This window comes from Tachysurus vachellii, chromosome 3 (assembly GCF_030014155.1).
Source record: "Tachysurus vachellii isolate PV-2020 chromosome 3, HZAU_Pvac_v1, whole genome shotgun sequence".
NCBI lineage: Eukaryota > Metazoa > Chordata > Actinopteri > Siluriformes > Bagridae > Tachysurus > Tachysurus vachellii.
In genome coordinates, this window is record NC_083462.1 from 9,223,507 (window position 1) to 9,483,702 (window position 260,196).

Sequence of the window (260,196 nt, forward strand, 5' to 3'; positions counted from 1 at the left end):
TTCATCTTGGCTTGCTGTTTTTGCTGTCTTTCCCCTTCCATTTCTCAATGTCGAAAGAACAGTTAAATGCCTCCTCTGCTTTTATTTGTTGTCCAAGCTACTGTGTGGTACTTACTCTAGCTCTTGTTCTCTCTTTGACACACACACACACACAAACACACACACAAACACGCACACTTCTCTTTCCTTCGTTGTGTAAAGCTTGTTTGTAGGACATCATTAGAGAGTGAGAGAGAGAGAGAGAGAGAGAGAGAGAGAGAGAGAGAGAGATGGTATGAACAGCTAAGAAGTGAATATGTTAAAGAAAGAAAGAGCAAGGCACAGAGATGTGAAGTAGTGAGGCAACGCAAAAGAGAGATAGCAGGTGAGGAGAGAGGCAGGGAGGAGGGCTGTGAGAGGGAGAGAATGAGAGAGGGAGAGAGAGAGAGGGAGAGAGAGTGGGAGGTGCTGCATTAGTGCGGTGTAGGCAGGATGCAGTAACCGCACCAGCAGCAGCCTGAGCTGAGGGACCTATTGTTTCTCTCACTTTTTCTCTTTTTTCCTCTATTCACCTACACAAAGCAGGACAAGAGACTGAAAGAGAAAGAAAGAGAAAGGAACAGGAGGAGCAGAGACAGCCCAGTGGATTACCCTTTTCCTAGAGGAATCGCGTTTGTACAAGCAAGAGTGAGGGACAATAGCAGGCACGCGTTACACCCTCTGCTCATCTCTAGTGTTTGTAAGTGTGAGCGCGTGTGCAGTGGACTCTGTCTGCCGTGGATCTAAGTGGCCGCACTGAAGCCATGAGGCTGGCACTGCCAGCTGCCTGGTCCCTCATGGCAGCTCTGCTCTCCTTGGCACTGTTGGATGTGCAAGCACAGACCATCGCCAACCACAAACCCACCTACATCTGGGAAACAGGTACAGCTCTTTCCTTTCTCTTGGGACCATCCATCATTTACTTTATCCCATCATTCCACATAAGTGTGTGTATTGAGTTGCTTCATGAGGAATTCAACTTGCTTTCCTTTTCCTTATGCAAAAGTACTTAGGATTTTTTTTTTTTTTTTGTGAAAGTAATAATTGCACAGCACTGCTTTTTAATTAAAGCTACCTATAAGTGAGAAAGTGATTCAGACTAATAGACATATTAGGTGCTGTTAGTAACTTAAACTAGCAGTTAAAAAAAAGAAATATGGCACTTAATGCATGTAAGTGTCTAGTCTTTACAGTTAAAATGAACGGAAGTGAAATATTTGAGGGAATCATTTATCAGACGCAAGTGTGGAGGTTAATGGAAGTCCTGTAGGTACGAGACCTTCTATCTCACTTAGAGAATATAATTAGATCTCCTGCTGTTCTCCAGGAAATGTGAGGCATACTTACTGTCTGTCTAAAGGAAACCGAAACCTGAATCAATATGCTATCATATTAATGCATGTAGAATATGAGGGAAAGAAGAATGATTAATTAAAGAGATGTGAAGAAAGCATCACAGCTTAATTGTGATGGTGGGTGTTGAATCAGAATCAGTGTAATGGATGTGTAGTGGTGTTGAATCAGAATCAGAAACAGAATCAGATTTATTGGCCAAGTGTGTTGACACACACAAGGAATTTGGTTCCAGCAGTTTGTGACTCTCAAAGGTACAGACATAAATAACATTATACTATACAAGAAAACAATGCAGACGATGAGATACAATATAGACAGAATGAGTATAAAATATGGATATAGAATGAATAAAATATATAAAATATGAATATGGATATGGAATCCGATGTATCCGATGCGTTTGTGGATGGATAGGGATTGTCTGTTAGGTTTAACTCACTTGTCAGACATAGTAAAAAGTCAGAAGACTTGTTCTTAAGTGTCCCGTTTGAAGCGTCTCTTTATTTGCACATGGACGGGGAATGACACTGTCTGTTTTGGGTGGTGCCTTTCTCTTCCTCCAGCCCTCCCTTTCTCTCCCCTCTCCCCATTTCCACTCGTCCTGCAGTTGATTTGTGATAACACCATTTCCTCATGGTGGGGGAAGGCACCGGACAGACTGGAGGGTCTGAAGTGGATTCATGGTGGCTGGATAGCAAACCGGTGTGTCTCCTCTGATAAACCTGGGGATCAATGGGTCATTTGCCCATTGTCTCATAGTAGAGCAAGTGGAGAAGCTGCTAATCAATGGCTTAGTAGAAGCAGGACCTCCTGTGTCCAGTATAAAGTGATCAATGCATCACCTTATGGCTGGACGAGGCTGCAGGATCAATGGAGGATCCCCATTGCTCCATGGCCCGAGCCAGATGGGGTTTTGGATCAATGCAGCAGGGTCTGTTTCAATCCTCCTGGTCATGATCAATGAGACATTGTGGCAGATTCCATAACTGGTTATAGATTAACAAGAACCATGCGTCATGTGATGAATTCTGTGTTTCATTAATATATATTTTTGTCTAGTGACAAATACTATGGCATTCTATAGCACTGACATAACAAATACATCGTGTTCGGCATGATCTTTCATTATTTGTACACTGCATGCATCTGTTTTCATTGTGAAATACAGCAGCTTGAGAGATCAGCACTGTGATATGAAAGTACTCAATCTTTTTAAACGAATGCAGGAGATTAAGCAGCGATGAGACGGCATAACCTACATACAGCCCAGGCCTGGGTTTATTCACACACACACACACACACACACACACACACACACACACACACACACACACACACACACCCTTCTCAGTGCATGTCTTTCTTTCACTATTTCTATTGGTCCATGTGTCCTTGCCAAACCTTCCAGAGCATCGCTGAGCACCTTAAAAAAGTCTATTGCCAATTGAAAGTGGTCTCATTTGTGCGACAAATGAGACAACAAAATCAGTTTTTCTATGAAGGTGCATTAAATTTTGTGCCTATGATGGATAAGCACACTTATGTTATATGGTGCACCACTGGGGCTTCTCTTCACTAATGTGCTTAGGAGTGATGTGATTGGCTGTGTGAGAATTCCCATGTTTCCCTCTGGAAGGAAGCTTGCCATGTGTGTGTGTGTGTGTGTGTATGTGTGTGCATGATGATAGAAACAGGGGGAGGTGTACTCCTGCACAGTTTCATCTTTGTTGCTTTGAACTAGAAGAAAGAGTTTTTTTTCCCCTTACATTAATTAAGTCTAATTATTTAGATATAAACACAGAGCTGTCAAGAGCCGTTGGCTGACTTTTCAACTTTGCACAATTCATCGCATGCGTATGATACTAACACTTTATTGAATCGTCACCACTAATTATACCGCAGCTCCGTCGAATTCTCAAATCAGATCGGTCAGATGGTGTTGATTACATTTCTATAACAGCACCTCAGACAATAGTGCTGGCTGCAAGGTTTTTTATCTGTGCGCTTTTTTCTAAAATGTTAATAACGAATCATCCTCAGGGACTTCTAAGGTAGATACAAAATACAAGCTCATATATTCCATGGCTAATAATAAGCAGAATTAAAAATTGGTATTGTGATTTTAACATAGAAAAATATCTTATTACTGATAAGGAGAAGATTTCTGTAAATTATTTCTATTTAACGTTTCATGTTAGGAATCTTGAAGACAGGGGACTTTGTGCGTCCCAGTTTCTCTGTAATATGACAAGCCGTGTTATTTTCGTCAGGACGAGAGAAGGAGAAAAATAAGAGAGACTGGTGAAGGAAATGACTGTTACTAATGTGCTATTAGCTGTAATAGGAAATGACTTTCTGCGATAATCCATAGCTTTAAAAGTTTATACATTTGCAAATAAAAAAAATAAAAAAACCAGAAAAAACACAAAACAATGTTGTGCTCTTATAGGATGGATGTGCTGTTATAGGATTTGGGAAATAAATAAGGATTTCATTTCATTACCATCTATTCCTTAGTTGCATTTCATAACTTTTACAGGTAAACTTCAGCATAGGACCTGGCTTATATGTGCTTAAATAACCAAATAAAAATATATTTGACTGTTGTAAACCTTCAGGACTACTTCTTAATGTGTAATTACTGTACTGATACTTTTCAAGACCCCTCTGGGCTATCCATTCATCCAAGGTGAGTGAAATGTCTAGCAACTGCATGCTTGATCACACACACATACGCTTACACATGCTGATCTTAATGGACAGGGCTGGACCGGCTCGTCAGTCTGCATTGTGTTCAGTCATGGCCTGTATACTTTCCGACCTCAGAGACACCCTTCCCCCATCTACCCTGCCCATCCAGCCCTTCACTTTCATTCTTACTGTGCAAGTGGCCCTGACTTGCTCCGTCCACGGATGCTCATCCTTTGTTAACGTCTTCCTACTCACCATCAGGCATTTTTTGTGTCATATGACCTTTAACCCTTTAAAGAGGCTCTAGAGGTCAGGGGGTACAAGCAAACGTGGCTGAGCATCAGTGAATAGCAGGTCAAGCACTTAATTCAAGCAATTTGGCTTGGCTGAAAAGTATCTGTGCTGCTGTGTTGTAGTGTCAGCTTTCCAAACCACCCTGAGCCATAGAAAAAAATGCCAAGATCAGTGGAAAGCATATGGATAGTAGCCGAGCTTTATCGTTTGAGTGTTATGCACAGCCTGCAGGTCTGATTGTGTGGTGGAGGCACTGAGTGAAATGATGAAATTAGATGAGTTTTCCTCTAGATTCATCATAAACCAGATTGCTCTGGTTCACTCAGGTTCCCTCCAGCTGTTCCAAGCAGTTTGGTGTTCAAGTACAGCTTGCTCAAGGTGTAACATGTCCTATAAACCCTTCTCAATCTTGTTTATTACTTTTCTTATTTCTGCGTCACTGTCTTTTTAATAGCTCTATTCACTCCTTCTCCTGTCTGCATGGAGATTCTGCCATCTGCTCCTTCACATCTGCACTTGCCCGCTCCCTTCTTTGTCCTCTTTTTGTGAAGAGCAAATGGATGTTCTTGGTATTCGGTATTCAGAACAACTGAAAAGGATGACAAAGGATGGCCTGACAGTGTGATTTTTTCCACTTACCCTTATTCCTTTTTTATAAACACATACACTTTTTTGAGTGCACGCCTCATTAGTTTGCTAAGAATGAGCTGTTACTGGAGATTGTGTTTGAGTGTGTCTTCATGACTCATTGTCTGTGTGTGTGTGTGTGTGTGTGTGTGTGTGTGTGTGTTGCATGGGAAAGAGCTCATAGAAGGGATGTTTGGGCTCTTGATTTTGTAACGTTATCTCACTAAAAGTAATTCAAAACATGAATATCTGGTTTTCTTAACTAAAGACTGTTCAATTACATAAAATTGTATGTCTGGCTATACAACTAACATGACAAAAGGGTCACAAGGTTTACCTTTTAATGGATAAACTTTACAAATTGGTTTATGACCGTAAGCAATTTAAAGTTGATTTGGTGGCGTTTCACATCTACACACTGACATATCATGAGTCATGAAAACAAACATTCATTTTTGATCATTCTTCTTTAAACATGGCATGTTAATGACTTCACTAATCAGACTACAGAGAGGAATTAAAAGTCTTCCATTTCTGATCAACTATCCTTGTACTGTAAATGCATGTGATCGGCCTCAACAGAAGACCTGCTACAGAAACCTGAATGGAAAACTTTTAAAACAAGAGCTACTGAACTAGTGCCAAGTTGATTCCCGCTACACATTTTTCACCCGGTTCAAGCACTTGGTTCAGTGTACTGAAGTACTTTGAATTATTCAATAACCACCAGACTAACAGGAAGTGTAGCGTTATCAGACAGAGGAATGTGGATCAGGCCTTAGAGTTAACCCTAAAGTTTATTTCTCACACCAGTCCAATGACACCAATAACCAGACTAATGTCTCTTCCTCCTCCTTACTTATGTTCCTGCTGTAAGGGTAGCCTTTGAGAATTGACTATTAATTACTGTTGACAAGTAAGTCATACGTCAAAACACACTCCAATTAACATCCATACACAAGCTACACAGAGCACATAACTAATGAGAAATTTGCTAAAGCAAGAACATAAAATATAAAAAACTCTTTATTTTTCTAGGGTAGTCCAACAGAACGTGCGGTTCACTGGAGAATTGGCTTCCTCTACGCTGAAATATGTACAGACTAACAAAGTGCATTTAGCTTGTCTTCTTTACCATCTGTCTGCATTTCCTTATCATATGACTCCCTGTTCTTTTAATCCCACCACCTTTCCACCTTTAATCATCACCTAACAGCAGTGCCTAATAAGTTGACTAGTGGTCTATGTAACCCTTATACTACATCTTACCCCACATTGAGATTATATTATTCCAGCCCTACTTTCTTATCTTCTTTTATACTTCAGACTGTAAAGAAAAACAGGCATTTTAAAACCCTACCAAAGAACCTGTAACATACACATTGTGGTTATTATAAGACAGTGGAGGTGGTGTAGAGAGTTGCACATCTTTCACTTTCATGCTCAATCTCTCTTTTCATGAACACACACACACACACACACACACACACACACACACACGCATGCACCGTCTTTCTCTGAGGGGATGAACAGTGCAGTGCAATGCTTTATTGGTTCCTGAGATCTATGAAGTGGTTTATAAATAGCAGGTAGGCTGCACGATGCAGCAGCTGAGCTCTACTCTTTGCAAGCCATTAATGAGACAGTATTGTACAGGGATTGGGAGTATGAGGAAAGGTATATTTTTTTTGTTTATTTATTTATTTAATTTCTGGGGGTTGGGTGTAAATTTCTGCATCAATTTGAGCAGTAAACATATTAATGGGTTTCATTGCCTTATTGCTCACAGCGAACCACCTGCAGCTTTTAGCACCGACAACACACAGTTGATGAAATAACGCAAGCTAAATTATACTCTGCAGTGGTGAAACTCATCTGTAAACAGTGCTTCCACACTGTCACACACCCAGACGGTAGTAGGACAAAGGGAGCTTCTCAGAATTCATACAATATCATACTCCAAATGATATGGGACATATATCTATATATATGCGTGTGTGTGTGTGTGTGTGTGTGTGTATATAAACATATGAAGGCATTCCTCAAAATAATATGATTATGAGAGATGTACAACCTTCATGATTAGGTGCAGATAATAATAAAGATCAGTTATATATAAATATATGAACATAGATAATCCTGGTAACTCTCGGTATGAGGCAGGAACGCATATCATGCATTCAAATTCACATACAGTACTTACTCACACCAAGAGGCAATTTAAACCATTTAAACCATTTAAACCATTTAAAATGACTGACAGACGCACTGTATGATTTATTTCTTATTCAGATTCCATATGTTACTTTACAGCGGCTGTGGTGCACCATATCTTCAAAGGCCTGGCCATACTCAGAGCCAGTTAAATGGAGAAAATAAGATGTATATATGGATCTCCTGGTCTAATTGAAGTCTGACTAATCAGCTAACAGCAGACTCTGTGGATTTGTAGATGTCTAGTACTGATCTCGACCTGGTCAATACTATGATGCGCTTGGTCTCCTCACTGACATGGCACAAAGGGTATATCTTTTGCCTAGAAATGTGAATATATAGTAGTATACCTAGGAAAATATTTTACAGTACATAATTGGACCCTAAGGATCATCGATGCACCTGTAAAGCTTTACTCTTTAACACGTAATAAGAGGTAAAAGGTAGACGGCATACCCCATGATGCTTCCATGTCAGCAAAAAGTTTTTACATCTTGTTACCTTTAGATCTGACAGTATAAATAAAGAGTATTCATTTAAGTCTTTTAAGACTTTGTTAACTTAAGAAACATTAAGTAAGTAAATAATTAATTAAGTAACAGTAATTTAAGAGTGTCAGGAGTGTTGTGTGACAAGAGTGTCAACAAGAATCAAAGGAAAGGTGTACAAGACAGTAGTGACAGCAGCTCTGCTGTATGGGTTAGAGACTGTAGCAGTGAGGAAAAGACATGAGGCAGAGATGGAAGTAGCAGAGATGAGGATGTTGAGGTTCTCTTTAGGAGTGACGAGGATGGACAGGATTAGGAACGAGCACATCAGAGGGACAGCTCAGGTTGGCTGTACAAGGACATAGAGGCTAGATTGAGATGGTTTGGACATGTACAGAGGAGGGAGATGGTTATATTGGTAGAAGGATGTTGGATATGGAGCTGCCAGGTAACAGGTCAAGAGGAAGGCCAAAAAGGAGATATATGGATGTGTTAAATGTGGACATGAAGGTAATTGGTGAGAGAAGAAGAAGAAGAAGATAGACAGTGAGCTTGTTTTGGGTCATTTAAAAACAACAGTTGACTAAATAATTACACGTGTTAAAAAACAGCAGGGAGTAAACATTTACTATTAAAAATATTATTAATTATGCTATTTATCCACAGTAAAGTCATTGTGGATTTGAATCTCAGGAAAGAATAAAGAGAAACCTACCACGTGTACATATGTAAGAATAACACTCATCAAAAGTGGTGTACAAAGTGTGTACAAAGTGTTGATATGATCTCATAAAGAGTCTGTAAAGAAAGTCATTTCACAAGCATCAGAGTTGTACATGTGCAGAAAAATGACTGTTTTATAGTCTGCGGGTATAAAACAGGGTAATTTTGAGTAATTTTGGGTAATTTTGAGATATTATGGAAACAGTGTGATTAATTTCTCATTATATTAGACGTACTATATGGGTTTCTATTTTCCAACTTAGCATTGGAAAAAAAAAATTATACAGTATTGTGTTTTGCTCTTTTAGGTAAAAATGCCCCAAATTAAACACAATTAAACATTAATTAAACACAAAACAGACAAGATCAGTTATTTTGTTCATTTTAAAATAAGCCACATACTCACATAAATCTAACACCCTGAATCATCATATGTTTTGCCCTCCTGTTGGAGCCCTAAAAGTGGATTAAATAAAACTAGAAGTCGTTCAATAAAACCTCTAACCAGAAGAATAATCGTGGTATTGTATATTTTTTGAATAAATATTCTCATAATTATCCAAATCAAAGTCATTTGGACATGTGTGAAGATTAGAACCGCTCTACCCGCCTGCTAGATCTTTTTATTCTATATTATTTCTTTTTAATTCTCTCTAATATGATCTAGCAGCTTCTTTCAATCATAAACACATCAGAACACTTGCTCGCACTGTGAGCCACTTCCACATCTACCCACACAACACTACTTACTCCTACAGTGTAAACACATCCACAGTACAGTTCTCACTTTTAACAGGCAGCTGTTCTCAATGTTTTCAATGGCTGTACTGTACAAATATCAAAACTGTCATCAAGATCAGTGAGCTCTTTATTCAAGATTCAGTATACAAGCAAACAAAAATGCAACTGATAGAGAAGAATTTCTATCCGAGTGTGAATTATTCTTAAAAAGCTGCTGAATGTCTGCATCAGCATTGGCAATATTCAGGGCTAAACTAGTGCTGACAGGTGGAGCTGCAGAGAAGAAAAATATAACTAGGATAATTTATCCATATCATTTTTCTTAGCCAAGTCTGCTGAGTTTACTGTAAGTGAGACACAATAGTCAGTCAATTTATCTCCGTTATGAAGAGCGATCAACCATTGTTTCTAATAAAACAACCATCAAGTCAAGCTCCACCTTCCTTCAATGCCTCATTACCTGGCACCACCTCTGCTATTGCAATGCTTTTCATTCAGAAGTGTAAAGCTTTATCTGTTGTATTTATTAGCTTTTAATGCACTATATACTGTAGACTACAGTATATACTATTTAGTTGAATTCTGAAATCTGATTGGTTAGAAGAAGTTGATTCATTTTCTAATAAGAGCTCAGACAATAGTGTCAGCTGTAATTCAAACGTTTGTGATCATTTTATTAGAACCATGCACTCGTCCTGCGTTATAGTTTCTACGGTAACAATTCATTGAAAGGTAACGGTATGGACACAAAACAGTAACCTACGGATAACGGCAAACAGATACGTGAATGTTGTTAGCTAACAAAGAAAAATGTCTAAGCATCGATGTGATCAATGCATCATAATAAGAATGTTTTCCATCATGGGACAGACTTCAGAGATTTTTGTGCTGTTTTTTTTTTTTCTTTTCAATCTTAGAAACAGATAAAGGATGGTGCTGAGGGAACGACTGTTCTCACCGACATTACACAAGATTTAACATAACTATAAATAGATGATGTGTCATTTATTAATAAATAAAATCTGTAAACTTTGGGAAATTGCTGTGGCATAAGACAAAAAAAAAAACAAACAAAAAAAAAAAATCAACCCTAAAACAAAACACTTTGCAATGTCATGTTTTATTCTTTACAGTGTTTAATGTGAACAGTTATAAACCTGCACAAGAATTTATAGAGGCATGATATGAAATCACCAATTTACCTTTATCCTTTTGTGCATATATGGAGTGACAGAGACTTACGATTGAAGAGAAATCTCAGCTTCCAGGCATATTTGCTGTAAAATTTATGCAAAATGAGCATTACGGTTCCCTAATGCCATGTGTAGGAGGATTTCACACTAATTCAGAGAACTGTTGTTGCTTTACACAGCAGTAAATCCTGCACTCCTTAGAATAATATCAAACACTAGATACACAACAACGAGAGAGAAGGAATTAATTGACAAGTGATATTAGTACTAACCCCGACAACTAACCCCCACACATATAAATGTCACTGCCAGTCATGACTGATATGGTTATGTGGCATATATTATAGAGAAGATCTGGCATTAATATATCCCATACATCAATGTAATTCTTGATTGATTCTCAGTTACCTTGACGAAGGTTTTTGATTCGGATCATGTGACCATGTTGTCTCATGAAATATATAAACCTTTTTCACATACCACATGAACTTATAATTCATAGCTGCAGACCTTCATCTTAATCTAATCATAATTGCTTTCTGATAACATTTGCCTGTAATGGAAGGATGATGGAGTAGAGTTAGGATCTATGTATCTGACCACGTGATTCAGTGAATATGACCTTCATTTAGATTCAGCATCTTCATTAGCATTTTGCTCTCACCTCTCCGAGTCAGGGAATGTCCTAGAGAAGGGTTTCATGGACAATCCTTAGTCTCTGTTCCGCATCACTCTTTCCCCCTTCTCTTCTCTTCTCTTCTCTTCTCTTCTCTTCTTTTCTTTTCTTTTCTTTTCTTTTCTTTTCTTTTCTTTTCTTTTCTTTTCTTCTTTTCTTCTTATCTTATCTTATCTTATCTTCTCTTATCTTCTCTTCTCTTCTCTTCTCTAAATATATTCAATATTCTGCATTATTTCTCAGTCATAATTTAAATATGAGCAAATGTGCGTTAATGACCATGTTAACTCCTTTGTACAAAAGGCTAAAAGCTCCTAATTCATGTAAATATTGCTATGATATTGCTAAATTGTTTTATTTAACATTTTGTATTGTACTAGTATTACCTACTGTATCAGATAAATATATTTGTCCATTTTCCTGCAGAAATTGTTTACACTACTGTAAGTGGTTCAAATCAGTTGGTAAACTGATAGTAGATGTGGTACTAATGGGTTGAACCAAACTTTATGGTTAAGCCTATAGTACTAGATAGAAAACTTAGTCAGACACACGAACTTAAAGTACCCAGATCCATAATCATACCAAAGAACAGGAAGGTATAGGTCAAAGCCTGAGACCCTTTTATGAAATACCAGGAAACAGGAAACAATAGAAAGCTGGAACAAGTGAGTCATAATAACATGGCTAAGAACGGAAGCTTTGACATTTGCAAGATGTACAGGAAAACATGGAAATTCCTGTCATTGGTAATTACACATATGCTACAGATGCACTAATATGTTTCTTTAAGGTTGAGATGGTTCTAGCGCAAAATTCATTTTTGGAGAAGAAGCTAGTTTGACAAATTGCAGGGTTGTGTCAGTGAGTCACAGTTAATATGCAGACATTTGGACAGACTCGTCATTACTCCAGTCTTAGTAATAAAACGCAGTGTGAGTGAGTGAGGTCAAGCACGCGTCGAGCGCTGTCTGTCGTACTCGTACAGCTACCACTCCGCACACTTAAATTATACTGCCTAGTTGGTCGTACAGAGCAGGGAACGTTAAATGAAATGTCACCATGTAACACACCATGCTTTCAAATAGCAGTAATTTGTTACTTGATGGATTAATCGCACGCAAACATGATATGCATGAGTCTCTCTTATGTTGTGAGCTAAAGGGCAATTGTTGAATTCCCTTTTATTATAAAACAGCCTGTGGTTATTGACACCCGAGTGTCACAAGGTTCTTGAAAAAAAAAAAAAAAAGGTTCTCAAGGGTTCTTTAAATGGTTCATTTTTTTAAATGGTTAACTCAATCTTAACTAACTTTCAATCAATATCAATAAATAAATTATTTTATCACCACAAGTCTGATATAAAATGAGTCAGGACACTATTGGCTTTCAGTAGGAGATGTTTTTACATCTGTCGGGATAAATTTTAGAGTAGAAATGGGTTCGATTTTACTATTTATTTTGAAGATGTAAACATTTGTGTGAAAAAAATAAAATAACTGTATTTGTTTTTTGGCGTAATATATTCAATTTTCTATAAATATATTATATATAACTACAAATTCTAAAGCCATGACTGTCTCCTTTCATCTGAACCATGAATTGAGACCATAATAGAGTGTGACATGACAAAGAAATTCAGTGCTGTACATGGACACAACGAAACCGGAGGAAATTCCATTTTTTGGTACTCTTATATTCCTGCTTACAACCTTATCTGAAAAAAAGAATCTCCTCTGCTGCAGTGGTAAGGTTGCTACAAATAAATTGACCAAAGAATAATATTCATGACTTATTGTCAGATTGAATGTCTTAGAGGGAATAAGAGAATATACAATATTTGTGGATTTTGTTGCATTTTTGTTACTAAATTAGTATGTAAGTGAGATCAGTATGTAAGTGATGAGTGATGCATGCAGCGTTCATTTTCCCCAGGAAATAAGAAGAGGACGCTAGAAATTTCAAAGCCCTTTCGGGATATTACTGAGTATTAGTTAGTATGCAATTAATGTGTGTTTTGGGTGGCTTGGATACAGAGAGAGAGAGAGAGAGAGAGAGAGAGAGAGAGAGAGGCCAGCTGGACTGTAGGATCTAGCGAAAGACATTGAAGACAGTCTAGGCACAACGACAGTGTAAATCATGATGTCTTAGTTCCAGTGTATGGCAAGGCACAATAATCCAGCCTTTCAAGTACTTTTCATTTTAATTAAGGCTTTGAAGGCCACAGATACATGAAGCTCACATGCACACAAAGGACACTTTCAACGTCTATTCTGTTTGTGGGCCAAATCTGTTACCATTAAGCCAGAACACTTCATTTTGCAGTCTCATAAGTTTCATGTAATTCATATGAAATCGTTCTCGAATACCTTTAAAAGTTCTGTTGAACTCAAATGCCTGTTAAAAGCTGATTGTCAGCAGGGTTTTTTTTTCCAATCATGAAAGCACTGATTGAAAAACTGCACAGATGTATGTTGCGTACAGAATGTTCCTTTTATCATTCAAACAGTTATTAGCATAGCATTTATTTGAGACTACCTCACATGGTATAGCCTGTGGAAGGCTTTGAGGCTACAATGTACCCATGTCTCAAATAGGGTGTGTAGTTCAGACACTACTTCCTGTTTGGTATCTTTGCGGTCATGTATTTGTTGGATGTTATTGTAAAACAGTTTTGAGAATCAATTATTTGTGTGTACTCTGTGTGGATCTGTGTACTCTGAGTCTGAAGATGCCTTGAGCTCATGTTTTGTAAAAGGTGAGGCTAATAATCGGAGATGAAAAAGAAGATGATGAAAAGCATTATAAATAAAACAATTGCAGATTTGCTTTAATTAAACAAAGTTCTACTTGTGTAATAAACAGTGTTTTATATCTACATTCCTTTCCTTTGCAAATTTATTAGAATTATGCATGTATATATATATATATATATATATATATATATATATATATATATATATATATATATATACTTCTGTCAGGACCACTTTTCATTAGACCACAATTCATTAGATGATCGCATACAGTTAGTGTTGGCGGTATGGTTCTGTTCTGGGCAGGAATCCACATGCATGGACCGAGCGGGGAGAGCAGCAACTAGAAAATAGAATAGACCCCCCTATAACAGAACCATTAATCATGCATAGAGTTTTTTTATTTATTTATTTATTTTTTTGGCAAATGAAAAAAAATGAATGAATGGATAAATAAATAATTAAATAATTAGAGAGAGAGGGAGAGAGAGAGAAAAATATGTGGAGATTTATGATGTAAACTGGTACGACGAAAACGGGTTCCGGCATGGTGGAGTGGGGTTGGAGGAGGGAGTTTAAGTCGCAGCAGCAGCGACATGCTAGAAAGCGGCTCAATGAATGGGAATTTAAATGGTCGGGTAATATGGATGTTGTAACCGGATTGGTACGCGTCGTGGACAGCTGATGAACAGCTGATGCATGCTTGACGACGTGGCCTGCCAGAACTGACACGATGCTTGATATATGCAGCTTAGTAATTAGATTTACTTTTACTGTAACCATCATTAGTTACACAACACACAACATTTGTAAGGGTTTTGCTGGTTCCCCATAAACCGTTCAAATTAGTAAATAACAATAAAATCTCCCATATAAAAAGCCAGGAATAAAGAAATGGAAAAAAATGTCAGAAAGACACTGATGCTGTACAAGTAAAACAAGACTAAGCTAAGCAGTAAAGACACTGCTATGTTTTACTGTCCGAACTGTACAACATACTGTAGAACAGTCTGCACCCACTTACCCATTTAATACCAAGAACATCGGGGACTATAAAATAAATGCTTCCCAATGAGAGAGAAACCCAATCATGCAAGCAGCAGCGACCAGAAGCCCATTTGAATCAAATGTAATCACAACAAATGTGGAACAAATTGCACAGAGGCAATTAGTCGGCTGCATCTCAGCGTTCACCATTCGGCTGCTCATTTGCTTGCAGAGAACTCCTCTGATGATGAGCCTCATTAACCCAATGCAATATGTAAAAACATAAAGGAAAGAAAAAGGTCTAAGAACAAAGAAGATGCTATCTATCACCATAAATCTTTGGAGAAATTATCCAATTTATAAGTGCATTAAATCATGCAGATCCAGGTCAAGAGCTTCAATTAAGGTTTATACCGAACAACAGTCGGTTTAAACGGAATGGTTTGGAAAACAAAAACCATCCCTTAAGCTGCACTTCTGCAGAAATACTGTGATGATTAGAAAGATCAGAGGAGATGGGTTCAGGCTGACAGAAAGGCTATGGTGTCTCAAAAATGTATACAATTAAGGTGAGCATATCGTCGCTGTCGGGCGGAATCCTCGTATCTCCAAAACCGTAAACCTTATCTGCAATGCACAGGGTTTAGTCTGCGTTGCGGGGGATTGTCTTGCGCTAAATTCCTGTCCTCAGACATGCACCAGAACTAGCGGGGGTCAAGATTTTTTTTTTTTCTTTGAGGCCAGTGTTTTGAAGACATTTACCTCAGAAGACGTGTTCATTCGTTGCGACTCTTCTTGAGGAGAAATATGACAGTTGAAGTGTCCAATGGAGTTATGAGATTTGCACTCAAGCTATTCTCAAGACTTTAGATTGGTTAATAACTTGTAAAAATAACAGACCCACGTGGGGACTGACCGATAGCATCGGTATGTGAAAAAATATGAAATTGACAAAATTTGGACATACGAGGTTTCCGCCCGACAGCGACGATATAAACCCGCATCAAACCTGGAGATGGATAGGCTACAAGAGTAGAAGACCACATGGGGTTCCATGCGTTTCAGTTGGCATTTATTGACAGAGATTCCTTTAAAGAAACCTTCTAACCAATCAAACTTGGGATTTCAATAGCAATGTGGTATAAACAGGTTTTATGTTTCATAATTCTCATAAATATCTGATGATTTAGATTCCCTGATAATATGTTTATATGGATAGCTAAACAGGTGATTCGTGTACAAGACATTATTAATAATCATGAAAATATATTATGCATAGTTTTTTCCCCCTCAGATTTTTCTCTTCGAACCAGGCTTCTTTTGTGAGTACCCAGGTGGCTTTCCTTGGAAAGGTCATAGGAAGTGTGCGTGGCTTTTATAGAGCGCTTGTGTGCACTACTGTGATATTCTTCCCTCAGGAATATACATATTGATTTTGTTGGCCAAAAAAGAGAGCTTGTTTTGCTCTGAGGACTGTGCAGCTGCTGTCAAGAAATGATTCAGTGTTATTGTGACGAACGTAACCCAGTTGTATCTGTTTTCAAGATGAGTGCAGCATTGCTGTGTGTAAGCAAGGCATATAAAGCAGCATGCAGAAGCAAACAGAGAAATGGAGATGGCAGGGTTGTCGGACCCGAACCTGTTTGATATGCACTGCTAGGGACTACACTGTGCACGAAACTAATTCAGCTTCAATTGAAAAGACTGCCTGATAGCATTATTCCATGCAACAGCAACGGCATTTATGCTGATTTTTCCAGTGTCTGGCCATCACTTTTATCGTTAATCATTCATTCAGGCGACGTCCTTTGCTCAAGGGAGCAATATGTGATGCGTGCGTCTCGATAACACCCATTGACGCTTGCAGCCCTTCATTTTGCTTAGTGAAGAGCTATTGAAAAGGCAGGATGAGATGAATACATAATGCACATCAAAAGTGTTACACACAGGATCGTGTAATGGCTGTCGCAGTGTAAGATTGTAAATAGAGATATCAGAAAAAAGAGACTCAATCCAGTTCATGAGGTAGCTCTAAAAACACACAAAAGAACAGCCAGCATCATCTGACTAGTGCCAAAATATATCGTGGCTGTAAAAAAAATTATGAACCTTTAAAAAGAATTCTTCATTTGTCGATTATAAATAACGGGGCGTTTCTAAAAAGCATGCATGTGACTTTCCTGTAACTGAACTTTTAAAGTTTCAGTAGAGAAATCATTGCTAGTACATAGATCCTATCTATCTATCTATCTATCTATCTATCTATCTATCTATCTATCTATCTATCTATCTATCTATCTATCTATCTATCTATCTATTCAATTCAATTCAAGTTTATTTGTATAGCGCTTTTTACAATGGACATTGTCACAAAGCAGCTTTACAGAACATAAACATAAAACAAAAGATGAACATAAGGAGAAGTATAAAGAATTAATATAATAAAAATTCAAGATATATACAGTTCACAGTGTGTATGTATGTATGTATGTGTGTATGTGTATTTGTCCCCAATGAGCAAGTCTGAGGGCTCAGGCAACAGTGGCAAGGAAAAACTCCCTTAGATTGGTAAAGGAAGAAACCTTGAGAGGAACCAGACTCATGGGGAACCCATCCTCATATGGGTGACACTAGATGGTGTGGTTACAAATATACAAGTATCACAGAGTCCAACTGGAGCCGGTAGATCTGTAGATGTCTCAGGGTTCTCACAGAGTCAGCCTTGTCTCAGTGGAGGTCCAGAAATTTCAACGCACGGAAGACGATCTTAGCATGGGTGTCTCGGCATGGGTAGAAAAAGAGAAGAGAAGAGCAGTGCAGAGGGATTAACATATCTGCTGTTCATAAGAATGTGCAAGTCTAGTGTGATGGTGCACAATATTTATTTATGGGATGTATTATGTGTGTGTACGCCTGACTAAAGAGATGAGTTTTCAATCTACATTTAAACTGTGAAAGTGTGTCTGAGCCCCGAACACTATCAGGAAGGCTATTCCAAAGTTTGGGAGCTAAATAAGAGAACGCTCTTCCGCCTTTAGTAGACTTAGATATTCTGGGGACTACCAGAAGTCCTGAGTTTTGTGATCTCAGAGAGCGTGAAGGACTGTAACGTGTTAGAAGACTAGTTAGATACATGGGAGCTAAACCATTAAGAGCCTTGTACGTAAGTAGCAGCAGTTTGTAATCAATTCTAAACTTAACAGGTAGCCAGTGTAGAGATGATAAAATTGGGGTTATATGGTCATACTTTCTTGTCCTAGTGAGAACTCTGGCTGCTGCATTTTGGACTAACTGTAGCCTATTTATTAAAGATGCAGGACAACCACCTAGTAATGCATTACAATAGTCCAGTCTAGAGGTCATGAAAGCGTGAACTAGCTTCTCAGCATCAGATACAGACAGGATGTTTCTCAGCTTGGCAATATTTCTGAGGTGGAAGAAAGCTGTTTTTGTGGTTTGCGCGACGTGATTTTCAAAAGACAAGTTACTGTCTAATATAACACCCAGGTCTTTCACTGTCGAGCTACTAGTAACAGTACATCCCTCTAAATGGAAATTAAGTTGTGAGAGTTTCTGTGTACTAGTTTTTGGGCCTATAAGTAGTGTTTCTGTCTTATCAGAGTTTAACAACAGAAAGTTACAGCTCTACAGTTAATATCTATCTATCCCCCTAATTCAACTTCAGCAAATACAATTATTTAAACACTCTGAAACCTGATAACTGACAGAGAGAGAGAGAGAGTGAGAGAGAGAGACAGCTCTCCACTCTCACTTTACCACCAGGCCTCTCTGCCTGTGACCACTGTCTCTAAGGACCATTTATTGCATCATAGGTAATTCCAGTCCACAAGGACAATTAGATTTCTCCCTGTAAAGATAAAAACCTGACTGTGGTTTGAGGTTGAGTAAAATAAAGTCCTGTCATCACTGAGCAAACAGTTTACAAGGTTGTAAAAGGGCCCGTGGTGAAGAAGGTTTAGCACTTTCACTATGACGATGTTGTTCTATAATAGGACAAAAAGTGTCTATTAAACTTTTGCAAGGCTCCGTACACACATTAACATACTTATTCCTCCATAGGACAATTTCACGTGGTTATTCCACCTACATTATTTTGTTAGGGGGTGGGAGGTGGGAGGGAATTTCAAGAACACAGAAGAGAGTCACTTGAGCTCAGGATAGAGGTGGGAACCCTGGAGCTGTGAGGCTGCAAAACTACCCATTGTGTCACACTTCATTCATTTATTCATATTTGGTAACCACCTTATCTTGGTCTGGATCCTTGTGGTTCTGAAGCCTGACCCACAAACGCTGGGTGCCCTTGAAAGGTATATTGGTTTATCACAGGCCAAAAAGCACACATATTTACAATGAAGGGCAATTTAAAGTAGGATCTTTGTGTATATGTCGTAGCAATTATGAAAATTGTTGCCTCAAGACTTTTCTCACAGCCTTGGGGAACTGAAATGACCTAAAGTTAAACAAAATAACTTAAAAAGTCCACACTCATGGACACACACACACACACACACACAACAGCAAGGTTCAGGTCTCAGGAAGCTGCACTGCTGTCCTGAGAGTCCCACACTGTTGTGAATCGAGCACAAGTGCAAGTTAATTATCACTCAATTAACACTTTCTTAACATGCTTACAAACAACTGTTCTATCTGCTCACAACGCTAATTGAAAATATCTTTCAATTAGGTGCTCCACAAAGACATAACAGGTGCATCCCATGGAGAAGTTAGTTTCAGTGGTTTGCTCGTTCTCAGTAGAGCCTGATGCGGTGATAAAAAAAAAAAAAATCTAAAGTTTTCTGAAGGTCAGTGAAATGACCTATTTCAATATGTCAGCGGTCTTACATGGAAGTACAAAGAAGGGTTTCCTGTGGGTTCTTTGAGCTTTCTAAATGGGTTCTACTGGCGGCTATTTAAAAAGGAATCCCTCTTCTGTAAGAATCAAAGTAGATGCTCAGGATCATTACCCAGGACAAAGAGTGCTTTAGGGGTTTACACAGATTAGATTTTATATTTTAATCAGAGATGATATGAAATTGCATGCATTTTTTTGTTTTCTTTGTTTTTTTAAAAAATATAATAATAATAATAATAATAATAATAATAATAATAATAATAATAATAATAATAATCATAATAATAATAATCATAATAATAATAATAATAATAGGATGATGAAGAAGAATAACCCCTAACTAACTAACTAACTAACTAAAAAATAAAATTTGGTTGATATTGTAGTAAATGCACTGAAAGCAAGTTACCTACCTACCTACCTAACTAACTAACTAACTAACTAATCTAACTAATCTAAAAAAGCAAGAGTACGTGAATTTAAGATGCCAAATTTATCATCGGTTTATATTTTCCTCTGAAATGTAACTTGGTCCTCAAAGTTCCCACACATGACTTTGTTCTCCTTGAGTTCCCCTTATGAGAGTCTTGTGAGACTTCCACCGAATCTGATAAGGTCAGAGTATCATCATGGCTTGAAGCCACAGAGGCCATTTCTCCTGTCTGCATGTGAAGTGATACCTTGATATTAAATATTAACGCCGGTTATTTTGTGAATGCCCCAGCCTATTCAGATGTTTTCCTTTGCCATTTTCTAAGGACAGACTTGTCATTTCACTCTGATAATGTCAAAGAATCTCTATGGCAAAGATGATATTTTGACTGCTGCTGTTTGTCTGACTAGTGATAATAGAAAGCTATGTTCCTGGAAATAAGTGACGATTTTTACTGTCAGTTGGAAAGTAACAGTCAACATGTCGAAATGTATGCAATTTTTATTCAAAGACACACTTGGTAATGAATGTCTCTGATTATTCCTGAACATGCTCCTGATGTAAAGATTGTGCCGCCTGTTGATTGGGAGACTTCAGCAGATTAGGAAAACATCTGTTACTGCTGTTTTATTCACTAGCCAGAAAACAGGCTTTTGGTAAATACAGTTATACCTGCTGATTTAGCCTTGTTTTTTTTAAAAAAAAAATCTGTTTAATGCTAATTGCTATTTTCAGTGAAAAACATAAAAAATTAAAAAGACCATTAGGTTGGTTTTATTTGTAATAATCGACACAACAGAACCTCATGAATACTGATTCTGAGCTTCATCCGCAAAATAAATAAATAAATAAATAAATAATAATAATAATAAAAAAAACAAGTAAAAGATAAAAAAAAAAAATGTTTTAACTCATTTTTTTTAATGACATGGGTCATTAGGGAACATAAACCACTTCTATGGCTTGAGGTGTAATGATATCCCACACAAAATAAAGGTTTTCAGGAGGGGAAATGTAGAAAAACTAAAGTAGGTCATCAACAAAGAAAGTATGAGCGCAAATCCGCTAGCTAATAGAACCCTTGCTAATCCAACCACTGAATTAAAAAAAAAGGTAAAATCCTCCTTAGACTATTTTGGCATGTAGCCTCACTAATGAGGAAACATTTTATTTCATATTCATAAGTATGTAATGATGAATTTCCCAAGTCATTTCAGAAATACAGTTTAGACGCTGTTATATTTTTTCATCTTGCTCTGCTCCATGTTGCCAGAAGCCACAGTGAGCAGCACCACACAAGCTCCTCCAAGCCTGCTACTGCAGCATCATCATTAAAGCCGTTGCTTCTGTGCCTATGAATATTTCAATAAAGACCTATGCTAATTTCCTCTATTAATATACAACAGCCAGTGGCACACGGCATTTGAAGACTTTTCTAAGATGTGTACATGAGGAATAATGAACGCGGCACGAAATCTAGCTGAAGATTTTTTTGATGCAATTGGAAGATGCTGTAGATTATTACGAAACAGTATTCAGTCATGTAATACACAGACAGGCGAGCAGGTAGTTCTTATTTTGTAAAAGCAGGAGTGAACGCAACACTATGCGAGTCATTAACAGGTGTCAACATAGCGCGTTGATAACAATTAACACTGTAATAGGAGCAGATGTGTGTGTATTCATTCATTCATTCATTCATTTATTCATTCATTCTTTCCTCTGTAATCACTGAAGAGGAATACAGCATTTATGGGACACCAGGAATCAAAAAGACTTCCTGTAATCACAAAGCTTTTGCTGTGCTTATCCCAGGACTCGTAAAAGAAACAATCTTTATACTTCTTAGTATTTACAGTTTTTACTGAAACTATAAACTCTTACAGTTTCAAAATTCTCCAACAGCCAGTGCTGTTCTAATCATCACCCTCATTATACACATGCACTCTTCTCCCCGCCATCACACATACTGTATATGAGCACATGTGCCCTCCCCTTTTTTCACACGTTCCACCACCTACACATATACACACATGCACACACTCCCAAGATACCACTATTCTCCCATCTGCTGTGTTTAGAACCATTAGCATGGGTAGCGGGAGGACATGTGGAGGCAGGACGGAGTCCCTAGTGACCATGAGTCTGTTTTCAGTACCTTACTCGCACACAAAAACAGGACAGGCGAACTCATAATGCATTGCAGCTGCCAAGATGCCACTTGCCACCAGTTTTGCCATATTTCAGAGCTGCAACATCACTGGAGTGCCCAAAAGCACAAGGTGTGCAATACTCAGAGACATGGCCAAGGTAAGAAAGGCTGAAAAACGACCACCACTGAACAAGACACACAAGCTGAAACGTCAAGACTGGGCCAAGAAATATCTGAAGACTGATTTTTCTAAGGTTTTATGGACTGATGAAATGAGAGTGAGTCTTGATGGGCCAGATGGATGGGCTCGTGGCTGGATCGGTAAAGGGCAGAGAGCTCCAGTCCGACTGAGACGCCAGCAAGGTGGAGGTGGAGTACTGGTTTGGGCTGGTATCATCAAAGATGAGCTTGTGGGGCCTTTTCGGGTTGAGGATGGGGTCAAGCTCAACTCCCAGTCCTACTGCCAGTTTCTGGAAGACACCTTCTTCAAGCAGTGGTACAGGAAGAAGTCTGCATCCTTCAAGAAAAACATGATTTTCCTGCAGGACAATGCTCCATCACACGCGTCCAAGTACTCCACAGCGTGGCTGGCAAGAAAGGGTCTAAAAGAAGAAAAACTAATGACATGGCCTCCTTGTTCACCTGATCTGAACCCCATAGAGAACCTGTGGTCCATCATCAAATGTGAGATTTACAAGGAGGGAAAACAGTACACCTCTCTGAAGAGTGTCTGGGAGGCTGTGGTTGCTGCTGCACGCAATGTTGACGGTGAACAGATCAAAACACTGACAGAATCCATGGATGGCAGGCTTTTGAGTGTCCTTGCAAAGAAAGGTGGCTATATTGGTCACTGATTTGTTTTTGTTTTGTTTTTGAATGTCAGAAATGTATATTAGTGAATGTTGAGATGTAATATTGGTTTCACTGGTGAAAATAAATAATTGAAATGGGTATATATTTGTTTTTTGTTAAGTTGCCTAATAATTATGCACAGTAATAGTCACCTGCACACACAGATATCCTCCTAAAATAGCTAAAACTACAAACAAACTAAAAACTACTTCCAAAAATATTCAGCTTTGCTATTAATGAGTTTTTTGGGTTCATTGAGAACATGGTTGTTGTTCAATAATAAAATTAATCCTCAAAAATACAACTTCCCTAATAATTCTGCACTCCCTGTACACTCAGAATGTACACACTTGAATGTGTAGTTTCAAACACAGCTATTAACAATGTCATTTGTGTGTGAATGCCTTTGTGTGTGTATTGCGTGTGAGACTATTCCCCTCAGTCCCTCACTTGGCAGAGAATAAAATCGTGCCCAGCAGGCATGCCGGAGCAAGGTGACTGGTTTACTCCATCCGAGGTGCTAAAATATGGCCCAGTGTTCATAATGTAACCCAATGGCTAGGATCTTTCCCTTTGCACCTACTCCACAAACTTTATCTTACATTTGATTAATAATCTTCAACTTAATGGAGGACTCTGGGCAATTAAACTTCATCTTACATCCTGACGTCGGCTATTGTAACATTTTCATACCCTTTTAGCTGTCCACTCTTGAGAATTACTTTGGTGTGTATTGAATAATTCAGCAAGCCATTGAGTGGAACATGAGCTGATTACACTGGAAGAGCGATGCTCCCTCCAGTCCTCTGGAAATTGATGCCTTGTCATTTTATAGCTCAATAGTTCAAGGTGCCCTCCTTGTATACAAATCTGCCAGCGCTATGGGAAAGCATCATCGATGCGTAATATTAACACAGCTCTCGTGAAATATGAGCACTTCGGTGCACTCACCATCGCCAGGCATGCTTGGTGGATCTCGGCGATTTAGCTTTATTATTCGAGTACATTGTGTATCGGAATGAACATCCTAAACCGTAGCACATTATTCAGTCAGTTAGCTTTAACATATTATTCAGTAATTACTATGAATTTGTTTTTTTTTTTATGAGCATCTAAAGTGACTCACAGAGAACAAACACATTCATTTACATTCAGTAAATGTGTAGTGCTGAGCAATGTTCTTTAGAGCATCTTTAGTAATTGCCTGATCCAGTTATATTAGTCTAACCTTTTTGTGTTCTGCCGACACAACGGAAAGCAACTTGTCAGACAGTTTCAATCAGTATAAACAAACAGAATAATTTTATCGATGTATACAGAATTTGATTATTTGAAGTAATTGAGCAATTAAAGACAGATTTACATTTTTGATGCTTATGAACCTGGGCATTACAGAGAACAATGGGTTTGGTATTATCATTTATTTTTAAGATAAAACATTTGTGTGAAAAAACAAACAAACAAAAAAAAACTAACCATTTTAATGGATTTAAACTAAATAAATAAATAAATAGATAAATCTCTCTCTCTCTCTCTCTCTCTCTCATATATATATATATATATATATATATATATATATAGAGAGAGAGAGAGAGAGAGAGAGAGAGAGATTTATTTATTTTAAATCCATTAAAATGGTTAGTTTTTTTTTTTTTTGTTTTTTTTTCACTGTGGATTGGGACACGACAAAGAAATTCAGTGCTGGACATAAACGCAAGAAATCAGACACAAATTCCATTTTTGGGACTCTGGTGTAAAGAGTTAAATTAGGCTAAATGTTATGAAATATTAAAGACAGGTAGAAATTGTCAGGTAGAAAATTTTGTTAGCAGGGTTGAAGAGTACTGTTTTTAAACATCTTTAGTTGAGCCCAATTATGAACTTGAAAGATGTAGCTGAGGTCAAGGAGCTGTGAAAGCCAGAATACAATGCAAAGGCTTGCATTTCTGCCTTTGTCTTGAATTTTAAAGCATTTTCCCGTAAACGTTTCAATAAAAATGTACGTTTTTTAAGTCTTGAACCTGCTTCAAGTTTAAAACTAAAAACAGATTCAGAGATGGCTATTTGATGCCCTAAATAGGAACAGATAGTTTCAGAGCTTATTTTATGTCATTAATTTGGATTTATCATACTGTACATTAGAAGTACATGTAGAAAGCGGCTCAGTGGTGACAAAGTACTCAAAGTGACAGCATGTCGGCTATTACTTTACTCTTATACGACATCGTTTGATTATATACTTTTATCCTTCTCAAATGTTTTTTTTCCCCTCATTAACAAAATAAAATTTGTGTTTCTTTAAGAAAGGAAAAATGATATGAAGGCAGGAAAATGACTGCTACAGTTAGGGATTGTGGGATTGATTTCCATGGTGGTGTGTGTACTTTTTCAGTCTTGCTGACACACTGCCCTGATATCGTGCACCACTCTAACATTGCTGCAGGGCACTGCCTTTGTGTGTGTATATGTGTATGCGTATGTGTATGTGTTGTGTGTGTGTGTTTGTATGAGACGGAAAGGATGCAATAGATAACTTTATATGTAGATTATGAACATGAATTCATAATGGGAAATAAAATATACTTTTAATTACTTTGACCTCAAATGAACTGTAACAGAATTTTTCACCATTTATGTATGAAACATTTGTATGAAACACTTCGAGTCAAATCCAAAATTGCTTGGATTTTTTTTTTTTCATAACGAGAATATATAACAGAGAATAAAACCGAGCAGTGTATTTTGTGCTGTGGATAAGAGGATCCCAGTGGATTTTCTCGCTTTAAATAGGTATTGTAGCAAGCCTGGTCATGAGAGTGACCTTGGGTGAGCACTGTAGCTTTTAAACCAGCTGTGTCTGGGGACAGAGCGCTATAATTGTATACGAGTGTGTAAATCTGAGGGACTGGGTTCACATAAACAAACTGTTAAGGGAGTATACAGCCTGTTATGCCTCAAGCTAAATGTTAAGTGCCGGGGTTGCATTAGAAGTCTTTTGAGGAATAAGGCAATGCATGGAGTCATACAGGGTCATTATTTTGGAGATATCTTCTTAATAGCACTGTCACATCAATAAGAATTTAGATATTGTTTCAATCTGATATTTTGTGACAGATAAGGAATTATCAATAAGATATTTTTGGATTATTCAGTATCTTAATAAATAGCTGTTGAAATGTTATAACCTTGAATGGAATTCAGTCGTTAAGAGCATTTATATTTAGGTGAAGTATGTTACCATTGTACAAATGTATGCCTATAAGGGGCTTTGTACTTTGTACAAGTCAAGTCATTTAGCCAATATATACAGTCGCTGATGGAGTACAGGGTCAAATGAAACAACGTTCCTCCACGACCCTGGTGCTACATAAAACACACTGGCACAGAACAAGAGCTAACGAGTAAAAAGAAAAACGAAAAATAACCAATTGACATAAAGTCAACGTCAAGTCATAAAATAGGTTTATCTTGTAATACTCTGACATAGGCCATAAATGTAATACAAAGGGAATACAAGCAGTTTGAGCTCATAACAGGTTCCACTGTATCTGTAACGTGAGTAACATATCACTTAATGGCATGCTTTGATGGAAGTCAACCCAGAAACCCAGAAATTTCCTCTTTCTGTATTCTTAACTTAATGGAAACATCAGAAGCTAAACTGGATTCGTGTCCATTCAGCTGTATATTATTCAAAGGTAACGGCCAGTAGTCATTTTGTATCTCTGCTACGGGACTCCTTGTATGGATTTTAAACGAGTAGTAAAAATAAATAAAGAAACACATCTGAAATCACACAAAGACCCACAATAATGCAGACATTCAGCCACTTCAGCAAAATACAATGTGGAGGATTGACAGACAGAATGATTTGTGAAATCAAGGTGACTGGATTTGCAGTGGATTTTCATGAGTGGTGAGGTAAGTACACTCATAACAGATTGCTTCTTTTAACCAGTGTGGCCAGCAATCAAAATCGTTAACTCAAGTGTCTTCTTTACTCAACATGTTTATGTTACAGAACACTTCATATCCACTTAACCTTGCTGTTCTGTTCAAATCTTCCTGTTATTTCCAAGATGTCATTTCACCTAGGAATCAGATTTTTAGTGGGGACTGTGGCACCCATGCCTGTGGCCTAGAAATGCTCCTCTTCTTTTATCATGATTTTATATATATATATATATATATATATATATATACACTCACTGGCCACTTTATTAGGTACACCTTACTACCGGTGTGGTCTTCTGCTGCTGTAGCCCATCCGCCTCAATGTTCGACGTGTTGTGCGTTCAGAGATGCTTTTCTGCATACCTCGGTTGTAACGAGTGGTTATTTGAGTTACTGTTGCCTTTCTATCAGCTCGAACCAGTCTGGCCATTCTCCTCTGGCCTCTGGCATCAACAAGGCATTTGCGCCCACAGAACTGCCGCTCACTGGATATTTTCTCTTTTTTGGACCATTCTCTGTAAACCCTAGAGATGGTTGTGCGTGAAAATCCCAGTAGATCAGCAGTTTCTGAAATACTCAGACCAGCCCATCTGGCACCAACAACCATGCCATGTTCAAAGTCACTTAAATCACCTTTCTTCCCCATTCTGACGCTCGGTTTGAACTGCAGCAGATCATCTTGACCATGTCTACATGCCTAAATGCATTGAGTTGCTGCCATGTGATTGGCTGATTAGAAATTTGCGTTAACGAGCAGTTGGACAGGTGTACCTAAAAAAGTGGATAGTGAGTGTATATAGGTCTATATCGCATCTAATGCTGTATAGTAATCAGAATATGAGAATATGATTTATTTCAACCAGCCCAAATTTGAATTTCAAATAATACTCATAAATAACCCTATTATAAAAGGAAGAAGAGTAAATATATGTTTATGATAGTGATGTAGTGCAATAGTTAAGCTGAATTACTGGATGTAATTTTGCATATGCCAAAGATTGCACAAGATTTTTCACTTGGAACGTTTTTCTGTCTTTTTGTCATTTACCTTTAGAGTTTTGTAGGTGTAACAAATATACATCAGCAGTACCGTTTCATTTGCTATACCGAGACTCTTGAAACCTGATGTGAGGGTTTTGTGTCATTATAATAAATTATATTATTGATATTATGTTCCATTTATGTTTAAAGGACTGTTGCTGCTCTATGAACTTTCCACAGAGAGTTTGATATAGCAATCTCTCTTATTTTCACAGCAGTGGTGGACACACGCTCATGTATGCATGCACACGCACACGCACACACACACACACACACACACACACACACAGACATTATCATTCTGAGCGGCAGAATGCAGTAAGGAGGTTTACATTGGCAACCCATAAGTAACACAGGGACTTAAGTAAATTCCCCTCTTAAACAATAAGACAAGCAATCACTTTTAAACATGTTGAATGTAATGTCATCTTATTCATTCATACTATTTTTTAAGACTTAGTGCCCCGCAAAAATATGCATTTTAATATTCATGCACCACAGTCTGTCAAGTTCACTGACTTAGATGGAAGGCTGGAGAAGCTTAGTAGGATGGTAATATGTCATTTCAAGGTTATTAGGCAGAGGATGTTTTCTTTTGCAATTTTTTTGCTACAGATTTTCCCTTCAAGCACAACTAATTCCCCCATTCCCCACTGGCACTGGGTTAGTAAATAGCAGAAGAAGCAGAGTTGGTTGCTTAACTGGATTTTTAGGATTCCACCATTTGATCTCCATTTGTTGTAGAGTAAACTACAACAGCATTCAGGCTTTGGCTAATATCTCTCTCTCTCTGAGTCTGTGATAATCACAAACATGTGGACTCTATTTTCTGGTTCTGCCAGTGCCTGTGATCTTATACATTCTGAATCATAGCCACTAGCAGCAGATGCAGTATTTGGCTCCCGTTTGTGGAAAAGTTTGATAAATCCAGGACTCGTGGACCATGTCGAGTGGGTTGTTTCCACCATTAGTCAGAACTGCTACCATATTGCAAATGGTGCTATCAGGGTGTTGCTGATATTTCTGCATACTTTAATGTGTGAGTCAGCCACAGATTCACTTCATTTAATGAAATTGTGGATAAAGTATAATATTAAAAACTCCACCGCTATTCAAGTTCATAGTGTGGATTTGGAGATTTAAACAATGCTTGATGCTTCTTTTGTATATGAGGAGCTAATTGATAAATAAATGTATGCCCTTAATATTGTATGGTCATATTTGTCAATACAAAAGAGCGCACTGTCCGGATAAAATGCTGATTTTTTAAAAAAAAGATTTTTTACAATGCTCTTCTTGTTAAATCACCATCAGTGATGTTAATGTTTGTGTCTGCCAGCATTTAAACCTGGCTCATACCTTTCTTGCTTGGCTATCTAAGCTGCCATAATGGCTCACTGCTTCTTGCTGGCGAAATACAGCAGATCATGGGGAGCTCGGAACATGTTGCTTAGCATGCTGTTTAACCATTCCACTTTTGTCATTTATGTAAATCCGCCCTAATCTCCTCAAATCATCAAACACTGGCAGCTCTCTGGTTAGGTCTTCCCGTTTTCTCTGAATCATCTGTGGATTGCTCATATATGGATCGTTGAGCTGTTGAGATCAGTTCTGATTATATAGCTTTAGTGTGTTTACAATTAGGCTTTATGTCATTTTATTTCATGAACATGTGTTTGTTAGCAGTTAGATAGCAGTAATTGCTTTAATAACACAAATGACGTAATCATCTTTATCATCAACAGCACTATCACCATCTTCCTCATCGTTATTATCATCATCATCATCAGCAGGACCACCATCATAAGCATCATTATTCCCACCAGCATTGTCATTATCATTACCACTGGACTCTTAATTCTTCCTCTGGCACTTGTTCTCTTAATGAAAAAAAAAGGCATAAATGAATGTATTATATCAACTCCTGTCTTGCATGCTCATTTCTTCTAAAAATATTGCGAGTATTGTTAAAATGCCATAAATTACTTATGCAAAATAAAAACAATTTAACGTTTACCAATTTTCTATTCAATTCTATTAAATGTTTTTGCTTCTACATTGTCATCTGTCTGATCACATGTGGTAGCCATGGTTTGTTTCTTTTGGGATGCTAAAGATTCAGTGGTAAGGTTTTATTAGATAGTATTGTAGATTGTACACTATTATTAGAGCAGCATATCAACTGATTATGAACAAGGTGACAAATATTTTATCTATTTTTCTGTGTTTCATATATAGTCAGGCGGTGTATAATGAATTTGAAATTTGTAATAGTCTATAAATGATTGACAATATAAAGCATTAGTCATAAAGCATGTGCATAGATTATCTATGAAACATCAACAAGTACAAACAGCTAACATGCTGTTGATTCAACAATAGTTAATAGGATAGTTGATGACAGTCACATGAGAGATTGTTGTCAATCTATAGGCGTTTGTTGAAGCTGGGAGACATGGATTGTTTACACCTTATTACCACATGGGGATGTGGGTGCTCAATGGTTTGGACTACTAGTTTGAATCCCAGTGCAACCAAGCTGCCACAGCTAGGCCCCTGAGCAAGGCCCCTAACCCTCAATTGCTTAGCTGTATAAATGAGGTAACTGTAATTCACTCTGGATAAGGGCATCTGCCCAAATGCTGTAAATGTAATGTAAAACATCAAAATCGACAATAAAGGCTTTTCTCAATTCAAAGGCAACTCAGGTTAATCCCATTTATTTTTTTTGCTATGCCTAATGATTATATCTTCAAGTGTGATTTAAGAGTGACGGACAGGTTATCCTACACTAGCTTTGCATTCAGGATTACACAAAGACACTGTGCTTCCTTCTAAAAACGATGGAGTACCCAGGAGAGATAAAGAGTTAAAGACTATACAATACAAAGTCTACCAGGCAGTTTTGTTATGTGAGGTTTGACTACAGCCAGGGCTATTCATGGATTACAGTTTGGATGTGATAAAGTGGTTTTCTCTACCACCAACGGATGAGGCTTCACAGCTCTGTTGCTTTTAGTCTGAAACCTGGAAAATAATGCAAATTACTTGATATTGTATAAATGTAAATTAACTATTAGTATCATATATCATATAAATACCATATCATTGGGCTATAGGACACATGTCTGATAAATTAAAAAAAGTACACACTGTGTGTATATATATACAGTGTGTGTGTGTGTGTGTGTGTGTGTTAGGTGTAAATGGTAGGAACCACTTTTGTCATTCTTATTATTATTAATTAATATGTGACATAAATATGCAAAACGCTTGCCATTAATATCAACCAGTACTATTGATTAGTATTGATATTTGCACAAATTAGGTTCCAATTACACTGCGTAATTCTAAAAACATTAACCATATAAAAACACCTTTTTTAATAGCTGAGGTTTGCACTTGAAATTTGTATAGGGTTGAAAGCAATAAGGTTGAACTGGCAGGGTTGTATAATATATTTTTATGGATGAATTCAATCAATCAATCAATCAATTAATCAATCAATCAACCAACCAAATAATCTATCAATCAATCAGCCAAACAAAAACTCTGTCATTAATTTTGCAAACTGAATTAAACCACTGAACACATACATATATAATTATACCTATAACTGTTTGATTAAAGTTTAAATGTCAGTGTTGAAACCTTTACTATGTAGCAGTGTTGTACAGCATTAATGTTTTACAGAGTTCAGGAGAGAGCATTATGTTCCACTTGACTGCATTGCTTCCTACGTGCACCAGATTCTCGAGTTTACTCCTGGGTTTGGATTACTGTGTCCATGTGGGTTTTATTCAGGTATTTCTGCACCTACTAAAAACACTTCTGGAATGGTAATGCTAAATTGCTCCTAGTTGTGAATGAAGTTGCCTTGTAAAGTACTGCAAAGTGCTTGTTCCTTTGATAGGCTACGAATCCACCAACCCTGACTAGGACAAAGTTGTCACTGACGATGAATGACTGAACAAACGAACCAACAAACAAATAAACGAAAGAACTGTTATTTGACTCAAAAACTCCAGAAGCACACTGAGGTACATAGTCAGTTATGATACAGTATTATCATGTAATTTAGTACACTGGGAACTTTATAAACGTTGATTTATTTTTCTGACGGTTGTTTTATTAGATTAACACACATAACACACTCCACCCTTATAATCTTGAAGTTACACAGACATAAAAGTTAAGTAAGTTAAGAGAAACCCTTAATCATTTTGGTTACCACAGATTTCAGTGACACCATGCAGCGTTTAAGCATTTTTTAAATTCTTTGATTCTATTTTAATGCCTCAGTATATGAGACAAATCACAACACCATCTGTAGAACATGGTAGAGGAGAAAAGACACTGGTCGCAGTAGATCAAAACATATGCTGGAGTGATGTGAACGGGATGTTAATCAGAACAGCAGCATGAAGCCTGTAAACCTGCTGTTTGTGCACCATGCAGACCACTGAACCGACAGACCCCATGCTGCCTCTCTCTTTTTCTTTCTCTTTTCGATCCAGTAAGGTTTATATAGTTACAGTATTGTCAGCGCATCATGAAGAGAACAAGAATTCCCAATAAGAGATTGGAGATGTGCCAGTTAAGTGAAAAAAAAAATGTTTTGTCTGATTTTGTCTTACACACAAACATCCTCTCAGACGCATCATCATGATGTCAGTTCTTCCACCCCCTGCTTCCTTCTCTGACTAATCCCATTTTTTTCTCAAAGGCCAGATTCTCTGTCAGGATCAGCTTCACTCCTCATTCCCTCCCTGTTTCTTTATGTCTGCATTTGTTTTCCTCCCCACTAGGATGATATATATATAAAACTGTGGAGCTTGTTCAGATGTCTCGAGGCATGCTGCATTGTTGACTGTAACTCCTACTGTGACCCATCCTTTATGACTGATCATCAGTCTATCCCTGGAGCTATAAGTGTAGTCACTGATGGCTGGTTGTGATAGACGGTTGGGCTATCAATAGCTCAATGATGAAACTGTTAGAATTGAGTAATGCATTATATTTGAAGGTCTTATTGATGGCATCTGTGTAGACGACAAAAAGAAATCCTTTATTTATGTCTTTGAAGACAGTCCACCCATTTATACCAGCTGCCCTGAGTATAGTGTACATACGCCTCAGAGGTGAAGCTAAACTTGACCCAGTGTGTGAAAGTGTGTAAAACTCTTCCATTCCAGTTGTAACTATTCAGGTTACATCTCTCAGTGGGCGATCTCTCCTAAACTGAAAGCTTAAGAAAGTGTTGCTTAATTGAATAAGTTGTGAACCTGCTGCATGCGATCAACGCAGCAGCTCCAGACATCAGCAGGTGGAACCTTGGCAGACCGTCAAAAGATTGCCTGTGACTGCATGTTTGGACTGTTTTGTCCTTGGACCTGTGCTGGCTCTTTTATATCTTCCACCCTCCCTCTCTACCTAATTAGTCCTTGGCTATAGCGTTAATGGTGTCCGCGATTAGACTTGATTTATTCTTCTGTGTCGGAATAAATAGAGACTCAGCAGCCGTGAATTTGTATGCACACAGGGTAGCCAGAGAGCTACAGTTCTAAAGGAAGAAAGAGCGTTTCTAAAATTGGTGCTAGAAGAATAAAGGACAAAGGATTTTGTGTGTCTGTCTCCACAAAGCTAGGGCTAAACAGCATGTGCTTTGTGCTTTGTGTGCGAGTGGCTCAAGCTGTCACTGGGTGCCTCGTCACTCCCCTCTGTGTTTTGGCGAAGGTCTGTTCTCTCTCTCTCTCTCTCTCTCTCTCTCTCTCTCTCTCTCTCTCTCTCTCTCTCTATCTCTCTCTCTGTACAGTGCAGTTCTGTTTTCTTTTAACAATGGAAGATCACAGACTTCATGCAAAAAAATCTGTCTCTCTTTTGGTCCAATAACCAGTTAGCAGTTTAAAGGAACAGATTTACTTTTGTCTGTTCGTATTTTTGTGAACGTGTGCATTTTTATATGTTTGGAACAGACGCAATTGATTTAGATTTGCACATGAAACGTGGCTTCACATTCAATTTCATTGAAATATGCTGTTTACTTTGCTTCAATGGATTCTCTTCTCAAGTGGAAAATCTCAGCAGATAGTATAGATTTGTACCTGCTGTAATCATAAAGACTGTCCTGTGATCATTCCAGTACACTTAAAATATACTTAAAATATACTCATACTCATACAAAATATACAACACCCTTTCAACACACTTAATACTGTTTTACTTTATAATATAAAAAGGGATGATTAATAATCCGACTAACTGATGTTTCTCAGAGGAGGATGAGTTCCTTTTTATGTCTGTTTTCTCTCAAGCTTTCTTCCTCATGTCATGTCTGGTGTTTTTCTTTGACACTGGGAGCTAAAAATAAATCTACATCTAAAATCCGGGTTTGTTACAAAGCCTAGCGTAAAATACAAATAGTAATCAAAGAGATCAAATGTAAATCTTACAATGCCATAATTGTCAGTGGCTAAAAATCCAAAAACAGAAATGGTTCTGGTGCTTTGCTGGAAGAAAAGAACTCTTTCTTAGCGTTCTTTCATTTCTTCAGAATTATAGACACTAATTGTTGCCTTACAATTTATTATTGTTATCGCCGCTTTAAGTCAGTCGTTTAAGACAGACTGATTCCTATCATCAATTTGTTGAAAAGACAGATTGCAAAATTAGGTCCTTTTAGATTTCTTAGTCTGTTGCTTCTGTAGCTTTTCTGTTTCTCCTACAAAACCTTTCTGGATGCTTACATAAATGCTAACACTGTTTTCTTCCCTACCGTTTAAGTTGTTAGTTTGAGTGGTAATGCTTCTAAAATCATTCGCTGGTGCGAAATACAACTTTCTGAAAGGGTCAGACTTTATTTAAGAGTAACCTTACAAGCTACATAATATACCGTAGTGCAAAATAATTGCTCTTTGTGTGTTAGAAAGTGTGTATGAACGGTGAACATTTCTCTGAAAGCCGAGTGATTTTCCCAAGATAAAATCGCTTCTGTATAATTCTTGCTTTTTTTCTGTATGCACTTTGTTCTGTGTGGGATGTTCGATTATGTTTTTACAATCTAACTGACCTCGCAAGTGAACACGTTGAGCTTAACCGAGCTAATTTCATTTCATTGTTTTTTAAATATCTGTCCACTTAGCATGTATATGATCAAATATTTTTATTTTCAAGAACAAGAAAGCAATTTTTGAAAGGTGAAAATAATTGTTTGCAAGGCTGTGTGTTCATTTATTCAGTGAGTCAGAGCTTTGTATTGAATGTGTAATTCCAAAACCATTTTCATTGCTGCTACACACACACACACACACACACACACACACACACACACACACACACACTTTATCTTCATTCACCATTCTTTTCTCTCCTACACCAATGATTTATAGTGGTATGAAATGCTGGTGGAGAGATATTGAATGTGAACACACTAGTGTGTACTGGATGAGATTGACAGTACAAACATGTCCATACTTATTCTATGATTAATGTGTTGATGTTCCTTTTGGCATGAGTTCTGCATTAGAAAAGGTGTGCCATAGACTTTGGGCTCCCAAGTGTGATGCTTTTATATTGCTTTGCTATTTTAATGCAACAAATGAATCTGAAATGGTAAAAAATGCTGTTTTTTTTTTTTTTCAAATGTCAAATTCAATGAATCATAACACTAAATATAACCTGTGTCGATGTTTGCCTGTCTACTTACTTCTACATGATGATGAAGTAAAAACACAAGGTATGAAAAAATTATGGCATCTTATAGCGCTACACGGGGGGGCACGGTGGCTTAGTGGTTAGCACGTTCACCTCACACCTCCAGGGTTGGGGGTTCGATTCCCGCCTCCACTTTGTGTGTGTGGAGTTTGCATGTTCTCCCCGTGCCTCGGGGGTTTCCTCCGGGTACTCCGGTTTCCTCCCCAGGTCCAAAGACATGCATGGTAGGTTAATTGGCATCTCTGGAAAATTGTCCCTAGTGTGTGATTGCATTAGTGAATGAGTGTGTGTGTGCCCTGCGATGGGTTGGCACTCCGTCCAGGGTGTATCCTGCCTTGATGCCCGATGACGCCTGAGATGGCTCCCCGTGACCCGAGGTAGTTCAGATAAGCGGTAGAAAATGAATGAATGAATGAATGAATGAATGAATAGAGCTACACAGAGTGAAACAGAGCTTCAACAAGCAACATATGAATTTACATCTGAGATTTTACTGTATACAGGCTTGAATGTTACCAATTGCATATAGCACGTGGTCTGACGTTTCTTCAGTTCTGCACTCCATTCCATATTTCTCCAGTAATTCAGTCAGATGTATTGTTTAATGCACATGAATGAAATTAGAGGAAAAACATTTGTTCTTTATATTCTTGCATTTACCACATCTCATCTAAATATGTTTCGAGAAATTATGCAGTGAAATGAAACTTAGTGCATTACTTTTATTTAACTAGTTAACTATAGAAGCTTTTTTTTCACTACTATCATTTCTCAAAGGAACCAAATGTTACATGTAAATAAAAAACAAACTACATGGGAATTGTCACTTTCTATGCTTAATGTAGTGCTGGAGTACTAATAAATCATGGGAACAGGAATGATAGGAGTCGAGATGATGAGATAATGAGATAAAAATAAGCTCGGGTTGTTTTCATATAGCCCAGTATAAGACGGTCTTAGGTAAAAGGGTAAAAGATGGTGGTAAATCTGTGGTTCACATTATATGGTAGTGCCATAAAGTTGTGCCAAGGGCTGTCATAGAGGCATGTTTGAACCCACAAGAAAAGCCTCTAACTGCTTAGTTATTTGATCAGATTGAATTCTACATCGCTTTTAAGTCCTAACACATAAAAGTGCCTATGTCTTATCCACCCCTGCAGTTTAATGAAGCTGAAAAGGATGCCTGCAAGGAATGCACTGTGCGTTAGGGAGAATAAGCCTTTTTTGATGTTGCACGACATCCCAAATGAGGCATGTAATGCCCTTTCGCAAAAGGGAAGATAACCCTCTGCTTAGTACAGATAAATGTAAATCTGAGGTTTTTTCTTAACACGTTTCTTGGTCATGAGAATTACGATGTCCTCCATAACAAAATATAACATTGACAACATCTCTTTTCCTGTAGAACGCCTCGTGGTGGAAGATCAATTCTTCACTTCCTTCCTTACGTTTCCAATATGCCTCATTTGCTGCATGCTGACAAGAAAATTTGTCCAACCACAATGGAAGCAGAAAAAATGCTTTGAAGAGGCCTTTTTGTGGAGATTTTTTTTTTTTTTACCTTTCTGCTTTTGTGAATAATACCTACAGGAGATTCCAGAAAATAAATCCTCAGATCTCTATCATTACCCCCAAGCTGTTTGATCTCCATGGTTGAAAATCAGTCCAGCATGGGTCACTTTGTAAGGGCCAGAAAGCACTGCATTCTGACCTCAGTGTATGGTGTGTACTCTTGAAAAAGAAAAGCTGATCTGTTTTATGAAAGCTTTGCCTTCTCAGGTAGGCCTTTGAGATGAGGATGAGACCAGAACTTGTGATGATGGATGGATGGATGGATGATATATCTAGAGATCACTGGTTTAGAAGGCTTGTACTAGAATTGCTTCATTTTGCTTTTCGTCCTTCGCTGTCTGTTTTAGCAGCAGATTCCTGAAAGATGTCAGTGCCAAATAAAAAACAGCCACTGTGAAAATGTACTGCTCTTCACAATGTGGCTGAAAAAAGACACAGTCTGAAAAGCAGAACAGACTGTAGGGTGACTTTTGGCAGGGGAGACTAGTGCGATACAGCCATGTGGGATGCTTAATTTTCAGGTGCGCATATGACAGCTATTCAGACATGCCAGCCAGGTCTTCCCATGTGGGAGCCTTGTAACACCTATGAACCATGTGCCATAAGCTTCTAAATCTGTGTGTCTTTTCCTATCATGTGCATTCACTTAGACATGGACAGAGAAGAGAGGATGCAGCGGGGAAAAATCTCATTACCAATTTGGAAATGATTTTGCACAGATCTTTTTTCTTGGCATGCAGGGAAACACACTACGGGAAATCTCTGACCCTGTGGCTGTCAGCAATGGGAGGCAGTTCTGATAGCTGCTAAGCAAAAGAAATAAATTGTATCTGTGAATAAGACACAGGCTTTACTGGTACAAGGCTTAACTTAACATTTGCAAATGATGACCTTTCATCCAATTTACACAGAAGTGTATTGGATGATTAAACAGAACACATGATAGAGATTGTAATCGAGATTGCCATGTAGATGGAAGACAAGCAAAGGAGAAAAGCAGAAAAACAATACCAAACAAAAACATGTTTAACTTCTGAATGATTTTTAGTTCCTGGATTTCTAATAAGAATACAAACAGCTATGGATTTTTGCTCTGGGTGTGAAAATTATATAGCTTACATAAATGTGCAAATGGCAGCCCATCACTATATAAAATCATAATACCGAATGAATAATTGGATAATTGCATGTTCTCCCCGTGCCTCGGGGGTTTCATCCGGGTACTCCGGTTTCCTCCCCCGGTCCAAAGACATGCATGGTAGGTTGACTGGCATCTCTGGAAAATTGTCCGTAGTGTGTGAGTGCGTGAGTGAATGAGAGTGTGTGTGTGCCCTGCGATGGGTTGGCACTCCATCCAGGGTGTATCCTGCCTTGATGCCCGATGACGCCTGAGATAGGCACAGACTCCCCGTGACCCGAGGTAGTTCGGATAAGCGGTAGAAAATGAGTGAGTGAGTGAGTGAGTGAATGAATAATTGAGTATTGAATAATTGCCTATTTAATTAACACAGGGTTGTAAATCTATCAGAAAACATAAAATCGTTACCTCTGGCACTAAAAGACAGGATGGACATGCAGGAAACCCTGACTGGGGTCAAATAACTAAAAATTACAATCCATGGTCTATAGTGGGAGAAAAAGCTTAAAAATCAACTTGATAACAACAGATTTCACCACAATAATTTCACAAGCTAAATGAATTCATAAGAAGTGCCATGAACAAAAAAAACACAGTGGCAACAATAGCATTTTAACTTTCATCCTTCTGATCAGTAGTCCATCATTTTACCTACTGAGCTACTGATGATTACATTAGTGTGTTCTTCTATCGCTAGCTTCGTTAGAATAAAAAATATACATTTTGTGAAAGGAATATTGATTTTCAGTTAGTTCTGTCCCATCATATCCTGTTCTCTCAAAGGCTTTTTTATTTTAAAAAGAATTTTTAATAAACCAACAATGCCACAACTGGGTAAATACAATGAAGGAATCACTTCCAGCTTATGTTCCTGTTCTTGTATATTTTTCTCTCATTGGCATCTCTTTCCAATATATGACAGGTGTACTCCCCGATTCAGAATCTGATTATAGTGTACCTTTCCCCGGTGTCCTGTGTCCTGCGGATAACCATGACACCCTGTGCCACCCTCATAAATTACCCAGGGTGCCTGCTAAGGCTCAGAGTGAAAAGGATGCAGCTCTCCTGGAAGAGGGGAATTCACATGTTACAGCACTAAACACATCTCTTATGGTTTAGGACCTTTACAAAAGTGTTTACTTTAATTTACTCTCTAACACTACAGTATGTCTGTACACAAGAACCAAATCTTAATTTCTCTGGATTATGATGTAGCAAGCTTTGAGAATTAAATAGGTGGAAATGGAAGGCCACATGATTGTTGTAGTCAGCAGCATATGGCTAGTTTGTTGCAGAGAAGTATAAAAAAGTTTGACCCATTTTTTCTTCTTATTTCAGTGATGAAGCTGTGTATATAGGCAATTGGGGATGGGCCTGCACTGTTTCTACCTTTCGGTCCAGGTTCTTGAGGTTACTATCGATCTTTATTGACCGCACGGCTGCAGATTCAGCTGCAGGCTAATTCTATCCATTGCTTCTTCTGCTGACATTTTTATTTCCTTGCCTCACCTTTATCGAGTAGGGCCATAAAGCAAGCCTTCAAAGAGCTCCTGTCTTCCCTGGCCCTTGGCAAATCACTCTCCAGCCCATGCACTTTAAACTGTGGGTACATGAGTACTGAGTTAGGAGTCTCATGGAGTCCTCTAAAGGCCAGGCAACTACATTGATGTTTAATTTTTAAGAAAAGGCTTTACAACAAGCACTCAGGAAGACAACAACATCAAACACAATCGGCCATGTTGAAACTACAGTATAAAAAAAAAATATATAAAGAAAAATAAATTGCTGGGATATTGCCAATAGTATAAGAATGGATTTTCCTTTTAAGCTGCAAAAGCTGTTTCAAAAAAAAAAAAAAAAAAAAAAAATTCCAGATGCATCTAGCAGACAATGTGAATGCAGACCTTGTGGTACCAGAATGAAGGTAGTGAATTTTTAAGAAAGCTGGAGAGAATGGTGGACTATGAAAAAGGTCCTTCTTTTTTTTTTTTTTTTTTTAGCTTATACTGACCCACTTTCCTGAAGCATCTCTTTAGTCACATCTCATTTTGCTTTGTGTACACAGCTTTTTTCTGCCAAACCCATCAGCAGTGGCAATCATTTACTGTCCATCATTCCTGATACACTTACCTTTATAGCATTCCTGGGAATAGAGGAATATTGATTTAGGAAATGATCATTCTATTTGTTGCTAGGTCATGTGCGCAGTTCCTAGTGGATATGTTGTTTTATGTACATGTATATTAATGTCATTAATTGAACTCTTTAAATGAGGAGCTTTCAAATTATGTAAAACAGGAGAGACTCAGCCATTTAAATGCTGTGCATCATCAGTAGAATTAAAAACACATCAACGTACCTTATTAACAGTGCTTTGTGAGGAACTAGTGAGTCAGTAAAGTGATTTATGCTGAATCATATAGTGTCCCAGCATGCTATATACTGTATGATAAATAATGTTAAAATGGCACTTCTAATGCATAATAAATGTACAGATGTTATAATAAAAAAGAATAACAAAACAGTAAAGATATTAGAACTGTACATAACCTTTCAGCCTATTTTGTAATTTCTGACAGGGCCCTGGGGCAGGTGTATGGGCAATGACTGTGGTCCAGGTGGGAGCCAGAGCAGAGCAGTGTGGTGTGCCCACTCTGAGGGCTGGACTACTCTTCATACCAACTGTCCACAGAGCGAACGGCCTGATAACCAACAAACCTGTTTCCGTGTCTGTGACTGGCACAAGGAACTGTATGACTGGCAGCTGGGGGCATGGAACGAGTGTGTGCCTGTCTCCCTGCGCAACCCTGCAGTAACACGGCCAGCAGTGTGCACACGGGGCGAGGAAGGCATCCAGACCCGTGAGGTGGCCTGTGTCCAGAAGAGTAACAGTGCACCTGCAGATGATGCCATCTGTGAATACTTTGAGCCCAAGCCGAGGTTGGAGCAGGCCTGTCTCATTCCTTGCCCACAGGATTGTGTTGTCTCTGAGTTTTCTCCATGGAGCTCATGTTCTAAAACATGTGGTATTGGCTTGCAGAACCGTATAAGGTCTGTCCTAGCTCCACCTCTATTTGGGGGCTCGGCTTGCCCCAATCTTACAGAATTCCAAACCTGTCAAGAAGAAGAATGTGAGGGTGAGGAGAGTATGTACAGCCTCAGGGTAGGATCCTGGGGGTACTGCACCATGCCCCCATCACGCCAGGCCAGGCAAGTAGAAGAAGCCCAATCTGAAGTACCTGACCAACCCAAAAGACCAGAAAGACCTGACCGAATCAAACGACCTGACAGACCCAAACGTAAGGATCGGCCAAATCGCCTAGATCGACCCAAACGTAAGGACCAGCCAAATCGTCAAGACAGACCAAAACGCCCAGACAGACAAAAACATCCAGACAGACCAAATCGCAAAGACAGGCAAAATCGCCCTGACAGGATAAATCAACAAGACAAAAACCAAGCAAGGCAAGAACGACAAGCAAAAAGGCGTAAGAACAAAGAGCTGAAAAGAGCTAAAGGGGAACGGGTGAGGGACAGAGTCCGGGTGAAAGACCCAGAAACTCGAGAGCTCATTAAAAAGAAGAGGACGAGGAACCGGCAGAATCGACAGGGTGGAAAGTTCTGGGACCTGCAAGTAGGCTACCAAACCAGGGATGTGACATGTGTGCACAAGAATGGGACCACAGGAGAACTGAGGTTAGTCTCATTCAAGTCATTTTTTCAAGTCAAACCAGAAGTGGGCTGAAAATAAAATAAAATTAGACTGTAGGTGCACATAACATCAGCTAAATTTGCAACAACATATGGCATTTGTAATATTTATTTATTTTTTAATAATAATAATAATAATAATAATAATAATAATAATAATAATAATAATAATATGGCATAATGAATAAAAATAAATTAATGAATGAGTATTATTTTAGATCAGTATTGCTTATTGAGTAAAGCATTATTGTCTTTCTTTATCTTAAAATCTGCAAAATTATGTGGTGGAACTGCTGTATTAGTCAAATAAGAAAATACAGCGTGTAGAAGTAAAAGTAAACTATACCTGCATGTGGCTTTAACATGTTCAGAATCAACAACCCCAAAATTTGAATTGGGTAATTAAAACACAGCGGGAAGTGAAATTCTGCCGCTCATGATTCTCTTAGGGCCTGCTGAGAGGAACACAGTTTTAATCATTCTATGGAAAATTGGGTTTGATATCTGTTAATTAAAATTTATGAAAGTCATGGCTGATGCATATCTAACTTCACTTACAAAAAGAAATCCTGAGAGAAATTCCTATAAAGAATTTAGGTCAGAGTTTAAACAGCATTACAATTTTGTGCGTCACAGGTTTAATAAGGTTCAGTGATTATATAACATGCACTAGAGAGACTCAAGTGTGTAAACACACATGTTTTATTTGAGCAAATCCAATAATCATAATTGTAATCTGTGGCTTAGATCAAAACACTAACTGGTATTGTCAGGAAAGCAATAATCATAAATGATAGAACGTGAAACATAGAAATATAAACCGGCAAACAAAGATCAATATTGTAAAAAAAAAAAAAAATGCTTTCACTTAAAGACAAACAAACAGGAGGGAAGAAATTGACAATGAAATTACAGGCTAAACTGAGAACAGGCGCACACATTAGGTAACAGACCAATGAGAGGACAGAGGAAGGGACAAGAATATAAAGGCACATAATGTGAACACAGAGTAAACAGAACTCAAAACAAAACATAAAAAGAAAGCTTATCATGCTGGGAAATGCACTGCATGCTGAGAGAGGGGATTTGTGACATTTTATTTGATTCCAACATGGAGTTGATTATATTATAGGAATTTTACCAGTCACCACTTTCCAGCAATGTTCAATGCTATACAGTGTTAATGGGAATAGATGTGATGAAAACAGCAAATGCACTGCAGCTATTCTGTAAAAGGCATCATTTGATTCAATTTACCTTGTTAGCAATCTATGTGATAACAGGCACAATGACATTGAAGGGTTTTTTGGTAATGAAATTTAAAGATTTGGGACCTATTTTTTTTTTTTTTTTTTTTTGAGAAGACACAATAGATGAAGTAAGTATGAAGTAAGAGTGTCAGAGAATGGGGGTGTCTTCACGGATAAAATATAGACCCAAGTACAGGGATGACGTAAAAAGGGGGTTTAGTAGGGAAAATAACAAAAAGCTGAAAACAGTGTGAACACAAAACACAGAATCAACAACAAACCAAAGACAGGGAACAAGAACTCAGCAGATAAAAGACAACAGGATTATATAGGGGAGGCAATCATAGGAACAGAAGGAACCAGAGGTGGGAACAGATTAAGGATAGGGTGGTGATAACACGTGAACATAAAAAAAAAACAAAGACACGATTATCTTAACACAGTTATCTTCTATAATTTTAGTATTATAAAGAAATAAGCCACAGCTGGAAAATGTACAGTAGTGGTAATGTTTATGCTCTTCTCTCCTATTGCAGTCTTTGTGATCAGCAAACCCTTCCAGTCACATACCAGGCCTGTGTCATGACCAAGGACTGTGAAGTGACTGAGTGGTCTGATTGGACATCCTGCTCAAAAGAATGCTACGACCTGAACGGACCTAATGGTCAGCGCACACGTACTCGCCGCGTTCAGCAGTTCAACGTGGCCGGAGGAGCTGAGTGTCCCATTCTGGAAGAATCAGAGCCATGTTCTCCTCAGGGCGATGGAGTTCCACCCTGTGTGGCGTAAGTAATGCAGGCTTTCTCATTTCTGCAGTGGAAAAGCACCTGCCATGTGTCTATATGTGGGTTTCTTCAGATAGCCGCTACTCTCCAGCAATTTCAAGCATTCCTTTTCAAATTGACATTGATTTAAGTCAACTTTTGCAGTTACACCATAAACACATTGTCCTCCCAGTAGGATTATTGATGTAATGGCATGCTGAGGTGTGTGTTTGGTGCTGTATTAACAGCTAAAGGCAGTTTGGCCTGGTGTTAACAGTGGGGAGAGTAATAATAAGCCTCTCTTCATGCCTGTCATCTGTTTGGGGGGATTCTTTTGCAGATTGTGTGTGAGGAAAAACACAGACGGAAGAGCTGATGGAAGGGTTGGGGAGGGGAGTCACGACCAGCGTGCTGGCATGCTGCCAATATGGAAGGGGGAGGTGATGAATGGGGAGTGTCGGAGAGGACAGGCGATATGGTGTCTAATCTGATCTCCACCACAGATGGGCCAGTCCATGCTCTATCACTCACTGTCTCTCTGGGAGAGGAGTGTATGTCACTCAGAATTAGCCCCAGCTGGTCCGAACTCAATCAGTTGTGCCATATAGGCATGAGGACTGTCCTCCTCTGACCCTGTGTGTGATTTTAATACTGTTTATTACACTTATCCAGTTCTGCAGAGAATTCCTCACTTTCAATACTGTCACCAAGTGCCACATGATTTAAAGCTTATATCTCACTTAATGACCTTAGTGGGATATTGGTACTTTTCATTCAAGACTGCACTGGTTACCCTGTCACATTTGTCTTGGGTTCAGTGGTTTTGAAAGAAAGCAACTGATTTGCAAAACCCTAAAAACCATAAATGAACATTTTAAGTATAGGTCCATCAGCACTAATAGCTTTCCAAAAACAAACTTGCCATACAATTAACCAGCTGTCTTGCACACACTCCAACAATGTGAACAAAACTTATAGACAACTGACCGAGATTTACTCTGTATTGAAAACTGTTCCCGTTAGCCAAGAGGCAAAAAAGAACTACAACATGCATTTGAGTGGAGAAAATCACTAGCCTTATGACAAGCATTTTTATTTGTACTGTAAGTTCAGTACTCAGGTCTGACCAACATTTTTTCACCTGGTATCCAAAAAAACAATGCTCTGTTATCTTCTGACAAGCAGCCTAAACTAATGCTTAGCATGATGCCACCACCACCACCACCACTGATAAGATGATCTTCTCTGGATGATAAACAGTGTTTTTTTTCTGCCAAACATATTGCCAAAAAGTTACATGTTGTTCAGATGTTTGCTAAGTCACTCTAACATACAGCTCAGTTTATGGACGCTCACTGTGTGGGCATTGGCATTGTCATGCTAAACAGGTTTAGGGTTATTGGTTTAAAAAAAGGAAAGGGTAATTCTGCAACATAAAAAATACGTTCTTTTGTGGCAACAGTTTGCAGAAGAACCATATATGAGGTGAAGCTCAGGTGTACACTTTTGGCGATATAATGTATTTGTCAACCTCATTCTGGACTACAAAAGACATATGTTTAGAAGCTAAATAAAGGTGGACCAGGGCAGACCAAAAATAATCCAATAACATCTTTTTATGGGCCAATAAGAGTCAGCCTGCTTTAATAATGGAGCAGTGAGGTGTGAGTAATAATCCTATAAATAAGATAAGCAGACAAATATATACAGTGCAAAAATATAGACACAGTATATTTGTACATATGGAAACAACCACATAAGGAAGATGGGAAGAAAGAAGGGAAGGAAATAAAATATATAGGTATAAGACACCTGGCTGACACCCACAACTTCTTCTACACAAAAGTCAAATGTATGACAGACTTATTACTTATTATATACGTATTACTGATAGCTTCAGGGTTTGGTGTTTAATAAGCTTTAGCAAGTACTAAAACACAGCATTATTCAAGTATGTTCCCTAAACCAACACAAATGTCATGCTCAGTAAAACAAGGTATTAAATATTGCATGTTGACCAACCAAGCATGTTGCCACCAAGAGGACAACTTGAGACATGGTGAACATTGCACTGCCTTCTCTCATCTGTTTTATTGTTCTGGAGCTTTCTAGTTGAAATGTCAGAATGGATCAATCTATATAGTGTAATTACACCTCTGTCATTCTCTCTTACACTTTTCCCCCCATGCCATCTTCTGTTCATGTGTACATTGTTATAAAAGGTCAGCTGTTTATATGGTGGCCTTTGAATGGCAGCTGAATTCACGTTCACTAATAGCTGGGCATGGTCTTTATATTAACAGATATTGCTGTATACTGAATGTACTGTATACTGTTGTACCACTTTAGTTCTTTTTAATCTGCCCAGTAATCTAACAGAAGTTTCTGGCACCTCAGGCGATTCTTTACAGATGTATACAAATGGTTATGATGAAAAATACATGCAGCCCATTCATCCAGAAAGTATCAGAGAGTGCACAATAAAATCTCCCCATTACAGGAGCAGAGCTCTTTAATTCTGTCTCTGTGGAAGATATAGCTCTAATTTGTTTGCGCTGGAGTCATGCTGAGTAAGTGTGATAAATCAAATGGTTTTAGCCCCACTGACGGGTTAAGCACAGATCCAGTCTGAATACTGTCTCATTAAAGATTTTCCCTTATAACTGTATTTTATGTAGACAGGAATGCAATGTTGCTTTCTCCATTTCATTAATTTTGCCACAAACAGGGTTATTCTTGCAATATTAACCCTCGTGTTCTGTTTACTAGCAATATAAATAGAGCTTTCGAATAGAGCGAAGATATGTTATTATTTTAGATATTTTTATTTTAAATATATACTTTTAAATGCATTACAAAAATACAATGAGTAATTTACACTTGGGAATTTTATGGGCTTCATGTTTTGTTTATTTTTATAGATTTTTTTTAATAATATATTGTTCATTTCCAGTCTAGTATTTAATTTAATTTTACCCAATTTTATTTCATTTGTACATGGAATGAATTTATTTTACATTTGTTCGACCAATTAGCTAATTTTCATCTAATTAATTAATTTGTTAATTATTAATTGTTTGTTTGTAACATTTAACATTTTTGAGAATAACATGCCAGAGGTAGGGGGGGCACGGTGGCTTAGTGGTTAGCACGTTCGCCTCACACCTCCAGGGTTGGGGGTTCGATTCCCACCTCCGCCTTGTGTGTGTGGAGTTTGCATGTTCTCCCTGTGCCTCGGGGGTTTCCTCCGGGTACTCCAGTTTTCTCCCCCGGTCCAAAGACATGCATGGTAGGTTGATTGGCATCTCTGGAAAATTGTCCAGAGTGTGTTCCCAGAGAGTGTGTGTGTGTGTGCCCTGCGATGGGTTGGCACTCCGTCCAGGGTGTATCCTGCCTTGATGCCCGATGACAACTGAGATAGGCACAGGCTCCCCGTGACCCAGGGTAGTTCCGATAAGCGGTAGAAAATGACTGATTGAATGAATGAATGAAAGCCAGAGGTAATCATATATTAATCACATAATAAGAAACATGTGATCCTTTATGATTTATATTTAGGAAGAAAAAAACCTATCGAAACATTGAATTACCTTGCATTGTTGGGGTGCAGAAACTTCATATAAGAGAGTATTTGAATCACTTTATAGAGAGTATTTATAATGTGTCCTCTGTCACAATTTCTTCATTTTGAAACATCTAAATAATATGTGATCTTTTGCATTTACACGAAGTTTGAAGGTTTCCTCTCTTGCTCATTGCAGATATACCTGGAAGACTACAGAATGGAGTGAATGTAGGGTGGATGTACTTCTCAGCCAACAGGACCGCAGAAGGGGAAATCAGACAGGATTATGTGGAGGAGGGATCCAGAGCAGAGAAGTGTATTGTGTTCAAGTTCCCCCTGACTCACCATCCAATCTCAGCTCGCTTAAGAGCAAAGAAGGTAATGAAAATCTGACTGCTATACAGTTCTAAACAAATCTTAGATGCAATAATATATCCATTATGATTAAGGGTACTCTCTTATATTAATCTTCATGTTTGTGTGTGTGTGTGTGTGTGTACAGATGATAGCTGTTGAATGCTTGCTGCCTGCTTATCTGTCTCTACTGTATCTTGATCTGTATCTTAATCTCAGTCTCGATATCTAGACATGAGGCAGCCTGTTTGAAAGGAGATCAGATCAAAGTCCAATTTAAGTGATAACATGAGTTCTAGATTATGTCTGATTCTGGCTAGATGGTAAGAAATTGTTTAAAGTGCTTAAATACATATTATAGCAGTTATTTCAACATTACAAAATTACAAACGTGTTAACTACAACACTGTTTGAATATAATATTAGTGTAGTGTTAGTTGCTAAACCAAATTTTTTTTTGTTGTCTGAAACATTATCATGTTTAAGGGGTTTGTGTACTTCAGCAAGCCTTTATTTCAATGTCATCGAGTCCTTGATGCTCGCAGGAGAGCCATCCCTGGTGAACAGATCTAAAAGGAGAGGTCAGACAAAGAGCAGTCCCTAAGGCTCTCATGAAAGGTACCATAAAGTGTAAGTGTATGCTGTCTAGATTAGGGTTAAGACTCCTGCTCTGGAGCCAGGCCTGGTGGTGGAACTGTATCTGCAGGCAAATACTTGGTTTCCAGGCTACTCCTAGGCACCTTACAGTTATGCCCTGAGTGCTAGCTGTAATGTCTCACTTTATGGAGATTCAGGGCAGATCTAGGTCCCACTAGAGACATCATATTTCACAGTTTGCTTGGAAATGTCTGGTGATCTCCTGAGAGGAGCTGAAATCTGTGGAAGAATCACAGATTACTTTCAGAATATCAGTAGCAAGAAGCAAGCTTTGAGACTTTGACTTTGAATGAGCAAGAAAATGGATCACGAGAAGATGCATGGTTCAGGACTTTATAGTTGGGTTTTTTTACTAACCTTTATTGTCTGAAAATGAGCTTCGGTTGTTTGTATTCTGGTGAGCTGGATTGCTGGGCATGTGCTGAGGGCAGGGCAGTTGGTTTGGCATGCTGGGACATGCTGGGATACAATATCAGTGAACCTTGGACTCAAGAATTAGATGATAAAGTTTAATTAAAATAAAGCAAAATAACAGGTGCAGCAGATGAAAGTAGCCTTCATCCCACCTGCATTTCAGCTCTCTGTAGTTGTTGTCCTTCAGCTGCTCCCTGTTTGGGGTCGCCACAGGGGATCGTCTGATTCGCATATTTGATTTTGGCACAGGTTTTACATCGGATGCCCATTCTGACACAAACCCTCCTATTTTATCCGGGCTTGGGTCTGGCACTGAAAGTTAACCCCTCGGTGGATGGTTTGGTTCCCTGCTGCTGGGCCGAATTATACATAATAACACTCCAGGTCTCTGTAAATTGCACTCTTTTATCTAATACACAATAAAACCCCACTGCATATAAAACAATCAAAGTCTCATCGGATGCTAAGGTGTTTAAAAAAATGTTACCACAGTCATGTGTGATGTGACATGGCTGGATAGATGTCAGCAACCCCATGCTGGGCACTAAAGCTGGTATTGTGCCCGTACTCTTCCACACGTTGACAGAAGAAGTCCCCTGCCATCTGCTCTAATTGTTGAACTGGTGACCTCGTGCAGAACTTGCAATAGCCACATCTGCTCCCAAACAGACAGTCGGAGTGAATCCAGAGAGAATAAAAAACATTGATTTAAATGGACAAAATGGTGTGGTTACACCTCTTCAGTGTGTGTGACCATCTATTCTATTGTTAAAAGGCTGCCATTTTCTTGGTCCTAAAGGCATGATGATATGACAATAGGAGAGAAGAGAGCAGAGAGTAAAAAAAACTCTGAAGGAGAGAAAGCCCACTAGTTTCAACAAAATAAAAATTACTGTTCAGTTTTTCAGGATCCTAAACTCTCATTTGACTCCCGGGCAGGGAGCTAACCCAACCATCGAAGAGCTAACTCTCAGTGCCGGTCCTAATCGCAGATAAAATGTAAGGGTAGCACCAGGAAGGGCATCCGGTGTAAAACCTGTGCCAAATCAAATATGTCGACCAGATGATCCGCTGTGGTGACCCCGAACAGGGAGCAGCTGAAAGAATAGGAAAAATAACAATATGAAATAGTGTATATATATATATATATTTTTATTATTGACATATTTCACCTATGGTAAGAGTGAATCTATCTACGGCAATTGCTCAATTGTGTTTGTGTTAATAGCGAAAGTAGCTTGTGCCACTAATAAAACTGGGTTCTGACTTTTATTTTGATGCCTGACCTGGTGTTCCATGTTTTACACTATATTCTTCCAATTTATTTATATCCTAATTACCAGACTGTCACCACCCTGTTCACATGACAGCTACAATCAACTGAGGAGGATGAGGACTAACACATACTTCCTCCAAGACAGATGAAGCCAGCCACCTCATCCTTTTAAACTGCCACTCATGCTTTATCACAGTATAGCTGAACACACTCGGCAGAAACTAGAATCTACTCTCTTCTGCATATTAGTGTCAGTCTGATGACAGGGCAAGAGTAATGCCACACCTACCTCCCAGAAAACAGCAAATTTTGCTCTCTCGGGCCGCCACCCAATTGCTAAAGCGTCATTTGGATGTCGAGAGACGCCGAAGTTTCATGTTAACGAGAATCTTTTAATATATACTATAACACTGAAGCTCTGTCTTATGTGTACCTTAACAGGCCTGTGTACTACCCTTTAATTTTCTTGTACCATACCCTTGCCTTTTACATTCTGCTGTTAAGTGCTGTCCATAGACTAGGTCATAATACTAATAATGAAAATGTAAGTCCTTTGGGGAAGTTAATAGAAAGGCATAGCTACACCTGACCATGTGCCCAATATATTGAATTATTCAGAGATCTTAATTTTAGCATGAGACAGTTACAGAAAACTGCACTGCATAAAAAAAAAACAAAAAAAAAACAAGCACGGTATATTTTGTGCAAATTTAATCCGCTGACTTGCCCTTGGGGAATGGCAGCTAAATTCACCACTAGTCTTTAAAATACACAGTAGGCTCGGTAAAATGGGTTGTTGTGGTTCCCATATGTGCCATTACCATAGAAATATGAGAGCTTTGTTTGGAACCCAAATCCTGCTTCAATCATTTGGATATTGTGGCTGGCTTCCTGAGCCCTGGCTATGAATGCCAAAAATGGTGCTTCCACATTTTATATTTCAAAAGAAGCTTGAAGCATTTTGCTGTGCCAATGAAAGCGGAATCTCCATCCAGCTTCCTGCTCTGCTGTTTGTGTCTCGTGAAGCTCTGCTTGATTTCCTCTCCCTCGGCAGGGGGGCTGCCGTTCCTCATCTATTAACACACACCATTCACAAGGAACCAGGATAGAGAGCTGTGTACTAATTTTGAGCAGCGATGCTCCTAATGTTCATTCCTTCCACCCTGGCTATATTTTCATTCTTTTTATAATCGAAGTGGCTCCCTGTCGAGGGTTCGGCGTGACGGCTTTGTTACAACGCTGCCTTTCAGATCTTTTTTTGTGCCTAGGTGGAGTTATTGATGATGCAGAGTAAAGGGAGCTAGTGGCTGGTGCATAGGCAAAGCTACCGATGGCATATCGGAGCCCTAATTAGACTGGGGAACTCTTGAGTGAACAAAGTGTGAACCATCTGGCCTCCCTGTGAATGATATGCCACCTGAACAAGGTCAGACTGCAAGGAGAGTGTCATTAATCAGACTTGGTTAATGGGGAGGTGAAGAGGGACACTTTTGGAAAGAGACATGAGCAGAGACAAGCTTTTGTCCATTGGAATGACATACAGCTGTGTGCACCAAAACAGAATGAGGTTATGCCAAAGAAAATAACATCATTTGTTTTGAAGGGGTTCTTTGTCTCAAAATCAAGCCAATAATGCTCTGCACACTCTAAAGGGTACTACAGGGCCTTTGTTTTGCCTGGCCAACTCAATTCAGCAAATTAAATTACAGCGCCATTTTAAAAAGGAAAAGGCTACCTGCTCAGTGACCTACAAGAACACAGATATAGCAATTATCACTGTGTTACTATTCATCCCAATTGGTTGTAAATTTAAAATGATACATTAATGATATGTCACACATAAATACCACCCCACAGTTTAAATGCAATCACACACACATTTTACAGAAACAGCTCCATCAAATCACACACCTTTTGACCACACACACTGCAATTTGCATGTGAATGAAGTGTAGATCTGCCACAGAGCAATCCATCAGTGTTTTGACCTTGCTGAAAGTCACCTACTGATCACCAACTGACACAAAGAATACTTGGAGAGTACATGTACAGAATAATGAGAAATCGTTTCTAGTTTATTGTTAGCAGCGTTTAAACGTGATCCAGTATGATGATACAATTTTAAAGATACCATTGGAAAGTCTTGACATCGCTATGCAAATGATATAAAAAGCAACCCTTGAGGTATACTAATAAAAACATTTATACATAAAGCTTTCATTCATTCTTCATCATAAATAATAACTTTTTTCCGTTTGTGGTCACAATGGATCCAGAAACAATCCTTAGAACACTGGAAACAAGGCAGGACTCGAGCTCCTGACTCATGGGAACAAGACATTATATGGGTCCACTTTGGTTGGTTGTAAAAAAGAAGAATGGTTGAAGACAGTAAAGGTCACTTTAGGTGCCTGGTGGTTTAGGGGTTAGCATATTGCCTCATGCCGATGGTGTTGGGGGTTTAATTCCTGACGGCACTGTGTCAGAAGTTTGAATGATCTCTCTGTGTTTTGGGGGTTTCTCTGCATAGACTGGTTTCTTCCCCCAGTCAAAATATGTGTGTTGTAGGCTAATTGGCATCTCTATATTATGTGTAGTATGTGATTGTGCACTGTGATGGTTTGGCTCCCTGTCTAGATGGAGAGGTCCCACTAGATGTGCCTGGAGCCCCTGGGGATAAACTCCAGGTCTCCTGTGAACCTGCCTATGATACGCGCCACAGAAAATGAATGGACCTTATATTTATATTTTATACCTTTCCTTTGAATCAATCATGAAGTAGTGACAGTCTTTTATATCGTAACAAATCTTTTAAAATTTAACCATAAGCTTTTTCTGTGTTTGGTCTTTCTTCATGTCTTAGCTGTTACAAACCCACAATAATGTTTATTACAGTCTCCTACACTCAGAGCCCTTATTATTATTATGAATCCTAGCAAGAATAAAATCAACACACAAATCTCTAATTAACAAAATGACTAAAAATTAAACTGTTCAGTTGTTTTGTAATCACGTTTTTATGTGTTGTGTTTTCTCACAGTATCCCGGCCCGTAAACAATGATCTGTGTTTGGGAATTTCACCCAACACTACTCATCTGTGTCATATCCCATGTCCAGTGGAGTGTGAGGTTTCTTCATGGAGTGCTTGGGGACCTTGTACCTTTGAAAACTGTCAGGACCAGAGCTCCAAGAAAGGTGAATGTTTTACATGACTTATTTTTAACATCAGCAAATTCTGTATGCTTTAACAGCACCGCAATGGGGTGTGCTTTTATTGTGTACCAATCAGTGTGAGATTTTCTAGTTACGTAAATTATACTGTAGTTTTATACTGTTGTTCTCTTGGGGGCACGGTGGCGTAGTGGTTAGCACATTCGCCTCACACCTCCAGGGTTGGGGGTTCAATTCCCGCCTCCACCTTGTGTGTGTGGAGTTTGCATGTTCTCCCCACGCCTCGGGGGTTTCCTCCGGGTACTCCGGTTTCCTCCCCCGGTCCAAAGACATGCATGGTAGGTTGATTGGCATCTCTGGAAAATTGTCCGAATGTGTGAGTGAATGAGTGTGTGTGTGCCCTGCGATGGCTTGGCACTCCATCCAGGGTGTATCCTGTATCCTGTACGCCTGAGATAGGCACTGTGACCCAAGAGTGTACTTTATATTATCGATCTATGAATTTTAAAAAAATTGCTAAACATCTATTGTAAATCATTTGATAAGGTGGCTCGGGACAGTCTGTAGATGTGAGATGAAATTCACCTTGATTTAATTCTGGAGTCAGGCATTTCTTCCTTACTGCCTCAGCATCACCGTGTGTGTGTGTGTGTGTGTGTGTGTGTGAGTGTGATAAAATCCAGCCCCTCTGAACTCAGAGTGCATCATCTTTCCATCTCTCCATCAGTGCACTGTGTGCTTATCTACCCCTTTAAGAAGTGATAATGCATTTCCACAAAAGCTTATGAGCTACTTTAGTGGAGAAAGAAACAGAGTGGGTAAAAGGACTGACGTCAAAAGAAGTGCAAGACAGATGGTTGAATGGCTCTAAACAGAAACAGTAAATGGGGTTTCCTCTTTTGTGAAAACTTCAAAGAGGAATGAGCCTGATAATTGAAAACTGTGAGGAAAGTAGTTTGGGTCTTTTTGTTGGCTCTGTCAGAGAGGCTGATGCTGTGTGCCATATTTAATGGATATTTACTCTTCCCTGATAAAGTGACCCGAACTGATGAAAGAATGAAAGGAAGTTCTTTACTCATAATCTTAACGATAAATTCTCTCCTCAACGCCCACTCTGTCTTCTGTGTAAAACATACGGCTGCCAGCATGCACCAGTGCTCAGGGCTGAGTTTATCATGCAGGAAGCTGTAGGCTAAAGGAGACACGTGGGGTACTTTGTCTGTTTTATGTTTCAAACACATGTTGGCAGACTGCAGTCTTACCTCAGTAAACGCATATCAGCTTTAGGATCAGCCGCTTGAGCTTTTAACGCTTATGATAGATTTGTTGTTGGGAATCACATGAACGAGTGAAACATTTTGCAGGGTTTTGACCCTTAGTGCCCATGAACTCCTGGTGAATATTAGTTAGAACTGAATCTCTAAAAATCCATAAACATTAGAGTGATGTCTCACACACACACACGCACACACATGCACACACAAACAAGCACACCTATGCACACACACACACACGCACACACACACACACACAAACATCATCATGCTGTTTAGATCTGATTAGCAGCATGTGATATGGTGTCCTCCAGTATTTCTTCTCTCCCCATGCACAGTGAGTCTGTGTGGCTAAAAAAAAAAGAAGATGGAGAAAACTGAATTGAATTACCATTATTTATTGCCAAGGGATCAGTTGGCTTCTTATCTGCAAGTGTAGAAAAGACATAGAACCTAATCTGCATACATTAATGTACAACGGATGCACAGGAAATTGCAAAAACATGCAAGACTTGTAAAGAAACAAAATAAAATAGAATAAAATAAAATAAACAATGGACAAGTTCAACTGGATGTCTTCTTTACAGAAATAATCAGAGAGAGACTCTACGACTCTTTCTGCCCTGCAGGCCCCCTATGACCCCCTGTGGATCCTCTTATCAGGCTAAAACTGTAGTAAGAATTAGATTGGGAGCCTGCAGAGATGGGTGCTGGGGGATGATGTACTGTAGGTGACCTTGGACCATCTCTTCGTCCTTAAAGCTCTAATTCAAAGTCTAATTTATATGATAGAATGCTAAATGTACCTGTCTACTTAGAGGTAAGCTGGAATAATGAGTAGGAATGTTTCCTGCAATTTCCACAATTTTCAATGACGACTTTTTATCCCGGTAAAGCGACACTAGCAGTAGTAGTCACTTTGGAGTAGAGCAACAGCAAGGCGTTTGCTCTATAATGAGCAGATAAGGATTACTGAAGCATGCGTATACTTTGTGTGGGTGTGGCATTTTATGTGGTTAAAAATAATCCTCTCTTTCAGCGGTACGTATGTAGAGATGCGTTATAGTGTGTAGTAAGTAGTTAATACCAAATTTGTGTACATTGGTTTTCAGACCTAAGATATAAGTACAGACTTAAGCGCTGCTGGAGTTATTTCATGGTGTGTAGTTTTGCTAAATAAATACACTATTTACATCAAATAAACGCTATTTACATCCCTTTTTTTCAAACAGTCCCTGGGTAGACAGTATATTAATTAGACCCATTTCATATCTCAAAATGTTTTAGTATGGATAAAATAACGAACAACTCTTATTTTATAGAGAGCTGTATATATTGCCTATGGGTGCTTGGTCAGTTTATCCTTCATATCATTGTAAATAAATATAAATACCCACTGTACTGTAAATATAACTCTATGTCCTTAATTACTGATTCCACATGTGCTGGTGTTTATGGAATTTAGGTTTCAAACTGAGGAAGAGGAAGGTGTTAAATGAGCCCACAGGTGGGACGGGAAGCTGCCCTCACCTGACAGAGGCCATACCCTGTGAGGAGCCCAGCTGCTACGACTGGCTGCTGCTGAAGCTGGAGGAATGTATTCCTGACAATGACAAAGAGTGTGGACCTGGAACGCAGGAGCCCCAAGTGCAGTGTGTCAACAGCGAGGGTAAGAGAGTCTTTCAGAGTGGAACATATGTGAAGGACAAAATATTTAATGGAGAATAACCTTCCAGTTTTGAATACAGTTAGTGAAAAACACCATCATGGTGTGCTTATGTTCTAACTGGCAAACTATTGTGACAAACCCAAACTGTTCAGCTGAAAGTGCTCTTGAACTCTCTCCACAGGGCCCCGGTTTTGGTCTGCTGCCTATTTTCGTAATTGCTGTTTTTATATGGGCTGGTAGTGCGTTTCTATTGTGTCATTGGCCAAAGAGGGATTTAGAGAAGTGAAGAGAATGATTGGTGGCTTTTATCACCCGAAAACCCAGTGTTATTACAGGCTGTATTTTGTTCTAAACAAGCAGTTGGCTAGCATTTGGTTATTGTCAGGCTGAATGAGTAGAAAATTGAATGAACTATACAACCTACCTGTGAAATAAAAGAATGCATGCTTTAATAAAATGTACAATAATAATAATAATAATAATAATAATAATAATAATAATAATAATAAAACTACTACTGCTAATAATAATAATGACAAGAATAAAAATGATAATAATAATAATAATAATAATAATAATAATAATAATAATAATAATAAAAGACACAAATTCATTCAAGAGAAATCAAAATGGAATAAAAGCTTTAATTCTCAACCCTTTCTTTCACAACGTTAGGCATGTTGATAGTGTAATGGTGAGGAAATGCTTGCAGTCATTCAAGGACAAAGAGAAGCTCTTAAAAAGAATCCCCACATGAAACAAAAATGACACGTCTAACCTTCACACACAAACCTACAATTAAACAAAGAAATATCCATGATGCAATATAATCATGTACAACAAATAATCATTCATTTAAAGGCTAAATACACACTATATACACTATATATACTATATATATATATATATATATATATATATATATATATATATATATATATATATATATATATACACGTATATATACGTATATATATATTTATATATATATATATATAAAACATGAAGCATGAAAATATTATCCAGTAGGTCAAACAAAAAACAACACATTCCTAGTGCTCAGCAGACAAGACTTTAAGTGCATCTCTGAGAAGTCAGACACCCAGACGTTGCACTAATGCATATTTAATGCGATTTCAAAGGATGGATGCTTTGGTAGACTTGATGAGGGACCAGTGGGAGGGATGGAGGAACTTCACTGCAGTTTAATTGCAATTCTAATTTGTCCAATCTAATTAATTCTGTATAACAGAGAAAAGAGCAAAGCTGATTGAATATTTCATCTATGAAAAAATATGATTCAAGACAAACATGGGAAAGATGATAGAAGAGTTGTAATAAATTAATTGTGATATATTGTGGTTTATCAGAATGATTTAATCTTCGATCATGGTAAATATGGGGAACAAATAGTATTATCACATTAGTAAAATACAAATGCAAGCTCTGGGATGCCTTTGTCTGTGGCTGTGTTTAGTAAAAAAATAAATAAAAAAGTCTTATTGAGTTAGAGGTGCATTAATAAGTGAATTATAAGCAAGCAGATTGTAAATGTACTTTGCATTTACACTTTTCACTTGTGTGTAAGTGAATTTTGCTGGGTGGACATGGCAATTACTGGGAAATTGGACTTCGGCATCCTCCCGGCTAATGAGCACCCAGGGGAGGGAGAGAAAGACACAGATGCGTGTATCTCCAACAGCGTAGCGCATCTCATAATTACTGTCCCCATTTTGCACCACCAGAAAGACTTCTACTTCCTGTTGTGTGCTTTCACATTTTATCATTTTTTTTGACCACCGGCTCATGTTTTAATTGTAAAAACTATAGGATGTGGCCAGAAGGTGATCGGAAAAACTGTCTTTGCTAACAGCGAAGCTTCCAAAATTGAAATGAAGTTACGATTTTCATTAAGGCTATCAAGGTACTAATGAAAATCTGTTATTAAGCTATTCTAAAAAGATTTTGTCGGCACCATTTTTATATAGGAATGTAATAAAACATAAATAATGAAATAATAATTAATAAAAATAAGATAGAATTAAAAAAATATTTTTTAAAAGACAACAAGCAACTTAATTTATATGATTTGCTTCCTACAGTGAAGACAAACAACCTGCTTAGCGCAAAAGTGCCACTAGCTAATAAGATGACAACAGCCAGTGGTGTTCTGCTTACTGCGTGTGTGTGTGTGTGTGTGTGAATCAGGAGATTGAATCAATGCATCAATTTAGATGCGAATTATTGTTTATGATTTATTATAAATCACTTATCAATTACAATAAATCGCTTTTTGGCATAAAGGCACAAAACTGGTGTTTAAATCCTATTTTTAAACTAATGTTTAAATATTAGGCAGTAGACTTACTCCAGATTCTGAACAAAAGTGCTCACATATTGAACATATTGCATTAAATTCTAGTGTATTGTAACAAATTCAATTACAGCATATTCACTTTGTCACTTATTTTGTAAATTATGAAATTTAAATTGTGTTGTAATGTTGCAGATTCGACAGTATTGTCAAATATTGAATAGTCGCATTAAGAATTATAATGTATTTTGTGATAGCCTGAGTTTTACACTCCTAGTGCGTGCGGCTTGAGATACTTTATTTTTCCTTTATATACATAAGGCTAGTGCTTTCCAAATCTAAACATACTTTACATATAACATACTGTAGATTTGACTGCACAATAGAGAGATGAGAGAGCTGGACAGACTAAAGGACCAAAGTGCTGCTGCATCGCCGTCTTTAGGTAGAAATAAATGCATGTATATGTATATTAAAAATACACTAACATCAGCAAAAGAAGCTTAGACCAAAAATACCATTTAACCCACTAAATAAATCTTTGGCATCTATGACTACTGATAATAAATGTTAATATGGAAGTCACACATGGTGGATTTATCTTTTAGCTCTTCATCGTTCTATTGTTCTTGTCCCCCCATCCCATGAGCCTGCTGTATTTTTATTGACTTGTATAAGTCCTGGTACTCAGCTTCAGTGAGAAGTAATATGATTTGCTCAAGGTCACCTCTTTGTCTTTGCTGCTGATGAGACGCTAGGCGTAGTGTTTTCTCCTCTGCCTTAAAAAAAAAAAAGAAAGGTCAGTGAACCGTCAATTCAGCCTGAAATTAGCCTCAATTCTATTCTATAAAACAAAGAAGAAAAATTTAGAAGGAAATCATCAATGTCAAACAGGACACTGGGAAGTGATTTTTCCCTGATGTGGAAAGATTCCACATGGACGTGTATCTGTATATGAGATGTGACGAGAGCTAGATGTTTTCCCATGCTCCTCTCTTTTCATTCCCTCGTTCCTTTCTTGCCTCCTGGGCTTTTTATCGATTCCTGTTCTCTGCTGCTGATGAGAATGGATCTGTTATGTCCCACAGGGTCCTGGGGTGTCATGTGACCCACTGGTTTTTCTGTCACTTTGGGCTTTTTTAGTGATCCAGGGTGAAGAAAAGCAGGGTGGAGTGTCACAGATCGATAGAGGGGCCACTGTAAAGCCACAGTGGGGGTAGTTCCCAAAATAAGCTCTTTGATGACCTCAAACCGTTACACATTGGAGCTGATTTCACCACCGATCATACTGGGGTTTTTTACTACACAAAGTCAACCGGTGCAGCTTATTATGTCTGTTAGAAAGAAGACTTTAAACCAATATGAAACATATTCTAGGCAATGAAATAGGTAGCGAATTCCTTTTGTTCCGGTTTGATCACTATATAAGTTCAGCTATGTTAAGAGCTTATTCAGTGTACAGTAGGTCAAAGGCAAAGTTAGGTGCTTAAGTTGCCTTCAAAAGACTCATTCATTGATGTGTTCTCATCTCGAGATCTTCAGCATGAACATCTGCCTCATCCAACTGGCAGCAGTCCAAGAGGAGGAATTAGATAATGTAGAATTCATATATGCATGCACTTCAGTTGAACCTAAACCATGTACTTTTGGACTTTTCAACTGCTGAAGGCAACATGTTAATGAAATATATGCATGAGTGATGTTGGATTCAGTGTGTGTGGGAACAGTGGATTTCATAAATATGCAGATTTTATGTACGTACTCTTTGCATATGAGCTATATTTCTGCATAGAGGAAATTTAATGAAAGACATAGATCATCACACTGTATAATATTAATGTCATATTTTAATATCAGATGCTCTTTAGTGTGAATCTGTTCCTGATCACAATCATGGCCTTCTGTTTGTTTGTTTAGGTGATTTTGTAGACAGGCAAATGTGTCGAGATGCTATCCTGCCCATGCCTGCGCTATGTGAAGTGCCATGCTCAAAGGATTGTGTCCTCAGTCCCTGGACATCCTGGTCACTCTGCTCACACACCTGCTCTGGAAAAAACACAGAGGGCAAGCAAACAAGATCACGCTCCATATTGGCCTACAACGCAGGAGATGGTGGGTGTCACTTTGAGTCATTCTTCTATTTGTTTACTTTCTTTCTCTCGGTTGAACTCTTATCTTGTGGCCTCCACAGACGACCATAATAGCTTCAATGTTAATTGGCATACAGTAGATTCTACAACTCTCTTGAATTGTACCATTGTGATAAATGCTGTTCTCCTGAAAGAGATTCCTTCAGTTGTTTTGATGATGGAGGTGGAAAGGAAAGGTGAAGGAAAAGCATATGATTTACATAATTTTATCCTCATCATTGAGCCGTTTGACTGATTTACAGTGATCCTTTCCTCTAAGAGGATCAGCAGAAAGAAACCTTGTCAGGAAAATGAGAGAGAAAGAAAGAGAAGAAAACATAGGGGATGCAAATCTTTGCTTCTTCTTCATTATTATTATTATTATTATTATTATTATTATTATTATTATTATTATTATTATTATTATTATTAGCATTAGCATTAGCACTATTTTACATCATTATAATTTTAGAACTATCATCACATTCTATTCTAGAAACCTGCATCAGTTTTGTTTGCAATGACATTGATTTATAACAATACACATGTCTAAACAGACATGTGTAGACGTCTTAAAATCTAGCAGTGCTCCCATCCCCCGCTTTGCTTGGTTAGCACTATATCATTCTTTCAGACATATAAAAACCCCAGCCAGCTGAGGTAATGAGTATCCTGGAGTGTTAAGCGATTCAAGCCTCATGTGGCCCAGACTGGGGCAACGAGTGATTCGTAATGGAGTGACGGTGAAGCGAGTGCCTCTAGGTGAAACCCTGTCCCTCTCAGCTGCCACTCACTGTCCAGGATTCCATTTCCATAAATATGCTACTGGAGCGAGTAGGGCTCGCACTGGTGTCTGGGAGCAAATCAACCTAGCTTCATTTCATATCACAGCTAATGGCTGTGCAAGTGTCTCCACTAGGCTGTCTCTGGCAGACCAGAACATGTCACAGACAGGAGGAGCATATTTAATACAAGCATGAAGGGGAGCTCCTTTATGAATTATGGATTTAGCATGGATGTGTAGTCACACCTGCAACGTGAGGTGTTTTCTAAAAACTGTGTCGTGTTCTGTATTGCGTGCTTGATTAGTCCTCAAACGATTTGGCACACAGCATGTAAAATAGATGACAAGTGTCTTGACAACCCAGTTGTGAACTGACTGTAGTGTGAAATTGTGAAGTTGAGCCATCTGGCTCTTTGAGGCAGGATGAAGAGCTGTGTGTTAGCATGAAGCTTATAACAATGTCCTTGTAGCTCAACGGCGAAAGAGTAGAAAACCTTTTTTGTCCATGAACGGAATTAAGCACAGAATGAAGAACATGCTTGAGTAATTATTCTAAGCTATAAAGTACACACTTGTGTTATGACATAAAGGATTAGCGTTCATCCAAAGAAACAGGTGAGTAAATAATGGGAAGCAGTGGTAATCCTTAAGTGACACTGTAATTTTTTAACGCACCGAGCTGCTTCGGAGGTAATGATTTGTAGCTGTCAAGAAGAGCTTTTCTTTTATTCTGTGGTCATGATGCGTAGGATTCCTAACCTGACCTGGCAGAGGATTTTAACACACCTCATGAGTGATGTGATATAGGTCGATAACCTCTTTATAAACAACCAAGAAGGACATTATCCTGCATTGCGAAGATAAGTCAATTATTCAGTATTTCCAGTAGCTACTGAAGAATCTCTTAAGAGTCCGTTCTTTTTCCCACTCCAGCATCGATTGTGTTGCGGTCAGTGTTTACTGCAGGGCTAATAGCTGACCTATCACTTGTGGTGCTTTGACTGGGAGACTAATGACCACCAGGAGCAGTCAGGGGTCACTCGTGGCCCATCTGGGTCCCTTCTGCAGTCCATCTTCACTCTGTATCTTGCTTTGGCAAGCTTATTTTCTCAATAACCAACCCAATCTCAAATAAAATCCATCAAAGGAAAAGACATGTGTGCTAATCCTGTATAACCGTCAGTCCACTGAAGCTAAAAGAATTTAAGAAGGGCTTTATGATTAACATTTGCTCCATGTGCAAGATTCTTCCACTTATTGTCTTGAAGAATATCGATAAAGAACAACGTACAGTATGATTCTGGTGTCTGTTTGACTCTTACCATATAAAGCTAATACCCAGCAGGGCTGTTTTTCTGCTATGGCTCAGTGAGATAATCAGCTTGGTGCTATTTTAACCCGGTCAGGACTGAGCTCATTACACACGCCTTTCAATAAAGCTCACGGTTAAGTGTAAGATCTGGTGGCATTATTGCAGCAGAATGTGAGTCATCAGTCATATCCTTTCATATGAAAAAGTGTGCATCTCTATCCTGCTATGATAGCAGCACAGATGTTAGTACATGATTATTCATAATCGTTAGACTACATTCTAAATTTACTTAGATTTAAATTAAAGTATTAGGAAGGCAAAGTTAATTAAAGTACCCAGTAAAATCCCTGTACTAACTATGCCATTTGTGGCTTTACACACTGGCTACAGAAAAGTCCAAAAGTACCTTAAAACTTTATATGTAATTAAAAAAAATGAATATTATTCTAAGTAACTGCTTGTCATATGTTCAAGTCACAATTTAGTCATGCATCACATTCACACATCATTAAAAATGTATATGCTGACGCATATGACGATCCTAATAGCGTTAACTCTTAACGACTGCCATCTGCTGTTGTTCTAATTAAGATCTGAAATGTCTTATTCCTTTTATTTCTTTTGCCCTGTTACTAGGTAGACAATGTTTGGTTAGCAATTCTCAATTTTCATATAAAATTTGAAAATTAAAATTTCAGAATATCTATAAACAAAAAGCAGTGAAGTAATATGTCTTTTCCTGGAGGAATATTGAGTTTTAAACAGAACTCATAGAGGTGAAATTCAATATATTCAATAAACAGCAAGCTAATTTACTTTTCTTTACTTTAGAATGACTGCCATCTGCTATTGTTTTAATTAAGGTCTGAAATGTCTTATTTCTGTTACTTCTTTTGCACTGTTAGTAGAAAGCTTTTTGTTTTTATTAATACTTTCTATTGAAATTGTAACACACACTCTTTGATGGGTTTGTTAGGTGGGGTTCAGTGCCCTAACAGCAGCGCGCTGCAGGAAGTACGCAGCTGTAACGAACACCCCTGCACCGTGTACCACTGGCAGACGGGTATCTGGGGTCAGTGCATCGAGGATACATCTGTTCCTGCTGCCAACGGCTCGCTCACTCGCAGTGGAGCTGGAGCCACTGGCACAGAAGCCTCCTGCTCTGTGGGTATGCAGACTCGCAAGGTCATCTGTGTACGCGTCAATGTGGGCCAAGTACCTCCTAAGAAGTAAGATCAAATTTGATTTATTAGTGCAGATTTATTAGTATTTTGTTTGGCAGCATTCATTCACATACCTTTAACAGAGATTGGTTGTCTTATATATATATATATATATATATATATATATATATATATATATATATATATATATATATATATATATATATATAATATATATATATATATATATATATATTTCATCATTGACTTGTTTAATATGCAGTGTTCTTTGTTCTTTACTATTCTGGAAATGGCTGCTGTTTAAATATTACGTAATTTTAAGACATTTCAATTATCAAAAAAGTTCTGTAATCGGTAGGATTGTGGTCATGACTGCCATTGTGTATTCCAAGACTGATACAAGCCAAAATCAAGTCGAGGCCAAGTATTTATTGGGATTAAGTCAAGAATAAATCTATATAAAAGTGATGTTGAGTACATGCCATTATTTTAGTTAGTTGGCTTTATTCCTGCAGTGTGCCAATGACTGTTGGCATGTGTTGTACATTGTGGCTTAGTGGTTAGCATGACTGCCTCACAGAGGGGTTGGGGATTTAATTCCCATCTCTTGAGTTTGCATATTGATACCAACACTTGTCCAGGGTGTCCCCTGCTTTGTAGAGATAATGGATGGCTAGATGGATCTATCATCCTGAACACAGGATCGAGACATGTAAATATTTACATAGAAAAAAAAAATTCTGTCTTCAGAGTCAGCAGATTTTTTTAGTTAAAATTCTGGGCAGCCCCTAGATTAGAAACAAATTTCTATGTTCCCAGTGTTGCCAGATATGATGATTCTGGAGGTGTTTTATTGTTATCTGCAATGCAATGGAAGAAAAATAATAGTCTGATTAGAAATAAAAGAAATAGAACAAAATAAAAAAGACAACAACAACAACAACAACAACAACAACAACAATAATAATAATAATAATAATAATAATAATAATAATAATAATAATAATAATAATAATAATTACTAACAAAAATCTAACATTAATTGAATATATTTATTTCAAGCCTTCTGGGATCCACTTCATTGTTTTTATTAATGATTGATTATTAATTTATCTATGCAATTGTTTTGAACCATAACAGTATGAATTCCACACACATTGGAAGCTAGCAGTAACCTCAGTGGCAGTGAGTGAGTGAAAAAAGTGTAGGCAATCTCATAGGACACAGATACAGCTGCTAGCTCAGCAGCTTATTTTAAACATTCCCTTTTTAATAGAATGTCAAAGGTAAATTTAACCATGTCTAGCAATATTCTCTCTGGGCTTTTATTTAAGTTACTATTTCCAACCAAGTGCATGGGAAAGAAATCTGTTAGACAGGTTTTTATACAATACAAAGCAAAATTGGATGTCAAAAAACTCACAAGGCTGGTTGAGTGAACAGACAGAAGATAGATTAGAGTGCAGGTAAACTACATCTAAGGCAGACGGCAATAGTGTGTACACTACTCACTAGAAATGGGAGACACAGTATGTTTAAAGGGAGATATATTGGACCCTTTTAATCCCATGAGCATAATATATGTTACCGTTAACCAAAATATACACCAGATACAGCACTGTTTTACTGAAGGATGAAATATAACAATGTTAGGTCAGGAATTTGAGAATATCTATAAACACAAGGCACAGTGAGCAAATGTGTCTTTTGAAATGTGTATTGAATTTCAAACAGAACTCATAGAGGCGAGTTCAATAACGTTAAATAAAAAGTATGCTAATTTATATTACTTTACTTTAGAACTTTCCCATGTTACTGATTGCATTGCTCTAATCCACTCACTCACTCACTCACTCATTTTCTACCACTTATCCGAACTATCTTGGGTCACGGGGAGCCTGTGCCTATCTCAGGCGTCATTGGGCATCAAGGCAGGATACACCCTGGACGGAGTGCCAACCCATCGCAGGGCACACACACACTCTCATTCACTCACGCAATCACACACTACGGACAATTTTCCAGAAATGCCAATCGACCTACCATGCATGTCTTTGGACCGGGGGAGGAAACCGGAGTACCCGGAGGAAACCCCCGAGGCACGGGGAGAACATGCAAACTCCACACACACAAGGCGGAGGCGGGAATTGAACCCCGACCCTTTAGGTGTGAGGCGAACGTGCTAACCACTAAGCCACCGTGCCCCCCTCTGCTCTAATCCATCCAGCAGCTATATCCTAAATATCCTGTCCTATCCATATCCTAAAAAACTACATGATCCCAACCATCAATATTAGCCAATCGTGTGTGTTGACAAGCTTATATATGCTGGAGTGTAGACAGCACCTTCCACCAAGTGTGTTGGAGGAACATGTGATGCAGCATGAACAGCAGTTAAGTTAAGTTTCGTACACACTGGCATATTTGTAGAATGGAATCTGTTTAAAGATGAAAATGAAGGCTAAAGAAAATTACAGTGGAAATTCAGTCTTTTTTTTACCAACAGATTTGAACATACAGAACTTTGATGAAAATGCACCACCGTGTTACTCGACATATCTATCAGATATTGCATGTTTCAGTATGCTCCATTTTAAGCACCTGGTTCTGCTCCCCACCTTTGAGGTTTTTGCTGTAAGAGGTAAAAAAACCCTATTTATTTATTCAGCTTAACAGCAGGATGATCTGCGTCACCAGCTGTGAAACAGGGAGCTGCCACACTCACCTCATGCTGTCTATGGAAATAAGCTCTACTTTCTTTTTCATATTATTCCTGTCCTGGGCTTCACCTGCTACACACACACACACACACACACACTCTCTCACACACACAGAGTTTTATTTTGGACAACACTAATGCTAGACACTGGTGGTCTGCATGATTTATCTTGTGTAGTTTAGTTCTAAAGCATTACTGTGCCACAAATACTCATGTGCTGTTATATATTTTCCCCCCTGCGTTAGCATGAGTTTAACATAGCTACAAGATCACAGCAGCTGTGCCTATGAGCAATAATATAGGATGTTACAGATGATGTGAAACCTTTTAAAGCACAGATTTGCTATAAATCAGGCTTGTTGAGGCAGCCGCTGTACTATTTCTAGTCATAGAGCAGCTGATGATGTCACCACATCAAAACATTTCCCATAGTTCAATGTTCCCATAGTTCATTTAGATGCAAATCAGTGTATTTCAAAAAGATCAGAGATCAGTGTATTTCAAAAACAAATCAGTACTACCAAAAAGTTTTTGGTAAAAGTAATGTGGCAATCCACCACATTGCAAATAAAGTTCAACCCTAATAAATGAACTAGAAATCCTGCCCATGCCTGGAAACAGTTGTTGTGGTATTGCAGTCAACTTGCCACAGCTCTCAATAGGTATAGGCAGCATTTTTACACAAGCCCAACCCTTCCTGCTGTTTTTAGTACCAAGTATGAGAGTATGTCTCGGTTATAAGCAGAGACAAATGCATTGCTGGATCAAGTGCTAATTTATAGATCGCTTTGCATGTATGTAGATTGCACTGTTCGTCAGTAACAAAGATGTGTGTCTTGCTGGATAGAAAGAATACAGTAGCACACTCACATCTTTTAATATATGCCGTGATGAGTCAGACATGTCAAAGCTGTTGGAAACACTTTGAACTGTTCCCACTCAGAAACTGTATTTTGTACTAACTGGATCATTTCTGAGTATGAAGAAGCTCTGAGTAGTTCATATGATGTTACCTAATCAAACCTTATACAAATATGTACAAATTCATATCAAAAATCCTGCCAATGCCTGAGCACTATTAGTTGGGTATTGCAGGTAAATGCATAAATTAATAAATAACCTGTCTTTGTTGGCTATTTCTAGGTTAACAAAAAACTTTGCTGGATATACGTAATGCAGTATGTCCATAGCCTAGTGGTTAAGGTGCTGGACCACCAATCGAAAGGTTGTGAGTTTGATTCCTAAGTCCACCAGGCTGCCACTGCTGGGCCCCTGAGCAAGGCCCTTAACGCTCAGTTGTAAAAAATGAGATAAAAATGTAAGTCGCTCTGGATAAGGGTGTCTGCTAAATGCTGGAAATGTAAATATAAAGAAGCAGATACACTGCTGCCTCTTGTTTTTGAACAGTTCTCAAAATCACCTTTGGTGCGAACAGATAATTTGTAGTTATACAGCGTATAGTATCTAGTATCTATAGTTTCTATGATGTTACAGAATCGGAAAAATATAAGCGCATTGACATCGTTCTGATACAAATATATAACTATTAAATGATCTCCTGCATATATTTATTTGAGCAATTTAAATATATATATTTAAAATGAGGTTAATCATTTTAACTAAAAATGTAAGTACATTTCTGAATAAATAAAACATAATTCATGTACAGTACATCCTGTTATCTTTGTCATGGGGTTCAGAATAGGAATTCAGCATTCAGTGTGTGTTTGTGTTTGTTTTTTGGTGTCTAGGTGTCCTGAGAGTCTGCGTCCAGAGACAGTGAGACCATGTCTACTGCCATGCAAAAGAGACTGCATTGTTACTCCATACAGTGACTGGAGCCCTTGTCCATCAACCTGTCATGGAGGTATGTCCTTATTTCACCATCCAAGAGGCTTAGTTCAAGCGAATCTTACATTAGTACAGGGAAGAATCTTGTCACAAGATTACATGATAAGAGAGATGCAATGAAAAAAAAAGGCTATAGTGTTATGGGGTGAGCTGTGAAAAGAGGGTTTCTGTGAACAAACTGATAATTAGCTACTATGTGTGTGTTCACAAAACATATAAAGCGGCGGTTTGTTCACAGACTATCACGTCTATAAAAAGAGATTGTTGCCAGGCAACTCTTCAAGCCTATGCAAGGAATTAGAACAAATGCTCTAATAAGTAAAGTGGAAGCTGATTTCAACTATGAAAGGACTCCAGACGCTTGTAAACACTGTTCATCTTGTGTGTACTCGCCATTCCATGGAGTGGTTATTTATATAGTTAGTTATTTATATGAAATATTGACACTGCACATTTCACTGCATCTATGTACTTCATCTTTTCAACGTATCCATCTCTATGAAGATCTCACGTCTTTTTTTTTCTTTCTTCCAATTCGAGGATGCAGATGAAACTATTTGACATTTTGATATGAAGTGCTGATATTTATTTTTATGCCTTTTGTCAGCACCGGTGCTAAAGCGCAAGCGTATGTCTCTGTCTACAGTTCTGTCTGAGTCTCTAGCCTGTATCTAGATTTAACTTTCAAAAAGTTTTATTATTTTTTGAAAAACGGGTTGCCGGGTTTATTGGATTTCATGTTGATTTTCTACATCGAGGAACTTCTCTAAGCCACGGCTGTAAACAAAAGCAGGTCATTGTGTGCACAGAATATTGACAGTCATAACCTTAAAAACGAGGAACCATGAGAAAACATTAGAAAGATATGATATAAGAAAATGTGCATTTAACCATTAAAAATGCATTGACTACTCCCATTTTGCAAGTGTATGATCATCAGTTAATATCACAACATTGTTGAAAAAAACATAAACAAAGAAATAACTTTATCTTCATGCAAATTCCTTTGGACTTGTGGTTCCAGATACTGTTTTTTATAGGAGTAAATGTGATCATGTAGCAGGGTGAGTGAATGTTTTAGGACTAAGATGTTGCAAATATGCTATTTGCTGATAATGCTGTAGAGGTTTATTCATGATTTGTTTTTTTTTTTATGAGACATGTAGATAGTCTGTTGTAAAAGCTTCTGTCTTTAAAGCGTCTTTTCATTTACTTTACATACATGTTTATAGAAGGCACAAATGGCACCCGTTTGTGGAATCACCCAGAGATTTCCATTGAAATGCATCCAAGGCTTCACAACAGCAGATCTGTCAATTTAACAATTTTGCTGTCTCTGTTTTTTTTTTTCCTTAAAATAACTTTTATTCCTGTCAACCCAGCACCTAACTGACAAATCTCTGCTTATAAAGACAAAGACAAACAAAACAAAATTATTCTCATACATGTCAGACTTAGCACTGAAAATCAAATGCAGAAAATTAATGCTACAGCCAGCATGTCTAGGTAACCAGCTGTCTGTCTGAACATAACTAATGCACTGGTGAGGTCCTTGCACAAAAAGAAATTTGATGAAATGATGAACATCGGGGGGAACGGCGGCTTAGTGGTTAGCACGTTCGCCTCACACCTCCAGGGTTGGGGGTTCGATTCCCACCTTCAGCTTGTGTGTGTGGAGTTTGAATGTTCTCCCCGTGCCTCGGGGGTTTCCTCCGGGTACTCCGGTTTCCTCCCCCGGTCCAAAGACATGCATGGTAGGTTGATTGGCATCTCTGGAAAAAATTGTCCGTAGTGTGTGATTGCGTGAGTGAATGAGTGTGTGTGTGTGTGCCCTGCGATGGGTTGGCACTCTGTCCAGGGTGTATCCTGCCTTGATGCCCAATGAAACCTGAGATAGGCACAGGCTCCCCGTGACCCGAGAAGTTTGGATAAGCGGTAGAAAATGAATGAATGTATGAATGAATGAACATCAGATGCAAAATTAAGCAAATGCCAAAACTCTATACATGGAACAATTTCACTATCTTTAGGATAAGCATTCAATAATAATCAGTAAATAAATCCAAGTAATATAATTTCCCCCTTGCATTAGTTTTGGTATTCTTAAAGTTGACCAAATAAATTGTATCGTCCTTATGCTTCATTTAATCTTTATGCAATAGTTATGAACGGGCATGACTAAGCTATTTTCCTTAAGGATTAGACATAATTTCTATTTACTTCAACAATTTAATTAACCACATAATTACCAGGTTTGGCAAAACTGCAGTGCATTCTGGGCCTCAAAATCATATTTATCTTTAATTATAGGAACCTAGTGATTATGACTTTGGCCCTTGTTTCTCTTCTTCTCAAGGTGGCACTACTAAAAGGAAGCAATTCAGGAAACGGATAATCATTCAGCTGCCAGCAAACGGGGGCCAAGACTGCCCAGAAGTGCTTTACCAAGAAAAGGAGTGTGAGGCACCATCTGCCTGCCCTGGCTTCAGGTGAAAACCAAAATTTACACCAGTCTAATTATACAGAAATGGTTTTAAATCTCAATGATTATGATTGAATGAAATTGAATGTAACTTTGATTTTAAGGTGGAAAACGCATAAATGGCGGCGATGTCAGTTGGTGCCATGGTCTGTTAGACAGGACAGCCCTGGAGCTCAGGAGACATGTGGACCAGGACTGCAAGCCAGAGGTAGAGAAAACATAGAGCCAATGCATCACACCAACTGTAGCCTTCCTTACAGTCTGGAAACATATCTAGTGTTGAATATGCTGCATATTTTTACCTTTCCTGTGGAGGAAAACTTAATCAATGCCTTCTGACCAATCAGATTTAAAGCTTTAAACATGGATATAGTATAAAAATCATTATATTGAATGCTGTATACTTTATACTGTAATCTTAAATCCATCCTCTAGGAGAAATCTGCTCAAAGGTGAATAAAATTAAATTAATAATAATAATAATAATAAAGGGGAGGCACGGTGGCTTAGTGGTTAGCACGTTCGCCTCACACCTCCAGGGTTGGGGGTTCGATTCCCGCCTCCGCCTTGTGTGTGTGTAGTTTGCATGTTCTCCCCGTGCCTCGGGGGTTTCCTCCGGGTACTCCGGTTTCCTCCCCCGTCCAAAGACATGCATGGTAGGTTTATTGGCATCTCTGGAAAATTGTCCGTAGTGTGTGATTGCGTGAGTGAATGAGAGTGTGTGTGTGCCCTGCGATGGGTTGGCACTCCGTCCAGGGTGTATCCTGCCTTGATGCCCGATGACGCCTGAGATAGGCACAGGCTCCCCGTGACCTGAGGTAGTTCAGATAAGCGGTAGAAAATGAATAATAATAAATGAATAATAAAAAAGATATTGGCTTTCTGTATATGTAACTTTACTTTCTTGAGTTCAGTGATTTCATGTATGTCAGCTCTAGCACTTTGAATCTGAGAGCTTTGGAATCATAAGCCAAAAGAAAACAAAGGCTCTAGGCTGATTTTGCTGATATAAGAACTGTTTTACTGTAGCTTGACCCTCATAGTTCTTGCTAAACCCTTTCTAAAACACATCAAGCCCATTCATAAGAATATGTTTTTGTTACTTGGTTGAAAAGTGTTTTAACAATCTGACAGGACTCATCAAAGTTAAGACAGCAATCTGGCTGAAAAAGGCTGAGGTTGAGTAAAGCTTAATCTGGATGCAGAGTATAAAATCTAACCAGCGTGTGAGATGTGCTTGTGTGTTTAGGATGTGCAAATGAGCTTATGAATTTGTGAAGAATGGTGGTGTTTCGAGCGTCGGTGAGCGAGGGAGAGTTAGTTGCATCAAAGTGCTACCTTGGGCTGTTCTGCATGTAGCATTAATCTCTATGGAAATGCCATGGGAACTAAAAGACACTGCACTGCAAGAGGTTAAGCAACTACTAAAATGTGGTCAAAGGCTCAGATGTAGGCTTAGGACTTGACTTTAAACACTAAAGAAATTAAGCTCAAACCCACTCACCATATGGTAGATCAGTGAGATCAGTGAGCACACCAAACCTGCATGTGTAATCTCAGGATTGCAGATGTGTTGTGTTTGAGACAAGGTTGTTTGAATATATTTTAATTCAGAAGGAAATAAAAGTCCATTTCTGAGATTGTATTAGCACACATCTTGCTTTTTTTTAAAATTCCTTCATTTTCAAATGACACCTTTACTCACCAGACACTTTAATAGGAACACTATTGCTTATTTATGTAATTAACCGATCGGCCAATGATCAAAATCATACAGATAGAAGTCAAGAGCTTCGGTTAATATTCATATCAAACAAAAATGTGATCTCATTGGCTTTGATCATAGCATGGTTGTTGATACCAGATGGTCTGGTTTAAATATTTCGAAAACTTCTGGGATTCTAACAAACAAGAGACTCTAGAGAATGGTGTGAAAAACAAACAGATGCAGTGTAAGGCAGCTTTGATGGGCAAAAACATTTTGTTAAAACACTCTGTGAAAGCGATCAGAGGAAGATGGCCAGACTAGCCTAGGTTAACTCAAACAACTACTCTCTGTATCTGTGGTGAGCAGGAAAGCATCTCTGAATGTACAACAGGTCAAGCCTTGAGGCTGATGGGCTACAACTGCAAAACACAGGTTCTAGCAGGTTCTATCCCTTTCCGTTCTAAGAACAGGAATCTGACGATGGGCGCTCACAAAACTGGACTGTTGAAGATTTGAAAAAACAACAAATTTGTCTGTTTTTACAAGCAATCATCAACTGTTTCAGTGAGTCTGTACATTCTTTAGCTTTAGATTCCTTTTTTTTTGCTTAAGGGGGAAACCTGATCCATCATACAGTAAGATTTAAATGTGATGTCATTTCTGAGATGCTTTAATGCTCAGCATGCTTGTAAAGAGTATGAATGTCTTTTATTAACTGGCAGAACTGGCATTCACTAAAGTTTTTGAACTCTTGAGCCTGTGGTGTGTGAAAATCTTAGCTCTACAGGTGTTCCTATTAAAGTGGCTGAGAGTGTATTTCCATCCAATTTCAAATGTTAACATCCATTCTTAACACACAATTCCAAAGAAATGATGAATCACATTTAATTTAACACAATTGTATTCCTTTCTTATAGCTGATCAAATAAAAAGCACTTCTTGATAGTTAGAATATGTTATTATCATATTGCGGAAACGTGCACAGACCCAGTTAACGTAGCGGTGCTCTGCAGGTTAAACCTCGCTAAGCTTACATCAGTTTAGCAAGAGCTTTTTCTCTTAATTAATGCAGTTATAAAAGTACTAAAAGTTAAAGTGCATGTGAAAGACTATAAAGGAACCGAATAGCACATAAGTGAGGGCACTTCAACAGTCATAAACGGAAAGCGTCAAACTACAGTGTGAAGTTTAAGAGTCTGTATGAACTTTCTTTTCAGACTTCTATTAGCTGCATAAAGAAAACGAGCAATAGATACCCCAGATCGGATCATAAGGCAGACTTTTAGCAGCTCTTTCTCCATTAGGCCTCATTACCTGTAATAGAATCCTGGGAAACGCAGACACGGCTGAAGAGGCAATCCAATTCAGGGCCTTTTACCTTCTCATTCACGTGTGGATCTATTCAACTAGTCAATAAGCATTACACTACACAGCTGCTGATCCATCTCCTGTTTTATTCCATATCTGAAGATTTCTCACTCTTTCCCCAGAGTAAAAAAAATATTATAGATAATAATAATTTGGTGAATATGGTTCATTTTTTTCTCATTCTTCTTCTTTATTTTCTTTCAAGCTGTGTCCTGCAAGAAGCAGGACGGTGGACAGGTGGACATTTTGGCCTGTCTGAAACAGGCTGGTCCCATGCCCTCCCTCACTCAGGCCTGCCAGCTCCCATGCCAAGATGACTGCCAGTTGACTGCATGGTCTAAGTTCTCATCCTGTGCAGCTGATTGTGTGGGGGCGAGGACTCGTAGGAGGGCACTTGTAGGTGAGTATGGTAGATTTTGTAAGCTTTGTGGCCATATTACAAGACATTATTGGACAAACCACTGGACAATTTAGAGTTTCTTGGACAACTCTATACTCCCTTGAACAAGTCAAAATATGCATGATGGCGCCAAAGCACAATCTTAAAATCTATTAATTTAGAGGTCTATTTTAAGACCTTCTCTCTCTCTCTCTCTCTCTCTCTCTCTCTCTCTCTCTCTCTCTGTCTGTGTATGTGTGAATCAATGTCCACATATCTAAAATAATATTTTGTAGGCAATGAATACAAATTACTTGATAATTATGTAGTGACAGTAAATAGTGTTGCTGCTTTTGGTGAATAAAATAGCACTGAAAATGGCTAATTATTTGAGATTTTGGAATCATAAGGATCTAGCTGATGATAAAACTTTTACCCTCAATGAGGTGAAAGATGTTATAACCTTTATGAGTTTATGCAAAAAAATTAAAAGCTACAGGCAGGGATAAAAGTACCACCTTAAAGCTTAATTTCCAAAGATCATCATTTTTTTTATTCTTCTCTAAAAGTAAACTGATGAATTGTGAAATCTGTTATTAATTGTCTATTTAAAATACTTATTGCATAACTGAAAAAAAAGAGGTCAGTATAACATGTGTACAAGTTACATCTGTCCTTCAAGTTTCCTGTGAACTGCACAAATTTGCAGCAGGGTTACATCGGATTACTGTAGGTCTTGTGCCTTTAGTCGCCTGAAATCTGTTTATTTACAGTCGGCAGCTCAGGCCTGCCATTAAAAGGTCAGTTCTCAGCACTTTTTGTTAAAGCTGAAAGTCAGACAGCTTAGCCCAGCGGTGTCCAATCTTATCCACAAAGGGCCGGTGTGGGTGCAGGCTTTCATTCAACCAAGCAGAAGCCACACCTGATTCCACCTGTTTAATCGGTTGTTCTTGGCTTTTAGTAGACTCTGGTGAGACTTCTGCTTGGTTGGAATGAAAACCAAGATAATAATTTGATAATAATAATAAGATTGGACACCGCTGGCTTAGCCGAACCAGCATGTGGATTCACTTCATGTGAATGCTCGGTGCCTTCAATCCACTTGAATGATCTGTACCTTCAGGCTTTTTGAAGATCTTTAGTGACAGAGATTTAAAATGTTTTGTATGTGTTTTTTGCTTCTTCTGCTCTAAGGGAAAAGTAAGAAGCGAGACCACTGTAAGAACACTCAGGTGTATCCACTAAGTGAGACCCAGTACTGCCCCTGCAATAAGTACAATGCCCAGCCAGTGGGCAACTGGTCCGACTGCATCTTGCCTGAGGGAGGCAGAGTGGAAGGCATCCTGGGCATGAAGGTTCAAGGCGATATTAAGGAGTGTGGCCAGGGCTATCGCTACCAAGCCATGGTGTGCTATGACCAGGATAACCGCCTTGTGGAGACTTCCAGGTGCAACAGTCACGGTATGACATTAAAGCGATGCTCAATACAACTCAGACAGACAGACAGACACAGTGTCTTGCATATGTATTAACCCACTTTAACCACCTTTTACACATTTTGTAGGATTATAACCTAGAACTGGACTGAACTTAATTAGGATAATATTGAATACGTCTACACAAAATATGCCAAAATATTGAAGTGGAAAAAAAAACTTTTCTCTAGAGCATTTTTCTATTTAGTTAAATAGAAAATGATTATTAAAGGATTTTATATGAAAAATTCCCAAACTTTGTGCATCCTGCACAGCACTAATAAATAGGTGATTAAAAATGGAATCATCTGTAATTCTCCCTAGAGCAGGTTATACACCGAAAGTCACTGAGTGGATAAGAAGGATGTTAGTCAAAGAAGCATGAAAGTAGCCAAGGGTAACACTCAAAATGATGCTACCAACACTATAATTCACTGTAGGAATGGCTATACACCAGTCTTTAAATATGATGCTACTGTCATCATGCATCACTGACAGTATGATGTTTCGAGGTCACTGGACAATGTTGCTTCTCACTTAAAGGGGGGAAATGATTATTGGTTATTTGGTTGTTATTTGAAAAGACTATTTTAAAATCTAATTGTTTTATCCCAAGTTTAATATTATAGGTTATTCTGTGTCTTCAAAGATATAAATCCACGTGACAACATTCAAGGGTCATATGACACCTACGCAAACCTTTCCTGACAGCTGATATAAACCAGTGTCAGCTGACAGAAAGACTGCTTTGTTCAGTATTGGTATCAAGTTGACTTCAATCCTAGTCAAGTAACATAGATTTTTGTTGGCATAAGCCTGTGCTATGACACATTCTGGACTGTCTTTCATTATAACATTATGACAAGTGACTTTGCGGCTCAGTGCACTTCTGGTAGAAAGATTTGGTTTTAGTATATGACACATCTGCCAAAGTCAGTTCTCCTGATATTATAACATGCTGTAAAGCGAGTGTCACAACTCAAGCTTATGTAACCTAAAATGTTGTGATGTTCTATTATATTACAGCCGATAAATGCAGAAATAACCCTTTATTAATATTCATGTACGTTTACAATATATTAGATGGAATGAATTAACGAATGGGCTTATAGACGTTTCATATAGCCGACACTGTGCTTAAGAAGAGTAACATACATTAAATAATGTCCATTGTCCAGTTATTATTATTATTATTATTATTATTATTATTATTATTAGCATATTTTTTAAATTTATTATTATTATTATTATTATTATTATTATTATTATTATTATTATTATTATGATTATTATTATTATTGTTATGATTATCATTGTTATTATTACTATTATTGTTATTATTATTATTGTTATTATTATTATTATTATTATTATTATTATTATTATTACTATTATTATTATTACTATTATTATTATTATTATTATTATTATTATTATTATTATTATTTTTTTTTTTTTTTTTTTTTTTTATATAACAAAGGAGATACAAGGCCATTTTTGTGTGTTCTTCACAATCAATTCCCTTCATTTGGCACATCTCAACTGGAGACAGGAAAACACTCACCTCATTGTGCACACTTAGCATCCACTGATGGGAAATTCAATAGAAGCGAATCAATGTGGAGAGTGAGAGCCCGTTGCATCATTCACAGCCTAAATCTGTCAAGGCGACTCTGACAGAGCCAAATTAGCATTTTGCTAGGGAACGGGAAAAAATCTCCTGGAACCGGAGATCGTTATTTCCGGAATTATATCATGCTTTGCCTCAGAGCAAAGCAATGATGGAAGAATCTGATGGGTTTTGGGCGTATACAAGATCTTGATGATGTTAAAGCTGCTTGTTTTATGATTCACAGTCAGATTTGATTTCTGTCTTCTCATCGTGATCCTAGATTAAAGCTTATGATGTGCAGGCTCATCATATAAAAAATGTCACTATAGTACAGTACTATTCCAGTTGTTAAGAGCCCACAAGCTTCATTTAGTGTAGTGTTTTTTTGTGTGATGGACTGATGTGATGCCTGAGGCAGTTTGCAGGGGGTTGAGCTTTTAAAACCATAAAATAAACCTTTAGGCAGGAAGCCATCTGTGGCTACTGAATCATTTAGAGACGGAGGATTAAATCATTTTAGCCTTTAAAAGAAAGTTACTTCTATTGTTTTTAGAATGGATTACACTTTATACTTTATGTGGATGTTGTTTAAGCAATATATGCAATCTGGAAGGTGAGGAAATGACCATATCTTTCATATGTAGGTGTGTATTATTCAGAAGACTGAAGATAATTGTTTGTACAAGACACACACGAAGATCTAATCATTCCTGCCGGCATCTTAACCTTATCTGAAAATATCACCATGGTTACTAACATGCATAAGACATTTTCCACATCCTCAGCATGAGCAGTAGCAGGATCTGCTGTTATTGCTTAAACCAGATAAGCCTGATGATGTTGAGGAGACAAAGATCAATCCCTATGGTTTTACGATGTCTCTATCATGCTTATTAGCAGAAGATTATTTTACTTATTCCTAGAAGCAAGGAAACTTCCAAGCATGACAATGTGTATGTTTACTTTCAAAGGTTACTCGTATGAGTATGAGTTCATTCTGATCGCAGATTCCTAATGAACTGTTTACATGTATCCAAAACCCTTCGCTATGTATAATCTCTATGTATGTTACATCTAATCCTTTGCAACAATATGCACATGTGTAGAGCAGAATTTAGTCTTCATGTTACCATAATAATGGGAAGCACTTGACTCCAGAGAGTATATTCAGATTTTTAATCATGTTGCCTGTGCTGGTAATGAGTTCAATGATTTCCACCTCATCATTCAAGTGTGATTTTTAAACAGATGGTGAGAAAAAATACTTGATGGCAGTAAAATTGCTCAACATTTCATGTTTGCTTGACATTCGGGATGCTCTCATTGTTGAGAATAACATAAAAGTCACATAGTATAATGATTTTACTCATCTTTACATTTTTTTAGAAGCCTTTGTGTCACATATACATTACGGCACAGTGAAATTCTTTTTTCGCATATCTCAACCTTTGGAAGTTGGGGTCAGACATGATACAGCACCCCTGGAGCAGTGAGGGTTAAGGGCTTTGATCAAGGACCCAACACTGGCAGCTCGGAAGTGCTGGGGCTTGAACCCCAATCAACAACCCAGAGCCTTAAACGCTTGAGCCACCACTGTGTGTTACCAACATGTCTAAGAATAATTTTAACAAATGTCCAGCATCCTTTCTGAAGGTCCGAAAAAAATATTAAAATTTTAAAAAAAATGTTAAATTTTTTCCCGGAAAGGGTAAGAGGGTGTTTAGCACGTTCGCCTCACACCTCCAGGGTTCGGGGTTCGATTCCCGCCTCCACCTTGTGTGTGTGGAGTTTGTATGTTCTCCCCGTGCCTCTGGGGTTTCCTCTGGGTACTTCGACTGGGGGAGGAAACCGGAGTACCCAGAGGAAACCCCAGAGGTTGATTGGCATCTCTGGAAAATTGTCCGTAGTGTGTGAGTGTGTGAGTGAATGAGAGTGTGTGTGTGTGCCCTGTGATGGGTTGGCACTCCGTCCAGGGTGTATCCTGCCTTGATCCCCGATGACATTTGAGATAGGCACAGGCACCCCGTGACCAGAGGTAGTTCGGATAAGCGGTAGAAAATGAGTGAGAGTGAGTGAATTTAAGTGTGTTTTGTGTGTAATATTTAATGAATATTGCCTACACTGAGCATATATATATACTCTCATATATTCTGGATGAATGGATAAAATCTACATTATTTCAAAGGCAGTTCCCTGGAGCTATTCTCATCATTAAACAAATACAGAAAAAATTAAATTAGCCAGCAGACCATTTGATTAACTGGAATAATTACACTCAATATACATTATAGCTAATTCGATTACATCGAATGGAACAAATAATCTGTTATTTTCTTGTTTGTTTTCATTTGACCACAGGATATATTGAAGAAGCGTGTATTATTCCATGTCCATCTGACTGTAAACTCAGCGAATGGTCAAACTGGTCACGCTGCAGCAAGTCATGTGGAAGCGGAGTCAAAGTGCGCTCCAAATGGCTCAGAGAGAAGCCCTACAATGGTGGAAGACCATGCCCCAAACTTGACCATGTTAATCAGGTGAGCTGGGAACTTTGAAGTCACATGTGTCTGTTTAGCACCAGGGGACCCTGGACAGGAAACAATAAATAATTAATCACAAGACCAAAGAGAATACCAATGCTTAGTAATAACCTGTAGTCTCTCTCTCTCTCTCTCTCTCTCTCTCTCATTTTTCTCTCAATTTTTTCCTTTTCTGATCATGGGATTACACCATAGGCTCAGGTGAGCTATGTACCTTTATTACTCTAACCTTTTTTTTTTTTTTTTAGTTATATATTTTACGTTCAGTTATGATTCACTTACCGTATGGTTTTTATGATGTTTGTGGTGTTTGTGATCTCACATCAGGTCTATGAGGTTGTACCATGTCATAGTGATTGCGGTCAGTATGTTTGGGTAGCCGAACCTTGGAGTGTCTGGAAAGTCAGCAACGTTGACTTGAAGGAGAACTGTGGAGAGGGAGTGCAGACCAGAAAAGTTAGGTATGATGTCATTTCATTTTACACATATTGAATCTATCCGAAACCAAACCCTGTGCAGGTTTTCACCTAAACATAGATCTGTCAAATTTCTTTGAAGGTGTATGCAGAATACAATTGATGGGCCTTCAGATCCAGTGGAGGATTATCTTTGTGACCCAGAGGAGATGCCTCTTGGAGCCAGAGAGAGCAAGCTGCCTTGTCCAGAGGACTGTGTCCTGTCCGATTGGAGCACCTGGAGTCGCTGCCCACTGGTGAGATAATTTATTGTTATGTTTATGGACTAAATTTTCTTCATTATATCTCCACCATTTCTGCATAACACAATTTCTATTTTCTCACCAAACATTTCTTTTTATATCAGCCCAAGGCTCTTGTTTTGTGGCCTTTACTTGAACAATGCACAATGACTGATCAGTTAGAAGCTCTGACTTCTTCAAATTTTTTTTATTTCTCCACATCACAGCTTTTTCTCCAGGCTTGACTTATACGAATGTAAAGTCATGCCATACGGAATTGCTAGTGCTCTATGAGCACGCTCATGCAGAGCATGTACTGGACAGATAGGAGAAGACAGGCATAGAGTCAAACACCTGCTTGGGTGTTCGGCTTTCATTGCTCAATTAATTTTCTATGGGGTAGTTTGGTTTAAACGAAGGCAAAATGGAAAAGGCTTATTCTATCACATCAAATGTGATCCTTGAGCAGCCTGCCACAGAGTTGTAAAGGACATTAATTACCATGCAGAAAGTCTCCCTATGGGACAAATGGCAGAAAGTCAAATCCTCCAAATGAATCCTGTGACATTACAACAGGATTAGTTTTATTGCAAGGTTTTGCCAGTGCTTAAATCAGTACTTTTTCAAATAAACTCAGATTGCATACTTACACTACTCCCCCCAACACCCCTCCCCTCCCGCCCCACACAGATGTTGTAGTAGTTACAGATTCTATCACTAAAAAAATTTAGTGTTTTATTCTATCACTAAAAAATGTAGTGTTTTCCATTTTACCATTATATTACATTACGCATATTACTTATAACACATTAATATACCTTTTCATGCACAAAATACTGCAAACATTTATACAGAATTGAGCAAAAAACAACTATAAATAACCCAGTCAGATCTGTGGGTGGGAACTGTTTTTTCCTTGTTCCTGAAAGAGGTTAGTCGAACAAGGCCCGAAATGATGTGCACTGACAGGCACTCCGTTAAGAAAAATAAATAAATAAATAAATAAATAAAGATCTCTTTACCACCAAAATGAGCTGAAAAGCATTATGCTGACCCTTGCGTGATAATTGTTTTAATGAGCAGCTGTACAGATGTTCCTGTTAAATCAGCTGGTGAGTGTATATGAATGTTATAGAAACTTCTGTTTATAGAGTTTCCGGTTTGTTTTAGCCATGCAATGTGAATAAAACTCGTGAAAGGAGTGCCAGCCCCATCCGTCATCCTGGGGAATCAAGGCAGTGTCCTCCTACAACCGAGAAAGAGCCTTGCACACTCAATACCAACTGCTTCCACTACTCGTACAACATCACAGGTAATATTGCTGGGAATGTAATGTCGGTAAATGAGAATAAACTTACTGTCCTACTTGCTGAAGTAAAATGAACCATGTTCATTTTGTAGACTGGAGTACCTGCCAGCTAAGTGAGCGAGCTGTGTGTGGGAGTGGCATCAAAACACGTATGCTGGACTGTGTGCGCAGTGATGGCAAATCTGTAGACCTTAAATTCTGTGAAGAGGTTTGGTATTATTTTTTGAATATTTTGTGTTGACTATTATGTAAAACTCTACAGCTTTCACGAAATCAAATCAATCTCTTGTGTTTCAGCTTAATCTTGATAAGAAGTGGCAGATGAATGCATCTTGTGTGGTTGAGTGTCCCATCAATTGCCAGATGTCTGATTGGTCTTCCTGGTCTGAGTGCTCTCATACCTGTGGCCTTGCAGGTAAAACAACTAAACCTACAACACAAAGTTTCTCAAGGGCTCTTTGTCTGGTTAAGGGTTATTACTCTAAACTGCTCTGCTCAGGACATTTCTGATATGAGAATGCTCTATTTTACAGTTTTCCCTGCAGGAAAATACAATAATTGCTTACAGTTAATAGCTATACTAAGTTGATTTAATTGGCGATGTGATAAAATGGTGAGGTGGAATAAATTCTGGAAGCTAGAATTAATTGATTTACTTTCTTAGAGCTCAATATAAACAATAACTAATATATATATATATATATATATATATATATATATATATATATATATATATATATATATATACAATTTTGGCTACAATTCACATACAATTCTGTCAAAAGAGGAGGGGTTTTGTCCCACTTCTTAAAATAAATTGCCTCAAGGTGTAAATGAGTATGTGTCGTGTGTGTGTGTGTGTGTGTGTGTGTGATGTGACATCTGATTCAGGGTGTATTTATTCCTGCCTAAGACCAGTTGTTCTTTGCCAAGGCTCCAGATCCACTACAACTCTGACCAGTATAAAGAGATTACTTGAGATGAATGTGAGAATAAATGTCATCTTAGACGATGTTAGTATTTCAGAATAATGTAATCAGTGTAATGACTGAAATCAGAGAAGGTGAATATGTTATCTCTTAAAAGCTGGTTATGAGAAGTATAAAGTCTGTAATTCCATCAGTTCCTAACATTAACTAAATCATATTTGTGCCTGTGGAACCATTTCACTACAGGAAGCTGAAGCAACCAGCATTCAGAGTAAATACTGCCTCTGTGAAACACATGCACTGACCTGTTATTGTGTCACCAGTAATCTGTCCGCTGACAGAGGGATATTCACAAAGCTGTCCCAGCAGGTGGATCTCAGCTCTCAATGATGTGAGCTTAAATTATGCAAAGACGGTTTCGGCTGGAATCAGAAACTAATGCATGAAAACATGCATGACTTATTCTGTTATCAAAACTAAGTAAGATGGTCAGACGCAGTGAGGTGAATAAATCATCAAAACAAAATGTGAATTTCAGGAAAGTTCCTAATCCATGCGCTATATAGTGACAGCTGGTGCTGAATTCTCTGATCAATATCCCAGTAGAGAATAGCCCTGATGTTTGCTGCTGAATTACTTGGCACCCAGGGTACACATACAACGTACAAGATTTAGTACCTAACCGAACTACAGCACGAAGGCAGTTAGTGTGTATTACACCACAGCGCTGTTGAATTCTCAAATCTGACTGCTCAGAAGGTTTTCTATAACAGAAGCCATAACAGATTCAAACCACAGTTTTACATTAATGAGCTTCTTCTTATGGTATTGTTTCTATAGTAAATGATGCAACATGTATGGAAGGCGTCTCCAATAACAGTCAGTGCTTTGTGTAATGTTCAGTAGTTTTTCCACCACAGGAAAGTCTTCACGCAAGAGAGTGAATTTTGCTATGGATTGACTTTGGTAGCTGTTATGACTTGTCTTGCAAATGTTCCACACCATTTAATGTAACTATAAATGTTTAAATCTCTGTTTTTCTTTAAAAAAAAAAAAAGAAAATATTGTAATTGTTGAGAAAATTGCTGTGGTATAAGAAAAATGAAACACTTACTGTTATTGGGAAAGAATCAACACACCTCACTGGTGTTGACTCTTTTCATTCCCGTCTTATCTCGCTGCAAAGCTAACCCAAAATGTTAACTCTTCTAGTAAGCCTCTCAGCAGTGACATTATTGTGATGAAAGCCTGTGGAGAAGATGAATCGACGAATGCTAAGACTAGCTGGAGGGCAGTGCACTGGTGCGGGACCCGTTTGATCATCTTCAACATTAAGGAGCATCACATTGTTTCCCCTTAGGGCTCTGTGCAATCAGGCTCATTAAAAACAACTCAGAAGATAATATAAGTGAGGTTCCTTGTGTGCTAGAGCACAGAGAATTTTATTCAATGGCTCATTGGTAATGCGAAATTAGAACCACGAGCTAGTCAGAGGTCAAGGCTACAGCAGAGCCGACTAATTGGGTGTACAAAGACCAGCTGACAATTGCATGCAAACATTAAAGTATTGAAGTAAAGTAACCCCTTAGAAGCCTCGCCATACTGTCAATGTCTCTATTAGGGTGTGTACTCTGTGCACAGCATGTTTAATCTCTGTGAAAACTGTGACCCTGTACTGGCCTCTAATCCCAGCAAAACAATAAGCCTAAATTATAGCACTTGCACCAGACATTATTTTTACTGCTGAATTTTACAGTATTTGTGCAGCTTGTGTAAAGATACAACAATGTGACAAAACTTCTCTAATAGGCGGAAAATCTAGTATATTCCCCCAAGACATCAACAAATCCCTGCTGCTTAATTGCAAGTGTCTCATGAGCACCACTCTTAACCAGTGGGATGCATTTGGGATATGCTTCCTCTTTCTTTCTTATGTTATATTCATATTGCAAAACAGTAATGATGTCTAATCAAAGCAGTTCCAGGCACTGCAATTAGGCTGGGAAATGGCTCCACTGAGTGAGTTATGTGTAACAGAGTGCCATATTAGTCTGGTTCAAGACACACATCATTTTAGAGTTTGGTATCAAGTTGTAGCGTGTGATGGATTGTGTAATATGAACTATGTCCTTTACAGTAAAGCAAGATTTTTCAATAGGGATTACAAATGCTGGAAGGCAAATCTTTAAAATCATCTCACAAGAGGAGATCGTTTTAAACGTACATTAATTTGATTTTAATTCGTAAAAAAAAAAATCCTAAATTGCCACCTCTTTATATAAGCAATAAAAAGTAAGCAAGTAAGTTAAAAAATATGATGTGGGTGTGTATGATGCAGCTCAACATAAAACAAAATGCCTGTGACCTCCCAGAAGCTGTTTATATTTCGAAAATATCCCATTGTGTCTTTAATTCTTCTACTGGAAATAGTCAGTGATTCCTGTTTTTTTTTTTCACCAAAATTTTAGAAATGAACGATGCTTCATACTTTTAATAGGTGTCTTTAATGTTCTGGATCTTATCACCAGTCTCTCTTTTTTCAAGTGCAAAATCTTCTGTCCTGATGGACTTTCCAGTGGCAGAAAAGTTACAAAATGATGCACCTCGAGACTCCTTTCTCGAGTTTCCTACAGAAAGATTTTTGTCATTTGACAGTTGGAGTTCTTTCTTAATATTTGTAGGAAAGTTATGGAGGCAGAGGACTGTGATCCAGGCATCTCAGGGTGATGGCCGTCCTTGTCCCTCTCAGATGGAGCAGTGGAAACCGTGTCCTGTTAAACCCTGCTACAGCTGGAGATACAGCGCATGGTCTCCATGTAAAGTAGAGGTCAGACTACATTGCATTTTGCTATCCTGATTTCAGATGCTTTATTATTTGCTTGTTGTATAACAGCTTCATTGTTTAGATCCTGTCTGGCTCCATTCCTGCTCTTTCTCTTATACTCCTTTGCATTTCATTTGGTAGTGAGGTGTCTTGCTTGCTTAGCCTATTGTGGGATGTAATTAAAGACAACAGGGAGATGACACAGCTTGCTGCTCTCTCTCTCTCTCTCTCTCTCTCTCTCTCTCTCTCTCTCTCTCTCTCTCTCGTTCATGCTTTCTTTCTTCTGTCCCCTTTTCTTTCTCCCCTCTGTTGTCTGCTAGCTCTGAGTGGTGCCACATGCCCCTGTCACAGTGCAGACTAAAAGAAAATATTACCTCTCTCCTTTGTTCTCAATAGCTTTGACTCCAAAGGCTCAAATCTTTGTGTACTGCCTTGGCTGAACCTTACTGTACATGCTCAAATATTGTGATCAAATATGAGTTACATAGAAAATACAAAATACAATTTAACAATTTAAACTATAACTATCATCTATTTGTATAGTTAGGGTTAAAAACTAACAACCATTAATAAGGTTATTATACCGCTTTAATCCAAGCCTCAGTGACTGAAAAACAAGCAAGCGATCGCTATTAACTTCAACTTGATGTATTTCATCAAAAAACTCTATTGTTCCACCAGTATAAAGAGCATTTGTATAAAGAAATCCTGCCCTATATGCTGCATTCCTGTGAAGATCTTCTTATCAAAAGAAAAAAACATTTTATGTTGCCATAATCCAGTCATGTCAAGTAATTTTTCATTGCCATGCCATCAATATACTGTACATGACTTTAGAACTGCAGAGCAGTGAAACTGAAATGTGGATAATGTGAGTCAGAGATAATGGTTGTGGTGTGTGCATATATGTCTATATACAGGGCGCTCGGTGTGGAGAGGGCCTTCGCTTCAGAGACGTGTCGTGCTTCGTGACTGACAATGCTGGGGGTAATGGTGGGAGTTTGGTGGATGAGGAACTATGTGGAGATCTGGAGCAAACTGTAGATGGAGACACACAGATCATTTTGGAGGAGGCTTGCACATTGCCATGCCCAGGTAATATGTCTATGTTTATTTATTAGCATAGTAAGTTAGAAATGAGTCAGTTTAGCTAGCGGGTTCATGCCTAGCCATATTTAATGCTTACAAATAACTACACAATAGTGTGATATTTCATATTTCTATTGCATAGAAATTTGGGGTAATGTTGATATTCCTGAAATCCTTATTACATTTTTTTTCTGCTTCTCAGTCCTATCCTATGGGTCTAATGCTCAGTCTTATTACTAGTTAAGCATATTTTTAGGGGATGGTGTTGAAATGGAGATTTCCCCAAATTTCTCAAGAGGATCCTACCATCATCCTGATCAGCCCAAAGCAGTGGGTTTATTTATAGCACTATGGGTTCTAAGACCTCCAGTGAAATCTTGACCAAAATCAGGTTTATTCTTCTTAGAATCATATTGTGGGGTATTGCGCTACTGCAAATATTCTGTTTGTAAGCAAAATCTCATTTTTGTTGTAAGAAGGGTCAGTGGAAACCTTAATTTAGTATAAAACACACAAAGGACATTGTGTCTGGTACACTGGCAAGTTAATTGTGCTTCTGAGATGGATTCTGTAGATGGAAGAGTCTGAAAAACAAAAAAAACAAACAAAAAAAAACAGCCAAAAAGCTCCATGTCTAATGCTTCCTGCTTTTCTGAAAACTTTATGTATTATGTTAAATATGAACTATATCCACACACACACTCCTAGGGACAATTTAGCATACCTAATCCACATTGTGTACCATCAATTTTTTTTAACAGGAAAACAGAGAAACCCATAAGAAACCCACACATACATGAACGCCAAACTCTACATAGACAATAATCTGAGTTCAGGATCGAGCCCAAAATCCCAGCTTGTCTCTTTGTAGCTAATAAACTGGTAACAGAGTTCATATCTGTTCTTTTGCTGCACTGTACTGTACCAGGCCACAATACGTTCATCAGTAAATTTGTGAGTCAGTGTGTGTGAATGACACATTTAACTCAGTGTTTTGACATGTTCTGTGCAGCTGAAACAGAGCCGTGACACAGATTTTCTTTTTTTTTTTCTTTTTTTTTTTTTTGCAGCACAGCTCAGTGTCTGTAATAATTTATAAACATTCATGTGAATCTGTACAAGAGACAAAGAGAGAATTTGAATATTAATTGGTTTGTTGTCAGTTAGATGGAAACACGAAGGTGTCGCTGTACAACACGGTATGGATTTATTTCTTATGGGGCTCTGTGTTCTTCATGTGATCTTTAACTTTACAGTTTCCATACCCTAATTCTAGCTATCTTCTCAAATACATATGTTCATGTGTGCCATTAATAGAGCTCCACTGACCGTTTGCCCACTGAAAATCATGAGGGAAATCCCATCTCATGCTCCACTTACTGTCTGAATCCTAATGCAAATGTGTGTGACAGCTGTCCTAGTGTAGGAAACACACACACACCCACACACACACACCATAATGAAAGGTACCTGACAATATTAGGCACATCTACAAAACATACTAAGCTTTAAACAACATCGTCTCAGGGCTCTAGTATTCTCACCTACTAAATTGACATATCCTGATTGGTTTTTATGGATTTTGGAAAGTCTGCCTCATGATGAATTAATATTCCGATATATTCATTACAGTAGGACAGCCTGACCTAGTTCATGCTAATGAACACATTCTGATTTCATATTCCATCTTCACGATGAAATCGAGTGCTGCGTGCGGGTTGAACGTAGTAGTGGAAATACAGTACATTGTGATATCACAAATAGGAACACAGCTCCATGTTACTTTAACGCTGACCTTAATATGTATGTTATCGCTCTTCTTTCATTTATAAGAGTAATGGTGGCACTTTATCCGTGATATTTGACTCACCATCGAGCAGAAATGTATCTGATGCTCACGCAATACAACTATACTATTTACTGTTGTTTTTTACGGTTGCCATACGGTTTAAATTTTACAGCAAATAATCAGGCTGGAAATCCTGTGGAGACCTGGCAACCCTGTATACAATAATCCATAATATTGCTTGAGTCCAATGTCACCTGGATGTTCATTACGTTTGTATTAGGGAGTTTGTTATACTTTTCTTTACAGGGTACAGCTTCAGGGTTTTTTTTTTCTGAACTAAACACAATGCAATCTGTCATACATGGACCAGGGTAATAACGATTCCAAACTAGCCTCTATTTACAGTGTCAGCAGAATTCGACCTGTCAGGGTTCCGTCATTCTCGAGAAACAGTGGCCTGTGAAAATGGCCTGTAAGCTTTCCCTAAATGAGTGATTCATTAAAGTGCTGGAATGTACTGTATGATGGACAACAGAGATGTTCTGTTGTCAGAAACAGAAACAGAGTGAGAGAGAGAGAGAGAGAGAGAGAGAGAGAGAGAGAGAGAGAGAGAGAGAGAGAGAGAGAGAGAGAGAGAGAGAGAGAGACAGAACATGTGACAGAAAGAAAGAGTGAGAAACAGTGAGAGAGTGAAAGAGAGAGAGAGAGAGAGAGAGAGAGAGAGAGAGAGAGAGAGAGAGAGAGACAGAACATGTGACAGAAAGCAAGAGTGAGAAACAGTGAGAGAGTGAAAGAGAGAGAGAGAAAGAGAGATAGAGAGAGAGAAACAGGAAGAGTCAGAGACAGAAATAACATGAGACAGAAATAACATGAGACAGAAAGCAAGAGTGAGAGAGTGAGAGAGAGAGAGAGAGAGAGAGAGAGAGAGAGAGAGAGAGAGAGAGAGAGAGAGAGAGAGAGAGAGAGAGAGAGAGTGTTTAGGAAAATAGGTTCTTCACAAAAGCACTAATCTGTGGAGACTTGTCTAGCAAGAAAATGTAGGACTTTCAGTTTTATTTAATTGTATTGGATAAAAGTATTGATCAGCTGCAGCAGCTCGCTTTTCTTAAACCATCCCAATTAGCCTATGATGCATTTTTATTTAAAAAAAAACTAGACCCGTAGTAACAACCTGCAGTGACCTGCTTTACCATTTAAAGAACAATGTGGCTACTGCATTAGTTTTAGATTTGAAAAATAAATTTGAATATGTTTGCATAAACCACCTCTGAACACAAGAAACTATCCCAGCGTAAATATTGCAGTAACTTCTGGACATTATCTCTGCATGTTGTGTTCCAGTAGTAAAGAACACACAAAAAGCACACAATGTAATCTTTAAGATGTTTCTCTACTAATCTGAGTGGCTTCAAGATTTTTTACTTTTAGAAAGTTACTATTAATTTTTGTCATGATTGTGAGAAAATTATAGGGCTGTAACGATTGGAGGATCAATCTAAAATTAACTGATACAACAAATATAAATTGATTAATATCTGGTTTATTTCAATGCATTATTATGCTAGTCAGATTGGATTGGAGTCTACTAAATATTATCATCTTGAATTATAGCAAATTCAAGTAGGATTGACAAATTTTTAGAAATTAAAATCATATCATATCGTATTGTGTCGTTTAAGTGATGACATAATTATTTACAGTATATTGTACGTGTCAAAATTACGAGTAGATCCAAAAAATCTTAAATGAGTAAAAAATGAGTAAATTAATAAAAGCATAAAAACATTTAACCTCAAAAAAAAAAAAAGATGCATTATGTTCTATTATGTTGTAAATTGACTTGGAAAAAAGTTAACAGTCATAATTGTGAAATATGTCTTTGGCAGGTGAGTGTTATTTGACAGACTGGACGGTGTGGAGTTCATGTCAGCAGAGCTGCGTAGGTGGAGACGATCTCGGCCTCGGCTCGGTACAGGTCCGATCTCGAGCTGCGCTTGCCGAAGAACCAGAGAACCTGGAGCAGTGTCCAGAACAAGAGTGGGAGAGCCAACCATGCACAGGTAAAGTAGTAGTGTTCAGAAAAAAGTGAACTTCCTAAACACACTACACATAGAAACATATGTTGGCATATGTGGAAGTACCTATTTCAGAATATCAAATTGTAGCTTAAAATTAAAACTGTACAAATAATGATTTTATCACCTGCTTTAGCTCAGAATACTATATCCACAAAGTAAAATGTGAAATCCCTAATCAGTGACATTTTCTTTAGGGTATCAGTATAATAATATGCAATATATTGTATGTAATGTTTTATTTTTTTTATTATTATTATTATTATTATTATTATTATTATTATTATTATTATTAGAAAAACTGGATGGGTATAAAATCTAAAGAGATATATCTAAAGAGATTTTCTGGGTCAGTTTAACCTCCATTATTAACTCTTTCCTCCACCAGACGGTCGATGCTTTGAGTATAAATGGATGACTGGTCCATGGCGAGGATCTTCTCGCCCAGTGTGGTGTCAACGCTCAGATGGCTTAAATGTCACAGGTGTGTGCAGTATATTAAATCATAATGCAATGTATTAAATCTTAGCTCACATTTTTTCGATATTGGAATTATTTAATACATTCAACTCGAGCCAGGTATATTGGAATTTTCACAAGAAGTTGCACTGGTGTTCTAGTGTGGCTGGAATCCATTTCTTTCTATGTGAGTATGTTTAGCAGGACCAGGTTGTGAGATGAGTTGGCATTACGAGCTGTCACAGGACTACTCAAGGGCAATACAGTGATTATTTTCTCACTCTATAAGCTTTAAGCTTTTAATCCATAACACATACACATTAAAATCCCACTACAGATCACACTCCTTGAGTTACTGGGGGTGTGACAGTAAATTTCTGTATCTAAATATACATATGTGTTTAATAGGAAATCAAAAGTAAAATGTTAAACAAACACAACAACAAGAACCTACCACCATGACCTGTTGTGTATTACCATAAGATTTTTTCATTTGTGTATATTTTTATTTAAATTCCTGCCTGTTTATTTAAATCTTTTTTTTTTTTTTTTGTGTATGTATGTATGTGTGTGTGTCTGTGTGTGTGTGTGTGTGTGGGAGGTTGAATTAATAATGACTTAAAAACATTATTAATATGCATAACAGTATAAACTTGTACTTGTAAGTAACATTTTTCACATCCTGGAAATTCCCAATTTCATGTTTTTCAGTAATTTTCTCCAACATTGTTGAGCCGTCAAAACATTACAGAGACCTGACCACTTTGACAGATTGTTGCACCAGAGCTTCCAGCAAACACCCCACCTACCTCCTGTCATACCACACACACACACACACACACACACACACACACACACATACTCTGAATATTCATATGCTGTCCTAAAATACCAGGCTTTATGAATATTCATCAAAAAGCTTGTAATAGGTAAACACTTGTTTTGCAGACTCCTGCATTTCTTTTGTTTGTTCTTTAGAGGCCATGATCATGTGCCTCTTGATACCAGTACAGCTCATTCCTAATGCATCAGTAATAAAAACTGTCAATGGGAGTCTAGAGGTGAGAGCTCTCTTAGGACATTTCAGGTATAAACTGTTTCTGAATTGGCTGCAGCTACTGCACATGCTTCCAATCTTGGATAAAACCCAACACTTGTCATGGAGAATGTCCAAGCTCTGGATGAGGTTCTGTTTTCTCACCCTTGTTACAGAAAGCACATTGGAAAAAAAATAGAAAGGAAAACCCCACAATGCCCTTCAACTGTCCATTTCAGTGTATTTACATTCCTATTGGATTTTCCCTCTGGCTGTAGCTTATATACAGTATATTGAGGAAGAAGTGGCTGCATCGTCGTCTTAGTCTCTCCCTGATTCCTCAGCATCCAGTAGTGAGATGCGGTTTTAATTGCTTGCAGTTCCTCTTTTCAGAAATGGCTGTTCACCTGGGACTGACTGCAGGAGCTCAGCTTCTTTTTATTTATTCCTCTTGCGTCTATATTCATGAAGTCAGCCAAGTGATGAATTAATGGTAATGTATATGGGAGCCTAGAGGTCTGAACCATGCGGTTAATATGAGGCAATGCTTTAGCAAGAGCACTAATATTTTAAAACAGTTCAGTTACAGAAGGAGAGGGAGAGGTAAAGAGTGCTACTCAGTGAGAGAGAGAGAGAGAGAGAGAGAGAGAGAGAGAGAGAGAGAGAGAGATTCTGATGCTTCCAGCATAACAAGCTATTAGAAATAACCCTAGAAATTAGGAGCAGTCCTAAAATCTGGGGTATATTTGTGTGTGTTTGTGTGTGTGTGAGTGTGTGTGTGCATGCGTGTGTGTGTGATTTCTCAACTGTATATCCAAAACTAAAATTACTTACCCTGTACTTACCACTTGCCCTGTAGGTGGATGCTTGGTAACAAGCGAACCCGTGTCTGACAGGTCATGTGTCCCAGCCTGCGACAAATACCGCTCATTCTGCACTGAGGTAAAACTGTGTGTTTGTGTCTGTGTGTTGGGGGATGGGGTTGGGGTGGGGTGGGGTAGGGTTGTTTAGGGCAATTGGGGTTGGCATATGGGGATTACCCCCTGTTTCATGTCCCATTCCCAGTGCATGAAGACAAATTAAATATAAAAAAAACAAAGAGATTGCATCTGAAAAAATATAGATTGCGTCTGAAAAAAGGGTAAAATATTTGAAGAAATGCTTCTGATCCTTGATGCTGATGGCCTTATTTGTACAGACAGTGTGTGTAGGCGTAAGATACCATTAAATATACAGCATCTGGTTTGCTGGTGCTCACACAAATGCCTGACATTGACTCAATTATTATAATTTCCCATGTATTATACATCACTTCATTTATACTGTAGCTTTAAGTCAATAAATACAACTGTTTTTATTTTTTTAATTTGGTCTGAACGAGTTTATTAAGTTACCGTAACAGCCCATTTTATATGAAAAAACATGACGAAGTATTTAGATATTTTATATCTATTATATAAGAAATCCGAAATGGCTCATATTGCTTCTTGCAACATCCAGTGTGTGATGTGTTTAAAGGCTGGTCATGGACAGGACTGGTGTGTATTTCTTTCATGTACACAGCTGATGAGAAACTGAATCAGTGTATTAACCCCCTGCTATGTATTTCTCGATTCCTCTATCGCTATAAACCAGCTTATAGCCTTTGCTCATTATGTCTTCTGCTTTGAAGATTCCAGTCCGTTCTGTGATCTGTGTGTTGGTCTTCACACTATATTTGCACTGGGAGTGATTATCCTCCTGAGATTGCTGAGGGAATAGGAGATTCCCAGCAAACTGCAAGCACAGCGAAGAGAATAAGCATTGGAAATCAGTTGCTTTTGCAGAATGCCTCCCTGGAAACACACACACACACACACACACACGCACACAATAACACATAAGCATTCAGATACAGAGAAGTGCAGTGCATGCAGATTCATACATATCAGCTGAAGAACACATATTGGGATTTAACACCCACACACTCTCCCAAACTAACACTTACACACATATCCACCATTCTACTGTACATCACTGACAAATGACACCTTTTTTTTTTTTTTTAAGAGATATTGAGAAATACCAACAAAGCATGGTAAACTCCTCAGTGCCATCACCGTAATTTGCTTCTTAAAACCTTAAATTTGCTTCTTAGTCACGGAGTGAGCCGGCATGCAGTTTAACGGATTACTACGGGGAAATACGTCACAGAACGAATGACTAAATAAATGAATAACATCCACTTTGGCATTGGAATCTAGTGTATTATGTGAGCAAACGCTAGAAGTGGTAGACCTGAATTGTGTCTCTAAACCGATGCAGTGATCAGCTATAACACTAAAACCACTAACTGGTGAAGTGAATAACATTGATTATCTCGTTACAGTGGCACCTGTCATAGGGGCGGGATTTATTCTGTAGAAAAGGGTCATAAGCACACAAGGTTCATTGATGTGTATGGGAAGTGAAGTTTTGGCACGTCTGATCCGACCCCACAGAAAAGCTACTGCAGCACAGATTGCCGGAATGGATAATGCTGGCTATGTAGGAAAAGGTCTCAAGACACACAGATAGGCAGCACACTGGGTACACGTATAATTTGTCATTCTTTAACAAATAAAACGTGCGATTGTTGACAAATTGCTGTGTTTTAGCATAAGGAGGTAGACAAGCAGCACAGCAGCAGACTGACAGAATGATTGATCAGGCTTTGTCACATTAGTAATGAAGAACTTAAAATAGCATTGAACTGAAGCAAGACGGTGAAATTTGGGTTCCACACATACTGTATATGTCCAGTAGTTATGATATTTTCTTATGATATTAAGTGTGTGCTGCTGGTTGAACATACAGTAATATTTGTCTGGTTCTGCATGTCACTGGTGTCTTTCTGCCCCCTGCAGGCTGGAGTGTGTGGGTGCGAGGAGGGCTACACTGAAGTGATGACATCGGATGGAGTGTTGGACCAGTGCACCTTGATACCTGTGCTGGAAATTCCCACTGGAGGTGACAGTAAAACTGATGTGAAGACCATCAGGGCCATGAGCCCTACGCAGGGCAGCGCCAACCTGCCTGGGCGTTTTGGACGAACATGGTACCTGCAGCCATTCGGACCAGGTGGGTTAAATCTTTCTGATTTGCTCATTGTTCATGATCGAATGGTTATTGGTCTAGAATATATAGTTAACATGTTTCAATGTTTACAATGATTACCGAAGAGTAAAGCAGTATACATTCTGTAAAACATCTAAATTGACATATGTTCTTTCAATACACTCAGTACTGCTTAGGTACAGTATTATCCTTAGGTGAAAAGACCTTTTGTCTTTACTCTTATTGGGAAAATCCCTTTACTGGGATTTATAATCCTATAATCCAGCATCAGATTTATATGACAGCTACTTCACAAGCACATGCTTCCTCTGAGGTATCTGGATCCGTCCTGCACATGTTTTTACAAACTCATTTTACATCACAGGGCAACATAATACACTATTAGAATCATACATGAGCTCACACACACCCATGATACGTGAAGAGAGCATATCTCCTCCCTCCCACACATACAGTAGGAATGCATTTTTGCTCACTTTTTGCTCTCTCTCCGTTCAGCATTGTCAGGATTCCAACTCACAATATCCCGATAATTGAGTGTATGCTTTTTTGTTGTGCCTCTCGGGAGCCCACGGGTTCCTCCTGAGTCTGGTTCCTCTCAAGGTTGCATCATGTTATCACAAGAAGTTTTTTCTTTGGGGATTTAAATCAACATCCAGATTTACAGTTTTTGTAATGTGCAGTTTCTGTGTTTATTCATTTAAAAATAAATAAATAAATAAATAGATAGATAAATAAACACAGATATTTAAATTAGGAAGGAACCTTGAGAGGAATCAAAGATTCTCTAATTAGTTTTGGCAGTTGGTATTTTATCCATGTTGGCAGCAAGGTGTTGTATAAATATATGAAGAAAAAAAAAAATCAGTATGATCAGCTGATTTTAGAAGGTAGAATCTGATACCCTGATACCCACAGACAGGTTTTAATAATCAGGTTATGAAGCAGTGTGTGTTGATTATAATTTACAGATGGCACGCTAAAGGTCTGGGTGTACGGCGTAGCCGCTGGAGCTTTCGTACTGCTGGTCTTCATCATTTCTATGTCTTACTTAGCCTGGTAAGAACATTCAACATTCATAGAGAAGATAATGCTCATTTGTTCTTATGCTCTTCCATTACATTACATCATGTCAGTATCATACATTTAGACAAAAGTACATTGTCACTGTTAGCTGCATCATTTTGCTTTCTGTTAACTTTTAATTCCATTACTCATGGTTATCAGACACTCGTCTAAATAAATCATTTCTCAGTCTTACACAGACAAAAATACCTCCAATGACGGATTTGTGTCTATCATCAACGTCAAATTAGTAGGCACTTACAGCAGAATAGAAGGTAGAACAATCCCTGGATTGGAACAACGTAGAGAGCAAGCACAAAATACTGTATATAGGAATGAATTTAAACCACACAGGGTGTGCTGGTACAGGAAAATAATCAGTGACCAAGTGTGATGAAATTGAAGGGGAATTATTGTTACCACCCTAAAGTGGATTATTTTCCATTCTTTTTGTATCATTACAAAAAAAATAAAAAATGTATTTATTAAAGATCACTTTATCCTACAATGTCTACAATGTCCACAATGTCTACAGTACAATACAGATGCACTTATTACATGATAGCAGCTTTAATCAGATCCCTTAAAAGCCTCTCTTTTTTAGCTAACAAAAATAAATAAATAAATAAATAAATAAATAAATAAATAAATAAATAAATACAATAGGTTTACTCCTGAGCATATTCTAATACCGAAGAATAAAATCCTTCCAATAATGCTTAACAATTTACAGTAAACTTCACCACATTAACAACTAAACATTTATATAAAAACTGTTTTATGTGGCACATAAAATCTGCCATACATGTCCTGTACATTTAGGATGTTTATTTAAAATGTTCTTATATTAAATGTCTTTATATTGAAAGATGGTCAAAACTTTTACTTTTTTTTTAACTTTTTAAATGTTAAATCTTAAAAAATATATTTTATGGTAAAAAAAAAAAAAATAAAACAAAAAAAAAACATAACTCAAAACTAACATAAATGACATTTTTCTAAGATTGAAAATTGAAAATAAAAATAAAAAATGAAAAGTTTTGACCATTAATATGATACGTTTTCCAAAAGAACTTTTTCCGTTAATACTTTATTACAATATGTACTGTAAAACATTTTATGTAGTGTATATTAAATATTACAAGATGGAGATGATAAAATATTTGAATGTTTCATTCAAAGGAAGAATGTGTAGCAACGAAAGAAAGAAAGAAAGAAAGAAAGAAAGAAAGAAAGAAAGAAAGAAAGAAAGAAAGAAAGAAAGCTGTATGGATGCAGGAAACTTCTGAGATTATTAGTTTCAGTCGTCTGGTCACTATTGTCCTTTGCTGGACAAATCTTGACATTACCCTTCACCATCCTCTTTATCACTTTCCCCACTCCTTCTTTTCTTGTTTTACTATTTCAACATCTTATATAACACACTCATATTTCCTCACCTCGCTAAAGTATTTGTGAGCTACTATTATTCTATAGTCGGTTATAATCTCATATATTAATCTTTCTGCATTATTTTTTGTCAAAGTACTTGCTAAGGTAAGATGGCTCTGAGTGCATTATTACCCCACATGCTGCCTCATGCCTTCCCGTATCCCTATATATTTATTTTCTGGATATAATGGCAGCACAGTTGATCAGTTGATAGCAAATAAGCTTTATTTATTTATTTATTTATTAATTTTTTTCGGTTGCTTCATTTACACGATCTAGTTCATTCATATCTAGTACAGTACATACAGCTCGTGTCAGCTCACAAGAGCAACCCTGTCTACTGTACTGTATTATAGAATTATGAGCTATATTATGTGTAGTATTATGTGTACATTAGATCCATTGCATCGCCTTTTATTAACAGCATGGCGGTCTATATAGAAACGTGCATGAAGTCTGACAGAATACATCTGAAACTAGCAGTAGGCAAATACTGCATTTACAGTGTTTACTGCTTTGTTTAGTTACTAATGTTCCGATCACACACTTACATTAAGTTAATGTAAGTACGTATAATCATAGTTTTTTTTTAATACAAGCAGCATCTTGAATCGTAGGCTCTAAAGATGTCAATATCTAATGCTGCAGAATTTACTGAACCCTGAAATCCCTGCCTGTTTACATTTCCCTCTCAGCAAAAAGCCAAAGAAGCCCCAGAGAAGACAGATGAACAACAGACTGAAGCCCCTGACGCTGGCTTACGACGGCGACGCTGACATGTAGCCTCCTGCAAACACCACCACCACCCCCTCCCCCCCAGCTCCACAGCTGCCTACTTACAGACTTTTACGGATTACGCATCTCCTTTTTTCTATGATATTGCAGAACCTCAGACTGAACCCCTCTTTGAAATTTAGCCCAGGTTTGTTCCCCGTCCCTGTTTTTTACGTTTCGAATTTTCACTGGAGCCTTTCACGAACTCGCATCTTCTTATGGAAGGTCTGCCTTCGCCTTTGTGTCGTCCTGTAACACGGACTCGTCTTGGGGGAAAGGAAAGCTGTTGGAGAGGGCGCTTCTGAACCGAGGGGTTTTTGTTGAGAAAGCACAATGATGAACGTTTCTTCCTCAGGCTGCGTTGTCTGGATTCCTTAAATAATTGATCTCACAATATTCTGTCTTTACACTTTTTCAATATTGTGGCATGGGATTCTAGGTCAGTACTCTGGTTTTACAGGCCTTCTAGCGCCCCCTACACAATCCCTGGCCTGTTTTTTTTCCCCTCTCCCTATTCAGGTCCTGTTTTGCACTATATTAGTGCAGCATGATTACTTAGAACCTTGCCATAGAAAACTGCCTCTCTCGATACAAATACAATGTACAGTCTTGTGCTAGCCGTGTAAAAATTAGCCCTTTTTTGCAGAATGAACTCTGTCTAACTCTTGTTTGTGATAAGACGGGATACAAATGTTAAAAAAAAAAAAAAAAAAATGTGGTTGCCATTACCCCGTTGTACAGTTGAAGTCTTGTTCTTTTTCCTGACTGTGCATCATATAATAGGATTTTTCTTCTTAGTTTAGTTCAGTAAACCGTTTTTTCTGCGACAGGTTTTGCTTGTCTGTTTAAAGGGCTCCGTTATCACAATCTGGAGGATTTAAAATGTTTTGAAAGAAAGGTCATGTGAGTTAAATATTTTATGTAAAGTGCTCATGGGAGTGTTACTTCATCAAACCTCTTCTTGAGGTAAGGCAACCAATGTAATGAGAGATTAAGTCACTGGAAGTGAGGAGGACATGATTTTTTATAATATGTCCTTACCTAAAAACTGAAAACTGCCCGATCAGGAGTACTCCTACAGGCTAAGCAATGCATGATCTTATTATTTAATGTTTACCTGCTTTATGAATGAACAAAGTTAATGTTAATTTATAAACTTACCATTTTTAGATTTCAGTAATTTTGCATAGATATTGCTGTGTTTATATTTCACTTAATTTGATCATTAAGTGCTATCAGCACATTGCAGACTTTTATTTTGTACGTTCTCTAGAAGCAGCTAGCTAAAATCGATCAACGATCTACTGCCCTAACATCTGCCCATATCTCAAAAAAGCCAGAGCCACAGTACTCAAACCTAAAATAACCTTTTTCCTCACTGTGTTAGATAAACTGGGGATAAATTAAAACCCCCCACACAATCTGTTTGTGACAGATTCTTAGTCTTGATTAGCCATATCCTTTAATAATGTTTTTACAGTAGTATGTGGACATTTTCTTATAACTTAGACACAATAAACACCACAAGTGGCCACCTGCAACACACAGGAATTACGTATGAAGCGCTTGTCCTTCTGAACTTTGTCAGATTCAGCAAACTTCATACACTAGCTTAGCAACATCTGGGATTGCTAGCACTAGTTTGAAAACTTGCTAACTTAATAAGGGACCCTGTAAAGTATTGAGTTACATATAAGACTTCTAACATAATTTGGATGTACAGTAGCGAATCAAATTATATAAATTTGAAAAGTTTGTGCTGTTTCCATTTCTAAGCAGTTTGACATATTATTTGTTAAAGAAATAACTTCAGAGCCAATTTTGCACTTCACTTGAATCTAATGAAGTACTACAACAGCGCTGCTGATGAAGGGAAAAGGCAGACGAGGCCGAGGAGCGTGTGGACAAACAGTATTAATGTGGAACTGTAGAATTTCTCCGCAGTCTTTATGGTTCACCCGTTCTCTTTTTCTCAGCATCTTCACAAATACAAATTTGGTCGTCAGCTTATTTACAGAAAGAAATTCCATGTTTACAACATAATCAAAGGCATTATTAAAGTGATGAACTCTAATCATAAAGCAGGTGTGAGAACTGTTGGTCTCTAGTGGCATATCATTCACAATTTAACAACAGTTATTGAAAGGAATGTTTACTTCTCTATTTTTTTTTCTTGTAAATACATGCATAATGATTTTATTTAAGTATTTTCTGAATTTTCTGTATAATATATAAATATGTTGATTTCTTTTTTAAATGCACAACTCCTGTGTGTGTGTGTGGGGGTGTGTGCATGTGTTTGAAAGAGTGAGAGAGAGTGTGTGTGTGTGTGTGTGTGTGAGAGAGAGAGAGAGAGAGAGAGAGAGAGAGAGAGAGAGTGCTACTGCTCTTCTCTGGGCCGATGAAAACCGCTCAGCTTTGTCCTTTTCCTACAAGTTGTTTATATGTATCTGATGAATTGCTGATAATAAACAACAGAAAACAACATCCACGATTTGTCCCCTTTCTTACATTTATTACAGTTCAGGCAATACAGGTCATAAATAGATCAACCTGGACAGCCTGTGACTCATGGATATGGCTGCCTGGAGACTTTGTACTACAGTCAGCTTTGTAGTCGGGTCTTCACCATTTAAAGACTTCAGCAGGAAGGAATTAGTGTTAAGTCTGTGGTGAACTTGGAAATAACACTGACCTGTTAGTTCCTCAGGAGCTCTTGGTTGCTTAATTCCACTAAACAACAAACTCTTGTAGAAACCACGTTATTTACAGTGACATAATTTCCTGTCCAGTGTCACCAAATGAGGATGAGGTTCTCTTCTGAGTCTGGTTCCTCTCAAGGTTTCTTCCTCATATCATCTCAGGGAATTTTTTCTCACCGCCGTCGCCTCATGCTTTCTCATAGAAACTCTCATAGTTAGAGATATATCCTCCGCCTTGTGTGTGTGGAGTTTGCATGTTCTCCCTGTGCCTCGGGGGTTTCCTCCGGGTACTCCGGTTTCCTCCCCCGGTCCAAAGACATGCATGGTAGGTTGATTGGCATCTCTGGAAAATTGTCCGTAGTGTGTGAGTGTGTGAGTGAATGAGAGTGTGTGTGTGCCCTGCGATGGGTTGGCACTCCGTCCTGGGTGTATCCTGCCTTGATGCCCGATGACGCCTGAGATAGGCACAGGCTCCCCGTTACCCGAGGTAGTTCGGATAAGCGGTAGAAGATGAATGAATGAATGAATGAATGAATGAATGAATGAATGAATGATTCTGTTTCTATACTTATGTAAAGCTGCTATAATACAATGTGGATTGTTAAAACTGCTAGACAAATAAATTGAATTGAATCATCATCTTCATTTATCCTCTATCCAGTGATAAAAGATGGTGCTGAGAAACAGGATCATTGACTAGTCACTGAAGCAAAAGTGACCATTGTCCCTGAACTATTGTTCAGTAGATGGCATTAACGTCTGCATGCCATCAATATATAAAATATTTCCGTGACAACATGACAGATGACCATTTTCTGTGTACGTCCATGACATGGGGCTGTGATTTCAGAAATCTGCAATTATTCACTGTTTCATACCCAAAAACTAATTGTGGTCTCATGTTATTCTCTGATATACAACTTCTTAGTAAATGTGTATAGAGACATTCCCAATTAAAATACAGCATGGAAGTAAATAAGAGAGATTACTGGAGTCTCAGGTGAGAATACATAGCTAGTGCTGTGGTACATAGCTTGGTTTGTAAGTTACTAATTTTTACTTTAATGCAACATTAAATCGAAATCCAACACTGATTTATTCTATTTAAATGTAAACTAGATATAATCTTTTTTTTTTTTAACTGCGTTTTTATTAGAGTTAAAAAGAAATAAAAAAAATAAACACAACATGCTAGAGAGTTCACATCTAAACAGACAATACACAGCAGTAGCAGCCATTTTTTATGTTGGTTTTATAGAATCATTGTTATTTTCAAAAATTGAAAATACAGGATTTTAAGATATTTCATGAAGAATTTCATAATATAAAAAGAAAAATGCTACTAATTATCACACTGCTTGTGATTTCTTGTTTAACAAACAACAACAAAAAACCCAATATCTTTACCAAACCTTTGCTGTCTTGCATTTGGTGAAGGAGTTTAAATACCTTGAGTTTTTTTTTTTTTTTTTGGATATATAAGCCATGGAAATAGTGATTAAAAAGCAGATTGAATCATCATCATCATCATCATCATCATCATCATCATCAGGCGCAGCAATAGCAGTGTTACAGACAGGTCTGCGTTGGTGAAGCTCAATTTTAAAATTCAGATAACTTTCTAACTGTCAATCTATTATCTCACCTAATGATAACACTACTACTGCTACTACTACTACTACTACTACTACTACTACTACTACTACTAATAATAATAATAATAATAATAATAACAATAATAATAATAATAATAAACAAACAAACAAACAAATAAACAAACAAACAAACAAATAAATAAAACCTATGAAATTCGTGATGAACGTGATGAAATTCTAATCTACAGGTGAACAGTGCTTCTCACTGTTGTACACATTAGATTAAATATAGTTAATTTAGCGCAGAATTTACATCAAAATGATGAATGAAATATATTAATGGTTTCCTGAATCCCATCAGGTGTGATGATGCATTTACTGTGAAGTCCACTAGATAGCAGCACAAGACTAGAGCTGAGGACAACAGACAGCTCACTGTAGTCAGTCATTTAAATTAGTTTCATATAAAATTAGAAACAGTAATGCAAATGAGAAGAGTAATTATTATTATTAATATTATTATTATTATTATTATTATTATTATTATTATTATTATTATTATTATTATTATTATTATTATTACTATTTATATAATCATCATCATTATTGTTTATTAATGTAATGTTTTTTTTGTTTTTTTTTATTTTATTTTTATTTTGCAATTGCAAACATGCATTAATCATTAACAAGCACAGTTTTCCCACAGTTCCCAGCTTAATGACCATTACAACTTTTTGACACCTTGACTCCTTCCAGAATGATCAAATAAATAGAAAGCAACAGAAAGCCTCACTATAAGCCTATTACTCATATACGAGACACATTAAAATAAAATCTTTCATGTGAAATAGAACTATAGAACATTAAACATTTGATTAAACTTTCTGACCAATCAGAATTTGGATTTTGGTGTTGCTGTGTAATAAAAATAATAATAATAATAATAATAATAATAATAATAATAATAATAATAATAATAATAATAATAGTCTGTTATACATGCTCATTAATTCTCATTCCATAATAATTTATTAAACGGGTTTGTAAAATTAAATGTATTTTAATATATATATATATATATATATATATATATATATATATATATATATATATATATATATATATATATATATATACGTATATATATATATATATATATATATATATATATATATATATATATATATATATATATATATATATATATACGTATATATATATATATATATATACGTATATATATATATATATACGTATATATATATATATATATATATATATATATATATATATATATATATATATATATATATATATATATATGTCCACTTTAAAACATAAATTCAGATAAACATAATAGCTTGAAGCATGTGCTATGTTGTCATTGTTAATGGCAACAGCATGAGTTTGGATAGAGGTCAGCCAAAAAGCGTTAAATGTAGACTGATAACTCCTCCTTACATTCATTTAGAATATACTTCAGTTCAACTTGAAGGCAACTGGGTGTCCTCCAGATAGTTAAGCCAAATCTGGTCTTAATCAACCAAGCAACAATAGTCCTATGATTATAATCACGACCTCAAGCTTCTGGGAATCTTCAGTCCTCATTATTTAATCAGTAATTATCACAATCGTCTCTTGGCCCTCATTACAATTGAATTCCACAGTGAAGGATAGGAAGTCCCATAAACTGACCTAATCAATTACGGCCCAATGCAAGGTCACATCAAGCGACTGACAATGTCCCAACCTCTGAGCTATCAAGATGAAGGAAAATGTAATTAAGAAAAGAAGATCCCAGATACAGGAAAATATATAGGACGTATTTCTGGACTATCAGATCGGCTTCGGAATGGTTCTGGAGATAGCGAGAGTTGGGAATCACTTAAAATGGATCGTCTTTTAAATAAATAAATAAAATTAGGCTCGGTCTCTATCGGACTATTAAGATGATTGCTCTTGGGCAGACTTCTGCATCTAGAGATTTGTAAAGGATGTGAAACAGGATAAAAAAGACACAAAAAACTGATGGTCACTGATGCATGTGTGTGTGTGTGTGTATGTGTGTGTGCCATACAGGTTGTAACACACCTTGTGACCAAAATCCTCTGAGATAGACTCCAGATTCCCCATGATCATGTGTAGGATAAGCGCTGCAGAAAATAGATGGAAAGCTGGATGGTGTGTTATAGATAGCATGCGGCATAGGGACGTGGTAACTTAATCAGTGATTAAGACATTGGACTACTTGTGTCAGGACTACCAAACTGCCACTGCTGGGCTCTCTGCAAGGTCCCTAAATTGTTCAGTTGTATAAAAAAGGAGGTAAGGTATAACTATACACAGTGCTGTTGAATTCTCCAATATGTTTAATCAGTTGTTGATTAATTTCCTATAACTCCCTTAACTATAACATATTAGATTATTTTCACTGTGCTATGAGGTTGTCATTTAGTTTCATCCATATTTAAATTAAAAGCAGAAACCAGAACATGCCACAAAACAAAATATTGGGTTGGACAGTTTTTGTAGTGTATATAATTCCTTTCTATGTGGTACCTTTACCAAATTTTAAAGAATTATTTCTCAGTTGTGGCACAAATGATCATGGTGCATGGACTGTAGTGCATAGACTAAAAAAATTATAAAAGAAAATAAAGTCTAATAATGGCTCTGCTACCTAAAAATAAAAAATACATCGCTTTAGAAAAAAATAGACTTAAAGTAACATTTTACATCAGGAAACACATATGAAGTGAGAAAGTTAGGTGGTTTATGACAGTGAAGTAGAATAAGTCCCAAACATACTGCTAGTAACCTTGAACACTACCATAGCCCTTCAGTTAATGTTTACATAAAATGTCAGGATGGGGAAAATGTAAAATTAGTGACTTTAGATCACAGCATGGTTGTTGGTACCAGACAGGCTGGTTTGGATATTTTAGAAGCTACTGTAATGATATCAGCTGAATAACAAAGAATGAACAGAATAGTCCAACAGACACTTTAAATACTTTGAATAATCACTATTTACAACCTTTGTGAGCAGAAAAGCATCTCTGAATCCAAAGCAACAGAGAACATCAAGTTTAACTCGTGTCAGTAGGCTCAGACTCTGCAAGTTCTTCCTGTTATATGTGTTATTGTTTAGAAATCATATGGCACCTTATGTTATTTTTATGTAGCATTGGGACATAAAAATATGTCCCCTGGGATACGCTTCAGGTTCCCTATGACACTGTGTAGGAAAAGATATACATATAGAAAATGGAAGGATGTTTGGCCTTGGTGAAACTTTTAGTTTAAATGTCTTCTCACACAAAATACAATAAGAAAGGCAAACTTTATGCACTAAAATGTAAAGATCTTTTTACAGTATAGGTCAGTAAGTGTGTCTAAAAAAAATCTAAGAAAACATTTGCATTAACTACATTTTCTACAGAGACTTGCATAAATAATATAGAGAACATTTTACCATTCACACAAGCTACATGCAGCAGTAACTCTGTGTGTTCTGAGCTCTATGACGCTTGGTGCTGCAGATGCTCTGGACATTGTTGAGCACTTATCACCCAGGCAGTGTCTCTGAGTCTTGCCATCAGTCTAATTGCCATGTGGAAGCACTTGATACACGCCAGCTGCATCCTGAGACCTCTGCTCGGCACCCACATTTGTCAGTGCCTTCAGGAGCCGCTTTCACACCCAGATGATCCGCGCTGCCAGTAGCTACCGGTTCATGCCAAACCTGGCCTCTCCCTGCAAATGTCTTTCACACACGCTGCTTGACCTGACCTTTCAACCATTTCTCTTTATTCTTTACTGTTTCCTGTCTGTGTGTTTTTAATGTTGTATTCCTGCCTGACACACAGCCCAGGATGGGTCTAATTGAAAACTTTGAGGCTATGCAGTCCTGGCGCCTACGGAGTTTGCTCCCCTACTTGGTCAACATCTGCCTAAACAATTGGGCATCGAGCCATGACAGCTGAGCAGCATCATGCCAGCACACCGCTCAGCTGCCCCGGTCGTCTTTATCTGTCACTTCTCTTCTTCAGAGCTATTAGGAAGTGGAAGTCTGTACCCTGTAATCTCCTGTGCTTTTGTCGCAGATTAGATGGTGTGAGTAGAAGCGAATGTGCGTGTGTGTGGGCCAAAGGTACAGCGTAGTGGATTAGACCCACTTGACCTCATGATTAGCAGCCTGTTCCTTAGAAATGAGGCAGAAAAAAAGAGGAAGGAAAATAAAAGGAAGGGAAAAAAAAACTGATAAGTAATTTGAATGCAGGTGTCCTCTTATGGATCCACTGACAGGCATAATTATTTTTCAGTGCAAAACATTATTACTATTTAGCCATGAGATTGCTATAGATGGGAATAGAACTGCATAAAGTAATACAAAAAATATATATTATGAACATAGTTTTTTAGAAGCTTTGTATTTTTAACCACTCTAAATCATAAAAGAATGTGGCATAAAAACTTCAAGAGCTTTTTGTTTTTCTACCTCATTCTGATAAATTCACAGTTCAAGTGATATTATTTAGCAGAAATCAGACAGAAATCAAAATAAAAAAGAACACTAAGTACAGAACACAAAATACACACTTGAGTATTTGTGTCTTTTTTTTATTAACTGTTTCATAAGTTAATGTTGTGTGCAACCGATCAGAGAGCTGAACGAAAGAATGATGTTAAACTCCTTAGTTGTAGTTTGTATAAAACCTTCTGCTAATCAGATAAACTAAGAGGAAGTCTTCAGTAATTTAAATACTAAATATGTATTTCGATTTTCTGTCTAATATTTTTTTGTCCCCTCTAAATTTCTTCTTGTACAGTAATTAAAGCCACGATATTCATGACAACATAAGTATTGGATCTAGTCTGTATCCTCTACAAAAAGTGGTCAGTTAACATGAGTCTTAAGCAGTGAATCTGGGCAGGTGTGATTAATCCCTGCAGGCCCTATCACTCCATGCTGGGACTGCGAAGGCTACCGGAGCCATTCACAGCAGTATTCCATCAGCTCACCGACTGAGTTATAGTGACACGCTCGGGCCATGGCAATGCAGTAGCAACGAGAGCGCTGCAGATTTATGAAGGCAGATCTGTGGTGTCTTTTCTCCTGACCTCTCTGCTCGCTCGTACTTTTCTCCTTCTTAACAACTAAGACTAACAGGGGAACGACAATCTATCATGGCACAACAAGAACACAGACTCAGCATATGCTGAACTTTTTTGTTATATTCAGAACTGGCAGTTTATTGTTTAAATGCATGGTTCTGGATCATAAATCTCTGTTAGAGTTAGCATAAGATCGGTGTAGATGATCTGCTCAAGACATTCGTTCTAATTATAAAAACCCATCTCAGGACTCTTGTTCATAATTTGTTCATCAGCAATGTCCTTTTAAGACACTAAGTACTGTTTGTCTTTACAGTACACAATGTAGGAGTGGAATGATTCATAATCTCATCTAGTGGTGTCACTCAGAAAAGATTGACTTTTGAGTCTGTCTCCACTCAAGGTTTCCTCCTCATATTTTCTCATGGAGTTTTTCCTTGACATTCTCAGTTCTATCTAATTCATTTTGGATCTAAATCTATATCAAGATTTCAGTAACCAAAGGATAAATGGAGACATTTATCTGAATGTTTAAGACAGATTAATTTACAGGAGAGCTTAAATTTATACAATATATAGCAGATATTAAACTACTAAGCTCCAGGGTCCCTGATTTGATCCTGATCCTGTCCTTGTGTAGGTTTTGTGTATGTTCTTGCTATTTAGGTACACATAGGTTTCCTCCATGCTTGTTTTTGCTGTAGGTAACTTGTCTATGTTACATAAATTGCCCCTAAGTGTGGGTGAGTGTTTGAACGTACTGTATGTATGCATGGGGGGAATTTTACGCCGTCTCAGCCAGCGTGTATTCCTGCCTCACGCACAGTGTTCCTGGGTTCGCCTTAGATCTACTGTGACTCTAAAAAAAAAAATAGATACTAAAGATGATGGGAAGAAACTGCTACAAATGTAATAGATGTGATTAGCAGACATGAGGAAAAGAAAAAGACAACACTCTAAACTAAAACTAAATATCATTTAGAAAAAAAAAAAGAAAAAGAAAATAATGGTGGAAAGATGTATGAAACAGATGACCTGAGAAAAACAGATACAGGAAGACAAGAAATGGAGGTGAAGAGAGAAGTATACTAATATATTGGAAGCGTCCTTCCGGGTAAGAACCGTTACCATGGACACCTAGACACGCCCCATCTAAACACCTCCACCCACTGATGTGTTAACAGTTATTCTATAGGTTTAACATAAAATGATATATTTGATATATGGTTTATTGTTTATTTATTTTACACCTTTTTAAAAGTCACCAGTAGGCAAAAATGAAAGTGCTAGAAAGTGCAGTGACAGGCTGAGTTGATGTGGGAGGGAACGCGTCCCAGAGCGCGCGATATAAAAGCCTGGCGCTGTCTAGCGCGCAAAAAAGCTTCGGAGAGAAGCGTGGAGCGCGCGCAGTGTCGCTGTCCGATCACCTCGACTTCACTGTCTCGCTCTCACACACTCACTCACACACACACACACACACACACTCACACGCACAGAGGTAGCTCCTCCATACCGAAACCTCTACTCTTCAGTGCGCACATAAATATGACCGCGCTTCACCATCCGTCCGGATTAACGCCCGTGTAAGCGTTCCTCTGCCGCACGCGCCCTCCAAGCCGCTAACCGTTCATCCGTCTTTCCCTCGTGGTTATGGGGTCCGTCATGGCGTCTGCGTCTTAACCGGTGTGTAACGCGGATACCGGGTGGATCTATGTTCCTCGGAGAAGAAGAAAGGTCGAAGGGAAATTAGCGGAAGTTTGAGATCGGGAAAGAGGATGCGGGCTGCGTGCTGGTGCGCCGTCTTTCTCCTCACACCGGCGCTGTGTCTGGTAAGGAAGTGCGCATCTCACTCTCTCTTTATCTCCAAATCTCTCTAACGATATCTTTTTATTTCCAAGACTTTTGTTTTTACCTCTGAGAGGAAACTTAACTTCGTCGAAATCAAATAGGAGAGATTTTGTCCTTTCTACTTTTCTACTTTTATGACGCGTTTCTTCAAAATACAGTGCACATGCATATCTTTATAAAACAACACATTTAAACTACTTTCTTTTGTAGCCTGAGAGACTTTTCAAGACTATTTTACAGTTCCACTGCGTTATGAAGCAATTACCTTCTCTATAATAATAAGAAGAAGAATAGGAATAAGAATTTACAGGCAGGCTGCTGTTCTCTGATCTTAACCGTGTTAACAGTGTAATATTCCCGTATTTAGCCACAAGGGGGCGCCACAACAAACAGAAACTCTATGTGTGCTCCATGACATGAACCGAGTGTGTTTCGGTGATTGAGGACTGCATGAATCACAGAAAATTCACACACTCACGTCCTCATTCCTCGTTCATCTTTCGCACTACAAACAATTCTGTTCCATGATTTTTATTTAATTTATTTGTTAGAATTCAAAAAGATTGGATCACTCATAACGTATAACTTAGAGTGGTGTTTACTGTTAAAGTTTGACGTAAGATGACATTTTTTAAGGCGCAAACATAATATTCAACTTGTCACCAAATCAACAAACTTTTCCCTGATTTGGGTAAGCATAGTGTTTGAATCTGCGCTTTTGTTCTCTCTCTCTCTCTCTCTCTCTCTCTCTCTCTCTCTCTCTCTCTCTCTCTCTCTCTCTCTCTCTCTCACACACACACACACACACACACACACACACACACACACACACACACACGCTTTGGTTTAGGCAAAGTTGCATGGCATGCAGTGCACGAGCTTTCTGAACACGTTACGCACGCTGTAAGCCTGCATTCATATTTTTATTCCAAGAAGAGTGCAAAGTCATTTTAGCCAAACTAACAACAATCCTGTGCATCTTTGCATCGTTTGTTAATAATGCATTGAGTTGTTTTATTTTATTAATTCTATAAAACATGTTAAAGTGGCCTAATGAAAGGGAACCAGTTCTGTTTGCGGAATTTGTCTTATTTTATGTCCATAGATAAAAGAAGACTAACCATATATTCCCTGTTTTAACAATGTGTTGGGTTGCAATATGTCAGATATTATTTATAAGTTGAATTAAATCATTTAAATAAATTCTAATAATACTAATACTAATACTAATACTACTACTAATAATAATAATAATAGTAATAACAATAATAATATATTACTTTCTTTCTTTCTTTCTTTCTTTCTTTCTTTCTTTCTTTCTTTCGTTCTTGGAGATAATAAAAAAAAATGTAATAAAAGTAAAAAAAAAATAAAAACAATTTGAATTCAATAAACTACTACATACTACAAATATGCATAATTTTTCCTGCTATAGTTTAACAAAAATTCTATAGGTAATTAGACATTTTTGGGTTTTTACAATTTTTAAGGCTTTTATCTGAATCTGGTAACATAAAACGTATTTTGATCTATGAGTATTATAAATGTAGAAATCATAAATACCTAATTAGAATTATAATCATATACGTTTAAAGGTAAAGACACAGACGGAGTTCTGAAAGACGGATTTCAGCACCACGGACAGTTCCGTTAAACCCTCACGCCGGTCTGGGCTCCTGTTTTTCCCCAGTTTATTCGTAACCCTGTAAATAAGTCTTATCGTAGACACTGTTTTCAATGTCTCTTACTGTTTCTTTATATATAATTCCACAGCATACAGTAGTTTACCAATTTATTTAATAGCCAATTCATTTATTGAAGACGAGTACATGTTCTCCGGCATCGCCTTTAAATAGTTCATCGATTTCATTGGTAACTCCATTCATGAGCAGACACCATTGTTGTAAATAAACGCGCCACAGTGGTTTTACTGCAAATTCTAATTAACATACCCTGAATCTTGGAGTATTAATGCCCCATACAATACACTGCCGTGTTTTTCTTAACATAGAGTCAGTTTTATGAAGATTGGACTTGGATTGATTTCATGTTTGTGAGACTAAGAGGAATAACGGGGTACAAATATGAAACCATGCATCCAATTTAGCAGTGTATTGTTTGTGTGTGTGTGTGTGTGTTCATACAAGCTACAACATAAAGGTTGCATATTGAGTGAAGAATGGGTGCATTACATCATAGCGTGTATCTAGCATCATATTCACACACACTGCATTTACACAACTACATGAAGTCATTAAGACATTCTGACAGCACTGAAATTCCAGTTATAGCTAAGAGGATTGTCTTGGCTTGAGATTAAGGTAAACAGATTTTGAATACTGTATATCAGACCTGAGCATTAATATCATTTAAAGCAGCCTACAAAACGAAGCAGACACTAGAGCCGGTCATAGGATCACAAACAGCATCATAAAATCTGTCCAGACACATGCACAGCATGTCGACAGAGTCACACTGCATTACTTACCCCAGAAAAAGTGAAAATCCCAGAGTCGTGCTTCGTGCTCCTTGGAGCGCTGCGGGTGTTTGGAGGTGCCGCTTAGCTGACTAGTTCCACTCCACTTAAGCCTCCATCGGAAACTCAGCGGCCGAGCTGCACGCTAACCCACTCGAGCCTAATGCGAGGCCAAGCAGGTGTGAAATGACTTGTTCAAGTAAAACCGCTCAGCCTTTTGTCCATTAAACCTGCCATGTGCTTCAGAAAGTTCAAGCACTTCTCCATCATCGCACACTTTCTCACAGAACTCACACTGCCGGGGTTAAGAAGAAACGACAAATCATTCCCTAGGGAAATGGACCTGAATTACAAGCTACAGTGTTTTTAAAGGTATTTCTGTTAAGTCTTTAATACTGAGAAATGTCAATTTAAAGGGCTGACTCATACTGTTAATGGAAGTTTTTAGCCATTAATGTTAGAAAGCCAACAATAGAATATATATATAAAAAAACCAACAATTTGTTTCACAGTAAATGTACAAACAACTTTCAACATCAATGACGAAAAAATTACAAAAATATTAGAGGTTTCAGTGTAAGAAATGATTTATTCCATGATTTTGGAAAGGCTAGTGGTCCACTAGACACCAGGGCCAATATGACAAACATCAATTATGTCACAATACACTTTTTTGTAATATTACTTTTTTGTAATAGCACAATGTCTTTTTGTTAAAGTATTTGTAAATAATTTCAACCTGACTGAAGGCAAACGTTATTAATCACATATTTATTTACAAAAAAAAAAAAATCAGAAAACATATTCAGTGTTAAATATTTGTTATATACATATTTATATAGATATTTATATATTTATTTATAATACTTCTGAAATATTTCGAAATAACCATTTATTTATTTATTTGATTATATATATATATATATATATATATATATATATATATATATATATATATATATATATATATATATATATATATATATGCACATTTTGATGCATGAAATCACAGAAGCAGTTTGATCTGCTCTTTTAATCACATGTTCTGCTCTTTTACACACATGTTCACAGTCAACACATCATGTATCATCACCCAGACTGACGACTAATTCCAAACAATATGACAACAGTTTATGTTTCTGGATGTTTAGCAGATACACTGTATATGGTACAGACTGTCAGTTTGACCTTTTTGTTTTTGCATTTCTCTTTTGACTTCTACTGTATTTATATTTCTATCCCAAAAACGATGAAGACAGAACCACCAAGTTGTCAATATTAATCCGTATATTCCAAACCTTTATGCTCCAGCGATTTTCATATTTTTGTTTCGTTCACACACACACACACACATGCACACACAAACACACACACACACTAAGCCTGATTGACATTAAGCTCTGAATTGACACTGAGACGCAGGGAGGAGTGTGTTCAAGTAAGATGGCGGGAGAAGGAAGAGCAGAGGCATGTTTAATCTCTGTGTAGAATGACATAAGCTGTCTTCAAACACTGGAGAGCATGCGCACACACACACACACACACACACACACACAAACACTATCTTCATTCCACAGTCCATTGTTCAGAGGTCTATACTGAGGTTAAGGACATTTACATGATGTTACCACATCTCCAGTGAAGGTAATGACATCATCAGTGGCCCTGTCTCATCATCAAAGCAGCATTAAAAGAGAGTTAGCAGTAATCAAACTCAGGCCACTACACCATATAGGTGACATACATTAGGTGCGCACACACACACACACACACACACACACACACACACACACACACACACACACACACACAGACACACACACAAACACACAGTAGGAAATGCTAATAACTTGCACACGAAGTTGCCAGATTTTAATTATCTACATGATCTATTAATAAACAGGCACAGTTGATTGCCCCACAAGTGCGACATGTTTACCTGACTTCACATATACACTCTCAGGACATACAGATGTGCACTTCACCTGCTTCTGTTTAATATCATATTACGTGATCATGTTCATCTGGAAGGTTTATGTGTGTGTCTAAATCTTAAAGCTCTAAATTTAGTTTTTGAATCTGATGTAGGTTAGAGATTAAAATTAGGTTCAGAAGTGTGTGTGTGAGTGTGGGTGTGTGATAAATTAGTAGGTACAATCGTACACGTATTACGGCTAGATTTAGACATGGCTTAAATTTTATTGTTCTCTGCAGTCCACTCAGTAAACAGGTCCACAGTCCACTTCTTCAGCATGACACCTACACACACTGCTCTCTAAAAATGTCAACTCCTTTAAACTTCTTCGTCTTTAAGAACGCGTCATGTACCAGGCCGCCAGTTTAAGCTTTTATTGTTCTTCATTTATGCTGTGTCATTGTAGACGGGTCATTCAAAAACCTCTGAAACACTGTTTCATAAAACCAAGCTGGCATATCAGTCTTTAATTCATTCACGCTTCTCATCGTTCCACCATTTATTTCAATTCCATGCATGAAGAAATTCTAGTTCAGCACTGAAGAGTTCATTGTCCTTTTTTTGAAAAAACTCCATTGTGCTGAATCCGGTGTAATAATTCGAAGTCATAAGGTCAGTGCTGTACGATGGATACGAGAACTTGCCAGCTAAACTCCTGCATCACCACTTTTGGGAATTTTTAACATATTACATATAGCTTGGCTTTTTTTTTCAGAATTTGTGCTAATATTGCATCATATGCATATTTTGAGATAAACTTTTAGAATAATAATAATTGGCTGATGCATCAAGAATCACTTCTACAATATACTAGTCTCAGTATATTCTCTGAAGAATGGAGCATCCTGCTGGATTTAACACACCAGAGACTGACTTTTGTGCATCCCTCATGTCTATCCTATCAATATCACCACACACACACAGAGGGAGAAATCCAGGACGCCTCATGGCACAGAGGCAAGACAACTTCGGGCTGATTAATGACCGCAGTCTCTGCTCGACTCTTCTCCTGAATTTCAATCACACTCACAGGTCAGAAGTATGAGTGCACTTGAACCACTGAACAGCAGAGGATGTAAGAGATCACACTCCACACTGACCCGACTAGCTCTCCATGGGCAAATTTTTGCTATATATAGCAGCACTTCTTCATCTTATATCAGGATACTGACTTGTTAAGACAAAACAAGAAAGACACGATGACTGAGAGAAAAGAGCCTTTTTTATATCCTGAATATGATGAATAAGAAACATGTCATACTGTATAATCGGTTCTATAATCTATCGTAACTTTTAACACAACGTTGTCATTCTTGTCATCGTGGAAAACCCAAACATCAACACAAGCTCACTCAGTTCCGGAGACACTGCTGAGACTCGAAACTTCCCTTTGTGTGTGTAAGAAACTGGAACGAGAGAGACGAGAGCGAAATATCGGCACCGTAAACATCAGTCAGACAACAGCAGTGATGGATTACTCCATGTTTGGACAAATGTCTGCTGTCATTTATTCAGGCTGAACGAGATTCATTTTCTTTGCCACAATTCTCCAAGTGTGTAGGAACAGGAGACATTTTAATGTAAATAAAAAAAAGCACAGAGTATTTTATAGTTGTTCGAACAATATTCCTACATCCAGAATATACTGTAATAAGATCTGGCCTATTCTTTCACCTCTTGAGGAAATATTAAATCAAATTAACTCCCCCAAAAAATAATTTGGACACAACACAGTCTGTATGATAAATGTATCCACATTAACAACATATCAAACACATTCTGCACCAACACAATTACACCACACTCACCTCTACTACTGCATTACTTCAACAAAATCACTATGTATAAAGAAATGACCTTCACGTGGAAGATTTGTGCTAGATGTCAGACACCATTAGACTCACTGGCTTCAAGAAATGAACCTTAAAGTTACGTCAGTTACGTACAAAAGTTATTGGTATTCAGAGTTGTCTTACTCAGGTACTTAAAGTCTTTAGGCTATAAAGACTTCAGATTATTCAAATCACTTGGCTGTGGTTTATGCCTGTAAGGATATCATATTTTTTTTATTATTCTAATAATTGTCTAGACCACCACATTCGAACACAAGCATTTGACAATCCTTAAGACCTGAGGAAAAGACCTGGGGAAAAAGGGCATAGAAAATGAGGACTAAAGAAAGAAATATTTTCTTTCTTCCAATTAAAAAAATGGAAAATACACAAGACTAATACAATGATGTATATAAATGATTCTGCTCTATATATGGCCCTAACATGCACATCTCCCCGGACTAAAGTGCCAGTAATAGGTACAATGCAGCAATCTGGCAACTTCTCACCTTATGTGCAACTCATGAACAGCTAATTAGACATCCGCTGACATTCAGGTCAAATAATCCTTACGATCCAAATAAAATGTGCTGATGCTTTGTGTATTTTATCGCAGCTGCAGAGATGGATTGTCTGATAAATATGACATCGTTTTGTTGGTGGTTATATACTGTATGTGTGATGTTTTCAACTTCAAAATTTACGCATGTTAGACATTTCACAAAAGAGGCCTGGAAGATGAACCTTGGAAGATAAAGTCTTAGAACTGAGTAATAATGCTTCTAATGTGAATGTAGCCTTCAGGGTGGAGAGAAAGAGACTGGGGTCCAACCAATATGGAAATTCTTCAGTACAGATTTAATCCTGAGCATGTTTGACTAGCTTAAGGGTTATACATTTCCAATTGGAAAGTGAGCTGAAAGTTTGACTGGGGCTGCAGGGATAATCACACAACACTGGCCATGAATATTTATGTCTCACCTTAATGTAGATACAAAATTGAGCTGGAACTAAAACTTAGAGCGATGTGAAAAGCAGACATCATTAATAACACCAGCCTGCACATGCGTGTTTGTCTACACTCTGTCATTAATCCTCAGGACAGCATGAACAGAAAATCTTTGATGAATGCTCGATATGATGGACTTTGATTGTGAAAAGCATTGTGGACAAAGATGTTTTCATTACCAATGTTTAAAAGCATGACAGCTTATTAACCACAGAATTGATTTTGTTGTACAGTTTCCTTCATCTACATCATGTTTCATTGGATAGGAAAATCCTACAAGTTGATAAAATTAGCTATTATAAAGACAGATACAGCTGGTAATGCTCCTCACTTTACAGACATATCATCACAACTTTTGAATTTTAATAGAAATTAATGCCAGCTTCATTTTTTTAAAGCATTTGGATCAGATTTTGTGTATTTTATGTGTTTAGGGCCGTCACCATTATCATTTAGTTGTGTTCAGTTATCTGAGTTTCACAGCTGTTACTTATTGCAACTGTGCTAGTAACATCTTTAATAGTGATACAGTTTTTATCAACATATGTATACAAGGATGAAGAAAAATTGTGTTATTGGTAAGTAACTATTGTAAACCTTCTAATTGTTTATGTAGCCAAAGATTCTCTGAATATTGTACAAGAAACAAGCAGTTGGAAGAAGCTACTGGAAAAACGCACATATATAATATATGTATAGTTTGCAAGAACACTTGGGACTGATTTGTCCGTATAAGGACAATTTCTCAACTATACAGACCATTTTATCGGCTGGGAAACCTTTTACCTTGGAGTGGATATCTGATGCTAATTTGCTAATTCTCTGACAAAATAAAAAACCCTGACATTTACAACAGGTTTATATTATGTTGTTGGTTTGTAGCTTACTAATGTTTCGTGAAACATAAACGAACGTGGTTAGAAAATGAACATATTGCCATACTAGGACTTTAGTTAAGATTAACCAGCTAATTAATGCAAAAACTCTGGGTGAAATAACTAGTCATATATAAAAGTTGGAGAAATAACTAATCATACATGAATTAGATTTTAATTAATTTATTTCGGAGCTTGTTGCCATTTTGTTATTGTTACTAGCTATTATAGTAATTAGAGGCAAATGTACTTTCAGATATAATATACTTTCAGTAACAATTAGCGACTGAGGAAAATGATGCATGGAAATGACGACTCACTCCTGATTCATATGCAACCTGTGAACAATACCAGGCCAAATGGGCATATGCTGTTTCTGCTACACTTAAGGATCTATAATAAGTATCCAAGGATTTTTTTTGCTTCCTAAAAAGCTCCTGCTACATGGTACATGGTTACAACCATTCGTTGTAAAGTTACACAAAGGACCTTCAAACATTTTACGTTTTTTGACTAAATAATAATTAATGGTTTGTTTTGTGGAGAGAAACTAAAATGCAAATGCATGAACATTTGTCTTCTGTATTCTGTTTATTGGCTTTTGTAAGGTCTTTGTGTTTTCCTCAGGAAGAGTCAGGAGCTCACAGGAGCATTGACTTATCTCACACAAGGCAGCCTTTATCTCAGGAAAACAAATGCTTCACTTCCTTAGAAAATCGTGTCTGCTTAGGCATTCTCATACTGAAGAGGATGTGGGTTAGTGAGGGTTTGAATTATCCTTGATAACAGGAGCGTATGTAATTTCATCAAATCCAGCGTTGTCGTATGTTTGTAGACAAACCAAGGTTGGGAACAAAATCTGGAATTGTTTATTCATGTACTTCCTAAACTAAAAGTCTCCAAAAACTATCCAAAATCAATAAAACAAGTGTAATGTATCTCATGTGAAGAGTGAAGACTGGATGCTAGGTTAATCCCAGACATATAAGTATTAAATATTGTGATTGACATGGCTCTATACTTTAGCCCGCTATGTCAGTACTTTTTGATGATCACATCTCCGTTGTTAGGGGTTCTGTTCCTGCCTCCACACCGTGTGTGTGGAGTTTATGTTGCGTTCACTTCCTATGCTTCACAGGTTTCCTCCGGATTCCTCCCCTTGTCCATTTCTAAATTGTCTGTAGTATGTGAAAGGGTGTGTGTGTGTGTGTGTGAGAGAGAGAGAGCGAAATTATGCCCTGCAGTGTATAGGCACTTTGTCTACGGTGTCCCCAGCCTTGTGCCCCAAGTACTCTGGTATAGACTCCAGGCTCATGACCTTGTGCAAGAAAAGCTGATGGATATTTTCTGCAATGTTAAATAACTACAAGTTGATGCTTACAAAATAAACAGCTAGCTAAAACTAACTAAAAGCCTTTGAGAATACAAATAATATAAAGCTTGTTACAAAGAAGAACTTATTCATATAACATTTTCAGCTGGAATGAAAAGTAACCTGCTGTCGTCCTTTGCACATAGCCTTGATTTTCAGTTAAACTTAAGTACAGTTAACCTACGATTCAATACTTGACAATCTTCACTGGCTATCGTTGATTCTAGAGCATGCTTTAGCTACATCTTCACTTAACGCCAATTACCCTTTAAGTGGTTAGTGCACAAGTGACTTGGATAAAAGTTATGTTTTTTAAGTGAACTTATTTTAAAATTAATCACATTTCCAGTCCAAAAAAAGAAATCTCACATACTGCAGACCTCATAAATGCTACTGATGAATGCCACTGACTCCATCAGTAATAAGCAATAAGCTTTTTTTTTTTTTTTTTTTGCATTCTTAAAAATTCTACTGGACAAGCGGGACATAAACAATTTGACTGTTAAAGGTCCAATCAGAATTCTCATCCCGACAAGTTACCTGAATGTCACTATTGAATTTCATGGCTGAGCCTGGAAGATTTCTTATTGATTTCTAAGATTTCTTCCTCTGTGACAACACAAAGGATTTAGGACTTTGATTGACAGGTGCCAGTCATTGTCAGGATAAGTTTCACCCTCTTGTCTGAAGCTTTAAATTTGTGGAGACTGATGTCAATCATGCTTATGGAACTGAATGACTTCCCCTGCCTCTCACCCCTTCCCCTGGCTCTCTCTCTTTCTCTCTCTCCCGCTTTCTCTCTCTCTCGCTCTCTCTCTCTCTCGCTCTCTCTCTCTTGCCCTCTCGCTCACTCTCGCTCTCTCTGCCTCCATTTTTTCTCCTAATATTAAACATGTTTTCCAGTAAAACACCTAAATAATAGGGGTGTAACAATGCAGCATATTCTATTGTTTGAGATGATGATCAAGAACAATAGATTTAACAGACTGAATAATAAAGTAGGCTATTCATCATAAGTACTGTTTATATTAGTTGAGGTGTAATAAAAACTTAATCAAACCGAAATGGAGCTTCCTTTTTGTCTCAGATCAGGAGAGGTTACAGAGATAATAATTCATTCATTCATTCATTCATCTTCTACCGCTTATCCGAACTACCTCGGGTCACGGGGAGCCTGTGCCTATCTCAGGCGTCATTGGGCATCAAGGCAGGATACACCCTGGACGGAGTGCCAACCCATCGCAGGGCACACACACACTCTCATTCACTCACGCAATCACACACTAGGGACAATTTTCCAGAGATGCCAATCAACCTACCATGCATGTCTTTGGACCGGGGGAGGAAACCAGAGTACCCGTAGGAAACCCCCGAGGCACGGGGAGAACATGCAAACTCCACACACACAAGGTGGAGGCGGGAATCGAACCCCGACCCTGGAGGTGTGAGGCGAACGTGCTAACCACTAAGCCATGCCCCCAGATAATAATTCAATTGAATAATAATAATAATAATAATAATAATAATAATAATAATAATAATAATAATAATAATAATAATAATAATAATCATAATAATAGCACCAAGGTAGGGGGCACAGTGGCTTAGTGTTTAGCACGTTCGCCTCACACCTCCAGGGTTGGGGGTTTGATTCCTGCCTCCGCCTTGTGTGTGTGGAGTTTGCATGTTCTCCCCGTGCCTCGGGGGTTTCCTCCGGGTACTCCGGTTTCCTCCCCCGGTCCAAAGACATGTATGGTAGGTTGATTGGCATCTCTGGAAAATTGTCCACAGTGTGTGATTTAGTGAGTAAATGAGAGCGTGTGTGTGTGTGTGTGTGTGTGTGTGTGTGTGTGCGCCCTGCGATGGGTTGGCACTCCGTCCAGGGTGTATCCTGCCTTGATGTTCAATGATGCCTGAGATAGGCACAGGCTCCCTGTGACCCAAGAATAGTTTGGATAAGCGGTAGAAAATGAATGAATGAATGAATATAGCAGCATATCAGGTTATTAGGCATTGAAGTACAACAAACAAAAACATCTAACCGATATATTTTCAGCTTGTGGAATATCTCAGGTCTACTTTTCATCATTCTTCCTATTAAAGAAACTTACTTCCTGGAACCAGCTCTCTTCTGAGCCAGATGCTACAGTTGCTGAAAAAAGCAAAACGTTGTAGAGAAGTAAAAAAAATAAAATAATGGAAACTATTTGAAATGTAAAATATTAGCAAATAGAGACGACAGAATCAAATGAAATCATGCATGTTGTCTGAATGCCTGTTTAATATTAAATTCTCTGTAATGAAGTAGTATGCAAAATAATTGTAATGAAGCATAATAAGCTAGCAATAAAACACAGCTTACATGGAAATGAAGTTTGATGAGCAGTGTGTGTGTGTGTGTGTGTGTGTGTGTGTGTGTGTGTGTGTGTGAGGTATCGCTGATTTATTTCTAAAAATTTGTATCTGATTATCAGTGAGTTAAACTTCAAAATATAGCAACAGTTTTTGGTTCAGGTTTAAAAATACTTCCTGTTTCTATTTTCGTCATTCGTCGGAAATAATTATGGTTAATAACGTATAAAACCAGACTTTTATTGTGTCAAAGCACTTTATTTAGTTAACCTTTGTGGTGGTACGAGTGTTTGCATTGACAGCATAATGAAAATAAAAATCTTCTCATGCCAGTCATAAAAATCTTCAGCTTCTTGTTTACAGTACTGCATGATGACATGACGTGTATCCATAAAGGTGCTGTTCTTTGCCACTTGAACGATGCCAACAGATCTACTTATTGCCTTCTAATGTTGTAAATCTAACATGGTGTCACATTATCAGTGCAGCGCTCCACTAAACACTGCTCTCTCATAAAGGAGGCTATAAAGCACTTCTGCATGGAGCTTTCTGGATTCTGTGTTTCTGATTTTCAGTTCCACACGAAACCACAACTACATGGAAATTTCCCTTTTACAAAAACATTTTTGATGCTGTTTTAGTACTTAATCTTACTTATATACTGTAGGTCTGTTGATTATAAAGAATTAAAATTGCAGGAGTATTTTTTCCTGTAGTGCTTTCTAAAAGCGCTGCACTTCATCACAGTAACACAAAGTGACATATCTGATAGTTGATGGTCATTTTGTAGTGCTTCATGTTTCCTGCGGAGCAAACTTATGTTGTATCTGAATTTTTTCTCATAACAAGCTAATGTATTATTCCCATGCTGAGTTAGAGAGCATGTCTCAAATGAACTAGCCAGAAAGAGAACGACACCCATAGAGATCATTTAAATCTGGGATTCTTATGAAGATGAAGAAAAAAAAAAGAATAAAATAAAATAGCATAACATTTTGTGTGTGTGTGTGTGTGTGTGTGTGTGTGTGTGTGTGTGTGTTAGAAATACTTATATACATGTTCACAAAAATAAAAAGTGATGGGGAAGTGCGACCTCACTGTGTTCATTACATTCATACAGTAGATGTTTTTTTTCTGTTTCATCATGAAGATTATTTAGCTGACTGACATGAAAAAAAGAAAGAGAAAGGCGTGATATTAGGACAAATCAAATGTTCACTGCCTTCCATTTTTATATTGAGTATCTTAAGAAAAAAGAAAAATGAATTCAATTCATTCGCCGAGTCTAAACAAAACAGTTAGTTCAGTAGCATAGCTGTCGATTTGGGATGTCTAGCTTTGCTCGTTTACAGACCTACATAACCGTAGACTTCATAATGCTGCTGGCGAATGTCTGAATAGAAATAGTACAATAGTACGTAAGGATTATTTTGATGATGTAGCGAGAACCTTAACACCGAGCCTTGAGATGATTGATAATTGTATCAGGAATCGTGTTCCAGTTTATTCCTGATATTGCTTTTTTATCTATCAAGATGATTCGCAAGACGGATTTAAATGTCCATCAGAAAACGTGGTGTTAACAGCATCAAGATAGACAGAAATAAATTGTATTGAATCTTGTAATATTAGCCGTTTAATAGCCTGCGTTGATGAGCAAAGATAAAATGCATTTATCTGATGCATTTTAATTTACTACCTACAACTCACCTGCATGTAAACACATCACTTTACATTACACCTAACATGTAACATCATTGCACATCATGCTACTACATGTAACGTAAATATGTTGCACCTTTTATCACCTTTATTACCTTTTTTTTCCCCTAATTATTCATTCTCTTTTTTTTACTCCTTAGGAGCTGATGCTCTTAAATGTTAAAGTTATTTATATACACAGTCTAGAAGGTGTGGCCTGGATTCGGTTCACAGCGAGTCGTATACTGTATATAACTGTACTTGACAAAAAAATTCTTGAAATCTTAATCTCTGCTACATTTCCACATATTAAAAAGTGAGTAAAATTACATAAATATAATCAGAATCAGTTTTCTAAACATTACTAGCCTCTTTAACTGCAAATTAAACTCTGTATTATGTTCACTCTTTAGACCATTTGGTACTGTTCGGGTCAAATTGGCCCTGGACATTATTGGGGTTTAAAAAACACTACAGAAAAACAAACAAACAAACAAACAAAAAAAAAAAAACACACACTGAGTGCCACTGATTCGAAGCCTCTGATTCAAATAACAGTACTGAGTAGTAGGAAATTTAGTAGGCTCGCTATGGGAATGTTTTTTTGCCACTTTTTTGCGCAGTTGCATGCAGTGTGAGATGCAGCCAGTGACTAGAGATGGATATTAACTTATCCATACAAACCTAACAGACCAATGTGTGAGGGGAAAAGTTTGTAAAAATCAATTGACATTGACATATTGATTGACTTATTAGGCATGTGGAAGCCTAGTGGTTAAGGTGTTGGGCCGCCAATCGGAAGGTTCTGAGTTCAATCCCAGGTCCACCAAGCTGCACTGTTGGGCCCCTCAGCAAGGCCCTTAACCCTCAATTGCTCAGGTGTACAAGAAAAAAAATTAGATAATGTAAGTTGCTCTGGATAAGGGTGTCTGCCAAATGCTGTAAATGTAATTGACAATGAAAAAAAACAATTTTGCATTCTTCTTCTAAATATGGCCAAAAGTCCTGTTCCAGAGGAGCATTGATTATTTGCTTTTCAAAATAAAGAAAAACATCCTGCTATAATTTTTGGATGAGGTCTAGGATATGTTTCTTAGGAATATACATGATATCACAGATTTGCTAAATTAATGGATCATTGACACTGTACATACTGTAGCTCATTGCATACACAACACAGTGCAGGTCATGTGTCATATATAGTGTCTGTAAGCTGTAGACTGTATGTTGTATAGTCTGCTTTCCCTTGCTGTGAACATGAGTCCTATATTTGAGAGCAAATGTGATCACATCTGCTTGATAAGTTCTTTATTTCTGTATAATACAAACACACGTAAATCTCCACTGGAGTTTTCTCTAAAAGCCTTCTTCTTCTTCTTCTTCTTCTTCTTCTTCTTCTTCTTCTTCTTCTTCTTCTTCTTTTTAGTTTAGAATAAACAGCGCATTTAAGTTCTCAAATAGCTGACAGTTATTTAAATAGGTTCATGTTGAAATACTCTTTTAATTATTGTAACTCACACAATCGGTAAAATCAAACACCATTAACTGCCTTATTACATACATGAAAATGAAACGATTATTTAGTTAATATCTACACGCAGTCTGTGCTGTCCTCTAACTCCCTCCTACACCAGAAGAAAATTGATTTTAACTCCTTTAACGAGGTTGAAGGAATAAAGTTCACCTGCCATTCCCTGCAAAAGCTCCCCGAGGTCCCTCTTTTAATTAGAGGTTGTGTGTTCCTGTGTGCGCTTTTGTGAGAATTTATCAGATGGATGGCGGATGATGGGAGTAGCGAGAGCGGTGTGGCATTGTGATAGATGCGCTCAGTTCTCCCAGTGCGGCCTTAACACTGCCAATCTGTCAGCTCTCAAAAGCCATTACTTAACACATTAGTCTGGCGCATAGCACCGGCCTCTCAGCTGCACACAGCGAGCGTTCACAAAGTCCCCAGAGGCCGAGCGCTGAAACCCAGCGTGTGTGAAGTAAGGTGTGAGGTGAGGCCACGATTGTGGTATCCTTGTAACTCTTAAAAGCTCAACTGTATTAGTATAGAAATAATTAGAAATTATTTTTCAATAATAATGAGTCTAAAAATAAAAAGATCATTTACTACAAGGTTTCTTTGCTGTTAATAGCTGCGTTTTGCTCGTATGAATGAACAAATGAATGAACAAATGCGCAAAATGGGGCTAACTATCAGTCATGAACATAAGAAATTCTAATAAATTGCTTTGAATTTGTTTATTTTACTTTCAATCCGTCATTTGGGTAACATGCTGTACTTGTAAAGTGACCTCATCAGTCATTGTCACAACACTAAAATTAAAAACAAACCTATTTTTCGTCTCTCCATGATATTCAGGAAATGTTGACCATGTGACGTATGGAATATTCCGAAATTATGACTGTGCTAGTGAAACTAGGGGGATGTGGTAGACTGGTGGTTAAGGTGTTGGACTACCCACCAGAAGGGCACGAGTTCAAATCCCAGGTCTACCAAGCTGCCACTTAGGGGCCCTGAGCAAGGCCCTTAACCCTCAATTGCTCAGTTGTATAAATTAAAATAAAATTAGAAGTCACTCTGGATTTAAGGAGTCTGCTAAATGCCAGAAATGTAAATGAATCTATCAATAGTCTTAAATGAACAAAGGCGTTGTTATAAGAAAAAGGTTAACATGGTTAAATGACTGAACATTCGATTCTGTTTTATTTAAGAGTCTTTAAGTGATTCGAGTATTTCTAAGGCTTAGCTTTAATTATTCAAAGATAATTTTAGTTGCACAATGGAATATTCAAAAAATATTCGAAACTCTGTTGTGTTAAACAAGTCTTACATTTCTTGTCATACATTCGTAATTCATTTTGTTAATGTAATTAATTCATTATTTTAGGCTTCTTGGTCCAAGTGGATTTCAGATATATTTTGAACGTTTTCTGGCTGTGATGTAAAAAAGTACTTGGTTTAGCGTCATGTTTGAATGGCGAAGTTATTTCTGAGGTATTACTACTATTAATACAACGCAACACTTTATTTATACTTGAATGTAAAAGATATTATTTGTAACTAACAATTAGAGAGAAGTCTGCGGTAATGTCTTCATGCTTTTCTGCAGAATATATCCAGGCATCACCATTATCAAATAAATGAATGAGTTTTAGTTTACTGAAATTGCTGTCAGAAGGAATCTGTGTGATCTGTTCTCTCTCTCTCTCTCTCTCTCTCTCTCTCTCTCTCTCTCTGTATGCTGAAAGCTCAGTGCAATCTCTCTGGCCTGTCACAACACAGCTCTAATGACAGCAGAGATGATCAAACTCATGTCACGTTTACTGGTTTGAAGTCCGTGGCTTTGCTTTACCTAAGATCATACTGGTGTCAGACAAGCAGATTCACAGATCTCATCATTTCACTTGGCACTTTTTCAATTTCTTTTCTGCAGCAGCAGTTTTATACATGGCCTAAGTCTCCTACTGGGCTCTGATTTATTACTGACAGGTCTAATAAACAATACAGCATGCTTTTATAAGGAAGTATTCAAACGATGCTGATATTTTGCTGATCACAGGCATTCACTTTAAAAACATTGCTGATGAACTATTTCTTTCTATGCCTTTCTTTTTTATCTGTTAATCTTTTTGGAGCCAACTTTAAATCAGTTTTGTGTTATTTCATTACTTTAAACATCTACACTTGATATTTCAGATGTTTGGATCTGGGAGACATTTTACCTGCGATATTTCATTATTTGATTATCTTATTTTCTTCTCCATCATCTGCTTGAGAGTAACGATAAAACATCCATCGGCTTTTGTCGTTTTCTTTGTATTATTCATGAAAACAAAGTGTAAAATGTTTATTTACGATTCTATAGTGTGTGTACAGTGTGTGTGTATTCATACTTATGCAATATCCATGTTTCTGCATGCATATGGTTTTAGTCCTATTCGTCTGAATAGTTTATGAGGGCCAAGCATTTTTTTTCCAGTGTTGCAATAACAAGCTGTGTTATTTATGACTAATTCCATTCCAGTAGCACGGGAGTGAAAGCTCTCATGTCTTTTAATAAATGAAAACAGTGTGGCAGTAGTGAGAAGGAAAAGGGAAGTGGTGCTTATGCCACCGTAGGGCATACTTTGATGTGCTATTAGTGTGTAGAAGGTGCATTAGAGCAATAGGACAGCGTGTCTCACTGAGTAACACTCCATGATCAGAGCGGTGGGTAAAGGGGAGATGATATTAGTTTTATAATCCATGCTTGACACTAATATATACACTGTGTGTTTAAAAACACTCCGAGAGTGTGTATTGGACTGCGAGCACCTCAGCAGGATCAGGGGAAAGGTTTTCTAACCAATGTGAAGCCCAAATCATGTTGGATACACAGCAGAGATCTGTTTAAGGTTAGTTTTATTACAGGTTCATTTAGTATCATGTAATATCATATCAGTACATGAGAACAGGCAACAAATGAACATCTATTCATTCGTCCTTGGTACATTAATAATTATTAATCTATCTATCTATCTATCTATCTATCTATCTATCTATCTATCTATCTATCTATCTATCTATCTATCTATCTATCTATAATGTGAAAAGTAATAAACAAGCAAGCCTCCATCACCTTGAATCACATGATTAAGATGTTTTAGTTACCTCTATTTATTTGTGTGTGTGTGTGTGTCAACTTGACTACTCATTTTATATTTCATCATATAGACTGTAGATATATTCATTTGATTTTAATGACTAACTGAACATTACATCATTTTGTAGTAAACATGATGATGAAGCTAATGCCTTATAATCTGTTCAGTAAGAACAGATTCACATTTAAAGAAAAGCAGAAAGCTCAGATTCACAGACCCGCGCTGTTCCTTATAAAGAGATGAAGGACACATGTTAAATTCTCTTACAGTGGTGGGTATGTATATACATTAATGTGAGTGTGGAGCATGGTGTTTAATCTTAGCAGAATGGAGGCTGAACCAGCATGCACAGGTGTGAGAGCTGTGCGAGTGTGTGTGTGTGTGTGTGTGTGTGTGTGTGTGTGTGTGTGTGTGTGAGCTGAAAGTGTTCACGAGGAAATCTTGCATGTGAAACCCTCTCTGCCTTTCTTTCTTTTATATATATACATATATATATATATATATATATATATATATATATATATATATATAAAATTGGTTATGCATACTGTATACACACAGACATGTGCATGCTCAATGTCGCTATTTTCCAATGCCATCCACGTCTCTGCTTGTTCCATCCCAGTAAGCTGAGTCTCATCCACAAAGTCCCATGCCCGGTCTTGTCAGCAATCTGTTGTGCACTAATGGCTAAAGAGAAAAAAAAATACTCAGATCTCTGACTAATTTCCTTTTATCAGATACACTGAAGTCTTTATAAACACATCTCCAGTGAGAATGTAGACACTCATGTGTGAATATTTATCATTAAGGCTCCATTCACCTTACTGATTCAGATCAATATCTGTATTGTGCTCCATTTCAGGTCATCTCATTCCTTACTGCGTAATAAGTCAGTGAAATTAGAAACGATCCTTCTGCAGATAATGACCAGTTAATGGAAAGTTGTTTTAAATACGAAGACAAAAAGAGGTTTAACCTGTATTTTATTTTAATGATAGACTAGAAATGATCAAAACAATGTAGAAATGGTCTTTTCTCTTATTCGAGGCTTGTTTTTGTTTGTCTTGTCTCATCACGGCAGACCGTTGCACCAGTACAGGTTCACATTCAGTTTTCTTACTGCAGAGACTGAAACTATGTTTAAAGGCTTCTTTTTGTTCAAAATGAAATTAATTTCTTCTTCATTTCATTTGCCTATTCACGGTTACATTCTCTTGATAAAATGAGTAAAAAAAAACTAAACAAAAACAAAAACAAACAAACAAAAAAGCCCTGATGCTTGATTTTTAATTATGTTACCCTACAAACAGAGCCCGCTGTTGTAGAGCTTCATTCAGTACCATAGCGGCTGTGTGAAATGATTAATCACACTACATCACCCTGGCATTTCTAGAAAAAGCAGAGATAGCATCTTAGCGCATGGATGAGAAACACAGTCGTGTGACATGGTAACTCCTTCAGGCTGTGTTTTTCAGGCTCTGACCCCTGCTGGGCCATCAGATACAGGGACAGGTCTGTGTGTAGCCTCCAGGGGCATCAGCTCCGTATGTCACTCCTGTGAAATCAGAGCCAGATCTATTTGGCAACATTTTGAAAAATTCGACAAAGTGCATTGTAGACGTTTTATAGCAAAGAGAGCTTTTATAAAACCGTTTGTATTACTATAGTCAAAAGAATTGAAGGGGTTAAAGGTACAATTCCGACTATATCACACTGACTTCATTTATATGTGGCATTTATATTAAAAACGTAAGGCATTTAAAAATTAACGCAAACGTTTTTGTGTATTCAGAATCGATTTGACTTCAGGTGACTTGACTTAAATTTCAAATGATTAAACCTCATTCTGTGTTTTTTACATTTTTGTTCAAAAATTAGGTGGTAGAAAATGCGGACTAATAGAATGTTGTTTTTTTTTGGTGCCAAATGCAATATAACTTAGCATAAAGAAGAGTCAATAAATTAGTGTAGACTTATAGGAGACAAGAGGCAAAAAAGAGGCAAAAAAAAGAAGCAAATAGTCGAATGTAGCTTAATACAGAATATATTAAATGTGTTAGGATGACTTGTCATGTAGAAGAGGTGGAAAGGATCCTAGTTAAGAAAATGAAATACATTACATATACTGTAACTGCAAAGTTCTTAGTTGTAGGTTTTCCCACAATTACTGCTTGTCAAGCTGTAAAACAGTACAGCACAAACACTACAACACATTCTTTGTAACTAGATGTAACATATGTGCTGTATCTGCTGTCGCAGGAGAAGTCAGAGGACCTTTCGATGAGCTCTCGAGCCGTGTGGTTAGGGGCGGAGTCATCCTGGAATAGACCACTCCTACCACTCAGGATAGAAATATTTCATTTGTCAGTGGATATTCATAGATTTATGTGTCTCGGTCTGTCTACTACACTAATAAAGTCAAAAAGACTGGTTAAAGTCCATCTTGGCATTGTGATGGCTTTCTGATCCAGCCATGAGAATGATTTCAATATGTTCTGCTTTTGTTGAAGGCATTTTTAAAGCCTATCAGAGCCTATTTAAAGCCTATAGATAGATAGATAGATAGATAGATAGATAGATAGATAGATAGATAGATAGATAGACAAAAATGAACATTTTTGTTAGAAAGTGTTCATTTTTCTATGTATGGAGACTTTTGGGACATGTCGTGTTTTTTTTTTTTCCTTTAATTTCCAGTTGTTTGCATATATATTTAAAAAGGGATATTTGTAATAAATCCAAATTGCTTTAATTAATGAATTAAAAAAACAAAACAGATTAGTGCAGGTAGTTTTGGCTGTTTATGATGTTTTCTCTTTGCACTGCTGCTGTTCAGTAAGTGGAGCTTGTCCCTGGTGGACCTTGGCAAATTGTGGCGATTTAGCACGCATTCTTTGAACAGCAGCACACATACGGCCTGCAGTAAACTTGAAGTGTGTGACTGTGTGTGTGTGTGTGTGTGTGTGTGTGTGTGTGTGTGTGTGTGTGTGTGTGTGTGTGAGTGTGTGTTTCACAGCTGGAGTCAACAGGCTTTCAGCAGGAAATTGCATTAGGTTACAAGCTTAAGGATTCGGCTCAGAGCTGAAATTCTTTCAGAATATGATCCTGTGGTCTTTATAAACACAATACTGGGGTTTAAGTCTGAACATAAGCAAGCTATCCCATGTACATTAAAGTTTGAGCCTGGTCATCGAGCTACTCAGGGACCCCAGAAGCCCCATTAGCAGTATGTTTAAAGTGATTTAGGCATGCTGCATCCCTTGAATAGAAAGTAGTTTAACAAAATGTAATTGAAGGGAAGTGATAAGGTTCAGCATCTCAGGTTTCATTGCTTAAATTTCATTAAGTAGTTTTTTTTCCCTCCTGTTTTGAAAGAGGCCCTGTGTGACATTTGTGTTCACACTATTGTGTTCATGAGTGCTTTTGTAGCTCATGCAATTATTTTTAGAGCACGCTTTTTGTTGTTTTTTTTCCCCCCTGCAAATCCCTGTTTAATGTGTTTTCCACTTGTTCCATCTTTTTTTAAAGGGTAAAAGAATTGTTCCCTGCTTTCCGTGAACGCTGTTTGTGCTTGTAACGCACTTTCTCACTCCTCAGTCACAAACACAAATGACTGCCGCCAGAATAAACCCTAGCAGGAAATCACATCGGGCTCCAACACGCAGTCCGGTATTTGCTCTTCATTTCTCTTTTAATCCTGCAAGCCAGAGAAGCTAAATTATACGAAGCTTGCTCACATATCGAGGATTGTTTTGGCTGCTATGTTTACACGAACAAATAAGGTCAATATCAGTTGTAGATCGCTGCATGTTTACAAAAAGAAGAAAGAATGAAATGGAACTCGAATGAATTTAAGTGAAAAGAGTAGATCTGTTACAGTACCATGTACTTGAATGAAAATGATATCAGTTACTGTATATTGATGACTGATATTAAGGCTTTCACATGATTGCATTAGAGACACTTTTATCACGATGTTCCATCTTTTTTTTTTACCTCTTTCTTCCCGTATCTTTCTATCCTCCTCTTGACTGGCAGTGTCACATTATGTCCACAAATCAATGAAGCACTGTAACAAACCACAGGCCCTCTATAAAAACGGATTCTCAACGTGCCACTCCGTCGCTCTTTTTCTCCCCGGCCGAGTTATTTGTGTCCTCAACCACTAAATCATATTGATTAAAGCTTGTCATGGATTTGAAATGAGGTCCTGTGGGGTCACTCGCAGCAGAAATGGCAGTTTATTGGATTACAGGCTTAATTTGATTTGGAGCGCAGTGCGTGCATCAGAATGTGCAGCCTCCACAAAGAGAGCTCTGCTTATCACCTGACATTTGGACCTCTTCTGAAAACACACAAGTCTTCCACTAGACAAGACTGACATTATCTAGAGGATGTTGTTTTTTTTCCCCCCTCAACCTATACAATAAAGATCAAAATTGGATTGATATCAGCAAAGAAATAGTACATGATATCAGAGGAGAAAAAAATTTATTAGATCTGACAGATTTGGAAAACTTTATTTATTTATTTATTTATTTATTTATTATTTTGGAAATGGTTAAATACAAAATAGACTTCACAAAATATTTTTAAATAGGCTTGTATGTATATATATATATATATATAAATAAATAAATATATATATATATATATATATATATATATATATATATATATATATATATATATTTATTTATTTTATGTATTTATTTATTTATTTATTTATTTAATATATAAATAAGCAGGCCTCACTAATTCTTACCTGGTAATATTTTTAGCAAATACAAACATGTAAATTGCCATGGATTAAAAATTACATATTAAATTATTCTCTAGGTCAATATTAATCTGTATTTTGTCAACATCATGGGAAGCATTTATCTCCAGATTAATTAAATATACTTGAACAGTTAAAGGCATTATAGAAAAATGTACAGAAAAATAATGGTAAGGATTCATATCTGTATCACCTACTTTTAAACGTTTTTGACGTTTAAACCTTTATTAGGCTTGTATTTATTGTTAAAGATAGTACAGTTGCTAAAAGATTCTAATAAATTATGTTATAATTAAATTCAATTAAATTAAATTAAATGTTGTACCGTATAGCACAAGGTGTTATAATCAGTAGCTCCTTATGATTTTAAGCTGCCCGTGAATGATTGATAACATTTCACACCTTAGAACTCATTTCCTGTTACCAATTAACAAAGAATTATAAGCACATCATTTGTAAATGCCTATAAACACACACACACACACACACACACACACACACACACACACACACACACATTCTATTCTTATCTTAATAAAAATTCTATTTTTTTCTTTGCTTTAGAAGTCTATAGAAGAAATATATATATATTGTGACTGATGTCCTCTATTGTAGAAATGTCTCCAAGTTTCTATTACATAATATGAAAGTCATCATTTGCAGACATTTCAAAGTAAATAGGTTGTAGTCATACTGGCATTTAAACAACATCCTCTTTACATTATGGTTGTTGAAAAGGAACAGTTATATCAGTTGATATCAGTTAAATAGAAAGTGCTATTGACAATGTCCTGCTTTTTTCCTCTGGCTTGTGTTCACTTTTTTTTTGTAACTAAATCAGTGCTTCTTGCTTTAAATGCTTCACCATCACTTCTTGGTTTCAATGCATAAATGGGAAAATTATACAACAACAACAACAAAATAAAAATCACAATGCTAGTCCAAAAGACAAGCCCGAGTCTACATTTTTGGGCTGCCTGTATAGCCAGTGTAATGATACATGAGGGATTCAGGTCTGGATATAAAAGAAAAAGAACTCATTTGGAGAAGAGCAGCACAGCTCCAGTTTATTATTCCATCCCAAAAATCTCATTAAGTGTGACGCTGAAGATTAGTTCAGAGGGGAAGAAGTGAAGCGAAGGCAGCTGCAAATAGCTGAGAGGAGAGGAGTCTTTGTTTGCCATCATTAATTTGAGCCCAGAGTGGCTCAGAGGAAGAGCGGCTGATCTGCAAAAGGGTCGAATTTGACAGCAGAACAGGAACAGGTGCCCCCTATCCTTCTCTCTGTTTCTCTCTCTCCCTCTTGCTGCGTACGCGCTCATGTCTTTCGCCTCCTCGCCTCTTAATTGGGGCGATCGGGCCATCTGCGATGCTGACAAAGGGAAGTCCGTTTTGATTTATGGTGCCTCAGGATGGATTAGTCTTGCGAATTCTGCCCAGTGAAATACCTTGGCTGAGGGTCTGACTTCAAAGAGGGAAAAATGTATTCAGATACACTGAGCTACAATTATTTTGTAGATCTTCTTAACATCATATTAAAATGATTACAAGGCATAGAAGCTGTGACATGATGAAATTGTGTTCTTGTCCTAGGGATGTAAAAGAGGGCCTTTTATATAAAAGAGAAAGGAGATAAAATGAAAAAACTTGAAAAGAGCTTAGTATATTTCCTGAATACTGAAGTGCCCAATAACAATGAGGATTATAGGAGGAAAAAAATAATAAATAAATGAAAGGAATTCTCTTATTTCATATGCACAGGATGAAAGCCCATGCTGTAAAAAAAAAAGCTGAAAAGATGTCCTGTAAGGTTGAACATTAAAAAAAATAATTAATGGTCTGACTTAAAGTAAAGGATTTACATTTATGGGCACATTTCTCCACCTATATTTTGTCGCAGAGAGAGTCCTGTGGTCATTTTTGCACTTACACACGCATACACACAAGCGCGCTGGACGAATGAGTCTGCTTTAATGGTGCGTCTAACAGCCTCCTTCCAAGGCCATTAGTCAGTTCTAGTGCATAGACACGGCATGATATTACAGCGCTGCTTAGCAGCTGTCCAGCTCCTCCATTGGGCCCCTTGCATCCCAAAGCTCAGAGCTTCAGTGTTAATTGGCCACTGCTCCACGCCACTGCACTCCCGCTAACTGACACACACTGGAGGCAATGCTTTGTTAGCAGCAGAGGTGCTACCGGAATCCATCTTCATTTTTGCCTTTCCTTTTTATTTTCAGAATCTCAGACTAAAAGCAGCTCAGGGAGTTTTTTTTTCCTTTTTTTTTTTATTAAGGTTGGCTGTTTTATCTCCTCTTCTTTAGTTCAAATGCAAAATGGCCACAGCTGCTTGAATTCTTTTAGATACAGATGCTTTATCCGAATTATGCTGTGTATTTCAGCTTTCTCGTGTGTAAAGATGAATAAATGTCAGCACATTCAAGGTTGCACAGCACCATAGGAGCCATCATGTTCTTATTTCTATGCCCATTATTCTCAATTCCCAATATTCCCATTATCAGCAGACCTTTGGACTTTTCTTTATTTCACATTCTGGCTCTGTTGAATATATAATAAGAACAATGCATGTCGAATATACCACGGAAAGAACCATCGGATTTGTAAAATACTCCCTTCTACATCTAATCTTTTTAACGTTCAGCTCTTTTGAAGAAACATTTGAACATTATGCCTTAAATGACCAAAAAAGCTGCTGACATAAAGTCAATAACAAGTACGCCGCTAAAATGCCAGCTAGATCTCTAATTTACTTATTGATGCATATTAATACCTTGATTAGTGCAAATTAGCACTTAGATGGAAACACAAACGAGTAGCAGTAGCGTGATTGTATTTTCAAAATGAGCTTCTGTAATTATTCTGTTTAATTCAGTAACTTTAATTATTGAAGGAATCGTGTTCTGCTTCAGTGCAGCTCAGGAATTGTTTAATTTCTGATTAAAAATAAAGTGCCGGACAAGTCAAAGGGTGCGTTTCTTAAACGACACACATACAGTAATAGCGTGTTGTTAACTCATTTTTGCAGAGGAATTCAAGATTAACTCATGATTTTTTTATACCATGAAAACATTTGATTCTGTGATTCATTTTGGATTCCATTGAACTGATTGAGATTGAACATCATGCTGTTAATGTCAGTTATAATGTCAGTTCCGTTATATCTAACATATTATAAATTTAATTTACTATACAATGTCTTTTTGGTAATTTGGACTCCATTCAGTTGTGAGAAATTCAGTATTGTAAAAATGGTAGGTTTAATTATAATTAAATAAATAAATAAATTCTTAAGAAATGTCTCATTTTACTAGTAAGAACAATAGTGTATATGCAGACTGACTTTTATTGACATTTGTGATGTGTTTTGTAGATTAAATCAACAATGTACAATCCATAGTTGACACTGCTATACAGTACAATGCATTTTTATAAATAATTAACAATATGTTACACAGAAATGTGCACTGTACAATATATTATACATTATTAGTAGTATATCACTAATAGCTTTTTTAATGGATCAAGGATAGAATGTTTTTGGTAATAGGGAAATAATGTGTTAGAAACTTTGCTTATATTGGATTTGCTTAATTTAAAAGTGAATTCGAAGTATTACAATAAAAAGGCAATGCCTTTTCTCATAAATAATTATATTCATGTAAATAATGCCTAGTGAATGCATTATTACCAGTTATGAATATAATCGTATATACTGTATATTACTACAAATCCTTACAAATGTATTAGTACATGTCATAGATGTATTATCAGATTAATATAATTATGGCCTTCTTTAAAATGTTACTAGGATTTCTTCTGAGCTATATTGTGATGAAGAGTTGCACTCAGTTATGTTCACCTTGGTATAAGGTTATATTTAGAAAGTTAAGCTTTAGATTTAAGGTTCAGTATTCATTTCTGTGGGGGGAAAAAGTTTCTGTCTCTAAAACCCAGTGCATGAGACATTAAGAAACCTTAGAGGTATAAACATTCTGCTCTTGCTGACCTGGCAGCATGCAGTGCCCAGGGGAGTCCAGCTGTTTGCATCTGGCTGGCTGTCAGCGCCAGTGGTCTCTCGTACCCATGTTTACCAGATGCCCTGTCCCCTCAGGTGAACGTTGCAGCTGGTAGAACGAAGCACCATCAGACCCACTGGCACCTCGCCCGGCCAGCACACGCTGCCATGTGGACACTGGGAAGCATGTGTTAATATACAGTAGGGTCTAATAGTCTGAGTCCAAGACAGTCACCATTTATCAAGAAATAATAGAATACTTTATTCAGGTGATTGATATAATTCAAATATGTACTGAATTCTATAAAACTAAGACCAATCTATTTATAGGTTTTGAAGAAATAATTTTATGAAAGTGAAATATGCATTAATATCCTGTTCACACACCATCTGCTTCATATTTTCAGATCCCAGTAATGTCTTTTTTATTTAATTTCAATCGTAACACACGGATGCACCTAAACCGAAGTGTTACTTATTGTCTTGTGGAAAAATAGCACCCTATAATGACTCAATTATTATAGCTTTGGTATGTGTTTTGGCAGATTCATTTTTTCAAAACTGTAAATAATACAGTTTTTTTTTTATTGATTTATGTAATAATCCTTAAAGTTAAATGCCCATTTTACATGGTTTTAAATAGACATGTAGAGAAGCACAGATGGCAGATGGGTGGTTTCATATATGTGACTTTATTAAATGCAAAATGCTCTTTAAAAAAATGACTCTTTAAACTGTATCATTATTGCTGTTGAGCAATAATGATTTGACCCACAAGCCTGTTACTAAATGACCAGATTTCTGCCTGGTGAACAAACTGAATAACAAAAAGTATGATTGGTCAAAAGGTCTTGTTTGCAAATTGCAGGTTTGTTATGTCTACCATGACTGACTTTTCCATTGAAATTGTACCAGGAAACAAATAAACATGTACAATTTGTATTATTAACAATTTATATTGTTTTGTCTGGATAAAACTTTGGCTTTCTGTGGCACAAGACGATTTAAAATCTCTAGACTAAATAATTCCTAAATTATTAAACATTATGCAAGATGTGATCTAAACCTGGACAATATGAATATATAGTAATCATTATATCTGTGTCATTATACAATTTTCTGAGATATTGTGGTATAGGTTTATTATATTTTTATGTGTTTAAAGTATCTGAAAGCATTTGATTTGCAATGTAAAACTCTAGCATGTTAAGTACTGTACTGTATCATAATATTTAGGTTTGCTAACAATTTAGCGCTGTAATGAATAAAAAATTATTTGATACATGTCATATATCATAGAAATGTCTAACAACCATGATATTATAAAAAAAAAACGTCCTGCCCTAATGTGAACACGTTCGACATCACAGGCCGCAGTAGGTTACTGCTAAATATCAGAATCTTGTTTGATAAACATAGTTTAACAAATGACTTTGTGATAAATATCAACTGTTACTGGCATGATATTTGTACAGCACTCTATCTACAACCCATTCTCTAAGCATGTTCACTGGATCAATAAAGCCATTAAACAGTCAAATATTAACATGCACACCCCCCCGCCCCCCCACACACACACATCGCCCCACCCACCCCAGCCAGATCTTTTTGAATCAGAGAGATATCAGTGACAGTGGTGCAAAAAATAAAGCACAAAAAAAGCATACTCATTCTACACATTTATGCTCTCTTGACATTTATAATAAAGTAGGCTCTGGTGCACACACTGCTCTGTCTTTGTAAAGGTTCATTCATCAATGTGATCTGTAGTGAACTGTACGCAAAATTGATCTTTCAAACTTGCTCAGTCGGTGAATGCGTATTTTCCCTCTAGTTATTAGCCATAAATAATTGATTCGAGCCTTTAATCATTCTTTCCAAGCATGTATTGCTGGCAATAAAACACACATCATTAGAATGTTTAACACAGTCTGGCCCATTATTCCAGGTGAAATTAAGAATAGTTTGGAAAGTAATTGATTATCATTGCTTCTTTTTTACTTATTTGTTTTTTTTAAAATATGCAGCAGCTTTTAATCAGTATGCACTTGTTTAAAAGTTTCTTTTAAAAGAGTCTCTTGGGTATGTATATTTCATTGATGAGATAAAGATGAAAGTTCTAATGTTTACACCAACAACTAATAAACTATAAAACTATAAGAGAAATTAATTTGACCTTTGCAAGTCAAAGCAGTCTTGAGGTCACGTATTGATTGCGTCTAGTTTCCGTAGGTGAGTTACATTGGTCCACGTAATGCAGTGCTTAAAACTAGGTTGTGCCGCCCCTAATGCTGACACATGCTGTGAGGCAATTCTAAAACCTTATTTTCTAACTATTGATCCTGGATGGGTGGAGGGGTGTAGGGGGTGGATGTCAGCGCACAAGATGTAAAAAGCTTGGAAAGACAGATCTGCTGTCACGTCTTACAGTAGAAATCAGGCAATCAATGTCACAGCACTTCACCATGCTCCATATGAACCTAATTCCACTCACTGCCACTAAATGGAGAGAATGCGGGGGTTCATCAATCATCAATTCAAGGAGCACTTGCTGGTTAATAGTCTGCTCTTTACTCACTGAATGGGTGTCAGCATTATTAGACCAGGCTGCTGGATATCACCAGCATTGCATAGTAGTTGAAGAGGAGAGGTTTGGTGATGTTGAGAAGAAGGAATAGAACAATGCTTCTCAAACTTTGAACACTGGGTTCTTTTTCTTTTTCGCAGCACCCCAGTAGTATTTCCCAGATGATCCTTGTCAGCTAATACTCTCAAACTGAAGCTTGCAGCGAGCATCGATTATCTGTTTTTCTCTCCGAATCCATTTGTTCTATCTTTTTGGTGGAAGGTCTCAATGCTTGAGTAAGAATTGCAATTGAAACTGAAGATTAATACCTTCTTAAATTTCTCTGGCATTGCAATGTCAATCGAATGCTTAGTTGTTTAATGTTGTTTGCCAAGGTGTTCTTGAAGTTTAACCAGCTCAATCATTGATATATGTTTTTTGTTGTTGTTGTCATCATAGGTTTCAAGTGTTCATGGTTCCATCCCAGGGAAGTCAGAGCTACTTAAGTCAGGGAGCCCCAAATCAACATTAAAGCACATATGGACAGAAAGCACCAAGGACTTGTCCATCAGTCGTCTGCTGTCACAGACTCTGAATGGGAAGGAGAACGCCACTGCCCTGGATCTTCGCTATGAAACGCCAGAGCCCTATTCAGAATGGGACTTATGGGACTGGCTGAGGAATGCCACCGACCTCCAGGACTCGAGGCCCAGGGCCAAAAGGCGGCCCATGGTCAAGACAGGAAAATTCAAGAAGATGTTTGGCTGGGGAGACTTCCACTCCAACATCAAGACAGTCAAGCTTAACCTACTCATCACCGGCAAGATTGTCGACCATGGCAATGGTACCTTCAGTGTTTATTTCCGCCACAACTCAACAGGCCAGGGCAATGTATCTGTTAGTCTAGTGCCGCCGACCAAGATTGTGGAGTTTGATGTGACAGCGCAGCAGTCAGTCATTGATGCCAAGGACTCCAAGTCCTTCAACTGCCGCATTGAGTATGAGAAAGTTGAAAAGGGCTCCAAGAACACGCTGTGCAACTATGACCCGTCCAAGACGTGCTTCCAGGAGCAGACGCAGAGCCATGTCTCCTGGCTCTGCTCAAAGCCTTTCAAAGTCATCTGCATCTACATCTCCTTCTACAGCACCGACTACAAGCTGGTTCAGAAAGTCTGCCCGGACTATAATTACCACAGCGACACTCCCTATTTCCCCTCAGGCTGATGGATGCCACTGATGCAAAGGACACAGGCAAAGATGGGACTCTCTCTACCCAAACACCGACCACAACAAATATGTGTTTCTTGTACCTTCAAAACATGTGACCCAGAACTAAATAAATATTTCAGATGAATATTTTTTTTTTTTTGGCAAACATACTTTACAACTGTAATTCTGATGGTTTAAAGTGTCAGTCTGGTTTACAATTTAGAATAGTTTATTTGTAATGTTATTGTTTTAGTTGGTTTTATTAATGAAAATGTTGAATAGATACAATGTCAGGGTATTAAATTTGTAGGGGTAGTAAATTCTGCCAATTGCTAATTGCTAACTGTTTGTTTGTTTGTTTGGTTATTTATTTATTTATTTAGCATATAAAATTAAAATATTCATCCCTTGTTCAATTTTTATTTCTAGAAATTCCCATACAAATGTTCATTTCTAAATGTTCAAGATTATTTTCTTTCTTTTTTTCTGAAATCCCTAAACAATGTGTTACCATTAAGACAGTAAATTTTACCAACAGTTCATCAGAACAGATACGCAGAAGAACAATTTAAAGTGAATTCTTTATACAGAATCAAACAGAACTTTCCCTCCTCCATCCGTCTGCATAAGTGCATAAGATACAAGAGAATCCCTGAACTTTGGTGAATACTGTCTCAAGATCTAAGAATGACCCCAAAATCATTCATGGAATGTTTATGGAGAAAATAATGGCTTTCTTTGGAGATGGCTTGACATGGGGCATGTTTTCTATGTTAAAATAAAAGAAGCAGAAATGTGAGAGCCTGATTAACAACAGTTGTTCCTAAGCCTTTGTCCTATTACTGTAATAATCCTGGATGAATCAGCCCACACTGTCTCCTGTAGTGTCGATATGATCCAGCCATGGTTGGACAGCTCGCTCATTGCCATTATAATACACAGTAATGTATTGAATTCTATATCTTAGAGCTTAATTTGTATGAATGGTTTGTACTGTACATAGTCAATCCCGACGGAGCCGCTTCTGTATATGCTCTCATCTACTACCTGATCCTCCTGTCTTCATCCTTTCCCCATTTCTCTCTATGCCACGTCCCATATCTGTTCCTGGTTTCTCGGGCAAAGAAAATGATGTTGCTGATGTAAATGTAAATTTCATGCTCTTGTACAGCAGCTGTAAAAGCTGTCTAAAAATATATTAGTACTTACCATCTGTATGATCATGGTTACTTTCAGGGCAAACTGGGGGTGGAGATGTGTAAATATGAATAAAATACTGAAAGTTTTTTCAGTTGATTTATTTTGGAGTCCTTTTAAGTTACATAGGATTTCAATGGCAAAGTATAATAAAGAGATGGTTTAGAAATGTACCCGTGTAAGAGTCAATTTAGATGATGTTTTGTATTGTATGTGTTTCATTAGTCGTGCTGAACATAATATTACATTTTTCTCAGTAACTGAACAGGATTGAAAAGTTAAACCTGGAGAACAGGGGCACAATCGTGTCTGTTTAGAGAGCTCAGATGTCCTCAGACTTGGCGCTTAATATCAGCAGCCCCCTTTAAAGTGATTAGAGCATCCGGTGGGAGACATGAGCAGTGCCTAGCTGGCTCACAACTTATCAGTAATTAAAAGGGATGCCAGGTTTCACCGTTCGAATGGGGCCTTACAGGATTTCTCATTTTAGTTGCTCACTTTTTTAATTAGCCTTAGGAATTTAGAGTTATGTATAATCACGCAAGTTGATAATATTATCAACAGGCTATGTACAGACAGTAAAGATTATTTCACTTCTCTTGCTATACATCATGTTAAGTATACAGTAACAATATCCAGCAATTGTCCTATACTGTCTGGTACAGTGTATGCAAATCAGACTTAGGCTCTTAAGCTGATTCATGGACTATGATCAGTTAGAAATAATCTCATCATTACCATCAAACCCCATTATATACAGCCATGAATATAAATCATTGCAAAGAGTTTTACAAAAAAAGAATAAAAATATAAAGAAGAAATGCATTTAAAACATTTGCTTGGTCCATCAACGGCCCCCCCTCCTGCGAATGCGTCGAAGAAAACCGCATTTCTCCCCTCTGGTGGGTCAGAACATTTCGATCTCTGAAACATACCCTGCAGCAGAATCATAATTAAGTGACAGACTGAGCAAGTGGAATTTTTATTCAATTTATATCACTGCCTGACAAGTCTCTTTCCAAAGAATTTTTCATTTATGAACCTGGTTATAGCATGCATTTAATTCATATATTACTCAATACATATTGCCTAATGAACAAAATTAATGTTTTTAATACTACTTGATCAGATTTAGGACTTGCTTTGCCCTTGTTAGCTCAGCATGTCTATCTTGTGATTGAGAGAAGAGAAGAGAAGAGAAGAGAAGAGAAGAGAAGAGAAGAGAAGAGAAGAGAAGAGAAGAGAAGAGAAGGGAGAAAACTCAAAATTTAGAATCTTTCAAAACAATGGGTTTTGGTTCCTCAACCCAACCCTGAAGCATCCCTGCCAACCCAATCCCAACTCGACGCCCATACTTTTACCACAGAATTTCTGTTTTAATCAAAAGCAGAATGGAAAAAGGACCCTGCGTGCCTCTGGGATGTTTTTCCATTAACCATTCTGACACATGACTGACTGTGGGGGATTATTGGTTTTTGAAGAACTATTAACAGCTGTACATTTGCATTTTAATACAGTTCTCCTCCACTACTAATGCAATTTTGCTTCTCGGTTTTGTTACCGCCTTGTTCCTCAAGCAATCCAGAGCAATGGTGAAAAAAGACCCTCCGGCTTTAATCATTTTAATTGCCATGAAAAATTAGTTTTCATTAATCACCCCTGGATCTTCACAATGGCGCCGGTGTGCCATTACGACTTTCCTCAAAATGGCTGCTCATCTTTTTCCTGAAAGCTTTCCACAGTTGCCTATCTGAATTTTAAGTGGTTGTTGCAGGACATAATGAGCAAGTCTGATTCATTTAGTAGTGAATTGTACACATTTGAAGATTCCCTTCCTTTCAGATCTGATAAGTGACCTTTTTCTGCTTGGGAAATCTCCACGTTTACGCGTTCGATCTTCTGTGACAAAGTTTGTACCTTAATCACTTCTCTTAGCTTGCACCTATTCAACGCATCCATTCAAATCAGCTTCCGAGTCATTAATATAAATCGTGAGCAGCTTATTCAGATGTAACATTTAATCTGATTTTTGCACAGGAGGGTGAGGGAACTGCTCAGGCATGCTCGGTGAAGGAACAGTAACCTTTACTAAAGCACATCCATTACAGTTTTCTCCCTGCATCCAAGATAAAGCTCTTTCTCCTCCAGTGAGCAAGTGAGCACGCAACATTAGACATCTTGCATCAGAATCTCATTTTAGGCATAGTGCATCATTTCTTTCCTCAGCCCTTCCAGTCTGTTTGCTCGTATAAACAGATATCGGAGGCACTCCATATTTGAATTTATTTTAGAACTTAACAGCCCACCAAATGTTTTGACACCTTTAGCTTATGAGTAAATAAAAGCCATCAGGAATGCTCTCTTGTGTTTTCCTGGACAGGAATAAACCCTTCATTAGAATAGGGTTCAATTAAAAATAAATAGATTGTTCATGAATGAACAGAATGTGATTATTTTGTCAAGAAAGCTTGGCAGAGTGCCTGGTTAAGATTACAGCTGTACGTATCATGATTCTCATCTCATAGGATACTACAAAAAAAGTCACATTTAACTTTCTTGCTCGCTTGCTTCTTACTGGGTGTAGTGGAAAAGAGAGTTTATATTTTGGAAAAAAGAACCAACTAAATTTGTTAAAAATATATACTTTTGATTGATAAAGCTGAGATTGTGGTTATTAGAGCTACAACAGCCCATGAAGATAGTGCTGCTATTTCTACATCTGGGTTTTTTCTCCTCACAGTGTTCATAAAAACTAACTAACTAACTAACTAACTAACTAACTAACTAACTAACTAAATAAATAAATAAATAAATAAAACTCATACATACAAAAGTTACACAAAACACATATGTTTTAATTAATATTTTTATTATTATTATTATTACGTCACATTTTACCCCAAAGGTTTAATCAAAATTGTTGCCAACATTTTGAGAATACCAAGTCTTTCCTCATAAGGATTATGTTATAACCCCTTATTCCTTGTGATAGAGGGAGCAGGAGTTAAATGATTATGTTAGTATTTAATCAGTATTAAATCAGTATTGCCATTTGATCCACACAAGACAACTAACACACGGGATAGTGTGCATAGTTAACTACATAGAGCATTACCTAACATGACTGAAGTAGACTGGATTTTAAAATTAACAATTAATTTTGTTATAACTGTCATGTAGACTGTACAAAAGGATTTTCCTCTATGAATACATTGTCATCATCAGCTACTGTTTTGTTCTGGAATGCTGGATAAATGAACTGGGCACTAGGAGGGAACACATACTGGATGGGATACCAGTCTATTGCAGATATAATTGGCATATTAGCCATGTTTTTTACAACTTCAATACAGTATTTAAGTTTCAGGATGAAATTGGAAAATTGGAGCTGAAAACCATAAAGCTTTGGATGACTTTATAAAACATCAGAAAGTATATTATAGATAAGTATATACAGTACCGTAGCTTAACATTTCATTTCATACAAAGTTTTAAACACCTTCCAACAGATAATCAAAGAAAAAATTATACGTTCAATATGCTAATACTGTAAATACCATGCTAATAAATAAAACATTTATTTTAATAGCTTATAGCTCATCTTTGCCATAGATGCCAAAATAATATATGTTGACCTGGTTACAGATTATAAACTCAGTCAGTACCTAAGGCTATTGTTGTAACTTAAAACAATTAAACTTCTACATAACTCAGGATCCACCTCTCTTTCCCCTCCATCCTCCCAAAATCTATTTAAAATAAATTGCTTGAGGAGAGAGAAAGAAATAAAATACATGGGGGTAAAGGTTACAGTCATATTTAATAACTTAAGGCTCCCCGGGGAGACCTGGAGGGCTTTAAAACTCCATACTTTTCATAAAGCTGTTACTATTCTTATTAAAAATTTGACTTCAACTTGATAACTATTAAATAATTGAGGTTATATGTGAATTGGCTCGTACTGGGAGTATGTACAGTATATTATATCTTTTAATTAGGATACTGATTCTGATGATTTAACTCCACACCTTTATAATGTCCATATGGATCGATTTACTGGTGTTGTACATAGTAACAATTTGGTCATGATATACATACATTATTAGAATTATTATTTACATTAATAATGATAGTAAAACCCACTTAAATTATTCCACTCGTTTAAAAATGCTTGTTTAAGTCCGTCAAACTTTTTGTTTGCATACTATTAGTGAAACTAAGAGAAACAATCATGCTGTGGCTTTAGAGTCTAATGTAGAGCTGGCAACATAAGTGCAAATGTTATGCTATTATATTCATATAGAAAGTTCAATTATATAAGTGCTAAAGTCAATTTTCTGGGCATGCCACTCAGATTATGCAAATCACCCTCCTGCAGTTTATTCCTGTAGTTCAGTTGCCAGATTTTTTTTGACTTGAACATGGCTGTTCTCTAGCATTTATTTTAACACCTTTAAACACATAGGACAAAGGACAAACCTAGGAAGAAAAGGAATGTTTAGTCTTTACTGTTTTTTTACTACATATATTTTGATGTGCAAATATTTAATTTCATTATTTTAGCCATCGTTGCTGTACAATTTTTCTATACATTGCATATATGATTATTTGTAGACCTTATTTTAAAGTGTTACCTACAACACTTGAACAACAGTGCTGTTGGTGCTTAAGATCTTTTTGTTGCTGTTGTTGTATAACACTGTGTGGTTGCTTATGTTGTTGTTTTTGTATAACACTGTGTGGTTGTTGTGTATGTATAACACTGTGTGGTTGTTGTGTATGTATAACGCTGTATGGTTGTTGTTTATGTTGTTGTTTTTGTATAGCACTGTGTGGTTGTTGTTTATGTTGTTGTATATCACTGTGTGGTTGTTGTTTATGTTGTTGTTGTATATCACCTTGTGTTTGTTGTTTATGTTATTGTTTTTGTATAAAACTGTGTGGTTGTTGTTTATGTTGCTGTTGTTGTATAACACTGTGTGGTTGTTGTTTATGTTGTTGTTGTATATCACTGTGTGGTTGTTGTTTATGTTGTTGTTGTTGTATAACACTGTGTGGTGGTGGTTGTTGTTTACGTTGCTGTTGTTGTATAACATTGCTTGGTTGTTGTTTGTTGCTGTTGTTGCTGTTTAAACACTATGTTGTTGTTTATGTTGTTGTTGCTGTTGAGCACTATGTCATTGCTGTAAAACAATGCTGTTGTTATTGTTATACCACATTGTGCTGCAACTGTTGCTTTGAATAGCGCTGTTTTTGTTGTTGTTGTACAAAAAAGTATACTGTTGGAATTGTTGTTGTATCACACTGTGTTGTAACTGTTGTTGTCTAACATTGTACCTGTTGTATGTTATTTCTTTGTCATTGTTGTGTCATGTAATCCACTCAGTCGTAATACAGATTTGAATTATTGCCATCGCTGAATGTCTAATAGCCAATACTGCAAAAACTAAGTGTGGTCCTTTCTGCTCTTTGTAAAGAAACACAATCTGTAAGTTATATACTACCATAATATTACCAAAATACAACTGATATAAAATTTATTTGATTGAGTTTTTTATGTTTTATTTTTGTTATGTTGCCTGATTAGAGATAGATCACTACACAGTGAACACATGACACTGGCACCTCATTGAACATTTACGGCTAAGGCACTAAGGAATTTATATTAAAACTATAATGAATTCAGAGAATATGCTGATGTTTATACTCATAAGTTTCTCAACAGGTCCTGGGTATGCAAATCAACTGGACTATAAACAGATGGGTTCCCTTTTGAGTCCTCTCAAGGTCTCTTCCTCATATATTTTCAGGGTTTTTATTTTTTGCCTTTGATTTGCTAATTAGGTATAATACAAATTAAAATTTTAAATTTGTAATTTTTATTCACCAGCTCTTTTATTTATTTTTTGTCTGCTAAAGCTGCTAAATAAAATTGAATTAAAACCTAGTCACCGTATATGGATGGAAGCAACATTTCTCAGATTGTGCTACTGAGCTACTGGTCCTTTCATTTAACATGAAGTTTGAATTACTTCAGGCTGCAAGTATTTTATTGATTCAGAAACCTACTCAAAGTCTAATCAGATAATGGTACAACATCATATCTGACCTGCTTGAATGAAAATATATGATATATTGATTAGACCCAAGAACACAAAAGAAAATATTGGGTTACAATTTCTTTATTAATAGAACAACTCTTGAGGCAACACAACCTTAAAAAATGTCCTGACTTGTGCATTAAATGACTCCATTTCACAAGAGCAAAAGGTCAGCTCATGGTTCATATATTAAGCCAACATGTATTTGAAAGAAATAGTGGATTAAACGGAAAGATCAGATAGACAGTGACCTATTAAAAATAAAAAAAAAAACACTGTCCTCTCTGTGAAAAAACAAGCTTTTGTCAGGGTCATAATGTCTGAATAAAACTCTATTAAAATATATGTATTATTATATATTATATTATTATATAGCATGAACACATAGTAGTAGTAAAAAAAAACAAACAAAAAAAAGAGAGATGTTTAGGTTTGCACAGCACCATTCCAAACCCAGCTGTAATAGGATTAATGTAGCCTGTGGCCATGCTGTTCCGCTTGGCAGAGGATCAATCGAAAAAAGGCAGGAGCATATTAAAAGGATTATAGATTAGCAATTAGATGTCTTTTGACTTGGGGAAGAAAAAAACTCTCACAGAGGTGATGGGGGCTCAGTGTTTTAAGTCAGCAGTTTAAAGGTAGCAAGTGAAGAGACGCTTGTACAGTAAAGAGACACTGGCGCATTTTAGAAGCAAAATGTTGGACTTGGTAGATCAGAGATATCAGCAACCTAATGTAGACTACAGTGTAACTTTTTTCTCTCACTTCGATTTTTTTACTCGCTGGTGGATTTTGCAAACACTGCTCAAACCAACTAGTGAGGTGGGAACTAGACTGTGTCCAATGTATATTGATTTGTGGGTCCACCTTGGTCCCTGTTTCAGTATTGGTGCAAAGTATGTCCACAAACAAATGGAGTACTTCATTGGTTGTGACAGCTCCATTGCTTTTGATGGACAGGAACTAATTTCTCCATCATACGCAAATAGAAACAAAAGAATGGGACACTGTAAGTGGCTTATTAGAGCCAGGTGTTGGGCATACCCTATAAATGCAAATAATGTCGCTTCACCATTCCCTCAACTGTAATTCTGGGTGTTTTTTATTTTGTTTTTTCATTCATTCATTCATTCATTCATTCATTCATTCATCTTCTACCGCTTATCCGAACTACCTCGGGTCACGGGGAGCCTGTGCCTATCTCAGGCGTCATCGGGCATCAAGGCAGGATACACCCTGGATGGAGTGCCAACCCATCGCAGGGCTATTTTGTTTTTTTCGCTGATAAAATAAAATACACATGAAGAACTTATTACTGCTTAGATTTCATAAGAATAAGATGTAGGCATTTGCAGGTTTTGTAGAAAAGTAAGATTTCCTTATGGGCTGTAAAATGTTCTGCTCATTACAATGATTACTTGATAATACTTTTTAGCATTACCTATATAACTAGATCCTAAGGCTAAAACACTTTTATACATATTCACAGTCAGTGACATATGTAAAAACATTACATCTGTATTTACACGAGGAAAGATATTTAGAGACGGTTTAAGCATGTACTTAAGATATGTTTTGGATTATCTGCATGAACTTCACACTTATAAGGTTTCAGGATTTTTGTTTGTTTGATGGCTTCCAGGGGGGCACGGTGGCTTAGTGGTAAGCACATTCGCCCCACACCTCCAGGGTTGGGGGTTCGATTCCCACCTCCGCCTTGTGTGTGTGGAGTTTGCATGTTCTCCCCGTGCCTCGTGGGTTTCCTCCGGGTACTCCGGTTTCCTCCCCCGGTCCAAAGACATGCATGGTAGGTTAATTGGCATCTCTGGAAAATTGTCCGTAGTGTGTGATTGCGTGAGTGAATGAGAGTGTGTGTGTGCCCTGCGATGGGTTGGCACTCCGTCCAGGGTGTATCTTGCCTTGATGCCCGATGACGCCTGAGATAGGCACAGGCTCCCCGTGACCCGAGGTAGTTCGGATAAGCGGTAGAAGATGAATGAATGAAAGAAGATGACAAAAATTGAGATAAACACCTAATAGAAGTCTGGTATATTGCCCAAACATAGTCCTAGATGTAATGATCACATTAATTACTGCAAATTTTATGTAATTTTACAATTTGACACAAATATATTACATCCCATGCTGACTATAATTTAAAGTACCATATGATGTACCACTAAATCAAGGTCATGCAATGTATGTTCCTGGATTTTTTGTTTGTTATTAAGCTGTTACACCTACAGTACAGGTTTAATCAAAGATTTTTGTTTCTCAATAAAACAAATTAACTCCAATATCAATATCGATAAACCAAACACACCTCTTATACAGTACAATAATATTTATTCATTTATTGTGTCATATTTATGTTTTTACCTCTTGTCTCAAATGGCATTTAATCATTCATCAAAGCGTGACATATTGTGTTTACCTCAAAATGCCAGGCAGTGGCCCCGGATATAAAACTGATCCTTAGTTGAGCCGAGAAAATGGGATTATAAATCTAAGCTCATGCTTTATTATTTTTATTGTTTTTTATTTTTTTAAACCAAATCCACCTCATGTGTAGAACTCTGACACAGGGTCTGAATACTGTTGTTCGTAATGTTGGTTTTAAATGCTTAATCTACATGCTTAAATTAAATAAATATGACCCCATGTGAGGTGTTACATCTGTATGCCATTATAAAAATCCTAGTTTCATGTCTAACTCTCATATTATAATATCAGGTTTGGCTGTTGATTTCATCCCCATTACTAATGACTGTGAGATGCATTGCAGTTTTTTCAAATTTGTTCCTCAACAACTATACTGAACTTTTTTTGCTCACACAGCATGGAAAACAAATGGATGACTAGCCAAGATTTCCGAGCCTGGATTAAGAAATTTGAAACACAGATAACATTTACTGCAGATTGAGCAGAAGGTAAAGGATAGAGCTATTTGGAAATAGATAGCTCTATAGGAAGCTCAGCACAAAAATCAATCTGGAAATAACACCTTCATCCATAAGCAAAGTGTGATGGGATAGACTGAATGTAGCATAGCGTGACCATGTAGTCTTATATTTATCAAGTGCTGAATGAAAAGATGTTCTCTGCACCCCTGCAGTGACAGGCTCATCACAGAGGCAACACCAGGTACTCCTCATCAAGGGTTGCTCGTTCATCCCACCCGCGAGATGGAGTCATGAATCATGTTCATAGAAGCTGTGCACCATCAACGGCTGCTTTAAATATGCATGTAGTAAATCGAATCGTAAATCAAATTTCCACGTTATGTGACCAGGAACAGTATGACCACCCCGTTCCCTTTGGTGAAATACATTTTGCACTCTCATTATCCAAGAACACACCCTTATCACTATTTAGTGCACTATGCATGTGCACTATGCATGTACAGTACATGTGAAAGCACAGTCTACTTTATCATTTCATTTGTTTAGAAAATGTACACCTTTATTTTCGTTCAATTTACTTCACATCCGTCTGGACTATATTGTGAATAGCGTGCATTAAATAATGATGTTTTATTAACAGATACACAAGCCAGCGACAATAGGATGAACATGCAAAACTTCTGTATTCTGTAATTTAATACGTGTGGTCAGCATCCGTAGGACAGATTACAGGTAACCAGATTTATCAAATCTTTGCACAGACAAATAAACAGGCAAAGGCTCAGAAATCTAAGGACAAGGAAAGGCAAACTATAATTTATTAGCAATGTTTAATAATAAAAGTAGTATTTGTAAGTAAAGTTTATGATAGATAGATAGATAGATAGATAGATAGATAGATAGATAGATAGATAGATAGATAAATAGATAGATAGATAGATAGATAGATAGATAGATAGATAGATAGATAGATAGAAAGTACTGGCGAGTGATGTTAAAGGGAAAATCATATAAAAGTCCCAATGAATGAGTTACAACATGTAGTAACAACAACGGGGGGCACGGTGGCTTAGTGGTTAGCACGTTCGCCTCACACCTCCAGGGTTGGGGGTTCAATTCCCGCCTCCACCTTGTGTGTGTGGAGTTTGCCACACACAATCCGTAGGGTGTGATTGTGTGAGTGAATGAGAGTGTGTGTGCCCTGAGATGGGTTGGCACTCCGTCCAGGGTGTATCCTGCCTTGATGCTCGATGACGCCTGAGATAGGCACAGGCTCCCCGTGACCCGAGGTAGTTCGGTAGCGGTAGAAAATGAGTGAGTGAGTAACAACAACAAAAACAAAAAGAATCAATTGTATTTGAATCATTTTATTAAGGGTGTTTTCACACCTAGTTCGTTTGAGCCCTCCAAACGCTCTCGGAGCGGTTCAGTGTGTGTATGTGAACAAACCATGTGATCTGAGACCCCTTAAAAGGACCCAGAAGCGAACCGTACTCAGACCACCTCCGGAGGTTTGTTTGTGGTTCGATTTGTGTGTGACATGTGAAAGCAATGAGGTCCCGGTCCGCTTTGCGTTTCTTTTCGCCAAATGTCCCTGGAGGCTTGCCATACCTGCAGCCATGTTCCGTCACTGTGACTGCTGAAAACACAAAACTTTTCACCATGGCAGGTCACGGAGTCGTGTGGTCTTATGAAGAAAGCTGTGCACTTATTGATATTTGGAAAGAGGATGACATTAAACGCCAACTATTCTCAACACATAAAAACATAAAAGTATTTCTTCTGTTTTCTCAAAAACTGAAGGAAAGGGAGTACAATAGAACAGCACTACAATGTCGCGTAAAAGTGAAAAAACTACGACAGAAATATATGAGCACCCGTGATAAAATGCGTCGAATGAACTTCTTATGTGATTCTTATTATGAACTTCTTCATAATTCACAAATTATGAAGTTCTTATGAAGTTGAGGTGTGAAAGGGTCTGAGATCACTTCAATACTAAAGAGGACCAAAAAGAGAACTGGGTTCTCTTTTGAGTCCACTATATTGTGAACACCAAACGGACTGAGGTCACATTCGGCTAGTTCCTTTTCTGGTTCACTTTAAGTGAACTGGGTTTGGTTCATTTAAAACGAACTATATGTGAAAACACCCTTAAAGTCGGGTTAGTTTTTCTGCTTATGCACCATGTTTGAACAGTCATGCTATAATGCAATATTCATGCTATAATGTAATATTTCTTTAGAGAACCTTCCCTTAGAGGGATATCCGCTTGCCTCTGACTGTTCCTTAAGTGAAGGAGTCTTGCATTTTTCTTGGTCGTCACACAGCATTCTTGCTGTGTGACCAGCTTTAGCAGCAAAACTCCTGACAAAATCCAAGAATGCATAATGGCTGCTGTCATCATGGCTGAAAAGGGGTGGTGAAGGGGTGTCGTGAAGAACTTACTCTGGAGTCATCGTTATCATGTGTAAAGCCTTGTACTTAGCCCTGTCACCTGTAATTAGCGTCAAAGGGGAGCAGCCACTGAGCTGACACACTGTACTATGACATCCTGTCAAAGCTTCTTTCACTCTCTTTTTTTTTTTTTTTTTGACTCTCTCTGTTCTTTCCTCCATCATTCTCCAAAAGGAAGTCAAAACTAAGAGAGAATATTATAAAGATAGTAGCCAACAAGAAGCAAAGTATGTATTCTAAATAAAATAAATCTATAAATAAATGATCGTGATCGATCTATTCCCTCATCTAGAAATCCCTCAGCTGGATTTTTGTGACAGAGAAGTAAACGAGATTATGATCACGGCCGAGGATTTCCACAGTGCTTTTGTCATTATAGTGCTTCTGAAAAAATACTCCACAATTTGTCAAACTTCACACACATAAGCAATACGCTTTACACTCTAGTTTAATCAGACTATAGTAGATTGTGAGCTAAATCCATTTGAGCTTGTGGGATCATTCCAATAACTGTTTTTCAATGATTTCCTGTGTGAATGCCATTAAAAGGTTTCAAAATTGCCAAAATAAAGACGCACACTTGTGCATGATTATGAACCAGACTTATGGCATTTGTTCCTGTTTTGATGTTGCAAATAGCAGTGATTTTACTTCAGGGGCAGATTGCATTATTGCAGCTGCTGATAGACATTAAAATCCAATGAGATGCAGGAGTGAGAACATTAGTCTATTAAAATGTTTCTCTATTCTCAGCAACCTAATGACATTAGCTCCTCATTTTTCAGAGTATAACGATATAATGCCTTTCTACCTATTTGCGCCCAAAGGAGACGCGTTTGCATAATGAAAGCATTTTATCTCCTTTGCTTTTCTCCAAGCATTCTCATTGGAAAGAGAAGACTACGTGTAATATCTGTGCAGCAAGTCGGCTTTGTGGTTTAAAGCAGTTGTAATTACGAAGGTTCATTAACTTTTCTTAGAGTCTTCGGTTATAGTGAGCTATCCAGTTAGATTCGTTGGAAATTCACATCTCTGGAAAATGAATGCAATTGGCAGGAAAACATTAAAGTCAGATATAGTCAGGGAGAGAATCCTGATGTGAGCCATATATGTGTATTTTTAAAACAATATTATTTATCATAATATTGTTTAATTAATAGAGAGAGAGAGAGAGAGAGAGAGAGAGAGAGAAGGGAAGCTTTCATTAGCATTGTACATGTACACTTTTTTATAGAATGAAGGAATTTCTTTCCTAGCATATCTCTGGTTGGAAGGAAGTTTGGGGCAGTGCATGGGTAGTCATAGGAAGGCATCCCAGGAGAAGCTGAAGACCTTTGCTAAGAAGACCAACAGTGCTGGGATTCGAACCTCTTACTGTGCAATCAGCAGCCAGATACTCATGCCACTGCTGTCCTTTAAGAGAAGATGACTAGTCCAGGAAAAAATGGAGAAAATAAAACACACTGGGGTTTGTACATTTAAGTCCCCATCATTTGGTAATTTTTTTAGTTAGTATTTTTTTTTTTTGGTGACTGGATATACATCAAGTTTGGATCATTTTATGTTACTGTTCTTTGTTTTTGGCTGCACCTTGCAGATCCCCCGATCCATGTATTTAATTCTTTACACCACACTTTTTGTATTTAAAGTTTTACACCACATTCCCTTCCCGACATAACCCTCCTATTTCATCCAGACTTGGGGCTTGGGGCTTAACCCTGCAGTTAACCCCTCAGTGGCTGGTGTTGTCAGAACTCTGCTAGAACATTATCTGCCGGAACATTAGGGGGCGCTCTTGAAGCGAGATGTCACGTGTTTCACCTGTTACTAATTGCCTCTGCGTTGCATCTACCTTGGCAGAGTCCCACTCTTTTCTTTGTCTGTGCTGGTTAAGATAACCATTTTGCTTAGCCGTGTCATTTTTTCCCCGTATATGTTTCTTTTTTGTTTTTTCTGTAATTAAATTGTGTTTTTGTTAGCCCTGCATTTGAGTTAGGTTTTAATCCTCACTGCATCCACTGAACTTGAGCCCAAGTCATGGTAGTGAGTGTGCAGAATCCTCCCACTTAACCAATGGGGATTCATTCTCAATATTTATAAATAGACTTTTTTTTTTTTTTTAGATTAACAATTATTATAAATAATGTATTTCTTAATGATCATTTTCATTTTATTTATTATTTTTGGTATTTTGGTATGTAACTTAGTATTTTGAGTAAATAATCAAGTTAAGCTTAATTTAATGGATAGGTTGTTGGATCTTATACAGGTATTAAGCCAAAATAATGATATGCTATAGTTAAACAAAAACCTGGAATAATGCGATTTTTAACCCAAAACACCAACCAGCAATTCATTTTTGTAACTTGCAACTCAAGGATTCTACTTATAGAATGTATATATTTAGTCATCGTTTTTAAACATTGTTTTTTAAAAAACTTTTTTTTTTATTTAAAAAAAGCAAACAAACAAACAAAAACCTCTGAATTGTTCTGGGGTCACAGTTTGTGTGCCATCACAACTGAATCCCAGAACACTTAGATGGGATCCCAGATCCCTAACAGCTCTCGGGAGGCTCTTGATGTCATATAACTAAAACATTCAGATTGCATTCTTTTCAAATTGCAACTTAATTCCATTAAGCTTAAAGCTTAATAAGTCCAGGGTCAAGGTTTTTGTTCCTTTATGGATTTTTTCATAAATATGTCTATAAAAAGATTTTTTATGTATATTATTTATTTATTTATTTATTATTATTTTTTTTTTTTTTGAAGAACACAATTATAATCTGTTTACACAAAGCATGCATTATTTGCTTTGTTCTCAGGCAACCCATTACAGTGTGAACTTTTTAATATGCGTTAATTATGCACAAAAATTGAGCAAGGACTGCCTGCAGCAAGAAATCTTCAACTACTTAGAGCCTAATGCGTTTTAATCTCTGGTGTGTCTTGAACGAATGCACCAGGCTGATCCGCCTCTGCCTAGGGTCGACTGACATCTCTAAGAGCCCAGCATGCTCCGGGCCCTCCCTTTATAAGCCCACTTCCTGTGCCTCATTTCCTCTCCGAGTAGCGCAAATACAATTAATCAAATGATGGGGAATTTTCAGCCAAAGTAAATGCATCTCCATTAATAGGCTGACACTGACGATTCAATGATTTAATTCCCAAAGTAATGAAGTGAGAAACTATGCTCACACAGATTTAATGCCAGCCAGTCTTGTAAAAAAAAAAAATAATCCCTTTCACCAGACTGTGTTATTTATAATTTCATGCCATATAAGATAGAGCTTCATAAATAAAGTTTATTCATATTGAGGAGAAAACAATGTTGAAAACATACAACTAATGATAAATGTAATCAGTTTGTTCCTTTATTGAATGTGATTAGTTTCCCAGTTTGAAGAAGAATGAAATGAAATGTCAGATTCAGCGTCGTGCTTAGCCTTTAACAATTTCACAAAATGCAGAAACTGGAATGTATATAATTTGTGTTCTTTACAAAGAATGTAATCTTCATAGCTTCACAGAATCAACCATTTTGTGAAATAGATTACCTTTTTTAAGATTTGTTTTTATGATGAAATAATGATACAGCGCTAACAGTTAACAAAGCCAAGCACGTTCTGGCTTTACGCCTTAGTGATGGAGAAAGACCAAAAGCCACCGGGAAAATCTTTCCTTGTTCCCAAGGAGATGAATTAAATTTGATGGCAAAACATCAAGCACTTAATGAGATACAGCATCGCTTCCTGTTTTGAGACCTTGCAATCAATTTTCTTATGTGTTACAGACTAATCGTGTTGAATATAAAATAACTGCACACTGATACAGTGAAGAAGTGAAGAAGTAACATGTTTTAGTAACACGCAAATTGACTTTCTTGTCAAATCTCAAATTTTGTCCTGTTTCTCCACTCACATATAAATCTGGGTCTAAAAATGTTGCACCACTGACATGCTCTCACTTCCTGTTTGCCAGTTATGTTGCTAAATTTGTATAGTTATAGATAAACCTAGAAAATCTTTATTTATATCATTATTTATTTATTTATTTATTTATTTTGTTTACTGGTTACAGGTTTAATGTGTCAGAACATAAGTGGTGTCTTTTCAGCATGACAAGAAATTTAATCAAATCCCAGTTCTGTGATGCATCAAGCTAATAAGATAATTTAACCCCAACCAAAGTTGTGTGATGGAGTTCCATAACATGACATGAAGGACTGGGCTAAGAGCTTGATAAAAGTATCTTCATGCTCTCCAAAATAGAAAGATAAGGTAATAGAAAGATACTGTGCTACAATATAGCACAGAGTGTATCCAGAAGGAATAATTTTTTGCTGAGTCATCAGTTTTCCAGATGCAAATGTGTAAAGTTATTAGCATCAGTGTCTGGTGATGATCTGACCTCTCCATGGGAGGCATTCTGAAGAGTGTGTGAGCCCTCCCTCTTTTCCGTCTAATCTTTAGATCTCTTTCTATTTCTTTCCACTTTCATTCTCTTGCTCTTTTTTCTTTCTGCAATCTTCAAATCTCCTTGTTTCCAGATAGACGAGCAGAGACGGGCTGCAGAAATTTAGTGGTGCACTCTGACCCAGAACAGAGAAATATAACTGAAACAATTCAGTTTTTAAATTCACTTTACATAGGGCTTTGTAAAGTAAATCCAGTAGCTGAGTAGGTAGAGATTAAGGGACACGTTCAAGAGGCTAACAGTGGCTATTTAACAGTTTTATAATGAGAGCTCTCTAGTGCTGACTCAAACAATGAGATATTACTTCATACCAGATCATTTCAGTTCATTTATTATGCAATAGCATAATGCTTGGTCAGAATCCACTTGAATTTGTTGCTCTGTTAAACTAAATGCTTTTTGTTAGCACAATACCTCTGCATTCTTACTGTACTTCCTGCTCTCAATGTTAGACAGAGTAAATGAAATAAATCTTAATGTGCTATTATAAACTGAGGTAAATTACGGCAAAAGAAATACATATGATTTGGCCAGCTTCTTTTTTTGGTTGATCCCATTAGCGGTGGTCACATTGGATCATTCTTCTTCACCTACATGTCTTCCTTCACCCATCAAAACTTCCTATTTTTTCCTCCTACCAGTGGCTCCATCCTTATCATCCTCCCAATATATCATACATCCCTTCTGTCTACATGCCCATACTCTCACAATCTCGCCTCTCTCGCTTTGTATCCAGAGCATGTGTAATATCTACTCAACATAATAAACTACTGTATAAGCTTATGACAGTCAATGTACAGGCTGTATACAGTCTATAGATGCAGTGTTTCTGCTATCAAAACTTAAAACTATTTGGACAGTCCAGCATAAAGTACTCAAGCATCCACAGTATCTCACAGAAGTACATTTTTGTAAATATTTTATTATATCTTTTCATGTGACAACAGAAAGAAATTAGACTTTGTTATGATGTAAAGTAGAGTGTACAGCTTGTATAACAGTGTAAATTTGCTGTCCCATCAAAATAACTCAACAAACAGTCATTATTATTTAAACCGCTGCCCACAAAAGTGAGTACACCCCTTAGTGAAAATGTCCAAATTGGGCATAATTAGCCATTTTCTCTCCCCGGTGTCATGTGACTCGTTAGTGTTACAAGGTCTCAGGTGTGAATAGGGAGCAAGTGTGTTAAATTTGGTGTTATTGCTCTCACTCTCTAATACTGGTCACTGGAAGTTCAACATACTGTAGCACCTCATGGCAAAGAATTGTTGCTCTACATAAAGATGGCGCAGGCTATTAGAGGTTTGCCAGTTTTTGCCAATTCTAAAACAATTCTAAGCCCATACAACGGTTTAACAGGACAGGTTCCACTCAGAACAGGCCTCACCATGGTCGACCTAAGAAGTTGAGTGCACGTGGTCAGCGTCATATCCAGAGGTTGTGTTGTGAGATACTGTATATACAATGAAATTCTTATGCTAGATTTGTAAAGGTAAGATATTATGGAAGTTAGTGTACATACAGTACAAGGACAATCAGAGAGTCTATAAATACAATAAGTAATATGATAAAGTGCAGCGCACTGTACATACAGTTGGTTGTGCTTGTGGTTGTGTTATTGGTTAGTCAATGAGTTGATCGTTGCAGATCTTCAATTGAAGAAATGTAGAATTTTTTTGTACTCTTTATTAAAAAGAAAGAGTTATTGAATAATTCACATTTATTGCACATATTTACTTCAATAAATACAAGGTGTACAAGACAGTAGTGAGACCAGCTCTGCTGTATGGGTTAGAGACTGCAGCAGTGAGGAAAAGACATCTGCCTCATGTCTTTTCCTCACTGCTGCAGTCTCTAACCTACTCTAACTCTAAGATGGATTAAGCAGAGATGAGGATGTTGAGGTTTTCTTTAGGAGTGACAAGGATGGACAGGATTAGGAACGTGCACCTCTGAGGGACAGATCAGGTTGGCTGTTTTAGGGAGGTCAGAGAGGCTAGATTGAGATGGTTTGGACATGTACAGAGGAGGGAGAGTGGTTATAATGGAAGAATGCTGAAGAAGGAGTGGCCAGGTAAGAGGGCAAAGGAAGGCCAACAATATATGGTGTTCATGTACTGTATACGACCACCAGAAATGAATACAGTACAGAAATCATGCAACAAACAACCTGCACAATTGCATGTCATACTTGTATGTGACAAATAAAATTTGAATTTGAATTTGATGTGTTGGAAAGGCTTCGCAACCTCGGCTTGCTGCGGAGACTAGTGCTAGGCTAAACGCAAACCCTAGCCGGTCGGCAATCCCGTTCATCCTACTTTCTAATGTTTGCTCCCTGGACAATAAACTGGACCACATCCAACTCGAACGCACTACACTGCAAGAGTTTAGAAACTGCTGCTTCTATGTTTTCACATAGTTCCTCGTTTCGTGCCGACAGAAATGCAGCTCAGTGCAGTAAGGCTCGTGGTGGTGGTGTGTGTGTTTACGTCAACATGGAATGGTGCTTGTTTCTAGCTACTGCTCATTGTCATTGGAGTTTGTGACTGTTAGATGATTATTTACCATGGGAATTCACCCACTGTCGGAGTGTACATTCCCCCAGCGCTAATGCTAAAGAGGCTCTGTGTGAACTCTATGGGGCTATTAGAAGTCTGCAGAATCTTCACCCCAACACCCCTTCACTGTTTATCATCGCCAGAGATTTCAATCATGCAAATCTCAAATCAGTGTTACCTAAATTCTATCATAATGTAATAGGGGAAAACAACGAGAGGGGAAAACAACGAGAGGGGAAAACACTGGATCTTGTTTACACAAACATTCCTAGTGCGTATCTACTCAGACCACATCTCTGTTCCAGCACTCGTCAGATCATTCGTCAGATGCTCTAAACCGCTTCTGAAGCAGGTGAAATCCTCTGCTCTTCAGGACTGCTTTGAGTGCACTGACTGGAACATCTTCAGGGAGGCTGCAACTAACGGTGACTTCGTCTATTTGGAGGAGTACACGGCATCAGTGACCAGCTACTGACGTGACCGTCTCCTTGACCATTACCACAAGGCGCATTTGGCAAGGCATACAGAACTACTACAAGACAGCTTCACCTGCCTATGATACTGATGCCTTCCACCCATATGCACTGAACGACATCTACGCTCGGTTTGAGGTGAAGAACAATGTAGCAGCAAGGAAGTCCATCCTTCCCCCAACGATCAGGTGCTCTGACTATCCGTGAGGAGAGCTCTATGCCGAGTTAGTCAGTCAATACCGGATCAGGAACAGCATCTTCAGCACCACCACACCGAGCACTGGAGCCCGTCATGACTGTAGCAATTCAAAGATCGAACCATATCATCAAGTTCACCAATGACACAACCGTGGTTGGTCTCAGCAAGAACAACAAGTCAGCATACAAAGAAGAGGTGCAACAGCTAACTGCCTGCTGGTGTAGAGCCAACAACCGGTCTCTGAATGTTGATAAAACTAAAGAGATGGTTGTTGACTTCAGGATAGCACAGAGAGACCCATCTCAGCTGAACATTGAAGGATCATCTGTACAGATCACCAAGAGCACCAAATTTCTTGGTTTTCATCTAGCGGAGAACTTCACCTGGTCACCCAACACCAGCACCATCACTAAGAAAGCCCAGCAGTGTCTCTACTTCTTACAAAGGCTGAGAAAATTTTCAAGTTTTATGTAGCACTATGGTCCTGGAAAAACGTTGTCTCATTTCACTATGTACTGCAACAGCTATATATGGTTGAAATGACAATAAAAGCTTCTTGACTTGACAAAGAGGAGATATATGGATTTGTTAAATAAGGACATGAAGGTCATTGGTGCAAGAGTAGAGGATGTCGAGGATAGAGTTAAGTGGAAACAGATGATTCGCTGTGGCGACCCCTAACGGGAAAAGACGAAAGTGGGAGAAGACAGTATATGATTTACATATCCGAATCCATTTTATATACGAATTAACAAACCTCAGAGAAGTCTTGCTTATTGGATCATTTTCTCTCCGATGATTATCAACGTATTATTACATTATGAGTGAGAGAATATTAGCTTGGGGAAAATCATTCTGATTAAACTTTGCGTCTCGACTCGTTTGTGAATCAGGCTGCTCGGTAATGAAAGAGCACTTTGGGATCTACTCTTTTCTTTCATCTCGCTGCCAAACAAAGAGTGAAATTTAACCTTTACAAGAATGAGACTTCATTTTCCTGATCCACCTCTTTAATTAGAAAAAGGTGCATGTTGAGCCTCCTCCTGTGGGGCAAATTTTAATGATCTAGGTTTTAGCTTTTGGTCTGCATCTTCTGACTCTTTCTGTACATAAATATTCAACCATCTCAAGTTAATAAAATAGTCAAATAATCTCTGATTAAAAGTAAACAAGTTTTGAAGTGTCTTAGGAACTAAAGTGCGTAAAAGTGCAGTTTTATTTATGTAAGCAGATATGGAAATAATGAAATAATACAATGTGCTTGGAAAATCTAGTACAAGAAACAAGTTAAATTATTGAGTACATTAAATCATACATTTTTAGCTGTTGGAAAAATGTTTTGAAGGATTAATACATAGTTAAATACCCTGTGCACACATCCATTTATTAGTTTTACCTTGTTTCTTGTGAGTTTATACAAAATGTACATCTAACATCTAAGTGTCTTGTGTCTTTTAACATTTTTTTTCTTGCTATTGTTTCACTAACAATTGTTTCTGTTGTCTTCTGGTTTTGACATTTTGTACCAGGGTGAAATGTTTCTGATAAATAAGACAATTAGAAAAACCTTTACAACTTGTTAAAAAATAGCATTTTGTCCACTCCATTCCACTATGTCTACATTTTACCTTCAAATATAATTATTAAAGTAATTATTATTTTTTTTTTGCATGTCCATTTATGTCCATTTAACATCTTATGAATCCATTTAGCATCTTATGCCTAAAACATCCATTTCCAAGACTCCTCCATTATAGATGTTTTATTAATAACATGCAAATCCTACTTCCTAAAAATTCACTCATCTGCCACCTGACCACATACATTCCTATAAAATGTATGAAATAAACATTCACAACCACAAATTCAGAAAGTTGCATCTTTTGAAAGATTTCATATAAAGATAAAGATTTAAAGATTTTATTTATTTATTTATTTATTTATTTATTTATTTATTTATTTATTTATTTATAAATTCTGTGATTGAATGAAAAGGTCAGTCATTTGAATTACACAAATTATAGATTAAAACTAAGCTATTCATATAAAGACAAATAAAAAATTAAAAATGAATTCGGTATCCTTAAGTCTTGAGCATGGAGGCATATGGATTACATTTTCTTTATTCTACAAGAAAAAAAAAACAACAACAACAAAACCCTTTTCCTCATTTAAAAACAAAATGGAGCCCAATGGAATCTAACAGAGAACTTGCTACTGACTGGGTCCTAATGTGCTTGTGAACAGTCATGTAATTGTGGTTAAGACATTAACTTCCTCATTTTTCTTACCTGATGCAGTTCTCAATATTGGACATTTGCACTTTGCTGTAATTTTCCTCTGATGAATTCTCCTTTCGTGCACACGCATCGCTCGCTCATGTCACACCGTGCACATTCATGTGCACTGCATGGCCACTGCATGTAATTAATCACCACAGCAACTGGCAGCCTGCGAAGGCTTGATAAATCACTGGACGCTGCGTAAGACATGCAACCATACTGCAAGACTCTCAGCAAAACAGCCTCTGATGCAGAGTGGATCGATGGCTGCAGATCCATCTTCATCCTGACCTACTGCATGACCTCTGCCTTTATGCTACTCTCTGTGTTGTAGATCATCTACACACACACACACACAAACACACAGGTTGTATTCATCGGTCAAGCAATGAAGCTAAGAATAAAGCTTTCTTTCTTTCTTTCTTTCTTTCTTTCTTTCTTTCTTTCTTTCTTTCTTTGATCTTTGCTACTTAATTCTGAAACAGTCTTTAACTGTCTGATTCATTACAAACATTTACTGCTTAGTTTTCTCCTCATCCAAAGACGTTTAAATCATTGTGTTTTGAGCTAAATGTAACCACATATTAAAAAAAAATGTGGAATCATCTCTTCCCTGATTACAAATACATACACATGCACTCATACAAAACAATTCCCAAGCAAGTGAAGAAGTTCTAGAGAATTAGAAAATGACTAATAATGTTGTGGTATGATGCAGCCGGACATTAAGCATACAGTAGCTATTTTTACGACCCTGAAGATAATTATTTTCCAAAACAGCACAGCATGTTTTTTATTTCTCCAAAACCACAGAATCTTAACAACACATAGACATTTACATGCATTGATTTATTAATGAGCAACATATTTTTATCCATTTATGGTTACATACATTTTTTTTCATGAGGCTACCTGTTTTTTGTTGTTCTATTGGAAAACACACACACACACACACACACACACACACACACACAAACACACACACAACGATACCTATAGTCTAGAAAGCACCATCTCTATCCTGAGATGCTTCTCTGAAGGAAAACTTACTGACACTAGAGACTCCTTCCATAAATGTTACATTTATGAACAAACGCCCATATCAGTGATTAACATACACGAAGGAAGGTTAACAGTGTATCTGTGGATTGAATTATAGCCTGCACTATTCACAATGCTGCGGTCATAGCCAATAAATAAACTCCCGTATTGATCCATCAGGGCCAATCAATGTAATTCCTTATTAAACAAAAATAAAGAAGAACTTTCTGTTTCAGCTTCAAGTCTGACATTGTAGAACTACTTAGCGATGAGGAAACAGACGAGTCTCAGGTAACACGAGTTTAGAAGCGACATTTGTGAGTCAGTGCAGATGGCAGACTGCAGCAATCAGACTCGGGGTGCAATCAGGAGAGAATGTTTCTCCAATGATTAAGAGGAGGTGACAGGAGAAGAGACGGAGTGATCGAAAGAAAAGCAAGGGAGTGGGATAGAGGAAGAAAGAGACAGAGAGAGAGAGCGAGAGAGAGAGAGAGAGAGAGAGAGAGAGAGAGAGAGAGACAGCAGATTCCCTGAAGACCGTCAAGTGGCGTCAAGCTAATAATCAGTTTGTTCTTGCCTGATTAGGGACTAATCATGGCCCAAACAGTGTGTGAGGCCTGCGTGCACTTCTACTACTCTCTTTTTAGCCACACGTGATCAACTAAACAAAAAAGAAAGACAGAGAAGGGGGGAGGAGAAGGAAATCAACAGCTATTATCTATTAAGGAGCTTCCCTGGAGTTCCAATGATGACAATATTTACTTGATTATGAGCTCTAATTTGCATCTAACCACACACACACATGAAACCAAGAATAAACAAACAAATTAAAAAAGTAACACTTCTAGGATGCCATTTCATTTCTATTTACGTTATAGTGTGATATATGAAACAGGTGCACAATTTTTATTTTGCTTCGTATAAATAATCAGTTAAAATAAGCAAAAATGATCGAAAAGCATTTTAAGGATTGGGATCAGGCAATATAGTATTGGTGAGGAAGAAAAAGATTGGCTACCAAAATACATTTTTTTTTACATAATACATGAAATGAGACTAATGTACATCTCCTCTCTCTCTCTCTCTCTCTCTCTCTCTCTCTCTCTCTCTCTCTCTGTATATACATATATATATATATATATATATGTATATACAGAGAGAGAGAGGCCAGAAATATATATATATCTTATTTTTGTGTCTCTCAAATGAAACACACCTGCTGTTTAAAATTCTAACACAGGTCTAATCACCTGGACACACTTCAAGTCAACCCCAAGCCTGATCCGTCAGCGACGATTTACAATGCTTTGTGGTTCTCCAGCACTGCATCGTATGTGTATTATCCGGCCACTAGCGCAACCAATACCACCCCACCAACCCCTATACACACACACACACACATACTCCAGAGCCTGTGAAATTGGGCCGAACTAATTAGAATTTAAATGAAACCATAATTGGACATTTTGTGCTTGTCAAGCAATGAGAGACAGATGGGTTTGTAATTACATTACAAGTCTGACATCATGGCAGCGTGTGTATGTGCCGTGTTCACCGCGCCCTTCATGGAGTGAAGACTGTTAGGCAATTTAGGCCTCATCTCCTTAATCACGTGCTGGCAGGCCTGGGAATCCTGGGAGAAGATGCTAAGCCATACATGCATATTGTGTAAAATGCATGCATGACAAGAAAGATGCATACACGTGTGTGAAGTGATAACTGTGCCAGTGTTTTGGGACATAAATAACCTCCACTAAAGTCACTTTAGTACAGAAGTCATGAAGGATAATGGAGTGAAAAGCTTTATACATAAAGATTTTTTTTAATTTACCATTCAGCTGTTCTCAAGCCACCAAATAATTCTGTTTTGATGGGTTTACTAACAACTATGTTATGCCAAGTGTAAGCACTAGGGGTGGTTGTTTTTATACGTTTGTTTGTTTTAAACAGTGGGATAGAATAAAAGCCTTTACTTTGTCACATCAGCACAGTGAAATTCTTCTGCATATCTCAACTTTGGAGGTTGGGGTCAGAGCACAAGTTCCGACATGATACAACGCCCCTGGAGCAGTGAGTGTTAAAGGCCTTGCTCAAGGCCCCAACAGTGGCAGCTTGGCAGTGCTGAGGTTTCAATTCACCAATTCTCTAATTCTCCAATCAACAACTCAGAGCTTTAAACGCTTGAACCACCACTGCCCCATCATTTTTGCATTTCCCAGCCTTTTTCCCCCTGTAGTCTTTGTCAAAACATGGGAAGAATTAAGCAATTTGTTGAGTTAAGTAGCTTTTTCAGGGGGGCACGGTGGATTAGTGGTTAGCACGTTCGCCTCACACCTCCAGGGTTGGGGGTTCGATTCCCGCCTCCGCCTTGTGTGTGTGGAGTTTGCATGTTCTCCCCGTGCCTCGGGGGTTTCCTCCGGGTACTCCGGTTTCCTCCCCCGGTCCAAAGACGTGCATGGTAGGTTGATTGGCATCTCTGGAAAATTATCCGTAGTGTGTGATTGCGTGAGTGAATGAGAGTGTGTGTGTGCCCTGCGATGGGTTGGCACTCCGTCCAGGGTGTATCCTGCCTTGATGCCCAATGACGCCTGAGATAAGCACAGGCTCCCCGTGACCCGAAGTAGTTCGGATAAGCGGTAGAAGATGAATGAATGAATGAATGAAGTAGCTTTTTCATTTCATCCAGCACAGTAAAATGGAACAGGGATCATCTAGGACCATGAAGCTGCAAAAAAACACAGAGCTTCCAAAAACAATGCAGAACTGAGTACACTACCCAGTGCTACATAAAGTGCATGTGTGCAATCAGTGTAAAACAGAAGACAGTACAATACGATCACTTTGACACTTTCACAGTTTTGACACTATTACTGCTATTATATACTATATATTAGTATATTATATTATATACTGCTTGGTGCTGTAAAGTGCAATAGTGAAAATATGGATATCTATGTATTTAGACATAACGGAGAGTTAGCAGCAGAGAATATGAAGGGCGTCCTTTCTGGAACCTGTTGAAAAGAAACTTGGAGTGTTAAACTTGCATAAGATTAATAAACAACAGTGTAATGCTGCATATTAGTAGTACCTCCTCATTTTTTTGCAACACTTCTATTCATTATGGTAGGCCAATAGGTCGAAGATGAAATCCTAGGAAATGTCTGAACTGTCAGAGATCTCATTAATTATCTGTTACGAGTTCTTTAAGGTGATAAAACTGAACTTGAAATTCTACCCATTAGATTTGAGCTGCACTTACTGTAATCTGTATTTATAAAAAAATCTGTAATCTGTATTTTTTGACTGTTCACATTTGTAATCTCATGTGGTTCATCTGTCATTTATTTCAACACACATGTCCCCTGAAACATCCTACACATCCAATACTTAGACTGGAGGTCACTTGTTTGTCTATGATAGTCCATTTACGTAAATTCCAAACAGCTTTACTTGGATCCTTTTCCCAAATATCACCAATTATCCATCCTTCCTCTGAATATTGTCCCTGATCTTGCTGTCCTTTGTCGTTGCCTTGTTGTGCTACCAACACTGCTGCTGGGAAACAGCACCATGATTTCCAATCACGGCCAACAGATTTGTACCTTATCTAAGGCCACATACCAAAGAGGTTCAGGTATGATTTGTAAAAAAAAAAAAAAAAAAAAAAAAAAATAGATTTTTATATCCATACAGCCTTTTAAAAAAGAGAATTGGATGGGACTGGATTTGTGTCACTTCAACCTGGTAATATGAACCTAGCTTCAGTTTACTAGCAGATAAGAGACACCTGATCACCGAGAGCACTGAGGAATGAACAATGACTGTTCTTAGCAGCTTAGACACTACATTTAGCTCTCTCTCTGCAGGACCAGGTCACAATCAGAACAGACTCTAACATATAATATGTTTTTTTTTTAAATATGTTTGTGGTTTTCTATTTCTATTTTTTATTTCTGTTTGTGATTTTATTAGTAGTTTAAAATGGCATTTTATGATTGTCATAAATAAAGAATAGTGTTGGGAAGCTAATACATCAACTCCTTTCAATTCTGAATCCTTCCTTCTGACATTTTATGAAATTTTGTGAAATATTCTAATACGCAGATTAGATTTTGGAATTGAGATAAATAAGATCAAGGTCACACATAGGTCAGCTATTGTTTATTGGTGGAGATGCCCAGTTAACAACATTGGCATCGGGTTCTACTTGTTTTCTTATTATTATCCAAAATAATTAGAAACATAAGTAACACACGTGGGGGGCACGGTGGCTTAGTGATTAGCATGTTCGCCTCACACCTCCAGGGTTGGGGGTTCGATTCCCGCCTCCGCCTTGTGTGTGTGTGGAGTTTGCATGTTCTCCCCGTGCCTCGAGGGTTTCCTCCGGGTACTCCGGTTTCCTCCCCCGGTCCAAAGACATGCATGGTATGTTGATTGGAAAATTGTCCATAGTGTGTGATTGTGTGAGTGAATGAGAGTGTGTGTGTGCCCTGCGATGGGTTGGCACTCCGTCCAGGGTGTATCCTGCCTTGATGCCCGATGACGCCTGAGATAGGCACAGGCTCCCCGTGACCCGAGGTAGTTCTGATAAGCGGTAGAAGATGAGTGAGTGAGTGAGTGAGTAACACACGTTACGGTTTACTGATTTCCTGAGGGGAAAAAGACAAAAGTGTTCAGACTTTGTTAAAGCTGCTACTGTATATAATAAGATAATAATGTAGTATTTGATAAACATAGCACGGCAATTTAGCATTTAAAATAATAAAGAAGTGCTTAATATGAGCAAAAATCATGCTGGGTTTATGCTGCTATGGCAACCGTATCCAGCTCTGCATTATGGTCTCTGAGCTCACAGATGAATGTACAGGTACAAGTGAAAACATGAAGTTAGAATAGGTTTCTGTTAGGTTCTGTGAACTGAAGAATCAAAACAGTTTCAAGAATGTTGTATTGCACGATATTTGTAAAGTCTTTTTATATATATATATATATAAATAAAGATCATTTTTTACAATTTTTGTCAGTATGTCATTCCAGTTTGGCTTCTACTGTAGATTTCATTTTGTGTGATCTCAGCTTTGACCTTCTCAATGTTTCTGCACTAATCCCTGACCTTTATTTCTCAATTCCTTGTATAAATATGGCTAAGATTGACTTATTAAAGCCCTAATGGAATAGATTTGCATTAATCTCATCTCCTCTGAACCAGGTGGAGCGAGCCTCTCATACCCTTATTAAAGGTCTGAAATCCCATTGAGAGCTGGATGACAATAGAAAACTCCCACACTGATGAAATTCGAGATTATCCTCAAGCATACATGAGTGGATTTGATTCTAATAGCTGTGTTTAATCTCTGTGATGAGATTAGGTTTAAGGTAGGCCTAGGTCAGAGATGAAAACCTATGAAATGATATTAAATGTCTAAACCGTCAGAGACTGCAGTAATTATCTGTGTTGAGTACTGTGAGGTGATAAGAACTGAAACGCTTCCTTAAAACTAAAATAAAATTTTTTTAAATGTTTCTTGCTTTAACACCTGCTTTTGGTTGATGAAACAACTGCCATGATAAAAAAAAAAAACACAAAATAGAGTATTTATGTTTCGAAACATAAATAAATAATTTTATAAATTTAACAAGTGATCCGATAATTTAAGGTCATTTCAGCATGAGGATATAAATCTCAAAGGGAAAGCACACACTGATTGTGGGACATTGAACTACATGTGTATATATGTTCAGTAAATATTACTGGAAATAAAAATGCAAACAGTGTAATGTCACATTGTTTTACTACCAAAATAGCCAAGCAATGCAAATAGCAGAATTGAATAGGATATGAACTGTTTTCCGTCAGTGCATGAAAAAATATCATGATATGAGATTATATGAGACTTTTGTGTTTTCCCTATCGATTACTGTAATTCCTTGTTGGCTGGGGTGTCAAAAGCTACCTTAAACAAATTGCAGGTAGTGCAAAATTCGGCTGCTAGAAATCTAACTAGAACAAAGTTAAGAGAGCATGTTACTCCCTTTTTGGAGTCCTTGCACTGGCTTCCCGTTAGGTTAAGGGTTGATTTTAAGATTTTTATGCTTACCTACAAGGCCTTACATGGGTTGGCTCCTCAATATCTGACTGAGCTTTTAATTCCATCTCGCGACCTTCGTTCTTCTGAAACTGGTCTTTTAACTTTTCCCTCAACTCGTTTGCGATCGATGAAAGATATCGCTTTCTCTTCACTAGCTCCAAAACTTTCTAAAAAAAAAAATAATAATAAAAAATTCTTTACTAACTGAGATAAGGCAAGCAAAATCTCTTGGCATTTTTAAATCTCAGCTTAAAACTCATTTTTTAGGGTAGCTTTTAATTGACTAATTGTAATTTTACATTGTGCTTATTTTATAGTCTATTTTTGTTGCTTTAATTTTAATCTTTATATTATGTGGTGTATTTTTGTTGTTTTATTTGCTTTTGTAAAGCGCTTAGAGATGTACTTTTAAAGGCGCTATATAAAATAAAGGTTATTATTATTATTATTATTATTATTATTATTATTACCGCATGTCTATTTAGCTTGAATGGTCATAAACAGTATTAATTAGATCAGATAAATAATAACGTCAATCTTCCTTTAATAATCCATACCACACTTAGATAAGATTATAGAATAAATTACACACTCTATTGCCAAACATATGTGGACCCTTGGGGGGGCACGGTGGCTTAGTGGTTAGCACGTTCGCCTCACACCTCCAGGGTCGGGGTTCGGTTCCCGCCTCCGCCTTGTGTGTGTGGAGTTTGCATGTTCTCCCCGTGCCTCGGGGGTTTCCTCCGGGTACTCCGGTTTCCTCCCCCGGTCCAAAGACATGCATGGTAGGTTGATTGGCATCTCTGGAAAATTGTCCCTAGTGTGTGAATGAGAGTGTGTGTGTGTGTGTGCCCTGCGATGGGTTGGCACTCCGTCCAGGGTGTATCCTGCCTTGATGCCCAATGACGCCTGAGATAGGCACAGGCTCCCCGTGACCCGAGGTAGTTCGGATAAGCGGTAGAAAATGAATGAAATGAATGAATGAATGTGGACCCTTTGTTTTCATTCATTTCATTTGTGGACATTCAGGTACATGAGCATTAATGAGATCAGACACTGATGTTGTAAGAGATCTGAGGTTCAGTCAGTGTTCCAGTTCATCCTAAAGGTGTTCAGTGGGGTTGAGACAGAGTCAGGAATCAGTGCAGGACACTCGAATTCTTTCATTCCAGCCTTAACACATCATGTCTTTTTTAGAGCTCTGTGCTTTGTGCACAAGAGCATTGTCGTGCTAGAACAGTATTTGAGCTTCTTAGATTAAAGGGAAATTGTAATGTTACAGTTTACAAAGTCTCTTGTAGACTGTTGTGTACTTTCAATTTTGTGGCAATAGTTTGAGGAAGAAACTTTAATAATAGCAGGTCCACATGCTTTTGTTTATAAACTGCACATAAACTTACATAATTATAATACTTAATACTTAATATAATACTTTACATCCAAGTCAGCATTTCTTTATTGTGATTATCTAAAGTTAAATGGATATTATGGAGTGTATTAGAAGGTTTTAAGACATTAATCGAACCCAGTTGATCAGTTATAAAGCTATAATGTTCATTTAAACATGCTTTAACATTTGACTTTTTTTATACAATTAAATATGAAAATGAAATCTTTTATATATTTTTAAATTCAATATTTAAAAATGCTCAGCTGATTTGAATTAACCAACCTTGAGTGAAAGCATAATCATGAACAAGCCAAGTAGGTTTTTGGTTTAATGGTCCTTAGATGGATGCGGAGTCATTACGATTCAGAACGCACGCTAAACAGTCGATGCTCTCTAACTAGAAAAGTTAGTTAAACATTTGCTTTACTTCGATTTATGCCTTTCATCTGTCTCCATGCCAAAATTACAGGACGTTTTAATCTAACGTCCAAGACTGACTTATAGTGTATGGCATCTGTCTGTCTGGTTCATTTTAAATCAACGGCATGTCTGAACTTGAGGCTTTGATCATGGCCTTGTTAGTGTCCGTGTCTTGCTCTTCAAAGCACAGTCTCAAAGCACAAATTGTACCTCTCATCAATCGGAGCTACCGGCAAATACATACCTGCAAATTAGCAGGAAAATGTGGAGGAACTGGAAAATAAATGACTGATGAGGATGGACTTGAGTCTTCTCAATAACAAGGTAAGTTTAATGCATGCACAAATTTTTGTATGCATGTATGATTCCCTGCTGTACGTCCATTTAAACTCAGAAATAATCTTCCACTGGCTGCAGCAGCTGCCTTAAAGAGCAAATCTGCTCAGCTGGACAACAGGTCTGCTTTAGAGGTTACAGAGCACACTGAAGAGCAATTTCACGCTCGAAGGAAACCAGATCGCTACAGAGAGCAGCGGAAGTGTGTGTCCAGCATGTAAAGATTGTGAATTGATTAATTACAAACTACTATCAGAATTATATCGTTATATAGAAATTGCTGCAATAAATAAACGCAGATGTCCTATTAAAAATTCTCTATTATTAAACACCGGATAATATGTGTGTAAGTTTGTGTGTGTTTAACAAACCTATTGATGCTTCTGAAAACATAAAATAAATTATTAATAAATAAATAAATAAATAAATAAATAATAATATAAAGACTTCAAAAATTCTGTAGTTCCAATATCTACTTCCGAGAAAGATCCGATACAGTATACGTCTGCAGCAGCATGTGGGATGTTTTTCCAAGATGATATTGACTCATGTTTAACTCTGGCCTCAGTAAAATCCAGAAACAATGGAATTCGTGACACTGATTTAACGCTGACGTCCAACAAACTTCTACACTTCAAACAAAATTATATTGTGTTATTTTAAAAAAATGGAACACTTTCTTTACTGACTAAACTAAAAAAATATAAAGCCTACAGTGATGACTAGTGACTGTATTAAAGTAGATTCCTGTGCACTTTTCACATCAAGCCATAATATGTGTGTAAGTTTGTGTGTGTTTAACAAACCTATTGATGCTTCTGAAAACATAAAATAAATTCACAGAAAATTGATATTAATGATCCATCCGACAAAACGTACATGTGAAAATAGACATGAAAAGTTACCTGGAAAATTATTACAAAAATAAAAAAACAATCATAAAAAACAAATTAATTATGAATGTAAAGTGAAAATAATGGAAATATCTTATCAATTATGTAAAAATAAATTTGAATCATTTGTTAAATTAAATCAATAAATCACAGCAAATAAATTTGTGAAAAATCACGTGAAAATTGAGGTGTTTGCAGGGAAAAAACAAGTAATATAAATTAATAATTTATATTTAATATAAATAAATCACACACACAAAAAAAAACATTTGTAAAAAAAAAAAAATAATAACCTATTGATATAGGTTGTGTCTTTACTGTAAGGGAAAACCAATAAATTAGCAAAAATAAATCATAACAGCTGTAGAATCAAAATGAAAATGAAGCGCACACACTTGAGAAGCCTGGAGCTATTTTAGTTAACCTTTAAATCTGGAGACACGCTGTATTGATGCTCCTAAATATTGGCTTAAAGAAACCTCCTGAAATTCAACAGGGAAATGCAAACCGGATGCCAACATATATTCCAGTGAGTCTTAACAGATGTTATCCAGAGTGTTGAGATCTTGTGTGTGCTCCTGTGGAAATAGCAAGGTGGTGCGAGTGTTTAAGGTAGCGTGTTTGCTCAGTGTGTCGTGTGTGAATGGTGACTCCCAGGCCCTCGGGTCAACACATACCTGTCTCACGGTCTGGCTCTGAATTCCAAACCGCATGAATAATGCCAATGCTAACCGAGTTTAGACTGAGGGAGTTTTATACATTACTGTGTCCTTAAATCATTTAATGTGCTGCTTATATAACTCTGTATGAATAAAGCTTACATTAGTACTCAAAACCACTTGAAAGATAAAACTTTTTCATCTTCTTTACTTTCATATTAATCATCACCTGTCAAAACATCTTTCAGATATTTCTTTTAAAAAAGCTAAATCCTCTGTAACCTTTTTATATATATACCTTTAAATCCAGGATATCAGCACATCCTCCATCATTTCATGGCCTGCTCTGGGCATTCGCCTCCACAATGCAAGCGGTGGAATAGAAAGATGTTTAGACAGAGATGGGGGGGAAAAAATGAAAGAAAACATGCAATTATCAATCAAGTACAAGGCAACAGATTGGAGCATTTAAAAAGACTCATTCATACAAAGATTTGTTGCAGCGTTTCATCGCCTCTGATTAGAACCTAGGAATTGTAAATTGTGGCTAATTAGGCTGTCATGGGTTCATTAAGGGCTCTGGAGCCTTGCCTCTGCCTCACCTGCATGTATATTAAAACTCATTAGCCTCCTTGTCTGAGACACCACTTGCATTAATTGCCACTGATGCCCCTTCCCCTCTCTCTCTCTCTCTCTCTCCCTCTCTCTCTCTCTCTCTCTCTCTCTCTCTCTCAGCTCCCTTGCACTACATGGTTAGAACCATAAATCCTCTGAGAGGAACTTTTTCCTTACTTTGCACTGAAGATATACTTCCAATCAGCACTATAGGTCCATGTGAACACATACGCTAACCTTATAAACTATCGTATAAATGACATTAGTTACGTTAGCATTATTTACTGTCCAGTGTGACGATGAGGTTCCGTCCCAAGTCTGGTTCCTCTCATAGAAGTAAAGCTGCTGAGACAATGTGAATTATTAAAAGTGCAAAACAAAAATAAATATATTGAACTAAACTGGTGAGCTACGTGAATATTATACATACAAATGGCAGTTATGCCATCTATGTCATTGCTGTTGCAAATATTTCCCATACAATAATGGACGATTTTGCATAAAAAAAAATATATATATATATATATATTTAATTTTTTCTAGTCAACTATCAATTACAACAAACAAAAGTTTAATTCATCTTCCACAGTGAAAGACATAGCTGCATTCTGAGATTAATTTTAGGTTGTTTTTAATAGTGCAGTTAAATAACAACGAAAGAAGCATTAAATTGTACTTCACTTAGCAGCTATACGCAGACTATGAGCTTCAGTGTTTTTCAGCTAAGCTGAAATGAATGAATGAAATGAAATGATTCATCTAAATGAATCAGTTAAGAATCTGTGCTGAAATAATTCTGGAAGTAGTGTGTGTGCAGCATGGAAGCTGATTATCAATATGAGCCCTTCTTATAGATTAAATGAGCAGCCTATCCTTGTACGGTGGACATTACTACTGTATTCATCCCCATGATCTTAAAATGATGACAGATCAACATGTCTATGTATGTACATGAGAATTTGCATAAGAGTAACAAATATAGTTATATTTGTTTGTTAAATCTATAGCATCGATTGTTTATTGTACAGTTTGTTTATCTGAGGAAGTATACAACACTCAGCACAGTTTGTTGTGCTAGCTTGTTGCTAACAAACACGGATGCTTCAGTGTTTGTTTCTCCCACTCTGTAGCTTGAACTCAGAGACTTCAAAAATTCTGTAGTTCCAATATCTACGTCCGAGAAAGATCCGATACAGTATACGTCTGCAGCAGCATGTGGGATGTTTTTCCAAGATGATATTGACTCATGTTTAACTCTGGCCTCAGTAAAATCCAGAAACAATGGAATTCGTGACACTTATTTAACGCTGACGTCCAACAAACTTCTACACTTCAAACAAAATTATATTGTGTTATTAAAAACAATGGAACACTTTCTTTACTGACTAAACTAAAAAATATAAAGCCTACAGTGATGACTAGTGACTGTATTAAAGTAGATTCCTGTGCACTTTTCACAACAAGCCATGGTTACCATGGTGATATGAACTACTCAAGAGTCTAATATGATGTCAGGAGACAACAAAACCCAACAAAAATGGACCATTAGGTATCTTTATTTAAGTGAAGAATAAGTGAGTTCCTGTTGGATAAAAAAGATTCAAATTAGTTCTCTTGTGCTGTAAGTGGCCAGTAATGTGAGGTAGTTGAGTGTGTTTTTGTTAGAATTAAGCCAAGTGCTATAAACTTTTAGATTTCTAAACAGTTTCAGAGTACAGGGTTCACACGTCTTCTATACTTCCTCTCCGTCTCTCCTTCGCTCTGTGCTTTTGACGAGGATGAAACGCTTGTCTGCCCTGTCAGGGTTTGAGCCAAACTTAATGATCCAAGCAAAACATCTAATCCACTGGGCTGCAGAGTTGTAGGAGTGACAAATGTACCGAGTATAAGAGAGCAGCAGTGCCACAACTCATGCTGTACATCTGCTCCCTCTCTCACGTATTACAGCGCCGAAGATCACCGCAAATATTCCCTTTGCCATGCAGGATATACGTCGCCTCGGCTCGCATGTGATAAATAGTCTGAGGGTTACTTCCTAATAAAATGTCCATGTGTATATGCTTCAGATATATTTTGAAATGTTACTTGTAAATGTTAGCAGGATATGGAACACATAGAAAGTGGATGTACATAATAAATTGGACACAGATGCATGACTTATAGAGTAAGAAACTCTAAGCTCCTCACACACACACACACAAGCGCAACTATTTAAGAGAACTGCTTAATTTCCATTGTTACTGAGAGCATTGTTTCTACTTCTCTCTTTTTCTCTGTTCAACTACTTTGTCTTCATTGCACAATCTTTCTGACTCTTTCTCTCTCTCTCTCTTTCCCTTTAACTCCGTTGCATCCGTTTGTCTCCTCTTCACCTCTGCTCATCTTTTTTTGTCTCCCTTTTTCTTCTCCCTACACCCACTTATCCCCTTGTCCGTCTTCTTTCTCCTCTTCTTCTCTTTCTTTACATTCAATTTCTTTCGTCCTCCTCACTTTCTCTCTTCTCTTTTTCTCTTTTTCGCAGCACATCCCCTTCTATGTCTCCTCACCTACTCTATTCCACACAAATTCATTTCTACCTTTCTCCCACTGCCTGTCTATCTTTCTGTCTTGCTTACTTTCCCTCTATCTCCCTGTATTTCTTTCTCTTTTGCTTCAAATCTTTAAACCCCCAACCACCCACACTCTTTTTCTCTCTCTTCCAAATGCTAGGAGTTTGCTGTGACTTAATAAGTAGAGTCTCCCTGTGGGAGGTTGTGTATTGAACTTTTTTTTTTGACCTCTCCTAGAACTTGTGCTCTGTGCTCCAGGTTAATTCTGCTTCTCTAATTGCTTTAGTAGTTGACAGCTGAACCACGCACACTGTACACCGATACATCCTATTAAATGATGCCCATCCTTCATTGTTCACGTTCAAGGGGTCTGATTTCTCTCTGAAACCTGTGTGTGTGTGTGTGTGTGTGTGAGAGAGAGAGGGGGGGGATATAGAGAAAGTCTAGGTACTGTACTGTATGTGAAAGTGTATGTTTACATACTCTGCATTGGATAAACTGTCACACATATTATTTCATGAGTTATTATTTCTCTAAGATGTAAGAGCATAGCTTAAGCTACACAAATCCATGCAGAACACTCTACATTATATACAGTATGACGGTTTTCCAAAATTCATATCTTTCCTAATAGTTTATTGACTTGCTAATGGCTATGGTTTGCATAAGCATTTACCCCCTTTTGAAACTTTTCACATCTTCTTTCCTTTCCTTCTAACAAGGGATGGTGTTGTTGAGTGGATTGTGTTCCATGTTTCATCTTCATCGTGCTGTTTGCCTGGTATGAAATCTAACAGGCGTATTTCTATTGATCTCATGTGACACTTGACTCACACAGACTCTATACTGAATTTTACCAACACTTCAATATTATTTGCTTTTTTTAGATTCAATGACAAATAATCCTAGTTTTAGTTTGTAGGAATGTAGAATATAGAACAGTTCCAGGGGGGTGAATATTTATGCAAAGCACTGTAGGTCTCAAAATAGAAAAAAATAAAAAAATCTGCTAATAGATAAAAAACGCTGGTGCAATCAATTGCCTACAGTATTGGAGTACTGAAGTAGACAGAACAGCTATTCTGTGACATCGGATGCATAACCATTGGTGGAAGCAAGTAAAATTCATCCTGGCAGACGGTGAGATAAAAAGTCTCATTGTTGATTAAGCAGAACGATATTGTGCCAGTGCTGAAATATAAAATGGAATGCACAAATATAAGTGGGGGTTTCGGATAGTGACGGGGGGATACGAGCTGATGTCAGATCAAATAAAACAAGTGAAGCGCATTATGAGGTGAGGAAATCTCCCAATATCCCTCCTGTGTGCCGAATAAAGGCAGAGAGATTGGACTGTGAAAAGCCTTTGGAGTCTCTTATTAACTTGCAAATATCTCAGATGGGACTATACTATAGGCTCTTATTAAAGTGCAAAAAAAATTGACACACTCATTGCTTGAGTGTTATAGAATTTCTCCCTCTCTCTCACACACACACACACACTTTCTGTCATCGGTGCATTCTTCTGTATTAGCCAAAATAACAATAACCAGTTCCGATCTCTAAAACATTTTTAAAAGATAACTTCCAGGCTTTATGAACTTCCACTGCTTTGAGTATCACTGCAGTTATGAATATTTATTTCCAAGAGATGTCTTCATGACTGGAGCAATATAGATGTTGATGGAGTCGGAAAAAACACTTCTGCTCGAATATGAATCATAAAAATGCAAATAAACGTTTTTTTATGGTTATCATTATCACTTTTGCAACTCTCTGGTGGTCTAATCAATTATGAAGACAGAACGTAGCCCCCGGCACGGAGCCCCACACCGCCAGCGCCAACTTCCCAGTCACCAGCCGTTTTGGCTAATGACAGAAATTTCAGCCCACGAAGACGAGCCCCATCAGTGGCGCCACAACATTGCGGTTCCACATCATTAATTTCCAGAGGCTTCCGTAGCGGGACAAAACAAAATCAAATTAATTAGGATGCAGGAAACCAACATGAGGAATTAATAATGATAATAATGATGAAAAGAACAGCGCACTCGCTAATGGAAATGAAACTACACCATTTTTGTTTTTTGAACAGACAGGCTATGTTGATGGCAATTTTTGTCTAAATTACAATGTAGGCAAGTCATCGCTACCTTTTCAAATGAGTTTTAGATGAAAATGTTATTAGAATTTTTATTCATTGAGGAATTTGCAAAGATGGAATAAAACTTTTTTAAGCATTGCTTTGTGTAGTTTTTTTTTTGTGCTTTTAATTTGTGACCTTGAAGTGCCTTCAAATTCTAATCAAAATGTATTACTAAAAATAGTTGATAGATAAATAACTAACTACGCTGCTGGTCTTTAAGCAATTAAATAAATAAATATCACCCTAGAAAAAAAAATATATTCATTCATTCATATTCTACCGCTTATCCGAACTACCTCGGGTCACGGGGAGTCTGTGCCTATCTCATGCGTCATCGGGCATCAAGGCAGGATACACCCTGGATGGAGTGCCAACCCATCGCAGGGCACACACACTCTCATTCACTCACACAATCACACACTACGGACAATTTTCCAGAGATGCCAATCAACCTACCATGCATGTCTTTGGACCGTGGGAGGAAACCGGAGTACCTGGAGGAAACCCCCGAGGCACGGGGAGAACATGCAAACTCCGCACACACAAGGCGGAGGCGGGAATCGAACCCCCAACCCTGGAGATGTGAGGCGAACGTACTAACCACTAAGCCATTGTGCTCCTTACAAAAAAAAAAAACAGAAAATAATAACTAAAATCAGAAACGAGAACACTGTTAAAGGAATACTCCTCAAAGGTCTATGGCATTTTAATGGAATCAGATTCATGTTGTTTGTATGTGAAGTGTAAAGGAATCTACTTACATGCAGGTAAATAGGAAAAAAAAATTCCAATAGGTCCAAACTTTTTCATCTGTGAGGATGGCATTTGCAGCAATACAATATCTTCGAAAGTTGCACTGTAAATATATTTCTCATCATTTCATCCAATTCCTCTGCTGTCTTGCCAAACTCCAATGTGTCGTCTGTGCAAACCTCCACTCTATCAATATCATGGTGTAATTCAGACTCATGAGAATCCCAAAGGGTAATATCCATGGAAAAAATTATATTAATGCTTGTGAATTTTGATTTTGTAGTTAGATATAAACCAAGTGATATTTGGATAAAGCCACAGGCACTTCAGGGATGGCATAATTAAACTCATCACAATTACATTTTCAAGTAAAGGATACTTTTCAATAATGTGTATCTTACAGGATTAACCATAGTTCAACAGCCAATTGAGACATGTACACATTTATAATATATATAATTCATACTGACTACGTCCAAAATAAATCTTTTCATGCTTTTTCTTTTATCCCCAGTTTCCCCCAAGCTCTGATAAAAATGCACATTTGGGCCTTTCAAGTGATGGCCCAAAGGTCATCCTCCCTCCATCTGTCAGATATGATGCCAAACGGCATTAACTTAAACCACCATTGGTGAAATATTAAAAAATGATGATAATAATAATAATAATAATAATAATAATAATACAGTTCAGTTAAATAAGAAAATTCCACAAGTTACTTCTTACAGCTTAAGAGGATTAGCAACAACAATCAGCATGGGCTCTATAAATCTTGTATTTAAAATGTGGTGAGCTACTCTGAACAGTAAGCTTTTTTTCTTTTCACACAAATCCCCATTAAACAATTACAAGTGTGTAAATGTGTTTAATCCATGCCAAAATAAAATCTGAATCCTCTTTATGGTCCAAAACAACTGACTCAAAGCACCTCAGCTGACTAGAGATTATTCCGACTGGTTTATTGTCAATTGCCATGTCCATAAACTTAATATTTTCTCTCCTTCCACAGGAAGCAAAACACAGTTGGATAGCTTAGGGTAAAATACACATCAAGGTCACGGAGTGCTTTTATACTGGCTGTTTACTCTGAAACAGAGAATGGTTAGCATGAAAAAAAATGGTAATTTGGAAACTGACATGCAGACCAGGAATGGCATCATGGAACTAAACCCGAGACGTCCTGTAGGAGGTGTTGAGTTCAGTCACACTGGAACTCACAGGTTTTCATGTGTTCATGACGTGAAGTAACCTGAACCTTAAGCCATTGATGTGAGGTCATCATTAGTTTCCAAAACACACGTGCACGTGAGGAACGTTGAGGGATGCAGAACAGATGAGATGCCTTGCTGCATACAACAGAACCAAAATAATGATTATGTATGTATGTATATATATATATATATATATATATATATATATAGGGTGTGTCAGATAGTGTTTTTTATGTGGATTGTGATGTAAAATGAATACAAATGCAGCAGGAGTTCAACAGAATTGGCTTCAGGGACACTGGGAACAATCAGAATCCTATTAAAACCACAGCAAACATGCCAACTGTGTAAATCCCCTTAGTTCCTCTTTATCCACCATTTTCTTTCTTATAGCAGGGAATAAAAAGTTACAACAGCCCCATATCAGATCACCCTCTAGTCTGTACTTTAATTTAACTACTGCCAGTACTTCCAGATAGTTGAAAGAATGTGATGTTTGGGTGTTAACTGGTGTTAATTATCTGACTGACTGTATCTGAACCACTTCGGTCCTTCAGAACATCTTTCGCATGGATTCTACTGGTTTGTTATAGGATTTTTTCAAGAATTATCTTCAATCATTCAAGCATGTTTTTATTTTTACTAGCCAAAATTTGACAGCCTATTGCAACTGGTGTGTTAGTTTTGCACAGATTCTGCGGGATGTAACATTACCATTGTGTTTAGATTTCAAGATACCATCAGTACCCAGGTGGCAGAAAGAGCAGACATTGCCAATTCACTGCTCCAGGCTTCCTCGTTTAAGCCTAAGCTTGGGTTACTGTCTGTGTGGAGATTCTGGTCATATTGCCCCATGTCTATGTGGGGTTCCTCTGGATGCCATTAGATGGATTGACTATGCTAAATTGCCTTAGGTGTGTGGATATATGTATGCATGTTCCTCTACAATGTACTGGCATCCCATAACTATGGATCTACTGGTGCTCATGGTAATAAAGCATAACCATGTATGAGCATACTGTAGGTATGTGCTTCAGTGCTCCAGGGTGAACAAAATAAATGATAAAAAGGTTTAGAAAGTTCAGAATTTTTACACAGAAGAGTTTTCTTTCTAAAAAAAAAAACATGCATTGTTGAATAATCACTCTGAGATATAATGAAAACCCTAGAATATTTTTTTTTTGCCCTGACCATTTTCATAGAACACATTCACATAAGAATAATATAAATATTTCATACCAAATAGTCATTGCATATAATAGGTGAATGCTGACAACACATTGCAGACGTATGCTCATGTTTGTTTATATTCACATTTACAGAAAAGAATAAATCTTTTTGCTTTTGTTTTTCATTCACAACCTTGCAAATTCATTTCTGATATTTACTCTAGGATATAAGATTGATAAAACTAGCTTGTCTGAAATTGTTGTCTTGTCCATGAGAATGGATGTCACATTTACAGTGTGTATGTCTGCTTGCAGTGGTCAGCAGACTCAGCTTTAACTAAATCAGTTGTTTGTGTGTGTGTGTGTGTGTGTGTGTGTGTGTGTGTGTGTGTGTGTTGAGCTGATGTGATTGGTATCATCCTCAGTTCGGATTGGTTCACCCACAGGGAGGGGAAGGCTAGACTCTCTCACCTGCGGATATGGAGACCTTTCTGTAATGTAGTTGAGGAGAAATTATTGCGCTCAATTTAAGGCTTACCCCATGAAATTAACACCCCAAGCCCTCTTTTTTCTGCTCCTGAGAGTGATTTTCTGCAGAATAGGCTGCCTCTTTGAAAGTTTCTAAAGTAAAAGCAGGTTTTGACTTTATTGTGAGTTTAACCTCAAATGTCTAGTGGGGGAAAAATGGCAGGGCAGCATTTGAACTTATTTGCACTCCATCAGGTGAAGGTTTATTGTCTAGCAATCTGCATTTTACAAACTCTCAGTTTCTGAAAAGGTATACTTTTGGAATAATTGTGAGGTTTAAGGCTGAAGTCTTGGCCTAAATGACATAAATAAGATGCTATAAATTGGACATCTCCAATTGAAAGAGCTGAAAAATTTTCCAATAATATTCAAAACAAAACTGCATAGAAACATTACGTTTACAGCATTCAAAAGACACCATTATATTGAGCAACCTACAGTTCGCCTTATTTTATACAATGGAGCAATTGGGTGGTAAGGGCCTTGCTCAGGGGCCCAACAGTGGCAGATTGGTGGACCTGGGATTTGTACTCCCAACCTTCTGATCAACACTTTAACCTTAGGCTACCACATTCCCCAGTTATACAGAAGTGGCTGAATCTCTGTGCTCTGCCCAAGGACATTTTTGAACATTAAGGACATTAAACATTTTGGCAGACCATTATAATATTCTTGGGGTTTGTGTGGCACACAAAGTCTCTGATCATTTGATTAAAGTTACACTGTCAGCATATTTTTGCCACAAGTGCAAGTCATTTACAAGTAAATCTTGACTGCTCTATTAAACTAGAAAGACTCAATTTGAACAATGACAGATCCTGGCCTATCTTAAAAAAAAAATACTGTCAAAGTAGACAAGAGAAAAGTCTCTATAGTAATTCACATTGTAAATGAACATTGCCACAGGCTTTCACCAGCCACTGTAGCTGCATTCAATAGATGTTCCGTGTTACCTGTAGTGCCGGGAGTTTTCTGATTTCAAGTGTCAGATCTCACTAAATGTCGAGAGTTCTGGTTTCCACATCCTGACACTTTGATCGGTCACATGTGCGGTAGTTGGGTTTGGGTGCTGTTTGGATCAAGTATTTCGCACCTTCACTATTCAGCAAGAATGTATGTAATCATAACATAGACTATGTGCATGAACAAATTAACTGTTGAAGCTGATCAAATAAAGCACCCACAGTATTTAATAGGTCTTTCCTATGGAGAGATACATGGAATGTCCAATTAGCATAACAATGACATCATTAACAGGCCCTTGTCCAGCTTGAAACAGTGGCTGAGTCTAAATAAAGAAACCGATTTGGCTTTAACCGAGGCTCGTATTGTCAAAATACTTGCTTTGTGCTATGCCAATCAGAGACTCATCATTCTGTATGTGAAGATGGTCTCACACACACACACACACACACACACACACACACACACACACACACACACCCCAGTGGAGGCCAGATGACTCCTCATTATCCCCACAGCTGTAAATTGTGGCTGTCCCGAACAGAATTTCAATTATGTACTCCTTAAAACACTCATTGGATTAAAAACCACAAAAGGCCACTCGCAGCAATCAGGCTGCCTGATTAGGTTTTCACATGACGGATAAAAGGACTGCTGCCAAATCGGGGTTGATCATTCAGTGACTCGGAGGCACAATTCTTTTTTCAGCCTCTAGTCTGTATATGCTGCCAGGTTCATCTCCATTTGTTACTTTAATTAAAAAAATAATGTGTATTTTGTTGTGTGTGTGTGACTCTGTTCTACAATGTGCGAAGGTTAAAATAAAGGTCAAGAGATGTATTGGGTAAATCTATGACCGAGCTTATGAGGTGTCCCCAAAAGACAACAGGGGAAAAAAAAATAAATTTCACAAGCCAATTAAAAATAATGATCTTGGTTTACCAAAGCTGGTCACTTATCCATGGAACTCGATTAGAAAATCCTAACTAAGCGGGCATGATTTGTCTCATTTTCTATTACTACTGTAGATACTTTAATTATGTGTGTATTGGCGTATGTAGTTTTGACTGTTTCGCCATGTGATGGCAAATCAAAAAAATTTTACTTATTTTTCATATTTGAAGAAACCAATGACTTAATAAATAGTTAATTATATACAAATAAGAAAAACCCAAAATGACACAGTTGACACATAAAAGGTTTAGTGTGCATCAACATTAAGTAAATTATAAGTTTGATGCCTTTAATGTTCTGACTGATGTTCTGATGGTGGTAGAGCGTGCCGTTTGTCCACAATCTCACATAAAGCCATTCAGTTGGGTTGAATTAGGTGACTGGAAATGCCCCTCTGGATAGAAATGTTTCATCACTGGGAAAAGGTGATCAGTCAGAGAAATGGTATTGGATTTACAGTGAATTCCCAATAACAGCACTTAAATCATTCCAGCAAAGCTTCCCTATGGCATACAAGATCCACTGGTGTTCTTTACCTTTACTTTGCTGACCATCTATATTCTTTAAATTATCATCCGGGTTTGCAGATAGGTTCAAAAACGATCATTTGATCGTTGCAAAATGAGTAGTCGGATTCTCCTGAGTGTTAAAATACTTAATAAGAATAGATTTTTATAGGGTTTTATGACGCCTTATTGACTACAAACATAAATAAATATTTACTCTTAAGTCTATTCTGATGTCAAGTTTTCAAGTTTCCAGTCTGACTCATGCTGGACGGTCATAAAAACTGGTTTACTATGAGTATTTACTGTAACTTACATGCAACAAAAGTTGTATAAAAAGGTTGTGTTATTGTAAAGTATATAAATAGACAACATGCTTGACCAACTCTTTAGGCCTGACCTCTCTCAGAGCCAGTTTTTTTCCTCTCTCTCTAGCAGATACATATTGTCTTGAAGGCAGCTCATGCTGGGCAGTAAATAAGTCCACTGTTGTGAGTATGAGCAAGAACAAATGGCCTCAGTGATCACGGGCTGTTCATTCTTTCAGGGGCAGCTACTGCTCCAAACATAAGGCTTTTTTTTTATAGCGCTTTATGGTTGGATAGTTCTCATTGACCTCTCACTGGCCTCTGCCTTACAGCCTGTGATATCTAATGCTACAAGAACAAGAATAACTGATAGTCCTTAGTGCCAGGAGCATTAAGGACTATTTCTCTGCAGTACATTAGTAAATGTTTCATAAGAGTCATAACGGATTTTCTGGTTTCCTTAGCAGGAGTATTGTATTATGCTTGAATTTATTCATGCTACTTAACAGCATGTATGTTCCTTATGTCTGTTCTACTGTGAAGTCTTTGTGATTATATTCCATTTATCTGCTTTGTAGTTTGCAGATTTCAGATCTTTTGCATTACAGGAGCCAACTGCAACAACAGGGCTTTATGCCTGGCTGTAAGCTACTTATAGTGCACATGTTGGTGCGTCTAGCCACTGGTTTATTCTTGCTTTGAGTTCGTCTCCTCTCATTACAGTAACTCTCCAAGACTGGAGTCTTGACCTTCTTGATTTGCTGGTGGTCTCTGATCATGACTTAGACTTTTGGAAATGCTTGAATAAATAGACTACATCCATAGGCTCACCCCTGTCTCCCATGTCTTACAGGAATTGTAATAGAGACGCAGTTCTGTGATTGACATCACTGTATTCATATTTAATATTAATAAACTGATTAAATCTTCCATGCTCAATTTGCCTCGACTAGAGGTAATTGCTGTAACCATGAGTTTACTGCATTTGTATTGCACTTGTATTGTGAGTGTCTTTACATACCCGCTTCTGCCAGTCACTGCTGATATCTCTTGCACATCTTTGTCCAATCATCGCTAGCAGGTGGGAAAGGACTGATATCACAGTGAAATATTTTATCAAGACTCTACCCCTCTCTCACTGCTATCTAGTAATTTACCTCTGCTCTCAACAGCTTTTTATTTGCGCTGGAGGATGTTAGAAGCAATGTTTATTGATTGTATCATGCTGTTTCTGAATTTCTCTATGGTTATTTCTATCACTTCCTGTAAACAGTCATAGCATTCTCACTATAACTTTACTGATCGTGATGATGGGGTGATGATAGACTCAGATTTTCGGAGTGCATCTCTAGTGCGTGTATGACTCAATAAAATACAAACACAACAGCAGTGTTTCATTGAGGATGTCTAGAAATACACTGTTCAGAAGAGGCACCACTGTTTAATTTCACTGTTCAGAATGGTAGAAATGCTTGAAAATATAAAATGCTATTTTACGTTTTCTCCTCAATTTTGGTTATCTGAAAAGCCCCACCCTTCAGCCAGCTCTGTGTGCCATCTGTGAGACAACCGAAGCACAAACTGCTTTCAAACTGCTATTCATGCTTCATCACAGGGCAGGAAATCACCATCCACCCTTTTACCATCCGCCTAGGAGCTAACAGACTCCCATGATTGGCTAGTGTTTATGTTATTAACCTGGTAGAGAGAATACTGTCTTTCCTCCCACTCAGAAAGCACAGGCATCATCAGGATCCAAAACCTCAATCTTCAGAATTGTTCTGTTATACTGTAACACTATTACACCACTTAGTAGCCAGACACAAGTTTTAATATATATTTTTTATAATTAAAAAGATCAAGGCTAAGTTCAGAGTTGAGGTTTATTTATGTCATTACTTATATATTACTCTAAAGGTACAGAAAGAGTCTCTCTTTCTTCTCTCTCCCTCTCTCATACTCACAAGTGCATTTTCAGCCCTGATGAATGCCCAGCACTTCTCCGTGTTAAGGCCAGTGGCACAGCCGAGAGCAAAGATAATAGGGTTCTCTCTTGCCTTTAATAAAAAGAAAGGACTTTTCAAGTTTGCTCATCTTAAAGAGGCTGATGTGGCTCGTGTTTGCTCTCCTCCAGCCGTTGCCTCTCCCAGGACATCCAAGCAGATTTAGTGCACCTTATCTCCAAAGGGCCAGGATGGGCTTCTGCTACTGAGCAAAACAATTACTCACAGCTACTCCCTGTCTGTCCTGCCGTATTTCCACTTCTCTCTCTCTCTCTCTCTCTCTCTCTCTCTCTCTCTCTCTCACACACACACACACACACACATACACACACATATACACACACACGTCCAGTTCTCACAGAGGAAAAAATAACCTACATGACATTCAATTTGGAATTTGCTTTATTGTGTCAGATCATTGGGTGAAATTAATTTAACACTCGGCCGTTTTCAGAGACACAATGCTGTAAAAAAAAAAAAAAAAATTAAATAAAGCCAATCCAGCATCCCTACAGTGCTGTAAAAACCTTTCTAGCTTTGAGTACAATTACACACTGATTTGGACAGTTGTAACTTTAATAGCAATGGAAACCCAGTGGATACCTGTCAGGATTCAATATTAAAATGTATATGCATTTGTTTCTGGGGAGTGTATGAAAGTTAAGATTGTGAGTATGATGCTGTACAGTCAACTGGTTAATATTAGTAATGTGTGAATAATCATTAATAAAACAACATTGTATTGGCTGACTGAATAAGATAATTGCATGAACAAGCTTGTACAGCAGGTGTATCTATTAAAGTGTCAAGTGAATGTGTATACAGTAAGAACTAAATACATTCGAGTCTACGTATAGAGATACTGAATCTACCGTAAATGTCTGCAATACGGATTAATGGCAGTTGTATATTAAAATAGGTAAACATTTAGGACAGGATATATAAATAGTTCAAAAGGGACATTAAAATATTAAATTATTTCATGCAATATATTTGTGTTTAGACTGCAGGGTGAGATTTTTAAAAATGCTTCACTTATCACTGGGCCTACTTCAGCTTGCATCTCGCTTTCTCTCTCTCCCTCTGTCTCTCTCTCTCTTTCTGGCAGAATGTGAGAGGATTAAGGAAAAGTCCTCTGGGCTCTGGAGAATCTGTGATGCTTGCACATGCAGCTCGAAACCTTATGGGATAGTTTCCTCCATAGCACAAAAACTCACCTTTTCTTCTTCTATGCAAGTTGCTAAAAAAAGAAATAAAAAAAAAACTTGATGGACACTATCAGTGATCTGGATCAAGCCTGCAGAGAACTCTTTCATGCTGTATAACAAATGAATAATAATGCACTTTTGGTGGATGGTGTCATTGCATTTGACTTGTGTTCATGAGTCAGTATCAGGGAATTACCTCAGCCTCTGAAGTGGGTCGATGCTGGAGAGCAGCAGGCGCCAATAATGCAATTATAATCTGTTAAATCTCTCATGATTGAACAGATGGAGCGAGGTTTTTATTGTCCTGACCAAAAACGGTGCCTTTATTTATTGCTGTAGTCTGTAGGAAAGAAGAAAACTGAAAACAGTGAACATCTTGCAAGGTTTAAATGATTCTCCAGGTTTGTTTGGCTTTCACCTCACGTTATCACGTTGCTTCCAGGTTCATCTGCATTTGTCTTGGCTTTGGCAGTTCTTTATTTTACTGAGTGTGTTGAGATGTGCATTAGAACTGGGATCTCGAAGCCATACATTTACCGCATCCTGTAAAAAGTTTAAGCATTCTTACAAAGTGATATTTTCTGAGAAAACGTGTCCAGGCTTGTCAAGTAATAATGACAAAATGTAAATAAATTAGTAATGGAAATCATCTTCACCCTGACCAGGATATAGCATTTAATAATGAATGAATGGAGAGTATTGAAACAGGATGCATTTTGTACATGCATGTTTGAACAGGATGTAAAAATCACTTGATTTCTGTTTACCTTTTAGTTGTAAAGCCCATAACAAATGCCAGAAGCAGTACTCATCATTGTGATCTTTATCAAATGACTGATGGTCTTCTGCTTTCAAAGTAAAAACATACTCTGGTGAAATACCCAGTATACACAAGGCAATTCTTGATCAGCTTGTATCCTATCCATCTTTGTTGTTGTTGCTTGACATGATTTACAATTTACACATTTAGGGTTATTTATTTTGATGCTCCATCTTTTAAGCTCTGAAATTAGAAAGAAAAAAGGTTTCGCTATTGCACCCCATCCTCAGTGAATATCATAAACAAATATCTTTCTATCTATGTGTAGAATTCATTTCATTATCATATTTGAAGCTCTTTACTAAAAGTGGTGTAAACAGCAAAGAGCATTCAGAACAGAGGACTGAAATAATGTCTGTGCTGCTTTTTGACCACAGCTTGTTTAAAATAAGAGATTTGTTTTAAAATGACTGCCCGATGAAATAAACGTTCAATAAAAATATAGAAAGTGTGAGGCTTTATTGGTTTGAAGGCTTCAGTAAGACTCAAAACTTTAAAAAATACCAGCAATTAATTAACATTACCAATTTCACATTTAATAGGAGATTTAATATGATATACTTTGTATGTAACAGGGAACACTTCATACATTTATACAAACCAAATCAACTGGTTCTTTTCAGTTTTTCCACAGACATGTACATTTTCTTGTAACAGTTGCTCAGTCAAAGTCTGTATTTTTCCACCACTTGCTATCTCAGAAGTCCAGACCTACATGTGTGTTCCTGGAATATGTAGAGACAAATCTGCAACTACGAAAGAGGAGGATGACTGAAAACATGCTCTGATGAGCGCTCAAAGTGCTGGCAAGTAAATGAAGCCTTTGAACCTATCCAGTATGAACGGGCTGAATGCTTAATCAACGAAGAGCCTGGGAAAAAAAAAAGCACGCAACAGGCCTGGGATTGAAGATAAACACATGCGAGCCACTGGCCGCTGTCAGTACTTGCTTTCATACGAATACAATGGCCCTCTGATCAGAACAATGATTACCCTGGAACAGCTCTCGCTCTCTCCACTGACAGCTGAATCTCCCCATTCCTATCATTTTAATTAATCCTGTAATATTTCCAGAGCTGTGTTCTGTATAGGCCTCTAATGAGAAATCTCATCAAAAGATGGCAGAAACAGGCAATTTAGAGCCACGGCTGGCATTACGTGCTGGCTGTCCATCCTTTCCTTCTTTTCACCAGCCAGCCATTCATCACGTTTCTTCACTTTGAGCAGTACGTGATCTCACCGGTGTGAGTAAATGGACCACGGTATTGCAGGGCCACGTTAGAAGAGCAGTGCGGTATTTTCAAGCACAAAATCTTTCCAGCAGTTTTGCCGTTATGTACTGATAGCCATCTCATTGACTTTAATCATCCATCCATCAATGTGACAGCACGCTAAGAATAAAGGTTTTCAAGCGCAAGTTAATTAGTCTGCTTTCTTCTGTCTGCCTGCACTGCTCAATCATGGAGCAAATAAAGGCACTCATGAATGTAATTGTTTGTTTTCCCACACAGTTTTGGAGAAATTGCAAACCTGTTTTTTTTTTTATTTTTGCTATCTAGAGCCTGTTCTTTTCTTGTGTTCATCCAAAACCTTCCCTTGAACCAAATAATGCATTTTCTTACTGATCAGTTTTCATCAGTGCTCAGTATTTTCATTTAATTTGACGGTGATACTCACCGCATTGTGTGATTGTTGTACTGAATAAATTCTAATTAAAACTTCACTGCAAGTCAAGTCTTTTGGGGTGAAAGACATTAACAGACCAAATACAACAGAAAATGCTGATACACATCATTAACTAAAAACAGAAAGGGTCTTTGAGATCACATGCTCATTACTGATCAAAAATATGACTCAATAAAAAAAGGAAGAAGAATCGCACTTTGTATAATTAATAATTATTTAATACAAGTTACTTATGTCAATATACTGAGGAATAATTCTTTCTATTAAACAACCCAGATTTTTTAGGAGATTTCCACAGCCTCCAGTTTTGTATTTTCCACAGTCTCTCATACAGATGTTCGCTGCAGCAACAAACACCTTCTGTTGTGAGAATGATGTTTTGTAGTTCCTCACTTGTCACTGTGTATTTGATGTGTTCTGTTTTTGCTTTGGTTGTGTTTGTTGTTGCTGTTTTCGGATTTGCTCTTTTGTTTCTCATGTTGCATATTTGTGTTTTTTTAGTTTTGTTATGTCTGGTTTTGCTGTGCTGTTTTTAGGTTTGCATTTATGTTTTTGTTTGCATCTGATTCAATTTCTTTGCTTTTGCTGTTGTAGTTTTGGTGCTGCGCAGTTTTTAATTTTATTGTAATATCTAGTTTTACAATATCTGTGATAGAAATTCTAGCTTGCTCCCTCAGGTCTGCAGCACTGCTTTAATGGTCAAACCAGCTCTCATGGTAAGAGATAGGTACACATCAAGACTTTTCTGTTCTGGCATTAAGGTGCGCGAATGAACTTTCCCCACCTCTTTTAAAAAACTCTAAAAAAAAAACTAAAAGTTTTAGTTAAGTCTGTAATCTACTGAGGTCTGTAATCTACTGAACCAGTGTTAATTTATTCATCGATAGAGATGCAATGTGCAAAAATGCACTGAAGTCTCTATCGATGAATAAATCGATGAATCAATGAATTGCTGTTGTCTTATTTATTTATTTTTTTTTTGCTTTTGCTGTTATCAATGACTTGTGATTTTGTTTGTGTCTGAATTTTTGCATTTCTTTACTATCAATACTGTTAACAACAACCAACCTGCACGATAATGTGTTGGAAAGGTTTCGCGAACTCGGCTTACTGTAGAGACCAGGCCTCCAGTCCTCAAGTCGCTTTGATACTGGTGACAAGGACAGGGGACGCCGAAAGCAGTGCTCCAGGGAGCAGAAACGCAGTTAGCGGATGAAGTCCGTGCTAAGCTAAAAACAATCCCTAGCCGGCCGGCTCTTCCATCCATTCTACTTTCAAATGATTGCTCCCTGGAAAATAAACTGGACTACATCCGACTCAAATGCACTATCCGGTGAGATGTGGCTCAGCGACAGAGTTCCAGATGGCACCATTCAGCTGGACGGGCTCACCTCGTTTTGTGCCAGCAGAAATGCAACTTTGTGCGGTAAGGCTTGAGGTGGTGGTGTGTGTTTACATCAACATGGAATGGTGCAAGAACTAGCTCATAGATCAAAGTTAATGGAGTTTGCGACTGTTAGATGCAGGCCATTTTATTTACCATGGGAATTCACCACAGCTTTTATTGTCGGAGTGTACATTCCCCCCAGCACTAATGCTAAGAAGATCTATGCAAATCTCAAATCAGTGTTCCCTAAATTCATTCAGTATGTGGACTTTGCAACGAGAGGTAAAAACACGCTGGATCTAGTTTACACAAACATTCCTGGAGTGTATCGTGCAGAGCTCCGTCCCCACCTTGACTACTCAGACCACATCTCTATTATGCTAATTTCAGCATACAGAAGCTTGTCAGACACTCTAAACTGGTTCTGAAGCAGGTGAAAACATGACCAGCAGGAGCCATCTCTGCTCTTCAAGACTGCTTTGAGTGCACCGACTGGAATATCTTCAGGGAGGCTGCAACTAACAGCGATTTCGTCAACTTGGAAGAGTACACGGCATCAGTGACCAGCTACATCAGCAAGGGCATTGATGACATGACCATCTCCAAGACCATTACCACACGCTCCAACCAGAAGCCATGGATGACTGGTAAAGTGCATGCGCTGCAGAAGTCTATATAACTAGTCTTCAGAGCAGGGGACAGGGTGGTCCTAAGAACAGGAAGGTCCAAACTGTCCCGAAGCTATCAGAGATGCAAAGCGCACACATGCCTAGACAATCCACAGACACTTCCAGGACAGCAGAGTCACTCGGTGCATGTGGCAGTGCATACAGCCGATCACGAAATACAAGACAGTTTCACCTGCCTGTGATAGTGATGCCTCCCTCCCAGATGCGCTGAACCATGTTTACACTAGGCAGAACAATGTAGCGGCATGGAAGACCATTCCTCCCCCAACGATCAGGTACTCTGTCTATACATGGCGACGTGAGGAGAACTCTGTGCAAAGTTAACCCACGGAAGGCTGCTGCACCAGACAACATTCCTGGCAAGGTGCTCAGGGAATGTGCAGAACAGCTAGCAGATGTCTTCTCTGACATCAACATTTCCTTGATCAGCATTGTTGTTCCTATGTGCCTCAAAACAACCAGCTTCGTCCCTTGTGCCAAAGAAGTCTACAGTGTCCTGCCTTAATGACTATCATCTCATTGATCTCGTCATGAGGCACACTAAGACCCAGCTACCACCCTCTCTAGAATCTCTACAGTTTGTGTATCATCCAAACCGCTCCACGGACAATGCCAATGCCACGGCCCTTCGTTTAGCCCTCACACACCTAGACAATAAAGATACTTACATATGAATGCTGTTCATAGACCTTAGTTCTACATTCAACACAATCATCCCACAGCACCTGATTGAGAAGCTGAGCCTGCTGGGACACCTCCCTCTGCAACTGGATCCTGGACTTCCAGGTAGCAATGCACAGATCGAACCATACCATTAAGTTAGCCAACAACATTTACATTACATTTACATTTACAGCATTTAGCAGACACTCTTATCCAGAGTGACTTACATTTTTCAGTTTATACACCTGAGCAATTGAGGGTTAAGGGCCTTGCTCAGGGGCCCTGCAGTGGCAACTTGGTGGACCTGGGATTCGAACCAATGACCTTCCGATCAGTAGTCGAACGCCTTAACCACTGAGCTACCACATCCCATGTGGGATGACCGCAGTGGGTCTCAACAGCAAGAAAGACCAGTCAAAATACAAAGAGGAGGTGAAACAGTGAACTGCCTGGTATAGAGCCAACAAACTGTCTCTGAATGTTGATAAAAGAGATGGTTGTTGACTTTAGGAAAGCACAGAGCAACCACTCTCCAATAAACAAACATCGACAGAACCTCTGTAGAGATCATCAAGTGCATCAAATTTCTTGGTGTTCATATAGCTGAGAACTTCAACTTGTCACTCAACACCAGCTACAGTACATCACCAAGAAAGCCCAGCAGCATCTGTACCTCTTACAAAGGTTAGAGAAAGCCCACCTACCTACCCCCATCCTGATTACGTTTAACAGAGGGACCACTGAGCATCCTGAGCAGCTGCATCACTGTCTGGTTTGGGAATTGCACCATCCCCAATTGCACCATTGGGAATTGAGAGGACAGCTGAGAAGATCATTGGAGTCTCTCTTCCCTCTGGATATTTATATCACAAGCTGCATCCGCAAAGCCAACAGCAATGTGGATGAGCCCACATACTGTACCTCTCACATACACTCTTCACCCTCCTGCTGTCTGGAAAAAAACTGGAAAAAAGGTACCAAAGCATTCGGGCCCTCACAGCCAGACTGTGTAACAGTTTCTTTCCACAAGCCGTCAGACTCATCAATAACTGAATTGAACTGTACTGAGGACGATACACACACATGCACAATCAACTGTATGGACTGCACTGACCTTCACCAAATACACACTCTTCCAATATACATCCATGTACAAAGATTCACCCATATCAAACTGTTTACATGCTGTTTTTGCACACTTTTTTTTGCTCTTTGCACATGCTGTTTTTCATTTTCATTTCGATTGCTGTTTTGAACAATACCTCATATAATTGCTGCTATAATATTAATGTGTTCATTCCAGTATTTCTGATCATGCAATATAGAACATACAGTATGTCCACTGGTCGGTGCTGCTTTTGTGTATTGCCTTTTGTGTAGTGTAGTGTTTTGTTTTACAGTGGTGCCTGACTTTGCAGTTGTGTATTCTGATGTGTTTTTGGTTTAATTAGTTTGTTCTACAATTATTTGTCACAGTAATTGTATAAGAATATATACATCATCTCTGTTCAAGTATTTTATTAATCAAATTTCATGTAGCTCTACCATTAGATTCAGTTTCATGTTAGCATTTTCTTATTTACCTCAGAAGTGGGATATTCCCCACAGTGGACACTTATTTTTTCTGATTGGAGTAATGTAACTGCTGGCATAGTAATCTTGTTTTTGGCGGTTGCGGACACCGCTTCGGGGTATTGTCTGTACCCACAGAAGCTATAACACTTCTGGCTTTAAAGTGATAAGGGCCAGAAAAAAAAACAGTTAAAAGCTAGACATGACTGGGGATAAAAGTAAAGTCATTTTGAATGCAATTGAATGCATTTAATTACTTTTGAAATTTAAGGACTGTTAGGTGCAGGACATACAGGAATACCACAGAGACATGTTTTTAACATGCCTATAATCTGGAACTTTGGGTATATGGAAGCTATTTTTATTTATTTTCTTTCACAAGGTCAGGCATAAAGGAAGTGTTTTTCAGTTAAATATATATTGACAATATGATCAAAATAATAAAGGAATATGGTGCTCTTTATGTCATCGTGAAATTATGCGAGTTACTTTTTTGTCTGCATCTTTATAACAAAACAATTGAATAAATTACAGCTCTGATTTAAAGTGTTAACAAGATACTATTTCACCTTGCTGTTAAAAACATCAAAAACAATCACTGCATATATGCATGAAATACACCATCTCCCTTATAATATATTCCTTCAATGCAGTTAGGAGAATGCAGGCTCTGAGGCAATGCTCTATACAAATACTACCAACAACAGTCTTGTGTTCTTTTCAATTTATGAACAGAATACAATTCTACAATTGTATTATAATGTTAACTCCCCCAAACGTTAATCATTGTGTCGTGATGGATGATACCATGGTCTTTTGTCCTTCCACTTTTTCTTTCCTTTGAATGATATCTGTGGTCTAACTCTGTCTTAGACATTAAAGTTCTAAGATACACCATGTTTGTAGACATCTGACCTTCACACCAATGTGGTTCTTCCTCAAATAAAGTTGGAAGCATACAGTTGTATAGAATGATGGAGCTTTTTAATTTCTCTTCACTGGAACCAAGAGGCCCAAAACCTCCAAATCTGTGCACAAAGCAAGCTCCACAAAAACAGGTTGTGTTCAGGAGTGGAAGAAATGGAGTGTCTTTAACAGTGCTTTGACACTGACTAAACCACAGTGAACACCTTTAGGATGAACTGGAACACAGACTGAACTCCAGACCTCCTCACTTTTACATCACTCTCTGATCTCAGTAATGCACTTATAGCAGAATGATCACAAATTAGTAAACGGCCATGCTCTTAAAGCTTCTGAAAATCCTTCCCAGAAGATTGGAGCTTATTATATATATCTGGATTGAAATGTTCAACAAGCGGATATGGGTGTGATCATTGATCACTTTGTGTGGACAATTTAATAGACAGTTTTTGATTTCTAATAGGCTTGTTTAAGTCTAATTTCTTAGAATTTTAATATTTCTAATCATTTATTTTCATTATGTGTGAACAATGAGGAGCAACAAAAAAAGCCAATATACTCAATAGACCTTTGAATGGGGTTCCAAATAAATTTAAGAATGGATAAATAATAAAAATCAATATAAAATATGGTAAATTAAGTCCTTTCAGTGCTTGTGTATGCCTTGTCAATAAAGCCAAAGACTTTTATCTTTTTTGGCTGATATTTTTTAATAAAAATCAGCATGCAACAAAGCATTTAAAGAAGTATTTATGGCGTACTGTATATCTCAGTAGCTGAAATGTTCTCACTAGTGTCCTAAATTTGAAAATGTACACTAAGAACAAATGCTTAGCATGTACCAGGCCAAGTGATTGACATAAGAGATAAAAATTACAATCAACTTGTGTAACCGCTAAACAGCAGCAAATAATTTACAGCACTTTTTAACAAAAGCAGCTATTTTCGCTTGAATACAAAGTTGTAGCGCTAGCAGGTTTATTCTTTTAATCTTCTACAGTAGATTAACCATTTTTTGTTAACCACAGGGTGGTGGTGGGTCCAGGATCTGTCCCAGGAACCCAGAGAAAGAAGTGGACAGATGAGACACTTGTTCATGGCAAGAAGCAATGTATACACACATTTGCATTTAACTCGCTAACATTAGCCTATATATCTTCAGCGTCCTAAGGATAATTTTTGCATTTATATTACAAAAGTTAAGTGTCTGAATATTATATGTATTTCTATAAAGCTTTTCATAAAGTTCCTAATCCAAGGTTATCGCTCAAGGTTCTCAACTCTGATTGTAATCCCAGAAAGAGGAACATTTGACACTTGTTAGTTAGGAGTAAGGTGAGCACCTTTTTTTTTTATGCTGGGTAATGAAACCATTTTCTGAAGCAGGGCTAGTAATTTTTTGTGTGAAAAAAGTGTGAAAATACAGCCATCCAAGGATATGGCTAGATGCTTAGCAACAGTTATACAATCAAACTTTAAAGGATTTAAATGGCAACATTTCTCCTCAAATGTGAAAGCATGAAACAACCATTTATTTCTGTGGTTACACTGCATTCTTCAGTGTGAAGCAAGATAACTCCAGATTCCTTGTACCTGGAGTTTACAGTGACCCAGGGTTAACTATTCATGTGTGAAAAGTCCTTATATGTACAGTAGGCCATCCATTTGTAACATCTCACCCTTACTCATTTAGAGTGTCCATAGTTGGAAGGGTCATTTGTGCTGGACGGATTGACTGGTGAGTCACAGAGACCAGTATAATGCTACAAATGTCATCTCACAAGGGCCAAATCAAAGAGGACAGAGCCCACGGAGCTGCCCCTGAAGCATCATCTGTGAACTGGAACACATGCCTACTACCATGGTTTCTCTATGTCCCAGTCCAGCTCTGGATTAAATCAATCATCAGCTTGCTGCAACAGACAGCTGAACAGATGTGATCTCTAAATGCGTTTTAAATAGCATGTATCGTAAATGGAACGGCCAACCATGTGATAAATGCAGAGATGAAACTTCTACGGAAAAGGAGCCAATGTGCGAGTTTGTTTGTATATTCAGATCTATTGTGAATTCAGGTGTGAAGAATGAAATTAGATTTCCTTTTTTTCCTTGTGTGTTGTCTCCATTCTCTCAAGACTGCAAATTCAGTTATTGGTTGAAAGAATAAACGAACTGAATTGTATAATGTTCAATTAATTAATAATCTGCAAGTCAGGTAATTAAAACAGATTAGCCAATTTGCCCATGTTCCTTTCTTTAAGCTGCACACCATTACTGCTTTAATTAAAGTTCATTTAGAGATTAGCACTTTTAATGGAACAGCTCAGATTGATTCATATTTTAGGGCAGGGATCTTCAATCTTAACCGCAAAGGACCGGTGTGGCTGCAGGCTTAAATTCTAGCAAAATTAGAGCCACACTTGATAGCTGATTGGAGACCAAGATAAACTGATTAAACAAGTGGAAAAAAGGTGTGGCTTCTGCTTGGTTGTTAAAAAAAAACCTGCTGTCACACATGACTGGAAACCCCTGGAATTTTGGGTACAAGTGTTTACAGTACTGTAAGTGCTAATGGTATGGAAAGATCCAGAGAAAACTCTTACAGTATATATCTGTAGGCAAGTCTAAAACTTGATATAAAGTGAACTTTAATGTCCAACACCTCTATACATGTTCTGATGGCGTTACACATCTTAGCCTAAATCTGTGATCATTTTGAAAAATTGCAAACTCCGCCAAATATCAGGGAGTTTGCTTAATCTTTTCTATTGTTCTTTTCCTTAATCACCAGAATCGCAAAATCCTGGAGTGACTGAATAAATTGTAAAAACAAAGTGTCACTACTCTGACTAGTTAAGACCATTTATTACACAATGTTGAGATTGAAAAATGATTGGTTATTGATTTCTTAATAGAATTTTGCAAGCACTTCCTGGAGTTTCCTTAAAATGAATAATAATAAAAAAAATACCTGATATCTGATGTCTAACCTCGTCAAGCAGGCCACACAGGTATCTTGCAGGGGTTGATGAATTGTGGTCCAGAAAGTCATACATACATGTTACAATAAATCAGTCAAAATCCACCCTGGAAAACAAAATATGATGAAATACTGTATGTAACATGGCTTCCGTTGTTGGTGTTAATTTGTTGGTAAATGCTAAATTTCGACAGAACAAACTAAACCTTGGAGTTAAATATAGACGCAAATCATAACAGAAAATGATTCTTTTATACGCTACGCAATTACATATTTCCATACCTGGAAATTGCAGAGAAGACTGCAATGTAGAAATGATATGAAGGCATAAAAGATCAAATGCTTTGTAGAGCTCTTCATGTTCAAAGTTTCTTACATGGTGCAAAGATGGAGGTGTGATCAATGCATCAAATCCCAGAGCCCAGACTGTGCATGTCCTTGAACAGTAGATTCAAGAAGACTAATGTTTTGTACAGCTGTTTGCCTCATACAATCAAAGAGAACTTTACAGAAAGAATTGCCCTTATGCACAACACATGAAAGCACAAAAAATAACCTGCTGCTAATATTTCCTTCAGCCTTTATTAGAAATAAAGATTAAGCGTTATTAAGCATAACCACCCATTTTCTGAGAGTGCTTCTGGATATGACATTAAATATAACTTTTTTTATTCACAATACCTAAAATATCTACCTTTGCGATTTTTTTTTCACTTCTTTCCAGTAATGGTCATTTAATCCACCTTGAGTTGCTACACAAGTAAACATGCTCACCCCAAATTAATCTTGATATTCACAACTCTTTCTATTGATGCAAACACACTTTTCAAAATAGCCTATAAAGTCATTGGCCTCAGGGTGGAGATGTCAGGGAGGCAGTGTTCCAAATCACACGGTTTTATAAACACAGCAATGGGGTTTCCATCCATCCACCTGCTTGTATCTGGATGGAAATCCTATATGGAAATTCCTTAAAGTCCTATATAATGTAAAAAAAAAAAGTATATTGTACAATCTTTTTTGCATGATTGGTTACAGGTTTTTGGTTTTATGTCAACAAAATCTTTAAAAACTGTATTACAGAATATGATTTAAAAATATATTACGTGAAATATCCTACGTGCTTAGAAACACAAATTTTTTAATGAAAATTAATACAGGAAAACAGGCATATTTAGTGTCTTGTGTCTGTGCATGCACTAACCCAGAAGAAATTCATGAAGGTCTCACACTCCTGCCCCAGCCATAACAGTGGGTGTGAGTCTGATGGAACTGGCAGCCACACTCACCATCTGTGTTGAGTACTTTTTCCCCTCCAAAAAACATGCGTATGCTTAGATTCCAACACTCTGGGCTTTGCTACACTATGTCTGGCAAACTGGTGGAGTTCTACATGAGTGATATGGAGAATTGGTGGTTTGATGTATTTCCGTGTTCTCTGGTACCTTATTGTACAGTAAGGTACATTAGATTATGTAAAGCTGTTTCCTTCATTAGGAAATGGTAAGATTATATTTCATTCAAAAGATTAAATCATGCTTCAGTAGAAGCCTGTATGTAAATAATGGTTGTGAACAGCTAAGTATTTCAACTTTTCACCAGAAACCCCCTACACCCAGTCACCCATTTATGGTCAATCCAAGTTAGCTTTGTTTCTTCCAGGTACATATTATATCAGGAGCGGTTTTAGTTCGAGATTGTGTAAATCTGAGCATGAAGCTCTGAAATTAGACTGAATGCAGATTTCTGAAGTTAGCATCCAATAAAACTTGAGATTGAGCTACTTGGCCTAAATGCCAGGTGTTACATCAGCAGGAAACCAGACACTGTCTTTCAACTGTCTAATTTCATCAGTACAATTAAGCATGTTGGTAGCAGACTCATGCTGTGGGAAATATTTTTCAGCATTGTGGCCTTGGAGGCTTAGCATGATTTATAAGAAAATACACAAAGCTTTGAAAATGATGGAGTGCTGAAGTCCTCAGACTGGGTAGGACCTTAAAACACAGTACTACTATGAGAAACACAGGCAAGACAATGCAGTAGTAGCTATGGGATAAATCTCTGAATGGACTCGATTGACCCAGCCATGGCCTGGACTTGAACCTCATTAAACCCTTCTAGAGAAATAAAAACTGCCATAGTGCTTTGTTAAATGCAGTGAGTGAATGTTTGTATAAAATGTCTTGCTTTTTTTCATTCATCTACTTCAGATATTTAGTTGCTAGGAATGTTTTCATATCATATTGCAAGGTTGTAATAAAGAAAGGTTTAATAAGGAAATATTAATTATTCTTTTCAGCATTTGAAAACAATGCAACTTAATGTAGTATGCAATTTTGGTTCACATATTAACCACATTTCTAGACACATTGCTTTACTAATGATGTAATGCTCAGTAACCCACCTTTAGGTTTAGGCTATAGAATTCCAGCACTTGTAAGGTGAACATTTATCTGAACCTATTTTCCCAATGTTGAGTCCATTTTGTCATTCCGTACAGATTTCAGCCACAGCAGGTCGAACTGTGTGTCCTTACCAGTTTCATTCTCAGACATCTTGTTTAATGTGTGTGTGTGTGTGTGTGTGTGTGTGTGTGTAAGTGCATTAAATGACATGGGGAAAGTGGGCTCAGGTCTGCAGGATGAGACAGACCGTCTTGTTGAATTGGCTGCAACCATTCTCTGCTCTTTTTGGCCCTCTTTAATCCACAAGATCACTCTTTATCCACTAGGGTACAGGTGCAATATGGTAGGACATATCGAGCCATCTGATTGGATTAGCCACTCTGTTCTGTAGTAGAAACAAGTGACAGGAGGAGAGAGAAAATCTCAAGGGAGTTGGCGAATCCATAGTCTTGTTCACTCTATCTTGGGGTTTCTAAATCTGTTGCAGTCTAGTGCAATTTTTATTTTTCAGGCTACATGAAAACTAAAGCAGGTTCTTTGTGTGCAACACAACACTCTTTGTTGTAAACCTCTCATTGAGTTAATGAAAACAACTTTATGGATTCAAACTCGAATAGGAATTTATTATGGATGAAGGACACTGAATTTGCAACTATTTGTTTTTGCATTGTCTTTAAATATGCCGTTTATGAAGAAAGAAAAGCCTTCAATCTTTCACCACAATTCATTATGTACTGTATTGTATGTGGCTTCAGTAAGATGATTTCTTGATTGGCTGGAAAAATAATAAATAGCCTAGAAACATAATCTGAGACAACTGTGTAGACAATTACACATACAGAATAAGATAATTCTGCAGTTTTAAGTTCAATAATCTGAAAAAAACAACCCCGAAATGAAAACTCTTAAACTAAGTGTTTTTCTATCAAGAATCCTTATATTTACTTATAAGAAAACTTATATTTGTATCCTTCAAATGCTCTGAAATGCAGATCATTTGCTAGTTTTATTTCACATTAAATAATTGAAAAATGACACTAGCGTATTTAAATATCACATAAAAAAGCCTCATGTTCAGAAAATATCCTATATACATATTTACCTGAGTTCGATACCTGCCTATTGTGATCATACTGGGATTCTTACAAACAATTTATATTTAACATCCTGTCCAGCACAATCAGCATATCCTACAAATTTTTAACATCAGTCAGTGGTTCATCATAGAACTGTTTATTTCCATTCTTATCACACCATGGTAAATAATTCATCTATTTCACTATTTCTTGGTTTTCTTTTCCTTCCTGGCTTTGGAAAAAAAAAAAGCAACTCAATGTAATGCTTGCAAATTCATGCAGATTTACATCAACTAACAATCTTGGTCTTGAGTTTATAATAACACTATGTATAGTGTTCATTAATCCAGAAAATTCATTGTCAAAAGGTGGAGGAAGATAAAATCAAAGTGTTTATGAGCAAATCTAAATCTGCAAACAAATTCATAATTAAAAACATGCAGGGATCAAATAGTCAGGAAACAAATTCAAACTGAAGGGCGGAAGCCAGAAAAAAAAAGAAAAAGAAAGGAATAATGTTCAGTATGAACAAAGCTGAGAAAGAAATGAGCAAATCAGGAAAACTGTGAATGAAATTGTATAAATACACAGAGGTAATTGAGGGTTAACAGGAAACAGGTGAGTTTAGCATGTAGGTGAATGAGAGTAAGCTAACGTGTGGACTGGAATTTTTTGGTGAATATTCATGGTGTCTATTAGATCGGTGGTGGATTTGAATGTGAGAGTCTTGAACACACGATTTAATGTTCCAAGCACAGAAGGTGCCAAAGATCCATCCCCGTAGAGGTGTAAAACAATTTCTGCGAACAAGTTCTACATTGTATTAAAAATAACAAATATAAAATACAACTAAGCAATTAAAAATATTTCTTGTTGAGAGAAGACACCATTATATACTACAGAATCTACATACTCCATTATATACTACAGCCTTGACCAGTTGATTAATCTTCTCACGTTAAGCCTCTCAACTGTGTAGTTAGTTATCAACAAACCACAAAGCCAATACTAAGACATCCCTCATGCTTGAATGCTGGTAAATATGTTGTATTTTGTTTTACATACACAGCTTTTTTTTTTTTGGTAATTAGATTAGACAGCAAGTTGTCTTTTATTGAATGGGTTCAAAAAGATCTAACCTAGATTTCTTAAAACCAGCCAGGTACTGGTGACTGAGTTTATAGTACCATTCTAACTCTGTTCCCTAATTCTAACCTACTAGCCCAAACCCTAGCCCTAACCCCTTAACCTCTTTAAACCTACCCCCTAATCCCTAACCCTAACCCTTTTCTGTCCACTTTAGGTTTTTCCTGCGTTGTGCTTGGCAGGTTTATTTACACACTGATATTTTTTTTTATCACATTCTACAAGAAAAAAAAACATTATTATTATCCATAGATGCACAGAACCCTAAACTATGGCTTTATTTCAAGATTTATCCTCATAGATATTTGAAATCTATTGTGGGAAATCTAGCAGGCTTCATTTTCACTCAGCGTACATGTCAATAATGTTCTGTTTCTCTTCTAATATTAAAACTCTTTGGTTCATTCATATGTAATTTGCCATCGGTAAACTGAGTAATGTTTGTTTTTTAGGATTCTTATGATACATTAAACATTGCACTTCTGTTATATGGAGATAAAGGTTAAAAAAAAAAAAAAAAAAAGATGTGTTTATCTTCTCTATCACTAACATGACAGAATCCCTGTTTATAAACCCTGAGGAAAATGTGAGTGACAACCAGGAGACTTGGTTAAACATAGGGCTTTTTCATTTTAATGAAAATCATAGTGTATTTGTTAGACTGCTTGTGGTTTGTCAGAGCACTGAGTGTGTACTCTCCAACAGCACACAACATAAACATCTATTTATTAGAACACCATTTGCTGTTCAAAAGTAAATGTAGCACTATTAGGTTTTGATGCATCTGGAGTACTCCTAAATGGAATGCATTATATCTCAGCCTTTTGCTCCTCTCAGAGACAGCCAATATTGTTGTGACAATTAACATGGAACGATCTTAAATGTGTGAGACAACATGACTAGGTGTGTGGAACCAGAGCTGAAGGAGTCAGAGCAGTTTGTCTTTTTGCAGTTTCAAGGCTGTGTTTACCGAACATTGGTGAACAAATGTAATGTTGCCCCATGAGTGTGTGTGTAGACAGAGAGACAATAGAATATATATATGTGACTTTGATGGGTTTGAAGCCAGATGCCTTTCTGCTCACAATGGTTGTAAAGAGTGGCTGTTTGAGTTACCATAGACGTCCTGTCTTCTTGAACATTTCTGTTCAAGCTCCTTTGTCCTCTTTTATCAACAATGTGTTTCTGACTGCAGAACTGATGCTTACTGACTTACAAACCAGCTCATCTGGGATAACGTGGTCAAATGCCCTAAAAAATAATACATACATAAACGACGACAAACCTTTGAATGGTATTATATTTTTTTTTTTTACTCTAAACTAGTTAACTGAAAACACTTTAACTTCATTTGTCCCAAAGTGAAGGCAATGACTCAACATTAAAAGTGTGATTTTCAAAAATGTTCAGAAATGTCACAAAAATAAAATATGGCACAATCTCTGTACTGATACATTGCCTGCTCCCATGTCTATTGCAGAGCAGAAGTCCATGGCAGACAAAAAATCTTATAGAAATTGTTGTCACAGAGGTTGATTGCAGTCTGAGTTCTGCACATGCTGAGGTCACTCACATTTCCCTTGAGGTCTATAGTGGAGAATTTTGTCATGTTAGTTTTTGAGAGGATAAATATATCAGTTTCTGTTATCACTTTTCCCAAATAGAGGTGCCAACTAGAAAACACAGGAGCACTGGAGTCCACTTGTGAAGTTGATTGGGCCTCTAAAGATGCTGCATTAGCTGCAAAATGTTTTTATGTTTGTGCAATCAGTTACACTACTTAGCATGTCAATGCCAAATAACATGCATATAAATTTTGAATGTGAATGATTTTAAATGTAAATGTATTTTAAAGTGGGGGGCACGGTGGCTTAGTGGTTAGCACGTTCGCCTCACACCTCCAGGGTCGGGGTTCGATTCCCGCCTCCACCCTGTGTGTGTGGAGTTTGCATGTTCTCCCCGTGCCTCGGGGTTTCCTCCGGGTACTCTGGTTTCCTCCCCTGGTCCAAAGACATGCATGGTAGGTTGATTGGCATCTCTGGAAAATTGTCCCTAGTGTGTGATTGTGTGAGTGAATGAGAGTGTGTGTGTGCCCTGCGATGGGTTGGCACTCTGTCCAGGGTGTATCCTGCCTTGATGCCCAATGACGCCTGAGATAGGCACAGGCTCCCCGTGACCCGAAGTAGTTCGGATAAGCGGTAGAAGATGAATGAATGAATGTATTTTAAAGTAAACAATATCATATCAGCTTGCATGTGATAAGATTTTGTTTGATTTTATATAAAAAGGACTATTATAAACCTGCAACTCTAGCTATACTGTAAATATTCATAACTTTTCATACAAATTGATATAAATATACAAATGTAAGCCAGTGTTGGAAAATTAGTAATGAACATTGAGCAATAAAGAAAAGTACATATGTAACCAGGTTCCCTGAGAAGGGTGCAAGACCCTGCATAATGGCTGAAGCTCTGTGTGAATTCACTTTATTTATCGGCTTAGATAAGTCAAGTGATGAAGCACGGTGCACCAACAAGGCAATAAAATAACACCATTAGCCCTGAAAGACCCAGGACCCAGGAGTGAGGTCCAGGTTCAGGTTATAGTTGTTAACTGATGTGGGTGTGCGGAGAGGACCAACTTGCCTCAGCACAAATATCTACCTCTAGGGAATGATCCTAGTATTGGAAAAGGTGATGCACTTTGTGGATTAAACCATTCCTAGAGGCAAAGCCACACAGCACACCTTGTAGGCCTGGGAGATAGCAACCACTACCCAGCACAATGGGCATGATAGGTGTAAATGCAAGTGCAGTCTTTCCTGGTTTGCTGACTTGTGGGGCAGAGGGCAGAAGGCCGGCAGAAAGACCAGATGACCGGACGTAATTGGGCTTTTCGGGCATATATAGCACCCTAAGATGCAGGGCAGTCTTGACCATGCCAGGAGCAGACTCTAAGCATGAAGGGGTGACTGATAGGGCCTGCAGAACTCCTATCATTCTTAAAGAGGCCAAGGCTAAGAGCAGAGCCGTTTCCAGGGTCAGAAACTCCTCAGAGGCTGACGCCATCGATTCAAATGAGGCGTAGAGCAGCCCCTTCAGGACCACTGTGAGGTCCCAGGAAGCGAGGTACGGTCTGCAGGAAAGCCCTGGCCATCTGGCACTATGCAGAAAGCAAGAGACCAGAGAACAGGCACATACGTCCCAGCAATGGCTGTCATGAATACCTAAATGTAGAGGGTGATATATATGTGACTACAAGAACTCTAGCTTTGTACTAACAGGGCAGTAAACTAGATCCTGATTACACCAATTACACCAGAGGTAAAAAAATCAACATTGGGAGTCCAGAATCTAGGAACTGATGAAGTCTGATACAGTCAACATTATATTCATATCCTGGTTGGGAGAAATTGCATTGAATCGGAGGCATTATAGTCAGCTGAGAGGACAAGAGAGGACTTTTCAACTTCCGCTAACTCAACCTGCAACCTCCATAACCGAAGCTGGCACAATGCCTTGACAGATGTGAGAATCGAGCCACACAGTGCAAGCGGTTGGCTGGAAATAAAGCCAAACAGGTGCGGAATAAGCTTAATGACATCTCGCAATATTACCTTGAACAGAACTAATTTGTTATCTCATTCATCATTGCTCACATCAAGATCCTCAGAGTCCGATGAAGATAATAATTCTTGGTTCAGTTTGGGTGAAATCACAAAGCGAGCTCACAGACCTGAAACAGGAAAATTCAAGTAAGGAGAGAGAACAAGAGCAAGGGGATCACCCATCACTTGTTCCACTTCCGCTAACTCGACCTGCAAGACCCATGATCTAAGTTGACACTCTGTCTCAGCAGACGAAGCGTTCACACAGAATAATGCTTTAGATTTGTGAATAAGTAAATGCTTTACATTTTCAGCAGGAACAAACCTAAAACTCCCAAACGTGGAATGTGATGAAGTACAGTCTGGTATCTGAGATGGCAAATAACATGTGGTATGGAAAATCCCATCAAATCTGCTCCATCAGCTGTGTCTGAGAATTATAGGCTTTGTGGGGCAACTCAAGGCAGCTCAGACATCAGGGATATGTGGCAATATGGGGCAAAATATGTGTCTAGTCAATCAGAATTGGAGAACTACTATTAAAACTACTAATTCTACTAAAAACACTTTGGCGTTTGATATGTGTCAAACATCAAACATTGAAATATGTTTGGACTTTCAGTTCTCAAAGCAAACCTCACCTTTCCTTGACTTCTTCAGTTTTTGATGAGCAATGCACAGTTAGAACCAATACACAGGGAAGATTTCCAGCTCTGGGCTCTATCTTGGAGGCCGCTCCGGGCCGCGTGCCTGCTTTGCTAGGCCAGATGCAGTGATGCCAGATGGAGGAGCTAATCACTGGAGCAGCAGGCAAAGCGAGTGAGCTTCATCCGACTGTGTTCAGACAGCCTGTGGGACTAAGTTCATACCACTTTTTCTCTTTTTTCTTCTGACTAATACTTCTGACTAATATTTGGTCTTGCATTTGAACTTCACCATTGGAATAGATTGTTATATAAAAATTGGCTAAAATGTGACAACCACTATGGAAGGTGCTGTGGTAATAAATAGCATGATATTGTACAGCGTCCATGTACTAAATATATCAAGCTTTCAACTACTAATTATTTTAAATATTTAGTACTAAACTGTACTATATTTACATTTCTGGCATTTAGCAGAAACCAGAGTGACTTACATTTTTATTTCAATTCATACAACTGAACAACTGAGGGTTAAAGGCCTTGCTGGTGGGCTCAGAGGTGGCAGCATGGTGGACCTGAGATACGAACTCATGACCTTCCGATCAGTAGTCCAACACCTTAACAAGAAACATTTGTCTACGGTGGATCCAGAGGCTTTCCTGGGAACTCTATCCACCAAAAGATATATGTATATTATTTTTTATTATTTTTTTTTAATAGAGGAAGCCGGAGGGAACCAATTTGTGAAATGGGGTGTGCATTTACAGAAACTTCACCCAGAAAATAAGCCAAGCTCCAAGATCCAGGAGCTGTGAAAAACCAATGGAACCATTGTACAGTAAAAAAATTAAATGCCTTATTTTGAGTGATTCCCTAACCCAGATTTTCAAGTCAAGTCAAGTCAAAACACTTTTATTGTCATTTCAACCATATGTAGCTGTTGCAGTACACAGTGAAATGAGTCAACGTTTCTCCAGGATCATGTGCTACATAGAACAAAGAAAGAGCTAAGGACTTAGTAAGTAGTCATACTGTAGCCACATAAAGTGCAACTGTGCAACCTGGTGCAAACAGTGTAGGACAAGACAAACAAGACAGACAAGACAAAAGACAGTGCAGGACAAAAGACAGTGCAAACAAAAATTACAAGACAATACAAAAATAGACAATACACAATACACAAAAGACAATAAACAGAAACAGCACCGACGAGAGTATAACTGTATGTTCAAGCAACATTGCGTGTGCAGAAATACTAGAATGTATGCTGACTCATTGTTCTTGCTGATGAGACCAACCACGGTCGTGTCATTGGCGAACTTGATAATATGGTTCGATCTGTGCATTGCGGCACAGTCGTGAGTCAGCAAGGTGAACAGCAATGGACTGAGCACACAGCCCTGAGGGGCTCCAGTGCTCGGTGTGGTGGTGCTGTAATGATGTTCCTGATCCGGATTGACTGAGGTCTCCCAGGCAGGAAGTCCAGGATCCAGTTGCAGAGGGAGGTGTTCAATCCCAGCATGCTCAGCTTCCCAACCAGGTGATGAGGGTTGATTGTATTGAATGCTGAACTAAAATTTTTGGTCTAAGATTTTAGGTCTGTGTCTGAAAAGAAAAGCCACATTCCTCTCTTAGCTTTAGTTGCATTTGTAGGAACACAAAGACACAAGTACTGAGTGAGAATTACTGTAGATAAATAACCTCAATAATCTCTCTGCCCTCACTATAATATAGTTTCATAAGCAAAGTACATAGTTATCATATTAACTGCTTATGTAATGCAATGGAGTTTATGCTCACAACATGATCAGCATCACTCTAGATGAAGCTGCATGTAATATGATTACTTACAAAATGTATTGTACATATTAAGACATGATATGAAACCTCAATGAATTGCTTAGCAGCCTAGGCTAATAATGGCGGACTAATAAGCATCATGGGCTGATAAGTTGCAAACATAATAAAAAGCTCATAAATCAATGTCAGATATGAATGCACAAATGTTTTTTCACCATATGCTTACTCTGCATGATCTACCAAATGAGCAATTTGAATGGATATTACAAAATAATCTATAAGAAAATCATGTTTCCTTGCTGAGTAACAATAGCAATGTTGGCACCTCTTGAAAGCAAGCATGAGTTCACGTGTGAACTTAGCTGGATATTAGTGCAGAGTTTTGAAGGATTACAATTTTCCCAGAATGATTTTTTTTTTCAGTGTAGTTTTTGCCAAAGGTGCAAAATGCATCAGTTATAAGTGCTTGATGAATAAGAGTCCTGTTTTGAACAGAGAACTGAAAGCATGTCTGGAAACACTGAAATGACCTGTTCATTTAAACCATGTGTATTAAATCCCTTTATATGTAGTATCTTGCACAAAATATACAAACAATATATCTCTTTCTATGTGGAGACAAACCTGCATTTCTGCTTATTCTTATACAGAGAAGTGCTCCTACACTCCTTATCCCTCTCTATGAAGATTGACACGTTAGTTCTCGGTTACATATAATTATGCAGCCTATGCATGGCTCCCTTGAACTGCAGAGCTCCAGGGGTCTGCTTGCCAGTCATGTGTTAAGTTGAATTAGCCCTCCTGTACAGCACCTCCACCTTCTTACCACATCGACTGACACTAGGTCACCAGAATTAGACAAGGCTATGAGGAGGTAGGGTTTAATCCTGTATTTGCATTCTGTCTGTCTCATCATGGCCTATAATTGGCTAGATGAGCGCACTCTTCAGCCATCAGTGTATTTGTCTTACCAAAGTAGATTGGTTATGTATGTAATCAGCCCAGGAGCAAACCCATATAAAAATAAAATACATTTCAGAGTATTTGACACATCTGTAGGAGTGGAATACTGAAGCTACATAAGAGAAATGTGGATTATATTAATATCTCCATGATAAAGCTGAAGACAGGCTAATTTGCCTTTCAGAAGATAGCCCCCTGCCTCCGCATGCTGTCTGTACCACCAACTGTGAGCGATGACAGTCTGCGCATACACCCAGAACCATCCATATTACCATCAAAAACTGCCATGATACAGTATATGACACAAGTTTATATAACAGTAGTTTGTTATAGTTTGTTAAATACTTCTTATTTTTCTAAAGATACAGTATAGAATCTTGGGTGCAGGGTTAGCTTGGGTAATAGCTCTTTCTTAGAACTTCATTTATATGAACTCCATTCACGCTTATTTAACTTGTTCCTTAAAAAAACATTTTCATTTTTTTAATCAACAAAACAGTTTTTAATCTACAAAATCATTGCCACCCTTCAATAGAGAAAAATTAAGGTGTTTCAATTCTAAATATATCAAGAAACCTATCTATCATGGGGCAAGATTCACACATGTTCACACACTCATTCATACCTAGGGACTATTTAGCATATCCAACCCACCTACTGGCAAGATTTGGGAGGTGCAGGGAAACCAGGGAAGCCAAAAGAAAACCTGTGTGGACTTTGTGAGAACATGCAAAGCTCCACAAAGTTAACCTGAACCCAGTCAATCTGGGAGTTTCTTAAATTATTCTGTAAATTATGCAAACAAGTAAATTCCATATTCTTTATTATTATTATTATTATTATTATTATTATTATTATTATTATTATTATTATTATTATTATTATTATTATTGTTGTTGTTGTTGTTGTTGTTATTATTATTATTATTATTTGTCAGCTCACTACATTAATATATGTATATCATTAAAATAGACCTATTGGGAAAAAAATTATTAATTAATTTCTGAATAAACTTCTTGATAAGTAGGATTCTTTGCTGGTGGAAAACCTGACACAGCTATCCTTTTCGGCACTCTTCCCAGAGCAGGGTGCTTGACAGAAACTCATTAATGATTTCAGGGCGGGCAGGCATCACATAGTCTTTGCGTTCAGATGCCTACCACCTGCCTGCTTGAGCTAAAAAAAATAAAAAATCGTTAGAGGCTGTTTAACACTGCCTGCATGTTCTCCTCATTATTGGGAGAAATCCACCTTGCCCTTCCACTGTCACAGCCCATTGTGGCATAGAGAGGAAAGAAGAAGAGATGGATGGGAGGGAGATATCTGATACGATGACCTTTTCTTGACATTGCACAGTCCCTTTGCTCTGATTGCTGATTGTTTGGACTGCGTGGAGCAAACATGTGATATCAGACTGTGAGTATTGTCAGAATTTGAAATTCTATCCACTTGTGCTGACACCTGACTCTATAATCTTATATGAAGAAGATGATTTTATCACTCTGTTCACAATATATCTTCATATTATATCCAAAAATAACGGTTACAGATACTCTGATCATTTTTTAGATATTTTTTTTTACAATAAATTAAAAGGTCTTTTAATTTTAGATTATTTTATTTGTAAAATGTTTATATATATATATATATATATATATATATATATATATATATATATATATATATATATATATATATATAAGAATAATTTGTGTAGTATATTTCATTTTGACTTGAAATTAAGCCATTCCTTTCTGAGGGTGTCATATAAAGGAATTTGTGTGAATACTGACTGTGAAAAAAAAAAACCCTCAAATGTTATTGTGAACTGTGTTTTGACAGTTACGGCCTGATCTCTCAGTGTAATGGTGTTGCATTACATCCAGTTCCAGTTTAGTGAGTCTTAAGATTGAGCCCTTTTGCAGTTCAGACTGCTGTGACGTTCTGTCACTCTGCTCAGTTTTGTCCTTGAGCACAAATCACATGTCATTTCTGTGTCAAGGTATTAATTGATTTGAGAAAATAAATAATAAAATCAGGCTGTTTGTGGTGTTGGTGAGGAGGATTTTTGAAAAATGGTGCCATCATCTGGTGTGTTTTTCATGTCAATAAAAATCAGGCATTTGGTTTTTCAGACATTTCTCAAAGATGTGTGTACATCATTATCTCACATATCCTCAGAGCTAAACATAATGCCACACAAATACATTTCATACAAACATATTTCGAACTAAAGAAAGATTATTTATTTATTTATTGATAGATTTACCTCCCAAATTACAAATGTGTACATTTTGTACATTTAAAGACTTTTTTTTAAATTCATAATTAGTTTAAATCAGTTTAGTTTCATGCCGTGCTACTTATACAGTCACTATTGGCTACTGCATTAGGAAATCCTACTGATTCATGCTGATTCATGCATTGATCCAATCAGCCAATCCTGTTGCAGTAGTGCAATATAATCATGCAGATACAAGGCAAGAAGTCAAACACTTTATCATATCAAACATCAGAATTGTTGAACGGAAATCTAGATGACTTGATGACCTTGATGACATTGATGTCGGTGTCAGATTAGATGAACTGCTGATCTCCTGGGGGAATTAGTGCAAAAAACCAACAACAGCAAAAACATCCAGAAAAAAGCATTTCACTCCTAAGACAGGCACAAGGCAAAGCTCCTTAATACTTATTAGGCATTGTGCCTATCTGCTATAACCTATATGAGTATGTCTCTGATTATGTGTATTCCAGTCTCTTTAGGATTTAGCAATGTTGTGATTATAGAAATGAATATTTGATGGTATCTTCTGTATGTAACCTAGTGAACCAGTGTTAATGTATTCATTGATAGAGACTTCAAAGCACTTTTGTACGTCGCTCTGGATAAATACGTCTGACAGATGCCGTAAATGTAAATGTAAATGAATGCAAAATAAAGCAAACTCTGTGATATTCAGTGATGCTTGCAATTTTATTTTCAAAAGTACCACAGATTTTTATCAGATTTGAGACAAGACATGTTATGTGACGTCATCACAACACGCATTCGACCACGTGTTGATTCCCGTGTTTTGAACATGAGTAAAGCTATTTTTTTTTTAAATTCATTACATATGAGTTTTTTTTTTCTGGTAGGAGTTTATAAGAAGAATCCTGTGTTTGCAATCTCATATGTTTTCAACAAAAAAAACCTAAAACCTATTACAATCACCAAAAACACAAAATTCTGCAGTGACTAATTATTGAATTTCTAATACAGCTAAATATGTTATGGTCATGTGACCTGATAATGATCAAGCCCTAGAACAAGTGCTTACAATAGTTTAAATATTCAGAGTGTATAAAGTATATTTGGGGGAAAAAAATCACGCATTTTTGGCCACAATCACAACAAAGTATTCCTTTATAACAAAATATAGATGAATAGAAATAAAAATGTATTGCCCCAAAAATATCTAGCTGTTAAAATATCTTTACTATTTTAAGCAGCAAAGATGTATGAAAAAAAAAGACTTTGAAATGTTGTAGCAGAACAAAATGGAAAGCAATGGCTTGTTGTTGAATATAAATTTTTTCAATGCATCACCAAGCACAGAAGGACAGCTAAGATGTGTTTTTTTGACACATTCATTGTTCATCTCTGCACACGTTCTGCGAGGTCTCACTTGACACAGCAATTGAAACTGATCTCCTGTTTAATCGACATCAAATAGGTTGAGCTGGACCATTTCTCACCCGACTCATCAAGCTTGTTTGATTCAGTTTTTCCGCTGACTCCCTGTGGTGAGCAACAATTCTCCTTGGGGTACAGTGATGTATCCATTACAGGGTTTTTTTTTTTGTGTGTGTGTGTGTGTGTGATGAAGTCATTTGCAAATGTTACTGCCGTTTATGAAAAGGAAATCGTTAGAGTAGGGCTATCACTATTAGGCCTACTATGCTAGAATTCATTTCATTTCTTTATAGCCTTCATACTGGAACATATTTAAGGTATAAACAATATCACTGGACCCTTCACTGTCTATCTGAGCTCTATTTGTACTCTAATTGATGCTTATGTTTGCTTGTTGCACGAGACCTTCTCTACCTTCTCTATTCATTCATTCATTTTCTACCGCTTATCCGATCTACCTTCTCTAATTTTCAAGAAAACTTTTCTGCCTTTCCATTTTTTTCTGTATATTTATCCAAGCATGGATCAGACTGGTTCACTTACTGCAAGATATGGCAGCTTAGATTACACATGTGTCCTCTGCCTCAGTTCTTTGGCTCCACTCACATCATCTGTGATCATGTCTGGCTTTTCTCACCAGGGCTCACTGCCTTTGGCTTTGCAGATATTTATCTCTACCAAATGTGATCATGTAGCTCATCTTTTTGTCTCGCTGCTGTCAATCAAAGGTGAGTAAAAAAAGGTGAGTAAAAAAAGGTGAGTCTCCTGACTAGTTGTAACTGGCTTTTACTGGGTTTTAGATAAATGAAGATTTTTACGAACTCTGTCCTTTTCAATTAAATTTCTCCAACAATATATTTATGCCCATGCAGTGTCAGCATCAGATGTATGTATGTATATAAGAATTCACTGAAAATCTGTATTAATTTAAGGTTTATAACATAGAAGCTTGTTACTCAAATTGAACCAGGCCCAGCCTTGTTAAAAAGCTCAGGACTGGAAAGAAAAATTCAAGTTAACAAGTGAGAGATAAAACCATAAAAACAGTTCAATCCAAGATTCACTCTTTAATGCATAGTGTCACCTGGATTCTGTAGATTTGTACCTTTCGTTCATTCATTCATCTTCTAACGCTTATTCGAACTATCTCGGGTCACGGGGAGCCTGTGCATCTCAGGCGTCATTGGGCATCAAGGCAGATTTGTACCTACAAGAGCTAAATTACTGCTGTAGAGTTCCACACAGAAGAACTGAGGAACTGATATAACTTTCTATACTGTACAGCACACCTGAAGAACACCTGTATATAAAGACCTAAAAGAACTGAAGAACTGCTATATATTTCAACCTGGAATAACTGAAGAAATGCTGTAGATCTAACACTAAAAAAAATAAATGCTCAAGATTTAAACCTAGAATAACTGAAGAACTGCTTTAGAATAAATGCAATTTGAAGAGCTGCTGTAGATTTACACTTTGTAGAATGGCTGTAAGAACTGAAGAACATCTGAAGATTTCTACCTAGAAGAACTGAAGAACAGCTGAAGATTTCTACATAGAGGAACTGAAGGACTGCTGAAGATTTCTACATAGAGGAACTGAAGGACTGCTGAAGATTTCTACCTAGAGGAACTGAGGAACTGCTGAAGATTTCTACATAGAGGAACTGAAGAACAGCTGAAGATTTCTACATAGAGGAACTGAAGGACTGCTGAAGATTTCTACCTAGAGGAACTGAGGAACTCCTGAAGATTTCTACCTAGAGGAACTGCTGAAGATTTCTACCTCGAAGAACTGAAGAACTGCTGAAGACTTCTACTCAGAAGAACTTAAGACGTGCTGAAGATTTCTACCTAGAGAAACTAAAGAACAGCTGACGATTTCTACCTAGAGGAACTGAAGGACTGCTGAAGATTTCTACCTAGAGGAACTGAAGGACTGCTGAAGATTTCTACCTAGAGGAACTGAAGGACTGCTGAAGATTTCTACCTAGAGGAACTGAAGGACTGCTGAAGATTTCTACCTAGAGGAACTGAAGAACAGCTGAAGATTTCTACATAGAGGAACTGAAGGACTGCTGAAGATTTCTACATAGAGGAACTGAAGGACTGCTGAAGATTTCTACATACTGTAGAGGAACTGAAGGACTGCTGAAGATTTCTACCTAGAGGAACTGAGGAACTCCTGAAGATTTCTACCTAGAGGAACTGCTGAAGATTTCTACCTCGAAGAACTGAAGAACTGCTGAAGACTTCTACTCAGAAGAACTTAAGACGTGCTGAAGATTTCTACCTGGAGAAACTAAAGAACAGCTGAAGATTTCTACCTAGAGGAACTGAAGGACTGCTGAAGATTTCTACCTAGAGGAACTGAAGGACTGCTGAAGATTTCTACCTAGAGGAACTGAAGAACAGCTGAAGATTTCTACATAGAGGAACTGAAGGACTGCTGAAGATTTCTACCTAGAGGAACTGAAGGACTGCTGAAGATTTCTACCTAGAGGAACTGAAGAACTGCTGAAGACTTCTACTCAGAAGAACTTAAGACGTGCTGAAGATTTCTACCTGGAGAAACTAAAGAACAGCTGAAGATTTCTACCTAGAGGAACTGAAGAACTGCTGCTGCTGTAATCATAAATGTTTCCACTCAGGTTTGGACAAGAAATTTTAAAAAGGTTGATTAATAAATGAGTGTCACACAACTCTGTTGTTGCATTTATTTTCCTATTTTATTTATATGTTTAATTTAAAACATTATAGCTAATTTGAAATAAAAAATAAACAGTAGCATTCGCAAATATGTTTAGTATTCATTTAGAAACAGGCAGACACATTTTAAGTGTTAAAACAAAGTTCAGTATTTACAGTGCACTAGGCAAATCTCTACAGTATTCTTACACAGTCTAAGCATCAAGCTGTTTCCTATTGTACTTGTAGCTCAATACTCAAAATAACAAGATGTGCTGGATCAGTTGTTTTTTTGCACACATGCACTTTAGCTAGAACTGCGTTAGTTTACCTCATCCATAGCTCTGTGCTGTTTTATGTAACACCGTGTAGCACCAGGGTCCAGGAGAATCGTTCTTTTATTTCATTGTGTACTGCGCCAGCTATATTTGGTTGAAATGACAATACAACTTACCTACTTGACTTGACTTGGGTAGCTAACCATTATATAGCTACACACTTACATAACCTGACTGAATAAAACTTTCCACACGTCAATATTAATGTAACTTAATAGTGTTCTTACACCTAAAACTAGCATTATCTTGAAAGAAAAAACAATAAATTGCTCATGTAACACATACAACACACAAAACTATGTTTCCTGCCAATAAAACCCCAAACCTACAAAGATAATAATACAACAAAATGAACCAAACAAAGAAGAAACACCAAAAAATAAGATAATTAAGGCAGTGGCACCCTTTTGCAACTGTACGACACAGATATACATGTTAATAAAACAAACTAAAGTTCCATGGTAATCACAAATTATTCACACAGCACAAAATATAATTAAGTGACGAAGCAATTAAAGGAAATCGGATTAGGACTTACTTTGTAAAACATAACTGCATGAAATTTACACTTCTTGTATATGCTCATGCAGATTTGTCTAAATTAACATAGCTATTGTTTCATTTCTTGCATTATGCTTGAGAAACATTATTTAAAGCATATAAGCATTTAAAGCTCATTTTACCGTTATATCCTACAATTCACCTTTTTGCAAACGCACCGGAAAACATAATGAGGACTTTCCAAAGACACCATAATGTAATAAAGGGTTTTTTTTTTCCATATAAAACTCAGTAAGGTAATTGCAATGGCAAACCCAATGGAGTGTGTTTATCTTACCTCTCCACCCTGGGATTTGCGGAAAAAACTCTGCATGCTTAATCTTGTGTGCACCAGTGCATAGAGTAACAGGGGAAAAAGTATTAAAAGGCAATATTTGAATACAAGCAATGGAGGAGCAGATATGGATGCTGTTGAAGAGAGAGCTCTGTCTTTCTCACATACTGTAAATAAAACATACAAATATAACACAGTCATTGCAGGTCAGTCACATAAAGACCAGTTTGCAGCTTAAGGATCATATGTATACAGTAGCGTTGTAGACATTGAGCACTGAATCATTCTATCAGAAATCTATAGATCTATAGTATACGTAACATAATATAATACAATACAGGATTGTGCCATAATAAAACTAATTATGTACTGCAAATTCTAATATTGTATCTGTTAATGTAGTACACAGTGGACAAAGAGAAACAAACTTGCTATACAATATAATGGTGGTATGCAATTACCTCTCATATTCCATGCCAGCTAAATGAGATCCTGCTCCCTTACAAAGATAGCAAGTCTTTTTCTTTAAATAAAATCTGATTGCAGCCTTTTCTTTTAAGTACGATATTATACACTGCATGCTCTAATGAAGTGTATTATACAGCTCTTCTTTTTTGTTGCAAACCCATGGGAAAACATAATGAGGACCTTGTAAAGACATTATAATGAAGGCTCAAAACTAGAATAAAACATTGATCTGTTCGTTCTGAGCGAAACCAATACTTTTTTTAACGTTTAACTTAATATTTTTATTCCCTTGGATCCCAGCCACCGATGGCTCTGGCATCAGTGAGATTGCAAGTTTAAATCTCAATAAGATGTCACAGCCATTGAGGAAGCCAAGAGAGTAAAACTAGGTGGAAATAGAGGTCTGGAAATATGTTTATATATTCCTAAATATTATCATTAATATCTCTGCCGTGTGTAGAGAGTTTACGTGTTCTCTCTGTGGTTTGGTGGTTTCCAACAAAGACATGTGCTATAGACTAATTGGCATCTGTAAATTGTTCATATGTAAATTGTGTAAATGGGTCTGTGAGAGTGTGTGCGATTGTACTGTACCTTGCAGTAGACTGACCGGTGTACCCTGCCTTGTGCCCAGAGTCTCCTGCGATAGGCTCCATATTCCCTGCAACCCAGTAGGATAAGCGGTGTAGAGAATGGATGGATATATTGATGGAATTCTAATTATATAAAATACACTATATTGACTAATTTCATAGCATGTGGATAGCACTGACAAATTCATAATCATTTAAAAAGTGGTTAATAGTATCTCAGGGTTTAAATCATTTGTCTCTTATTGGAAAGCTGTAAGTTCAAATCACGGGACCACCAAACTGCCTCTGCTGAGCTGCTGAGCAAAAGCCTTAATCCTCACCTGTTTTGTTGTATAAATGAGATAAATGTAATTAACTTTGTATAAGTATATTCACCTTTATGTGTCAGTCACAGTGATACTAGCCAATCATTTATGTCTGTAAGGCCAGGCATGTAGAATAGGGCAGAGTGCTTTTCTTCCAGTATGGCACACTATCCTGTTTGTAAAGAATAATGGCTTGATTTAGCTTTGCCTGTGAGGAGGAATGTGTTAGACTTCACCATCCCTGGTTGGTAATAGTTGTACAATTGTGGAGAAAAGGGGGGAAAAAGCCCATCCCTCATACTGTTTATCTAGCAAAATTGCAGCAAAGTACAGTGCAACAAACATGCTTCATTTTTTTTCAAGTGCTTACTTTATAACAAGTAAAAAAAAAAATTATACTGAGAGAAACTGATAATCGGGCATCGCCATTTGACAAGCTTTGTTGGACTGTATATTATAATCACACCCTCCAGTGTCATAAATGTATTTATTTAATTATTTAATTAAATATGTATTGAAACTATTTTCACATTCGTATTCATTCTTTATTATTTTATTACTTTTTCTATATATTTTTTTTTCTATTTGACACAGACAAAAAGCATTTTGCTGCATGCTGGATTGTGTATGGTTGTAGTTATGAGAAAATTAGAATTTAAATAGAGTTTACACAGAATGGTACAAGAAGTTCCATGACAAGTTTATGACAAGTTCCACTCCTGTAATCCAAGACCAGGATTATAAGTCTACAATGACTCTCTCACTCACTCATCTTCTACCGCTTATCCGAACTACCTCGGGTCACGGGGAGCCTGTGCCTATCTCAGGCGTCATCGGGCATCAAGGCAGGATACACCCTGGACGGAGTGCCAACCCATCGCAGGGCACACACACACACACACTCATTCACTCACGCAATCACACACTAGGGACAATTTTCCAGAGATGCCAATCAACCTACCATGCATGTGTTTGGACCGGGGAGGAAACCAGAGTACCCGGAGGAAACCCCTGAGGCACGGGGAGAACATGCAAACTCCACACACACAAGGTGGAGGCGGGAATCGAACCCCCGGAGGTGGGTTCGGACGTGCTAACCACTAAGCCACCGTGCCCCAGTCTACAATCATTCATTCATTCATTCATCTTCTACCGCTTATCCGAACTACCTCGGGTCACGGGGAGCCTGTGCCTATCTCAGGCGTCATCGGGCATCAAGGCAGGATACACCCTGGACGGAGTGCCAACCCATCGCAGGGCACACACACACTCATTCACTCATGCAATCACACACTAGGGACAATTTTCCAGAGATGCCAATCAACCTACCATGCATGTCTTTGGACCGGGGGAGGAAACCGGAGTACCCGGAGGAAACCCCCGAGGCACGGGGAGAACATGCAAACTCCAGTCTACAATCAGTACAAGCTAATTAAACCTAGGTAGTTTTCCAGTCTCTCCAGTTTAAGGTGATCCTGTGCCCACTATAGCCTCAGATTCCTGTAGTAAATGTTAAGAAATGTAAAATATATTCTTGTGAACTCGTATGACTCTTTAGATGTACTTATTATAACCCTGTAAGATCTTTTCCAATGGTCTTAAAATGGCCCTTGACCTTTTAAACATGCTAAGAAATCAGATCAACCGTTGTGTTTTTATAGTTCAGCTCTAAGTTCAATAGTTACTGATAACTGTGTATTGATTTTTTTTATTCTCACACCCTCCTGTTCCAAAAGGCATTGATAACAGATTATCTCGTCTTACTGAAACTAGATGTGACATTTTAGCTCACTCTGTGCAATTACATATCCAATGAATCCAACATATCCAGCACGAGTAAGGTAATGGCCTCGTTTCACGTAATTCACTATTGATCCTCGCGCTTGCATAATATTCTGCTCTGATCGATAGCATTGCTGCGGTTGTTACAAGGATATTTTGATGAGGACTGCAAACATGGTAAGTTATTATGTGTGAATCTAAGAACTCCAGAATTCATTAACTGGAAGAATTTAAATAAATCCATAAAGGCCGTTTTCTGCTGGTGTATATTTTGTGGGGTGTTTTTAAGGCTGATCCTGTGGTAGTTAATGCAGCTAGCTGGGGCACGGTGGCTTAGTGGTTAGCACGTTCGCCTCACACCTCCAGGGTTGGGGGTTCGATTCCCGCCTCCGCCTTGTGTGTGTGTAGTTTGCATGTTCTCCCCGTGCCCGGGGTTTCGGTTTCCTCCCCCGGTCCAAAGACATACATGGTAGGTTGATTGGCATCTCTGGAAAATTGTCCGTAGTGTGTGATTGCATGTGTGAATGAGAGTGTGTGTGTGCCCTGCGATGGGTTGGCACTCCGTCCAGGGTGTAGCCTGCCTTGATGCCCGATGACGCCTGAGATAGGCACAGGCTCCCCGTGACCCGAGGTAGTTCGGATAAGCGGTAGAAAATGAATGAATGAATGAAAAAAGTTACTGATCAGAAGGCTGGGGGTTCAAGCCCCTGCACCACCAAACTGCTACTGAGCCCTTGTTCAAAAGTGCACTTTATCATAGCTGGCCCCACCATTATAACCAGCAGAAAACAAAATTTAACTTTGCTGGAATGTATATGCAAAGAATTATGCGTTTGGACATGTGGTGGTGTTGGAATGAGACTACCATTAGGATACGGTTTTGGTTGTCAGGGCAATATAATAAGATTAGGTTTGGGTTTGTTTTCTCAGTCACCATGGATGTCACATCACTGACATCTCCATATTCCAAACATGGCTGCCCTGGACTACAATCTCCACAACACACGCACACTTTTTTTTTCAGTCACCTGGCTACCGATTGATCACACCTTTATTCAATCAGCCTCGCAGATTAAAATTTATTAACTGAATTCACCACAAAGTATTTGATCAGTTCACGTTTTTTGTCTACCATTCCCAAGCCTTAGCTCTGATTTCACAGTGCCTTTACAGTGCTGCTTGCTAATCGCTTGCTGCCTCACATTTTTAAACAATTTCCACCAGTTATGACTGTTTTGTCACGATGGGTGAGTAGCTGGTCGAATAACGTCATACCACAGTGCTGATGGCGTCAACATCACACCAGCCATCATTTTCAGGATTGTTTTCCTATAAAATTTAGCTGTGTTATGTTTCATTCCTTTCACATTTAGTCTGTTTCCCAATTGGTTATGCTCTGAACAGAAATAATATACTATTCTTAATATATACACTATACGAGAGCTTTTAAGTCTTCAAGAGCATAAATACCTTTTCTTTCACAAGCAGAAGATTTCACACTTTATGTTTGGGTTCTGCAAGAATCTTTTATTGTTTGACTTTTGTCCCAGTAAATTCACTTGGGGGAAATGATGCATCGTGTCAATTGTATTATGGGAATACCTTGGTACAAATAAAATGATATGGCATGAGCTTATCGCTTGACATGAGAAATGGCGTAGCGTGTTTAGCATATCGACGGATTTCTTTCAAATTATGACCTTCCGGAAAGCATAGATAGGAAATGTCAGAAACGGTGAGGGAAAATCAACAGGAAATTTGCAATTCCCTTGTCCTCAGTGCGAAGGGACAAAAGCTTGGAAAATGGCACTCAAAGTGCAGGAGGAGGGAAGCCACATTCCCGGGGCTTTCACCTTTGTTTGCTTGTTCACATGCCCCTACACACACATATGCATGCAAGTACACAAACACACATGTTTACATCTCTGTATGGCTTTGCATGTGGATGAGTGTGTGTGTGGGTGTGTATAGGCATATATATATATATATATATATATATATATATATATATATATATATATATATATATATATATATATATATACATGTACATGTGTGTTTGTGTGTGTGTAATAACAGTGGTTTTGTGCAAGCACCGTGCTGCTGCCAGGCCTCTAATTGCTGATATTTGCTTCCTATTCCAATAGAGAGCTGTTTGCAGCTGAGGCTCTTTGGGTGACTAATGCCACTTCCTCCTCCTCTGACCAACACCTGCACTCCTCTGACTGACTGCATGTCCAAGAGCTGATTTTACCTCATCCATATCTATAACTCTCTCTCTCTCTCTCTCTCTCTCTCTCTCTCTGTGTGTGTGTGCGTGTGTGTGTGGACTGGACAATTGTCTGCCAATATCTGAGTTGCCAGGTTTCCTCAGCGTTGTTAAATACCTGATGCTTATTTAGCCAGTGTTCTGAGTAGCAGAAACAAAGTTAATGACAGGCTAAATCACATTAATACTTCGTACTAATACATTTTTGTTTCTACAATAGCAATGTGTTTACTTGGTCTTTTAGGTGTATTACTTATATAAGCATTCATTTATTCATTCATATTCAGGAACCGAGAACATTAAATGTGATGCAGGAATACGTCCTGGACAGACCACTAGTCCGTGGAAGCTCACGATGCTCACGATGGTTATTTACACTTAGGAACAATTTAGGGAATTTGCTGAATTTGTGTTTTTTTTTACCACTACGGGGGGTATGTTGCAAACTATTCATGTTGCACACCCTTAGCTAACCAAACATACTGCGTAACATGCTACATAATGCAGTTCCCCTTAATCATTGCTGAACAGGTTGGTTTGTTGGTCTGTTGGGTCAGATTGTTTCCTCTAAACAAGTGAAGCGCTCATATTTCATTTGAGATCGAGACTGATTGTTTTGGTGTGAGCATGACTGCTGTTTTCATATATATCTAATCTGAGGAAGAAAATGCACCAGGTTTCAAAAACGAAGACTACGATCAAGCCTGGCGTTTTAGAAACCAATCCACCTACTGGCATAAGATTAGAAAGTGGGAGGAATCCAGAGAACCTGGAGGAAATCCATGTTTTCACAAAGAGAACATTTCAAGGATGATTCAATTCAATTCAATTCAATCCAATTCAAGTTTATTTGTATAGCGTTTTTTACAATGGAAATTGTCACAGAGCAGCTTTACAGAACATAAACATAGAACAAAAGATAAACATAAGGAGAAGTATAAAGAATTAATATAATAAAAATCCAAGATATATACAGTTCACAGAGTGTATGTATGTATGTATGTATGTGTGTATGTGTATTTGTCCCCAATGAGCAAGTCTGAGGAGGCTCAGGCAACAGTGGCAAGGAAAAACTCCCTTAGATTGGTAAAGGAAGAAACCTTGAGAGGAACCAGACTCAAGGGGAACCTCATCCTCATATGGGTGACACTAGATGGTGTGGTTACAAATATACAAGTATCACAGAGTCCAACTGGAGCCGGTAGATCTGTAGATGTCTCAGGGTTCTCACAGAGTCAGCCTTGTCTCAGTGGAGGTCCAAAAATTTCAACGCACGGAAGACGATCATAGCATGGGTGTCTCAGCATGGGTAGAAAAAGAGAAGAGAAGAGCAGTGCATAAGGATTAACATGTCTGCTGTTCATAAGAATGTGTAAGTCTAGTGTGATAGTGCACAATATTTATGGGATGTATTATGTGTACGCCTGACTAAAGAGATGAGTTTTTAATCTACATTTAAACTGTGATTCCCTCCTGTAAAATTGCATTATGATGCCTTTGAACTCTTTAGGCATTGATTCTTTTCAAATTCTTGCCATTCTTCGCCTTTGTAAGTTGCAAGCCTTGATTGTTCCTGATTGTCTTACCCTCTACTCACTTCTTGTTGATTTTCTCTTTGGATTATCCTTCAGCGTTGTTTGCACTATTGACTGTCTTTCCGACCCTTCCTTGCTTACTGACCTTGATTTTGGATTGCAATTTTAAAAGCTGTTTGTTTGTTTGTTTGTTTGTTGAAGTCCTCTTTGCACACAGCTCCCAACATTACCTGTTACATGTCACAGTGTGTTTCAGATGAAAATGAACAACATCACGATCGTCAGTTCATAAAAACAATTCACTAGCCCAAGCTTTGTGCTACATGAGCTTTGTGTTTATTTGCTGCATGTCGTTTTAATAAAAATGTATTTGAAAAGATGCAAACAGCATGCAGTCATCAGTCTGGGTTTTGGCCTTCTATGGTCTGTTGGGCTGATGATGCTCTTCCAGTCTGTGCTGTCTCCAAAGCGTGTCCTCTCTTCTGTAAAAAATCCACTTTTAGCATAATGAAATGTAAGAACCAATCAATGCAAACTCGAGTAAAATGCAATCTGACACCTAGTATATTTCCTAGCTAGGGGACAGTCTAATGCGCTTTACATTCACATCCGCTCGCAAACCATGTAAATAGAAGCAGGCGAAGTATGCAGATGCTACCCAGCCAAGTCACTTATTTTAGTAAACACACACACACTCATACGTGCACATGCACACAATTCAAGCATTACAATTACTCTCAAATAAACCAAATATCAATATTTTTTTTTTTTGTATTTAAAATTTTAGATTTCATGTAAAAAAAATTCTTCTGTGCTTAAAAGTAGTCTTGATGATTGATGCACCTAATTAGGTATCTAGCCAGCTACCTTGGAATACTTTATTACAGTTACAGCTGCCACTATGCTAAGGAAACAAAACATGGGACAGCACATACTGTAGGAGCTTTTACTTTCTCGCTACCTAGCTAAAGAATTTATTATTTGTCCACCTGTATGTCCATCTATCCATCCATAGGTTTAAGGAGAGTCTACCCCCAGGGATCTCGGGAATAAGGCACCAAAGAGTTCAAAAAGCATCACAAGTCACAATCACACACATTCACACACTCATTCACTCACTATAGACAATTTAGAGATGCCATTCAGCATACAAAGTATATCTTTGGACTGGAAAGAAAAGTAGCAAAACCATGGAAAACAAGCGAAGAAGCAGGATTTAACCCTGCTATATATTCATATACTGTTTAATAATTACATTGTTATAAAATCTAAAGTTAGCATGTAGTAAATAGAACAGCGGGTTCAGAAGAAGTAAAAAACGAACTTTTTAGCACCTTGACAACAAGCTTTTGAGAGCATGATACACTCTTCTGAAAGAAGTTGACAGAATCGCATCTTTAAAAGTTATTCATGGGTTGTTTGGAATGTGCTAAGATGAATGAGACATCTGTCCTTTTTAAGCAGAAATTTCTATCTTGTCCCTTTCCTGTACTTCTCCTGGCACAGAGCTGACGATAGCACCGGTTCTCTCGTGGCACACGGGCCTCCGGCTGGCACAAATTGGAGCTGCCACTCAGAGCTGCATGGGGCGTGTGAGCAGCAGGAGAGGGACTGGGTGCTGTGTAATTTAATCCGGGGGATATTGACGCCCCTTCTGTAATTATCCCTCTAACTCGTGTGTTATTTCCAATGACAAAAATGGACTTTATTAACCCCTGCCATTTTGGGACTGCTTTTTACCACATCTCTCTCTCTTTCTCTCTCTCTCTCTCTCTCTCTCTCTCTCTCTCTCTCTCTCTGTCTTTCTTTCTCTCTGAGAGTCCTCTCAGAGGAAGCTTGTGAAAAAGCTGCATCTGCCGGCCTTTTCACAGAGAATGGGCTCCCTTTTAACGGCCAAAGGATGAAGCACAATTTTTCATCCTGTCATGTAATGAGTGAGAAATGCGCCTAAATTGATTACCGGGGTAGGAAGGACTCAGTGACATTTTCGCAGGAAGCGCTCCCCACCCCCCACCCCCCCTCCACGTTTCTTGTATCGTAGTTGAATGTCAGTCCAGTGCATCACAGCTTCCAGTTCTGTAAAGAACAAACCACTTTCCATCTCTCTCTCTCTCTCTCTCTCTCTCTCTCTCTCTCTCTCACACACACACACTTCTTTTGCAACCTCTCCAGCATAAGCAAAATGTGTAGTTAATTTGCATCCAGAAAATACTTCATAAAGCCTTCGATATGCACTTTACCATTTTCTCTCCCTGCCTCTCTCTCTCTCTCTATTTCTCCCTCTTTCTCTTTCTCACAGACACCATCCTCCCCTCGCTGTGCCGACGTTCATTGCGATTAATTTCCAGCTTCGGTGAGGATGAAGAAAGATACAGGGGTGAAAATTGGAAGTTTGGTTTAAAATGCAGACAGGCCCTGGCTTTCTGCTTGATGTCCTGTGACATCTCTGCGCGTCACACCTTTTGCATGGCAGAATAGGTGCTTGTAATAGAATTCTCCCTGCAGAGGAGGTTAATTACATCTCTCTCTCTTTCTCTCTCTCTCTCTTGCTCTCTCTCTTACTTTCTTACTCCTTCAGTTAAGGAGCAAAAACACAGAGTCAGCAACAGCAATACCTTGACATCGATGTTGAGGTGACAGATTGAATTCCATGCTAATTTGTAATAGATTTATCTGGCTGTTTCTTTGTATTATAGTAAGACGGAATGTGCAGTGTTGCTAGTTTTTTCTTTAAGTTGTCTTTGTCTGTTTGGTAAAATCAATGTTAATTTTATATAAGATGCTCGAATGCTTTACTTTACATCTTTAGTTGCTTTTCTATAACTTCATTTGTGTCAGATGCAGAAGATAGCATCGCAACCTCACAGCTCCAGATCAGAGCTTGTCATTATAAATATTTTGTCCTCAACATAAGACTAGAGGGTAAAATACTAAAAGGGTTTCATCTGGGTTCTCGTCTGGGATTGACCAGTCTGTGTAAAACTGATCAGAATAAAATATAGCAGCAATAATAAAATAAAAATATCAACAATGAGTAAACTTTCTACAGATCTTATTAATCTTATTAAGTTTGCATTAGCTATTATACTGTTAAATAGACTTTCTTGAAAATATATATATAAATACATATCACAGCAGCCGGCATGTAACAGCCAAGGGAATGATAGCCTGTTTTGACATTTGAATAAATGTGCTTTTGGTTGCTTTTAGTTTTGTTTTCTGATTGTTTGCCGCCTCATCTATCTGACTATAGCCTAGTCTTATAGTTTGTCTACTACAATTATTTTAATAAGACCAGAAAACATGCAGTTGTGTCCTTCTGAGCACTTCATGGCAGGACATTCATTGTAAAAACAGGATGAAATGATGTGTACTGCATTTCAGTTAGAGATGAGCTGGGTACTCGGCTGAAACGAGTATCCGGTACGGATAAAGCACTTCTGCCGAGTACGAGTATTATACAAGTAATACGAGTCAATATCTGTGCTCGGATTGAATGAAAATCATCATTGAGCTGATTGTGTCAGCGTTCTGTGATAGGCTAGTCACAGCGCCCCTCCCCTACACACATACAGATGTATTGTGTTGCTGTGTCTCGCTCTGCTCACTCACAGTCACACACAGAACAGCTCTCTGTCTCTCCCTCAGTCACTCGGGTTCGCGGGTCTTTTCCGTTAACGTTTAGGGTTTCTTCAGCTTTTTACTTCGGGTTGTAACGTTAATAATACGTACTTACTAACCAGTAGAGTTCTGGTAAACGTGGGTTCGTTCAGACGTGGTGCTTTGCGTCTGAACGAACCCACATCATTGCGTCTCTGCCTGTCGGAGATTTTTTTTCTTTTTTAAACCTTCAGCTGTCTCTAACCAGTAACCAGACACTGAGTGTCTGACACGTTTTTGCTGTATTTCATAAAAACATAAAGGTAGTAAGCTAGTGTTATAAATATTACAAATTAATTATTACCGGTTAAAGCCCCGCCCATTTCAAGACAAGCCCCGCCTACATCCGGGTTAGGTCCCACCCACTCCGAGTACGGATACAGATAATTCATATGGTTAACAGATACGGATACAGATAATGCTGTACTCGCTCATCCCTAATTTCAGTATTTGTACATAGAAATGTAATACTTCATCATGTTTCCTCACATTTCCCAGGTTGGAAGTGTACCCTGAGTTTTTTTTTGTACCCTGAGTTTTCTATATGATTCAGGGTCTGGGTACTCTAGTTTTCTTCTTCTTGGCTGATTGGCATCTCTAAATTTCCTGTAGTGTGTGTGCTCTGTGATGGGATGGCACCCATTTCAGGGTGTCCTCTACTTTGGGCCCCGGGTCCCCTGGGATTTTAGATTCCTTGTGATCCTGTGTAGAAAATGGATGGATAGAATTTTTTTTTATCTTTTTTAAAGCAATAAAAAAATGCAAAGGTATTATCAAATAAACGCATGCAACTCATTGGGTGAGTGGAAAAGAGAGGTGGAGATAGAGCATGTTCCACAGTTTAAGGACAGCCACACTAAAAGCCTTTCTACTACAGTATGTAGCGAGCCAAGTGGAAAGGACAAAGCAAACGAGTATCAAAAGATCAGACAGTGTGTGCATGTGAGTAGGAAAGAAAGTAACTCAAATCGATAGTGAATGTCATTTTTGTTGTTCACGGTTTCATGAAACACAAATCTTTGTAGACAAAAATATTTCTGGTGGCATGAACGTAGCCAATACTCACTAAGAACCTCAAAAAGGCATGCAAATGCAGGGCAAGAGCTTCAGTTAATGTGAACAACAAAATCAGAACATGATGGAAAAAAAGTGATCTCAGTGACTTGATGTTTTGAGTATTTCAGAAACTGCTGACATCCTGGGATTTTCACTTAGAGCAGAATTTACACAGAATGGTGTGAAAAACAAAAAACATCCAGGCAGCTAATCAGAATGGACAGAATAGTTCAAGCTGACAGGAAGGCTACAGTAGCTCAAATAAGTACTCTTTACTCTTTACAAAGGTGGTGAGCTGAAAACCTTCTCAAAATGTTCAACATGGTGGAGGTGGATTGAGCTGGATGAGCTCCAACAGTAGAAGACAACATCAGATTCCTCTCCTGTCTACCAAGAACATGCAACAAAGGGCATGGACTCTCCAAAAAACTGTATAGTTAAAGGTTGGAAAATTGTCCCCAGGTCTTTGCAAACTTCTGCAGTGTAGTGTGTCTTAAAGTTAACCCTTCTGTTCTTATCAAATTTTTTATTATGCATGTCTATTTTCTTTATTGTCACACCACCTTCATAAAGCCCTGATAGTTTGCCCCAGTGTACTTTAAGTGTGTACACGGATAGGAGAACAATAAAAGCTGATTTGTCTCCAAAAACCGGTTGTGATGTTTCAAACTTGTTTGATGAAGCGTTTTATTCCATACAGCCTCTTTGAGTGAGGCTTTTTGAACTCTGGCATCCATAATCACAGGCCTACAGCCTCTCTTTGATCGTCTGTGCTCCCTCTCGATCAGTGGGATTCACACAAAAACCGAGGACTAGCATTGCTGGTATCCTCAGGGAAGAAATCACATCCTTTGAGATTAGGACATTTGGGTGGACGTCCTTCTTAAAGCTACAGGGGGTGCCATCTCTGAGCTAGCAGCCCACTAAAGGCCACGGAGAAGCAGATTTCCTTGGGTTACAGGAATATGGCTGCCTGCCCAGACATATAGTTTTTTTAAATTTTGTTTTCTCGTACTTACATCAGGGGGGCACGATGGCTTAGTGGTTAGCACGTTTGCCTCACACCTCCAGGGTTGGGGGTTTGATTCCTGCCTCCGCCTTGTGTGTGTGGAGTTTGCATGTTCTCCCTGTGCCTCGGGGGTTTCCTCCGGGTACTCCGGTTTCCTCCCCCGGTCCAAAGACATGCACGGTAGGTTGATTGGCATCTCTGGAAAATTGTCCATAGTGTGTGATTGCGTGAGTGAATGAGAGAGTGTGTGTGTGTGTGTGCCCTGCGATGGATTGGCACTCCGTCCAGGGTGTATCCTGCCTTGATGCCCGATGACGCTCCCCGTGACCCGAGGTAGTTCGGATAAGCGGTAGAAAATGAATGAATGAATGAATGAATGAATGAATAACTTGCATCATTTAAGTGTATAAGAAAGAGTAACATACTGTAAAAAGGAACAGAAAGTCAAAGAACTGCCATAATTACTAGTAACTATCCAGACTGTTACATTATAACTAGGCTGTTATTGTTCTATAGGTCTATCAGTTACAAAGCAGGAAGTGTGTCCAGAATGCTGTGAATCAAACATATTAGGGAAAGCATAAAAAAAAAAGGTCAACAGGTCATCATTAATAATTACATGCACACCGGATGAAGCTTTGTATATTAGAATATTTCTGAATACAGAAAAGAAGAAAACAATAGAAGAACTAATCCAGTGTTCTTCGTCTCAACCAGCATACAAGAGGATTACATCCTAAGTATTAGAAAATTGAATGGATCAGCCTGAAGATTATCCCTAGTTTAATCAACCTGTGCCACGGGCTTGCATCGATGTTTCTAAAGCACAGCCGATCATCTCAGCAGAAATAAATCTATAATTTACTTATATAAAATTACTTTTAATAACTAAAAGTATGAGTCAATAGAAACGTAAAATCGAGTGGGATTTAAACATATTTCCTTCCATTCAATGTTTTCAAGTGAGCATTTCCAATTTTGTTGTCAGAGACTCATTTGAGATAAAGTGCTATAAAAAAGAAACACAAGAGGAAAAGAAGGAAATAGTTGGTGTATTTCTTCCAAAACTTAATTATACTTCTGAATGCTTCAGTGAGGTTCTCAAGAGCAGCTATCGGTGATATTTAATATTTTACATTTATGAAGCATCTGCATAATACAGATAAGGTATTCAATTAACCAGGGTATAAAAAAGTCTGTGCTATTAAATATTAATCATTCCACATATTGCTTTGATTGCTTAATTACAAACATAGCAGTGCAGGATAGCGAGATTCCTCCGTCCTCTTTTGAAACGCACGCACATGCAGACACACACACACACACAAACACACACACAAAGACAAGGCAGCCCAGCAAATTCTCTGATTTATGTTTAGTTCTTATTGAAATGCCAGCAGTGAAAGTAGTGTAACTGATGTATAGAAGCATGGCTCTAATTTCACTCTGCCCCATGTCACAGAGTGTATGAGAAACACTCTGATGCAGCTGGACATGTCTAAGGAGGAGACTTTTTTTTTAATCACTGGAAGTTGAAGGACATGAAAGATTGATGTTAATAGGGAAGAAGAAGGCAAAGAAAAAGAAGAAGAAGAAGAAGATGAAGAAGAAGAAGATGAAGAAGAAGAGGAAGAAGGCATGCAGTAACTGTTCTGGTTTAAGTTTGAGGACAGTGCAATTTTGTAATTTACAGACTGAAGAATAAGATTTCAACTGTTATGAGAAGAAGTGAGCATCAGGTATGTTTCCAGTTTAACTATGTGAATATTTAATATTATATTTAATATTGTTGTAGTCCTTCGGCTGCTCCCTGTTCAGGGTCACCACAGCACATCATACGATCCGCATATTAGATTTTGGCACAGGTTTTATGCTGAATGCCCTTCCTGACCCAACCCTCCTATTTTATTCTGTATTAGGACTGGCACTGAGAGTTAACCCATCAGTGACTTCGTTGCTTCCCTACCCAGAAATCACAGGTCACATCGGTGAGAGCACTGGATCCTGCTGCTGGACCACCAGGGAGCCATAATGGCATGGTTAATTCATCTTACAAAATATCAACAACTTCCACCATACACATTAAAATTAAAATTAATCAAAATAATTAAAATATGGTGAGCCGCATCGTTCAGTATTACCAATTAAACACCATTTTTGAGAATTTAGATGATATGTGGTGAAGTGGCTTGTAAAGAAAGTTAGGGCTATGACACTGGCAGCTTAATATCCAAAGTAGCTTCACACTTGGTGAACAGTTCTGAAGGAAAGGTCAAAAAATCCTAAAGACTTCTCTGACACCCATGTTACAGAAACTAAAGTGGAATGTGCACAAGTTAGGGTACAATGTCTGAAGACTTCTGGGTGATTTCTTAAAGTTGATTGGGTTACCCACAAATAGTGATGAGGGATCACCACCTGCAAGGTCACGGGTGAGGTTCAGGTGCAATGCCATTTAGGTGGTAAGTATGTGAGGGTAATTCTTACCTGTACATCTAGACCCTTGCCGTGAATCTGAATTTGCGATTTGGTCATTTATCTTTATACTAATTGCCAATGGGTACATTCTGTTGTCTAGAGCATGTTCGAATCCTGAATCACAGAAGTAGATTCAAGAAGCTGTGGTCAGAAGTCTGCTGGTGGCTGTCATGGTGTCAACCGTATAACATGCTAATTGACACCAGTGGTGTGAAAATCTATCAAGTTGAAGAAAGAGGCCTTCTGATGCTCATAGAGGCTTCAATTGAGAGATAGAGGACAACCAAAGTGACTGCAAAAAAAAAATTAATCCCTGACCATGGAAGGAGTATAGAGAGGTCATGAAAAACTTTTGTGGAGCTGAAAATTGCTATGAAATACTGTTTGGTGTGTCAGGAGTGGCAGATAAGACCATGCACAAGCTCTGCAAACCATCTCTTTAATCTTGTACAGCTTTGTGAGGGCTCAAGAGAGTATGATATTCTAGGTTACAGTTACTGTATATGTTTTTTGTGAATTTGGAGGCCTATGATCATGTGCCTGAAATGGGGCAACTGTGTCTGTACACTGGGTCCTTACATGAGCACATTTAGTGTCAGAAATTTTGTTTTTAATTCAAAAACATCGAAAAAGAATAAAGCCACTGCTCTTGCAAACCAATCATAGCCATAGAGGTGGTTTAGGTTCCTTACCAGAATGTCCCCTAGTTGGCTTCCACCTGAGTTGTACCAGGTATATCCTATAGAGCAGGGGACCTGGGGCCCACTGGAGAGATTATCTGTAGTGATTATATCTCACAGCTGGCTTCAAGGAATCTGAGGATCCCCAGGAGGCACAGCAATCTATATCTAGGCATAGACGAGGGTTGGGTGACCTTCTTAGGGCAGCACAGTGGGTAACATTACTGCCTAACAGCTTCAGGGTCCCTGGTTCTATACTAAGCTAAAGTTACTGTCTGTTACTACTGCAATATAAAACCAGCAAAGTTTCTATTAACAATAAAACACCACCAGAAAATAAACTGTCTGGGAAATGACTATTATCCTAATTTGCACACTTAACTGATATTGTCCAAAACTACTGGTATACTATAGTACTTGTACAGCACAAAGAAACCCTCCCTTAAAGCAAACAGGTGGAGATGTTACTGAATTACATCATTTAGCAGATGCCCTTATCTAGAGCGACTTACATTTTGTCTCATTTTTATACAACTGAGCAATTGAGGGTTAAGGGCCTTGCTCAGGGGCCCCAGCAGCAGCAGCTTGGTGGACGTAGGAATCGAACTCACAACCTTCCGAACGGTAGCCCAACACCTTAACCACTGGGCTACCACATCCCTATAGCACATAGCACAGCAGAAGCTCAGGTTGCTAGGTTTGCATTTTACTCACTAACCTGCTTAAACCATTTGAGCAAAGCATTAGTTAGATCATCATTGGGATTAGCGATGGCTTAATTTTACATAAATCAAATAAAAAGGGATAAAAAAGTAAAGATAAACACACAAATGAATGATGCTGTGTGCGTAAAACAACAAAATAAACCCAATTAGAAAGCAATCATGGGTTTAGGTTCCTTGGGGCTTTAACTTCTACTTTATCTAATTATCCTTTTTTACAAGGTTTAGAATTGATATAAATGTGATTTTACAAATGATTGTTCATGTTTATTAGAGAAACCATGAGAGAATAAAATCAAGGACAAATCAGTGTGATACCATTTCTCCTTTATATTCTGCATCGTCTGCTTTAATTTTGATGTTGATCTTTTGGTGCGTGTTAGTGTGAGGATGCAGTGTAGATCCGCACACAGCAGCTGAGTAGTGCATGTGAGAAGAGATTGAGGTAGGTGTGTTTATGTGAGTAAGGGGGTTCTTACTTGACTGACCATCATCTCGGCCCCCTTCTTATCTGCTTCTGCACAATAGGCACTGCAATAACCTGCCTATGCATAAGCAATATTGCCGCAAAGTCCTGCCAGCCGTCCCTGGAGATTTATTTGGCCGCTGAAGTAGAAAATGAATATTTTACAGTTGGCTTGTCTGATCAATTACCTACAAGCTGTTGCTTTATTTTGTGGCTAGTGGGAGAGAGGTGCTGATAGGGACTGATAGATAAACCCAAAGAAAATCAAAAATTAGGATAATATAGAAAACACTGCTCCTAGATGAGAGTGACTCGAGCAAAGCACTTTCTGTTATTTTCTAATTTGGCACTTTGTATTTAAAGTGCACTCAACCTTTCGCAAAACAAATGAATGTTTTTAGATCCTTGGTATTCATCTCATTTATTAACACATACTTACAGGAATGATTAACGGCATACGGTGTTCTATAAAGTCATAGTCCCTAATTTATCTAAATCCCTTGCACTAGGATACATACATGTAGTAAACATAATCACTATTGTAATTTACCTCAGACCTGTACTAATATATTATAATTGTATATTTGTGTCATAAATTGGTTTTATATTTACTTTTATATTTATATGTATGCCTATAATTTGTACAATAATTCATAGCATAATGGTGCTCATTATGATGATGTAATACTGTTTTACACAGCTTGTAAACATCAAGAGCATTACAATTAAAGGTCTGGCTTTATTATATCATGTATTTTTCCCCAAAAAATAGAACAGAACTTAAAAGTTAATATATAGTGTATACAGTGTTATTAACTGTATCGCCATGCCCAGGTTGACTTCTGGGTGGGGAGTTATACCAGACACTGAAGAGTGTCTATATGGACCATGTGATCCGCTGTGGTGACCCCGAACAAGAAGAACCAAAAAGAACAACAACAACAACATCAACAGCAACAACAACAGTGTTGGTCACATCCACTAAGGAGAAATGGCAAATACAATAATTAAAGAAAGATTTACTGCCCTTTTTATCTGCTAAACCTCTATAGGACCATTGGTGGTTTGCTCACAGTAAAACAGTGACACTGACATAGTGGTACGGTAGAATATACAACTTTATTGGATATATCAGCAATACTGGAGTGTATAAAACCCCCTTGGTGATGCTGCTGCATTGAAAATCATTCCTAGTAAAATATCATCTCTGAACATATTGTATATCCATTTAGACATAGAATATATCCTCTACTTTATAATTATAAACTTGGCCAGCTTGAAAATATGTAATATTGTTTTTGCTCGTTTTTTTTTCTCTCCCAAGTCACAGTGCCCTTAATGCACATGAGCGAGGGCATTGATTAAAACCTATCCAGAGCAGTACAATTCCCTCCTCATTTCCTTCTATCTCCTGTTGATTGCCCATTGAAGTTACATTAATGAAGTGTCTTAATCACACAGCCCAGTCAATCAAAAACATCAACTGTCCTTGCAATCAGTGCTGAGATTTCGGTCAGCGCCAAGAAAAGCTAAGAACTGAGTACGAGTGGGATTTTATCGCAGCACTTGTTAGTGACTTTAAAATCTGTGTAGTCAATCTGAATTTCGTATCATGCAATAAACTGAAGACTGAAAGCAGAATTTGGAGGACCGTACAGCAATGAAGGTTTCTTTCAGAAGTCCTAACTATTAAGCAGGTGGAAGAGCAATGGATAATTTCTGACCTTAATATTATAAATCCAATCTGCAGTGGTCTCGTAGGATCCAATACAACAAAAAGGAAATACAGATGAAAAATAGACTGAAATGATGGTAATCCGGATCATAGACAACACAGGATTACCAAAGTAATCACAGAATTTGGCATGGTTGAAAAAGTTTTATGAGAATACAGCAACCTGTGAGCACAGCTCTTGTTTTTTTTAGTGAAAAAAATGAGGATGATTTACATATTGTTCCATTTCTTTATCGATCTGAATGAATGCAATATGGCTGATAGTAATACCATGTTAATATGAATTAAAACCAGCACTTCTGAAATCTGAAATGCAGATTATGCTCAAATATTTTCTTTCTTTACAAGAGAACAGTTTATCTGAACAATCCCATACAAGTAACAAGAGATCTCAGACTTCTTAATATAAATGACTTGTAGTCATTGCAGATTAGAAAATTATGATTAGGAAAAGAACATAAAAGTCATAATATGAGAAATTTTTTGCATGTATATGAAATTTATATTTGTATTATTTATGGATATATCTTTGTCTCATTGCTGTGATTCCAAGGCAGGGAGTTAACCCAGCGACCAAGGAGTTATCTCTCAGTGCCGGTCCCAAGCCCGGATAAAATGGGAGGGTTGCATCAGGAAGAGATCCGGTGTAAAACCTGTACCAAATCTAATATGCGGACCACGTGATCCGCTGTGAAGAACCCGAACAGGGGGCAGCTGAAAGAAAGAAAAAAAAACAGGATCTACCTTTGTCATCACTTGTCGGTGTCTTCAGGATCATGGTATTATGTACATCATGGTTAGGGAGGGGATGGAAAAAAGAGTAGTAAATATTTGAATGAGGCAGAAGTATTATGAATATAGTTTGTTGATAGCTTACTGGTTGGAGAGAATTTTGTTCCCATTGAATTAGAAGTTGAATTCAGAGACATGATTGATTTTAGGTTTTGAACTTCTATTAATAAAAGGATGCAAGTTTAAAAGACATTTACAAACAAGCAATTCCTAACAAGACGCCCGCTACACCTACGAATCCATCATATCACATAATTAAATAATAACCAAAACAAGCAGTATCTCTTTTATTAGCAAGCTTATGAATAAAAACGTACAAATCGTGACAGCACGCCCCATCATGTAGAACTCCTTGCATTACTCCTTGAATATTCAGTGCTGTGCTCCTTTATGAAGCAGACATAGTGCCCAGATCTCTCAGTGCTTCATAAAGGGTTCTTAAGTATATAAAGTCTTTTGATTTGTTTTGTCTTATATGTGTGAATGTGTGGAATTCAAAACTGTAGGTGTATTTTTTTGTTTGTTTGTTGTTGTTTTTTTGTATTTTCTGGTTTTGTATTTTTGGTACTGACTATTAGAAATTCTCAAAGCAGCCCATCAGGCACTAACATGGTAGTTTAGTGGTTAATGGACTACTGATGGGAAGGTCATGAGTTTGAATCCCAGGTCCACCAAGCTGCCAATGCTGGGCCCCTGAGCAAGGCCCTTAACCCTCAATTGCTCAGTTGTATAAATTGAAATAAAAGATGAATAAAAGAAAACTACATACATCTTTTTGATCTTGTTTAGTTCATTTCTGCTAAAGACTGACAATGGCTTTTTATTTTTTCATGCAATGGAACCGATTTATCTACAGTACACCCCATCACTTTAAATTGAATTAACAAAACCGCATAATTAGTTTTTGCTTTATTAGATTAAGATGGTTTGCCATTAAGACAAACTGTTTTTTTTAAGCTTTTGTTAACATTCACATAAGAATCATCCTTTTCTTGATTATAGGATGAAATGTCACTAGAGACTCTTATCACAAAAGACACTAGGTTTAGCTGCTTTGTGGTGAGTCGAGACAAAATACAGTCTGATATGGCATGAAACAAGAAATATGAACAAACATAACCTGGCAGTCCACATTCATGTGAATGAACGAATCCCTTGGACGTCTTTCTCAGCTTAGGTTTTTGAAAGAAGACGTGGATTCCAGGGCCAAACAATGAATCATAAAAATATAATATTCTCTAACTGTAGCACTTCTTTGTTCTTAATTGTAATTTTAGTGAATATTGTTAAACCTTCAATGTCAAAGGAGTGTGTGGTGATGCTCACCTTACATGACAGTAATTCTAGCGTCTTACTTATTACTATTATTGCAACAGTCAGCTGTGGCATTAGAGCAGACACAGCTTATTATTCATTAATAGCATGGGTCCTGCTTAAGCAAAGTAACTATATTCAATACTACAAATTCATAATATTATTACTTACCAATTCTTAAATTTTTGCTTTGCAGGATTGTTGGGGAGCTGTTTGTTCTTCTCGCCCCAATGATGGAGGATAACTCACATGATTAATGTCTGTTTGGATATTAGTCTAATTTCAGGATATATAGGAATATTGCTGGGTAATCACCACTATAACGTCTTCTAACGATGTATCGTCACAACAGGGTGTGACATGAGCAGCCACATGCATGCGTGCAGAGCTCTCTAGAAAAAATAAAGTAAGCTCCTTTGCTGCATTGTCATGAAAGGAAGAGAAACATGTAAAAGTCTCAGATTCCTACGCCAAGGCAAAGAGAAAAATGTATCATTAAGATGCTAGGATTGGGTTTGGAAGGAGTCATGGGCAACATGCGAAAGCCGTTAACAACAATACAACAGTGTAATAAAGTGCAGAGCTTTGAGGAGCTTAGTACTTACAGGATGTACTCCTAAAGCAGCTTTACAGAACATAAACATAGAACAAAAGGTTATTATAAAGAATAATATAAAGATTAATAGAATACAAAAGTCCAGATTAATATTAGATATATTTAAATGTGTTTGTATTTATCCCCAATGAGCAAGTCTGAGGTGACTCAGGCGGTTGTGGTGAGGAAAACTCCCTTAAATAGAAGAAAGAAACCTTGAGAGGACTTAAAGGAGAACTTCATCCTCCTCCTAGTATATACAAGAGACCGGGCATTTCCAAAATGAGGCATTTTTTTACTTGATGGGATCTTAAACCCATTCAGGAAAACATTGAAGCACTTGTACCCATGTGCTCACATGTTGTGAGTGTATGGTATTAGCAGTGTTTCCCATATGTTCTGGAGATTATCAACATTTGTTATAAAACATTTTTTTCCAATGTTTCAGAAGAAAACCATCATGGGACTCCAGACCATAAAGACCACTGGCCTGATTTCATCTTGAAATATTTTGGTGAAAGTTTTGCTAAATAAATTCCAACAATTTTTTTTTAAAGAAACTTAATCATGTACCAAAGACAATAAATTCAAGTATTGGCAAATCTGAAAAGAAAAAAAAAAAAAAAAAAAGAAAGTATGTGGGGTTCAGTAAAAAATACTTGATTTCTGAACAATAAACACAAACTCTCAAGAAAGATTCATAGTTTACCCTTACAGAAAAAAAGCAATGGTGACAAACTTCAGTTTATAACTCATGTTTAATGCGTAAAAGGCTTTTTTTGCAGCAGGAGACAATAAATTAATGTCTACTGGCATGGATCTGTGACTACAAATATGTGTGAGCTACAAAGACAAGGAGGGATGTGAAAGTGGGGAGAATGCCTGCTAGTGATATTCTCTGTAGGGTGTTTGGAACAAGGCCAGATAAACAGAGCAGCTTGGAGTGTGTTAATAGGAAACAAAACGTAATTGTCAGGCAGATCATCGAGAGAAGCTTACGGTTTTTTAGCTGTTTTCTTTGAAGATCTGTATTATTTTACGCTTTTAACATCCAGTGTGCTGGATGATTCTTACAATCCTCTTCAAAGTCAACCTCACTCGTGCCATTACACATACTATCAAAGTGTGTGTGTGTGTGTGTGTGTGTGTGTGTGTGTGTGTGTGTGTGTGTGTGTGTGTGCGTGTGTTCTGTTTTAGTGTCTTTGTGGGGCATAAGGTTTCCTCACAATAACAGTATGGTGGAGACATTATCTGGTGCCTATGAAGATTTTTTTAATTACTAATTAATGTTTGTTGGATGGTTAGGATGTCAAATAATTGCTGGAAATGCAGCTTTCCATATATATGAGGAAAAAAAACGGACAAAGATCCAGATATAGTCAAAGGATTATTTATATTAATTAGCCACAATTATACAAAGGGCAATGGAGATCATAAATCCTAGATAGATACAGTAGTAAGACACGAGTGTGTGTGTGTGTGTGTGTGTGTGTGTGTGTGGTGTGTGTGGTGTGTGGAAGGGGAAAATATCAGAAGGAAATCTGTTCAGTTACAGTGCCAGGTGGTTCAGCTATATCTGTTTATGTGATATTTATCCATGATAACAAACATAAGAGTGCCCTGGGAAACGTTAAATGATCATCTACTTCATCTGCCTGTTAAATCTTTAAACTTGTGTAGAAAGGAAAATAAGAAGTACATTTTTTTGAACAGGGTCAGGAAAATCAAAGCAGTGAAATGAGGAATGGTTACCACCAAGCAGAAAATGCGCACATTTTATGTGCACAAGTTAATTATGCCACTTCAGAGGAGCTTGTGGAAGGATAAGGGGAGCTGCATAAATTTAGCTGTAATCCAGGCAGGCAGAACTCATTTGCAGGGACGGTCTTATCTGGGCACTGCAGCTTTCTCACAAAATTAACCTCGGATATTTGGGCCCAATTCAGAGAGTATTTGAATCTCTCTCTCTCTCTCTCTCTCTCTCTCTCTCTCTTTGAGGAGGCATGAGGGGCACTGACAATCTGTGGAACGCTTTCTGAGCTCTGTTTGACAAAATAAATAAACAAGCCCCACTACTAAGCCCTTATATATATATGAATGACATCATATACTGTAGACATTTATGAGATAGTGTGTCTGTCGTTTGGGGAGTATGTAAGCTCTGATTTCCTCTTTGTCACAACCTGCTCCTTTTTCAATGAGTGGTTAACTTTTGTTTTTCACCTGGTTATACATCAGGACATTTTGATAAGCAAGAACATCATCATGTTTTATGTTGAGATAGTTAAAAATGAAATTAAAATTTGCCTTGGGCAAACTCAACAACTCCACTGGTTGTAGGTGGATGCGTGACTCCGTAGTAAATTATCCCTGGAATTTAATAAGTGTGGCCAACCTGCCAGTCCATCCAGAGTGTATTCACATGTTCAGTGCTCCTGGGATAGGCTTTATATCCACTGCCAGCCTGACCAGGATAAAATATGTAATGAATTTGAAGGAAATTAAGGAATTAATGAAAAGACACAATGCTTTAGATTGTGTAAGATTAAATAAAGGAAAGAAATAATTAGGAAATACCAAAAGATAAATCATTACCTTAAATCTAATTCATAAATAAATAAATACAATTTAGAACAAATGAATGAATGAATGAATGAATGACTGAATGAATGAATGAATGGATGAAAAAAGAAAGAAAGAAAGAAAGAAAGAAAGAAAGAAAGAAAGAAAGAAAGAAAGAAAGAAAGAAAGAGATCAACCTGCCAACTGATTATTATTAATGGAAAATGTGCAATTTCATAAATGAGGTTGTTTATTACATGATGCATAAATACCACTAAAAGACCATGAATAAGTCTATTTTTGTTTTGTTTATGTATTTATGAATTTTTTTAATGGTCCATCTTAATACAATATATTTATGTTTATATCATCTATACAGTATTCACTGGTTATGTCTAATCAACAATCAAATTTTAACTCATGTTGAGTCTATTAATAATTGTATAAGGGTAAATGGTTATAAAGTGCTGGCAGGTTTACAGTCTTTCAAAGATAAAAAGAAATCAAATAAAATGATTCAATTCTTGGATGATTCTTGGATTAAATTCCACTTTAGATGATTTGCTTTCTTAATGTCTTCATGGAGATTATTTGGAATTTTAAGGACACACAACCAAACATGGTCATAAAAATGTAGACAAAATGATATGAAGAAGAAAAGCTGGGGCTGATTTCTTTCTAGCCCAGAGTGTCGATTCATCCATCTAATATTCTAATCAGTCGTCACGGAAACGTTTTATAAAATATTGAAAGATATCTGTTATTTGATTTAATACTGAGACTAATTTGATTTTATCTTTTAGGACAGGTCCATAACATAACAAATGAAGCATTACCATACATTTTTGAGGTTATATATTGCTCAGTGTCCTTATATAGTGTATGTACTGTAAGAAACTGTATTATTACTAAATATCATCTGGTGTAATTACAAACAAATCATAATGACACCTTCTCAGCTCATATGTGTAACTGCGAGTAAAGGCGTCATCTGTCGGCAGGTTTTATTGAGTTCAGAGTCTTTCCTCACCTATGTAACCTCACCTGAAACCTGTTCCATAATACTACTGTTTCTTACCAGATGTGAACTAGCAGTTGTGTGTAGAAATGCTAATAGATTTCCACTGTATTCATTTGTATCTGCACGCAATAAGCCCAGACCAACATAATCTCTGTGCCCGTGAGACAGGAGGTCTCACTGTGACGGCATAAAATCTCAAATTAGGACTTTGAAAGTTTAAAGCCTCTCTTTACTCTGCACTGCAAGCTCCTGTGATTTTGCAAACAGGTTTTGCTAGCATGCAGGAGGATGACACATCCTTTCAAATCTGGTGAAAGAAGCAAGGTAGTGGTTTTAGCGTCAACGAACTTGGTGTCAAGAGTTTCACTGTTCTCAAGAAGGAAATAACTTTGAAATTCAGAAATACTTTCAGAAAAAATTCAGAAAAACTAATCTGTCATTAGTTAAACCTAATGTATATTCTATGCTGCTGATCTTTAGGTATCCAAACTGTGGCTAACTCTGACATGAGGATTGGGGATTATAGTCAAATGAGTAAGATAATCCTGCTACTAACCTAAATATTAAAAAGAATCGCTTCATATTAGTGTTTATGACGAATGTGTGATCTACAATTGACCAGTTAGTCTTAAATCCTGAGGTACGTTTTTGGTTTGTTTGAACCGCTTAATCAACAGGTTTGTCTGTTTTCACCTGAGCTACTACTTGCTAATAGTGGTGCTGTTAAGAATTAGCCCTACAAAGAATGACGCAGCGGTGATTTAATCTTTTTGTCTCTCCAGCTGTCTCTTACTCTCTCATCCATACATCGTCTGTTATCTTCCAAAGCTTGCCTTCCATTCAGATGTCACAGTGTTTGTCATCTCCTAGATCACAAACTATCCTAGATGATTCTCTGTCAAAAACTGCCATGTGGTGCATTCTGGAAAACAGTCCAGTGTTTGTTGTCTCCACTATTTCAGCTATGTATTTTTGTATAATATGAAATCAGACATCCCTGGAAATGGGAGGAAGAAAACAGAAAGGAGCTAAAACCTCATTTATGTTTGAAATCATAGAAAAATTTTACTCATTAAAGACCATTGAAATTACCTGATGGCAATAAGAAAAATACACTAAGGTGGTGTTCACACTGGGAATGTTAGCTGTGGTCCGAAGCAGACTCCAAGGCTTGGAAGCATGTTCCATTGCGGCACAGTTCTAATGTGTCCCGACCACACACCACTTCCTACAGGTAGTCTCAGGGTTAGTACCGCTGTGCTCTTCCTGATCCATGCAAGCCGTGCTCTGTTTCAGGCTTAGCATAACCCAAAATATTCAATATAAACATATCTAACGAGTTTGAATTAATTCATGCACCTTTTGAAACAAAATGATTTCTGGCTACCATATCATCAATTGTGAATACCTGACTTAATATTTTTGGTTGGTAATGAATTTAAAAGCAAGCAGACACAGTGGATTGCTAATATTTGGCTCAGGACAGATTCATCCAAACAGCAAGACACTGCGAAAAAGAAGAACAATGCAATCTGCTGACTTCTGCACTCTCTGGTTTTAGGATTATACTATGCAAAACTCCTTTGGGTATCACAAACTGAATCACAAACAGCACGGTAAACACAGATAAGCCCATAAGTATGCACATTACTGACAGCACTATGAAAACCAGAGTTGATTGAACTAATTGAAATTCGTGCAGGAGTCATGGCATTTAGCCCGGTTCCCACCCCTCCTTCATGAAGCATTCATCCAAGAAGTGTGATAGCTGGATATTAATTAGTTTGAAATCCTCACTAAACTACCGAGCCTGCCACCACAAGGTTTTATTCAAGGGGAAACCTATCGAGTTTTGACTTCTGAAAAAACATGAATTTGAAGGACACCAGAGTGGAGTGTCTGTGAAATAGCTGACCGTAGCTGTGTCTTCAGTCCACCAAGGATCTAGTCCCGCTTCTGGAAATGCTGGGCATCAGACAGGGCAGCAGTTCTGTGTAAACATTTCGTATCATTTCGGCCAAATGATATTTGGAAGTAACATCAAAAGTAACAAAAATTGTCTATAATTAAAAAATATTAATTAATTCATTCATTCATTCATCTTCTACTGCTTATCCAAACTACCTCGGGTCACGGGGAGCCTGTGCCTGTCTCAGGCGTCATTGGGCATCAAGGCAGGATACACCCTGGACGGAGTGCCAACCCATCGCAGGGCACACACACGCTCTCATTCACTCATACAATCACACACTACGGACAATTTTCCAGAGATGCCAATCAACCTACCATGCACGTCTTTGGACCGGGGGAGGAATGTTATAATTTAACATCCATTACAATAAAAGTCACTCTCATTTAGTTTCGAAAGCTCTTTTAAAAGCCACTGTCTAATATATACTTCCCTCACAGTAGCAACAAAAATAAAGTAAATAAGCAAAATTGATGGATTTCCTGAAACTATTGATCAGTTGTCGGATTATTTGCAACAATAGAAATGAAGCACAGAATGAAAAAAAAATGGAGAAAAGGAGAGAGAGACCACAAAAAAGATTCTTTCCTGATCTTTTAAGGTTTCCCACCACGAAAGTGACTTTTCTATAGAGGTGTGTGCATACTAATGAGCGCCAGAAACAGCTTCTTGTCTTTTTTTTTTTAATTGAACTGAAATTAAGTGGAAGAAACTGCAAGACAATTAAATAGCTTGTTTTTATCTGTGTGGTGCAGTCTGGAGTGGCTTCAGTGGTAAACGGCGTGTGTGTCTGCCAGGCACAATCTCCCCCTCGCCATTTAGGAGGCCCTGTTTATCTCATTTTTCAATTAACCTCCATGACTTAACTCAGCATCAGAAAGGCATGCACATGTTTGCTCCACAGAACAAATAAAATCGCCTCTCCTCTGTGTTTCTCATGCATTGTGAGCAGATTCTGTAGAGGAAAAACCCAAATCTGTAGTAAGCACAGAATGCTTTGCAGACATTGTGCTTTTTTTTTGTCATGTACTGGGATTTCTGGCAAATCAGACAAAGTGAATAAAACAGAGACTAGTTACAAAAGATGACTTGCTAGCTTGTCAGTGATGAGATATTGCAAAATATATAGCTGAATCATGATAGAAAATGTCTACAGATCCAACTTTATACAAAATGTTAGCAAAATTAAGATTCCTTAAAACCTACTTTTATATAATGTACTTCAATTATTTCTAAAGTTGCAGAAGACCGGGTTGATTTTTGTCTCTGTTCTCATATCACACTTCACCATCAACATACTGTGTCCTATATGTTTTATAAGCACAACTTGTGACTTGCCAGCTACCAAAACTCTAGTCCGATTTAAAATGGTGCCTCACAAAATGGAGTCACCCCAATTATACCGGACTCGCCAATTAATCAACACTAATGAGCCCCAGACCTGTGGGAACGCAACAAGAATCAAAACAAATTAATTGAGAGCAGTGCAGAAGATTGTAAAGTACTCATTACACCCCCGTACTTCCGTCCTAAGCATGGCAAACAATCATTTCTGAGTGTAATGGCAGCTGCAGTTTAATGAAATCAAACCTACTTGTATATCTAAACTAATTTTTCCATTCTTTTTTTTTTTTTTATATCAATTTTGCCTTTTCTTAACTTCCTGCTTTTCTTATGATGAAAAACTTTAAGTTTTGGGCTCTAAATACACTAAAATATATTTTTTTCTGATGCATTAATTTTTTTCTGCCACATTTGAGGAAAAAATGTCACAAATACCTGTTTAATCCCTCTCTTTTTCTTTTTGTTCTTTTTTTAGATGTGTGTACAACATAGGTGTAACATGTGGGGCTCGTACTTGGATCTCCACGGTAATTACGATCACCTGTGTGCAGAGAATCAGACCCGAACACAGGATCAGGTGAAGCACGGTTTTAATTAACATAAATAAATTACAATTAGACTTACACCGAACACAGGACAAATACAACTTGAATAACAAAACATAACAACGACATGAGAACCTGGAAACGCATCCAATCGTACCATGCAAACACTAAACAACAATTGACAAAGATAGATACTGTAATGGCCCAAGCAGGACAGAGGCGAGTGAGGATCCAAATGCAGATTTAGAGTTATAATCATCCAAAACACAAAACCAGCTGAACAGACAGGCAGACAGAATAAGGCAGAAAACAGAGCTAGCAACGGGAACAGGAACAAAAACATCCAACATGCAACAACGACCAACACCAGGGAAGTGAACAAACAGAGTATAAATAACAGACAGGAACCAATCACATCGCAGAAACGATCAGAGACAAAGACAACACACCTGAAGGAGAGATGGAGTTCAATTAATGTCCGTGGTAACCAATGAGTGGGCGGAGCAAACAATTAACAACAGGGAAAGACAGCAGACAGAAACAGGGCAGAAACACAGACAGACTCATTACAGATACAAACGGTCTGTATATATATAATATATTGGGAAAGATATTAGGGTAAATAGGGAACAGGAGACATGGTGGAAAGGTGAAACTATAGGAAGCTGCTCATGTAGGGAACAAAAAAAACGGAAAAGTCGGTTATGAAGAAATGGCTGCGAGAACCCTCTGTTGATCTGGCAGGAAACTGTCCCAGTAGCTCCTAACAGAAAGCTAGATGTAGACTATACAATATACAGTATGATTAACATAACACTTTAACAAACAGAACATTAACAAAAATGCATCAAATACAGAAGCATGTGAACGCCAAACAGAAAGGTCCTCATTGAAAATCCTGTGTTTGTTTGTTTCTGCCTCTGCATATTACTTTTGCTGTACGTTTCTTTCAAGATAGCCTAGCGAAAACGATTTCATGTGGAGTTACTTATCTTATTATTATTGTTCGAGGAGTAATTCTTTCTTTTGAATAACTTGACTTCCTTTAGGCGGGTTGTCTGCCCTCACGTACTCATATGAATACCATGCAAAGTTGACAGCCTATCTAAAATAACATCATACGAATGCCTTTGAGAAACATAAACAAAAAAATGAATAAAAGCTCCGCATTTTCGTCAGTCTTTCAGATGAATGCATGCTGTAGCCAATCAGAAAGCTCTTTTCCGTTTGCTTTGGCGTGTTTGTGTGTGCTGGTTGCTGCTAAATTCTGTTATTGGCTGGTTAATGTGTTTTGCGCTTAAAAGCCACTATATGTATGTATAACTCTGTGCCACAACCAGGGTTGCCAGATCTGCATGACAATAGCAGAACAAACTGACTCTTGTATTATTACAGTAAGAGAATGGATAAAAATGGGACTTAACTACACCACACAAACAGCTTATTAGAATATAACATCTTTTCACACTATCTACCTGACCCCCTGAGGCTCTTGTTTCCCTTTATGAATCATTGCCTTTCTCTAATCCTGTGACTCTTCTCAATGCCTTGGTTTGGATGATTGCCTTAACTCAAGTGTATGATCCTTTTCCAGAACCAGGTTCATATCCTGTCTCTGAGACCAACCTGCTCCTGATCTCACTCACCACCAGCTTCTGAAAGAATAGGGAACTTTTCCTACTGTCGGACTCTCAATATATAGTCGACTAGCCCCTGAGTCAGGCTAATTCCGTCTGAGCTTTCCTCTTTGTCATGTGCAATGCTGCAAATGGGTCCATAATACTCTCCAGAGTCAGAATCTATTTTCACAGGAGGGCAGATCTTTAGACAAGCCTCCATCCATTATCCTGATCTCAAAAACTATCTGTACTGTCCAAAAGAGCAGGATGTATTGTTCCATTTAGCCAGTAGTTGTAGTTGCTGCATTTGAAATAAAGATACATTGATGTGTATAGGAACGCATCAGCCTGACCTCTACAAGAATCCAGAGGAAGTGGAAACATTGTGGTATGAAACACTTTACAACTATCATTTGAACCATTCCTGAGGATTAGCATTTGGTTTGACGCTAATGATTTAGCCATGTGTCCATTTGTTCTTCCCACAACTCCCACTTTGTTTCTGGTCAGTTGAGTAATCACTCCATTAACTCCGAACACCAAAGGTGCCTATTGTGGAATTGTCTGCTTCTTCTTCTTCTTCTTCTTCTTCTTCTTCTTCTTCTTCTTTCAAAAAAATAATTGTCCTGACTTGTAGACATGATACTTGGTCAATAGTTAGCACTTTCCTCCACTGCAAGCAAGAAAGATGAGCCCATGTGAGCTAGTGGAAGTACTATAGCACTTTCTATCTATCTATCTATCTATCTATCTATCTATCTCTCTATTTCACAATATCATTTTAAAGCTTATAATTTTATTCATTCATTCATTTTCTACCGATTTATCCGAGCTACTTTCGGGTCACGGGGAGCCTGTGCTTATCTCAGGCATCATCAGGCATCAAGGCAGGATACACCCTGGACGGAGTGCCAACCCATCGCAGGGCACACACACACACTCTCATTCACCCACACACTCACACACTACAGGCAATTTAGAGATGCAATCAACCTACCATACACCTGGGGAGGAAACCGGAGTACCCGGAGGAAACCCCGAGGCACAGGGAGAACATGCAAACTCCACACACACAAGGCGGAGGCGGGAATCGAACCCCCAACCCTGGAGGTGTGAGGCGAACGTGCTAACCACTAAGCCACCGTGCCCCCAGCCAGAGGTGACAGTGGCAAGGAAAAACTCCCTGAAGCGATATGAGGAAGAAACCTTGAGAGAAACCAACCTCAAAAGAGAACCCATCCTCATATGGGAGACACTGTAGACTTAGATGCTTTACATTATGTTTAGTCAAAGAATCTGAGGTTGATTATTAAGATTTGAGTGTGGTCTTTAATAGGAGGCGGAGTTTCATTTAAATAGGTGCTACTCAGGAAGTGCAATCAAGCTGAAATTTGGTGTACTGCATAACCGTGTTGGTCTGTAACTGGATTTCTAATGATGTCTGGGTTACTATATACCAATAACAATTCAACAGCTGCCTCACAGGCTAGCATTAAGCCATTATTCTGCACATTATCTTCATCAAATGTCTCTAGTGTTCTATGTAACGAGCCAAAACTGGCTACAAGGGGTGTATTTGAAAAGGGTGCTTGGACCCTGTGGGGCTCTTTACACCTGGTCACTTCATGCGTTTTCTGTGATCAGATAGCTATCCGATGGTAAAAAGACCAGGTCTAAATGCCCTCCGAAACGGTTTCGAGACGGATATAAATCCGATGGTTCAAACCACTTCAGGAGGTGGTCTGGGACGCATTTCAGATGAAACTGGACAGGTGTAAATGAATGTGGTTGTTCAAGCCACATACGTCAGCGCTATACTCCTCCCAAACGGAAGTACGTCACTCGCGAGTGATCTTTCACCCAGGTGTCTCGTTGGGTCTTAAAATGCACTGCTGCCACCAGCGAAAATGCAGCAAACAGTAAATGCAGTTTTTTGTAACATAACCATTGTAACAAGTTTTTTCGTCTTCTTTTTGATTGCATTCTGAAAACCGCATACACCAAAGCGTGTTCCATTTCAATTACCCCGGAAATGAGGTAAAATATATTTGCATTTTGGGCGGGAGTAGAAAGATCGGCTCGATATCCGATTCACCAAGACGCATTTATGTGGCCTAATGTAAATGGAACAGTTTTAACAAATCAGATAGCTATCGGATCAGAGAAAACACATGAAGTGACCAGGTGTATAAAGGCCCTGTAAGTAAGTAATTTTGGATACAAATGGTCACCAAATGGATGAATGTAAATGTATTGTGTGAAATTATTTAAAATGTATACTTATAAATAATTTAGAGCAAATAATAATCATTTACTTTGTTTATTAAAGTCACACAAATAACAAAAGTTAGGAATGTGATTAAAAAGTTCCAAAATTCTACCAAATACAAAGAAAATGCTGTCCATTTTATTAAAACAGACATGGCTTCTGTATGTCCCCATGTAAGAGGTCGGCATTCCGCTAGCCGCACGCAAGCCATCTGGAGAAAGGAAATTCTGATTCAGTTCACGTACACGAGAAAGGAGAAAAAGCAGCAGCAAGAGAAAGTCTCTATGATTACCACTCAGCTGTAATCCCTTTTCTCTGATCTCTGCTGATTTTTAGTTTAATATTCCTGTGACTTTTAGTGGAAGGAATTATTCAAATACAAACGCTTGGTTGAAATCTCTTCTCCACCTGCAGACATTTGGAGCGAAGTAGTGGAGGGAGGAAGGAGCGTAGATAAATCACAGCAAAGTGCTTGAATGCCCTCAGAGGGTTTTTTTTCTCTTTCCCCCTTCTCTCCATGTTTCTTTCTGCACCAGGGTTGGCAGTGGCCATCTTAAACACTTGAGGTCATTTCTTTGCTAATTTACGCTGTGGGTGTGCTGGCTAGCATTTTGAGCATGAAAGACAGACTGAAAACAAGAGTGATAGAGAAGACTGCAGCAGTTTGCAGACTGTCAAAACTATATTCCAGTTTGAGCCCATGAATGCATATTTGTACTAATCCCTTTTACTAATTTTGTGTCATTTGTTTTCTGCAGTAGAGCTACGTGAGCAAATTAAAAAAAAAAAAAAAACAAAGAAAAGACAATTTAACATATAATATATAATTATCCATCCATCCATTCATCCATCCATCCATCCATCTTCCACACCGCTTATCTTAGTAAGTTGTTGGGGAACGTGGAGTTTATCCCAGGAGATTTGGGGCACAAGTCCTTTGTAAACAAAAGATTTGTACCTTACACCTTGGACAGGATGCCAGTTAATTGCAGGGCACAATCACACACACTCGCACAACCATTCACACACTACAGAAAATTTAATGATGTCAATCAGCCTACAACACATGTCTTTTGACTGGGGAGGAAACCGGAGAACATGCAAAATCCATACACGTGGTAGAGACCCCCAAGCCTGGAGCACTCATATTTAATAATAGTTAATAGTTATTAAATATGGGGGCACGGTGGCTTAGTGGTTAGCACGTTCGCCTCACACCTCCAGGGTTGGGGGTTCGATTCCCACCTCCACCTTGTGTGTGTGGAGTTTGCATGTTCTCCCCGTGCCTCGGGGGTTTCCTCCGGGTACTCCGGTTTCCTCCCCCGGTCCAAAGACATGCATGGTAGGTTGTTTGGCATCTCTGGAAAATTGTATGATTGCGGAACACTACAGAAAATCTCTGTAGTGTGTGATTGCGTGAGTGAATGAGAGTGTGTGTGCCCTGCGATGGGTTGGCACTCCGTCCAGGGTGTATCCTGCCTTGATGCCCGATGACGCCTGAGATAGGCACAGGCTCCCCGTGACCCAAGAATAGTTCGAATAAGCGGTAGAAAATGAGTGAGAGAGAGAGAGTTGTTAAATATTATTTAACCCAGGGAAAACCTAATAAGAATTGACCCAGCCCTAGTTATGGTTGTTATTTAGGTCATTTTTTGCTTATTTTTATTTGCAAAAATAAGAAATGATTTTTTTTTTTTTTTTTTTTGTAAAATACAGAACATAATTTACCAATTGACCCCAGAGTTCTAGGATTCAGTAAAAATTTCAGGTAGGAGTCAACATTAACACTCAATTGTGACAGAGAGAAGAGCAGACTACTAGGAATAAGAGAGGGAATGTTGGGGAAAAGAAAAATTTGACAGTAAATAAGGAATTAGAGTTACTGATAATCTGAAGAATGGTACTCAAAAGTCTGGGGGCTATAGCACTACAACATCTTCTGCACAATGAAGCCAATCTGGCTTTCCACCAGTAGACTTAGGTGTAGTGTTGTGTAGGAGCTCAGAGTGATAAGGCATGACATGTTTGCCTTTGAATTCTTTGTGAAAGGTGGAGCCAGTGTTCTGAATGTTTAGAATGAGGAAAGACTCACAAGTGGATGGATTTTAAATATATTTGAAGCTCACTTGGGTTTTGCTAGAACTGCCAAAGAAGAGGTATTCAAATTTAATTTAATCTTCCATTTTCTTTGGCATCTTAAGTAAAAACCAAAGTTAAAATATATTACAGTAAGCTAAGTAGGCTTAAGAATGCATGAACTCGGTGTTGAAGCATGTTCAGGGGTAGGTAATGATCAAAGCTGGAGATGATGAAAAGTGGTACCTTAAAAGCAAACCTTAATATACAGTAAGGGTCAAATATAAATGCACTGATAAAGATTTTTGGCATTTGTGTTCAATTCAACTTTGACACCATCTATAGCAACTAAAATTGGAAATAAGATTCATTCTTTCATTCATTTTCTACCGCTTATCCGAACTACCTTGGGTCACGGGGAACCTGTGCCTATCTCAGGCGTCATCGGGCATCAAGGCAGGATACACCCTGGACGGAGTGCCAACCCATCGCAGGGCGCACACACACTCTCATTCACTCACGCAATCACACACTACGGACAATTTTCCTGAGATGCCAATCAACCTACCATGCATGTCTTTGGACCGGGGGAGGAAACCGGAGTACCCGGAGGAAACCCCCGAGGCACAGGGAGAACATGCAAACTCCACACACACATCGAATCGAACCCCCAACCCTGGAGGTGTGAGGCAAACGTGCTAACCACTAAGCCACCGTGCCCCCCATTATAAATAAGATAATAATTGTAAATATAAGTAACATAAAATTACTTCAGCAAACAGCTAGTAGGGAAAATCTGGCTAAACACAGCCTCCCTAGCTTAAACTGGACTAGCAAGCTTCCTTTCTCAACATTAAGCACTGTTAAGCTAACGAATTAAATGTAAGTAAAATTTTATTCTTAGCTAGATATACTGTAAATAACATTAAATAAATTCAGCAATCAGACGGTGGGGGGAAATGCCTCTCGTAGCTTGTGCTACTGGCTAGATTTTTTTATCTACTTTAAGTACTGCTCAGGTAACATGGAATTAAAACCTATGAAATCTTATTCTAAGCTTTTAATCTAAGTGTCAGTTAAATATTGATATACCAGTGTGGGTCACAACTTTAGACCCCTTTATGTCTTTCTCTAGCTTGGACTTTAATCCTTAAATTCAGTTCATTATTAATCAATGGTTTTTTCTTAGATATAATATTTGTTCTAGGGGGCACGGTGGCTTAGTGGTTAGCACGTTCGCCTCACACCTCCAGGGTCAGGGTTCAATTCCCGCCTCCACCTTGTGTGTGTGGAGTTTGCATGTTCTCCCTGTGCCTCAGGGGTTTCCTCCGGGTACTCTGGTTTCCTCCCCCGGTCCAAAGACATGCATGGTAGGTTGATTGGCATCTCTGGAAAATTGTCCGTAGTGTGTGATTGCGTGAGTGAATGAGAGTGTGTGTGTGCCCTGCGATGGGTTGGCACTCCGTCCAGGGTGTATCCTGCCTTGATGCCCGATGACACCTGAGATAGGCACAGGCTCCCGTGACCCGAGGTAGTTCGGATAAGCGGTAGAAGATGAATGAATGAATGAATAATATTCATTCTAGAACCTTATACTAAAAAGTTACCTTCAATTATACAGACAAATTATGTAACATAGTATAATATATAATATCAGATAAACACTTATACAGCTAAACACTAATATCAGATTTTTTTATTGTTGGTAAAGCTTTATCTATCTCAAGTATTAGCTATAAAAAAAAAATTACATGTTAACATCATCAATCACATGTTTTTTTCCTGTAAATCAATTTTCAGAATTTGAAAAATACCAGGTCACTGATTAATCACAGTTCAACCAATTACAATCAGCTTATAACCCCTAACTTCAGAAAAATCTTCAGGAATGACACAAAATGGCTAGACAAGAGGAGGAATAAGCACAATTTTCAACTCTTAAATATAATTTTTTGTCTGTGGTAGCTTCATCACTTTGCACTCTTTATAATTTTAACACTATCAAGTCAGAGCACCACCATCACAGGATTTTGTAAAAGTTTAATATCCTTCACATTGGACATTAGTTCTTATAAGGGTCATCATAAGGAATCACATTGTTTAGTATGCGGATGGCACGGCTGGGACATTTGTGGACATATTTTCTAGCTAAACCATTTTGAAGTTTTGTCTTGAAACTCATGATCGGCAATTTTTTTTTTTAAATTACATCTGAAACTGTATAATTTCACACGAGTCATTTACGATCATTGTGCAGTTTTCTTTACCTGATCTACACAGATGAGAATGCAAATCAGACATGAATAAATGCGACTAAAATTACAGCCGAACTTAGTGACCTAAACACGATCTCTTAATCTCTTCCATTCAAAAAGATTTTTCAGATGCGTAACTGAGCAGATAAATCTTTATGTTGAAAAGATCGTCGTTACTATTCCTACACATTTAAAACAAGTCATTTGAATAAGAAAAGAACATAAGGGTTAAATCCGGTTTCTCAGGTTCTCACGCGCTTCCATACGCACAGAGAGATGTAGTCTGACTTCTCCGTCTGGCGCTGGTGTGCAGTGTTGATTTTGTGTGAGGATCAGGTCCAGCATGGCTTTCATCCTTGCCAAGCTTTGCTGCGCCGCCAACTTGAGGATTCAGAGCCTGTGCTGTCATCACACAAACCCAACACAATGCGACTAAACCCGTCTATGTCCTGTGACAACGTGCAGCTTACAGCCTTCTGCCAGCCGTGTGATTGGAAAGGTGCCAGTGCTAGTGCCAGCTTGGAGGCTCCAAGAAGGTTTAATGTCAGTATCTGAGTTTCTGGAGACTGCTGTACAAATGAGGTTGTGGTGTTTAACTTACACAAACAAAAGGAGAACATTTTTAAACATATAGAGAAGAAATTGATGCAATGACTTTGTTTATTAGATTAATGTGGTACATATAGTATATTACACATGTGGGTGTGGTAGCTGATGTAATGTAATAATGTACTGCGATAAGTAACGTCTTTCTGTGATAGCTGTAACGCTGTATTCATCTTCAACATACAAGAATCAAAGAGTGATTTGGCTGAATGTGTGTTATGATAAAGCTCATATACACAGAAAATATGACTTAATTATGAACAAATGCAATTTCAGTTTAATTTTGTGTTCATTTCTGTGCAAAATTGCTAAATCCTGAAGGGAAAAAATTCTACAGGTCGAACGCTCCATACATGAGAAAAATTACCACTTCCTAGCAAAATGTTGCTTATCCGAACTACCTCGGGTCACGGGGAGCCTGTGCCTATCTCAGGCGTCATCGGGCATCAAGGCAGGATACACCCTGGACGGAGTGCCAACCCATTGCAGGGCACACACACACTTTCATTCACTCACGCAATCACACACTGCGGACAATTTTCCAGAGATGCCAATCAACCTACCATGCATGTCTTTGGACCGGGGGAGGAAACCGGAGTACCCGGAGGAAACCCCCGAGGCACGGGGAGAACATGCAAACTCCACACACACAAGGTGGAGGCGGGAATCGAACCCCCAACCCTGGAGGTGTGAGGCGAACGTGCTAACCACTAAGCCATTGTGACCCCCAATGAGGTACATATTATTACAAATTAAAATAATTTTTCAATACCTTTGAAAAAAGAACAACATATTAACAGGAAGCTGTCACAAGATTGTGATGGCCAGGTAATTACATGCATAACACTCATTATTTCTACATGTTAATTACAAATTCCATGATTTAATTACATGTTAACTAGTCATCGCGAGTTGGAGAGACGACTCTGTGTGTTTACAAAGAAATGGCAGTCACATAGAGGATGTGTTGTTAGTAATAAAGAGTTTTTATTGACTGTATGGTGACTTTAGGGCCACTGTGCACAACCCTGCCTCCAGTTTACGGTTCACAAAAGATTAACATAGAGGCATCATGTAAACTGAGCATAGAGGCATCATGTAAACTGAACATAGAGGCATCATGTAAACTGAACATAGAGGCATCATGTAAACTGAGCATAGAGGCATCATGTAAACTGAACATAGAGGCATCATGTAAACTGAGCATAGAGGCATCATGTAAACTGAGCATAGCAGCATCATGTAAACTGAACATAGAGGCATCATGTAAACTGAACATAGAGGCATCATGTAAACTGAACATAGAGGCATCATGTAAACTGAACATAGAGGCATCATGTAAATTGAACATAGAGGCATCATGTAAACTGAACATAGAGGCATCATGTAAACTGAGCATAGAGGCATCATGTAAACTGAGCATAGCAGCATCATGTAAACTGAGCATAGCAGCATCATGTAAACTGAACATAGAGGCATCATGTAAACTGAACATAGAGGCATCATGTAAACTGAGCATAGAGGCATCATGTAAACTGAGCATAGCAGCATCATGTAAACTGAACATAGAGGCATCATGTAAACTGAACATAGAGGCATCATGTAAATTGAACATAGAGGCATCATGTAAACTGAACATGGAGGCATCATGTAAACTGAATAAAGCATTACTGTCTGTTTTTATTTTTGCTTGCTTTTCTGATCTTGGTTTGGTATTTTACTTGTGGTATTTTACTTACTACTTACTTTTACTCTGTGTTTTAAAAGTTATCATGCTAATCAAACTCTCCATTAACATTTGTTCGGCTTGAACTAATAGTCTACCAATTATAAATAATAGCACACCTGAGCACACTGTCTACTACCATACACTATATACAGTATCATTGCCTTCTTTTCTGTATATTTGCAGTTTCCTATAGCGCAAAATCCATGCGGTCTGTTAATTAACTAACTACAAATGTTTAAAACAAAACATAATATTCAGAACCCAGTTGCAAACCAACCCATATGGTGTTAAACACACACACACACACACACACACACACACACATCAAACAGCATGAACCGGGGTCGTGTGAGTCTACACATTTTAGCAGATGAATGCCAATTAATCACACAAGCACACACAGCTAGACTCTCTGTCGAACAAATATGATCAAAACAAAACTAATGACGTGTAAATTGTTTATGATGTTCTATGCTACCAGAAGCCCAGCGCGAGTTTGTGTGTATGTGTGTGTGTGTATTGAAGAGAGTAATCATTGCTATTGTCTTGACATAATCAGCAAGTAACGAATATTAATATTTCGCATTATACATCTTCGAGTAGGGACGCTCGGACACTGAGTTATTGTCCCCACAGTGTCAATGTATCTGGCCTGTAAATGGCATTTCTTGTGAATTGGAATAGAATGGAATTGCGACGCAAAGCTCTCTATAATGTTGTGCCTGTGATGGATGATATTATACAGTAATAATGTGGAAAAAAAAGTAAAGCAGCTGTTTAACAAGAAAAGATCATCTAATGCAATGAAATAATGGGAGCACTTTCTAAAAAGCCTGCTTCTGTTACATTAATCGTTATAGATGCGCTTATAATTGTTTATAAGTTGCTAAAGATTCAGTGTAAGCATTTTATTAACTCGAATTATGTCTCAGGACATTATGTTCATCGCGAGCTTCCAAAAAATGATAAGGACACACACACACACACAGGGCGCACATGAGATTTATGGATGTTTTTGGAATAGAAAACACACATACTTTGTAAAGATGTTTCATTATTTTGGATTTTAACAAAGGTATTTCCTGCTATGACATGTATGTATGTGTAATTTATCCAAAATAAAGTGTTTTCTTTTACTAGATTACATTTTATTTAGGTATGTCATTCAAATTAGAACAAATGGACCCTTTTTTGCCAGTACACCACGGTGAAGGTCTTTGTTGGACACTTGTTTTTTAGTGTAAGACGTAAGAGTTTTTCCCTCTTTAGGGATAACTTATAAAATACCCGCTTTGATTTTTAGAAGCTTATGA

At 37.7% G+C, this 260,196-nt stretch overlaps 2 protein-coding genes across 2 annotated transcripts; both read left to right on the forward strand.

Annotated features, from left to right (window-relative positions):
- The first annotated feature begins 472 nt into the window (after window positions 1–472).
- On the forward strand, window positions 473–101,513 carry thsd7aa (thrombospondin, type I, domain containing 7Aa). Its single transcript, XM_060865659.1, has 28 exons — window positions 473–900; window positions 41,072–42,188; window positions 43,990–44,238; window positions 47,979–48,160; window positions 53,524–53,679; window positions 56,395–56,598; window positions 60,830–61,024; window positions 64,114–64,366; window positions 68,792–68,907; window positions 71,248–71,380; window positions 71,478–71,581; window positions 74,655–74,849; window positions 76,023–76,289; window positions 80,274–80,452; window positions 80,651–80,656; window positions 80,783–80,916; window positions 81,014–81,167; window positions 82,323–82,464; window positions 82,554–82,669; window positions 82,759–82,876; window positions 86,072–86,217; window positions 87,135–87,309; window positions 90,979–91,152; window positions 91,556–91,651; window positions 93,522–93,604; window positions 95,548–95,761; window positions 96,730–96,817; window positions 98,950–101,513. The coding sequence occupies exons 1-28, from the start codon at window positions 783–785 to the stop codon at window positions 99,035–99,037; spliced, it is 5,202 nt and encodes a 1,733-aa protein (XP_060721642.1). The 5' UTR covers window positions 473–782; the 3' UTR covers window positions 99,038–101,513.
- An 8,336-nt stretch (window positions 101,514–109,849) lies between these two features.
- On the forward strand, window positions 109,850–142,410 carry nxph1 (neurexophilin 1). Its single transcript, XM_060864866.1, has 2 exons — window positions 109,850–110,272; window positions 140,375–142,410. The coding sequence occupies exons 1-2, from the start codon at window positions 110,219–110,221 to the stop codon at window positions 141,137–141,139; spliced, it is 819 nt and encodes a 272-aa protein (XP_060720849.1). The 5' UTR covers window positions 109,850–110,218; the 3' UTR covers window positions 141,140–142,410.
- Window positions 142,411–260,196: the final 117,786 nt, after the last annotated feature.

What these genes read in the sequence shown, in the direction of transcription:
- thsd7aa (XM_060865659.1), top strand. Translation starts at nt 783, where the DNA reads ATGAGGCTGGCACTGCCAGCTGCCTGGTCCCTCATGGCAGCTCTGCTC. An exon ending in ACCTTAAATTCTGTGAAGAG is followed by an intron (nt 82,670 to 82,758) that starts GTTTGGTATTAT and finishes CTTGTGTTTCAG; the next exon opens with CTTAATCTTGATAAGAAGTG. An exon ending in TCATACCTGTGGCCTTGCAG is followed by an intron (nt 82,877 to 86,071) that starts GTAAAACAACTA and finishes TAATATTTGTAG; the next exon opens with GAAAGTTATGGAGGCAGAGG.
- nxph1 (XM_060864866.1), top strand. Translation starts at nt 110,219, where the DNA reads ATGCGGGCTGCGTGCTGGTGCGCCGTCTTTCTCCTCACACCGGCGCTG. An exon ending in TCACACCGGCGCTGTGTCTG is followed by an intron (nt 110,273 to 140,374) that starts GTAAGGAAGTGC and finishes TTGTCATCATAG; the next exon opens with GTTTCAAGTGTTCATGGTTC.